At 49.9% G+C, this 215,680-nt stretch overlaps 3 protein-coding genes across 9 annotated transcripts; 1 reads left to right on the top strand and 2 right to left on the bottom strand.

The window, feature by feature from the left end:
* Window positions 1–16,797: 16,797 nt before the first annotated feature.
* IQSEC3 (IQ motif and Sec7 domain ArfGEF 3) lies at window positions 16,798–122,385 on the top strand. Of its 3 annotated transcripts, none has more exons than XM_032390784.1 (14): window positions 16,798–17,472; window positions 46,621–46,704; window positions 66,145–66,424; window positions 77,666–78,783; window positions 80,636–80,797; window positions 97,171–97,293; window positions 97,756–97,922; window positions 103,080–103,219; window positions 104,370–104,495; window positions 106,526–106,625; window positions 106,803–106,964; window positions 109,462–109,554; window positions 111,810–111,859; window positions 115,183–122,385. In XM_032390784.1, exons 1-14 carry the CDS (start codon window positions 16,913–16,915, stop codon window positions 115,615–115,617), a joined length of 3,600 nt encoding a protein of 1,199 aa, XP_032246675.1. In that variant the 5' UTR covers window positions 16,798–16,912; the 3' UTR covers window positions 115,618–122,385. The 3 variants fall into 3 exon arrangements, with proteins under 3 accessions (XP_032246675.1, XP_032246677.1, XP_032246678.1); XM_032390786.1 differs by having other exon boundaries at window positions 115,200–115,375; XM_032390787.1 differs by lacking the exon at window positions 115,183–122,385 and adding an exon at window positions 111,946–112,623.
* A 5,491-nt stretch (window positions 122,386–127,876) lies between these two features.
* SLC6A12 (solute carrier family 6 member 12) lies at window positions 127,877–154,479 on the bottom strand. 2 transcript variants are annotated; one of them, XM_032390986.1, is made up of 16 exons: window positions 154,174–154,479; window positions 152,181–152,265; window positions 149,895–150,162; window positions 143,719–143,853; window positions 140,693–140,833; window positions 139,833–139,920; window positions 138,581–138,713; window positions 137,196–137,330; window positions 135,630–135,733; window positions 135,200–135,324; window positions 134,665–134,777; window positions 134,009–134,146; window positions 133,145–133,247; window positions 131,216–131,316; window positions 130,559–130,729; window positions 127,877–129,360 (listed from the first exon to the last, which is right to left on the bottom strand). In XM_032390986.1, the coding sequence occupies exons 3-16, from the start codon at window positions 150,106–150,108 to the stop codon at window positions 129,223–129,225; spliced, it is 1,839 nt and encodes a 612-aa protein (XP_032246877.1). In that variant the 5' UTR covers window positions 150,109–150,162; window positions 152,181–152,265; window positions 154,174–154,479; the 3' UTR covers window positions 127,877–129,222. The 2 variants fall into 2 exon arrangements, with proteins under 2 accessions (XP_032246877.1, XP_032246876.1); XM_032390985.1 differs by lacking the exons at window positions 152,181–152,265; window positions 154,174–154,479 and having other exon boundaries at window positions 149,895–150,262.
* A 5,378-nt stretch (window positions 154,480–159,857) lies between these two features.
* On the bottom strand, window positions 159,858–196,460 carry SLC6A13 (solute carrier family 6 member 13). 4 transcript variants are annotated; one of them, XM_032391002.1, is made up of 16 exons: window positions 196,394–196,460; window positions 196,208–196,253; window positions 193,437–193,643; window positions 182,072–182,206; window positions 179,108–179,248; window positions 174,740–174,824; window positions 173,924–174,056; window positions 172,886–173,020; window positions 167,270–167,373; window positions 166,256–166,380; window positions 163,833–163,945; window positions 163,366–163,503; window positions 162,544–162,646; window positions 161,966–162,066; window positions 160,591–160,761; window positions 159,858–160,278 (listed from the first exon to the last, which is right to left on the bottom strand). In XM_032391002.1, the coding sequence occupies exons 3-16, from the start codon at window positions 193,636–193,638 to the stop codon at window positions 160,156–160,158; spliced, it is 1,809 nt and encodes a 602-aa protein (XP_032246893.1). In that variant the 5' UTR covers window positions 193,639–193,643; window positions 196,208–196,253; window positions 196,394–196,460; the 3' UTR covers window positions 159,858–160,155. The 4 variants fall into 4 exon arrangements, with proteins under 4 accessions (XP_032246893.1, XP_032246894.1, XP_032246897.1 ...); XM_032391003.1 differs by lacking the exons at window positions 182,072–182,206; window positions 196,394–196,460 and having other exon boundaries at window positions 196,208–196,292; XM_032391004.1 differs by lacking the exons at window positions 161,966–162,066; window positions 196,394–196,460 and having other exon boundaries at window positions 160,187–160,278; window positions 196,208–196,292.
* Between the last annotated feature and the right edge of the window lie 19,220 nt (window positions 196,461–215,680).

Raw genomic sequence — 215,680 nt, 5'->3', positions numbered from 1 at the left:
CATTTTTTTTTTTTTTAAAGGTTTTATTTATTTGACAGAGAGAAAGACAGCCAGAGAGGGAACACAAGCAGGGGGAGTGGGAGAGGGAGAAGCAGGCTTCCCGCAGAGCGGGGAGCCCGATGCGGGGCTCGATCCCAGGACCCTGGGACCATGACCTGAGCCGAAGGCAGACGCTTAAGGACTGAGCCACCCAGGCGCCCCTTATTTATTCATTTGACAGAGAGAGACACAGCGAGAGAGGGAACACAAGTAGGGGGAGTGGGAGAGGGAGAAGCAGGCTTCCCGCAGATCAGGGAGCCTGATGAGGAACTCAATCCCAGGACCCTGGGATCATGACCTGAGCTAAAGGCAGACGCTTAACGACTGAGCCACCCAGGCTCCCAGCTCATTTGGTTTTGATGAAAACTAAAAACTTCCCTCTTCGGGACATCTGGGTGGCTCAGTGGGTTAAGTGGCTGCCTTCGGCTCAGGTTATGATCCCACGGTCCTGGGATCGAGTCCAACATCGGGCCCTTTGCTCAGCAGGGAGCCTGCTTCTCCCTCTCCCGCTCCCCCTGCTTGTGTTCTCATTCTCTCTCTGCCAAATAAATGAATAAAAATCTTCAAAAAAAATAAACAAACAAAAAAATAAATAAAAACCTCCCTCTTCTCCCACCTTGGAGATTCAATATAAACTTCAGGTGGGCACTACTACCTGGAATTCCCTGTCCCGGGGAGAGACACTTCCTCTAATATTTCAAGTGGAGTAAGAGAGAAGGGAGTGGGGGGCAGAGAAAACCTGACGAGACTCGCCTGTCAATTAATCACTGCACTTTGCACTGACAGCACGTAACATCTTGCAGCCTGCGCTCTTACGACATGGCCTAAGTGTGAATTAAGCTTCACAGCTCACTGCCTTCATCCACCTCCTCCCCGCCTTTCAGCCTCCACCCTGGCTCCAAGAGAGAGCTGAAGGTTCTACTTCATTAGCAGAGGACCTCTGGGACCCATCCTGCAGGGGATGGGGCGCAGAGCAGCTCAGCTAAGGTCAGACCCACAGGTTGCTGGGGGGATGCTCAAATTCCTTGTCCCTGGCCTTGGCCTCCGGTCCACAGTTTGGCATGTGCAGAAAGATCTCTGAGAATTGCAAAGGCCAAGAGTTAGATGACCTCAGCTCAAGATCTGGCTTTACTCTACACACTCCATTATGTGACCTTAGGCAAGTGATGTTTCCTTCCTGGGCTGGATTTTCTCCTCTGTCAAATGAGAACATGAACTAGATAAGTGGTCTACAAGTAGTGTTCCCAGAACCTCCAATGTCTCAGAAATTTCACTGGTTAGAGGAAGAGAGAGTCTCCCCAACTTCAGTCAGTGGTAATAATAATGATAAGAATGACAACAGTAATAATAATGGCAGACACTTACAGAGCACTCACCGCCCCAAGTGTTAAGTGCTTTGTGTGCATTAACTCATTTAGTCATCACAATATTCCTGTAAGATTGATCTTACCCATTTTCAGATAAGGAAACTGAGGAGCTAAATTAAATGACTTGCTCAGGGCCACATAGCTAGTAAATGACAGAGCAGGGATTTGAACCCTGGCTCTAGAATACACCTACTTAACCACACTCTTCCCATTTTATCTAACTACCTGCCTATCCATCCACCAAACCATCCACCAATCCATTCATCCAACCATCTATCCATCCATCCAGCCATCTGAGTTCCGTGTAAGAGTTTATATAATAAAAAGTTAAATAAAAAAATAAAAAATTATTAAAAAATAATAAAAATTTGAAAAATACTGAATATCACCATTCAAACTGGAGAAACCCCAGGGGGTGGAGTGCTGTGACTGCTTCCCACTTTCTGGGTCATTCTTAGAGCAGTTTCTGTGGGTTGGGGGTGATGAAGAGTTGGCAGCAATCAGAAACAGAATATTTTAAAACAATTTGTCAAATGTGACACCCACAGCTTGTATGTAGACAGATGCTATGTAAGAAAGCTCAGGCAGTTTGGATCTGGTCTCCCCCCTCCTTCCCTCTTTCTCATCTCCCGCTCTCCTCCAGGGAAAACAGAGCTGGAGGGGGTTTAGGGATTGACTTGGATAATGAGACTACAGAAAGCTGAACTCAGACCAATGGGAGAAAGGGAAAGGAAGGCAGATCACAGCTCAATATCAGAAATATCTTCCTAGCTTTTTGGTCATCCTAAAATTAGATAACCATCTTGTGATGGTTAGGGACTTGTTTGTTGTGGGAAAATTTGGGCAGAGCCTGGTGACCAAGAATGATGTGGTGGGGTTGCTTGCATTTGGGTGTTAGGGGGTCCTAGAGTAGGTGAGCTCCTGGGTCCTTTCTCCTAGATCTGGTGATTCCACCTCCACCCCCTCACTCCACTGTGGGGCTCCTGAGGTCCAGAGAAGGAGAGACCTCTGGCCCCAGCTTGGTAGCTTTTCAGGAACAGAGAGAACAGATTAGAACCATGGCTCCAGCTCGAAACTTTCTCAGGTATTCTCAATGACACCCCACAGAGTGTCAAAGAAGGAGGAAAATTCTTCCTATGCCCTTCTCACTACAGGTCTTTCTGGATTGTCTCAATGTGCTTGTCATGGAGGCTATGACCTTCTCCAAATTCAAGACAGGCCATTTACTGGGGCTAGAGATGAGGAACAATGAGAGAGGGGTGTTCCTACCTTCAGCTGGGCTCACAGGTTCTGTTTGGATCTGGGTTTACTGCCCAAACAATTTGTTTACTACTTTCCAGTTCATATAGAACATTCATGGACCCATTTGACAGATGAAGATGGGAAGCTCAGAGAGAGTAAGTGATTCACCCATGTACCATGACCAGAGGGGTAAACTCAGTCTTCTGACTCCAGGAAAGTCTTTACCACTCCTACTAAATGCTAAAAACTATTAAGCATTTACTCTATGCCAGATATTGTGCTACTACAACAACCCCACAATACCCATTGCATAGAGATTCAGACCCATTAGCTAACTTCCCCAAGGTCACATAGGTGGGAAGGGGCAAAATGAGGGTTCAAACCCACATCTGCCTTTTCCAGAACTCATATTCTTGTCCATGACTCTGTTCCATTCCTAAATTCAGAGAAGCCCCAAGAAAATAGTATCTTGGGAGAAGGGGCTTGAGGGGGGGTCTGTTCAAGCCAGAAAGCCTGAGATACCTTCAGAATGTCTCAGACCTGGCAGGACTGGCATAATCCAACAGGTGGGTAATTAGGGATGAATAGGCCTTCCCTAGTCCAGAGGCCGACTGCAAGAAGGCCTCAGAGACTCCTTCTGAGGCCCATACTATGAACTGCATCCCCTCAATTGACCTTTGCTATATGAGATGTGGACAAAGTCACCTCTGGGACGCCTGGGTGGCTCAGTCGGTTAAGCGTCTGTCTTCGGCTCAGGTTGTGATTTCAGGGTCCTGGGATCAAGTCCCATATCCAGCTCCTTGCTAAGCAGGGAGCCTGCTGCTCCCCGCCCCCGGCAAATAAATAAATAAAATCTTAAAAAAAAAAGTCCCCTCCCAGGCTGCATTTAAGGGAAGTTCTGGCTAAAAAACCCCAGAGCAGTGTGGTGTCAGTGGGATTTCTGGCTCTGATATTTTCTAGCCTTGGGCAAGTCACTATTTTTTGGGGGGGGGGCAGAAAGAGAGAGAGAATCATTATCATTAGCAGGATCCATGCTCAACGCAGAGCCTGATGCGGCATTCCTGAGCCGAAATCAAGAGTCAAACGCTCAACCAACCGAGCCACCCAGGCGCCCTGCAGGTCATTATTTCCTCATGTCCCTGTTCCCTTTCTTGTAAAATGGGGTTAATAAAAATACTCCATGGGCATTTTGTGAGGACTAAATGAGATCATGTATCTGTACTCTTAATTTTACCAATACCTGGATCAGATCAGTTAAATTAAAATCTCTGGGATTGGGCTTTAATCATCAGCATGTTCAAAGCTCCCTGGTGATTCTAATGTGAAGATATTATGTGTTAAACCTAAGAAATACAATATACAGGAAGAAGCAGACCTCTGAAAATTAAAAATTACAAGGAGTAGCACTGTCCTTATCTTCCTGGTAATCTCAAATGAATGTCAAAGTTGGGACAGAGAAACCATGCAAAAATGATCCTGAAAATACTTAACATGAAAGGACATTGATAGACATTTGTATACAACCTGATGCATATGGCATGAGGTCAGTTTCTGTAAACCATTAAGAATTAAGTCTAACCAATAAATGAAAAGGTATCATGTGTTCAGGGATTGGAAATATTGATATCGATAAAATATCAATACTACCAAAAGCCATCTATAGATTTAATGCAATCCCTATGAAGATTTCAATGGCATTTGTTACAAAAGTAGAAAAAATCCTAACACTTAAATGAAACCACAAAAAATCCCGAAAGCCTAAGTAATCCTGAAAAAGAACAAAGCAGTAGGCATTATACTTCCGGACTTCAAGCTACATTACATAATTATCGTCCTCAAAACAGTATATGGTACTGGCATAAAAATAAACAAATCAATGGAACAGAATCAAGAGTACAGAAATAAACCCAAGGATATACATTCAACTAATATGACAAGAGAGCCAAGAATACTCAATGGACATGAGACCGTCTCTTAAATGGTGCTAGGGAAATTGGATATTCACATGTAAAAGAATGAAACAGGACCTGTATCTTAAAGCACTCACAAAAACTAGCTGGAAATGGATTAAGGACTTAAATGTAAGACCTGAAATGATGAAACTTCTGGAAGGAGACCTAGGAAAAGAGCTCCTTGACATGGATCTTGGCAGCGATTTTTTGGATAACACCTAAAGCACAAGCAACAAGTAAAAAACACGTGGGACTATCTCAAACTAAAAAGCTTCTGCACAGCAAAACTGTTAACAAAATGAGAAGACAACCTACGGAATGAGAAAAATATTTGCAAGCCATTTATTTGATAAGGGGTTAATATCCAAGATATATAAAGAATTCCTACAACTTAACAGTAAAAAATAATCTAATTAAAAAGGGCAAAAAAAAAAATAAAATAAAATAAAAAGGGCAAAAGACCTCAATGGACATTTTCTCAAAGAAGACACATCTACAGAAGGGGGACAGGTACAGGAAAAGATGCTCAATGTCACTAGTCCTAAGGGAAATGCAAACCAAGACAACAATGAGCTATTATCTCACATCAGGCATCCAAAAAAAAAAAAAAAAAAAAAAAAAGTGCTCTGTGCCAGACATTGTTCTAAATGCTTCACATGCTTTATCTCATTTAATCACACACACAAGTACAGGTCATTACTGGTCAACACTCCCCCAAAGTATTCCTTCCATGTTGTATGCCCTAATATGTGGTGAAAAGGAAAAGGGGTAGGGGCTTAGACTAGGAGACTTGGGTTCTAGTCCAGATTCTGGCTTGACTGGCTGTGTAACTTCAAGAAAACTACCCACCCTCTATAAGCCTCATTTGCCACATCTGAAAAATCTTGCTTACCACTCACTGAGGATCAAATAAAATGAATACATATGATTGCACATCCCATGTACTATTTATCCTTAAAATAACCTATGATATGGATTCGGTTATTATCTCCAATTTATAGTTGAGGAAATCAAGGCCCAGAGATATTTAAAAGCATAATGTGAAATACAAATGCTGGCTAGGATTATCATCACTATTACCATAGAACAATAAGGCAAAAAAGAGGCCATATTTGCTTTACTTCCCTATAGGCTGATGGCCTGATGTATTTCCAGTCCTGGCAACGGTATACATAAGAAATATGTGTGAGCCAGGAGAACTTCTTGTCATCTGTGGGGTTTAGTTGCTGTTCTACCCGGAGGCAGAGAGCTGGATGAAATGACCCTGAACGCCCTGGCCAGTTGTTTAGAATCCATCAAATCTGGACAGGAGCAATACCTTAGCCCCACCTGCCTGTCTGGAGAACTGTCCAATCAGAGGGAGGTGGGAAATCTGTGGGCCTTCCGTGCTGACAGGACAGGATTTCTCACTGGGGGGATGCAGCTTGTGGGCAGTGGCGGCAGCACCCTCTGTTCTGACCAAATAGGTGGGGAAGAAGAGAGGTACTGAATTCAGACCCTGGGCCAGAAAAACCAAATGCCTTGCTATTCCTGCAGCTAGTCATTGGTCATCAAAAGCATCATTAATATCCCTTCTGCTTCCATAAAATTGCCCTAGAATTATGACTTTAAAATGTATATGTCATAGTTAAGAGGAAATGTAGAAATGACTTTGTTCTACAATCTGTTTTTAAACATTTTATTGTTGATTATATATACATGTAGAAAAGTACACACACACACACACACACACACAATTTAACCAAGATCCCACCATGTCATTTTATTTATTTATTAATTTTTTTAAAAGACTTTATTTGTCAGAGAGAGAGAGCGCGCATAAGCAGGGAGAGCGGCAGGCAGAGGGAGAAGCAGGCTACCACTGAGCAAGGAGCCCGATGCAGGACTCGATCCCAGAACCCTGGGATCATGACCTGAGCCGAAGGCAGATGCTTAACTGACTGAGCCACCCAGGCATCCGAACAACAATGTCATTTTAAAAGAGAGACATCTGAGGCCAAAGGGGTAAAGAGCCATTTTGTATGGCTGAATTCTTCCCTACAACTAAGCATAATTGCTCATTATCCTCTCTCCCCACTGCCACATTTCTTCTTTTATTAAACACATTATTTGAACATCCATTGTGCCCCAGGCCCTGGAATTAGTGTAGATAGGGATGTGGGGTGGGTGCCCAGATTTATAAGGCACTAACTTTTTAAAAATTTTATTTTATTTAAATTCAATTAATTAACATATAGTATATTGTTAGTTTCAGAGGGGTACTAACTCTTGCCCTTCAGAAGACTGCAGTCTAGGAGCAGAAAACACCTTACAGGTAACTATATAACAAAGAGAGTAGTGAATGCCAGGGAAAGACACATAGATAAGGTGCTTTGAGAATCTAAAGAAAGAAGAGCAAATGGAAGATACTCATGGCATAAGTGGCATTTTTACTGAGCCCTGGTGGGACAGGATTTGGACATGCAGGGATTCAGGGTGCGAAAGCCACTTTAGCTAGAGTAGAAAGTACAAGAAAGACAGAAGTGTGTTGTCAGATTTGGGGAGGAGTAAATAGTCCAGTTTGGCTGGAACCTAACATTTATTAGGAGAAGTGATGGGACCTAATGCTGGAAGACAGGCTACAATGCAGTGACAGAAAAAGAACAGCTTGAGCACTGGGGAGCAAAGTGGCATGGTTCAGGGAAGGGTAATCCCAAGCTCACTCTTCCAGGGCTCCTCACTTCTCACAATGTATGGGAGATGAGTCTGTGCATTAGGGTCTGAGGACTAGAGTTCCAACTCCAGCTGTCCTATCTACCAACCATGTTGTGGAGTCACAACATCCTTGGGCCTCAAATTTTGTGTCCTAAAAGGGGAATCATAATCCCATCCCTGCCTTCTTCGGAGAGTGGATGTGAGGATTAAATGATATTGCATATGAAGAGGTCTTGCAAACTGGAAAGTACCACACAAAAGTAAGGCATTACTTTTATTTCCCTCTAGCCAGGAGTTCTCCACATTTAGAATACATCAGAATTACCTGGGTGCTTATTAAAAATGTAGTTTTTTTTTGTCTTCTGGCCAATTTTTAAGGCCAGAAGCCAAAAATTGGTACTGCACTTGCCCTCCAATATCAACAACTAGAAAACTGTTATATTCCAATATAAACATACATTTAAAAACCAGTTTCCAGGGCTGCCTGGGTGGCTCAATCGGTTAAACATCTTTCTTCAGCTTGGGTCATGATCCCAGGGTTCTGGGATTGAGCCCCGAATCAGGCTCCCTGCTTGGTGGGGAGCCTGCTTCTCCCTCTTCCTCTGCCTGCCACTCCCCCCAATTGTGTGCTCTTTCTCTCTCAAATAAATAAATAAAATCTTTAAAAAAAATAAAAAAAAAAAACCAATTTCCAGAATCGGAAAACTATCAGCACAACATTATGATTCTTGAGATAAGGAAAACAAACTAGGTGAGCCTTACAATCATCTTGGCTCACTGCCTGGAGAAACCTTCAAGATTGCAGGGCAGGGAGAGGGAGCCAAAGCAGAACATGATGGTCTCTCTGAGTTGAGGACATAGAGATTGGAGGAGGCTGAAGTGGCTGGAATTTACAGGGCAGAGGGCCAGAGAAGAGGGAGTTATATAAAGAAAGAGCTCCAGGAATCTGCAGATAGCTCTCCTTGAGTCTGCGGCTGAACACTAAGCCATATATAGAGAGAGTGAAATCCTACATGACTGAGTAAATAATGACTGTGGGGGTTTAAGATGTTTAATAAGTTCAGGGCTCACACAGGCTGGAAAAATTAGAGTTCTGACCAGTCAGACTACAAAGATCTTGATGACATTCAATCAGATGACAGAATGATCACGCCATAGTAGTCAGGATAAATTAGACAAGAGTAGTAATTACTCTAGACTTGCCCTATAAAAAGCTTAAAACAAATCTTAAAAGGATCAAGTGGATCCACAAGTAACTTAACTACCTGCAAAAACACAGTCCAACACTGTTTAAGGGAAAACAAAATTCAGCACTCAACAGAATCACATTCAAACTGTCTAGCATAGAATGAAAAAATTACTAGACATGTGAAGAAGCAAGAAAGTAAGACCCCAAACTAGACGAAAACATAAACATAATGAGGTGAGAAATGGAATATATAAAAAGGAGCTAAATGGAACTTCTAGAAGTGAAGCTATCTAAACTGAAGCACAGAGAGAAAAAAGACTGGGAAAAAAAAAAACAACTGAAGCTCAGAGACCTGTGGATCAATATTAATCAGGTTAGGTAAAAATTTCTGTTGCTATATCTTTAAGTTTACTGATTTTTAATTCTGCAGTGTATATATGCTGTTACTCCCACCCAGTAAAACTTCCATTTCAGATTTATATTTTTACCTCTTAGAAGTTCTATTTAGTTTTTTTATATTTCCCATTTCTCTCCTCATTGTGTTCTTGTATTTCTTTAAATCCTTACACATATTTATGACAGCTGTTTTAAAATCTTTGCTAATTTCACCTCTCTTTCATTTCACATCTTGTTTCCATTGATTATTTTTCTCCACATTTTGAATTACAACAATGATAAGATTGACCACAGGGTTCTTGCCAGAAAATGCAAGCCAGAAGACACTGGAACAATATCTTTAAGTGCTGAAAAAAAATCAAAGTAAAAAAATTCTATATCCATGAAAAAGAAATTTTTAACAATTGAGGAGATACAGAGGCACCTGGGTGGCTCAGTCAGTTAAGCGTCTGCCTTTGGCTCAGGTCATGATTCTGGGGTCTTGGGATCAAGCCCTGCATCAGGCTCCCTGCTCAGTGGGAAGCCTACTTTTCCTTCTCCCTCTGCCACTCCCTCTCTTGTGTTCTCTCTCTCTCTCAAATGAATAAATAAATAAAATCTTAAAAAAAAAAAAACAATTAAGGAGACATAAATACTTTGTCAGACAAAAAGAAAAAACCTGACAGAATGTGTTACCAACAGACCTGACTATAAGAAATGTTAAAGAAAATTCTTCAGGTGAAAGGATAATGATACCAAATGGAAACCTGGATCTATATAGAAATGCAAGTGGCCAAAATGGTATATGTGTATATATATACACACACATATACGTGTATATGTATATATATACATATACATATATGTGTATATATATGAGTAAATAAAAAAGATATTAAAATTTAAAAAATTAAAAAGATAATTGACTTTTTAAGGCAAAAATTATAGTGATGTATTATGAAATTTATAATAAATACAGAAGTAAATCTATGACAATAATAGCACAGAGGATGGGAGGAATGGAAATAATCTGTTGTAATGTTTTTACATTATATGTGAAATACAATATTTGGACATAGACAATGAGAATTTAACAACAAATATTGTAAACCCAAAACAATCACTAAATAAATAAATGAAGAGGTGGTGTCAATAAGCCACCAGTGGAGGTGAAATGGAATACCAGAAAATATTCAAGCTAAAAGAAGGCAGGAAAAGGTGAAAAAGAACAGAGAACAAATGAAACAAATAATAAAATAATAAGATGGCAGATTTAATTCCAAACATATTGATAAATAAATTAAATTAAATGTAAATAATCTAAGCACTCCAATTAAAAGAAAGAATGTCAGGCTGGATTTCTTTTTTCTTTTTTTTTTTTTTGGTGGGGGAGGGATAGAGGGAGGGGTTGAGAGAGAATCTTAAGCAGGTTCCCTGCCCTCACAATCCTGAAATCATGACCTGAGCCGAAATCAAGAGTTGGATGCTTAACCAACTGAGCCACCCAGGTGCCCCTCAAGCTAGATTTTTAAGAAGTCAGATCCAACTAAATGTTATCTATAGGGAAAAAAAATACTTTAAATTTAAAGACATACATAGATTAAAAGGAAAAGAATGGGAGAAAATGTAACATGCTGTATTGGTTTTCTGTAGCTGTCATAACAGATTATTACGGATGTAATGGCTTAAGTCATTCAAATTTATTATCTTACAGTTCTGTAAGTTAGAAATTTAACATGGGTCTCACTAGACTGAAATCAAGGTGTCAGCAAGGCTGTATTCCTTTCTGAAAGCTCTAGGGGGGAATCAGTTACCTTGCTTTTTCCATCTTCCAGAGACCACTCATATTCCTTGGCTCATGGTCCCTTCCTCCATCTTCAAAGCAAGCAAAGCAGGTCAGAGTCCTTCTCACATCACCTTACCCCGACCATTCCTTTGTAGTCACACTTCCCTGTGACCACAACCACATATAGTTCTCTGCTTTTAAGGAATCATGTGGTTAGACTGGGCACAGGTGTGCTGAGGACAAAATCCAGGACAATCTCCCCAATCTCAGGGTCCTTAATTTTAATGGCATCTGCAAAGTATTTTTTGCCATGTAGGGTAATATCATCACAGTTTACTGGGACAGTATATGGACATTTTTGGGAGCCATTGTTCTGCCTACCACACAAGCAAACATTAATAATGAGAAAGCTGGAGTGACTATCAGACAATTACATATAGAACATTCATCAAAATAGACCATAAATTAGATCATAAAAAAGTTCCAAAATTTCAATAAATTTTACAAGATTGAACTCATATAGATATGTTCTCTGACCACAAAGGAATTAAATTGGAAATGAATAATAGCAAGATTTGGAGATACAAAGAGAAATTTAAAAATATCTTGTACTGAATAAATATGAAAAATTTAGGATACAGGTAAAACAGTGCTTGGTGGGAACTTCAGAGCTTTAAGTACTTATACTAAAAAAGGAGAAAGGAATTGTGTAAGACTGATGAATCACAGACCTGTACCCCTGAAACAAATAATACATTATATGTTAATAAAAAATTTTTTTAAAAAGGAGAAAGATTTAAAGTCAATAGTCTAAGCTTCTATGTTAAGAAGCTAGTTTTAAAAAAGCAAATGGAAACAAAAGTAGGTAGGAAAAAAGAAAGATAAAAGAGCAAATCAAGGAAATAGCAAATGGACAAATAATAGAGAAAAATCAATGACACCAAAAACTAGTTATATGGAAATATAAAAATGGATAAATATCTAGCCAGACTGACTTTTAAAAATACCCAAATTACCAATAACAGGAATGAAAGAGGAGACATCACTACACAGCCTACAGGCATTAAAAGTCTAATAAGAACATATAAACAACTTCATGCCAACAAGTTTGACAACTTAGATGAAATTGATACATTCTTGAAAGACACTTGTATTCATTCCCTATTGCTGCTGTTAGATTACGACAAACATAGTGACTTAAAGCAGCACAATTATCTTACAGTTCCAGAAGCCAGAAGGCCAAAATGCATTTCGCCTGGCTAAAATCAAGGTATTGGTGGGACTGCATTCCTTCTGGAGGCTCTGGAGGAGAATCTGTTTTCCCCCCCTTTCAAGTTTCTATATGCCACCTGTATTTTCTGAATTTTGCTTCCCAGATAGCAATTGCCTCATTCTGACCTCTCCTTCTGTTGTCACGTCTCCTTTCTGACACTCTCACATCCCCATTACAAAGACTCTTGTGATTACATTGGACCCATCCAGGTAATCCACAATAATCTTTCTATTTCAAGATCCTTAACTTAATCACATATTTAAAGTTGTTTTTGCCACGTAAGGAAACAAATTCACAGGTTTTGAGGACTAGGACATAGACATCTTTGGTAGTCATTCTGCCTACCAGACACACAAATTACCAAAATGGATATACAAAGAAATAGAATGGATAAAAAGCCCCGTATCTATTAAAGAACTTGAATTTGTAGTTAAAAATCTCACAAAGAAACCTCCAGGTTGGAATGGCTTCAGTGATGAATTCTGTCAAAAGTTTAAGGAAAAAATGAACTTTGACTCTTCATACTAAATACAAAAATTAACCTAAAATAGATCACAGACCTAAACATAAAAGCAAAAATGATAAAACTTCTAGAAGAAAACACAGGAGAACATGTTTTTGGCTTTGAGTTAGGCAAATAATTTTTAGATAGGACACAAAAAGCATGAGCTATAAGAAGAAAAAAAAAGTGAGGTTTTTCTTTACCAAAATAAAAACCTTTGCTCTTCAAAAGACAATGTTAAGAAAATGAAAGGCAAGCCACTGACTAGAGAAAATATTTGTTAATATATGTATCTGACCGTGGCGCCTGGGTGGCTCAGTCGTTAAGCGTCTGCCTTCGGCTCAGGTCATGATCCCAGGGTCCTGGGATCGAGCCCCGCATCGGGCTCCCTGCTCGGCGGGAAGCCTGCTTCTCCCTCTCCCACTCCCTCTGCTTGTGTTCCCTCTCTTGCTGTGTCTCTCTCTGTCAAATAAATAAATAAAATCTTTAAAATATATATATATATATGTATCTGACCAAGACTGCTTTCCAAAATATATAAAGAACTCTTACAACTCAATAGATAAAAGAAACAATTCAATAGAAAGAGTGGGCAGACAAAACAGACACATGAAAAAGTGCTCAGCATCACTCGGCATCAGGGAAATACAAGTCAAAACCTCAATGAGATACCACCTCACATCAGTCAGAATGGCAAAAATTAACAAGTCAGGAAACAACAGATGTTGGCGAGGATGCAGAGAAAGGGGAACCCTCCTACACTGTTGGTGGGAATGCAAGCTGGTGCAGCCACTCTGGAAAACAGTATGGAGGTTCCTCAAAAAGTTGAAAATAGAACTACCTTACGACCCAGCAATTGCACTACTGGGTTTTTACCCCAAAGGTACAAATGTAGTGATCCAAAGGGGTACATGCACCCCAATGTTTATAGCAGCAATGTCCACAATAGCCAAACTATGGAAGGAGCCAAGATGTCCATCAACAGATGAATGGATAAAGAAGATGTGGTATATACAGACACACACACACACAATAGGATATTATACAACCATCAAAAAACCCGAAATCTTGCCATTTACAACAATGTGGAGGGAGCTAGAGGGTATTATGCTAAGTGAAATAAGTCAATCAGAGAAAGACAAGTATCATATGATCTCACTGATATGAGGAATTTGAGAAATAAAACAGAGGATTATAGGGGAAGGTAGGAAAAAATGAAACAAGATGAAACCAGAGAGGGAGACAAACCATAAGAGACTCTTAATCTCAGGAAACAAACTGAGGGTTGCTGGAGTGGTGGGGGGGGGGAGGGGTGGGGGTGGCTGGGTGATGGACATAGGGGAGGGTATGTGCTATGGTGAGCGCTATGAATTGTGTAAGACTGATGAATCACAGACCCGTACCTCTGAAACAAATAATACATTATATGTTAAAAAAAAAAAAAAAAGAAGAAGAAGAAGAAGATAGAAGGAAGGGAAAAATGAAGGGGGGGAAATCAGAGGGGGAGACAAACCACGAGAGACTATGGACTCTGAGAAACAAACTGAGGGTTCTAGAGGGGTGGGGGGTAGGGAGATGGGTTAGCCCGGTGATGGGTATTAAGGAGGGCATGTAATGCATGGAGCACTGGGTGTTATACGCAAACAATGAATCACGGAACACTAAAAACTAATGATGTAATGTATGGTGACTAATATAACATAATAAAATAAAATTTAAAAAAAAGAAAAATTAATTAAAAAAAGAAAAGAAAAGAAAGATTGAATGAAAAAAAAAGAAAAGTGGGCAGATAAAACAGATAAATGGCCAACAGCACGTGAGAAAATGCTCAACAGTGTTAGTTAACAGAAAAACATTAAAGCCATATTAATATACTTACTACTCACTCAAAGTGATAAAATTTAAAAAGGCTAAAAATACCAAGTGTTAGTGAGGATGTAAAACACCTGAACCTCTCATACACTGCTGGCGAAAATAAAAAATAGTACAACCACTTTGGAAAACAATTTGAGAGCTTCTTATTGTGTTAAATATATATTTAGTATATGACTCAACAATTCCAATTCTAGATTTTTCTTCCCAATTAAACATATGAAAATATATGTCCACACAAAGACTTGTCCATTAAGCTTGTCCACAGCCACTTTATTCAAAATAACCAATACCTGGAAACAACCAAAATGTCCATTTTCAGGTGAATAGATAAATTATGGTTTTTATCCATACCACATAAGACTACTCAGAAATAAGAAGGAACACACTATTGATATCATAACAGAGTAGATGAACCTCAAAAGCATTATGCTGAGCAAAACAAAATACACAAAAGAGTGTATATTTTATGATTGCCATTTATAAGAAATTCTAGAACAGGCAAAACTAATTTATCTTGACAAAAAGCAGATCAATGGTGGACTGGGGCTGAGGATAAGAGCAACTGACTGTAAAGGGGCATGAGGTTACTTTTTACAGTGATGGAAATTTTGATTACATGGGTGTATGTATTTGTCAAAACTCATTAAACCATGCATTCAAAGTGGATGCATATGATTACATGTAAGTTGTAACTCGATAAAGTTGATTTTTTTTTAAATAAAAGGAAAAAAAAGTCAAAAAATGAATGCACTTGGGCCTCATTCCTAGTGATTCCAACACAGCAGAACTAACATGGGGCCCGGAAATCTGCATTTCAAACAAGCCCTAAGGATAATTATGCTGCAGGCTGTTTTACTTGTAGAAATAGTATTGTCTCTATGGGCACCCAACTCATGGAAAACAAACTGACTAGGCGAGCAAAGAAAATTCAGAAGAAAAATGTTTGAGTTTTTGTGTGCCCTCGTTCCATCCCCCAACCTCCATTCTTTAGTTGGAATACTGATCACTACCAAAGGATCCTCCCCGGTGCTCTGTTCTCCTAACTGTTGGCTCAGCTATGGATAAGTTCTTTCACTCATTCTTTATAGAAGGAAGTTTCCTAGGAAAATAAATGGGAGAAAAGCAAAATAAAAACACACTGCAGGTGCAGAGAAACCAATATATTTGCAGAGTACATACCCTTTCCCATAAGGTCATTCAAATCTGGCACCAGATGGGCTTGGCTGGCCGAGCTCACTGGACACATGGTATCCACAGCTATGCCTTCCCTGGGGAAACAACAACCTGTGTGGAGAATAGAACAGGAGAATAACAGATATGCTAAGAGCACTCACAGCCCAAAGGAAAGGGTCATTTTTCTGTCAAATTAGATTAAACTAAAGTGCTCTATTTCCATTCCTTAGTCTTTTCCTGCTGTCTGACATATCTCTTCATCTTCTGCTCCCCTGTTCTGTCTACCTGTTGAAATTTCCCATCCTTCATAGCCTAGCTTGAATAACACCTCCTCCTGATCAGATTACCATAGTCAAACACAACCTCTCCCTCCCCTGAACTCCTATGAAACTTGAAGAGCTCTAACAGAAATTTTGATTTGTATTTTAGTTATTTAGGTGCACACCATATCTGTTGTACTAGATTCCATCCTAGTCATCTTGATCTTACCACCACCTAACCCGGTGTTTGTAGGAGAATGCACTGCATAAATGTTTTTCAAACAGAACGATCTCTTCAGAAGTTTCTGGAAGCATGAACCATGACACACAGGACCTGGTTTATTTAGTTAATGTTCATATTAGAGTGGCCAAAACTGTCCTGAGGTCTCATTCCCAGAGAAAACCCAACATAAACAGACTGCCCACCCTAAGTTTCCTCTTGGCTGAATAAAGGACTAGATGTTCTCTAGAGTCCCTTATAATTCTATGATCCTTGCATCCCAGGGAATTCCCTAGCAGAATAGATTGTTGAGTACAAAGGAGGCAAGTGTGCCTCTCCTCAGAAGGACTTTAAGATGACCCATAACCTCTGGGATGGCTGGACGTGGGAAAAAGAATTTGTGACCTTTCCGAGTCCCATGACTTCCTCCTTTTAAATACATTTCTCTCTCCTTTGCCACCTTCTCTCTCTCTCTCTCTGTCTCTTTCTCCTTCTCTCTCCTTCCCTCTCCTTCTCCCAGCCTCTTCCTTTTCTTTTCCTCTGTCCTTATCTGCTTCTTTTCTCCTACCTGTCTCACCGCACTCTCCCAGTACACCTAAGTCCACCTCACCCGCTTTCCTTTTCTCTCCAGATTTATCTATCTCTGGTCCCCTTCGTTTATCCTGCTCCCCTACCGGCTCCCTCGCTCCTCTCCCTTCTCTCCTGTCAGCCCTGCAGGAAGCGGAGACTCCTCACGAAGCCTGGAGGTGGGAGGGTGGGAGGGTGGGCCCTGGCGCCGCGGTCCCGCCCCTCGGTGCGTGTGTGAATGCCTGTGTGGCCGTGACGCGGCGCCGGCGGCGGGGAGGGAGGCTGGGCCCGCTGGAGAGGGAGGCGAGCGGATCGCTGGGGCTGCTCGGCTCCTGCGCGCCCTCGCGCTCCCCGCCGCCCGCCGAGGCGCAGGCAGGGCGCAGGCGGCGGCGGGCGGCATGGAGAGCCTGCTGGAGAACCCGGTGCGTGCCGTGCTCTACCTCAAGGAGCTCACGGCCATCGTGCAGAACCAGCAGAGCCTCATCCACACCCAGCGGCAGCGCATCGACGAGCTGGAGCGGCGGTTGGACGAGCTAAGCGCCGAGAACCGCAGCCTGTGGGAGCACCAGCAGCTGCTGCAAGCCCAGCCTCCGCCCGGGCTCGTCCCTCCGCCGCCAGCCCCGCTGCCTGCCACCCCGGCCACCGCTGCCGCGGCCGCCGCCGCCGCCGGGGCCCAGGAACCACTCCAGAACCACGGACAGAGCTCACCCGCCGCGCCACAGCCTGCGCCGGAGCAATCACCGCTTCAGCACCACGGACAGCTCCTGGTGCAACCCCAGCCGGGCCCCAGCAGCAGGGCTCACGCACCCCAGTCGCCCCACCAGCACCCTGTGGCGCCCGGGGCCGTCGCAGACAAGGAGAAGGAGCGTCCCTCGAGTTGTTGCACTGCCGCTGGAACCCTCCTTCAGCACAAATCCCCCGCCGCCCTGGGCAAGGGCGTCCTGAGCAGGAGACCCGAGTGAGTGGGGAAGAAAGGAGAGGGATTATAGTGACAGAAAGGGAAGCAAATGGGTGTAAGGAGGAGATAAGGCGGAAATCGGGTGCCCGTAAGAGTCTGAAGGACTAGGGTAACCTGAAGTGAAGAGATTAGAAGATGCTTGGAGGTAGAAGTGTGTCAAGGAGATTTGGGGGAAAAGAGGTATTAATATCAGTGTTTGAGAGGGTTTAGGGTATGTTGGAGCAAAAGAGAGAATCCAGACCCTTACGGGGGGCAAAGGAGGAAAGAAATGGGTTTTAAGTGATTGGGGATATCAGAAACTGGCAGATTTTAAAGGAGACAAAATTGGGAGGAAGTTGTGGTGAAGATTACACTGAAGAAAAAAAGAACAGTTGAATTTTTTTTAAGTTAGGAAAAATTTGGAAGGGAGTTTGGGTAGTAAAATTATTTGAATGGAGAGTGAGATATGAAAAAGACAGAGGCTTGGCAAAGACACATGTTAAGAGCTTTAAAAGGGCTAGGGTCCAGGAAGAATAGAACTGGGGTCTGAGAAAATTTAGGAGGCAGGGGATAAGGCTGAAAAGCAGGAATGATGTGAGAAGGCAGGGGTGCTGGGGATAGAGGAAGATAAAGGGTGGGAAAAGGATTTCCCAGAGGAATGAGTCTGGCTCTTTAACTGATGCAGTGGGATCAAAGCCAGGAGTGGCTCTTTGGGGAAGCTTACTCTGCTCTGACCTAAGTGGGCATCTTTTTTCTGAATCCCCACAGGACCAAAGGGGTGCAAAGGCACAACCCACCAAGCCAATGGAGGACTCAGTTATAGCGTGAGGACTCAATCTGGCTATAGCTCTTTTCCTCTGACTCAAGGAGGATTTTTGTGCAGGATGGTTGGCAATTGTGGGAAGGGAACAATGATAACAGAGATAGTTGGCAAATGGAGTTGTGGTATTTGGGCATTTAAATCTCTCTCTATTATGGCTGATGACTGCAAATTTTGTTTCCACTTGGTTATTTGGTGATATTAGGAATCTCATGTTGGGTCCTGAGAGAAATATACTCATTAGCTCCAGCGAGGGACTCTAGGACCTCAATCTCTTTCTTTACTTTCAATGTCTGTGAACTAGGGACATGGGAAGAAGAGATGAAAGAGGACTGGAATATTCTCTCCTCTGTATTAGGCAGGCTGTGACATATCAGCTTCCTTCCTCTGAGTATACAGGTGATGGGAGAACTGCATGGAAGAACAGCTCAGGGGAAATCAGTACCTCATCAGCACCTGACCCTGACAATGGTGATGCTAAAGGGGGAGCTGAGGGGGAGGGGGGAGGGAGGAGAGCCAAGAATCTCACCTCATCCAGTCTCAGCATGTTTCAGGTCTGCAGATACTTGTGAAGATTTGATGTATTCCTTAAAAACTCATTTTCTCCTCATATCTATGTAGTTAGAGAAGTCGGGTCAGGATATGTTAGCTCATAGAGCGTAGATTTGACAGGAATCATGGGCTCTTAGGGGTGAAGATCCAGGATGATCTGACTTGGCAGACCTATAGCAATTGATTCAAGCCCCAAGAAGATGCAGCTTTCTTCCCCAGCTCCCTCAATGGCCCATTTGCCCTTCCTTCCGTTTCACAGTTTCCCTCCTTATCTGGCATAAAAAGCAGAAAGTCAGTTTTCCTTCAGTGCCCATGATTCAACAAAAAGACAATGTTCTTACAAGGTATTATGTGGCTTTTTCCCTAAATAGGGGGGAAAGAACTATTTCATTTGTTTTTCAGGGGGCGGCCACAGCTTCCTGGTAATTATGGTTCTTCACCAGATTCCTCTCCTCATGCCCTTTGGTATCTCCCTTCTCTTCCCCACTTTCTTTGCATCTCTTCAGGGAACTGCGAGCAAAAGGGGTTGAGGAAAGATAATTTTTTCTTGGAAAAGGACTTTGTTGTGGCCCTCAAAGTAGCTTAAAGAGCCCAAACTCTCCTGCCCAAGTGCTCCTGCTGGAAAACCGGGGATTTAGGAATCACCTGGATTCCTATCCAGCCTCCTGAGTCAAAACCAGAAACAAACCATAGCGTCTTCATCTTTCCTTCTCCTTTGTCCTGCTTTTGCTTCCCATAGGAGCAGAACAAAAATAAGAAATAATTAGAATGGTGGAGGAGAGTAAAAGTTGTTAAAAATCTTTCACTTAGGAAGTTGTGCCAGGCACTAAAAGGTTAATGCCCCAAGTAGCTCCTTCCTTCCTCCAGATCCTCCAGCTTTTCCCCTTGCTACCCGAGCCTGGACACCAAGAGACAGAGAGAGCGCCTTACTTCCTCCCTGCAACTCTCTCTCCCCTTGGATGTGAAATCATGGACATCCTGGCTGGCTGAATGCCTTTTGTGCCTTTTGTACCACCCATTTCTCCCCACTGTTTTGCTGAACTTCAACCTAAGTTTCCCCCACAGAACCTCAGTAATGAATCACTGTTGCTGATTACATTTGGCCCCACCCTGCTCTCTACCCATGACCCCCATTTTGTATGGCTATCCTCCTCTGCCCATACCTCTCAGTGGTGCAGGGCTAGATGCAGCCAGCAGGCAGAGATCTTTATGGATAGGGTGAGGTGAGGAGAAGAAGAGCAGAGCCAGCAGCCCTCGCCCTGGTGTTTCTCCTGGGGAGCTCCCTGCTGAATCAGTTCTCTACTGGGCATGCTGAAGTAGGAAGAAGATATGGCAGATGAGGTCTTTGGATCATAATGTTACTGAAATCTTTTCTCATTTTTTACTTGCCCTTCTCTGGCCTCATTATAGTAAAATTGCGGCCCTGGTGAGGTTGCTGAGGGTTGGGTGAGGGTTACCTGGGGCCAGGCACTGTGTTAGATGCATTATCTTCCCACACAGTTTGTCTCTTATCCCCAGAACTCCTCTTCCTGCCCAAATCCAGGAGAGGCAAGAGCCCCAGGGAACCTGGGACCAGGAAATAATGGATCATTTAATTGTCATCAGATCTGCATTAATATGCAGCCTGGCCTCTCTCCCTTCTTCAGTTGAGGGAGATAGGAAGGTGGTGGCCTTGGAGGTCAGGCCAAGGAAGTGATGATGAAGGAGTGGGTGAGTGCAGAGGTATCATGGAAGAAAGACGCTGGAGGGGTTAACATTCTTTCTCTGCATGCTTCCTGGCTCTTGCTAAGCTCCAGCCCCCACTGCTTTTGCCTCTTAATGAAAGCAGCATCTAGCTTCCTCCTCTTTATTTTTTCAATCAAGGCTCACAGCATCTACAGAATTGATTATCCCTTTCCTGGCTGGAGTCAGAACCTCAGCCTGATCTGGTGAAATCTACTTCTTGCCATGGAAGCACACGACCCTACCGGAGGCTACTAGCTTCAGTGTGACCACAGCTTCTCTATGTGAACACGTTTGCCCACCCAGCCAGCCATGCATTCAAAGCCCAGGGCTTGTCCATGTTCTCCAGCCCCTAGGCAGAGGATTACTGGAGGCTGGACATGATTCTTGAATTATAATTCAAATTCAGCTTCTAGCCCATACCCCCCACCTCCAGTAGCCATGAAGTCTGAATGGCTCAGTAGCTCCTGTCCTGTCCTCTCTTCCTTCGTCCCTTGTCTTCCTCTTTTACTTTCTCTTTCTTGCTACCTTCCCCTTTCTCTTTGTCCTTCCTTCTCTTTCCCCCCTTCTTCCCTCTCCTCAAACTCTTTCTCTCTCCCATATTTTTTTCCCTCTATCTATCCTTTGGTTCCACTTAAGCTGCTCAGGGAAGTCTCCTCTTCTCTACTCCCATCCTTTAAGCATAAAATAAATTTTGGGTCATTTTTTGAGTTCCAGGGGGTCATACTGACTGGAGGCTCAAGGATAGTTAGACAATCATCAGATGTGCTTTTTAGCCTGTTGTCTAAAATGCTGATTGGAGCAGGTGTCTCTGTTCCTACTGAGTCAGGGTTGTCCGCCTGAAGATGGCAGCTCCTGTGTGGCCCATTCTGAGAGCTACTAAGAGAGCATGAAGGTCTGTCAGTCAGTGGAAAAACAGGAGAGAAGCAAACAGTCCTTGTTCAACATACCTGAGGCATATATCTAGAAACATCTAAACAAGTGTAAGCAGATCGCTGCTGCCTAGAGCTACCCTCTATCAGAAGAGAACAGGGTGAAAGGGGGAGCATATTGAGAGTCCAGAGAGAAGGTTTTCTTGGTTGGAGTCAAGGGTTTATGTCAGGAACAGTAAGAGCCAAGGATAGCTGGAAAGAGGATGGAGCCCCGAAGATTCAATTCATGGAGATAGCTGTATTGCATATGCATATCATCACATCTGACAGTACAGTACCCCCAACCCTAATCACTTCCCAGCAGGCCAAACTCTATCAACAGAGTAAGAAAAGTCTCGACACTCAGGGTCCTTGTCTGCCTGTGGCTGGAAGGCCTGCTTGCTGAGGATACAACATGAAGGCCAGTGCTCACCAAACTGCCTATCCTCCTTTTCTTCCTCTAGAGAGGACTTCTAGCTGGTAAGCTGGAAAATGGGGCCAGAATGAAGGCTCACTGAGAGGAGGGAGCATGCATCTTTTTGCTCACCTAGAAGCTGGCACAATGTGGGCACTTATAAAAATCTTCTGTTCCCTGCTTGTCCAAGAGCCCGGACCACTGTTCCTTCCTCCCTTTCCCCCAAAAAGAACACAGTTCAAGAGAAACAAGTCACTCCTGCCTCTGGGAAAACCCAATGGCCTCCATCCTCCTCACCAGCTCCCTGTGCCTTGCTTCATTCGCTCTCTCCTTCCTTACTCTCAAGCCCTTCCCAGGCCCATATAGTTAACGCCATAAGGGCCTCACGAGAGCATCCTGGAACATTTTCCTGTTGGCCTGAAACCAAGCAAGAGGAGCAGCAGTTGGTTCTGCTGATTCAGCAAATATCTGTGCAGCCTGAGTTTCAAAGGTCACTTATGAGAAAAGGCAGATGGGGTCAGGTCTGGGTGGACAGCCAATGAAAGTGAGGGTGATATGGAAAAAGAGGGGAGAGCTGGGACCAACAGCTGGACCTGTGGTCTGGAAAGAGACTTGGATCCTGAATTTAAATCCCACGTAAAGATTTTTAGACAGACTGACCTTGTTGGGGAACCTCAACATTTTTCACTGGGGCCCAAACATACTCTCAGTGGCCCTGGACACTAACTAAGCAGCAGCTTGGTGTGGGGTTTCTTAGTAAGAGGTCCCGGGGACACTCTCATTGCACCTGGCAGATCCCCAAATGCAAGGCCATCTGGCAGGATTTCCAAGGCTTGGGCCACTGCAGCACCTTCCTCCTCTGCTTCTGGAAAAGCACAAAGTACAGATTCTCACTGAGGCTGCAAAGAGTTTCTTGTTTCCAGGGAGGAAAGTGGTGGTCATCTCCATTTCAAGGAGTGAGGGCATTAATAAACAAACAAAAAGGATGAGGAGTAGAGTGAGGGAGAAATTAGATTTTTCAGGCTGAAGGGAACTTAGGAACGATAGAATCACAGAATTTTCAAGATCAAGGTGGTTAAGAACATGGGCTTTGAAGTCAGGCATCTCTGGGTATGAGTCCTGCTCTATCACCTACCAGCTGTGAAACCTTACATTCATTACTTACCTTCTTTAAGCCTCTGTTGTTTTTTGTTTTTTTTTTCATTTATAAAATGAAAAGTAATATATACTTTGAAGGGTTGTTGTAAAGTTTAAAAATCAAATGGTATCATTTTTTTAGTATACATTGGATACATTCAATACATTCAATACATTGTAGTATTTCTACAGATAAAGAACCCAGGGCCTAGGGTTCATCCCCAGTCAGACCACAATGAAAGACTAGAAGCCAAGTTCAGGATTCCTTCCCTGCTTCCAAGCCAGCTTTCTACATGTGCCCTTTTCTCATCTACCCCTCTACCTTTGGATAATGTGCACCCAAGCTCTTCCAGATACATGAATGTGGAGCTTACCTTGCAATGCAGCCAGGCAGGACAAATCCACCATCTCTTAGTGATCTGTGATGGGGTCTCACAACTTTAGAGTTGGGAAATGCTTCCTTAAGCTCAACTTAAATGTCTTCTGTTGCATTTTAAGATTCTTTGCACTTCTCCTAAGGACATCAAAGGGATCCGAGTTATCACCCGATGCCCCATGGTGATAAGAATGACCTTGCCCATTTTCCAAATGGGGAAACCACAGTCTCATCTAGTATATGAACTTGTCAAGGATAAAAGTAAAGGGTGAGGGGATTGGAGTCTGGGCCAGGAAAATGTTTCCCACTTCCCTGGAATGAAAGCTATATCCATTTGTCCAAATTCTTCCATCCTGGGAATTTTGAAAGGGTAGTCCTGCTCTTTGCAGCCCTTTCGGAGGTCAGAAAGTTGAAAAAAACAAAAAACAAAAACCCCAAAACCCAGCAGAGATTGCCTGAGAAAAGGAGAGCCTGTGTGTTATAGGATTTGGGGTGGTGGGTTGAGGGGAAAGGCGGGGAGGTTAGGGGAGGACTCTACTTTCTCTGGTCAAGCCTAGCGATACGAGTTTCTTCTCCTAAGACTTTCTTAGATGAAATACCGTCTGGGCGGGGGCGGGGGGGACCAGAAAAGAAAAGATAGTGGGCTTCTGACGTTCCCTCCCAGGGTGGTTGTTGCTGTGAGGCCACCACAGGCAAAAGCTGCCACCATGGGGGGCACCGGGCACACTGGAGACCTGGGCTGCCCTGCGGTTGCTCTTTGTTTGGAATATCCCATCTGGGAGGTTATGTAACTCTGCAGGACTGGCGTACGTGCCGAGTGGTACCTTTCGCCCCCAGCAGCCAGGCTACTGTGGACAGAGGCCACGCGGGCCCATCCAAGGGCCTGCCCACACTCTGCGCCGGCACCAGGCCATTCCCTCCAGGCCACAGCTGCAGGGGCTAGAGGGCTTTCGGAGCTGGGCCGGGGTCTTCCAGCACCACTGGGGAGTCAAGCAAATGTCAGAGCTGGAAAGGTACGAAAAGGTCTTTTGCTTCAAACTCCTCATTGTGGCAAATGAGGAAGCTATGGCTAGAGAGAGAAGTGACTGGTGCTTCCAGACAAGTTAGTGGCAGCACAAGACCTAGAACTCTTCATCTGGCGCTCTTGACATTATCCAGTGGAACTGGTCAGGACTGTTCCGTGGGTGTACGGGGCCAGACCTGCAGCTAGTTACGGGAATTCAGGGGACCCAGGGAGGTCTCTGCCTTCCAGAACAGCTTGCCTGTGCCAGCAATTCCACAATTAGAGATTCCTTTCAATACTTCAAGGTTATCCCCCTTGTTAAAATGCAAATTCTCCTAGGACAGGAGAAAAACAACACATTTAGCTCTAGCTGCATTTACACTTCAGCATGGAAGAGCTCTGATGTGAGCAGTGTCCGAGAAAGGATTTGATAAGGGAGGAGGGTGCCATGGTGGCACTGGTTGACTAAGGGACAGAGCAGGAGGCTCAGAAGGAGTTGAAGGGCTCGTGGGGGAGGCTGTTGAAAGCCTAAATGATTTTTATCTCTGCCGTATTTTGCAGGGAATTGGAATTGCCTTGCCTGGACCTGGCAAGCGGAGAGGTGGGGGGGACCCAGGGCACTCCCACATTGGCTTGCCTTGGAAAAGTGATTATCTTGGCTGTAGAAGGGATACTTGCCCAGTGAGCTTCATGGGTAAAAATCATTAGGCAGGAATTTAAGGAGCATCCTGACACTCAGTAATCTTTTTTGATCCTTTCTAGGATCTTAAAATAATTCTCTAGATGGCAAAATTTCACACCACTCTATTGGGGTTTGCTGTGAGGTGGGAAGATGTGGGCAAGAGGGTTAACAGGAGGTAGAGGTTGGTGTTACATGGGCCTGGAGAGAATGGGGGATGAGGGGCTAATTCAACATCTAGTAGGGGCTTGATAAATACTGCTTGAATAAACAAACTTCTAACATGTAGGTCCCAGGCAGGTTCAGCAGTCGTTGAGTAGAGGGAAGTAAGGGTATGGTGTCCAGGCTGAAGAAGATCTCAGCTGGAGGCAAGACCCACTAGGGAAATGGGTTGTGCTTAGTTAGGCCCAAAAGCCCGGGCTCTGCAGCTGAGCATGTGAGAGAAACTGGATCAGAGGCTCAGCTCTTAAGGCCAGCTGGGGAGTGAGGGGCACATGAATGCTCCTCCCAGCTAACAGATACCACCCCAATCCTCTCCATGAGCATGGAAAGGCCTCCCCCGCCTCCGCTGCCAGCCTCTGACCCCAGACCAGTCCAGTCCTCGGCGTGGGGTGCCGTGTTAAGAATTAAGCATGAGAAAGTCCTTTGAGTGTTTCACCTCAGTGTCCCCGCCCCAGGCCCATGGCCTTGCCAGAAGCTTGAACTAGGAATAGGCAAAAGGTCTATGATGATGGGAGGGAAAGGAAGCCCAAAATGTGGCCATGTCTCCAGGTGGAAAGAGAAAAGAGAGAGCTGGATTCTGGCCTGGGGGATGAAACAGGAACCAGTGCCAGCCCCCAGGCCTCTTTACTCCTATTTCTTGACCAGGCAGTGTCAGCTCTGTTCAGGGAAATGTCAGGACGCTGAAGGGAGGGGGAGCGGGCGTGTATAAGTTGCCGATGTGTTTGTGGGTACGGTTGTGTGGGGGTGAGTGTGTTACTAGGGCTGGGGGAGATGGATCCCAGCGCACACCATAAAAAGATGTGTGGACCTCACAGCAAAACTCAGCGGAGGCCTTCCCCCTGCTTCCTCATAACACCCTGGTCTGGTTACACGGGCAGGACTCTGGGTTCTATCTCCTTTATCTGCATGACTGGTTTCGTCTCTCTTGGCCAGCCAGTTCCTTCTGGGTCTTCCCCTCTGTAAAATGGGGCGAGTCTATAATGCCTCCACCCTCACTCTATTGCAGGCGTGAAGGGGACCAGGCCTCTGGAGGCTGCCAGCTCCTGGGAGGAAGGCTGCCTGGAGGGCGGGCAAGGGCAGGGGTCGGGGATCGCAGACGCACTCTTGAGGTATTGTGTTTGGAAGCTCAGGTACCCAGCAGCAGTGTGATGCATGGGAAGCTGCATTGTGGTTTTTCCCCGAACCCAACTTGGCCTAGCTTCGGCCAGGGCCTGGAACCACATGACCTCTCAGGGCTTTGGAGCTGTCAGGTCAAACCAGCTGCCTCCCTGCCTCCAATGAGGAAAGCACTCCCCATCCCAGGCAGAGAGGCAAGGGAATTCCACAATCTCTTCCTTGATAAATGGTTCCAATGCACCACAATTTTCATTCAACACATGAATTCAACACAATGATTATTTTAAAACAGCAACAGCAACAAAAACTCTACAAAGCAGTTGGGAATCTCTTGCTTGTGTCTAGTTTCAGTGTTTCCTGGCACAGTCTGGTCTTTACAGAGATGTCCTGGATGCTTCCAAATTGGCTCATTTGGCATCTTTGACATTCTTGGGGCTACTTAACTCCTAAGAGCCAGTCATGGAAGGTCGAAGGGAATTCCAGACGTAGGCAGAGACTCTGACCCAGAAGCCAGGCCCCTCAGTCCTGATGGCTGTGCCATCCTCACAGACCCCAAGTGTAAGCTTGGTGCAATCCCCTCCCCTTCTCTGGGCCTTGACTTCCCCTCTGGTCAATGGGGACAATCACTCTTTGCCCTGCTCTTTGACTCTGTCTCCCCTAGACTCACCAAGTCCACGAAAAGCAGAGCTGTTGAGAGGTTGCTGCAGCAGGAAGGACCTAGCTTAGACGTGAAAAGTGACTTCCAAATGGTAAGAGCCTTAGGAAGGGAGGTCAGAATGGGGGACAAAGAGAGACTGAATTCACGGTCCCTTTCCAAAAAAAAAAGAAAGAGACCCTTGCAGGTCGGGGAGGGACGAGGTGAATTCTGCAGGGGCTTCCAGCTCTAAGTACCCCAGGAATTTCCACCAGGTTCCCTCCGGACTTTGCGTGAAAACCGGGAGCAAGCTGGAAGGGAGAGCAGGAACCCGTGGCCCCGAACTCGCTCGGAAAGCCTGGGGAAAGCCCTTCCTCCCCTGGCCGCTTCCCCGGGGGCTTCTCCGTGGGGAGGGCTCGCGCAGCCGGGCTTTCGGCTGCGTGGGCGGCTGGCGGGCTGCTGACAGCACTATGGAACCTCCGGCCCCCGCGCCGCGCCCGCCCCGCGCCAAGCTCCACGCTCCCCCGCGGGGGCGGGCACCCCGACCGGGGGAAGCCGCGCCCCCCCAACCCCGCCTCCCGCGCGCACGCGCCCCGCGCCCCCGGCCCGCCCCCGCCCCCGCCCGGCGCGGCGCTGCTGAGTCACCGGCTCCGGAGGCGCAGCCTTGGCACCTGTGCGCTCAGGCTCGGCCGCGCCCGCCGGCCCCCACCCCCTCCGCCCGCCTTCCGGGGCCCTCGCCGCGCTCGCGCTGCCGGCCTCCGCTGGGCCGCCCAGCCCCTCTCCCTTCTCGCGTCGCCCCGCGCCCCGGCCCGGCTCTCGAGTGTGGCCGTTCCCCACGGTCCGGCCCCGCAGCCCCCTCCGACTCAGTCCGGCGTGCGCACCGCCATCGCCCACGGCGTCTGGGAGCGCCCCCCCACCTCCCCCGGCGCCGAGGCGGGAGGTCGGGGGGGCCTCCGTGCTGCGTCACCACCCGGCCGCTGCTGCTCCTGCGGCCGCCGCCGCCCGCGGCCCTCCTGGCTTCCCCCGCCCCGGACCACGACCGCTGCCCCCGAGGGTGCGGATCCTTTCCCAGGCCTCCGTGGGCCCCAGCCCAGCCTGGTGGGCGTGCATCCACCGGGGAGAAGAAGCGGAGGAGGCGGCACGGGTGACCTCAGGGATGGGGCTGGTGTCCCCTAGGTCCAACTTCTACACAGCATCCACCTCCCGTAGCCTCCCTTGTACCCAGACACGTGGGCAGGAGAATCCCCGCTGTAGCTCAGCCTTCCCATGGTTTATATTGTATTTTATAGAATCACATAGTCTCAGAATTCTGGCCCAACCTATGATGAAGCGTAATAGTTCAGAAAGTGGCACTAGGTTTGAATCTTGACTCGGTCATGTGCTCACCGCGATACTCAGCAGTGACAGTGTTGGTCTTCTTACCTGTAAAATGGGGATAGGCATAGTCCTAACCTCATAGGATTGCTGCGAAATTAAGAGGTCATGCCAATAAAGCGCCAGGCAAGGCGAGTGTCTGCGCACATTGAGGACTCAAAAAAGTATAGTAGTTGCTGTTCTTTTGGGACCTTTGGGGCCAGAGAGTGCTTTTCGAAGGTGGAGGGCTCTCTTTCTTGTTCCCCTGTGTTTTCCAGAGGACTCAGAACAGAACGACTTCTCGTTGACGACCCCTCAAATATTTGAAGGCCTTCATCTCTCCCTTCCCTGGCCTTCCTGTCCACGATCCACACCCCCCCACCCCTTTTTTTTCTTTCGGAAGAACACACCTAAGCTTACCTCTTCCTGCTCCTCGTGGCTTTGTGGGTTGCTCTGCGTGGCCACCTCCTCAACTGCTCTCTAAAACACAGGTGCCAGGACTGAGTCCTTATCCGGGAGATGTGGCCAGACCAGCCTGGGCACAGGGAGCCCCTCACTCACACTGTCCAGCCAGGCAGGTTCTGGATTCTGCCCATCTTTGGATGGCCCCTAGGAACCCACTGGCTTTCTCAGCCCCCGGGGTCACAAATGGGACCTCTGAAACAAGGTCAGTGAGAGCTCCTGAAGGACTCCATCCTCAGACTTCTGGCCACCTGTACTTGTGCAAGTTTTAGTACCAAAAATGCTGAACGTTTCACCTGGCCCTGTTGATTTTCATTTTGTTAATCTATTTGTGTTCTTTTTAAAATTTAAATTACTCTTTCCAAATAAATAATACATTGCCATATCACAAAATAAAAGGATGCAGGAATTGATAGTGAAACGTGTCTCCCCACCCCTGGTTCCAACCCACTCATCCCCATTGCCACCACCCCCCGGAAACCAGCCCTCAGAAAAGTTAGCAACTTCTCATGCGTCCTCCCAGGGTTATTCTAAGTACATTCAAGCAAACACACACACACACACACACACACAAATATATGTATGTATTTGTGTTTATGTGTGTGTGTTTTCTTTTACACAAATGGCAGCAAGCTATATGCTGCTCTGGACCTTGGCGCTTTTCCCCTAATAATCTATCTTTAAGCAGAGAGATTAAATAAAGCTAGGGACAGAGCCACGTGAAGACCCGAAGGGAAAACATTCTGCGCAAAGGCCCTGGGGCTGGAAGAAATGGATGCGTTCAAAGAATAGAAGAAGGGAAGGGTGGCCAGAAGGCAAGGGAGTGGGGGAGATGGGGTTGGGGAGTAAGATGGGCCTTCCAGAGGAGTTTGTGGAAGGGGAGGCTAATGGGAAGTCACCGGGTTGGAACTTTAGGCAGGGCAGTGAAGCAATGCACTACTACGGAAAACAGAGTCGGGGGTTAAAAGGGCAGAAGAGGGAGGGTAGCTCAGCAGAGAGCGCCCTAGAGTACCATTCACAATCATCTGCTATTCACTCATTCATTCTGTCTTTCTTTCAACAGCATGTACTCATTTCTCCTGTGTGCTGGGCATTTATGTACATCTATCATCTCATTTTATTGACCCTCGCGATGGGAAGGTATTATTATCCCTCGTTCACAGATGTGGCGACTGAGGCTCAGAGAGGTTGAGGTGGCCCACCCAAGGTCACACAGTAACGTGGTGTCTTCAAGATCCCCATGCAAGCTTCAGCTCTTATACCCTGACATAGCTTTCCCCACTCCAGGGGAGTCCTCTGCAGTGTGGGAAGTGCCTCCCCTCAGCCAGGCCCGATCAGGAACCTGGCTCAGTGTTCAGGGACAAAAAGGTTGGTGGCACCATGCCCATGTGACAGTTGTTCATGTTGCTGCAGCTCTGAACTTGGCCTTTGGCTCGCTCATCTCCATCATGCCATGCAGGACTAGGCTAGAGGACTGGCAGAATGCCACCCACATGTAGCCACAGATGGAGGATTTGTAGGTTCCCATGGAACATCGTATCCTTCCAGAGCCCACACAATCAGGAGGGTTCATGTAGGGGCTACAACAACCCAGTTCTGTGTGTGTTTGCACATGGCTGCACATGGAGGGTTGTATATATGCGTGTATATGTGTGTCTGCACACCCAAGGGTGAGTGTGTGTGCATTCATGTATTCACGTGTGCATAGGTTTGGGGAGTCTCTACTGACTTGGAGTACATTTAGGACCCATGTGCATTTTTATGAGAGCTCTGGATGTGTTCATGGAATGAGGTGTGCGTGTTAAGGTGTGTGTGCACCTAGGTGAGTGTGCAATGAGGGGCATGCATGTATATTTATGTGTATGAATCTTTGCACTCCCGAACAAGTGTCTATAAGCACATCACGTGTTAGTGTGTAGCAGTGGGTGTTGCTGTGGGTGTGTGAGTTGGGTTGGTGTGCATGAGCAGAGCGGCTGGCTAGGAGGTAGCTGAGGTATGGGATTGGAGACTGGCTGAGGTTTTGTGTTTCTGTCTAACTCCGAGTCTGACTATGCTATGGAGGGCAAGATCAAGGCTCTTCCATTCACAGCCCAGAGGCCACCTCCCCTCACATACCTGCCGTGGGGTTGTGGGGCGTGGCATGGGGCTAGTCTTAGCTGTGGATTTTCAGGAAGTCATCAAACCTCCCTTAGCCTTAATGTCCTCGTCAGGTACATGGCATTAATATTAACATTAATTATTATTATATTTATAATATATAATATTATTACTTTTACTACTGTTATCCACTGGGATCATTCATGGGGCCTTCAAAAATGTTTTGTAAATCAGAAACACTGACAAACGCAGTCATTATTATCGACCAGGATCTGCCTTCCCTGTTCCTGGAAAAACAGTGCGTGCCCACAATTGACTAAGGGTGGATGAGTAACACTGTGTAGGCGTGCTTCTCTGAGGCTGGCATGGGCTGGATGGCCCTGATCCGTCCTCTCAAACTGGCTTTGCCCAGTAGCCAGGCACCTGTCTGCCAGGTAATAGAGAACTCTCGTGAGGGCGTTTGGCAAGATGCAGCCGAGTGCCCGGCTCTGTGATTCCCGCTGAGCCACCCAGCCTGGCACGGGGAACTCTCCTGGCTCCCTACAAAGGCAGCTGGACTTCAAACAAGTAGGCTTCAAGATAGGCCACTGAATGGCTGTGGGGTTGCGGGCAGGGCCACCCTGCAGGGCAGGAAGGAAAGAGGGTAGCAGGAAGCTCCGGGACTGAGAGGAAGCCCTGAGGGCTCTAGGGCTGAGCAGGGGGGTAGTGTGGAGGGAGGAGGAGGTTGGGGCCTCCTGGCACACTCAAGTTACAGACCAAGTTTCCTGGTCTGAGTTAAGCTTCCCCAAGACCGCCAGATTGATGTCAAGGCTGTGTGATATTAAGCAAATATCTTGTCTCTCTGAGCCTCCTCATCTGTAAAATGAGGATTTATTTAATTGAGGGGTGCCTGGGTGGCTCAGTCGGTTAAGCATCTGCCTTCGGCTCAGGTCATGATCTCAGGGTTCTGGGATCGAGCCCCGCATCGGGCTCCCTGCCCAGCGGGGAGTCTGCTTCTCCCTCTCCCACTGCCTCTCTCTTTGCCTCTGCCCGCCCCCTTGTGCTTGCTCTCTCTCTCTCTTAAATAAATAAATAAAATCTTAAAAAAAATAAAATAAGATGAGGCAATGTCTGGAAAGGGCTTTGTACGCCTGCACACACGGTAATAGTGGTGGACAGTTCTCTGAGGCATGTACTTGGGCTTTTGTTTTCGTGAATGCACGCGTTTTCACAAAAGTGCGGGCTTAATTCCCCATTTTTCTCCAGCGCCCTCAGTAATAGGGACTTGATTCATGCATTGAGTCAACAAATGGTATCTACTATATGCCACGGAGCCAGGCTGCATCCTGTCCTGGATGGAGAGGCGAATTGGTCACCGATGCTGCTCTGCCCCGAAAAGCTCACCCTAGTGTAGGGAGATGAAGCCTATGCAAACATCGGTGATGTAGCGGGGAGAAAACAGACGGAGGCTGGTGTGGGAATCCAGAGGAAAGCGGGTCCAGTCCAGGCAAGGGCAGGGGCAGGGGCAGGGCCAGGGGCTGAGGCCAGCAGGGCTGGAGGGCAGGCACAAGCACAGCGGGGGAAGGCTTGGCAGGGGACATGTCTCAGCGCTGGGCTCTGGAGGGTGGGCAGAATCTGGAGACTGCAGATTGAAGCAGCCTGGGATCTCTGACTGAGGTTTCCCCCCACTTCGCTCTGTTTCCTAATGGTATACTTCAGAGATGGATAGGGGCTGTGCCATCCCCACAGCATTGCTGCAAGGCTTTGGAGCATGCAAGCCCAGGGCGGGGCGAGAGGAACTCTGGGTCTGGGAGCAGCAGGGACATACTAACCAGGCCAGGCCCAGCTCCCAGCACTTCAGATATATTGGTTCATTGAGTCCTCAGGATACCCTTGAGGTAGATGCCATTAGTATCCTATTTTACGGTAAGGAAACTGAGGCTCAGGCAGGCCAAGCTGTTAACTAGGAAGTGGCAAAACCAGCTTTGGACTCTGGACTTTCCATGCCCTGAAAACCCTGTATCGGTGCATGGTCCCTGTGTGGGTGCATGGTACGGACATTGATTTTGCCCCTGCTATGTGCTAAGCATCGTGCTAGCATGACTTGGGTTATTTTTGTTTTTTGTTTTTTTAAAGATTTTATTTATTTATTTGACAGAAAGAGACACAGTGAGAGAGAGAGTACAAGCAGGGGGAGTGGCAGGCAGAGGGAGAAGCAGGCTCCCCACTCAGCAAGGAGCCCAACCTGGGGCTCGATCCCAGGACCCTGGGATAATGACCTGAGCCAAATGCAGGTGCTTAACCGACTGAGCCACCCAGGTGCCCCGACATGGGCTATTTTGTTGGATCTTCACAATAACTCTAGGAGGTGGTTTCCTTTATGACCCTCCCCGATCACAGCTGAGAAATCTGAAGCTGCAGAAGGTCAGATAATCTGCCGAAGATCCCCCAGCCATCCCAGTGGAAAGGTAGGGCCTGCATGCACATCTTCCTAAACCTCAAGCCTGCTTGCTGTCCATGGAACCACGCTACCTCCTGTGGTTTAAGAGGCCTTGATGGAATTCCTCCCTAGAGCATGTGGCAACCTCACTGCTCCATGCAGGTACACTCCTGAGACCAGAGGACCTTGGATCAATGCTGGTTCGACCCCTTATCAGCTGTGTGACCTCGGAGAAACCAGGTCACATCTCTGTTCCTCGTCTGCAAATGGGGATAACTATATCTAACTCACATGGTGGTACAAAGGTTAAACGGCATGTAAGAAAATGCTGTATATAAACTGTGAAGTGCTGTAATGAAAGGAAGAGACAGCAGCATTGTGTGCCCACCACTGTGGTAAATGTGATAAGGAATGCACTAGGCAACACAAGCAAAAATAAACAAGTGGGATCACATCAGACAAAAAAGCTTCTGCTCAGCAAAGGAAACCATTAACAGAGTGAAAAGGCAGCCTACGGAATCAGAGAAAATACTTGCCAATCATATGTCTGGTGAGGGCTTAATATCCAAAATAGATAAGGAACTCATAAAACTCAATAGCAAAAAAACAAACATCCGGTTTAAAAATGAGCAGGGGCACCTGGGTGGCTCAGTCGGTTAAGCATCTGACTCTTGATTTTGGCTCAGGTCATGATCCCAGGGTCCTGGGATTGAGCCTCATGTCAGGGCTCCCTGCTCAGCGGGGAGTCTGTTCTCCCTCTGCCCCTCCCTCCCTGCTGTGCACACTCTCTCTCTCAAATAAATAAATAAAATGAAAACAGAATCTGAAAGAAATATCCACACCCCCATGTTCACTGCAGCATTGTTTATAGTGGCCAAGACCTGGAAACAACCTAAGTGTCCACCAACGAATGAATGAATAAAGAAAGTGTGGTATATGTATCCACTGGAATATTATTCAGCCGTGCGAAAGAAGGGACTCCTGCCATTTATGATGGAACTTGAGGGCATTATGCTGAGTGAAGTAAGCCAGACAGAGAAAGACAAATACTGCGTGATATTATTTATACAAGGAATCTTAAAAAAAAAAACACACACACACACATACAAAGTCAAACTCAGAGAAGCAAAGTGGTTGCCAAGGGCTAGGGGCTGGGGGAAAACAGGGAGGGTTTGGCAAAAGGACGCATGCTTTCAGCTACAAGATGAAGAAGGCCTGAGGGTCTAATGGAAAACATGGTGACTATAGTCGATAACACTGAATTATATAATTGAATAACTACAAAAAGGAAGGCACCAGACCCAGGCAGACTCTGTCCTCAGTTTAGCGAACAATGCACAAGTCAGCAGTGGCAGGCCCCGTGCGTGTGCACGGGGATACAGAGACACACGGGACGGGGAGTTTGCCATTTGACTGGGATATACAACAATTAATTCGAGGATGGAGTACCTACTGTTGATTATATACTACTGTGGGCTGTGGGCTCAATTCCTCCAGGGTATTTTCTCCTTGGATTCTTCCAGCTCTCCAGTGAGAGACCACTATTATCATGCCCATTTGAGTGATAAGGGAAGATACACAGAGTGGTTCAGACACTTCCCCGAAGTCACACAGCGAGTAAATGACGAAGGTGCCATGAACACCCAAGTCATCCTGATTCCAAGCCAAGGTCTTTCGCCTGCGCCTGCCACGTCCATGACATGAAATCACGTTTTCAGGAGGGCGCTTTGCTGGTCTGGGGGACGGGCTGGGAGGTGGAGCTGCGGTCAGGAGGCCGTTACAGTAACAACCAGCAGCCGGGCGCGGCCTGCGCTCTGCTTCCTCCACAGGGAGCTTTCGCGCCAGTCACCTCTTACGACACAAAGCAGCGCAGTGACCTCGTGCATTTCCCAGACAAGGGAACAGACTCAGAGAGCTCAAGTGACTTGTCCCAAACCACACAGCTAGATGCCTCTCTAGCATTTGCACCCAGGCCTCCTGTTTGGGTGGCTGTACACCCCAGCCTTTTCTATGGCAGTAAAATAACGTGGAGGCTGGGACCAGGCCTGGGTTCTTGTCCGACCTCGACCTCTTCCTAGCAGTGTGACTTTGACCATGTTACCAAATCTCTCTACTCGTCTGCGAAATGGTAATAATAAAATCTACCTCTCCGGTCTATTGTTTTATGGTTATTGCACATCAAGTTCCTAGCAGGCAGTAAGTGCTCAAAAAGTAAATGAACAAGCAAGCAGTTATGGAGTGTTACGGACTTCTGAGCTCTGTGGAGGGGAGTAAGGAGGAGAGATGACCCTTTCTGTTAGGAAGAGAATGCCCGGATGTCTTTCTAAGGAAACATGAAAGGAGATGGGGTCCACTGTTTCTAGTTTGAATTGAGTGGAAAACTTGCAAAATCTGCATATAAGTAAGTACAAGCCACTTCCTTTCTCTGCCCCTGGCTGCCGGAACATCTGTAAGCACTTGCCTTATTAAGATCTTTCCAAAGCTTCCCGTGGAAGATTGCAGTGGCAGATTGCACCAATGAGCAAAGAAAATCTACCCCTTCCTTCATTGCCCCCACGCCGGGAGCAAGGGTTGGGGGCCTGGGAAGGAGGTTGTCAAGATGGCATCCTGGTAGGTCCCTGCTTGCAATAATAGCACCGTGGTTACTGAGTGCCCTGGGGGCAAGGACTAATAATATCAATAATAGTCATTATAAGATTTTGCATCTGTGCAGGGTTTATTATGTTTCTCCCAAGGCAGTTTCACATTCAAAGTCTTATTGAATCCCTACAATTTAGTGACATAAACAGGGCAGGAATAAGAACCTCATTTACCATGACTTGACTTTCCTGAGGGCCGACAGTAGTGGAGGGTGAGCTGGGTCTCCATCTCTAGCACTTCTCAGGGGCTCTCGGCCCCAGGCCCAGCTCCAAAATTTCCCCCATTCAACCATCCTCAGCCCCAGTTTTCTCATTGTCCTAGTTTCTGGCCCCCTGGACTCCTTTGGCTCAGTCATGAGCCATCTGGTCTCTGAAAATCCAATCTAGTGGTTGAAGGGAAGGAAAAATCCAGTATTTTTATCTGCTGCTTGGAGGGGGGTTAATAATTAGGTGATCTGGGGCCAATGGGTCCAAGGAAGTTCGTAAAGAAATTATTCTAAAGCTTCTTGATGAAGAATCAAGAAATGAAAAGGGGGAGAAAAAGATTTTGGTCTTTAAAAAATCAGCCACGTTAAGGTACAATTATATAAATGAAATTCACCCATTTAAAGTGTATGAGTTTAGACAAATGTCTACAGTTCCGTAACCATGATCTCAATCAAGCTATAGAACATTTCCATGACCCCAGAGGAACTCTTGTGCCCTTTTGCAGTTCAAACTCTTGTCTCCCATATCACTGAGACTGATCTGATGTCAGTATAGTTTTGCTTTTTCTAGAAAGTCATACAAATGGAATCATAGGGCATGTAGACTTTTGTGTCTAGCTTCCTTCATTTAGTATGATGCTCTTTTGAAATTCATCCACGTTGGCACATGTATGAGTAAGCTTTTTCCTTTTTATTCCTGAATAGTACTCCATTGTATAGATATACCACAATTTGTTTACCTATTTACCAGTTCATGGACATTTAGGTTATTGCTGTTTTTTTTTTTTTACATGAATCTTTATTTTATTGATAATAACTGCTTCTACATACATTTAGAACACATGGGCCATATGTGTGAAGGATATATCGTTTACTCAATTTACAGACGATGCTTGGCGAGCATATGTAGTTGGGCCCTCCTTGTATTAACTCTAGGCCGGCTCCATCCCGCTCCTACTCCTCTGGCCAGGGTGCAAATGCTTGGAAAGTGGGAACCACTCATTTTAGTCATGCAACTCAAGAAATGAACATTCAAACCAAAACGTGGTGTTTAACTTTATTTATTGTATTTTATTTTGTTGTGATAAGAACACTAACCATGAGATCTACTCTCTTAAGTTTTTAAGTATACAATATAGGCTTATTAACTATAGGCACAAAATTGTACAGCAGATCTCTAGAACTTATTCTTCATGCATAATCGAAACTTTGTGCCCTTTGATTAGCGATTTCCCATTTCCCCCCACTCCCCTAACCACTGGTAACCACCATTCTACTCTCTGATTTTATGAGTTTGACTATTTTAGTTACCTCATATAAGTGGGATCATGCAGTATTTGTCCTTCCATTTTACTTATTATTTTATTATTTAACTTAATGTGATGTCTTCAAGGTTCATCAATGTGGTCATGTATCACAGGATTTCCTTCTTTTAAAAGTCTGAATAGTATTCCATTGCATGTATATACCACATTTTCTCTATCCACTTATCCATTGATGGACATTTATGAATCTTGGCTTCTTTGAATAGTGTTACACTGAATATTGGGGTGCTAATATCTCTTCAAGATCCTGATTTCAGTTCTTTTGGATGAATAACCAGAAGTGGGATTTCTGGATCATATGGTAGTTCTATTTTTAATTTTTTGAGAAACTTCCATACTGTTTTCCATAGCAACATTTTGCATTCCCACCAACAGTGTACAAAGATTCCAATTTCTCTGCATCCTCCTCAACACTTGTCACATACATATATACATATATTTTGACAATAGCCATCATAAAAGGTGTGAGGTGATATCTCATTGAGGTTTTGATCTGTATTTCCCTGATGATGAATGATGTTGAGCATCTTTTCATGTGTCTGTTGGTCCTTTGTATGTCTTCTTTGGAGGAATGTTTTATTCAAGTCTTTAGCTCATTTTTAATCAAGTTATTAGCTTTTTTGCTCTTGAGTTGTAGGAGGTTTTTTTAATATATTTTGGAAATTAATTGCTTATCTGATATTATGGTTTGCAAATAATTTCTCCCATTTAGTATGTTACCTTTTCACTCTGTTGTTTCCTTTGCTCTGTAGGAAATTTCTGGTTTAATGTAGTCCCACTTCTCTATTTTTATTTTCATTGCTTGTGGTTTCGGTGTCATATCCATGAAATCATTTCCAAGACCAATGTCATGAAGTTTTCCCCCTGTGTTTTTTCTTCTAAGAGTTTTATAGTTTCAGGTCTTATGTTAAGTCTACCATCCATTTTGAGCTGCTTTTATGTACTGTAAGCTATAGGTCCAAATTCATTATTTTACATGTGGATATTCACTTTTTTCAACACCATTTGTTGAAGAGACTATCCTTTCCCTATTGTGCATTCTTGGCACCCTTGTCAAAGATTAATTGAATGTATATGTGTAGAATTCCCTGTTATTGTTTTTTTTGCTTGTTTGTTTGTTTTTACTGCTGTGAACATTCGTTGCTCTGAATAGTTTTTTGTCAATCTATGTTTTTATTTATCTTGGGTAAATACCTAGGAATGCAATTACAAGGCCATGTGATAAGTGCATGTTTCACTTTGTAAGAAACTGCCAGATTACTTTCCAAAGTTTTGCACCATTTTACATTTCCACCAAAAGTGGAAAAGTGTGTGTAAGAGTTGCAGGTGCTCCACACCCTTTTCAACACTTGGTATTGTCAGACTTTTAAATTTTACTAATTCTAGTGGGTGTGCAATGGTATCTCATTGTGTTTTTAATGTGTATTTCCTTAATAACTAATCATATCATTAGTATATTTTCTTTGGTGAACTATCTCTTTCAAATCTTTTGGATATTTGTCCATAAAGTTGTTAGTCTTTTTATTAGGTTGTAAGTATTATTCATTTTTTAAATGGCATCTTTCAAAGGGAATATTTATTTTGATGAAGTCTAATTTATTAATTTTTTTCTATGGTCTGTGCTTTTTGTGTCCTAGCTGGGACATCTCTGCATCCTCTAAGTCACACATTTTTTCCTATGTTTTCTTTGAGAAGTTTTAGAATTGTACCTGGTAATTTGGGATATGTTCCATTTTGTATTAATTTATACATAAATATGGCCCAGGGTATGAAGTCCATTTTATTTTTGCGTATGGATATTCCATTGTTTCAGCACTATCTGTTAAAAAATTTATCATTCCCCATTGAATTACCTTGGTACTTTTACCATGAAGTAATTTATGAGAATTAATACATGTTTGAGTCTATTTCTAGCCTCTTTATTTGGTTCAATCCATCCGTATGTCCGTCCTTCTGCCAACACCAAATTGTCCTAATTTTGGTAGCTTTATTTTAAGTCTTGAAAGCACATAGTGTAAGACCTACAACTTGTTCTTGTTTTTTAAAGTTGTTTTGGCTTTTCAACCTCTCCCACCTCCCAGGAAGAGGAGTGACCTCTGAGAAAAGGAGTGACATTTTCCTCCTATTCATCATGTTTAGATAGAGAAGTCTTCCTGGAGGAGCTGAGAAAATTAAGAGAAAGTGAAGAAAAAAAAAAAAAGGAGCCTGGTCTTCAGGCTCTGCCAGCCCTAGTGATGGTGGTCCCAGGAGGGGTGGGGGTCAGGGAGGTGACAGGAAATGATTTTATGATTTCTTCTTTTCCTGGAGCTCAAGGCAGCTCCTTTAGAGGGGTTCCTGGTTGTCTCCTTCCAAGGACTGGTGGTTAAATCTGTTGCCTTCACCTTGGAAGAAGAGGAAGGGGTTCTTCATTCAAAGTTGTCCCTCTGGGATCCTGGTTTTGCCTCTTTGATTCTCCTGCTGGGAGTCCATCTTCTTCATCCCTCTGCCAGCCTCACTTACCATGGTGCTATACACACCACCAGTTTCTCCAAACTACTTGACTATTTTTATGGCCATGCAGTGGAATCCTGAGTCTCAAACTGAATATAGATGTGGGAAGTTATAGGTGCACAGCCTCCCAGAATTCCAAGGGCCTGGCCCTGGCTAAAGGTTTAATCAGCTCCTGCCAGCATTTGCCATCTCCTTCCCCTCCCAGCCCCCTGGCCCCTTGGTCCCTGTTCTCCCCTCATAGCACCACCACCCTCTCCCCAGCTTCCTTCTTAGTTCTTCCAGGAACAGGGTTCTTTTCTGGCCGAACCTGAGGCTCCCCCTCTTCCTTCAGGTCCACGCTGCCTTCTGTGAAGACCCTTAAGTCCCTGTCTTGCTTGGGTGATGCCCTGAAGTCCCTTAAGCCAGCTGCCCCTCACTCTGCACCTCTCATTCCTGAGTCCTCCAAGCTCCTTCCCAGCCCCGCCTCATGGCATGACCAGGGATAAGACACACATCAAAAGCCTTGTTCTGGGTCCTGACCGCCCCATATTGCCACATCCACCCACGATCCAGCTACGCCACCAATAATCATCAGCTTGGGGCACTTTTGGATTGCTAAAGCCAGAAAGGACTGAATTCTGCCTAAAGTCATGGGCCATGCAATTAAAAATACAAGAAATAAGCTTTTGGCCTGGATACAACAGGCTTCCCTCATTTGGAATTCCAAGAGCCAAATACTGAGAATGGGTCATGTTCCTTTTCCAGACAGGCCCCTTCCATTGCCATTCCTTGGGTCCCTCCAGCTCCAGAACTCCTAGGGCCACAGCCCTGGGCTGCAGACCCCACAGACTGCGATGTGAAGAGTGCCTCTGGATTTGTGTGACATGATGGCTCTGAGAAAGTCCCTCCCAGGCTCATGCTCCAGAGCGGGTTGGGGACTGTTTGATTCCAAGGCCTGGCTCACATTCCTAATGCAACTTGAAAGGTCCCCTTAACCCCAAAGTGCAGCAATTGCATTCAGGCCTATGAGGGCAGGCCTTTCTCCTTTCTTTACTTCTCCAGTAGCAATGGGAGACAGACAAGTCTGGGTCCTAGGTGCTCTAATCATCCAGCCTCCTAGGGATTTGCTCAACGCACTGGGACCCCGTTTCACTTTACACTAGGTCCCAGGTTCCACAACAATGAACTGGGGATGCAGAAATGTTGTGAGTCACCATCTGCCCTGGTATGATGAATCAGGTACAAGGAGCTGAACATGTCCAGTGCGAAGCCTCCAGGAAGCAGGTTCTGAGAGCAGCTTGTTCTTGTTGTATCGAGGGGACATTTTCTGCCTTGTGATGCTCATGAAATGCAGCACTGGTTGACTTCAGGGACACAGAAAGCGTCATTGGTGGAAGAAAAATTCTTCCTTTCTTTCTGTCATCTGAGCTGATGAAATGAAAGGGCAAATCTGATAAGTAAATGAATACATGTTCATGACGGTAAGCTTTTACCTTCATGAGGTGCACAGATGTTCCATGTTGTATTTGCTTCCCTAAAAGTCCTGCAGGTGCAGGTATTGCTACTGTCCTAGTTTTACTGGTGAGAAAACCAAGGCTTCAAGAGGCAAGGGACTGGAATGAACTTACACAAGGATTGTGGCCTATCTGTGGAGAGCTGATGACCCTGGCATTGACTCTCAAAACCTTGTGTGGAGTGGGATGGAGGCGAGGCCTCACATCAGGTGTCCTGAGGGAAGAAAGCCTTATTCTGGGTTCCATGGACAGAAGCCAGGTGTGCCCATGCCACCGCCTTGCATCTGGACAAGCTGTGATGGGACATGCTGGTAACAGCCTTGGGTTGGTGCCACTCCAGGGACCCTGTCTTGTCCCTCCCTGGCTCCCACTCCCCTTTGCAGCCTCTGGTGCCCAGTGGTCCATCTGCTGTGGTGGCAGTGCTCCCAGGGAAAGCTAGACAAGAGGGAAGCAGAGAGGGATAAAGGGCTAAGGATTCAGGAAGCAGCTCAAGGGCAGTGTCAGGACAAGCCTTGGACTTGGGCAGGGAAGAACAAGTCTTCTGCCCACATTCTCATTATGGCTTCCTTTTCCAGCTTCAATCAAACAGGAACTTATCTTTTGCCAGTGTGGATGTTCTGTTAGCTGGTGGGCTCTCTGAGGCAGGGGTTGCATGTGATGCTTCTCTGCACACTCATGCATTGAGCACCAACAGTGTACCAGGCACTGGGGACTCCCAGTCCAGGGTTTGGTGGCTGGACACATGAATGCCCATTGGCCAAAAACCTTATGAAGTAGAGTAATGGGCATGATCCTTGAAACTAGCGTGTCTGGGTTGTAGGCTCTCCTACTAACTAGCTGTGTGACCATGGGCAAGTCATTTACTTGTTCTGAATCTTGGTTTTCTCATTTGTAAAAGAGAGGATGATGACACATACTATAAAGAGTTGTCATAAGGGTAAGGCGTATGTTGAATGCATGACCTATCATTAGTGGTCCACAAACTCACTATGCCTCAGTTTCCTCATCTGTAGAGTGATGAGGAAGTTGTACTCAATGGTGTTTTGTGAGAATTAATAAGTTAATACATGGAAAGTGTTAGAACAGTCCGTGCCACATAGTAAATATTATGAAGTACTAAGATATAATTATCAGTATTTTGCTGTCCCAATTTTATCATCTACATCTATCTATCTATCTATCTATCTATCTATCTATCTATCTATCTGCTAAACTCTAGTCCTTATTTGTATCTTACTCGTTTTTCCACTACTATCCTCTTTCTGTTCTAGGATCCCATCCAAGGTACCACGTGAAAATTTGTCATGTATTCTTAGTTTTCTCTGGTCTGTGACAGTTTCTGTCTCTTTTTGGTTTTCAGGACCTTGACAGTTTTGAGGAGTACTGGTCAGATATTTTGTAGAATGTCCTCAATTTGGGTGTGTCTGGTGGTTTTCTCACGGTTAGGCTGTGGTTATGGCTTTGGGGGATGAATACCACAGAGGTGAAGTGCTCTTCTTATCACACCCCCAATTTTATTTTTAATGGGAATGAATTCTTTGGATCCCTTTGTTTGGGTTTTCCTTTGGGGTGGAGAGAAGGAAGTCTGGGAGGGTAAAAGCAACGTTCAGCCAACTTAAGTTAAGACCATGGGGTCTTGGACCATGACCTTGGGTGGGGGAGGTGGCCAGGCTGGTCAGAGGTGGGCAGAGCAGGACTTATAATTCAGCATGAACTAAACTCCAAGAGAAGGCAAGAAGGGAGGTTCTAATGGGGAGCCCTTGGCCCAGGCTGAGGAGACCCATGGGGTAGAAGGTGGATAGAGGGGAAATAGGAGAAGAGCTAAAGGCAAGCTTCCCCTCTCAGCTGGACTGTCCTGAGGGACCTCATCAGCAGGAACCCCAAAAGAGACCATAAGCCCCAATAGCACTGCCATCCCAAGCTCAAGGTACAGAAGGACTTGGGGACATCCTGGATTACATCGTCCATTGCACGTGCCAACGCAGCTGAATCTGGGGAACTGGGAGGACCATCTGGAACCTGCCTGAGTGCCTGGCCAGAAAAGCATCTCCCAGCTCTGGGAGTGTGCCTCTGAGAAATGGAGGCAGGATCAAAACAGAGCCCTCAGGCACCCGGCTTGTGACTGTACCCAAGTGAGCTCTCCTTCCTGAAATGCTAGAGCCATGGGTGGTAAACAAGCTCTGCCTCTTTGCCTAGGATCTCGGGGGCTTTTTTTGGAAATCCGAACCTGCCCTGGGGCACAGGTACATCCAGTGGCAGGAGCTGGGGGGTAGGTTCTCTGCCACCTCCATACCTGGGTCTACCTGCCCCTCCATGGTTTGGGCTCTGAGCCCTTCTGGTTCCTGCCCTGTCTCCTCCTTCCTCCTTTCCCTTCTCCTCAGGCTGGGCAGTCCTAGGGGCTATCATGCAACATTCGGGATCCAGACAATTCTCTAAAGGTTCTGATTTGCCCCAGGAACCCCAGGGCTGGAGTAAGGGAGGTAGGGGGAGCTGGAAGCCTGAGCTGGGACTTCGGTCAGGGAACTACTGTAGACAAATTACTTCCCCACTCTGGGCCCAGTTTTCTCATGTGTGAAATGAGGGGTCAGATTCAATTATTTTCCTTACTGCCCTTTTAAAAACTATATTAGTTGCATTAATTATTAGTCTATAATCTATAGATTATATATAATCCATAATCAAGAATTTATTAAATTAACAAAAATCCAAGATAAAAATTGCCCATGATCCATCCTGAAATGACATTAATATTTGTGTTGGTTCCTGACATTTTCTAGTCCTTGTTCAGATATATATTCAATTTTAATGTATTTACAGTAATACCATAAGTAGGAATTTATTTTGAACATTTTTCAGCTAACATTACACCAAGCATATCTTTCCCTTTCCTTTTTTTGCCTCCTTTGTCCTGCTCTCTTCTTGCTGAGGTAGCCAACGTGAACCACTTAGTTATATATGTACTCATCTAGAAATACAGTACACTGTATAGAATATGCATTTGAGGGAGAGGAGTCATTGTTTGTTCTACAAAACTATATACATTTCTCTGCAGCTTGCTTTTCTCATTTAGCCATACGTTGTAGAAATCCACCCCGGCCAAGAGATATCATGCATAATTCCATACAGAGAGATAACACGTAACTCCATGGGATGGATGAAGCTAATCCCAATGTATTCAACCAGTCCCTGATTGGTGGGGTCTCTGGTAATTTCCAGCTGTTTTTTTCCCCCCACTAAAAACAACTCCACCACATTTTGTACAAATACCTTTATGAACAGGTTACTTGCATTTCTAAGGTATAAAATTCCAGAGGCGGGATTGCTGGGTCAGAAGACATGCGTTCTTTTTAATTTCCAAAAACAGCTGTAAAAATCCACAACCACACAGGCAGTGGATTAGGGCACTTCTCTGCCCACATTCTCACCAGCCCTTGTAGTTACTTGTCTTTCTAATGTCTGCCGGTCCGATGGATGGGAAATGGCATCTCTCTGTTGCTTCCGTTTGCACTTTCCTATTTACTAGTAAGGTAGAGCATCTTTCCATCTATTTGTTAGCTCTTTGGATTTCCTTTTCTGTCAGCCAGAATTCATGTCCTTTGCCCATTTTTTCTACTGGCTCTGTCTTTGCATTATGAATTTGTGGGATCTCAGGGTAGGATACGCACTTGCCTTCTGCCATATGTATTGCAAATATATTTTCCCACTCAATCATTTGTCGTTTGACTTGCTAGAGTATCGTTTCCCACACAAGATGCTTTCATTTTATGTAGTCAGATATATTTCTTTTTCTTAATGGCATTTCAATTTCCTGTTTTGTTTTAAAAGTCTTCCCAACACATAAGCTGTCTTCCTAAGTTTCCTTGTAAATTTTCCCTTGTTTTACGTTTTCCCACTGAAACATGAAATCTTTCTGGAGTTATTTTTGTTAAATTAAGGTAGGCTCCAACATTATTTTCTCCCGTGAGAAGAGCCAAACTCAGCAGTTTCTAATCTATGCTCTTGTAATCGTGGGGCCCCCAAGAGACACCTGGGAGGTGGCTACCAAAATTGGGGCTAGCAGGTCAGGGAGGTGGCATAGACCTCCCACTTCCTGCCCATAGAGCCATTCCACTTTGGTTACTTCACAAAAGGGCTCCCAGGAAAGATTGGGTTTGGACAAAGTGTTCTGAGGCTAAAAGGAGTTTAAACACCTCTTTCAGGCAATCTTTGGGGGCCCCTCCAGGTCTGACATTCTCTGACTCCACGATGGTGAACGCTTGCTAAGGGAGAGAAGACAACATGTCAGCATAACTTTATCCAAAAGTAATTTTAATATTAAATCCCAAGGTGGCTCAAAGTAGATATTAGAATCACAGAGTTTTTACGATGGAAGGCACCTTGGAAATCATCTAGTTTAATGGCTCTCAATTCTGGCTACTGTTCGAATCATCTGGGAGCTTATAAAAGTCCTGGTGTCCCTGACCTGGGGCGGTGGGGGGAGGGGTGGCAAGGGGGGCGGGGGGGAGGGACCAGGCATTGATGGTTGAAAAAGTCTCCTGGTGATTGTAATCAGCAGCTAGTGTTGAAGACCACTTCTCTAGTTTAACTCCCTTATTTCATTAGCAAATAAATTGAGACCCAAGAAAGGTAAATGAGGTATCACACAGCTGGCTAGCTGTAGCGTTGGCACTTGAACCTTTATCTGTGCCTCTCAGTTGGCTTTTTCATTTGCATCAAACCAATCCCTCATCAAGCACCATGCCTTGGATTTTCAGCCGGCAACACTAAAATCTCTGTATGAGTGCTTTGTATCTTTGCATATGGTCAGCTTAAACACGTTCACTGCATACAGTTCTGTGCATCATAGATGAATAGACCTAGTTCAGCCTTGCTGGACCGAAGTGGGGAACGGAATTATAAAGAACTATAATGATAAAAGAGCCGAATTAATGGTACATCCTATGCAGAGGAACCTACTGCGGGGCTGGGGGCTCAGAAGGAGGAAGAGTGAGCTGATGGGATGTCCGGGGGCTGCAAACAGAGGCAGGGATGCCTTGGTGCCGGCTGGGCCCAGCCTGTCAAGGCCACCTCTGACCTTCTCCCTCTGCTCTCTCTGCAGGAATGAGACTGTGTTACACCAGTTCTGCTGCCCAGCTGCCGACGCTGAACAGAAGCCCGCCGGCTCCGACTTGGCCTCCCAAAGGTGGGAATGAATTGGTGGCCGTCCTCCCTTCCCCACCCCCACCGTCCTTCCCCTTGGAGCAAAGCACACCACACAGCGCCTCTTGCTCTGAGTCCTGTGTTCTTGTTTGTCTGTTTTTGCCTTCTGCCTCCTGCTTCTATTTCTCTTTCCTTCCTCTGGACCCCAGATGAGCCATTCCCAACTCTTGAGGTCATTATACCCTATTGTTCAAACTCCAAACTTAGGCTCCTTCCCCCAAACGGCCTACATAATATGTCATCTTTTTAAACGTCAAGGGAAATTAAATTAGATTATGCAGAGTGTGTGTATATATATATGTATATATATATATACTCTGAATATATATATACATATATATGTGTGTGTATATATATATATATAAAATCACATAGGTTGTCTGGCACTCAGGAGGGGCTCAACCAATGGTAGCACCCATCCTTTCTATTATAGCAAAGATTGACACTTTTCTTTCTTTCTCCTTCCATAAAGGAGCCAAGATGACTGAGCTTAATTTTGAAACTTCACTGAGATAGCTGTTGACCTGGGAAGGAAGGGGGAATGTTGGGTCAAGGGTCGATGTCACTGTCCCAGGCTTTCCTCATCTTATTGTGGGTTAGTCATAGTCCCTCTTACTTTGATTAATTTTTAAAAATTAATTAATTTTTTTTACTAGGGAAATAAATATTTAATAGTCACTGATAACATCTCAGGGTCGTAAAATTAAATATATATATGTATACATATTTACATTTTTTTGATTGGCACAGGCACGGCATGCCCATCTAATGAGACAGAAAATGTGGGTTTTACAGCACATATTTCGGGTCTTTCCAATATTGTCAACAAAATAGCAGCCTTCTGTGGGAAATAGTCATAGTCATCAAAAAAATCTATTTGTTAGGTTTTAAATGTACTATAAATTTTTCACTTTACCGGGGAGATCATGCATGTTCCTCTAGGTTTATGTGCATCACCGTCATCACATTCGCAAAGCCTGCCCGGGAAGAAGCGCAGTGAGTCACCCAGCACTGCCTGGATAGGCTTGAACACCGCAAGGCAGCTCCCGGCTCGGCCGGCTTCCCACACTCTGACCCCTCTCCACATGTCAGCTCCTGGCTGTTTGCTGTGGACATGTTACATCTCAGGACTGACACCTTCATTCTTTCTTTGAGTTTCTTAAGCTCAAGACTTTCCTGAAATGTAAGTGCAGGGAAATACTTCTGTTCCGTGCCAGCCACTTCCCCAGTGAGAGTATGGGCATGAGAGCCAACATGAGCTGCTGACCTCACTGGCCCTCTGTCCGCCCGCCTCCTATTTTGTTGTCCCTCCTCCTCATGCTCTCGTCTGCCTTCTTCCACCTTCACCTGTCCCTCCAGCACTCCTCTTCCTCCCTGACGCCAAATTCCTCTCCTCTCGCTCGTCTTGATCCCTGCGCTGTCAGCCTGGGTCCCTTGTTATGCTTTGTTCTCTTTCCACCAATTTTCCTGTCTCAGTCCTGCACATTTCTCTTTTCTTTACTTGTTTCTGACTTCACTGGGAGTCAAGATACTTGGATTCTGGCCAGAAAGTTGCCCCATCTACAGTCTCCTGTTGTTGGGACTCATTTGAGCAAGTTGCTTAGCTCCCCTGGGCCTCAGTTTCCCCTTCTGTATAATCAAGAGGGTGATCTATCTGGAAAGTAATGTTGACATTTCATCTCATTGAGTCTCTCAGCTGCTCAGTGAGGTTAGACCAGGCAGGTTTTCTTATCCCTGTCTTATGTAAGAGCAAGGGGAGGTTTGGAGTACTCAAGGGCCTTGCCCGCAATCACACAGCCAGAAAGTACCAGTACCCAGACTCACCCTGAGCATGTGACTCCTATTGCTCAGCATTTCCAGGTTTAGGACTCAAAGATGCCATCATCTTTCCTCCTTTGTTCCTTGGAAAGGAACTAGATAGTAATCAGAATGGTAGCCATTGACATAAAGCCACCCCTGAAAGGTGTTACTACTGGGAAATCAGGGTCAGGGAGGAGGCAGGACTCCGAGAAGGGAACTCGAGGAGTTAAGCCAAAACCAGGGGCACACCTTTGGGATCCTTCAATCCAGGACCGAGGGAGGCTTGGTTGTTCCCTAAGGCTGACCAGGTTGGAGGATGGAAGGCAAAGGGAAGAACTGAGTGAGCACTGTGCTGGCGCCCTGGGTGGCCTGGGGGCCAAGTTCTGTGCCAGGGACAGAAGCATGAGAAAGGCCACTTGAATTCTGGAGGAACTCCCCATCTAGTGGGGCACTGTGATGCCCCCAAATGGATGATAGCTTGCCCGGAAACCAACTGGAAGGAGAAAGAAAGGGGAGAAAGAGACGGGGGAGAGGAAAAGAAAGAGGACAGAGAGTGGAGTGGCATCGGGGTGGTCTGCAAGGAAGGAGACTGAGGGCCCTGGCCCCTCCTCATGAGCTGTCACTGTTCAGACACACGGTGGAGTTGTCTTCTTCAACATGTCCTCCTTCGCAGGGCAGGGAGAAGAGAGGAAAGCTGTCTAGTCTGCCTCCCACCCCATCAATCTAGCTCAATTCAGGGAACGTTTAATTACCACCACCCAAGCACTAGGCATCAGTGAATACAGATTGCGGGGTGCCCTCAAGCTCAGTCCTGGGGGGGCGCCGGCAACAGAAATCCTCCCTAGGGTTTTCCACGCTCATCCTCTCACTCTCATCCTTCCCATTCCTTCACGTGCCCACACTCCTCTGCCTGCTGGGTCCACCCTGAGGCTCTGGATTCTGGTGGGAAGGGGTGGGAGGAGCTGCTGTGCCATGTGGGAGAGAGGGGCGGGTGTGGGAGGGGTGCTCCCCCCTCATGGGGGCTGGGGCGCCAAGGGAATGGGCTTCTTTTCCAAGCTTTGGGGCGGGAGGGTAGGAAATCTACTCTCTTAGTTTCCCCTTGGAGGGACAGGTGCCGAGGTTGGGGCGGAGGTGCTCCGGGAAGGAGGGTGGGAGAACATTCGATCATGGAGGGTCTGTGAGCACTGCCCACCTCAGCCCTCCCCTCTGGGTGGGGCAGGGAGACGTGCCCCCAGTTGGTCCAGACCTTCAGCAGCTGTCTGCCTCTGTTCCCAGGTATTCCAAGTTGTCCTGTCTGTTTGGTTTGTAGTTTCCTAGAGTGTATTTCTGTCTGTCTGTGTCTCTGATGTCCGTTTCTCGGCTTCTCTGGGAGGAGGCCTTCTGGATGTTTTCTGACAGTCCAACAGTGTATATGTCAGTCAAGTCTGTCTGTTCTTGGCTTCCTGGGGGAATTCTGTGCTGAGAAAGTTTTCTTCCATGAGACCCCTGACATCCCTGCTCCCAGCCCTATCTGTGACTCCTTCACAGCCCCTTATCACTTTCCTTTAACCAGGTGTCCCACCTCCACAGGGGGTAGCCCAGACCTCCCTGTGAATATCTCTATGAGAATGTGCCAAGGTCAGAGACTGGGCTGAGGGCTAGCGCAGGGTGGGTGGGTCACAAAGTCCCCTGGGCCACCCTGGGAGATCCTGGGCTGGGCTGCAGGGCTCTGAGACAAGCCAGGCTCCAGCCCAATCAGCCTCCTCTGAGTTCTCTGGGGATAAGTCCATTCGTCTCTACAGGAGACCCCAATAAGAAAGCTAAACCAATCAATCAGGTCTCAGGATCACTGGGGCCTTTGGCATGTGACCTCAGAGCCGACTCCCTCCAAAAATGTCCAAGTTTGGGGTGTCTGTCCCTTCCCTGCCAAACCCCGAGCTGCGGGGCTGAGCAGGAATCCCTTCCTTAAGCCGCTGGACTCATCCTCTGGGGGCTGCATGGCCGCTGGTCTTTATCAGCTGGTCACCCACAGCCCCATCTGTCAGACCTGTGGCGAGGAGCTGCCAGAGCCCGAGGCAAACCCTCAGCCCAGGGGAGAGACCTGGCCGGGAGAAATCCTCACCCCTCCCAAGAGGCAGCCAAGCTCCAGCCCTGGGGGAGGGGGTGTTGCTGGGACAGCCTGCCCGCCCACCGATAGCGCAGCCTTTGGGGGATGGGGTCCGGAGAAACTCTTGGGACCTGGAGCCTGCCAGGGAGTGATGCTCCAAGAAGTGGGAAGACCGAAAGTGCAGCAAGTCTGGAAGCTGGGTATCTGTAAGAAAGGAGGCCAAGGGGTGGGCCTCAGGGACTGGGGTGCATTGGAGCAGTCGTGGGGCTGGAGAGGCCTCTGAGGCTGGACCACCCGAGAAAGGTGCTTAGGCTCACAAACCCGTGGGCAAACCGCCTACGCTTCCCAGGGTAATGAGGCCCTCAGGTGAGAGCTGGGGGGGGGGGTGCAGCCCTGAGCAGCCAACCAGGGGCAGCAAGTGCGTACCAGGCTCTTTCTTCCCCCTTCCCTACCTCCTCCTGCTGCTAGCTAATGACAAGGGCTTTATTCTAGGGAACTGAATAGGCTCGTAATTGCAGCCCTACTTTCAATCCTGTGGCTCTCCTCCCTCTCAGGCTCTCAGTGACACTTGGAACAATGACCCTGCAACTGGCCAGCCACCTCCCAGCATCCAGCAGAACGGCAGGCCATTTGTCTCTGTGGGTGGCAACGGGGCCAAGTTGAGGAAGATTGGCTTCTATTAGAGTCATGAGAGGAGGCTCGTTGGGGTGGGCGTGGGGGCTCAGGAAGGGGAGACTTAGGGAGGAAACAGAACAACCCCCAGCCCTGGGGAGGAATGGGGGATCTGAAGGGGCCAAAGCAGACTCAACTGACTCACCCCTGGTGTTTGGTCCTTCCTCTTCACGTACCCCTTACTCCAAGATGGGAGAGACACTAATACTTCTTGAACGTAATATTTATTGAACATTCCAGAGATGTTGCACTAAGCCCTCTCAGTATTTTATCTCAATTCGGTGAGATAGCTATTATTCCCATTTGTAGATCTGGGATGGAGAGAAGTCCCGTGTCTTGATAGAGGGACCACGCTAATCAGTTCTGGAGGTGGAAGGTGAGCTCAAATATAACTCCAAAATGCAACCTCTTTCCACTGAGCTGCTGCTAGGATTTTTTTTCTTTTCTTTTTTGAAGAGCACAGGAGAAATCCTTCCAGGCAATTCTTTTGATCTTAAATAACATCTATTTTCTCTGATTATAAGTTATACTTGCTAGTCGTTGGAAATGTGGAAAATACAGAAATGTAAAGAAGAAAATAATTGAATCCAGTTATATAGAATTAACCACTGTCAATATATTAGGGTGCAAGCTTCCAGGGTTTTATTTTTCTAGGCAAGGATTTTACATTTTCCCTCATTAAAAAAAAAAAAGATTTTGTAGCCTGCACTTGCCACTTAGTATACTGCGTCCCAGGAGAGCACCCACCCAGAGCAGCCCGTCCCGTGCCCCCACCCTGTCCTGGGGCCCGGTCTGCACCTACCACCCAGCCCAGCCGGTGTGTGCCGGTGGCCGGCCGTGGGCTCTGCTGGAGGCTGCACTCCATGCCACCCTTGAGGAAGGGATTTCCTTCGGAGGATGCTGTCAGGGAGAACCCTTCTTTAGCATTGCTGGCGCCTCTGTCCCGCCTTTTGGCTCTCCCCAGCCGGCCTGGGGCATGATCAATGGACCAGCCAGTGTTTACTCAGCGATTACGGAGCAATTAAATTCCCAATCGATACAGCTCAGTCTTCAAACAGCTGGGCTAGGGAGCCTCAGCGTCATGAGCCTGCTCCATCAGTCACCTCCCAGGCTCTGAGGCTGCCCGGGGAGCCTGCCCCACCCGCGGTGGAGGGGGTAGAGCTCGTTCTGGGGCTGCTTCTCTGGAGAAGCACAGAGAACACGCGGCTTCCCTCGTAGGCCCGAGGAGGGGTGGGGGTCTCTGGGGTCTCTGCCTCGACGCACGGGGAAGGCAGTGGGGCAGCAGGCAAGGCCAAGGGGAAGTTGTTTGGTCTCCTTCGGCGTCCAGTGGTTAGTCCCCGAAGGCCATGGCAAGGGTCGGGATCATGCGACCTAACGCAGTGCCGTGACAGTTCCCGTGATGCCTTGCCCTGGAATGGAGAAGCTGCCAACTGTGGGGTCCAGGTAGGATTCCTGGCAATTGAGGACCTCAGTCTGGCCCGGGACACAGCGAACCCGGTGGGAAGTGCCGAGCAGCCGGGGGGGGGGGGGGGGGGGGGGGGGGGCGCCTTCTTATTTGGGCTTTTTGAGCAGGTTAGGTTTGCTCACCAGTCTCCTGAGGATTTCTGTATAGTTCCAGTATAGTTCCAGCAGAATCCCCCTTGGCCGTGCTTTATACCTGAGCATAAGCACAATGAAAATGGCAGAAGAATTCAGTCCTGGAGTTAGAGAAATCTGTCCCCTGATGAACCACATGGCTTGTCTCTTCACATGTCTGTGCTTGTTGTCCCATCCGCATCTTCCCCGCCAGAGGCACAAAAGACAAAATAGATGTCAAAATACTTTGATAGCTTGGTAGGGGATGTCCTCCCCCAACCCCCAATTCCAGAGAGTTTTAGGGAAGCTTTGTCTTGTCATGATTTTCGACTTTCTGTTCAGAGGGTTTTCCTCAGCTACGACGTGAAACTCGTGTTTGGAGTCAAGTATTTGTCCAGGCCAATTTCCTTATGTGCTTTTCCCTCCTGGTCACTCTCTAAGACCACTCTCTGAGACCTAGGTTGTCACCAGAGGGTACTTAGGAAACTTCCCCATCCACAGGCCTGCGCTGGGGCTGTGGAGTGTGAGGCCAGGCTTGGGTCCACCTTCCAAGAGCTGCGAGTTAAGACAGACAACTTTCTGTCAGCAGTGTGTTTAGAGATGTTTAGAGAATTCCTCCTCACTCTATTCCTATTTTGTGTCCCTAACCCACGAGAGAGGGAAAGAGAATCTTGGCTGTGAGGTATTGAGCACTTGCTATGTGCTAGGCAGATATTATCTCATTTAATTCCCACTGAAAGTTCATAAAATGTTATTAGTCCCAGGTTTACAGACAAAGTGAAGGTTGGAGATGATGAATGACTTGTCCAAGGGCCGTATACCGGGTGAAGGGCGGAACCAGGATTTGAACCAAGCATCCATGACGACGTCTGCCACCAGAGTCAGAGGACAAAAAAAGGGAGGCGTTTTCAAGCATGGGAAGCAAAAGTGTGATGGGGGAGTGAAGAGCTGGCTCCCACTTCCCCAGGGGGCTGCTTCAAGTGGGCTCCTCGCAGAGAGTCTGGTTTGTAGTTCAGGGACCACGAAGGCTGGCCTTTCCATCCTCCAACCCAGGCTGTTTGAGCAGTCCAGGCCGCAGGAGGTAAACACATCAGAGCAACCGAACCGAAGACAGAAATGACCGAGAGAGTATTTTAAGGGGGGAAGAAAAGCTGTAGGCTTTATTATTTAAAGAAATAAACATAACTACAGATAATAATCCCAGAACAACAAAATGAAAGCTACCACAAGGAATGGCTAACTATCTCTGCTCAGTTGGTGCTCATTAATGCAGAGTTTTGTCCAATTTGGGGAAACAGATTCTTTTTTTGCTTACCAGAAACTTCTCTTTTGAGTCTTTTGGATATTCCTTTTTCATTCCCAGAAAGAATAACCTCTCTTTGCAGGCCTAGAGATTTTTCTAACTTCACTATCTCTTACACTTTTTGGTTTTGTTCCATTCTCTCCTCGGAAAGGTCAGGTTTCCCCATTCATTTATCTTTCAACCAATAACTTGACCATAAAAATAATTTATAATTTCACTAAGCATTTCTAATCTATGACAGAAAGGGTTTTAAGTCTGTTTCATCACACCAAAAGAGAGGAAAACACCTTACTCTGCAGCAAGAGCGATTTAATCAGATCAGACATCCTTAACGACTTTAATGCCTTTGACAGAGGCCTTGGAATGGCTTGAGAAAAGAGATCTTTGGAGATTTCTTTTGTGACAACGAACCCCCCCCCCAAAAAAAAAACAAAACAGAAAAACAGGAAAGACAGCCGTCTGTGAAGGAGGACTGGCCTGTTACTGTCTCTATCAGGGAGACGTGCCAGCAGGAGCAAAAAGAAAGGGGCTGTTGATTTCGAACCACAGGATGTGGGGCTGGAAGAGCCCCCAGGGATGCTCCACCCGTTATCACACAGATAGGAGACAGAGGACCCGAGGCCCAAGGTCTCGCAGCTGCAGAACAGGGTCTAGAACTCAGGCTTCCTGAAGAGCTGGTGCTGTCCACCCCCAGACGTCTCTATGCCTCAGTTTCCTTAGCTACCACATGAGGGGGTGAACTGTCTAATCCCTAAGGCCCCTGCAGCAGGGATTTTATAAGAAGACACTCTGTCCCAGCCGGGGATGGCGTAGGCATACACGGAGCCCCGGGGAGCATTTACAAAGCAAAAGGGGGCGGGGGAGAGCGGACCCAAGAAGCAGATGGGAACAGCAACATCCAAATTAGTGCGAGCATAAGTAAGAAATGAGAAGCCTCGGTAGGAAGGTAGAAGCCGGCAGAGATCAAGACAAGCCCGTATAAAGAGAGGGGCTGCAGTGAGCGGTGACATTAAGCCCTGCTTCCTGCTTGTCACTGTTTGAACGGGCTGCCTCGGCCACGCGCCAGGCGCCACCACCCACACGGACTGGCGGCATCTCGGTGTGGCTCCCGGGTTCTAACCGAGGCTCCAGGTTGGCAGGTTTGGAGGAGCGATTAGGCTACCCTGAGGTCCTCGGATTTCAGGGGAACGGACTCACCAGAAACAAATTTATAAGAGACTGATACAGTAGTATGAATCTTTGAATGAGAAATGATACTGGTGAATAGGATACTACTCATGATTACCAATTAATAAGGAACTTCAAAATACGAGAGTTTCTCTTCTTCTCCAGGGGCAGAGGGATGAGCACCAGATGATTTTTGGGGATTCCCTTCTAGACAATGTAGGAGGGGACACACTACCTTGGATGTTGTTCAGGGTCATTGAGCCATGCCCTTCAGAGAGAAGGTGTAGTCTCTCCTCTGGATGGCAGGTGATGGGCGTGGAGAAGGAGGCAGTCTTTCAGATGGTTCTATTCAAGCCTAGGCTGGGATACATGGAGTGTTGGCTAGAAAGAGCGCAATATCTGTGAGAGAGAGAGACTCTGAAAACTAAGGGACCAATTTGGGGAAAAGATCAAAGAAGCTAGAGGCCCAGATGAATGCCAATCCAGCAGGGCCAACAGGCCCGGGGAGGAGATTTTCTAGACATCAGGGCAAGAGAGGAAATGATTTAACCCAGCACCAGCTGTCACAGTGCAGGCTAAGATGAGATTAAAAGCAGAGGCATTTTATCAGAAAATTCTTGCCAGCTGACAGTTTGACTGCCTGCTCTCCTAAGAGGAGGAAACAGTTGAACCCTTTCGGGGAAAGGTTTCTGGCCTGGCACTGACCCCTGCCCTGCCTGGAGGGGTGGGTGGCCCCCCCCAAGCTAGGATCTCCAAGGCTTCTTCCCAAAGCTAGTGTGCCCTGCATCGTCTTTTCATCCTAAACACTTTTGGAGATGACGTGTGAAACCCACAGGCATGTGGAAAATGGCACGGCCATTCTGAGACTGTACACTTGTGAGCGGTTCCTACTGGACCAAGAAAGATTGAAGCTAGACATTAGGAAGAACTTCAGGTAGGAAGGCAAAAGATAAGGAAGGTGACTGTAGGGAAATAAGTAAATAATCTTGTTCCATAGCAACTTGATAGATACCCAGAGCAGTGTCACACCACTGGTCATTTGGCCATTTCCATCTCTCGTGTCCTAAGACTCCTATTTTTGGCAAGCACACGCCTGCCTGCCACCAGAGGCCTTTCCCCTGGCATGTGGCAAAACCGAGCCTGTGAGGAGCCCGGAGAATATCTTTCCCTGGAAATGGCTCAAGACCAAAGAAACATCCGCTCTGCTGGGGTGAGGCAGGGCTGATCTGGGTGGGACAGGAGGAGGATAGAATAAAGGGGCTTTATAGCCATGAGAATACAACCTCACGCCTGAGCAAACAGGCTTGGAGAAGTCAAGGCACTAGGCCATGCCGTGCAGCAAGAGAGTAGCTGGATTTTAAACCATGGTCAGTCTGTCTGGTTCTCAATCTCATACTCATTACATTCTGCTGCCTCCCCGCCCTTATACCTCTGGTAAGCTTCTCTTGACATGATCTCTAACTCAGAGCTTCAGAAATTATACCATACGGAAAAGAACAATACTTCTCCATTTCAAGACCTCTAGCACAAGAACATAAAGGAATGAGATAGTTCAAGTTCAAGGACAGTTCTTTATTCTGAAGTCACATCCTTCCTACTTTTTCATATTCTTCTGTAATATTATAAGGAAACCGAATGGTGCTTTCTTTTTTATTTTATTTGAACAAAATAGCATGTGGGAAATCCTAAAAAAGGAAAAAGGCAGTTTCTCCTTTATATAGGGCTTACTGAGCATTGTACACAAATTCCTACCTTAATTCTCTCACAGAGAAGAAAGTGGGGCCCAGAGAGGTGAAGCAACATGCCCAAGGCCACACAGCAAGTCAAGGCAGAGCCAAGTTTCAAGCCCAGGCAGTCTGGCACCAAGTCTACCCCTGTACCTGCTGCGTTGAGGCCCCAAAGGATGCGCTGGCCGACACTGCCTGCTGCCTCATGTGCTCCCCGCTCGCAGGGACCCCAAAGGCACTCAGACCCCGGACCTGGCTCCCAGCCAGCTCGTGGGCTGATGCCTTTCCTGAGTACGCCTCTCCCAGCCTCGCCTATGTGGCTCCCGACCGTCACCATGGTCCATTCAGAGATGATTACACCCCTGGACCACAGAGGGCCGGGGGCGGCGGGGTTCCTTAAAGAACAAGTCCGTTTTCCTTCCTGAACATCTTCCTTGCCGAGATAATGGGTACAACCCAGCTCCCAGCTCCCAGCTCCCAGCTCCCTGCCATCATTTCTGTCCTGCCAGCATGGAGTTGTGGGCCATCGCCCCTGGAGGGGCTTCCTGACCTGCTTGGAGTCCACAAGATCTTGAATGTTCCTGAGCCTCCCCCACTCTGCAGACCCGGTGCTCCTGCCAAGCAGCCACCGCTGCTTATGTAAAGACAAGGAAGAAATTTGCCCCTAAGGAAAACCTAAGGAATGACAAACACAAATTCAGGACAAAGACTCCTTTGAGGAGAGCAGGAGGGATACATGGGGGGCAAAGGCTTCTTGTGTGCCATTTCTCGAGCTGGGCACAAGTGAATATTTTTCTGTATACCTTACATATATGTTACTCACATTTGCATATATAAAATGGCTCACAATAAAAGAACAAATTAAATAAAACCCAGAGTTTTACAAGACTGTAAATATCAAGCGTCGTCTGCACCAGCTTTGCGATGACTTTAGGCCGTGTGTTCAGAGACGGTTTTAAAGGCAGTGGGAGCTTCAGTGCAGGGCTGGGCACCATGAGGACGTCAGGCCTCGTGGGAAAAGTCTCCTCTTAGGGGTAATAACGCAAGCACACATAAAAGGTGAGGAAATCCCAAGTGTATTTAGGTGCCCCACGTGTTCTCTGTGCTTCGGCTACGAGAAACATGCATTTGTGGAACTGTGTGCTGTGTCTTGGGGAAGGGACAGGGAGCGGGGAGGATGTCCTTAGAGCTTGATGTTGCTACCACATCCACGTCTATTGGTGAGAAAATAAAATGCTCAAGACTATTAGGATTCCAGTGGCAGTAAGATGGCATTAGTCAGTGTGGCCAGCTTGGGAGCCTGTGAGGGAGGTGCCCTGAGGAAACTTCTAGGTGAGGCTTCCCTGGAGGACCGCGGGCTCTGACGTGCCGCCGGGGAGCGGGCTGAGCAGGGGAGGTTTCCACAGTGGACGTCTGGGGCTGGTCTGCGGAGCTGCTCCTGTGACCAACCTTGCGTGAGCGCCGTGCTATTGTGGGCCTGGATATGGGGCAGGTGCGAGTCCAGGGAAGGACTGCGGTTCCTTTGACAGGAAACCCCTACGGGCAAACCAAACCAGCCAACACCTTTTGGGAACAGCTGTGAGACCAAAACCTGGTGTCTCCAAGGAGCCAACAAGAGAGAGAATCACTTACTCTCTCAGGGCCCTTGGGAGAGGGGAGGGAGAAGCATCTGCCGCAGCCAATGAAGTCAGGGCAGCTTCTGCAAGGGAAGGAGCCCAGAAAGCCACAGCTGCCCTGCTCCAGGGCTCTCTATTCTGAGACCTGGCTTCCAGCTTGGATAATGGAGGTCAAGGACCCATGGGCTGGAACAGCTGCTGCCATGGAATCGATGATGTTAGGGAAGCAAGGGGAGGCTTCTGCTGTGTCCTTGGGTGTTGAGGGCAGGGGAACCAGAGCCCTGCCACTGGGCAGGGATGCTGCAGTGTGGGCCTGGGGCCCACGGAGAGGGAAGGGGATGTGGAGAAAGCTGAGCCTCTCCTTCCTTCCAGATGTCAAAGCAGCTTGCTCAAATTGTCCATTTCATGAGAGGATACAGAGGTCCAGAGAGAGGTGGTGGGCCTAAAGTTATACCAAGTGCTGCGGGCAGAGGCGAGATTGGACCCTGACTCCCAGCCTAGTGCCCTTGCCACCACCTTGAGTAACATTTTCTAGCCTGCCCTTAGAATCAGCACAGAGCGACTTTGTTTGCAGCACCAGCCCTCTGCTCACCTCAGCTTTCCCCAGTGACACGGGACCCGGAGGGCATTCGGCTTCCCTTGCTCAGTGCCTTTCTTCTGACCATCTTACCCCCACCTTATTGATTCAAACACGGGAGAAAAAGAAGTGTTTTAGTAACGGCTGAAAAATCTTCAGATGTGAGACGTGTTGTTAGCTTTTGTCTGCAAAATGCTAGTTTCTCTGTCCCAGAAGCACTTTAAGAAAGGCAGGCAGAGTTTGTGCTGATGTAGTGCAATAGGTCAGGCCTTCTGGGGTTTCTTCTCGACCGAGGAGTTCTTCAGCCTTCCAAACCCTCCTAGCAAGCCGTCTAACTGCTCTAGCTGTTGCACAGAAGGGGAAACAGCCTCCCCCAGCGGCCCCCACCCTCAACACCAACAAGCCCCTCATGGGCTGGGCCTCCGGGGGCCTCCTTATTCCTTTCTCCACCTTCTTGCCAAGGGCCACCACCCAAGCCAGCCGCTGTAGGGCAGCGTGGGCCAAGGTGCCCTCTCCCGGCAATCCTGTCCCTCCAACCCCTGGCAGTGGACAACATGGCCTCACCTGGGCACCAGGGAGGACACTCGCTGACCCAAGTCAGCTCCCTGGCAGGGGCTATGTGAGCACAAACGCTGGGGTCCCTTGCCCTTCTTCGTGCTCTGCCCTCATAGAAAGGCTGTATTTCCCGTTGTGGTCAGCATACCCATCTATGAGCTCATTTTCTCTTTCTCACTCTCTTAAGCGAACTGAGGTGCAGCAAAGTTAGGTATCTTGCCCAAGTCAGCCAACTAGTAAATTGCAGAACCAGGGGCCTCACTCCACTCCAGCTGTCTTACCTGTGAAGGAGGATGTCATCCATGTTAGGATAACAATAAGCAGTGTCTGAAAGCTCTGTGGCGGGTGGTACCCAAACACTCTCTCTGTGTGACCAGAGCTGCCTATAGCCCTTGGCACAGTCCTCAGCATATGGAAGATGAGCCATGATCTTCCCTCCAGAATAGCGTTTTTAGCCTGGGTCTATGGGGTCTATAAAGCCTCTGAATGTGGAGGTAAAATTTGGCATGCATGAACTCTCTGGGAAGAGAGTTTTTTCAAAGGCATTGGGAACCAGGAAAGGTTCTACAGGACGGCGGGCAGGCAGACCCTGGTTATTCGGCTGTTGAGAGAAAAAGGAAGAAACAAGGAAAGCTGGTTACCTGTCACTGATTGGGTTCTCTGGGAAGCAGAGTCTGAGTTGAGGGTGCTAAGTGTTTACTAGAGGATGTGCTTGGGATCATCACTCATGGAAGGGAAGGCAAGAACACAGCATGGGGCAAAGGGAGAAGTCCAAGTGATGGAGGTCCAACAGAAGCCTCAGCCAATCCCAGGTGGGCTCTTGTGAGAATGACCTATCAAACTTGCCCCACGTTGGGTAAAAATGGATGAACCTTTATATCCCCACCTCAATAAGTGACTGGATTTGGATAGCCCCGGGAATGACGTGACTTTGGGCCAAGGAGCTCTCTGCAGCTGAAACCATCCCTGATGGGACTGATGGGGCTAACGGCAGAGGGCAGTCTTCAACAGCACTGCCAGAGCAGGGCAACAAATCATTTCTTGAAGGAGGGTCTGGGCGGTGCATCACTGAGCCCCCCTCAGTACCTCTGCCCTTGGGAAAGTAGGAGAGATTAAATGATGCCCATCCATCCACTCATCTAGCCATCTATCTTTTCATTTAACATTTATTAAACACGTCTTATAAGCCAGCCCACTGTGATAAGCACTGGTGATAAAAGGTGTACGTGGCATAGTCTAGTGGAGAGAGACGCATCAATGAATAATTGGAACACAAAGTGGTCATTGCTGAAATAGAGGCAAGTGCCATTGGAGGGTGGGACTGACTCTTCCCAGGGGCAATGAGTGAGCCCTGAAAGAGCTGACGAGACAGAGAAAGGAGGGGTGGGAGAGTAGGAGCATGAAGAGGAGAAGGCATTGCAAAGCAGAAGGATGTCACGTGAGAGGCATGGTGGTCTGAGAGTGCGAGGTAGATTTGGGGAGAGTTCCAGTGTGTCTGGAGTAGGTGGGTCACTTGGTGGAAATGTGGCTGGAACGGAATGTTGGGGTGAGATCACCAGTGCTCCTGAGTCCACACCGGTGGACTTTATCTCAAGAGTATTGGGAAGTCACCAATGCGTTTTGAGCAAAGGATTGATATTAAAGTATCTACATTTTAGGAAGTCAATTCTGACAGCAGGGATGATAGACAGGAGGGAGTGGTTACTGGAACACCAAGGGAGTCATATATACGCCATGCTCCACAGGCCCCTATCATCCCTCTGAGCACAAGTCAGCTTCTGACTTGATGTTCAGTTCCAACACACAGGTCATTCTGGTCTGGGCACATGTAGTATTCCTCTGAGCAACTACTTATACCCCTATTTTCCAAAGACTTTCATTTGCCATGCTCATATCCTGTGTTCTCATGTAGAATAACCCCTGTGGCTGGCCTGGGTCTCTGTGTGTGTATTGGCCTAATGTCATGTGGGCACAACAAAAGCCTTCTCAGAACCTTCTTGTTTTGGTATCACCCACATTTTTTTTCTTCTTGAATGGGCATCCCAACCCAGGAAAGGTTTTTGTGACTAGCATCTCCTTTATGTCATCAGTGACCCTAAGTTTCTCCAGGCTAGTGGGTTGTCATTCAAGGAATCTGCTCCCACAGCTGAATAATGAACCCAAGATAGCTAAGATCACCGGGATCCCTCTCCCTTCTCTCCTTCCCTTCTCCTTACAAGAAGCTATGCAGGTCCCAGAGTGAATCCCATTCATGTGATTCCTGTCCAAGTACTAGGCTGCTTGAAATCTGACCCACCAGGGACAGCAGCTTCATGATGTAAGGTCAGCCCAGCCAACCCTGGACACTTAAGGGTCACAGCCTGTGTCTTGAGAAGAGTGATGTTCTGGGCACTGGAACAAGGGGCTTCCAGTTCCATGAGACTAGGATTGAAGTAGATGGTCTCTAAGTTGAAGTAGATGGTCCTTCCAAGCTATGATAGCTAGGATGAATATTCTAACCTCTTTCTTTGGACCATTTTTATAGATGGGGTACAAAGAGGGAAACAGAGGCTGGGAACAGTCTTTTGATGCTCAGCCATCACATAGAGGTTTTAAGTACTCAGGCCTCCATTGCTCCCTGACAAAGTGACTAAAAGACAAATCCACACAAGGAGCACTGGACAAATGTCTGCCTAGTGCATGCCCCATATTGTGGCTGGTACAGCCAAAGGGCCTGCCTGTAGGTGGTAAATATGTATGGATTCCTCAGAGGTCACGGATCCCATGATGTGGTGACCCCCAAGACCAAAGCCCTTCACTGTGCTGTTGCTCCATTGGCTGGAGAACAAAGGTGGGAGGAAGCCTCAGGAAGCCAATTCACCTTCATTTCTCTCCCTAAAGATCGTAAGAGTTAGTCTGGAGGTCTGGGAAAGACCATGAGATATGATGGAAAAACCCTACTGTTTCGGTTTTGTGAAGGTTGAGGTAGGCTAAATGTTGAGAACCCTTACCACATAGGAATTCTCCATGCCGTTTTTCCGGGGATTCCTTTGGGACTCCATGCTATAGGTTTCCAGCTCAGAATACAGCCACCACTGCTGTCACCACTTATCAAGGACTACTCTGTGCCAGACACAGTACTAAGTTCTTTGCAAGCTATGTTTATTCCTCACAGCAACCTTGCAAAGGAGTTATTAAGATGCCCATTTTGTGGAAATAGAGCCACAAAGAGGTTAGGTAACTTGTCCAAAGTCACATAGTAAGTAACAGAAACAGGATTCTAACCCAGGATTTCCTGACACCAAAGCCCATGTTCTTTACCCTCTACTATATAACTTTAAACTTTGCCATATTGATGACAGCAGCTCTGGGTCTCCAATAGCCACCTTGTACCACACAAGTCTGTGAAGAAGTCTAAGGGGGGAAGGCAAGGACAAGGTCCCCTTTCTAATACTTTTCATCATATACTCGGGAGGGCCACAGTCTCTCAGTCCCTTTGCGTAGAGCTGGGCAAAACCAGAGTTGGTTCTACCAGCCAGAGAGTCTGGAACCTTGGGGCTGGTGGGCTTTGGTGGACTGGCCTTGGCACTGGAATCCAAGCTCCCAGAATTCTAAGCTTAGGGATAAGTAAGCTCCCATCATATGGCAAGTAAGGAAACTGACCCAGAAGGAAGAACAAATTACCCAAGGCCACAGAGCTAGTTAGAAGCATTGTATGACAGTGTGTGTGTGTGTGTGTGTGTGTGTGTGTGTGTGTGTGTGTGTGTATACACATGCATGCATGTGTATGTATGTGCTGGAGATGACAATAAGGGGTCTCCTAATTCCCAGATCCTATGAATGAGTTCAGGAGAAGGCCTTGGAGTCTGTCTATATCCAGAGGGGTGGACCACAAAGAAGGCTATTTTTAAAGTTTGTTTTGGTTTAACACAAGTAGTTTATTTGGGACAAGGGGACTCCAAGAAGTGCCAATGTAGGAGTGGGTGATGAAGAGAAGGAAGCCAATACATGTTCATTAATTATCAGGTCACTGCTTTGACTGCTGGGCATCTTTGGGAGATGGTGTGGAATGTGCCTTGGATTATTCCTCAAGGGACGAGGAAGCCGGGGTATTTATCTACCTGCATCCATTATCATCAGTTGAGTACTGCTATTCTGGTGCATCAGCTCCCCAAAACCTCTTCTCAGGCACACTACAGCAATAAAAGAAGGCAAAGTGCTATTTTTAAAGGTGTTTGTAGCCCCGAGTAGCCACCAGTTCTCTAAAGAGTCTGGAAAACCTTTTGGGGTGAAGAAGCTTGGGCATTAGTACCAAGGACAGTCTGTATAAGAGATGGATGAGACTGAATGGTGCCCCCTGGAGGCAGGTTGTGATAGGAAAGGGAAGGGCTATTTCTGTGGCCCTGCGGAAAAAATAGGTAAGTCCTATGACAAGAGTTGAAGTCAGGTCTTAAAAAGAACCTCTTGGTGATATCGGTGAAAAAGACATATCAGATGTCTAGAGCTCATTCAACTATACGACTTGATTAATGGTCATACAAGAAATGATGGAGCAAAGAAATATGCATAAAGAGGGTTTCATTGGGGAATTTGAGGCTCCTTGTTGCTAGGGTCAGCCAAAGAGCTCTCCTTTACGGAGTCGATGAGGCTGAGGAGTACTGGGAGGAGAGATGGAGATGGAGTGAAAGGATTCTTCACCCATCCGTGGTTATTTTAGTACCAGGGGCTCCAAAGTTGAGTGGAAACAACAGGAAGAGATCTCTTCTCTGGCATGATTTGGGGCACCTTACATGGAGGCAAAGCCTTAGAAGAAGAAAGCCCTAAGGTTGTCTGGCTCTCTGACCAGGGCCACCCCACCTCCTGAGCCCCTGCTCCTTATCTGTAAAAAAGGGAGATTGGAGGGCTGGAGTAGATGACCTCAGGGTCCCTTCCAGTCCTGATCTTCTATCTCTGTCTGCTGGAGGGGCCATCCCTATGGCCCTTGCACTCCCTGCAATTCATCCATCATCAAGTATTAACTGAGCACTCACCATTTGCCCAGCATTAAGTGGGGAGCAGGGATAAAACAGAATATAGGCCCTGGCCTCCAGGGTGGGATAGATGAGGAAAATAAGAATTAACACTTACTGAGCACCTACTCTGTGCTAGGCAGTGTGCTAAACAGCTTACACATACTGACTCCTTTCCTCCTCACCATAACCTCATAAAATAGGTACTCGTACCTCCACTATCAGATGAGAAAACCAAAGAGGGGCTCAGAGAAAAAGCAACTAAACTAAGCCACATCGTGGTAGAGTGGATATGAGCCCATGCTGTAGCCACAATGCTTCTCCTCCTGTGAAATAGGAAGGGACTCTCTAAGCACAGTTCCTAGTGTGCTTGCAGATGAAGCAGTTACAGCTGGAGTCACTTGGAAAGGCTTCATGGACAGGTGGCTTCGCACTTGGCCTTGAGGGAGTGGCAGAACTTGGAGACTGGCCAGGGAGGGGAGAAACCTGAGTGTACTAATTCTCCAGGACAGGCTGGGTGTGGCGGCTCCAGCCAGCAGGTTATTTTCCTAGAGTAGGGAGGTGGGTAGCAGCAATGACTCAGCCTGCTGGTGGCTTCATGGGAGGGCAGGAGGAACCAGGAGGGGCCAGGAGGGGCCAGGAGGGGCCAGGAGCCAAAAACAGATGCTTCCCTAGACCCTGCAGGGCAAGCAACCTCCTCTTCACAGCCCTAGCCCCAGCCCCAAAGAGCTGGTGTCCACCCAGCCTGGAGGGGCTTTATGCCCAAGCCAAGCCTGCAAGGATCACTCCTTCCCCCACAGTCTCTGGGGCAGTGTAAAAGTGGAGCTGGTTCAGTGTAAATCAGCTTATTTCCAGCTGCCTAAGCCACTGGTCAGGGAGCTAGATGACTGATAACGATGATCGTTAACACTTGTATATAGCAGGGACCATGAGCCAGGCACTGTTTTAAGAACTTTAACTAACTCAAGCCTTCCAACGTTCCTATGAGGTAGGTACTATTATTGTGCCCATTTTATAGATGGGGAAACAGAGGTACAATGAAGTAGCCTGTTCAGGTTCGCACAGCTAATACGTCAGAGACCAGATTCCAACCCAGGCGTTCTACTCTTCCCCACTCTGCCATACTGCTTCTTCCCTCTGCCTGGGATACCCTCCTCAAATGCAGGTTCTCCTCCTTGCCTGAAGCTCTCCCCTAGAGGCAATGGCAGGAGGCACCCCCACAAGCCCCCACTGCTAGAAAGGCCCATCATTGCCCCAAAGGCCAGGCCAGAGTGCCCAGTCTCTCTCCTCACCCCCGCACCCACATGCACCCTGTCCCGCTCTCCCCCAACCGAGCACCGTTGCCTTTTGTTCACAGCGATGGCTCCTGCGCCCAGGCCGGTGGGGGCATGGAGGACTCCGCGGTGGCAGCGGCGGCGGTGGCAGCCGGCAGACCCAGTGCCCATGCCCTGAAGGCTCAAGCCCAGGAGCTGCAGGAGGAGGAGGAGCGGCCGGGGGCGGGGGGTGCCTCCCCGAGGGCTGGCTCCCACCGCGTGGCCTCCCCCGGCCGGCAGCAGCCTGCCCTGGCGACGGCGCTCTGCTCCCACGCCCCTAACGCCTCCGATTACGAACTCTCCCTTGACCTAAAGAATAAACAGGTACCCAGGGCCTCCAAGGGGGGTGGGGAGGGTGGAGAAGGGGCCTTGCTTTCGGGGGCTATCCAGGGATCTCCCCACTTGGGCCCACCTCTGCTGCAGGCACATTTCTTTTGCCACTAGTTCTCCCAAATGGAGCTGTCTTCTGCCCTTCCCTGTCGCCCAGTTTGTCAGGAACCAGCCTCTCCATGGCAGGGGTCACACCTTTGCAATGCCAGTCCCCGAGGCAGTGTGTTTAGGACTCTGTTCCTCTTGCCGTGTACAGGAAGCCTAAATTGCCCCCCCCCAGACCTTGAGGCAGGTGGCCCACTGTTCTCTAGGGAAGCCCCTACCTCCACCTGCTGCTCAGAAGAGATGGCCTCACTTACGTGCCCACACAAGGGGCAAGCCCCATGTGTAGGCACACATAGGTTCAAATGAGGTGCAGAGACAGTGGTCTCCTCCAAGGAGTTTGAGGATTCCCAAGATTAACCAAAGCTCCCTATTGGAGAACAAATCTGTGTGTGTGTGTGTGTGTGTGTGTGTGTGTGTGTACTCATGTGCATATGTTTAGAGAAAGACATCATGACTAGATATTGCTAAGAAAGAGCATTGAACTTGGAGCCATAGACATAGGATCCAATCCTTGGTCTTGCTTTTAGTTAACTCTGTGACTTTGGGAATGCCAGTTAAGCACTCTGGGCACTGGTTTCTTCATCACAAAATTGGGAATTAGACCTTGAATCATCTCCAAGGTCTCTTCTAGCTTTACAGTGTGTAGGTTCTAAAGAACCATTCTTTAACTCAATGGGCAAAGTGAGTCTTGGGAAGGAAAGCTAGTAGAAAGATCACTAAGACTGGGTCAGGCCAAACTCATTTCTTTCCTTCAGCATCAAGGCCAGCTGTAGGTGGAACATCTAGCTGTCAGTAAAGTATTTAACAAAATCTCCCATGATCTATATGTGGACAAGATAGGATGTAGACTAGATGACAGTCCAGTCAAGTGGGTTGCTTTCAAACAGAATTCTCAAAAAAACGTTGATTTTTTTCCATCAATGCCAATTCCCGGGGAGTTGAGTGGTGCGCTGTCCTTGGTCCTGTTCTGTTCAACCATTTCTGACAAGGCACTAATTTCTGAGGACACAAAGCTGAAAGAGGACAGCCAATACCTTGGTGATAGAATCCAAGACTTTGTAAAAATCTTATCCGGACATAAAGATTTAAATGAAAAAGTCTAAATGAAATAGGGAAAAACATCTAAAGTTCTCTTAGCTTTGGAAAGCCCACAGCATTAGTATAAGATGGGCAGGCTTGGCCTTGGGAGAAAGACCTTAGGGCTTCAGTCGATTGTAAGCTCAAGAGGAGTCAATAACCAGTAAAGCAGCTGCCAAAGTGAGTCCAGCAGCCTTCACAGAAGGGTAGATAAAACCCCCTGGATAAGGGAGCAGCCGGCTAGAGCCCCACACTGGTTCCTGGTCAGGGCCCACTGGAGCCTGTCCTTGATTCTTGGGGCTTCATTTAAGAGGCAAGTAAGGATGCCGAGGATTCCAGGGTTCTCCTAAAAAGGAAAAAAGGATTGGCTGGAGTCATATGGAGAAACTGTAGACACGAAAACAAGTTTTAAATATGGAAGAGCTGACATGTGAAAAAAGAATTAGATATATTTTCTATCATTCCAGGCAAAAATAGTGGTACTAACGTATGAAAGCTACAGGAAAGGAAGCTTTTAGCTCAATTAACAATTAGAGCTGTTAAAAATATAGAATGCCCTGCTTGTGAGGTAGTGAGTTTGTGTTACCGGGAATGCCCAGGCAGGGACTGGCAGAGAGTCCATCTGGAACACTACAGTGTGATGTGGGTGGTCAGTTGGCCCAGAGAAGAAGTCTTCTCAATTCCACATGACTATGCTCCTTGAGGACAGAGACCATCTCTTATCCATCTTTGTACCAGTCCCCCAGCATCTAGCAGAGTGTCTTGGACATAGTAAGAGCTCACTGAATGAATAATTTTTGAATAACTATGATATGCAAAGCAACAAGAGACTGAGGTAATAAGAAGAGAAAAATGGTCCCTACTTGCGCCCCAAAGAGAGTGCAGTTCAATTTAAGGAGGGAGGGAAACCCGTGCTTCAGCTCGGGCAGGAGAATTAGTTTAATTCTGAGTGATGGTGGCATATGGAGAGTTGTACAGGTTTCTGATTGGTGTCATGAACCTTTTTATAGTGGACATCATTCTGATAGATGGGTCTACAGATTGGGCCAGCAGGAGTGGGGTGGGAAAGGTGAGGGTTGGTAGAGGGTGTGACAGGGGTCTTCTTGCTGAGTGAACCCAGCGCCAGGGAACAGCCCACCTCCCCTGGCTCCAGTATCTCTCTGGGCCAAGCATAGGCTGGGGGCGGGAGGAAGAGGGTAAAAAGTGAGGGGTTAGAGAAAAATGATTAAAAATATGGCACACATTTATAAGAGACTGAGCTCAATTCCTGTCTCTTCTGCAAATGAACTGTGTGACCTCGGGCAAGCTGCTTAACTTCTCTGGGCCTCCTTTGCCTCCTATCTCTTTAGGGCTCTTCCCCCTGCCCTACCGCTAACGTTCCTGCTCCCCTCCTCACTTGGCACTTGACCTCAATTACTCCTTCTCTTACTTTGGGACAGAATTGTGGTTCTCCTTCCTCCTCTTGGCAGCTTTCCCTGCTCTTCCAAGGTTGTGTTGGATGCCCCTTCTCCGTGATCACCTAGCACCCAGCCTTTCCCAATCATAGCCCTTCAGCCCTATATCCTTATCCCCTGTTGACTGGATTCCTCTTTGAAGTCAGGACACATGACTTATTATTCATCATTATATCCCCAGTGCCTGACACAGTGCCTGGCATGAAGAAGATGCTCAAGGATGAAAAGGGGAAAATACTAAGTGAGCTGAAGAGGGAAAAGTGCATGAAGCCTGGGGCAAGGACCTGACTCGGCTTTAGGTTTCTTTGAGATCTAGGATTTAGTATTCTGATTCTGTCAGTCCCACCAGTTGCACAAATCCTGTAGCACTTGGACTGGAAGGATCTTGGATGATCATTATCTCCCTAGTCCACCAACCTGCCAGACTTTCTGCTCCATCAGCCAGTCCAGAATCCCAGGCAATTTCTATGGCATGGTTTCTCTCCCTCTCCTCCACATCTGCTCCTTCCCCAAACCCCACTGATGCTAACTCTTAACTATTTCCCAAATCCCCACCTTCTCCTGCCAACCCCACTGCCCCACCCCAGGATAGGCCACCATCATCTCTTGCCTGAGCCCCTAGGGAACCCCTCAAAATTCCCATACTTGGAGTTTTGCTTCTTCCAACCTGATCTCCACCTTGCCACTGAGTCCTCTTGAAAGAGAGCACATCTGATCATGGTATTTTGCTGTCTGAAAACCTTGCATGGCTCCTCACCGTGTGTAAGACAAAGACTTCTCCAGGTTCTCCTACCACCAGACATAACCCCATCTCCTGCCCTGCTCCCATGTGGGGTTCCAGCCATTCCCATTTGCCTTGCTCCAGATCTCTGTGCTATTGTTTGCCTCTGGGCCTTGACAGATTTTATTTCCTCTGCTGGGAATACTCCCCACCTGTCCCTCCATCACACTTCACCTGGGAGATCTCTGTGCATGCTCCACATCTCAGCTCAGTATCCCCGAGCCTGGGTGTGTGCTTTCACGGAGTGCCCCACCGCTGACTCTATGGCACCTGAGAGCTGTCCCACTCGTAAGGGCAAGGACTATGTCCTTCTCAGGGCTGTCACGGAGTTGTGCAGATTGTGCACAGAACACCTTCATAGTCTGTGTGAGGAGTGAACACTTGTTAGAGTTATGTGTTAGATGATATGCTGTTCTTGCCCACCTTTGCTTCCCCGCACCCAGCACAGTCCCTGGAGCCTAGGACATGCTCCATATTGGAAGAACACATGAGTGAAAGAACAAACAAATGAACAAACAAATAAATGAATGAGTCTGCCCCTGGGCATCCCTGTTACCCAGCCCCCACGGCCTCTCCCCACACTCACACAGTGGGGAGGTCCTCGGGTCCAGCTTCTCCTGTCCTCCATTTCCTCTGCCCTCAGCTCTGTCACTTCACCTCACAGTGGTCCTTGGGGCTACAGCCTAGGGGGACAAAGAGCATGCAGGTCCCTTTGGGGGGTGCTTTAGGAAAGTGGTGTGGCGAGGATACATAGGGCACCCGAGTGATTTCCAAATTCATCCAGGCTCTCGAGGGAGTTTGTATCCTGTTCTGTGCCACCACTGATGAGCAGCCCATTGGAGCTCATGTGGGATGTCCAAATGGCATGGCTCTCTGTGCTGTCCAAGCCAGGGGGCCACACGGCTGGGGTCAGTAGCATCCAGGCCTTGCCCCCCCACACACCAGGTTCTGGGTGGAAGTCATGTTCTCTTTTTGGATAGCAGCCCCTTCTACAACCGATCTCCACTACCCAAGCCTCAGGGTCTAGCCTCACCCGGGGGTACCTCTCAAGGGGAGAAGTGGTGGTTATGTTTCCAATTCTCTGGCCTCAGTTTCCTCATTGGTGAAACGAGGGGTTGTACCAGAGTATCTAAGGCTCCTTCCTCCTCCAAAGGGGAGAGTGCCACCCCGGCACTGGACGGCACCAGAGGGCCAGCCTATAGAGGATGATGGTGAAGGCAACGCTCATCAGGGATAGTCCTTCTGTCCACTTGCATCCAATTCAGGGAACAATATTGCACAGCTGCTATGTGCAAGACCTGGGCCACCACATTACAAAAGATACAGTCCCAGGCCTCAGCTGGTGGGCGCTGACGTGTAACTGGTACTAGCTAGCATTAACAGCCTTAACTCTGTGCCGGACAAGGTGCTAAGCGTTTCCTATGCACTATCTCCCCAGATCTGCATGCTATCCCGGTGAGCTAGAGACTACTGCTATCCCCATTTTAGGAATGAAGGGACTGAGGCTTAAGCATATCAAGTAACTGACACAAGGACACATCCCTAGGTGTGCATCCCTGGTGCAGCCAAGACCGGGACTCCACAGTCCTTGATTTTACCCAGAGTCTTCCAGTCTCCTCATTGCAGCGAAGGGGTAGGTTCCAAGGAAGTGGTGCACGGGGCTCTGTGGGAGCACTGGAGACAGCAAGAAACCCAACCTGGGGTTCAAAGCAGGCTCCCCACAGCAGCAGCTCTACCTGAGACAGTCTCTGTGACCTAGGAGTAGCTGAGTCATTAGTAGCTCCCACCCCTAGCTGGCTGGAGTCAGGAGAGGTTCCCAAGAGCAGCCCTGCTCCTAGGCAGGCCTCAGTGCCCTGCTGTGTCGAGCGCTTTCTGTAGATTGGACAGCGGGCAGGGAGGTGGGCACACAGGGAAGACGCAGGAGTCACAGCTTGCCCGGTGCAGGCCAGCTTCCCCCGGGGGCCGCCCTTAACATCTCTGAGCTCCTCTCACCGCGCCCCCTCCACCGCCCCCAGCCCCAGACTGTCTGCTCCTAAGCCTCACGTAAGCCTTCCCTTGCCAAGTTCTGCAGGCTCATTCCATGTAATGCTTTAACATTCTCAGCTGGGAAATCTTGGATCAGAGGAAATCCTTGCTCACACGTGAAAGCCACCCCCCACCCCAGCCTGGCTGCCTCATTCCTCAGCACTGCAGCCCCCCAGCTAGTTGCTCTCCCTCTCCACCCCACCGACTTAGCGGCCACCTCTCTGCAGCCCTCCTCAGGCTCAACTGCTGCAACAACCTGAAAAGAGGGAGCATGTTCTAATTAACACTGAGAGGCTCATTAGACACACAGAGCCCCCCAAGCCTCCCTCCACTGCTTCTTCTGGCAGAAGCTGAGAGATTGCTCTCTTGGGAGGAGGTGAGGCTACAATTACCCATGATTCATGAGGTTTAGAGAGAAGTGAGCTGAGCTGCTCTTAGGCCGGTGGGCCCAGAGACCCCTCCCTCCCTGGGGCCACCCCCCCCATATCCATCTCTCTTAGCTCTCTGATCTGGCCCTGGTTAAGAAAAGAAGAGGGTTAGGGTGGTAGGGAAGGCCTGGTTGGGTAGACAGAGCTGACCTGGGACCCTGCCAAGTTCCTGAGCCCTGGTTGGGGGGCAGGGGTAGTGGGGGGCAAGGGGAGGATGCAGCATTTGACTCCAAGCCCAGCTCCAGAAGAGAGCCTAGATCTTTATTTCCCCTGGGACATAAGACAGAGTTCAGTTTAGTTCATGTCTGCAAACACTGATTAAGCCCCAGCCATGGCTCTGGCTCGACGCTGGGCACCAGGAATGTAGAGACATAATACCACCTGCCTATAAGGTACAGTCCGTGGGAATACAGAGAGCATTGAGGGTGGGCTGCAAGGGATGGGAAAGAAAGAGTGGGGGACAGTGCAGGCTGGGGTTGCAGTAGGCACAAGGCTGGAATAGATGGGAGACGGTTGTGTTAAATGCACTGGAACAAATGGAGAAGATCCAACAACTGAATTCAAATACCAGAGTGAGCAGTTGTTCCTTGCCAGGCTCTGTGCTAGGTGCTGGGCAGGGATCAGAGGTCTCGAATAACGTATGCCCTGCTGGAGTCGGGGTTGGTGGGGTGGAGAGAAGGAAGGATAGGTTAGATAAGTATCACAAAGATTAGCGGAGAGAATTGAGTGTCAAAGAGAAGTAAGAAACCACATTCTCCATGGACTCCTGAAACCGGGAGCTCCCTGTCTGGTTGGGGGACTGAGAAGGCTTCATGGAGGAAGCACATTTGAGGCAGGTCTTGAAGAAAGGAGAACATCGCAGGCTGAGGGACAAGGCTGAGCAAATACTCAGGGCAGGAAAGCCTAGGGTGGGCTGGGGGAAGAGCAGGAGTCGAGCCAGTGTATACACAGGCTTGGTGTAGTAGTAGAAGATGGGAGGGAGGCTGAGGCCAGTTGCTCAGGGTCAGAAGGCCAGCAGGAAATATTTATATTTATTTTGGGCGATGCTCTCAAGCAACGGAAGGCCTGTGTTCACATCTGCTCTTCAAGAGCCTTGATCGGGGTAATGTAGGGTGGATGGTAGGTGTGAGAAAGCAGGGAGGCAGTGGGGAGGCTGCCAGAGTGGTCCAAGTGGGGGGCCAAAGACAGCCCCACATGGCAACGGTCTGGTCAGGATGATGTAAAAGGTAATGGGGTGGAGGTACGTGGAATAAAGGCTTTGAGGCCGACAAATGCAGAGGCTGGGATGTAGGAGAACCCACGGACAAATACAAGTTTCCCAGCCTGGAGAGCATAGCAGCCACGGCTTTGTGGGCAAATAAAGAAGTCATTGAGAGCTGGTTTAGGGAGGTGGGGAAAGACAGTGGCTTTGTAGAGGTGAACAGAGGGATCCGTGGGCTGTTGGAAACGCAAGTCTAGGATCAAGCCTAGGAATGGAAATTTGAGAGTCATTCACATAATCATCATTGTTATCATCCAATAACTACCACTTACTGTGTATCTGTTATGTGCCAAGTGCCATATGAAACCATTCAGTTCTCATAACAAGCTACAGAGTGAGCAGGATTAGTTTCATTTAACAGATAAGAAAGACAAGAGTCAGAGATATTAGGAAACTTGCCCAAGGTCAACCAGCAGGGAAGAAGCAGATCTGGGCCTGAGTATCTCCCCTAAGGCTTGTTCATCAGTCCATTAAAGTAGAGTGAAGTTATGATAGGGGACAAGGTTCTCACTCAGGAGGTGAGAAAACACTAGCCTGCAGGACAACTGTAGCTTCCCTCTTAATTAGCTGTTAATTATCAGTTACCAGAGGCTACTGAAATGACGTCCAACATAGAAGTAACGGAATGCCCAGAAGTACATAGGAAAATAATTCAAATGTGTCTGCAGAGTGGAAGATGGTCTGCATGGGACTTGTAACTGGCATGCTTAGGGGTTTTGTGGTCAGAATATAGGATTAAAGAGCTGTATGGAAGCAGGCAAACCAAGGTAGACTGGGTCATGAGAGCTGAGGACAGAGTTTCAAGATGATAAAAATACCAAGAGCTGTGGAAAAGAGGGAGAAGGATGGTGGAGGATGGACCATCAGGTTTCATGATTAAAGGTCTCTGGTGACCTTCCTGAGAGTCATTTTAGAAGACTGGTGTGAGCAGGAGGCAGAGCCTGGGGAGTCAGGGCATACAGGGCTGGGTCAGCAATTCGGCATTTTTTCATGGAAGGAGGCAGAGGGTGTAGACTAGTCTTCCAAGAGGTTTGGTGGAAAATAGAAAGAAAGAGATTGGGTTAGTGCTCCAGAGCAGGGAAGTCAAGAGGAGTTATGTTTTAGCCTGAGGAGATCTCTGAGGGTCTGTAGGCAGGTGGAAAGGGGCCAGTGACACAGTAGAGTTTGGAAATGCAAGTGAAATGCATCAGTTCCAGGAGAAGAATGTTATGGGTTAGGTTAGGGAGGTTTTTGAGAGTCTCAAAGATAACTTTGCAATTAATTCTTTAATGTATTCAGTAAATATTCATTGAAGGCCTACTGTGTGCTGGGCACTCTCTAAGCATTGGGGATAAAGAAGTGAACATGGCAAAGTCCCTGCCTTCATGGGGCTTACAATCTAGTGGAGGATTTGATGGAACAGATTCAAGATATTTAAAATACAGTTTTCTTCTCTGCTTGGGTGATATTGGGACACTGATGGTAGAAGTCTCCTAGGCTTAGCTCAGCCAGCCTTCTGCCTCCAGGTAGGGCGATACCGTGCCAGGGGGGTGGACATCTTTCCCATTCCGGAAACATTTCAGGCAATAGGATTTCATATCTTCCCTCTGTTGCCAATAGCATCTCATAACCTGAAGAGAATGCTCTTGGACCTAAGGTTTCCCACCAGGTAAGAAAGAAATATGAATTTCTGCTTGGTGTCCATTTCTCCTGGTACTCAAGGAGGGGTCAGAGGGAGACAGAAATTGATGGAAGGAGGCAGTTAAGTGGTCAGCTCCCCTCACTCCGTACACTTCCTCTTGGAGGGCTCTCCTGCCTAGTCAAGGCCAATCCCCATTCCAGACCTCAGGGAGCCTGCCAGAGTTCTGTGGGGACACTGAGCTACAGTGGTCTCTCCCCTCTGACCTGATTTCTGTGAAAGCAACAACAAAATGCCTGAGATATCAGAAATATCTGTGTTTCTCTGGAGATCTGGGTACACAATAAAACCCCATAGGTATGGGAGGCAGAATTCTGATGGCCCCAGCTTCCGGCCCCCTGGTGTGCACATCCTGTGTAATCCCCTTCCGTGGGAAGTGCCGTGGGACTAGAGGGCATAATAGGGTATCACTCCTCTGATTAGGTTACTACTCAGTTGACCTTGAGTGAATCTGAAGGAAAATCACCCTGGGTTGCTTGACCTAATCAGGTAAACCCTTTAAAAGAAGGTGAAGCCTCAGAGTCCTGTTGGCCTCAAAGGGCCAAGCTACCATGTGGCAGAGAAGGGCAGGCAGTTGTAACTGAGGGCCTCAGCCTTAGAATCTCAAGAAACTGAACTCTTCCAACAACAATGAGCTTGAAGGAGGATGCTGAACCTTGTGTGAGATTGTGGTGTCAGCTGACACCTTGATTTCCTCCAGGTGAGATCCCAAGCAAAGAAGCCAGTGGAGCAGTGCCCAGACTGACCTACAGAGCTATGAGAACATAAGTGGGTGTTGTTTTAAGTGGCTACGCTTGTGGTAATTTGTTATGCAGCGGTAGATAACTGATACACTTGGTATGGTACAGGACGCCTTATTGGCCACTCAAACCTTAATAAGATTAAGTTTTCCAGCTATCTTCAGAGAGGACAGCTGGACTGGGGAAGACAGACAGCATAAGGCCCCTAGGTTTGGGGATGGGAAGGACCCTGAATGGCGAGATAGAAGAGCTAAAGATAGGATTGAGGTTATCCCGTTTTACCCGGGATCATCCCTGGGTGTTGGGGTTGTGTCTGTGAGGTTTCCTGGGCTAGAAGGGTGCCCCTGCTAGTCCGGGGGTGGGGGGCACCCACAGGGAGGAAACCAAGGGGATCGCTGAGCTTGTGAGAGGCAGTCACTCCAGCTGCCGTGGCCAGTGAGCCAACATGGGTAAACGTTATTTGTCACTCCCATCTCAGGGGGAAAGTCTCTCTGGTCCTTTCCTATGAGGTTTTGATAAGGGAGAAAGAGTGAGAGCATCGCCACGTGAGGGGGAGAAACGACCATAGCAGGAGGACAGAGCTGGGAGGAGATGACTAAGGGCCTTGAAGACACATCGGCCCCTTGTCACAAGTTTTCCTGGGTTCACACTGCCCACATGAGGTAGCATGCCCCCACCAGCCCCACCAAGCCCTGCCCTGATTGTACAGCTCCCATTGTTGAGAACAGAGGTGGCCCAAATTATGGAGCGTGGTAGCCTGGAGGGATTCCCACTCTTGAAACACCCACCCACCCACTCTTCTGTCCTTCATCCATCTTTTTATTAAATTCACATTTATTTTTTTTTAAGATTTTATTTATTTATTTGACAGAGACACAGCGAGAGAGGAAACACAAGCAGGGGGAGTGGGAGAGGGAGAAGCAGGCTTCCCGTGGAGCAGGGAGCCCGATGTGGGACTCGATCCCAGGATCCTGGGATCATGACCTGAGCCGAAGGCAGACACTTAATGCCTGAGCCACCCAGGCGCCCCTAAATTCACATTTACTGAGCATCTACTATGAGCCAGCCCTTGGGCTGGGTACCGGGAACACGTTGTTGATCAAACCCCAATCCCAACCCTTATGATGATCCCAGGGTCAGGAATTTCTGCAATGCAGTGATGAGGAAGAAAGGTGAACAGGAGTAGCAGTAATTTTTTTGGTAGCACTTCTGTTTAATTTTTAATTTGTTATTATTTTAAATGTACACACAAGTAGAAAGAAGAGTGTAGTAAACTTCCAGATAACCACCACCCAGTTCCAACAATTTTTGTTAATATTATTTCATCTACAGTTCCACTTTTTTTTGATGGAGTATTTTAATACAAATTCTAGATACTGGGTATTTCACTCGTAAGTACTTCCATACAGCTCTCTGATATGAACGTTTTAAAATAACCACCGCAGCAGCAGTGTCTGACCACCAAATGCAACACCCTGACCCCTTCCCCACCGAAGCCAGTCCTACATCCTACACCTCTAGGAGTATTGACAAGGATCTGGTATCTCAGGCCGTGACATGCTAGAGTTTCAGACTTTGGCCCTTCAGTACCCCCCAGCTGTGTATTCCTGGGCCCTGCCAAAGCTTAGCTGGTGACCCCCGCTCCAGGCCTCACTGCGCTCTTCCTCCTCTCTGTTCTTGTCGCAGATTGAAATGCTAGAACACAAGTACGGGGGCCACCTCGTGTCCCGGCGCGCAGCTTGCACCATCCAAACCGCCTTCCGCCAGTACCAGCTCAGCAAGAACTTTGAGAAGATCCGCAACTCGCTCTTGGAGAGCCGCCTGCCGCGGCGGATCTCCCTGCGCAAAGTCCGGGCGCCCACCGCCGAGAGCCTGGCGGCCGAGAAGGCGCTCATGGAGGGCTACGGCCTCATGGGGCTGCCGCTGGTGCGCTCACCCTCCCTGCCGCCCACCTTCGCGGGCACGCTCACCGAGCTGGAGGACTCCTTCACCGAGCAGGTGCAGTCCCTGGCCAAGTCCATCGACGACGCCCTCAGCACCTGGAGCCTCAAGACCATGTGCTCCCTGCAGGAGAGCGGCGCTTACCAGCTCCACCAGGCCCTGCACGCGGGCGCCGGACCACCGGGCCTGGAGGCCGAGATGCGGGAACTCGACAGTGCCCGTCCCGCGCCTGGGGAAGCGGCCGCCGAGGCCGCCGGCCTGCCCCAGGGCCACAGCAGCACCCTCATGATGGCTTTCCGGGACGTCACCGTGCAGATCGCCAACCAGAACATCTCCGTGTCCTCCGCCGCGGCTCTGTCGGTGGCCAACTGTCTGGGCGCGCAGACCGCCCAGGCCCCGGCCGAGCCCGCGGCGGGCAAAGCCGAGCAGGGCGAGGGCCCCGGGCAGGAGCCCTCGGCGGCCGCAAGCCCTGCTCAGGGGGAGGCGCCCGCCGAGAACACGGACGCAGAGGCCGGAGCCAGCGGGGCCTTGAGCGCCCACTCGCCTGGGGCCGCCGCGGCGGTGGCGGAGGGGGCGGAGGGGGCCGCGGCGTCGGAGGAGACCGGGGAGGTGGGGAAAGGCACCGAGGCCGAAGCCGAGGCCGGCGACAACTCGGAGCAGCTGAGCAGCAGCAGCACGTCCACCAAGTCGGCCAAGTCGGGCTCAGAAGTGTCGGCCTCAGCCTCCAAGGAGGCCCTGCAGGCCATGATCCTGAGCCTGCCGCGTTACCACTGCGAGAACCCGGCCAGCTGCAAGTCGCCCACGCTGTCCACCGACACTCTGCGCAAACGGCTCTACCGCATCGGCCTCAACCTGTTCAACATGTGAGTGAGCACTGGCTGCGGAGCTCCGGGCAGTCCTGGGAAGATCGGTGGGAAGGGGGCGGGGCGCTGCGATTACAGGGGAGCAGGGTGCCGGGTAATTTCCCACATCATCCCAGCGCCCTCCAGGGTGACTTTGGTGCTGCACCTGCTCCTCCAGATGCGGTGTGGGCATGCACATTTTATTTTTAATTGTGACAAATTTATGTTCAGGATGAGGGACAACACAACACATCAAGCCCATGCTTTCACCACTATTCCTGCTTAAAACGAAGCTAGGGCTTGAAAAGCGAGAGAATCGAAAAGAAAATGCAGTATTAAGTAAAAGACAGTACAGGTCGTATGCAGACTGAGCAGAAATCATCCAGGGAGGACACGAAGTTAGGGAAACAGCATCATCTCAATGGGATGATGTAAAGGAGAGAGAGCAAGGAGAAAATGAGGAAAGGCAAGGTAGGGTCTGGGTGGGGGAGAAAGAAGAGACCTAGCATAAGGAATACAGGTAAAAGGCAGGAGAGGGATGGGTCTAAAAGGGCGAGACAAGGAAGCCTAGGTAGCGCAGAAAGAGAACAGGAGAATGAAAGCAGAAAAATAAACAAGTGCTGGAGTTCAGAGTCCCCCAGCCAGAGCCCCAGCCAGAACTGTCCTTGCAACTAGAATGTAGACAACTGGGGGCCAGCAGGATACACACGCCCCTCCCATGGAAATCTCATCTCCACCCTCCATTCACCCCTTCCTTCAGAGTCCTGAGCCAGGAAATTGAACATCTCTCCCACCCACGTGTCCGTTCATTTATTCACTCAACTGTTATTTATTAAATGCCAGGCGCATTGACCACAAAGATGAGTAGGGCACATGCCCTGATCTCAAGCTTATATTCCAGGGGCTGATAGCTACTGTTCTCGGCTCACCTTACATAAAACATCTGCAAACTTCCTAACAATATCTAGAGATGGCCTTATTATGCCATTTTACAGAAAAGAAGCAGGCTCACACAAGGAAGGCGAGTTGCAACTCAAAACTCACGCAGATAGTAGGATCACTCAAGACAGTGGTGCTCAAACTCTCTGTAGTGAAGGACCACTTTGGGTTTTTACCCGATAGGTTGTGGGCTGATACTTTTGTGAAATGCAATAAAAATGAATTGCTAGAAAAACAATCACATGCTTGGTTATCCTGAAAATGTCAAAGTGCTATAAAAAATTCTAAATGTTTGCCCTCTATTTCATAGCTTAGTACTTAGCTTCTCCTGAACCAGTAAGAGACAGTTCAGGGAACAGCATGGATTTGCAGGCCATACTGTGAACACATTTGCCTAAAGACACAGCGCCCACACCCACACCCAAACGTAGAGATGCAAGCATGAGAGAGTAAATGGTGGAGAACAGGAATCTTGAGTCCACTATGGACAGTGTGGTAGGAGAGCTCACCGCTGCTCCCCAGTCTCGTCCTCCCTCCCAATTCCAGGGCGGGTGCTGTGTATAGACAACAGAATACAGACAGGGAGGAAGGGCCTTCGTGGCAGGCCTCACGGCCCTCAGGGAAGACAGAAAGGAACCTCTCCACCTGCTCTGGAATTCAGACCTCCCCCAACTCCTTCCTTCCCCATGCTATCTTCACTCCTATGTGTGTGTTGGGGTGGGGGTTGTTCAGGAAGATGAGGCTCCTGGGAGAAGCACTTGGGATGGGGAGCCTATCTGCAGTGGAAGGAATCCTGGCATTTCGGAGGCATTCTTCCCAGAAACTTCCAGGCACTTCTACGAGTTCCATGGGCTGGAAGAAAGGGAAGAAAGAAGTCATGGATAGCCGTGGCTCACTCTCTACTCCTTCTCCCCACCTCCGCTCCCACCCCTAGAAACCCAGACAAAGGCATCCAGTTCCTGATCTCTCGAGGCTTCATCCCTGACACCCCCATTGGAGTGGCCCACTTCCTGCTCCAGCGCAAGGGTCTCAGCCGGCAGATGATCGGGGAGTTCCTGGGCAACAGCAAGAAGCAGTTCAACCGCGACGTGCTGGAGTGAGTGCCCCTCTCCCCACCCACGGCCCAGGGTCCCATAGGACACAGGGGAGGGAGCAGGACCCCTGAAGTCTTGGCCCATCACTCTATCTTGACCAGCCTCTGTTTCCCCCTCCTAAGTCCTGCAGACATTTACTGAGCGCACTCTGGGCAGGGTCCCATTGAAGGCACCAGGGGTATAGAAATGGTCAAAGGAGACAAAAGGCCTCCCTCCCTACTTACCCTCTGGGGCAAGAGAGTGAGCCTGGAAAAGAAGAGGACTATGTCTGCACTGGGGCCATCTCTGCCCGGTGAACAGGACCTCAGCCCACCCTCTTGCTGCCATCTGCCCAGCCCCTGAGCCCCCACAGGCTGGCTTGCGCCCCACATGGGCTCAGTTTCATATTGGTGGAGGCAAACATGAGTCAGAAAAAAGGAGTTAGACTGAGGGTTTTTAGAGCAAGACAATACTATGATTCCCTAAAGATACGTTTACCACCAAGATCAACAGATGGGGGCAGGATGAGGGGCTTGCCTTCGCCAGCGCTCAGCTCTGTTCACGTGGAGGCGTGGGCAGGTGACCCCCTCTTCACTCACCAGCCTCGAGCCGCCGGGCACAGGGTGGCATCCTTGGGGACTTGGAGCCACCTCTCCCCTGGCAGAGCGAGGGTGAGGCCCCATGAAGTCTGCTCCAAACCCCCTTCTTGAAGGCCGCCCCACCTCTCTCTCCACTTTCTTCTTGGGAGGTCAGCAAAAGTGTTTCTTGGGCATTCTGAGAGAACCTCTCCCTTTCGTACTTGCTCTTGGGGCAGCAAGGGCCTGCTGTAGGGGGGCAGGGGGCTCCTGCCCAAGGGTTTAGGAGCATGGGACTCATGCAGCCTGACTGGCAAGGTTGTCACGTGCCTGGAGTGGGTGCTCAGAGACCTGGCTTCTGTTTACGCAGTAGTCTTGGTGCTGCATCTTTGGACAAGTCTCTGCCCTCGGGGCCTGCGCTTCCACGCCTGTGGACTGCAGGGGCTGGATTATGAGGGGTAGATCAGTGGTCCTCTGGAATCCCTGTCGTGTTCCTAAATTCACAAGCAGTTGTCTAACTGAGTCAGAAGAGCAGGGGGGCTTGGACACATCTGAGGGACCTTGAAATCCCAGGATGCCCCTTAGTTGACAGAACCCAGTCCCCCCCTTTTGGACAATCAGGACCCCCCCCCCCAACTAGTGCTTAAGATGCTCTGAGTGCCTCACAGAGGAAAGTGAACTGATAAGTGTGCTTCCTTCCCCCTCCTTTCTTCTCCCTCTCCCTCGGGCTCCCCTTTCTCCTCAGCACCACCCCTGCCGGGTAGGGTGCCCTAAGAGGATGCCCTGAGGAAATGATAGAAAGAGGAGAAAGATCAAGCTTTCTCTGTCTCCTTCTGCGCCCCGACTTCCCTCCATCTGGCTCATCTCTCTGGCCTTTTCGTTTGCTTTTGTCCCCGTTCTACTCCTCCATCTCTGTCTCCGTAGGAGGGTGAGTGGGGGCGCTGCGCCTCCTCACTTCCTTCTCCCCAGCTCCCCGGCTCCCTGCGCCCCTGGGGGACCCTGCTTTGTCTCTCTGCTCTGGGGGCTGCCTGCTTCACTCACAGGCCCTGACTGACTATTGTCTCTTCTGCCCTCCCCAGTCCCCGTGTGGCCTGGCCCTGAACTTCTGACCCGCTAGGCCCGCAGGGACCTGGCGCGCTGGGAACACAGGGTTTGCCGCCAGCCCGGTGGTGCCGGTGCCGAGCAGCACGATGCAAACTAACTGCCATCCTCCCGGGGAGACTGAGTGTGTGGGCTGAGACAGGGAGGGGCGCCGGCTGGGGACCGGGCTGGCAGCTGAGGCGGGGAGCAGGCTAGGGGTGAGGGGCAGCATGCTGGCAAGAGAGAGCTGTGCCTGAGAGGGCCTGCTCGGAACCCTGGCTCTGCTCGTCTGGTGCTGGGAGGCCTCCTCCGGGCCTCAGTTTCCTCACTTGGAAAGCGAGAGGGTAGGGCTGTGCCATCTCCAAGGTCCCTTCAACTCCTGTGAATCTGTCATCTTACCCATTCCTAGGTGTCTCTGTAGCACACTGGGATGGTGCAGTTTGCCCTAAACGTCAAGGCCATGCTTTGTCATGCCACCGGGGCATCCCGGAGCAGCCCGCACGCTCCAGAGCAGTGAGCTCACCATTCCTTCCACAAACATGGACTGCCTGCTCTGGGCTGGGAACGGCGCTGCGCTGGGCATCTATGCCAATGCGGGATGGGGGCAGGGAGGAGTAGGCGTGGCTCGTGGCCTCAGGGGAATTTACTGACCCGGGTGAGCGGAGGAGTGTGGAAAGCGAGACAAGGGGCCAAGGAACCTCCCTCAGGCCTTGGGGTGTCAGGAGAGTAGAGTGCAGAGCTGAGCCCCCATCTACCCCATGGGCGCCTTGACCCCTTGTGGCTTATTGCACGGCGTGCAGGCCCTGGGCGCCGAGGCCCCAGCACACCCAGCCTCTGCACGGAACAGAAAGGGCTCCTCTTGTTTCTCCTCCACAGAAAGGAGCCCTCTTCACCCAAGTCCGCGTGGCCTCCTGCCTGGCTTGTCTCCCGTGGGGTGCCAGCAGGAGATGGAGAGCCGGGAAGGGGCAGGCACTCACAGGGGAGCCAGACGCTGGCGTTCCGGCGGGGGGGGCGGTTCCCTGCCAGTCAAGCCAGCTATCCTGCAACCTCTCAGCATCTGCTGCCTCTTCCTTACGCCCACCAGAGAAAACACACAATAACAAAGTCACCGGTGCCATTTTGCCCGGGCGGAAAAGGCTTCATTGGGATTCTGCACAGCTTCCCTGCCCCCGCTTGGTGACATTCAGCATGTCGCGTCCGTTCTGTACAAAGCTGCTTGCTGAATAAAAGGACATAAATCACCCATCCCCTTGGAGACTGAGACAGCCCCAGCCACGGCACTCTCCAAGATGCAGCCAGGCAGGAAGGGGAGAGGGTGGAAGCCTCTAGGAGGGGACAGGGCGGAACCCCCACCACTACCACCGGCAGGCCTGTGGAGAAAAGGAAGAGACAAGGGGCCGAGCAGAATCCTGCTCAGCTGCTGGCCTACAGCTGAGCATCATAGATGCCGCAACATCGCCGCCCGAATCGGGCCCTTGGTGCTCCTGGAAGCTGATCTCTTCGTCCCTTAGTGCCCTGATTCCATAGCAGATCCGTTCCAAGAAGGAATGTCTTTGATCAGCGTGTATCGGATAATAATAGAAGGCATCCTGAGCTCGAAAGGCCACGTCCATTCCACTGTTTACCTGAGAAGGGTTTGGTTTTTATAAAGGAGAAACCAGCCTGCTTCCTCACTTGTCAAATGGGGACAATAGGAACGTCATACAAATATTAAAATGCATGTAAAGTGCTTACGTCAGTGACTGATGCTTAGTCAGTTCTTTACAAATATTAGCTATTTCTATTATTATCTTTCTCACTTGAAGGCACAGGACGTCAGACGCCTCCCCACCCCGGCCCCGGCCTGGTGAGCAATCTGTCAGACACCTCAGGTCTGGTTTGCGATCAGGTCCACTCCCCAGACAGCAAGAACTTGCTGGAGCTTGCCGGGGAAGGGAGAGGCGCTCATTGGGGGACCATCCTGCACTCTGAGGAAATCCTCTCTGGTGCTGATGGGGGAAGGGCCGTGGAGGCCTGGCCGGATGAGCTCCAGACATCAGCGGGGGTTAGGATCTTTGGGCGCTGGAAGCTTCTCCCTCTCAGTTTTCACATGGCTGGGAAATTTGGCTCTGCTCTATTTCCCTTCTGAAATGTTCGCCTCAGCAGTTTGAAGGCCAGGGGATGGGGGAACGTTCCCTGCTGGCTGTGAGCAGGCTCTTTTCTTGCCTGGGTGATCTTTTCTGAGGGGAGTCACACACCCAGGGAGGGCAGGGGTATCTGTCATTTCTGTGGAAGTGCACAGAGGGCAGGTTTTGGGTTGAGTTGCCGGAAGAGTTTCCTGGGTGTTCCTTCTCTCGCTGTGTCTACTCCGTTTTTTGTTCAATATTAGAGTTCGACATTTTAGTCAGATCGCATTATTTCACTTCTTTGGAAATGTGTCGGCCAGAGTGTAACAGATTTGTTCTTCTTAGGGGACATTCAGAAATGAAGACAGATTGCCTGTCCAGCTCAACAGGCTGGGAGGCGCTAGCCTTTCATGGCTAGGAAGAAATTATTTGAGAATATCCTGCCCGTTGTGCCGTGTGTAACCTGAGAACGGTTACTTCATTTCTGGGGAATTCCACCAGGAAGGCGAGAACAGGCTGGGGCCCACGCAGACCCTTCTAGGTCTGGAGGAGGGTGGAAAGAGGCCCGGGGCAGGCAGGGATAGACTCTGCGCTTATTCCCACTGCTTTGAAAACTTGACACAGCCGCCACCCAGAGGGATAGAGGGAGGGCTTCTCTTCTTTTTTCTTTTTAATTTAATTTAAATTCAGTTCATTAATATATAATGTATTATTAGTTTTGGAGGTAGAGTTCAGTGATTCATCAGTTGCATATAACACCCAGTGCTCATTACATCACGTGCCCTCCTTAATGCCCATCCCCCAGTTACCCCATCCCCCTACCCCCTTCCCCTCCAGCAACCCTCAGTTTGTTTCCTGAGATTAAGAGTCTCTTATGGTTTGTCTCCCTTCTGATTTCGTCTTATTTTATTTTTTCCTCCCTTCCTCAATGATCCTCTGTTTTGTTTCTTAAATTCCACATATGAGTGAAATCATATGATATTGTCTTTCTCCGATTGACTTATTTCGCTTAGCATAATACCCTCTAGTTCTATCCATGTCGTTGCAGATGGCAAGATTTCATTTTTTTGATGGCTGCGTAATATCCCATTGTATATATATACCACACCTTCTTTATCCATTGTTGATGGACATCTGGGCTCTTTCCATAGTTTGGCTATTGTGGACATTGCTGCTATAAACATTGGGGTGCACGTGCCCCTTCTATAAACATTGGGGTGCACGGATCCCTACATTTGTATCTTTGGGGTAAATACTCAGTAGTACAATTGCTGGGTAGTAGGGTAGCTCTATTTTCAACTTTTTGAGGAACCTCCATGCTGTTTTCCAGAGAGGCTGCACCAACTTGCATTCCTACCAACAGTGTAGGAGGGTTCCCTATTCTCTGCATCCTCGCCAACATTTGTTGTTCCCTGTCTTGTTAATTTTTGCTATTCTGACTGGTATGAGGTGGTATCTCATTGTGGTTTTGATTTGGATTTCCCTGATGCCGAGTGATGTTGAGCATTTTTTCATGTGTCTGTTGGCCATTTGGATGTCTTCTTTAGAGAAAGGTCTGTTCATGTCTTCTGTCCATTTCTTGACTGGATTGTTTGATCTTTGGGTGTTGAGTTTGATTAAGTTCTTTATAGATTTTGGATACTAGCCCTTTATCGATATGTTATTTGCGAATATCTTCTCCCATTCTGTCGGTTGTCTTTTGGTTTTGTTGACTTTTTCCTTTGCTGTGCAAAAGCTTTTTATCTTGATGAAGTCCCAATAGTTCATTTATGCCTTTGTTTCCCTTGCCTTGGAGACATGTCTAGCAAGAAGTTCTTGCAGCTGAGGTCAAAGAGGTTCCTGCCTGTGTTCTTCTCAAGGATTTTGATGGATTCCTGTCTCACATTTAGGTCTTTCATCCATTTTGAGTCTATTTTTGTGTGTGGTGTAAGGAAATCGTTCAGTTTCATTCTTCTGCATGTGGCTATCCAATTTTCCCAACACCATTTGTTGAAGAGACTATCTTTTTTTCCATTGGATATTCTTTCCTGCTTTGTCGAAGATTAGTTGACCATAGAGTTGAGGGTCCATTTCTGGGCTCTCTATTCTGTTCCATTGATCTGTGTGTCTGTTTTTGTGCCAGTACCATACTGTCTTGATGATGACAGCTTTGTAATAGAGCTTGAAGTCCGGCATTGTAATGCCCCCAGCTTTGCTTTTGTTTTTCAACATTCCTTTGGCTATTCAAGGTCTTTTCTGGTTCCATAAATTTTAGGATTATTTGTTCCAGCTCTGTGGGAGGGGATCTCTTCTAAAAGTGAAGTCTTTAAGTTTATGGCCTTGACCCCTCGCCTCTCCAGTGCTCTTTCCCCTGACCCCCCACCCCCACCATCACACACGTACACACACACTGACAGACAAGAGATTTTCCTTAACCATAAAGAGTTATGAACGTTTCATACCCACTTACTCCTGTGTGTAGAGATCTTTGGACCCTAAGTGTGGGGTGAACAAGTCCAGAGTTGAGGCTCCCTTTGGCTGGGTCACATTAGTATATAAATTGGACTTTCACACAAAGCCCTACCACCCAGTCCCTTCCTGATACCTCGGGCCCTAGTTCGGGAGGGCTCTCTCAATCCCTGTGTGGTACTCAGGGGTGGCTTCCAGTGGCCACTCTTCGAAGTGGGATTTCTAGGTAGTATGCTTCTAGGGAAGGGGCTTCCTGGGAGTTCCACTCCCCTGAGGTTTGTAGGAGGGCCAGCTGTGAGTGAGGAGGCTGTGAGACATAACAGTGACAGCTCACATATATCAAGCATTCACTGTGCGCCAGCAGGCAGTGTGCCAAGACCCATACGTGCAAAATCTCATTCCGTCTCCGCAGCAGCTCTGTGAGGTGAGTGCTATTAATCTGTGCCAAATGAAGGACCTGAGGAGCAGAGAGAGTAGGTAGCTTGCCCACAGTCATAGAGCTAACCAGTGGCTGAGATCTGAGGGCAGGCAGAACGGGTCTACAACCGGAGCCTATAACCTAACGCCATCCCACCTCTCTGCCTCATCTCAAGGGAAGTGTGGTCCAAATGCCTTGTAATTTTAGTCAGACCCCAGTTGCGAACTGTGGTGCTGGAAGACCCCTTACACGGCCTGCTTGTCCAGCCCTCTCACCCAGGCAGAAAGTGAGGCCCGGAGAGAAGAAATGACTAGTCCCCTGGCCAGGGGCAAATTGAATGAAATCAGGTACTCTTCCATCCCTGGACCCACCTTTTTTTGCTCTGCTCATCCAAGAAGAAAGCAAAACTAAGAAACTGATTCATACATCTCAAGAGGTCTGAGCTAGATCCCGTTTCCTCTCTCCCTGATAGATGGATATTTTAAAGAGTTAATGGTTGAACATCTAGAGGTGTAATTTCAGGCAGAATTAACTGCTGATGATGGTAAGGGTCTTAATACCTATGCTAGAAGGAACTTCAAATTCACTTACTCACTTGGAATGTCAACTCAGCCTTGGTCTCCAGGTACATAATGAAAACCATCATCCATGAAGCTCTGTTATATAGCTTTACATACATTGTCTCTTTTAAAACTCAGAACCACCTGCCCACTAGATGGTAGAGGTGTCAGTTCCACTCTATAGGTGGAAAAGTGAGGCGTGGAGAGTCGAGGTGACCTGAACTGAAAGGCTCCATGATGGAAACAAGACTCAGCCTCGAGGGTGTCTGACACCAAAGGCCTGACTTCTCATTCTGCCCACTCTTAATGCCCTGGAGCAGTGGTTCTCAAAGTGTGGTCCCCGGAACAGCAGCAGCATCACTTGGAAAGTTGTTTGCGATATCAATTCTCAGATTCCACCCCAGACCCACTGAGTCAGAACCCTGGCGGCAGCAATGGTGGGTTCACAAGCCAGCCAGGTGGTTCGGATGCATACTCAAGTTTGAGAACCCCTGGCAAGCAGGGATGCTGCCAGGCCCAGGCATCCACACTGACTTCGAATTCGTTTGGGTAGTTTAAACTTAGTTCTTTTGGTTCCTGAGTCCCCAAGGTGTGACCAGCAGCCATCCCTTCTGAGGCCCTCCCAGACGAGATTGTCTTTGTCCCCTTGTCGTCACCAGGAATGCTGGCCGGTCCTCTTGCGTCAGCTTCCCTCTGCTCTATTTTCTGAGCCACATCGCACTTTTCCAAAAAGCCTTGACCTTTGTTGGGCATGTTATGAGTTCTGCCTAACAAAAATAACTCTCTGGCGGATGGGGATATTTTTAATTGAATTGTATGAGCCAAGAACTGCAGAAATAAAACCAAGGTTCCTACATCCCGTGGCAGTGGGCGGTTTCATTTTCCATCCTAATCCTGGAGCCTGGGCTTAGTCCCCGCCTCGAGCACCAGGGCCCCCCCTGCCGTCTGCAGCACTGCGCTCGCACCTCTTCTGAGCTCAGCCTGCACCTCACCTTCCAGATCTTTGCTGTCTCTTCTGGCCAATTAAAAATTCCTGCTGCTATCATTACCTATTTTCAGCTCCCAGTCAGTTCCTTTGTCTGCCAGACGCTGTCTTGCTATCGTAAAAGAAAAAAAAGTTGAGATGACGAAATTCATTTTGATCAGAGTCGTGTACGACGCTTCATTTCCCTGCAACACAAACTGCTTCCACGCACAGCTCAGTATTAACAATTTTATGCAAGGTTGTACGTGTTTGTACAGATGCAGGGAACATCTGTGCTTCTGCTCCCCCAGCCTCTGTGAGGTGCTTGCACAGGAAAGAGAGGGAGGGAGGCCTGAGCAGAAGCTACAGCTCTCATGATTCACTCACTCGCCCATCAGCGGCACCTCCCTGGGCAGGTGCAGACAGGCTCGGCTGGATGCGGCTTAATGGGCACCAGCCTGCCCCGGTTCTCATCACCCAGTCGCTTGCGCATGCGGCTGAAGGAAGTGGGAAACCTGTGCCCGCGACCCTGCCTCACTGCCTACGGGCTGGCATTCACGGGGCTGTTTCCTAGGCAGCTCTGTCCCGTCTCAGGGGCAGCTCCAGATGATCTTGGCAAAGCAGGCCCAGCAATCCTGAGCCACCGGGCAGAGCTCCCAGAGACTCAGGCCACTGGGCTCCCTCCCTAGCTGAGCACATGCTCCAGGTCCCATTCATTCGCCCAGCTGGTCTCTCACGCATTCATTCATCCCAGAAACAGTTATTGAATTCATATACACGCCAGGCATGCAGAGAGTAACAGAACGGCCTCTGCTGGAAGGAGCGCAGAGCCGGGTGGGAAGACAGTCAGGTAGATGTTAATGGCACAGGGGACACCTGCAGCGGTAGACAGAGGCATGTTCGGGAGGCCGTGGCGGTCCAGGAGGACTCCTGGAGAGGTGGCTAGCTCACCAGGGACCTTGAGGTTGGGGTTGCGGGGCAGGAAGAAAAAACAGCATGTGCAAAAGTGTCAGGCTCGAGAGCCAGACTGCAGGAGGGGGAGCCAGTAAGTGGAAGGGTCAGGAGAAGCTGGGCCACTAGCAGGGCCCTGCTTGCTTGGCCCAGAAACTTGGGCTTCAGGCTAGGGTTGTGGGAAGCCTTGGAAAAAATAGAAGCAGAAAAGTGAGTGACAGGACCAAATGGGTGTCCTAGAAGGATTGTTCTGGAACATGACTTGGGGACAGGGAGGCTGGTTAGGAGGCCATCACAGTCACAGTCCTGAAGAAATGTGAGAAATGTTGAGACCCTTAGCCTTGGCAGTGGCCATGGGAGGGAGAAGCAGGCGGGGCCTGGAGGCGTGGCCAGCCGTGGGCGCGGGGGTGTTGCGGGTCCAGGGAACAGCCTCCAGAGCCACTGAGAATTCGGAACACTCAGTCTTAGCATATGAGTATGTTTGTGCTTCAAGCTCTCTAGGGTAATTTGTGAAATTATACCAAATAAACGTGTGTCTATTTTCAGTTTGGGAAGGGAGATGCTGGGGTCAGGGACATTTCATCTGAAGAATCCCTCAAACCAGGTATTTTCAAATATTTACCGAGAACAAGTTGAAATATTAAACACCCGCTGAAACATGACATGTGTGCAGGCTGACTTCCCTGCACGAGATGCTAGCACCACCTGTGGTCTTGTGAGTATGCCCAGGCCAGCTCTGCCTGCCATTCACACCAGAGCACCCAGATGAGTTCAACAGCTGAAACTCAGAAGTGTGTTGGTCAACTTCCAATCAAATGCGGAGTTGATGGTTTACTTGCCCCCTCTGGACTCAGCAACATTGTCTTTTATTAACAATATAGATCAACCAAAAAGGAAAATAACTAGTTAGTGACAAATAATAAAATGAAAAAGGTGAATTCATCACAAGAGATACACGCCTATGAGTCGTGCAGGGAGCATTCAGAGCCGTGGCGAAGGGGGAGGCCACCTACACAGAGGTTGTTAAGAGAGTGAAGGGAGGCTAGGGGCCCGGCCCTAAGTTGGAGGCCAGGGGAAGGAGGCTCTGGATGGAGGAGGGGCACCCTCAGAGACCAAAGAGTCAACCTAGGGGAGGGTGGTGTGAGGAGAGCAGGAGAGAGGAGTGTTTCGAGAAGGGAATGATTAACCATTTTCGTGCTGCCAAGAGGCTGGTGGGATGAAAAGTCATTGCCATTGGACTTGGCAACGTGGCATCCAGCGCGGCCTTGACAAGAGAAGTTTTAATGGAATGCTGGGGGTAGACACTTGGCTGGAGCAGGATGAAAAGTGAATGGGATTGAGCAAGTGCAGACAGCATGTGTAGGGACACCTTCTAGAATTTTGGCTCCAAAGAAGAGTAGAGAAAAGGGGTAGTGACTAGAGGCAAAGAAGAGTCAAGGCAGGGTCCTAATTTGTGAAATAGGGAAGACAAGACTTTGGGTGCTAAGGAGGATGATTTAGTAGACACTAAGTTGGCACTACAGGAAAGACCATCTCAGACTGAATGTGTCCCAACCCACAGTCTCAATCTCTCCTCCCGCATATGTGTCCGCCCCATCATGGACTCCACTTAAAAATTAGCAGCACCAGCCCTCAGGTGCTCAAGCCAGAGCTCTGAGACTCACCATTGACTCTTTTTTTCCTCACTTCCCACCTTCCTTCCATCACGCACTCCCATCAGTTCTTCCTCTAGGAAGATCTCTGATCGTCCATTCCCTTGGCCTCCACCTTGACCCCAGCATCATCAGCTGTTACTTGGACCTTGGCAGTAGCATCCTCACAGGGTCCCTGCTTCATTCTTGTTCCCTGCCCTCCCTTTTCCACTCCTTCTCCCCCAAAAGCCAGAGAAATCCTCATAAAACCAACTGACTCATATCACTCCTCTGATCATGTCCTTCTATTGTCTCCGGCTGCATTCAGGAGAAATTTCGAAATCCTCTTGTGACTCACAGAGCTCAGACTGGTCAAGCCCCTGTCCACCTCCCTAGCCCCACAGCCTGCCACTCTCCATTCTCTCCCTTACTCCTGCAATGCAGCCTCACTGACCCTTTCTAGGTTCTTGCAAGTTCTTTCCTACCAAGGGCCTTGGCATATCTTTCCCTCCATTGCCTGAAAGCTCTCCCCGACCCCTCTCCCCCACCCCTCCCCTTCCCTTGGTCAGCTCCTACACATCTTTCAGGTCTCAGCTCAATGTCATGTCCCCAAAGGGGCCTTTCCAACCATCCCAATATGAAATATGAAATACATCCTTTATCCTCTCATGGAAGCCTGTCCTTTGCCTGCATAGGATTCGAAACAATTACAATGAAATAATAATTTTTGACTCTGGGTATCACATTTGTCTCTCAGCAAGACAGGGTCTGGGTCTGTGTTGTTTGACACTTATTCCAAATAGGGGAGAAAGAAAAAAGTCCCCACCAGGGGTCAGAGAAAGCACCAGAGAGGAGAAGGGGGGAGATCGGGGATTGGTCCCTGTTGTGGGTTCTGTGTGCCCAGGTCAGCTCTGAAACTGAGGGATGGCCATGCAGCTTCTGTGTTGCCTGCTGACAGTGAAGGGGCTCCTGGCACATGACTGTGACTGTGCCCAGTTGTCCCCCCTTCAGACCCCCCACAGGCTCCCGCCAGGCATCTGGGTAAGACGGCAACCCCAGGGAGAGACACATTAGCACAGTCCCCGGAGAGGGGAAGGAGGCAGTGGGCTTGCCCAGCCCAGGAGATGCCAGCAGGAAATGTGATGTGTGCAGCCCCACCCCCCACCCCGCCCCAAGGACTGGCCCTTTCATGAGCTTGTTTCTTCGTATGCAATAAAAAAATAACAGGATGATGGTTAACATCACACAGGATGGAGAGAGAAGATGAAGTCCGGGCGCACTCAAGTGAAGCCTAAGAACAGTCCTTAGTAAATGTGAGCACAGAAGGCGCGACCCCCACTGGGGTTGGACCCCTGTTGGAGTGGAGAGGGCCCCGCTGGGGGGAGAGGCCTCACCAGAGCAGGAAGCATGGGGCAAGCCCCTTTGCGGTCTCAGTTTTGCCTTCTGCAAAACGGGGAGATTATACGCCTGACAAGACCACCCGGAAACGTGTGATGTTTTTGACCTTAAAGATGATCAAAGAGGAAAGACAGCCATGGGCTGTCCTGGGTGGAGGCGGCAGGATGGATTTGGAAAACTGTCAAACAATCTGCTCCCCACAAGGATTCTGGGGTGGCAAAGAAGGATGGGGAGGGGGCGATTTTATGGTAGACCCAGCAAAATAAGAGAAGCCGTGGGAGAGAAGAGGAGAGGGAGAAGAGTTCGCCACGCAGGTTGAGCTGGCCCTTCGGGAGAGAAAAAAGCATCAGGCTGAGAGGAGGGGCATGGGTTTGGGTGACTGCAGGATGGCCGAGGCCCCTGAGGTGAGGGTCCGCAGGGGCAGGCTTGTCAGGAGAGAGCACAGCCTCGGCCTGGCCAGCTGCCCCGGGAGGCACAGGCCCCACCAGGAAGGCACCATGTGGTCCCCTGGGGTGAGGGAGAGAAGCAGCCAGTCATTGCCAACTGTATTCCAAAGCCAGCCAGGAATGATGCTGTGGTCTCCTGCTGCCTGTGGGCCCTCTCTGCTTCCAGGTCCTTCTCAGAGACTGGGGGGGGCAGTCCTGAGAGGTCCCCTGGCCCAGACCCCAGCTCTCCAGAGAGGAAGGCATTTGGCTTCTTGGGGATAGTAATGCCCTACCACCACCAAACACAGCTTTTTTCCTTCATCTGGGGGTCTGGCAGAACACATTGAGATTCCCCCCGCCCCGGGATCTGAGAGCCCCAGGACACTGACGCCCCATGGTAGCAACCTCAGGGAGTCAGGTGGGAAATAAGCGCACACGTGTGTGTGTGTGTGTGTGTGTGTGTGTGTGTGTGTGTGTGAAGGGGGCACTGCATCTGTCTCCACCTCTCCCATCCCTCCCTCACTGCTCCCCCTGCAAAAGCAGCCCCTGACAGCCTGAAGGGGCACCTGCATGCTCCCAGGAGCTGCTGCCTGGTGGCCCGTGAGTTGCTGGATTCACATTTGTCTAAAAGCCTCCACATGGGCTGGACCCCCTCCTCCCCTGGTGCTCAGCTCAGCCATTGGTCTTCAGGTTTTAAGAATCGCCTAGCGAGTTTGTGAAAAATGCTGATTGCCAGGCCTCACCTCCACATATTCTAGTCAGTAGATCTGGGATGGGGCTCAGGCATCTGCATTTTACCAAACCATCTCACAACTCTTACAAGGGGCCCTTGAGGACGTGGGGTGTAGACGTCCCCCGCCCCACGGCCCAGGCGACCTGTCGCAAAGCCCTCCCCCTGGCCCTCCCTCCTCCCCGTGGCCCGTGACCGATTTACTCAGTGCTCCCCAGTCTGCAGGCTGGCATTTCCACCTGGCTGCGTCTCAGGCTCTCTCATTACTGGAGCTTTCGGCCGAAGCCCTGAGCGAGCCAGGGAGCGGGCTGCGCGTCACCTGAGTGAAGGCCTGGAAACTAGGCCATCGTGCTTGGCCAAGCAGATCCCACTTTCTCCCAGCTGCTGCACTGCCTCCTTCGGCTGCCCCCCCCTCCCCCCGCCGCCATGGTGCTTGGGGCCTCGGGCGCCCACCCCCTCAGAGCGCTGGGGCAGAAGGCACAGCAGAGGCTCTGGGAGCGCCACTTTGGAGGGACGCAGGGGCCCCGTAGCGGTGGGCTGGACAGACTGATGGGGCAAGTCCTGGGCAGCAGCTGGACGCCCGGCCGGGGCACCAAGGGCCAGCCTGGGGCCCTCTGCCCTCCCCCGCGGCCTTGACATGTCAGGTGGGGGCGGCAATGAGCAGGTGCCACCCCAGTCCAGTCCGTGGTGTTTTCCTCCACCTCCATGTCCTGTCCTTTTCCACCTCTCCTTCGCCGCTCTTTTCTCTGTCTGTCTGTCTGTCTCTCTTTCCCTGTCTCTCCCCCTGTCTCTGTCTGTCTCTTGTTCTCTGTCTCCATCTCTCCCCCGTTTTGTGGGTCTTTCTCTCTTCTCCCGTTTACCTCCTTGCCTCTCTTTTTCTGTCTTGCCTTCTCTGTCCTTGTCCTCTCTTTCTCACCTGACTCTATCCTCTGCGTCTCTCATTGTCTCCATGCCGGTCCCCTCCCTGTCTTTGCCTCCCTGGCTCTAGCTCCTGGTCCCCTCGCTGCAGGACCACAGCGGTTCACCTCCTCTGACCGGCCTTGCTGTCTGGGTCAGTCATGCACGATTCATAACTCCTGACTGGGCTGGGCTAGGGGACACGTGGATGTGGGCCCCATGATGTGGCTCTCAGGGCTCACCTGCCAGTTGGGGAGGGCCTAGGGAGGAGGTGACATGCTGCTGGGAAATCAGAGTGGCCTCTCCCCAGGCTGGACCTGGAGGCTGCTACCACCAGTTGCCGTCTCAAATGGCCAGACACTGAAATTCCAGTTGTCATCCTTGGGCGACATTCTTGCCTCGGCCTCCCCCAGCGCCACCCTCTCACTCACTAGCCAGGCAGACAAGCCTGACAGAAGGCTGGGTGTGACCAAGCCGTGGATGGGCTCCCAGCCCAGAGATGGCCATCTCCCCTGTCCTTGCAAGCCGAGGACGGCTCCCAGCCTCCCCTTCCTAGAAGTCTCAGTGGTGCCCTCTCCTCCCTGTTCCCCCTGGAAGGAAGGGGGGAGGGAGAGCCCACAGGCCACCAGGCCCCTGACCACAGCTGTGTGGGTGTCTCCCCTTGTTTTCTCCTAAAAATTGACATCAGAGCCAAGGTTGTGTCTGGATCTCCGAGTCTCCTAGGTGGTGGGCCCTGCACAGGAGCCGATCATGTGGAGGAAGTGGGTCCTGTCCAGGGCTTGTCCCTCTGCTCACACAGTTACTGGGCAAATGTTGCCTGAGTCCCCCAGGGTGCTGGGCCCTGAGCCACATGCTGGGCTTGAGCCTGGAGCTCGCCTCGCCTTTTTGGGCAGGGAAGCGGGCAGCCACCAGGCCTCAGCTGCCCGGGGTTGTGACCCTGTGGCAGCAAAGGCCAGGGCTGTGGAGGCAGAGGGGCTGCTCTCCGCAGCAGGCACCATGAGACTGGCTATAAAAGGACCAGGAGAGAGGAGACTGGATGACAGCACGGGTGCAGAAAGGGGGGAAATCAGCGCGGAGAGGCTGTCGGCACATGTGAGCTTCTGCAGTTCTCAGCCACTCAGGGCTGCTGCTTGGCCAGGCCTGGGCTCCTGCCCACTGCTCGCGCCCTAGGGACAGGGCACTCCAGAGGAGGGTGAGGCAGCGGGAGGTAGGGGCTGGGAGGGGCCTGGCCCCAGAGCCCGTGGAAAGAAGGGGCCCCAGGAGCAGGTCAGGCTAGAGGAATGACACTGCCGCCTGCAGGTGACTGGAATGTGTCCCCGACCTCGCCCCACTCACTGAAGGGGGACATTCAGATGCAGACTCTCCAGGGCTAGAGGTGACATTTCAGAGGTAGAGGGGCCCTTGGGGAGCAGGACTCTGGCCTCGTTCCTTCTCAGAGAGAGAAACTGAGGCTCTAAAAGATGAGTCTTGACTGAAAGTCACAAAAATGCAGTGGTAGGCCCAGGCTCAGAATCCTGCCGTGTTTGTCACACAGTGCCCTCCCACGTGAAGCTGATTTGTCATTTACTTTTCAGAGGCCACAGCTTCCCTGAGAGCTCAGGGCTCCTTGGCTGCAAGGGAGATTAGGATGAGCCTGCTCCTCTCCCATCCTGCCTGAGGCAGAACCGAGGGCTGGTACCAGAGAAGCTTTCAGGCACCGGGAAGCCCAAGTGGGAACGAGAAACTAGGGAGACGGACAGACTCCTACCAAGGGCAGAAGAGTGTAGCATTCTCATCCTTATGTCAAGCCTTTGTCTGACTCTGAGACCCTCTGAGGCTGAGAGGAAAGGACCTGGGCTCTGGAGGTGGAAGATCAGCCATCCTCCGGCTGTGCAGCCCTGGACAGCCCCCCGGCCTCTCTGGGCCTCAGGTTCTTAGCTGTGCAGTGTCAGCCATCTGCCTCACAGGGCTATTGCGTTAGAGGAAGGACGCTGTGAGGGAGGGCCCTCTGGGGTTATTCAAGGGAGAGCCCCGGGGGTGATTTGGCCTAGGAGGCCCAAGTTAGTCCCCTCCTGGGTGGTCACAGGGACCCAAGTCCCTCCCCCAGCCACCAGGGCAGACAGCCCACGGGGGGAGGGAGGGTGCACCTTGCACCCTACTCCTCAGCTGTATCGGGTTGAGGGAGGTTTAGGGGCCAACCTCTCCTCAAGACCCCTCCGCCTCACCTGCCCCCAGCTGCGTGGTGGACGAGATGGACTTCTCCAGCATGGAGCTGGACGAGGCCCTGCGGAAGTTCCAGGCTCACATCCGCGTGCAGGGGGAGGCCCAGAAGGTGGAGCGGCTCATAGAGGCCTTCAGGTAGGACCCCCTTCTGTAGCAGCCCCTCCCCTCACCCAGCCCTCAAAACACACGCCTGGGGCACGGGGGACCGGAGATGCTGGGGCGAGGGGTCAGCCCGGGGCTGGGGAGAAGCCCTCCTGGTGGGGCAGCAGGGGTGGTAGGCCGGGTGGAAAGGAAGGAAGGGAAGAAAAGGGACAGGAGCCCTGGAGCTCGCTAAGCTGGAGCAGCACTGGGCCCTCCAAGTGGACTGCAGGCATCTCCCTCATCCCTCATCCAAGCAAGGTGACGGGCTCCACGGCTGTGTGGCACCTGCCCTGTCCCCTCAGCTGGAAAGAGGACCAGGCTACAGGGCACACAGCCATCATTAGGGACCCGATGCCCTCGGAGAGCCAGCATATGGGCCCCGACAGCCCCCGATCTGGAGCTCAGGGAGGGGAGAGAGGGCCTCACGCGGCACCCCGCTCTGTGTCCCCACCACAGCCAGCGCTACTGCATGTGTAACCCCGAGGTGGTACAACAATTCCACAACCCCGACACCATCTTCATCCTCGCCTTTGCCATCATCCTCCTCAACACCGACATGTACAGCCCCAACATCAAGCCTGACCGCAAGATGATGCTGGAGGACTTTATCCGAAACCTGCGAGGTGAGGAGGAGCGGGGAGGAGGGGCGAGGCCACGGCTCGGGCGCCGTTCTGTTCGGCGTTAATTCTGGGCTGCCAAGGGCGCGGGACGCTGCTGTCTGGTCCTGGTCACGCACAGCAGTCTGGGAAAGCTGCTTGCGTGCCAGGCATCTGGGCAGTTTCCAGGAGCCATTACCACTCCCCTAGACGTCGGGCCGTAGCCCTTGCCCTCCCCGGAATATCCTCCATGGGTTGACCTCTAGGTGCGGGCGCCACGGCTGGTGCCCAGGTGTAGCAGCCCTTCCCACTGCACGACGTCTGGAGGCCTTTAGGTCTTGGGTCCATTTATGTCAGCCTTGCAGACGGCGCCTTGGCACCGACCAGCCAAGTCCTTTCCTAAAGGACATAGTGCAGCCCCTGGCAGGGATCAGAACAAAGATGGCAGGATGGGATATGTGCTCAACAGGGTTCTTTTCTTTCCTAGCATTTAAGAAATCGAAGCTATACATGCACATAATTTAATAAAGTCAAATAATTCTACGAGGCTTACTCCAAAAAAAGTTCATCCCTGCCCCTGTCACCACTCTCCTTCCTCAGAGGCAACCACTCTCAACTTTGTTTTGCTCTTTCTTGTGTTTCTTCTATAGCACTAAACGACGTGCTTCGGCTGCTTTTCTTACGCATTTTTTCTAGTTAGTATAAAATCCAATTGTAAGGCGTATAAATCTGAGAGCTTGATGAATGCTTATGTTCATATACACGTGTGTGATCATGGTGGTAACTAGACACGTTTCCCAGTGTATAAAAACCACTCCATTGTACACCTGAAACTAACAGGATATTAGACCCATTCAGTACCCCTGCCCGAGGGCCAGCTCTTCTGACCTGCCATCCCCGCTGACGAGTTGTGCCAGTTCTTGAACTTCATATGGGTGGGATTAAATAGTACACACACTTTGGTTTCTTTTATACACTGCGACTTGTTCATTTTTTAAATTTTAAGTATTATTAACTTCTGTCTCAATCCGTTCAGGCTGCCGTAACAAAATACCACAGACTGGGTAGCTTCTAAACAACAGACATTTATTTCACACAGCTCGGCCGGCTAGGCCGCCCAAGGTCAAGGCCCAGGCACAGTCGGTGTCTGGTGAGAGCCCGCTTCCTGGTTCTGGCGGGGCCCTTCCGGCTGTGTGCTCACATGGCGGAAGGGGTGGGGAGCTCTGTGGGTTTTTGTTGTTTTTATACGACACTAATCCTATTCAGGAGGCTCTATCTTTATGACTTCCGCAATTTCTAAAGGCCCTGTCTCCTCATACCATCCGTTTGGGGGTTAGGATTTCAACATATGCATGGGGGAGGGGGCCACAAACATTCAGACCACAGCAGTTTCCTAGAGTAGAATATAAGGATTAGCTCTTTTTCATCCACCTTGCCTAGCCCGCCCCCGCTAAAACTACATGGTGTTTATGTTATTAAGACGTAAACACAGTCCAAAGCTGAGTCTTGAAGTATGTCATGATGACAAACCCTTTCTATTTCTGCTTTCCTTGGAGTGAAGTTAGCACTTACGTTCTTTGTCCCTTTGCTTAGCTCTCTAGGTACCCGCTATTGATTCCTCTCCAAACTCCCCACCCTAAGTGTCACGTTCCTCTCAACACATGGAGCCCCGGGGAGGTCTTCTTGGAGTCTCCCTCCCGGAGCCTCTAACTCTGCTCCAATCTGGACGGGTTACTGGGCCAGTGCACAGCAATCGGCCTGGGATACTGTCCCCCATCATCTGGGGGCCTCCTCTTTGCTCCTGTGTTCGGTCCCTGTATCCTAGATTTCATGGCTTGCTCATTTTTAATTCACTTCCATAGAAAAGGTACACTGGTGGCAAACTTTCTGAGAACCTGTGTGTCTGAATATATCATTTTCTACCTTCACTCTTTTTTTTTTTTTAAGTTTTTTTATTTATTTGTCAGAGAGAGAGGAAACACAAACAGGAGGAGGGGCAGAGGAAGAAGGAGAAGCAGGCTCCCCGCTGAGCAAGGAGCCTGATGCGGGACCCATCCAAGGACCCTGGGATCATGACCTGAGCCAAAGCCAGCTGCTTAACCAACTGAGCCATCCAGGCGTCCCAACTACCTTCACTCTTGATTGGGCGTTTGACTCGGAAGAGAATTCCAGATTGGAAACAGGGACTCAGAATTCTGAAGGCATTGCTCCATTGTCTTTTAACGATGGTGCTGCTCTGTCGTTCCAATTCCTCACCTTTTACATATTAATTTTTCTCTCTCTCTGAAAATTTACAGGCTCTTCTCTTTGTCCTTTGTGTTCTAAGTTTTCATGATGTTCCACCTCGTTCTGGTTCTTTTTTCAGTTGAAGTATAATTGACATCCTGTTAGTTTCAGGTGTACAACAGAGTGATTTTTATACACTGGGAAAGGAGTCTAGTTACCATCTGTCACCATACAAAGTTACTACAATGTTATTGACTCTATTTCCTATGCTGTACATTATATCGCCATGATTTAATTTATTTTTAACTGGAAGTTTGTACCTCCTAATCCCCTTCACCTATTTTGCCCACCCCCAACCCACCTCCCCTCTGGCAACCAACAGTTTGTTCTCTGTACTTATGAGTCTGTTTCTATTTTTGTTTTGTCTGCTCATTTGTTTCATATTTAGAGTCCACATATAAGTGAAATCATATGGTGTTTTTCTTTCTCTTTCTGACTTGTTTCACTTAGCATAGTACCTTCTAGGTCCACCAATGCTGTTGTAAACAGCAAGATTTCATTCTCTTTTATGACTAATATTCCATTTTATATATGTGTCACATCCTCTATATCCATTCATCTTTCAATTCTTCCACATCTTAGTTGTTGTAATGCTCAGTGGACATGGGGGTGCAAATAGCTTTTCAAACTGGTGAATTTCTTTTTGGTTCTTTTATCATCTCTTGTGCCAGTGCTGGGTTGATCCTTCAGCCTAAAAACATGTCCTCCGATTGTGGGAAGTTTTCTTAAATATTGTATTTGATCATCAACCCCCTTCGTTTTCTCTGTACTTTCTGGAACTCTTATTATTTGGATGTTAGATCTCCTAGTTTGATCTTCTGATTTTTACAGCTTTCTATTTGCCATCTTTGTCTTCTTGTTGGACTTTCTTAAAGATGTCTTGCAAGTTTCCTCCTAAGGTTTAATTTCTACTGTCATATTTTTCATTTTCAAGAACACTTTGTTCTCAAAATGTTTCTCCTTTATAACATTTTAGTCTTGTTTTATAGATGTGGTATCTTCTTACATATCTCTGATGGTATTTATTTATTTCAGTTTCTCCCTGCTTGTTTTTATTTCTTCTGGCTTCCTTTTTCTGCTTCCCCATACTTCTTTCTCTTTTGTGTTATAGACTTTCCATATATACATGATGAAACTTGGTTGTTCTCTCATATTTAAGAGTGAACTAAAAGGCTGATTAAAAACTGTGAGTATGGGTGGGGGTTGCTGACCAGTGGGCTTCCTCATAGGGTGATTTAGTTGAGCTCTGTCACTGAGGGACCCCTACTGCCGCATCTTTAGATTTTTCTCTTGTGCCTGTTGATTACTCAGAAAAGAAATGTCCAATCTGTTGCCCAGAGGGTAGGAGTCTGGCTGCTAACGTTCTAAGATCTTCTGGGTCAATAGGACTGAGAGGGTCTCTTAATACATAAACATCAACCTCATGCCCCAGTTTTCAGCACAGACTCCCACCTTTGGCTGGGCTTGGGGTCCCCCACCCCAGAGTTCCCGGCTCACCTCTTCCAGAGGACTAACCCTCATTTGGCTGCTGGAGTGGAGGAAGGGACAGGGAGATCTAAATGCTTTTTAGACTGATGATCAACCTATTTTCCTGTGTCCAGCCCAACTTTACCTCCACTTTCAGGGATTCCTGTTGCCACCCATTCCAGAGCCCTTTGGTGGTTCTGTGATGTGTTGAGTGGCTTGTAACCTCTCTGCTGGCTTCATGTTCCACTCTCTCAGGTTTGCCAATCCATCTGCTCATTCGTCCACTTCACAGGTCACATGGCGCCATTGTTTCTTCCCCGCCCTCTTTAAAAAACTCCCTTTGGCCAGAATATTGAGGAGGAGCAGAGGCGTGCGACCTGCCATCTTCAGCTGAGAGCCTCTGTGTGTTCAGTCTTGTTCCCTGCTCCTTACTGCCCCCAGCACCCCAGGGGTGCTGCACGACTGATGTGCCTGACTTGAAGAACCAAGATCAGATATGGAAGAAAACAGGGTGGATACAAGGAGTTGCTCGTAGAAGGTATAATGTCCTCTCACTAAGTTAGGAAATCTCCTCTGAGGACACTTGCCAAAGTTGCTTTACTTTCCACTTTTCTCTCTTATAAGAGAAGCATATAGTCATTAAAAAAAGATTTAGAAAAGGTAGAAAGAAGAAATTTTTTATTGCCTCTCTTTCTACCTCCTAAAGAAATCTGTTTCCATGTTGGTCAATTTCCTGCTAGTATTTTTTTTGTTACCAGAGTGTGATGACTATGAAGTAGGAGATGGGAGTAAGGGCTCCTTACTTGCGTTGCCACAGGAGGCTGTCCGGTTCCTCTTCACCTAATGTCTAACCACCACCCCCCACACTCCCAGTGATGGAAGAATCATGTCATACATTCAGCAACTAATCATTGAGCACCATGCTCCCTTGTGGAGGGGTGCGGAGGGTCCAAAAGGGAGGAGATCCAAGAGAGAACAAGATAGAACATCAGCTTTCAAGAGACTCTCATGCGGGGGGCAGGGAGTGGGGTGGAGGTAGACAAATACATGGAGGATAAGAAGCAAGGCACTGAGCAGGATCATGGAGGGTGTATTTGGGGATGAAGAAAGAGGTGGTAGGTGGGAGTGGAGGTTCTGATTATGGAACAGCAGGAGATGAGGCTGCGGCGATGTGTGTTGGGGCCATATTACAGTAGTTCTGTTGCCTGGCTAAGGAGTGTGTCCTTAATTCAATAGGTATGGGGAGCCAGTCATTGAAGGCTTTGGAACAGGGACAGGGCAAAATCAAGGCCACCCTTGAGGGGCCTCAGTCTGGTAGGGGCTTCCCCTCTCTGGCTCCAGGCCTCTAACACCTCCTCCCTACCCCCCTGCCTCCCTGGCCTCCCCCCTCCCCTGCCTCCCTGGCCTCCCCTTCCCATTCCACGCTGGTAGGTGTGGATGACGGTGCTGACATCCCCAGGGAGCTGGTGGTAGGCATCTATGAAAGGATACAGCAGAAGGAGCTCAAGTCCAATGAGGACCATGTCACGTATGTCACCAAGGTGGAGAAGTCTATCGTGGGCATGAAGACAGTAAGTGCCCACCACAGAACAGCACTCACCCCATGGGGGTTGCTTCCTCTCCCATGGCTGCCAAGCCCCCCACCTCGCACCTCCTTTTGTCTCCCATGTGACATCTCCTTCCATTCTCCTCCTTCCCTTTCAGCAACACTTTTCCATTATTTGCTCACTTCCTAGTGATTGAGTCCCCACTATGTGCCATCCACTGCACCCTCTGTTTCCCCTTGCCTCATTTCCTCATGGCTACTGGCCGCCACAGCAGCAGAGCCTGAGGTGAGGTGTTGGGAAAGATTGCCCTATAGTCTAGGGTTGAAGCGTCAGGATGGCCAGATGGGGAGACTAAGGATGGGCTGGACACTGGGCTTTCCTGGATGGTCCTACTGAATAGAAGACAGGAAAGAGGCTGAAGAGCCTTCTAGACTGTGGTGTCCCAACCACTGGGCGCCCCTTAGTTATGACCTATGTCACAGTCAATATGGTCCAAGAGGGCAATGATGCTCTATAGTTTACTACTCATATGTCAGCAGAGGCTCTTTATGCCATAAATATAAAGGATGTAGAGTGGGTTCTGGTATTTGTTTCCAGTTTCTCCTCCCTAAATTGCTGACCCAAGAAGCAGTGTGGGGATGTTGTCTGAGCTCTGCACTGGGCTCCTCTGTGCGGGGATGGCCCTTTTCTGCCCAGAGCCTTGATTGCTGAGGTCTTTTTTTTTTTTTTTAAGATTTTATTTATTTATTTGTCAGAGAGAGAGAGCACAGGCAGGGGGAGCAGGAGAGGGAGAAGCAGACTCCCCGCTGAGTAGGGAGCCTGATGTGGGGCTTGATCCCAGGACTCTGGGGTCATGACCTGAGCTGAAGGCAGACCCTTAACCAACTGAGCCACCCAAGTGCCCCGATTGCTGAGGTCTCAGCATCTATCTGGTCTGCAGGTGTCACTGCAATAAATTGTTCTACACGCAGCAGATCCGAGGCATCCCCGCCGTCCCCTCCCTCTGGCACACTTGGATGTGGTGTGCAGGAGAGAAGGGGATAGAGGAGCCACCCTGCAGGCTGCAGCTTGGGTCGTGGGGGGCCCTCCAGAAGGTCTTGGGAGGAAAGGGGTTGACGGCAGTCATATTTGCACAATCCAGAAGCTGTTTTCAATTGCCACGCCTCCGCTCCAGGTGCTGTCGGTGCCCCACCGCCGCCTGGTCTGCTGCAGCCGGCTCTTCGAGGTGACCGATGTGAACAAGCTGCAGAAACAGGCCGCACATCAGAGGGAAGTGTTCCTCTTCAACGACCTGCTGGTGGTGAGTGGACTGGCCAGGCCAGGGCCACCTGCTGCCCCGCTCAGCCTTAGCCCTGACCCCGGGGAGGGGTGGGGAGGGCCCCAGAGACCTCCTTCAGAATGCTATAGCTATTTACCTCTTTCTGTGGCACTTTCACATCCTGGAGGCGGGGAGGTGAGGTTGCTCAGGCAGATACGATCATTCCTACTTTATAAGTTATGAAGCTGAGGCTCGCAGGGACTAAATGATTTGTTTGTGGTTCCGCAGTCAGGAAGGAAATGAACCAGATCCCAGATCATGTGCCTCTCCCACATTACAGAAAACCTGGGGCAGGAAGAGTATAGGGTGTGCTTCACGCCCCACAGCCAGGGAGGGACAGTGAGCCAGAGTGGGGTGTGTGCTGCCTGGGGCCCAGGGGTGTGTGCGCGTGCGTGTGCACATGTGTGTGCACATGTGTGTGTGTGCACCTGTGCGTGTGTGGCGGGGTTGGGGAGGTACTCATTCTTTGCTCTGTGAAATAGGTGTCCATTGCACAATATTTAATGAGTGTCAACTATGTACTAGGCATTTTTGTAAGTGTGGGGGAACAGTGGTGGACAAGATTGGGTTTCTGTCTTTCCCTCGTACCCCACATCCTCTCTATCCATGAGTCACATCGAGCTCCCTCTAAAATCATCCCACATCTAATGATCCACCTCTGAGGTCCACCTTCCACAGAGCAGCAGAGTGATCCTTCTAGAGCGCACATCAGGCTGTGTGTCTGCCACACTTCCCAAGCCGGGCAAAGGAAGTCCACAGTCCCTGACCTGGGACCTCCTGGATCCCTGGCCTCCTCTCCCTTCCCTCCGCTCCCCTGCTTGGCTGTGCAGGCGCCCTGACCCCACAGGCTGCATCCCACGGGCCAGGATCCTTCCATATCAGACCTTTGTTCTTGCTGCCCACCCCCAGACTTTGCCCGGCCACCTCCCTCTCTTCATTCAGGTCTCAATTCAAACATCACCTCCTCCCAGAAGCCCTCCCCGTGCACCTCGGCAGGTAGCCTGCCCAGTCACCTTCTCTTCCTTACCCTATTTCATGTTCTTCAAAACACTCACCAGTTTCAGGAATTACCTTATTCATCTCTTCCTCCACATTGGTTTTTTTCTGCTTATTATGCTTTATGGATTGACCCACTGGTTTACACCCTGAAGGGGCTTCCTCCGGAGCAGCGAGGGCAGGGCTCTCTCTCTCCCCCCCCCCCCCCCCCCCCCCCCGCCCCGGGCTCATGTGTCCCCAGGGCCCAGCTCAAGAAAACGTGCTGATGAAGCATTTGTGAATTGAGCAACTGGCTAAGTTTCCATTTTAGTTGGGGAGGGAGATAGAAAATAATGAAGAAAACAAATAAACAAGATACTATCAAATTGGGAAGAAGGTGGCGTGAAAGCGAGTGACAGGATAGGGAGGGGCTGGGGTGAGGGCGGATTTGGTTTGGTTTGTTTCTGTTTGTTACTTGGGCTGCTCGGCAGGGGATCTCTAAAGAGGCAGTATCTGAGCTGAGATCTAAGTCATGAAAGTAACCCAGCCATGCAAAAAGCTACAGGGAGGGTTGTGGACCAGGGCTAACATGTGCAAAGGGGCCTGCAGGGGGACTGAGCTCACCCAATGCAGGCCATGGAAAAGAGGACAGCAGGGCTCCAGCATAAAGCCAGAGTGAGGCACGGACCAAACTGGGGGAGGCAGGAAGTGTGGACTGGCTTCTTCTAAGTTCGGTGGGAAGAGACACGGAGGGGTTTTATGCAGTTAAAAACACCCATATTTTGATATAGTGTGTATTTATATACATGCATATACATGAGTGTGTATGTGTTGCATACACATATATATCAATGTGTGTATGTGTGTGTGCATATAAATGTGTGTGTGTGAATGTATCCTAAGTATACAAGTGTGCACGTGTGTTCACATTTTGTATGTACTTGTGTGTTCCCCAGTGTCCCTGCGTGTTCGTGCATCCGAGTGCATGCACACACATGTGCACCATCAGTGCATGTCTCTCTCCCTCTCTTGAACAGATTCTGAAACTTTGCCCGAAGAAGAAGAGCTCCTCCACCTATACCTTCTGCAAGTCAGTCGGCCTGCTGGGCATGCAGTTCCATCTTTTTGAGAATGAGTGTAAGTCTCCCTCGGACCCGGAGACGTGGAAGAGGCAGTTTGGGGGGGAAAGTTGGAGGCTGGAGGGAAGGGGAGGGGGCAAGCACGCCAAAGGCCTCAGCCACTCTCCCCACTGGGCTGGCTCTAGCCTCACCTGCCGCTGCTCATGGCCACGGGGGCCTGGGGTCTGCTTTCCAGATTACTCTCACGGCATCACGCTGGTGACCCCACTCTCGGGCTCTGAGAAGAAGCAGGTGCTGCATTTCTGTGCCCTGGGCTCAGACGAGATGCAGAAGTTTGTGGAGGATCTGAAGGAGTCCATCGCTGAGGTTACAGAGCTGGAGCAGATCCGGATAGAGTGTAAGGCCGCGGGGCGCCACACGGCGGGGTGGGCGGGTGGGCTCCCCGTCAGCAGGGAACGGAGGCTGTTTGTGACACAAGTCTGACTCCTTGCCCCACTCTGGAGTGAGTGTGGGGTGAGCTGAGGCCCCTCCTGCCATCCATCCCAAGCCCTCCCCCAGCCCCACTGCGCCATCACGGCCCATGTGGGTGCCACCGCTGTTCGTGTTTCTTCACCATTAAAGTGGGGGGCACTGGAGCACGCACACCTGTGTGCACACCCAGCCGGGCTGTGGAGCTGCGTGCGGGCCCCTTGGAACAGAGGACGTGGCTGTGTCTGACCAGCGCAGCCGAGCCAGCCGAGCAAGGCAGGCATGCCAACCTCAACGGTCTGTGCACCCGGGCGCCCCTCTTCCCACCGGACTCCTGGGTCAGCCCCTCCCTCTGGACCCAGTCAGACTCACACCTTACATCTGGCTGCTTCATTTCGTTCATCTCTTTTCATCTCGAATCGTCCCCCCACTTTATTTTTTCATGATATGGTCTTTTTGAAGAGTCCAGCCTGGTTTTCTGACTATCCATCATCTAGGAGTCGTCTTTTGGTTCCTCTAAGGAAGGCGTGGATTCCTGAGTGTCCCAATTCAGGCATTTTAGAAACTACGTGGGCCTCTTTGGAGGGGCAGGCGGTTTGCCAGTTAACTTGGTGGTTGAGGAGTAGAGCAGGGCTGGCCCGAAACCCGTGCCCACTCGCCAGCTTTTCCTGCTTTAGCATCGCCCGTAGCTTCAGATTGCCTTTCATGGGAAATTGAATAACTGTGGATTCAGAAACTAGAAGAGCAAACAGATTTTGGGTCTGCCTTCTATGGTCACTTCGTTGAAAAGTGCTTCTAAATTAATATAAAACCATTAGGCAATAGGAAAGGCAGGGGGACTTTTGAGGCAGGGCACCAATAGGACAGGGCGGTGCTTTTTAATCAGCGTTTTTAGAGCACCCACTATGTGCCAGACAGTTTGTCGGCAGCACCCACAGTGAGGCTGCAAGGTGGTGCTTGTGCCCAGTTTACAGACCAGCCTCAGGGAAGTTACGGGCTGTGTTTAACGTCGTGCATCTTAGAAGCAGACGTGACACTTGCATTTAGGTCTGCTTCTGAGGTTCCTGTACTTCCTACTCTGACATTGACAAAAGAGATTCCGTTTATAATAGTGTAAGGAAACAGCTCAATCAGGTCGAAACAGAAGCTGAGCAGACCAGACGGTAGGGCTCGGTAGCGGCTCGGGAGGCAGGGTGGGGGTGTAAATTCCCCTGCTGCACTCTGCTTGAGCTCCGCGGCGGGACCGGAAGCTCAGAGATGCCACCTTGGCTGCTGATCTTGAACCTTCTCAAGGACACATCCTGAAAGGTCACTTCTGTCATTGTCAAAATGTTACAGATGGCTCTTCTACTATCTAATCCTTGCCACAACTGTCCACGAGGCAGGTAAGATTGTCCTCATTTTACAAATCAGGAAAGTGAGTCTAACAGAGCTGAAGGAAGTCGTCCAAGTTCACACAGTCAGTGACCACACAAGATTTGCGCCAAGTTCCTCGGACTCCTTGCTTGTAATTAGGATGCTAATTTCTCCAAAGCCAAGCAGCCCCTCTCCAGGGAGGGACGGCCCTCTGCTCAGGGAAAGTATGAAGTATTGACTGATGGTGTGATTCAGGCAGTCAGGACAAACTGTGCTGGTTTGGAGGTTTGCAGTCCAGTGTCCCCGGATTATAGACAACAAGAGACACAGAAAATGGGATCCACAGGTGTGGCTTTAATAAAAGGAACCTGAGTTATGTCTCCTGGAAAAGACACTGAAGGAGTGATTTAATCATTCCTGGAACAGGCTTACGGTCTAGTGAGAGGAATCAAGGTCGAGGACAAGGCGGATGCCCTGGGCTTGCGGGCTCAGGCGAGGAGTCTCCTCCCTGGGGGAGCTCAGCCGGGTGGGTGGGCTCTGTCTTGCCCGATGCAAGGTGTGCAGGCTGGCCGTCACCTGCCGTCACCAGCCCTCACCGAGGTCCGCTGTGCCAGGTGATTCGTCCATGTTGTTATAAAAACTAGTATTTACTGAGCACTTGCCATAAGCTGGGCCTCCTTCTAAAGGGCTTTGGTGCATTTCCTCGTGTTATCCTCTTAACAACACTTGGAAGTGGACACTGCTGTCCCCTCACATGAGGCACGGAGAGGTTAAGTAACTTGCCCAAAACCACACAGCTAAGAAGTCCCAGAACTGGGATTCAAACCCAGGCCATCCGCCGCCCTCGCCTTTGCCTCTTCTGTTGCCTCTCTGACCTTCGGGCAGCTGTTAGCATCCCCACAGACAGATGAAGAAACTGAGGTTCTAGCAGGTCTCTAACTTGCCGTGAAGTGGGTTCCAGACTCAGACCACGTGTTAGAGCATGTGTCAGGGAGCGCCCCCTTCCTGCTCCCTCCTCACTCCTCTCCCATCTCACCATGGTTGAGGCTAGCTTCCTCTCCATCCTCTAGGGGAGCTGGAGAAGCAGCAGGGAGCAAAGACGCTCTCCTTCAAGTCCAGCGGGGCGCAGGTGGACCCGCAGTCGAAGCAAGGATCGCCTACAGGTGAGCCCTGGTTCCCCTCCAGAGTCCCAGACCCCAGGCCTGGGATGGCCCTGGGCCCACATGGAAGCCACTCTCTGCCCCCAGCCTTGGGTTCCTGGGGAACTGGGAAGTGCTCATTCCCATGGTCACTTCTTTCTGCTCAGGGCTCCAGGCTAATCTCATGGGCCTTAGTAGTGGGAGTGAGGAGGACGGTGAGAGAAGAACGTGTCCATTTACACGCTGCCCTAAGGCCCTGGGTCCCTGTGAAATGTCACTGTCCCCCCTGGAGGAGTTGGGCCAAGAGCCCAGACACCCTGGCCTCAGTGGGGGAGCCTCCTACCCCACCCACCCTGCACCCAGGCTCCCCGGGGACTACTGGGGTTCACGGGGGATGGTGGTGGTGAGAGGTATAGTAAAGAGAAACAGCATGAGAAAAACTGCTGCCTACAGATGGGAGCCCGGTAAGGAGGGTGGCCAGAAGGGTCTGGAAATCTTGATCTGCCAGTCAAGTCTTTTCCCTAATGAGCCACAAGTGCTCCAGGCCAGAGTCAGCCCACCCCAAAATCCAGATAAACCTTCAAACCCACTTTCCCAAATGGTTTCTTCAAATTGACTTATTCACTCCAGACAAATCAAGCCAGTTTCAGATTTTGTATCACCTCTGGCCATGTTCTCTAGACCTGCTTCCTTTCTCCCACTGATATCCTCCTACTTTCTACCTCTTGGCCCTCGCCTCACCCCCCCCCCCCCCCCCCCCCCCCCCCCCCCGCATGGGAAGAGTCACCCCCCCCCCCCTCCCGCGGTCCCAAATAAAAATCAGAGGGAGAGATGTCATGAGAATTAACTCCCATCCCAACAGACCCCCAGTAAACCATCCCGAACTGTTCGCTGATTAATTAATTCAGCCATTTATCCTTACATTTAACAAACACTTACGGAGTGCTTGCAGTGTGCTCCCTGCTAAGCGCTAGAAGACCAGGCTTCCAGCGAGACAGCAGCTTGAGCCGAGACACTCGGGGGGGTTTCATGCTGGCCCCCGGCCCTCGGTGACAGCCATGACACCATGATGCTGGGACAGACGGCATCCCAGCACTCAGTCACTCAGCTAGGAGACGTGACTCCTTTTCCCAGCAAGACCTGGGGCTCCTTTAGCTGCACGGAGGTTCTCACTGTGATGTCATCTTCCACGTGAGGTTTTGACCTGCCATCAGGCATTCGTAATTCTCCACCCTGCCTGATTTTCCAGCCGGCCCCTTCATTTCTATCAGGTCACAGTACACGGGTCACTGCTTGTTTGCACAGCTGTGTAAACTCCGGAGCCAAACCTCAGCTGTGATTAATTATTTGACATCCCACCCCACTCTGCAGCCCAGCCTGCCTCTTTTGGAAGCTGCACCCCCTGGTCAGGCCAGGATGCATGTCTCCAGGGCCTGGTCCATCAATCACCTCCCCGGTGGGGTTCTCCTCAGTCCCAAACAATGGCATAGCTCCCTCTTGTGCTACAGAAAGCAGAGGGATGAGCACAGCGAGGGAACTTGCACACACGTGAGCGCATGCGTGTGCACAACATGCACACACGCACACACACGTGCACACAGTGTGTGAGCAGTCAGAGGGGCTCTGGGAGGCCTGCTGAGGGTGAGGGTGGCAGCCGGGAGTGACTGTCCCTGGAGGGGACACCCCACCACGCTGTCCCTGGAGGTCCGCGGGCTCCCTGGTGCTGTGCCGAGCCAGTCGGAAGGCCCCCTAGCGTCACACAGCCACGCTTCCCATGCCAGGCCCTGTGGTGAGCGCTGTACGGGCCTCAGTTCGCTGAATCCCTGCCACGGAGCTGAGTGGCAGGGATAGGAACACAGGCCCTCCCTCAACGAGCCTGTGGTTGAAAGGGACAGGTTAACAGCAGAGCCTCCTTGTCTGTCTGGGAGCCAAGAACCAGTGGCCCCTCAAAACCGACTTTCACTGTCCCTATCGGGGAGGCTTTGACTGTGGGTAAACGAGACTCAGCAGTGCTCCCTTAAAAACCCTCGGAGATCTTCTAGTCTGCATGCCCAAGGTCACACAGCTACCAAGGGGCAGAACTGGGCTCCGCCTTCTGGTCCACTGCCCCGGGGCTGAGTCCCAGTCAGGAGTGGCCTGGTACCCAGAGTCTTCTGTCCACACCGGCTAACTGCAAGGATACTTGGTATCAGGGCCAGAGCAGGGGGGCGGTGGTTGGCGAGGCAGGGATTTGTGTTGGGCCGGGTAGAGAGTGAGCCCTGTGCTCTTTGCATTCAAAGCCAAAAGGGAAGCCGCGCTGGGGGAGAAGCCGGCGGAGAGCACGGTGGAGGTAAGTGAAGGCCTGGTTGCCCAGGTGAGTGCTTCCGAGCCCCCGCTTGTCCTTCTTCTCATTGTCTCTGTTGTTTCTCTTCTCAGGTATTAATCAATGCCTCCCCAGCCCGACTCACCATTTTACCAATTTCAAGAGATACAATTAAACGTTACTGCTAGCATGGGTAATGCCACTGTCCCAGCGCCTAATTAAGCCACAGCTCTTTCTGCCCATCCCCCAGCCGCGTGCCCTCCGAGGCCGAGCTCCCGGGCTGACACCTGCACATGATGCCCATGGCGCCTCCATAGCGGCCTCGCCCAGAGCCCCCCAACCCACGCCCCCAGCACACTGCTCACTGATCCCCTCATGCGTGCCCTATCAGGGAAGCCAGCAGTCCCTTCCCCCCTGGTGCGTCTGTCCTCCACAGCAGGGAGCCTGGGCCCCTCCGGACACTCACCCCTTGAGTCCAGCCCCAGGGACCACTTCGGGCTCGGACCCTGCCCTCCCTGCCCCTCTTGGGGCAGTCGGAGAACTGAGACAGGGGGCAGTTGAGCACTGGGAGCTCCTCCCTGGGGTGTATGCCAGAGCCAGTGAGGCAGAGCAGGGTTGGGTCACCTTAGGGATTTCCCTGGGGGGAGTGCAGATGTATCTGAAGACTGTCGACTGGGAGGGGGATGCCCCCACCCCAAGCCACATAGGGAGAGGCTGGGGAGGTAGCCGTAGCAGTTAGTCCTTGCCAAGCTCCCAAGTGTCACCTGGGGGGACATTCAGTGGCCCCTATAAGCTTCACTGGGCCACAGCCCTCCCCCACTGCTCCCCTCCCACCCCAGTGAGCCCCCCTCCCCCGCTCCTCTGTCAGGCCTCTAGGGACGACTAGCTTCTCACACACAGACACCTCCTTTCCCAGCCCCACCCCAAGCTGGAGGAGCCCCCACTTAGAGGGAGGGAGGAGCCTGCCCACCAGGATACCCCAGGGAAGCCCAGTTTCTTCCCTCTTTTCCCATGGCCCCCCACCCCCCACACACCTGTGTCTGGAGGAGGCACCTTTACACGGAAGAGCTTCCTGCCCCAGCAGCTGACAAGCCCCCAGGGTGGGTATTCCATCCCCTGCCCCCTCTTCTCCCCATCTTCCTGCAGCTGCCCATTCTCTAGCCTTGCAGATAAACACACAAAGCTCCCAGCCGTCCAGTTTGTTCTCCCAGCTCTGCCCTGCCTTAGCCTGGCCTACCTAGGGCGCACAAGCGATCTGATGGCCGGTCCTCCCCTCCCACCCTGCCAGAGGGCCATGTGGCTATCTGCAAGGCTGCCAACCCCAGCTAGCCCCAGGGCCCTGCCAGCCTCGCTGCCCCCAGCCTCTCAGCTGGACCCCAAGCTCTCTTGTCCTCTGCCTTCTCTCCGGCACTGCCTGGCCGAGCCCCTCTGGCAGGCGCTTCTCCATCTTCTCTGAGCTGTTCTGACCTGCTACTCATGATCCATCCTCTCTCTCTCTCTCTCTTCACCTGCTCTCTCCCTCTTTCCGTTCTTTCATTAGCAGGGAGGTGAGAAGGGGGTCAGAATGAATGTTTGGCTGTCACTCTCTGCTTCTCACTTACTGACCATTAAAGATAAGGGATCCAGGCTGGGGTGAAGAGGAGGGAGGTGCAGTCAGTGGGGGGGGGATCAGAAAGCAAGAGGCGATGAGGAGGGGAAGATGAGCCAAGAGCTGTGGGCTGCATTGGGGAGGGGTGCAGGTAGGGAGGAGGAGAAAGAAGTCCGGTGGGTCTGGACTAGGGCAGCTAGACGTTAGCTGTAAAATCTGGGGGAACAGAAGGCCTGCCCCCACTGTCTAGGCCCCTTTTCTCCTGGGGAATAACTCAGAATACATGCAGGTGGGGAAAGGAGCCGGTCGCCTCCAGCAGCGGTAGGCAGAGGCCTTCTGCCAGAGTGAGGGCCACAGAGGGCTCCCCAAGGGCAAGGTGGGCCCCAGCTATGCCTCCTGCCTGCTCTGTGTCTCAGTAGGCCACTGAGGGACTGGGGGGCTCCTTCATTTGATTGGGGGGATGTGGATCTCAGCCTAGAAAATGCTGCCAAGGCTGGAGGTTGAGAGTGAAGAGGAAAGCCTCCAATGTGCTGAGCACAGCAGGGTTTGTGGATATTGAAGGGGCAGACAGAACCGGGGTTTGGGGGACTGTGGAGAGGGAAGCAGCCCATGGGGGTGCACAGGCCCAGAAGGGGGGGTCCAGGAAATTGCACCTTCTGCCAAGGAATAGGGTTAGGATCTGCTGGTGTAGGGCTCCGAGATAGTTTTGAGCTGGGCATCTTGGTCTAGACTTGGCAATCAGGGCCCCTTCCCTGCAGCCTTGACGTCCCCCCTCTGTGCTCTGAGCAACCTGTCCTAGGTGGTGGTGCCCAAGGACAGTAGGATGCATCCTCAGAGTGAAGGGTCTCAGCCACTGCAGAGGGCCAGGTGTTAGAAGGGGACTGTGGCATGTCATACCTATAGCCTGGGGAGCTGAAGGGTGAAGAACTAAACACATCCCCCCACTGAAGGCTCTAGCTCCCTTCCTCCCATTTCCTCAACCTCCCCCTGCTAGCAAGAGGAGGCCGGGCTGGTTCACAGTGACCTCCATGGGTCGAGGGAGGGCGTAAAGATTAGAGTCCTTTCTGGGTACCCCCTTCGGCAGTGGGACAAATTTAACGAGGACGAAGCCTGGCCCAGAAAGGTAGCTGGGGACTGAGCTCTGGCCTTGGCCGTCTGGGCTGCTTTCAGATTCATGGTTTTGGCCTTGGGGAAATCTAGGAGGATAGGGTAGGTCCAGATGGCCCCTTCAGGGGTCCGGGGCATTCTCGGTTTGGGCGCCAGGGAAGCTTCTCCTTTAACAAAGGGAGGAGGGGGCTTGAGAGGCTCAAAGATGATCGACCATCCCTGTGTCTGGTGTCCGTTTGTCCTCACCACAGCCCGAGGAGGCAGGGAGACGGCAAAGATCATTACCCTGTTTTCCAAGCTCAGAGGTTGGTAGAGAGGGACATGGAGAGAGGTTTACCTGTGAGATGTGACTGCAGAGGCCTGCAGAGTCCTAGGGGCCACTGGTCCAGGTGTCCATCTCACAGGTGAGGAGCCAGGCCTGAGAGCCGAGGCTTCCCCCTCCCCCCGACCACACCCGGGCTGGCACTTCTGTTCGGCAGCTGGGGTTCCTCCAGGCCCGTGGGGAGGTGGCCGGCGGCTCAAGGGGAGGGCTCGGAGCAGCCGAGAGGCACAGGAGACGAGACAGGGCTGGGAAGGGAGGCTCAGGGTAGCCAGTCCTAGCAGCTGGGAATTAGTCCTGTAACATTTCATGCTTCTCTGGCTGTTTCTAAACTAGGTGTCAATTCACAACAGGCTTCAAACGTCTCAGCACAACCCCGGGCTGGGGGCCGAGAGGGGAGTGCCGGCGCCACCGCCAGACCCGCAGCCTAGCCCCCTGAGGGAGCAGCCCCCGCCGCTGCCGCAGCTGCCACCCACGCCCCCTGGGACCCTGGTGCAGTGCCAGCAGATTGTCAAGGTCATTGTGCTGGACAAGCCCTGCTTGGCCCGCATGGAGCCCCTGCTGAGCCAGGCCCTCTCCTGCTACGCCTCGTCCTCCTCCGACTCCTGTGGCTCCACACCCCTGGGTGGCCCGGGCTCCCCGGGCAAGGTCATCCACCAGCCTCCGCTGCCCCCGCCCCCACCCCCCTACAACCACCCCCACCAGTACTGCCCGCCCGGTTCCCTGCTGCACCGGCGCCGCTACTCCAGCGGCTCCAGGAGCCTGGTGTAGACTCTGTCCCCCACCAACCCTGCGCTCATGTCCCCGGGAGGGCTGGCCGCCAGGGACGGGGGAGCCTCAGCTGCAGCCAGCAGCCCCAACCGCTCCTTCTCTCGCTGCTCCCCACGCCCTGGCACGATGCACTCCTGGTCACTGATCACCATCGTTTTGGAAAGAGAGTCTCAGTCCCTGGCACCTGGGTTTCACCTCGCCCCAACATGCTTCCCTTAGTCCGAGCACCCCTCCCCCTAATCTGGAGATCCCACCTCACTCTTCTGGGGCCCGACACAGCAAGGCACGTCCAGGCCTCCTCTTCCTCCTGCTACCACTCTGGCCACTTGGACCATGGACTGAAGCAAGCAGGAGCCGAGGGCCTAACCAGCTTCCTGGTCCTGAGTCCGTCAGGCCCCAGGCCTCAGGCCGGGTGGGTAATGCGAGGGGTGGGAGGCTTTCTCTGCTGCAGCCCCTAAGCCCAGCCATCTCAGGAGGCTGATCCTCCACCCCCAGGGATGTTGGCTGTCTTGGTCACATCCTCCCCCTCCTCCCAGGGCCTTCTCCCGCTTTCTCAGGAGCTGGGCCCTGCCTGTCCAGGGCTTCTCAGACTGCAGGAAAGTTCTGAGAAACTTAAGAGGGAAAGGGGGACCACTCTCAGCTCTCTCAAGAGCAAGTCAGCAGAGCTGTGGAATCGTGAGGTCATATATCCACAAAATGCACCTTTTAAAAGAGTTTTTAAGTTCTCTAGCCCCAGATATTCCCCAGTCAATGTGAAGCGCAGAGGGTGTAGACTTAAACACACACATACAAACCAGGTTCTTCCAGTGTGGGAGCCGACACAGGGAGAAGTGGTGGCGATCTGCCCAGGGACAGATAGAGCCAGCAGAGGTAGGAATCGGACCCAAGGCAGGGTTCCCTCTTGAATGACTTCCGTGGCCCCCGGGAGAGGTTTGGAGACAGAAGCAGGCAAGGAAGCAGGTGCTCCAAAGGCACTGGTCCTCCTGCTGCCATCTCCAACTAGCCCGTCAGCCTCTAAATCCCGCTCCCCGCGCCTCCTCCAGGAAGGCGCCACACCTGCCTCCAGCTGGCATGGCTGAAACAGCCCTACACCCTCACGGTTGCACAGGAGAGCCAAGCAGGCCTCGCTGAGCTCCCCAGGGACCACCAGAATCCGAGCGTCCACTTTTACGAGGCCCAGCGGAGCCCAGGCAGCCCGGCCTCAAAGCCCTCGGGCTCTACCGCGGCCTGCCCCGATCCCAGCCCTCTCAGGAAGTGTCTGTCCCAGACCAGGCTGGACTCTCCAGTCCTGTGCCAAGAGCTCATTGCTGTCCTTCGTTAGGATCCCCTCCCACTTGGAGCCCATTATCAAAACCTGCCAAGAGATGGAAGTGAATAGTGGCCAGGTCTAAAGTGAGTCTGCTTCTCCCTGCTGCCTACCCCATGCCCCAAAGGGAGTGCCCTGAGCCAGCTAGGAGGCGTGGAATCCTCCCCCACTCTCAGAGGTTCCAGATGACCTAGTTTCGAATGTGTGTGTGCAGTCACCCAGACGTCATATGATGTCACCCAGTGAGTTTATTTCTAGCTCTTTGTCAGCCCGGTTTCCATAACTTGTGACCAATTTGCCACCTCCTCCCACAGTGGCTGCCCAGCTGATCTCCTGTCCTTGTTGCCCTGACCCCTCCCCTGTGCCTTCCCTCTAACAGGTGGCTCCAGTCACAGCCGTTCAGAATAGAGCGGCTGACAGATGGAGCACACAGATTCAGCCACCTCCGATGCCCTTGGCCAAGGCAGGGATCGCCCTTTAAAAGTGCAGGCCTAGATAGCAGGAGTTGGGGGGCACTCGGGGTGGGGGTGGATGAATCTCGAATGGGGGGCCACGCCGGAAGAGAGCGGTAGTTACGCTGGGCGGCAGGGAGGCTGCCTTAGGAAGGAACGGGAGCTCTGAGATGACTAAGTGTGCTCACTGGTGGGGACCATGAGTGCCAGGGCCCGCCACTGAGACGGGCCACAGTCCCAACCGTCGGGCCCCTGTCACCTGCGCACACAGTGCTTCTGGTTGGAAAGTGCCCTCCTCCCTGTTGATGGGCACGCCAACCTGGCCCCTCCCTCCCACCTCTGCTGTGGCCCTGACTCTTCAGGTCAGGCCCAGCGGAGGTCTTAGGGCCGGCACCATCTCTGAGGACCCAGATGCTCAGGCGTCTCAGGGCCCCTTCCCCAGGTAGGGGCTTACCCCCTATCACTGGGGTGGCTTCCCTGGGCCCCACCGGCAGCACGGGGAGGCCTGGTCTAAGAGGCAGACCAGCCTGGGGTCAGCAGCACATGGAGCCAAGCCTGAGCGGTGAGAGGTTTTTAAGCCCTGATGGCCCCCCTCACTGTCGGGAAAACCGGAGTCCCCACTGTCTCTAATGACCTGACCAGCCAGAAGGCTAAGGTTGGGACCCACCTCTGTCCCTGTCCCTAGAGCCTCATCCCCAAAGTCCTGGGTCATTGGATGGGTCAGAGCTGGGGGCGCAGGGCCAGGGAGCTGACCCCACCACTCCACCGCTCCTCCCTGGAGGGCCCGGCCGGAGCTGCACTTGGGCTCCCTGCTCCCCGAGGCAGTGGGGGGCAGCAGAGTGCTGACCGGGCCCCCGACACCACGTCCTGGGTACATGCCCTGTGACCCCGGGGTGGGCCCACCGGATCAACTCTCTAGGCCTTACTTTAGGGGACCTGGGCCCCCTTCTCAGTGGTATCCATATGGCCCCAACTCCGGAAGCGGGAGTAAGGACGGTAACTAGCTTTCCCACACGGTTTTGGGCAAGTCCCCAGCTAGAGCTGGAGCAAGACCCTGCCCCGGGAGCGCGAGCTGGAAGCCCACCTGTCTCCAAAGGCACACCTATTGATCAGCCCTGGGCCCCTGACTACCCCCCCCACCGCACCTGTTCCCCCATAGCCTGCCAGTATGTCTCTTTGTGTCCAATAGGCTTCCCTGGTAGCCATTTGTCCATCTGTCCCCGTGTCCTGCCGTGCAGACTTTCTTGCTGCACTCCGCCCACCCCCCGCATCTGCCCCTTCACCCCGTTGGAGAGAAACCTCTCTAGGGAAAGGCAGGGTGGTTGCACCCAGCGACGAATCCAAATGGCAAATATTTTGTAACAAGATAGCCCAGAGGTATTTTATCTGTTCAATTCATAGAGTTTTAGAGATTATATTGAAATATGTCACTTGAGCAAATTGCTCCAGTTCCGTTTCTTTCGTTGTCTCAGAGGGAGGTCCTACCTTGAGTCCAAGCATCTAGTTGGCCAGAGTCCGAAGCCAGAGGATGTTGTGCGGCCCTCAGCTGGACCACCAGGCCGCTCTCCTCTGGCCGCAGTGGTGTCACCCCTGACCCCAGGATGAGGTGCCTCCGTGCCACCATGGGACACGCTTAGGAAGCCCCATCTGAAATAGAGGAGACTTAGGTGTGTGTGTGTGGGGGGGGGTCATCGGATGGGTCAGAGCTGGGGGCGCAGGGCCAGGGAGCTGACCCCACCAACACCACCACCACACACCCGCACGCGCACGCACACACACGCGCGCACGCGCACCTTTTAGCCAGGTAAGAGAGCCGCTAACAGTGGAGACCGGGGCCGCGTTAGAGGGAAGAAACCCCACGACCGTCAGTGTGCATCTCAGCAGGGTGGGAGGTGAGGGGTCAGGACCCCATCTGCCCTGCTTGGCCTCCTGCCATGGAGAGTGGGGGCAGGTTGGGGGCCCCAGGCCCCAGTGACCACGTTTGATCATCAGCCCCCCAAGCCTAACCTTCTCATCACAGGCCTGGTTTGACAAGCCCTGGGGGGGGACCTTCCCTGAGGTAGAGGGGCAACTGGCCCAAGTGCGAAGAACACCGTCGGGGAAGCTGCACGGAGCCAGCGAGCGTGATGGAGCAGACATCTGCAGGTCGCTGGAGGGGATGCCTCTCCTGCAGGAGAGGGCAATAACATCAGCGCTGGGGAGAGAGATGAGGGGCTTGGGCGAGCATCCCCCACTACGGACAGGGCCTTCACAGAGAGCGATTTCTCCTGGCAGGGGAGAGAGGACAGAGCCTTCCGGCAAAGCCGAGGCCTCAGGGGTACTGCACCGTGGGAGAAAAGTGACTGGCCAGGGTGGCGGGTCCGGGGACACCTGCAGAGGGTGACCCGCTCTCCTGGTGACCAGAACTCTGAACACCCAGAAATCCAGACAGCTCCCCAGGCTGGGGCCCATTCTCCCCAGTTCAAGTGAAAAGGAATATGACCTCACCCTCCTTCCAGGAAACGGGAAATTCCAGGAGAAGTCTTGGGCCAGCTATGACCTGTCCCATCCTGGGAACTCTCTGACCCAGGAATCTGAGGACGGGCCCCTGGAGAGCACCCCTGAGGGGACCCAGCTCAGCCCAGGCCTGGGAGAGGGCCGAAGGCTAAAAGGGCTCTGCTGTGTGGGAACGCAGGGCGGTGCCGCCATCCTCCAAGCCTTCTGGCCCCTGAGGTCGTCTGGAAGGAATGGCCCTTTTTCCAGTGAGAGAGGGAGACCACGGTGCTCTAACAGAAGCCCCCTGGGTCCGCCGGCCAGTGCTGCTCCCTATAGTGACCCTTTAGCTGGGGCAATCTCAGACTCCGCAGCCATTGATTTAGAACATTTCTAATAAGGGGGACCTGAGAGCAATGGGCCAGAACAGGACACCGGTGTGAGAATTCAGGGAGCAGTCAGCAAGGTTAGGAAGCCCCAGCATGCCCCAGGCACTGGGGTGGGGGCCGGGGGCACCCAGTGAATGGGACAGACAAAGCTCCTGCCCTCCAGGAGCCCGCACTGAGCGGTGCCGACACAAATACGCGAACGGACCAGCTCTTTTCACAGAGTGGGTAGTGGTACAGGACGGGATCAACAGTCAAGGAAGCCCTCTGCAGGGAGGCCAGTGCAACAAGGTTGAGGTCAGGTCCGAGGGCAGGGGAGCAGTTCAGAGACCACCTCCCCACGGTCGAACGACCACAGATGGATAGGCATCGTCATCAGTGGGAAAGGAGGTGGCTTGAATGCAGGCCATCAGGCAGTTCTGGAGGCCGGCCGGGTGGGGGCAGCTCCAGTCCAGAGCAAGGGCTTTCGTACGGCTCTGACTCCTGGTGGGGAGGAGCCCACCCCAGGGCCCAGTGGGCCTGCACGTAGCCCTCTGTCCACCTCCTCCCTGTCACCCCACACCAAGGAAACTCAGGTTTTCCATTTAAAATAACAACAGGGTGGACTCCGTGGCCTATTACCCACAAGACCCTGGGGCTGGCAACTTTTCTGACCTCAGCGTGAATTACACAAAACCGTGGTAGGGTCGGTTTCTCATCCCATGGGGCTGGCAGAAGGCCGCCGTGGGCCTTGGTACGCCCCCCTTCCTTCCCTCAGCCCTGACGGATGTGGCTAATTGACCCCTGCTATCCAGGAGTCACCATCAGTCAACGAATGTTGGCCCCCGGGATGAAGTTAAGCTGCCACCCACCCCGGGTGTCCTTACTGAGCCACCCTGAAGGAAGCCATTTGGGATGGAGGTGATTTAGAGCAGGAGACACAGGCAAACTCTGGGCTCAGGGAGCGGGGCCCAGGGAGGAAGCCTAGCGGCAGAGACTCGTGCCTACTATTGTCAGATTGCTTGGGGAAAACGGCTCGGGAGGACGCCTCACTGTTCCGTAGCTACAAATGTTCTGCCAGTCCGATGTTCAGGGCTGCTTCCTCTTAGGGCTCCACTTTGCTCCAGCGCCCTGTCAACACCTTGCCCGGGAGGTCCTGTCACTTGCTCTACTCACCAACCATCGGCTCCTTCTCTCCTCTGACCCACAGAGTGAGCCACTGAGGTACAAGATAGCAGCCAGGGTCACAGATGGGGAGTGCCCGGGGAGAAGGAACTCAGGAGAACTCTCCATCCCAGGGCAAAGCATGGCCCGGAGGGGCCACCACCAGGCATGTCTGGCCTGGAGAGACTCTTCACAGGGCAGGGGGACGTGTTCCCTCCAGGAGAACGTGGGGCCCAACCAGAGCCCTGTGGCCTGGAGTCGCAGGCTGACCTCTTCTCTGCTCCTCTCCCCTTCCCAAGAAGGAGCCAGGCCCAGGAAGAGGCCCCATGTAGTCCCAGCCTGAAATCAGAACTGGTCCCACTGGGAAAATTCCATTCTGGAAGAAGCTGGAAGATGAGGGAACTGGGCTCAGGAGATGAGGAGGATGGATGGAAACTCTTTCCTCACCCTGTCCTCCCATCCCTCCTGCTGGTCTGGGTGGCTCGTTTCCCTAGAGAACCAGGCGCCCTAGCCCCACTAGCTAGCCCTGAGCACCTCCGTATTTCCTGCTTCCATGACCCTAAAGAACCTCAAAGCAGGCTGTGGAAAAGTTGTGGGAACTAGCTGCGGGAAAGCAGGAAGCCACCAGGAGAGCTGGCTCTTATTCTCACATTCTCAACTTCCCTCCCCCCAGAACCCCCAATCCTTTCTCCTTCTAAGACATCGGGCTTGGAAGTGGCCTCTCTCACAACCCCCAAGGCTTGAGGGAGCCTTGTCCACCATCACAGGGTGGCCCAGGGTCTCCGAACGTCGGACCTGGAAGCAGACAGGTTAGTCAGTCCAACCGCTTCCTCTTATGGATAAGGGGACTGTTTCCGTTAAGAAGTTAAATTAAAGCCTCAGAAAGAAGAACAGAATCATCCTACAGGCAGTAGGAGAAAGGAAATAAAGACAAAAGCAGAAACAGTGAAACAGAAAAGACATACACAACAGAAAGGATTAACGGAACCAGAAGTTAGTTCTAAGAAATGACTAATCAAATTGACAAACTTCCAATTGGACTGATCACGAAAATGAGATTCAGCACAGATAAATAAGTTGAGGCAACAAGGGGCACATAGTTACCAATACTGCAGAAATGTTTTTTATAAATAGAATACTACAAATCCACTATAAATAAACTGCACACCTTAGAACAACACGTTTGAAAATCATCATGTAAGATGAATACTATTTAGAAAAATACCTTATCAAACTCACTCAAGTACAAATGGGAAATTTGAGATAAATTGTCATTAAAGAAATTCGAACATGTATTAAAAATCTCTTTGAGGGGTGCTTGGGTGGCTCAGTCGTTAAGCGTCTGCCTTCAGCTCAGGTCATGATCCCAGGGTCCTGGGAACGAACCCCACATCGGGCTCCCAGCTCAGCGGGGAGCCTGCTTCTCCCTCTCCCTCTGCCTCTCCCCCTGCTCATTCTCTCTCTCTCTGTATCTCTGTGTCTCAAATGAATAAATAAAATCTTAAAAAAAAAAATCTCTCTGCCACCTCCCTCCACAGAAACTACTACACAAAACCAGGCCAAATGATTCTACACAATTCCACCGTACATCGAAGGAACAGATAGTTCCAATCTTTTCTTAACTCCTTCAGAGAGGGCGAAAAGAAAGAACATTCCCAAACTGCTTTTCACGAGGCTAGAGTCATCTTAAAAACAAAAACTGAACTAGACAAGGCAATATGAGAAAGGGAAACTAGAAGCCACTCTTGCTCCTGAGCACAAATATAACAATTCTAAGCAAATATTAACACACACTGAATCTGGCGGTGAATAACAAAGACTATGATAAACCACCACCAACTTAGATTGGTCCCAGGAATTAAAGATGGTTAAATATTAGGAAAAAAATCCATTAATATAATTCACCACATTAACAGATTAAAGGAGAAAAACGATATGATCATTTCGATCGATGCAGGAAAAGCAATCGATGGAATTCAACACTTTTTTTTTATTTCCTTGAAAACTATAAAGGCTATATAATTGTGCATCGTGGAAAGAAAGGTAGACCTTCTTGCTCTGAAGAAATAATTTAGCATTCTAATTTGCACAAAAAGTCATGCTTCAATCACTCCTATAGAAAACAAAGGTCCTACCACCAAGTTGAAAGTCTTGATTTAAAAAAAACCAGCAACCTTGGAACAGATGGAAAGTCATAGCCTTATAGCCCCTCTCAGGAGGACCGCCCATTTATCACCAGACCCCATTCCAACTGCGCTTACTGAGGACGGGCTGGGTGGGTGCGGGCTACCTTCTTGTACCCCCGTGGGAGCGGAGTGGGGCTGAGGGCACTGAGTCTTGCGGGGGAGGTTTGCCACTGGCCCTAACCGCCCCGCTGATGTGGACTGTGGGAGTCCTGGCGTCAGGGCCAGACCCTTGGCCTCCACTGCAGTTGCCCTCAGCAGGTCAGTGAGGCCGTGTGGCCAAGAGAGCCTCAGAACGTGGTCGCGTCAGGAGTTTGGGCTGGATTCTTGTTCCGTCAGTGGGGTCGGGCGCTCCCCCTGCAGAGCGAGCAGGCCGTGGAGGGCTTAGCCTTGGCCTTGGCAGAGAGTGAGCTCTCCTCGCCGTCTGTGCACCACCTGCGCTCGCCTCCTCAGACCACGTGAGCAAGCAACCTGCCCAGGCTGGCGGTCACACTAGAAACGGAGAGCGCCGGAACGCAGGACGCCAGGGCCTAGGCCCCAACCCATCTCGGCCCCAAGTGACCGCAGGGCCTGGCCCTCGGCAGCCCTCTGCTGTCCTCCTGGCCTCTCCGTCCCGACAGGCGGTTAACAAGCTTTTCCTCCCTGTTGGACCCGATCAGCCCGTGTCACTTTCCTGAGCAACTGAACCCGAAGGGAAGCCACGCGCAGTGAGCCATCGGGAAGTGGGCACATGAGGACCAGGGTGGCAGGCAGGCCCAGGGTCCCGGGAGGGCTTTGGAGGGCCAGAGGTCGTGAGGATGTGGGAGAAAGGCAAAAGGCTCAGACAGGAGGAATACCAGCGAGGCCTCCTCTTCCGCTGAGTGCTGAGGGTCGCCTCTGATGAGGGGCCACACCTGACCCTCAAAGGGGGATTCTGGTATCTGGGCAGCCAAGGGCCCATATTGGTTACCTGCTGGTGTGTAACAAACTACTCCAAATTCAGGGCCCGCCTGGCTGGACCTTCCTGGCTCAGGGCCCCTCATGAGGCTACAGTCAATGTCAGTCAGGCCTGGGGTCATCTGAAGGATCCACTTCCACGGTGGCTCGTTCACGTGGCTGACATGTCAGCGAGGGCCCTCGGCTAGAGGCCTTAGCTCTGTCCACATGGGCCTCTCTACTGGGGTGCTTGAGTGTCCACGTGGCATGGCGACTGGCTTCCCCCAGAGTGAATGACCCAAGAGGTCAAGGCAGAAGTCACTTGCCGCCATTCCATCACATACACTGTGGATCAAGGACGTGGGTGCCAGGAGGTGGGGATCACTGACGGCCATCTTGGATGCTGGCTACCAGGGCCCTTAGGGGAGAAGGAGATCGGAGGTGGACTGAAAAGTTTATCCAGAGAGCTCTTCTGTGCCCCTGGCTATTTTAAGACAAGGTGCTGGCTTTCCCAGTGAGCTGAGCTCAAGCCTTGTGATTATTTTTTTTTTTTTCCCTTGTGATTATGATATCTCCCCACAAACCCCAGTCCTGGCTCCTTCCTCCAAAACCTCACACAGCTCTCCTCCAGGGCTTGTAGTCTATGTTCCTCTGCCCCCCACCCCCTCTTCCCCCTTCCACCCCCCCACCCAACCCCGCCATCTGATTCTGCTTCCTTCTCCTGACTCAAACCCCATTCCCATAACCCTGTTCCCTCCCCTCCACAGCTAAAAGCTCACAAGGCCGACAGGCTGGGGAGCTTACATTCTTTCTCTCTCTCTCTGACCGAGTTGAGGGGGGGGGGAGTTCTGAGCTGAGGCCCTGGACAGCACCGGGATGGAACAGAAGGGTACAGCTCTGCTTCCTGTCAACAGTGACAGCAAAGACAAGAGACCCAACCGGTGGCCTGCACCTGAAGGGTGGGTCTGGGAGGCGAGCTGGAGGTAGAGCCCAGACAATTCCTGGAGGCCGCAAACCAGAGCCAGCTACCTTCTACTGGGGCTCTGCGTGGAGTCGGGTGGAGAAGCTGTAAAAGGGGGAAGCCAGGCTAGATAGGGGAGCAGTTTCCCCTGGTCAGACACCTTCTGGCCTAACACACACAGACCACAGCCTGCAGATTGGAAGTCAGAGGCTCCAGTGTCAGCAGAGTTCGAGGCCCTCCTCAGCTCCCAGAGCTCTCCCAGCTCAGGAGGATGGGGTGGAGGGGGCTGAGCACGCCTGAGCCCACTCCTCGGCTCTTGCACAGGGCAGCATCCTGGACCCTCAGAGAAGATGGGAAGGGGGAGAGGCCAAGCCCAGGCTGGCACCAAGGCCCAGCCAAGCAAGGGGGACATACAGGGAAGCTAAAGTGAACAGCTGGGGACAGCAAACCCCAGCTTTGGAGGGTGGGCTCCCCAGAAGCCCAGCCTGAGAGTGGGGAGGGAAAAGCAAGAGCAGTCTTAGCCTCACAACGTGGAGGAGTGCCAGTCAGATAAAAATGCTTTTGCCTAAGATAAAGGAAGGGAGAGGATGATTTCTAAACACATCTGGACGCACTGGCGGGGTTGGGAGGCAGAAGAGATCCCAAACTTCAGAAAACAGAGCCACGTTCTTTCTGGCTTTGGAGTCCACTCCGCCACGGGGGTTGCTGCGCTCTGACACTTTACATCTAGCTTTGCAATTAAACTTAGCCACCACCCTTCTTTGGGCAAAGGAAGAGCCCATGGGAAGGGGAGCTGACCCAGGATTAACAAATTGCCTCAGAAGGTCTACAGAGTGGGAAGTTCATGAACAAGCCAGGAACCACCAAGGTGCCGGGACTCCTGAGACCATTTGCGTTTGGGTCCCCGTCCTGCTCCAGCAAGGGTTCCGGTGCCCTCCCTTGGACAGAGTTCTCCGTTCTTCCGCTTGGGCACCAGTTATGAAGCAAATGCATTCAGGCATGAATGTGTGAAAAGGTCAGGTCTGCGTAATAGGGACCAGGGGGGTCTGTGGCAAACTGGAGAGTGACTGGAGGCATCTACCTTGAAAAAAGTTGTTCTTTAAATATCATAGTGGCCAAATGAATCGTGGTTGCCAGATCAGGCCACCAGTTTAAAACTTAAACAACTTCGATGAGATGAAAACAGACCCCAAGTTATAACCTTATAACCCATATAGACATAGCTATGCTCTTTACGCATACATGTGCATGCGCGCGTGCACACACACACACACACACACACACACACACCTGAAGTAGTGCTCTGGGCCTTTAAAGGGTCAAATTGTTCCTCATTGCCCATTATGTGGGCCCAATGAGTGGTTTCTCTGAAGTCCCTTTCAGGGAACTCGATGTTCCCTCCGGCCCCAGCCCGCCCCACCCAGCTCCCTCTCTGGTCCCCTCATGGACCACAGAGGCTCTATACTGGGTGCCAGGATGGAAGAGGCAGTCAGAGAGGAAGGGTTGTAGACACACTGCCTCCAGAAGAGATCCCCCCAGCCCCTACCCGCCCCCTTACCCCCCCCCTGCCCTGCCTCCCCACCGCTGGACAGGCTTTGAGCATAAAGCCAAGGGATCTGGAGCAGCTGAGAGTCCTGGTGAGTTTATGTGGGGAGGGCAATGGTGTCTGCAACTACAGAGATCAAGACTGAGGCTCAGGGCCCAGGGTGAGCTGGGGAGAGCTGGTGTCCCCTCAGTGTGCAGAACAGGGCAACCGCCTACAACAGACAACGTCACAGTCCAGGCTGAAAGGGCCCAGGCTCAAAAGCACAGCACACTCTGGGGAGGAGGCAGGGAGCTGAGGAGGCTGGCTGACCTTAGTCCCCATGCCCTTGCAGCTGGGCTCCCCCAAAACAAGCCAACCGTACTGGGGAGCCCTGCTGAGGCCACGGGAGGATATAGGAAGTATTTCGTTTCCAGAGGGCGTGAGCTTACACAGGAAAGAAATGCTCAGCCAGCCAGTCAGCGAGGGCGAGGGTGAGAGCCCCAGAGGCTGAGGCAGGGCCAGGGGAGGCGGCTCTGCTCCCATCTGCCACCAGGCGGCAGCAGAAAGCAGCACACCCGCACCACAGGTCCCCCAGGGTCAATCTGGCTGAAGCAGTTTCTCTCTATCCCTTTCTCCGGGACCTCCTTCTCCACCCACTAGCTAGTCCGACCAAAGCGAGCACAGATGTGCCGAGCAGTCTGAGGGAGGCAGAACCCAGGGGTCTGGATGTCTGCTTGTGCCCAGCAGAGAAGCCCTGACAGATCACGGGGAAGGACGCTGGGTGCTCTGAGGGTGGAACTCACCCTGGCTGGACCATAGATTTTTAGTCTGGCCACTGGGCAGTGACTCTGGATGACATCTATCCATGCATCACTGCAGATGGCTATCTATAGATATACAGGTGTATACAGGCAGCTTCCCTTCTTCCAGCTCCCACGTCCTGCCCCAGGCCACCGTCCCGAAGTGGCCCTCCCCCACCCCTACTCCTTCTCCTCCTTTGCCTTTGGGAGGACCTGGCATCATTTTATGGCGACCTGGGGAGAGGAGAGCATCCCACACGCAATACCCCCCTCTCTGCGGGAGACCAGCGGGCTTTCACACACTCCGAGGACTCTCCGGAGGCAGAGGAGATGGAAAATGGCAAGAACGAAAGGGTCCAGAGAGGAAATCTGGTCAGAGGAGTATGGGCTGGCAGAGGAAATGCCAAGGTAGGGATGCCAATGTGGGGAAAGCTGCTCGGCACTCTACAGAGGAGACCCTCTCCCTCCCACCCCGAGACAGCAGACTAAACAGGAACAGGGCGAGGCAGAGAAGACTAGCACACGGTAGCAGGCGATCCATACATGCTTGTTAACTAAGGCAGGAGGGTTTCATGGGAAGAACCCTGGCCTGAAAAAAGGAAACGAGGTTTTAGGCATAGCTATGTGAACGTGAAAAAGTCACTTTCTCTTTGGTCCTCAGTTTCCTCACCCATGAAGTCAGGAGGCTGGACAAAAGCAGGGTGGCAAATGGAGCTTCCTGGAGCACTGTATTTGGAAGGACTGTGAGGTGGGAAAGACTCTGTAATCAATTAGCAATGTCTGCCTCAGGCACAGGAAAGCACAGAACAGTCTAGGGATCATCTCTAAGTTCCTTCCATTCCAATGCTCTGTGAGTTGAGGACACATATTGCAGGAAGAGTGTGGAACCAGGGACACCTTGAGAGGCCTCCAGGAAAACTCAAGACCATGATGGCTTGTGAAGGCTTTTTGTTTCTCTAATTCCTTCCCCATGGACTCCAGAACACCAAGCCTAGGGAAGGACCCCCTCTAATGGAATGTCAGAATCCAATATGGCATGTTCGGTTGTCACTTCCAACACGTTGTGTTCCATCAGGCTCTCCAAGTCAAAGTGTGATACGTATTCCCGTCAGCGCTACCCTCCCAACGCGCAAATACAGGAAGCTGGAACATCCCTACAGTGGGAGCTCCCACACAGCGTAATGTGTTAGAATCAGATGGTGGACTCAAAAAAGACCACCCTCCTTTATAAATAAGAAGGTATGTTCCAACAGGATGGCATGTTGCAGCGGGACCACCTCTCGCCCTCCAGAAGGAGCTGCCCCAGCTGAGAGAGAGCGGCCTGGCCTCTGGCTGGGGGCGCCCACGGACATCACAGAGGTTCCCAGCCAGACAGCGGTGAGGGACAGAGGCGAAGGCTGTCCACTGTGGTGGCCCTGACAGAGGTTCCTGGCTCCATAGCCACCTGGCTGCTGGCCACATCCTACAAATGGGTCTCCTTCTCCCCAACTATGAGCCCCTCCCTTGCTGGGGAAGGCCCGCCGTCCTGGCTGGTACCACCATCCAGGTGTTGCTTGGGCTGTGGCAGGCTGGGGTCAGGGGTGGTGAGCTGTCGCAGGCGCTGTGGAGACAAGAAGGAACGAATGGGTGCCACTGGTGAGAAAGGCACAGATGTTCCATCCTGTTTGTAACCCCAGGGCCCAGGTCAGGGCCAGGCACATGGGGGTGGTCGGTAGAATCTGAGTGAATACGGGAATAAATATTTTGAGAAGAGAGAAGAGACAATACCATGGTGACTAGGACCAGGAACTGGCCAGGTTCCCGTCCTTGCTCTCTTACTAACTACCTGTGCAATTGTAGGCAACCCATTTAACCCCTCTGTGCCCTATCTGTACAACGAAGATAATAATAGTACACAGCTCAGAGAACAGTGCCTGGCAAAGGTAAGTTGATCAATAAGTGCTTATTTTTGTTCTTCTTACTATTACTATTATAATGTGATCAGTAAGTCCCTATTATATTATATGAGTAGTACTACTATTATTACTGGTATTGGTACCATCTCCTCCCCCTGCTTCTTGCCTTGAATGCAGATGTGATGACTGGAATCACGACAACCTTCTTGTGACCATGAGGTGGTGAGCATGATGATGAAGACATGCTCAGACAGAGGTGCAGAAATATAGGAAGAGTTTGGTCCCTAGTGACCTCTTTAAGCAGCTGAACCAAATGCCAACAGCATCCATCTTTGGTCCTTCTCAATGTAAAAAGAAAATAAGCCTATTTGCTTATTGCAGGTTGGGTTTTTCTGTAACTTGTAGGCCTGTTAGATTTTTACAAGTGTAATGTCTTTGTGGGACATGCTCTATCCCCTTCCAGGAAGGCATGTCTTAAATTCTAAACAGGGAGCCTCTGCATGTGGCTCCCCAGAATTAAGATAAGAAAAGAAGCCAGGAGCCTGTGTATGAAATGAACCATGATAGCTGGTTATTAGTTTCCTGGGAGCAAGGAATTTGTGCTCTCTAAATCTCTGTGTCTGGGTGCCTTTAAGTTCTTGTTGTGACTCAGTTTCCTCCTTAAGTCTCTGACAGTTTACCCTTGGTCAACCTGCCCACATGATCTGCTGGAGGTCAGATTCTGAAGGTCTAGGACTCCAGGACTTTTTAAGATTTCTGAAAATGAAGCCATTGGACCGGTCTTCAAAGATTCCATGAGACTGAAGGGTTGCCCCACGCTCAGAGCTGGGCTCCACCCATGGTGTCCTGCCTACAACCTCTCTCAGCAACCCCCTTTCATGCATCACTTGCTCTGGCCCCTACCTTCTTGAAGGAACCCTGGGTCTTCAGAAGGGTGATGATGATAAAGAGTGGGACGCAGGCCATGGAAGACAGAGCCAAGAACCAGCCGATGAAGTAGCCCCAGGGAGGGTACACGTAGATGTTGTTGTATTTGAGAGGTGTGTACTTGCTCAAGGAGAAGAGGAAGGTGGCCTGGAAGGAGGGAGAGGTGGATGCAGATGAGACAGAGAGCCCTTGAAATCTTCTCTTCACCTGCTTCAATATTCAAGGACAGAGGACAAGTTAATGCACTGTGGTGCATCACTGAGGTAGACTAGTAAAAGCCATTACAAACCCTGGGCCAATGCATGCCCCCCCCCCCAAGGACTGAGACAGGAGGAGCTCTGAAGAAAGGAGGGAAGGTGGAGGAGCCCTCAGCAGGCAGACAGAAAGAGACCACTAACTGGGAAGTCGGGCAGCAGATGGAGGTGCTGAGAGAAAGGAATGGAGCAGGAACTGGAATGAGGCAGGGGAAGGAGACAGCCCCCGAAAGGAAGGGCAGGAGAACCAACCTAGAAAGGGAAATGGACCAGCCTCCCCAGGTAACTGGATAGGCAGGGAAGCAGCCCCAGAACTCGGGCATCCTATTCCCCGTCCCCGAGTCTCTGGAGGCAGGAGGGTAGCTGGGTGGGCACATACCAGGCAAAGTCCAGGGGTCAGAAAGAGCCAGGAGATCTTCACCAAGGGCCATGGCCTGTAGCCAATCATGTCCTCAACGTTGTCATAGAAACGATCTGCCCCTGCCCAGGTGCGGTGGGAGAAAAGTGCGAGAACAGGAGGAAGGAGAGAGCTTGTGGGTATTTGGGGAAGACTCACCTGGCTTTGCCCTCTTCCCCCCACCCTGTGAGGGGAAACTGGATCAAGGCACGTGAATGAGATGGGTCCCTGGCACCCCAGCCACAAGGCAGGGAGCGAGGAGGGAGAAGGGGCTGCCACCAAAAAGCTGGGAGCCCTGGAGAGAGTCACCCAACCTCTCGGTGCAATCCTTCGTCCCCTTGTCTAGGGATGAAGACCCTAAATCCTAACCACAGAGGAGGGTGTGGGCCTAAAATGGCACAATGGCTAGCAAATGCTCATTTATCTATGCCGCAGAGATGAATTCGGTTTCAAGTCAAAACAGCAAAACAGCAAGGGTCCCACTGTGCCAGCTTAAAACGCTAAACTCACATAGGGCCAGAAAGTCACTGGGAAGGGAACAACAGTCTAGACTCTGGAGGAACCACTCTGCGTTGTCAGGAAAGCACGGCAAGAAGCTTCATCTGTGTTTGTAGAAACACTGACTGGTTTTGTTTACTGTCCTTCTTTGCTCCAGATCCAGGCCCACCCAGTCCTCTAAGGAGGAGAGAGCCACCGATCGATCGGGAAAGACCCTTGGAGGGCCTCTCTGGCCCTTCCTCAGCAAAGAAATAACTTCCCACTGATCACCGGTGTGCAGGAAATGCCCCCATTAGGGAGTCATTCCTTTGACTTCCAAATTTCTCCCCCAGCTAACAACCAGATACTGCTGGGAGGGTGTAAACTATTACAGTTCCTCAGCTCTTTAGAACTCACTGTGATGGAGTTTATCAGATCCTCTTTGGGAGCAAGTTCTGAGAAGCAGCTGAGGAAAATCAGAAAGACATCAGATGCTTGAGGTGAGAAGAGAGGAGACATGTCCAGGGAGAGGGAGGACACCAGACAGGAAGGCTTAGGGTAGCAAAATAAAAACCTTCCTACTCGCGGCTTTCCCACTCATGCACACTACATGGCACCCACCTACCCTCTCTGCCCCGAGCCTTGTTACATTGGCAATGCGTTCCCCCAACTTGGTGCGGTGGAGCCCGAGGGTCCTGGGTATGACGATGCCTCCTCCACGTACTAGCTGTGTGAGCTCAGGCAAGAGACCTACCTCTCTGAGCCTTGCCTCCCCCTGCAAAGGGCTGCTGTGTGAGCTGTGAGATTATGTATGCCACAGTCAGCAGGTTGCTTGGCATTCAGCAGTGCATTGACTCAATGCATAAAGGATCCCCCCCTACTGTCATCAGGACTGGCTAGTCACCCCAGCACTGAGGGGGGCTGGTGGCGGAAGTCAAAGGAAGGCGGAATTCACTTCCGCAGAAGAAAGGAATGCGTAACAGCCACAAGGAGAAAAGCTACCTCAAAAACAGGGGAATGAGTTTCCTGTTCAGGGAAGTATTCAAGCAAAGTCTGGGTGATAACCTAGAAAGGGCATGTGGGGATGTGGGGATGCTCAGACAGAGTGGCCCTAAAGCTCTCTTCTGGCTAGGAGTCCCACTGGCAAAGGGCTTCCAGCAGCTTCTGTATCAACAAAACTGTTCCCTGTTGTTTCTAATTCCTCTCACTATTGCGGGAAATCAGTTTTGTAGAAACTACCTTAACCCAGCTCTACCTGCCATAATGAGAAATGCCCGGGTTCCCAGAGATGGATGAACGTCCCAGGGCAGCAATACAAAGACCTATAGAAACCAGAGGGCCGGCATAGCCCATCTCTCCTCCTGGGCAGATCACGGCCTTCTTGGTGGGGGGGGGGGGGCAGAGGCTCCCCCTCCCTCTCCTCCCTCCACTTACCGTACACCCAGCTGATGCAGAGCACTTCAAACACGGCCAGGAAGAGCAGGCATATGCCACTGGAAGCATAATAATCAAACAGCTGGAAGATATACATCCCGCCCTGCGGAGAAGTCAGTGGAGCTAGACAGGGCCTTGGCCAGGGTGTGCAGGGGACCTGCTCCACAGCGAGAGTGCAAACACCCAGCTGGGCCCCCATCCTGCCCAGCCCGTGGGAAGTCACTCCTTGCAACTAAAGGGAGTTGGCCTTGCCTACCCCTGCCCCCAGGCCCCTCATCTGACCTCAGGACAACAACTTCTGACAGCTTCAAAGACCTTGGCAACCGTGGGACATACACTGTTTTTTCTGCCTAGCATCCTCTCTCGTAACGTAGAACCTGGCACCACCTCACTCTGAGTGTTCTCCTCTCCCTGCTCCAGGCTGGAAGCAGAGCCAGCACTGGACACTCACCGTGTTCTTGGGAGACGGTCCCTCTCTTTCCTTGGGGGTTGGAGGGGTGGCGGCAGGTCAGCCTGAAGCTGTACCAGCGTTCTTTACTATCAGGAGGGCAATCTGGCTGAGAATGGCACTCCTGACCATGTCAGGAGAGCAGTTGGATCCAACCATACCTGAAACCAATTATCTCTAGACTTTTCAGTTTCCTGGCCCCCAAAAACTCCCTTTTCCACTCAAGCTGGCTAGCATTTGGTTTCTGTCACCTGACACCAAAAGAGCTAACTGAGCACAGGTAAGGTTCTACTGTGTGGTCCCTACAACCTCGCTGTGATGAGGGCAGAGCCGGTGTCAACACCACCAAGGAGCCGATGAGGAAGGTGTGCCCCCTGGCTCCCTCACCTGGGGTGGGGGCACACACCTCTGCTCACCTCCGTAACCAGGAAGAGCCCGATCAGATAGCACACGACTGCAATGGCCAGGATGAGGAGCTCTCGCCGCCCACTCTTCCGGAGCTGACTGGGGAACATGTCCACGGAGGCTGTCACCAGGCACTCCACACAGACAAACTGCGGGCAGGAGGGGAGCTGGGGTGAGAGGTGCAGCTTGCCCTTTGCCCTGGCCGCCTCTCCCCACTCACCCATGCTGACGCACAGGAGCACAGGGGTCAAGGGCAGACGTGGGGTGGCCAGCCCTGCCCTGGCCGCATCTCTACAACAGAGGGTTCCAGCATGGGGGCTGGAGGGGGAGACATGTTCTGTCCCCAAGGCTGGGGGGCAGGGCTGGGCAGCTTGAGCTGAATGGCTGGAAGGAGGCTGGAGGGCCATCTGGGAGGGGGCTGTCCATGTATGGGGAAGGGTCAGGCCTGGGGGGAAAAGGCAGGTGGCCCCCTCACAGAATAGGTTGGTCTTGAGACCAGGGGTCACCCAACCAACTGCAAGGACAAGCCCCGGAAAGCGGAGGGGGATCTGGAATGCATGGTCAGTGGGAAAGGAGATGGAGGGAAGGTAATGGCCAGAAACGCAGAAGCTGGCAAGAGGGTCGCCAGGGCAGGGAGGGGTGCGGTGAGGTGGGCGGGGTGACGAACCTGGCTGTCCAGCCCTAGGAAGATGAGCATGATGAAGAAAAGACAGGACCACAGCTGGGATAAGGGCATCATTGTCACAGCCTTGGGGAAGGCGATGAAGGCCAGACCAGGACCTGCCAGGCACAAGGCGCGTCAGGAGAGTTCCCTCCTGCTCTCACCGCCCTCAGGGAAGAGCCTTCTCCCAAGGTACTGTGTGAGTGTGCATGAGTGTGTGTGTGTGTGTGAGAGAGTGTGAGTGTGTGTGTGGAGGAGTGGTGCAAGAGGGGAGGGTAGTTTCATCCACCACTCGGCTCTTCTGGTTCTGGGGAGCTGGCTTGTGCATCCATTCGTGCTTACAGCTGTGGGTCTGCCCACCCACCCTCAGTCCCCGCTCCCTCCCCACCACCCATGGTTCAGGAGGCCCTCCTCTGTGCCAAGCAGGGCCCACAGAGGCTAAAAAGTTTCCCATCAGCCAGCTCCTGGGACTCCTGCCTGGGACCCTGGTGGAGGGATCTGTGTTCTCCCCTCGGGGCCCAGACAGCAAAGTGGTACCTACCGGACTCGGCCACTTCGGAGATGGGCAACCCCTGCTCCTGGGCCATGAAGCCCAGGATGGAGAAGACCACGAACCCGGCCGCGAAGCTGGTGGCGCTGTTGAGGAAGCAGAGGGCGATGCAGTCCCTGTGGGGGCGGGGAGGCGGAGGAGCCAAGGGAAAAGAGAGGAAGAAATCCCTCAGGGGAGGAGAGATCCAAAGTCAGTCATTGGGGAGCGAGGAGGGAAAAGGGAAGCGAAAGATGCGGGAGGAGAGGGATGGAAGAGAGAATGGGGGAGGGACCAAGATCAAGGATCATTGGAAGGTGGGGAGGGAGAAAAAGAGGGAAGAAAGAAATTCAGTCTGGGAACTGAAGCTTCGATTCCCTGGCGACACTCCAGGAAGACCAGCCCCCCCACCCCAGGGTCCCCGGCACCCCACTCCGCCAATCACCTGTAGCAGTTGTTGTGGTACTTGTTGTAGCTGCCCAGGGCGGTCAGGCACCCCTGGCAGATGGCGAAGGAGAAGAAGATCTGGGTGCCCGCGTCCATCCACACCTACATGAGACCCCAAGAAAGTGGCAGGGGGCGGGGGTGGGGGGCAGCTGGCCGTGGCCCCTCAGACCCCGCTGGCCCCTGGGTGTGCCCTCAGGAGTCGCTCACTCGCCACCCTCCACTCACATGTCACTTCACAGGCAGGCCCATTTAAATGTGGCTCTGGGGGCACTCAGGAGACCCCACATACTTGGATTTCTTGGGTGGAGGGGCAGTGCCCAGATAAGGCAGGGCAGAACTGAGAGCTCCAGGCTCACTCCAAAGCACTGAGGGCCTCAGGCAGCCAAGACTGGGGCCAAGAGCCACTTCATTAGAATATAAAGAAAAAAACCTAGGACTCCTTGGGGAAGGGGGGGTGGGGCAAAGAATGTGCTCAGACAAGTCCTAGAGGAGGAAATAAAAATGCACAGTAAATCTGTGTGGAAATGTCCCACCTCACAGTAGTAAAAAAAAAATAAATTAAAACAATAAAATGATACTATTTTGATCTCTCAAATTATTGTAGATCAAAGGTTAAAATGAATTATTATGGAATCTCTCATGGGCCCCGGAGAAAAAAAGGGTACGTTCCAATACTGGTGGAGAAAATCTATATTTCTCTAAAGCCAGGACATTTCAAGACACTTAAACGCACATATTCTTGGACTTAGTAATTCCAAGTCTGACTACTGTCAGGAAATAATCAGAGATGTGGTCCAAGATTTAAACACAAGGTGTCAATTGCAGCTATATATATGATCATAAAAAAAAGTGCCTGACCTGAATGTCCAAGAATAAGAGCAGACTGATGACACCTGCCCTGCATGTGAGTGCTCAGAGGACACGGCGGCTGGTCTATTGTGCACACTGCCCACTCTGTCCTTAGAGCACTACCTGGCCCTCAACTGGTCCTCAGTACATTTTGGGTGAATGAGTGACTGAATGGATATTATATGCAAGTGTTTAAAATGACATTTACAAATGAATTTAATAACATGGAAAATGCTTACAATATAATTTAAATGAAAAAAGATACATCTCTATATAATTATCTCAACTATGTTAAAACACAGACACACACAGACACACACCAACTAGAAAAAAAGAGTTGGAAGGAAATCTACTAAAATGCTCATAGAGATATAGCTGATTACAAGAGATCTTTAATTGTTTTCTAGTGGGGATACATTGCCTTTATTTTTTTTTTAAAGATTTTATTTATTTGACAGAGAGAGAGAGCACAAACAGGGGGAGCAGCCGAGGAAGAGGGAGAAGCAGGCTCCCCGCTGAGCAGGGAGCCCAATGAAGGCCTCAATCCCAGGACCCTGCGATCATGACCTGAGCCAAAGGCAGACGCTTAACTGACTGAGCCACCCAGGCGCCAGATATATTGCCTTTAAACCGAGAGAAAAACAACCAGAGATTTTCAAAAGTACAGCTGTGGTTTGGGGTGGGAGACAGCGGGGAACTGGTCCCCAGTTCCTACCTGGGGGTCCTTGAGGCGAAGCAAATCTGGCTTCAGGTAATAGATGATGCCCTCATAGGCTCCAGGAAGGGTGATGCCTCGGATCAGGAGGATGATCAGCATCAGGTAGGGAAACGTGGCTGTGAAATAAACAACCTGGAGGGAAACAGGCTCAGGTCACCCCTGCTGGGGACAGAGCCGCCAGGAGGTGCCAGGGACCCTATGGCCATCCTCCTGTCAGCCCTCCTCAGGCAGCAAGAGTGACACCCAGCTCAGTGTCAGACACCTCCTTAGAGACGCCGAGAGGGGTTGAGCACCTGCAACTCTCCACACCTTCCTTTACACATTTTAGCGGGTCTCGGGCTTCGAGGCAGGTGGAGTATGAGATACACATCAGCAGGGCAAGGAGGGAGGAAGGACGGGGAGGGGCACGAGCTTCCAGCCATAATATTTCAAAGACTATTTTAAAATCCAGAATCTGGTCTCCTGGAATCCCTCATCCTGGCTGTTCTCCCTTTGCCCCCTGGTGAGGGTGGGTCCTGGTGACAGAGGGGGAGCAGATCTGCAGAGTGACCTGTGGCAAAACTTAAGCTACTTTTCCAGGCTTAAGTCTGGAGGGGCAGCTGTGGCCTGAGCTCTGGGATATGGAGACACTCTGAGGGGTCCACTCTGCTCCCTGAGCAAGCTCAGCTCCTTACCGGAGGTGACAGCAATATCTGTGTTATTATCACTGTTACTAGTTTTATTATTATTACAACAATCCCAGGAAGGGGGAGGCTGCCCCCAGAACAGGCTAATCAGAACGGTCAGTATCCTGTCTATTCCTGGCTTTAAAAAGCATGAAGTATCAACCTCAGATTCCCTGGGTTGGAAATAATGGCTCAAATCTGAACTCTCTACACGTACAATAAGCCACTGTTGTTCATTCTTGGCCTGAACCCTTTTGATTATTGGAAACTCACCACTTCAAAGACAGTTCTGTTTGCTGGTTCATACCATACTACAAAAAGCGAGTTGTAAAAGTATACGATCCTAATTGTGTCACGTACACACATAATAGATACAGATACACGCAAACACACCTATAAAGGAAACTAGAAGACAATATCAAAACATTAATGGGGATTAGTAGATCCAAATCTACCATGCTGGCTGGTACAGTGATTAGGGGGACTTCCGTGTTTCTTATTTTGATCTGTATGTTACTTATGTAAACAGGTCTTTTACAGTCATATTGAAAGAGAAAGTCTTTCCTTGTACTGAGCTAAACTCTTCTTACTGTTTCCCCTGTTCTCACCTTGCCTCTCCCTTACACTACTTTCTTTCAGTTCTCCAGGGGGACACTGTGAGTGTCCCCATGGCTTCTGGGGGCCACAGAGAGCTTACCAGGAGCCAGAACACCTCACCTTGCCTGTGGTCTTGATCCCCTTCCAGATGCAGAAGTAGCAGATGACCCATGCCAGCAGGAGGCACAAGGCCAGCTCCCAGCGCAGGGCCCCCAGGTCATGGATGCCTGAGGTGATGCCCAGAACACGTCTCCTGAGGATGGAAAAAAAAAAAACAACCAGGTGAATGGCGAAAGGGGACAACTTGATGTTTGTCTTCAAGTCTCTTGATTCTTAGAGCTGACCCCACAGATCTCATGTTCCAGGCTTCCCCTCCCCATCCCACTGCAGCCCCCCATGGCCACGCCATGTTCCCACCTGTGGTCTGTATGCCCCTGCTGTTAGAAGACCAAATCACGTAATCCCATAGGTATCTTTGTCTTTCTAACCATCCAGCTTTCTCTGTTGTGCAGAGAGAGATAGAGAAAGAGAGAGTGAGGGTGGTAAGTAATGTATGGATGAGCAGATGGAGAGTAGATACTTACATAGGCAGGTTGATGCACAAGTACATGGGTATCAAACAGGGGGGCTGAATATGTTTTAGTATCTAAAGAATGCGGGGAGTGGTGGAAATGTGTATGCGCAAGTGGTGGATGTGTGGGTTTGGGGTGACATGAGGGCATACGCATATGAGGGTGTAGGGTAGACACATGTGGGTGTTGGTAAATACATGTGGGTTTTGGTTAAGCATGAGGGTACAGGCAGACCTTTGTAAGAACGAGGATGGACACGTGTGGACATGGGCAGATGTAAGGGCGTAGTCATGTGGAAGGGCAGAGGTGTGAATATAGGGTTTGCCAATTTCTGCAGTACCAGTATGCTCACTTTGGCCAATTTCAAGCTACTAACATAACATCACTGAACACGGAGCTGGGGAGTGATGTGCACCATCTGTTCTGCTGAGCTGGGGCGGACCATTTGCCCATGTGCCATGCACCAGCGAACACAGCACACGTGTCGGTAGGTGTGAAGGTGTATGTAGGTGGGTGCCTGGGGGTGCGGATGGGTGCAAGGATGCAAGTCGACATGGGTAAATGTGTGAGTCTGGCTGGACACAGGTGGACTCGGGGTCGTTGGGAGTGTGTCAGTGGACAAGTATGGGTAGTTGTGAGTGCTCCCCCAGGTCCCAGTGATGTGCCAGGTGGGGGGAGGTGGGTAAGCACTGGAGAGCGTGCACAGAAAGGTTTAAACTCGCACTCCAAGTCCCAGGCCTCAGACATCCAAATTTCCTACTTGGGGCCCCTGGCACGTGGCATCCAAGCCCAGCACCTACTCCCAGAATTCCATGACAGGTGAGGTGAAGTTCTCAGAGGGGGTCGCTGTGCGGGCTCCCGAGTGGTTCAGAAAGTCCATGCAATGCTCTGTTGAGGACAAGAGGGGCTGGGCATCAGCTAGGGACCAGATGGGGAGAGATGCCCTTTCACCCTAGTCCCCCCTGACCCTCTGACCTTACAGCCTGGCAGTCCCCATCATTCCCAGTCCCAAGAGCTTCCTGTGGAGCCCCCATTTTCCAGGAGTTGACCAGCCAGGTGGTTCATGGGACCAGCCCCTCTCCCTATGTTCCTCCTACTGCTCTTGTTCCAGTGAATCTGGCAGTTTCTCTGGCCACCCCGCCACCCAACCTCTGACACAGAGCTCAGATCCCTCCGCCCCTGGAACTGGCCCACTCTCTCCACTCAACACACGAATGGACTGCATCCTCGTGCCTGCTCTTCCCCCTCGATGGCCTGCTGTTCACATGGTGGGTTCCTCCTCAATCTTCAGCCCTCAGCCAGCGATTTTCTTCCCACTGTGGTACCGTTTCGGCAGTTTTGTTCACCCATAGCAATTTGTAATTATTTGATTAATTTGTCCCTTTCTACCAGTAGACCGCATGCTCACAGAGCGCTGGGCCACGGGGCTTGTGCTCAGCTGTCTATGTCTGGCACCCGGCACGGAGTGAGTGATGTTAACCCCTCGCAGTGGCACAAAACATTCACAGTCGGGTGGGGTTTTCGGTTCTCCTGGTGGCTAGTCCAGATTCCCACAGAAGGGTCAGCCAGCAGGATGGCACCAGGGCCCGCACAGCCCGGCTCTGAGGCAAGGGTTTCCCCCAGGGAGAGGCCCCAGCCCAGGGCCCGAAACCATGGATACCTGTGTTCCAGCTATTGGTACAGGTCGTCCAGGGCAGCTCAGAGGTGAAGGAGCTGAACAGGTAGAAGAGGGCCCAGGCCAGGATGATGATGTAGTAGATGTTCAGATAGGACTCGATGACCACAGAAGCCAGACCAATGCCTACGGGAAGAGGGGAGGCATGGGGGAACAACAAGGAGAACCCAAGAGATCAAGTTAGCCCAGCAGAGCCACACGGAAGCCTCCCGCCGCGGCTAGAAGGGGATTGGGTGCCACCCGAAGACAACCACCAGGATTTCTTTATTGGCCAGAGAAGCCACAGACAGCACATTTTTCTAAGAAACACAGGTTACAGAACACCACAGTTTGCATTCTTCCAGTTTTGCAATATATATATTTGAATGTATATCTTCTTTTTTTTTTATTTTTTTATTTTTTTCTCATTATGCACAATTTACTTGACGTATCTTTTTTTTTTTTTTTTTTGAAGGAGATAAACTCTGGAAGGATTGTCATCCAAAAGCTACCTGTGGTTCTCTAGGTGATAGGATTTCGGTTCACTTTTTAAAGGTTTTTTTTTTTTCCTTTTGTCCATCTGCATTCTCCAGTTTTTCTATGACAATCACACATTACTTGTAAAATGAAAAAGGGCAAGAAGAACAAAGGAGTAAGTGGGGAAATCTTGGTAAGAATCAGTCTCAGGATAAGAGCAAAAACCAAAAGAAACCAGCAAAGAAAAAAAAAAGAAGAGGTCGCTGGTTGTCGAGAACCCTGGAGCCTGAGTGGGTCTCAAAATGCCAGCTCACCGCCCAGTGAGGGGCAAGAGTGTCAGCCGAGGCGGGACCTGTGCGCCCAGGTCGGACGCGGGGGAGCAGTCTGGAGGCTGGCCGTGGGGCTGGGAGGGAGCAAGGGCAGGCGCAGTCCCCCCACCCCTCGCCTCCCCCCTCCCCGGCCCGCCTGCTCCTGCAAACGTGGGATCTTTTCCACAGTCATTTTAAAAGTAGCACGTTGCCAGGGCGGCCGTTAGTCCCGAGGTGTGAAAGCGGGCGGAGGAGTGGGCGCCGCGCCCTGCCCCAGGTCCCAGTCGCTCCGCGTCCTGGGGAGGTGCCCGCGGCCGGGGAAGCCGGGGCTCCAGGATGACTTAAGGAAGCACAGCCCCGAGGCAGGTCGGAAAATCAATGCCGACTGTCCACAAAACCAGCCCTTGGCCGGGCGAGCCCACCCTGATTGTCTGTTCCAGCGGGCCTGGCCAACTCGACCGGAGCACCCCCCGCGCCCCGCCCCCGTGTTTTCCTGCGTTTGGGTCTCCGCAAATCATGCAGGCGTGGGGGGCGGGGGCGCCCTAAAGCGACCGTGGGCTGGGGCCTCGGGAGGAGCGGCGGCCGGGGCTGCTGATGGCGCGGAGGGTGCCCGGGGAGCCGGGCGGCCGGGCTGTTCGGAGCGCACACACAGACACCCACACACCCAAACAAGCGGCCACTGTGCGGCCACTCGCCACCAGCCGGAACGCGCTGTGCTCCCACCGCCTGTAAACACCCGACCGGACCCGGGAGGAGGCAGGGAGCCAGGCTGGGAGGAGGGGGTGCCCCATCTCTGAGGGGAGGGATGATCTCAGGGGAGGAAGCTTGTGCCTGTGTGTAAACTGAGGAGGGAGGGAGGGTGGGTGAGCACAGGGTGTGACCTCCGTGTGCTGGGAGGGTGAACTGCGGGGTGGGTAGCAGGCAGCCTGGACCCTCCCACCAACATCGGTGCGTACACCCTGAGACTCCAGGCCTTGGAGTCTCTGTCTCTTCAACTTGACCAAGAGGGAAGGAGCAGTAATCCCTCCCCCCAACCTCCATCCAATGCTTGGTTTGCTCACCCGATCTGTGGTGACCCCTTGGAGAGTTAGTAGATACCTGCCAGAGAGGCCAGCCCCGCCTTTTGCCACCCAGGAGCTCACTTGGTCCTAGGGATAGCGCACAACTGGGTGGGACATTAGGCGACTGCTGGGCTCCAGAGCAGAACACGGAGACACTGCTCTGGCTGAAGCCACAGTTGCCCAGCAGGACCCAGCACTCCTGAGTAGAAACGTATGTGGGCCAAGCTTCGCCCCTCCCCAGCCCCTCACTGCTGCTCCTCCAGGGGTCCCATGGGTGCCCCAAGAGGAATGAGTACCAAATAAGCCTGGTCCCCGCAACCAAACCCCCAATTGGTGGTCAGGTTCCCAGCCTGCTCAGGAGCCAGGTTTCCCCCCTCATGCCCACCTGAGCATGGTGGCTACAGCCCAGCTGAGTAGGCTGTAACCCCAGATAGCCTAGTCCCTGGGGCTGCCTCAGAGACTGACGTGAGGGAAAGAGTCCTCTCCTCATTTCCCATAGGCAAGGAACCTCTCAGAGACAAGGGTTGGGAAGTCCCCCCAAGGGGACTGCCCCAATCAGCTAAAGATGGGGTGGGGAAGGACACCCCAAGCTGCTCACATTAGTACCAGCAAGTCCATAGAGAGAACAGGAGCTGTCCCTAACCTAACCCCTAACCTAATTCCTAACATGGGAAAAAGCATGAATTTTCAGCTCAGGGAGACCTGGGTTCAAATCCTCAGTAAATGATCTCATTTTCTCATCTGGAGGATCCAATGAGGAAATGCATGTCAAGTGCTTGCCGGAGCCCTAACACATAGCCGGGCTCAGGGGACGTTAGCCATCGTTATCATCGCTATGGTTATGTACCTCGGTGGCACGTCTGGGGCCGCGCCATGTACACCGGAACAGCATTCCAGGAAGCTGATGAAGATGAAGCTCCAGGATTCCTCACTTGCAAAAACTCCTTCCAATCTAATTTTGCACTGGTGATTTTGTATTGTCTTTCTTGAGGTGTGCCTTCCTCCCCAGGATCTATAAGCTTTGGGCCCCCCAAAGTTTGATAACTCTTCCTGTGTCCCCCACAGCACTTCGCACAGGATGAGAGTAGATGAAGAAGAAGGTGGTGGCAGGGAAGGAAAGGGGAGGAGCGATGGAGGGATGGAGGCGCTTGGTGGCCCTGGTAGGAGGGCAAAGGGGAACACTCACCCTGGAGAAGGGGACAGATCTTCCTCCAGGCTGTCACGCTGCCTTGGCTGGTGTACTGGCCCAGCGCCACCTCCAAGAAGAACACCGGGATGCCGCAGGTGAAGAAGAAGATGAAGTAGGGGATGAAGAAGGCTCCTGTGGAACAAGAGGGGGCAGGGGCTGAGTCCTCGACCCATCTGGGAGACCAGCGTCCCACTGCTCGGCATCCTTGATCTCCCTCCCCACCCTCCCAGGGGCCCACGTAGGCTTCCTCCTGTCTGCGAACAGGGACAGGCAGAAATTTTCCAGTCTGAACCCCATTCAGGATAGGAAAGACCTTTGAAGAAAAAGGAGTGAACATTTAGGTGGAAATCCTAATAGATGCACTATTTATTTTCTCAGTGTGCTTCACAAACTTAGTCCATTTATTATTTTGGGAACCAAAACATGTGTTCTGTATAATTTGATATGCTTATTAAATTATCAAGTGTGTTACATTTTAGAGAAAAACAAACAAAAACACCTCAGAAAAATTGTTTTTCCTCTAATAATTTTCAGATGTTTTTTTCCCTCTACCAGGCTCTGATCCAAACTGGGGTCCCAGCAGAGAAGGCCGTTTCTCTGCTCAGGCAGATTCTCGGGCACTGGGGTTTCAGCAGTTATGTGATTAGGTGCTGACCTACAGCCCCCACAGGAGGCCAGGCCGAAAAAGCATCCAGCAAAGTAGGGAACTTAAAGACAATGCTAAGCCGCTGGTGCCCACTTCAGTCACTAAGACATATACCTGAGGATGGAAAAAAAAAAACAGATGGGTGAACAGATTATTGTTTACTGCATCAAAATAACACTTAGCACTTATGTTGTGCTTACTGTGTGTAAGGCATTCTTCTAAATGCTCCACCAACATCAGAATCCTCACAGAACCACCTCCCATGGGGCAGGTACCACTGTTATCCCCATTTTACAGATGAAGAGACTGAGGCATCACGCCAAGTGGTCCGATCCTGAGACTGTGCTCTTACCCAAGTAATCCACATTACTTTGCAGGAAAAATAGAAAGTACAAAGGAGGAAAAAGGAAAAAAATATTGTATAGCCTTCCAATTTTCTTATAAACAGACACACACACGCACATATATACATATATATTTGGCAAAAAATGAGAACCTATTATATATTCCTTGACTACCATTTAAAAACCTATCATGAACCTATTATATCAATAAATATAGAAGGCATCATTTTAATGCCCGTATCATATTCCACCGTAAGCATGTATCTTAGTTCATTTCATCGATACCTCCACTGGCCAGGTATCCTTGGTTGTTTCATTAGAAACCCCACTGCGATCCATTGTCCACATCCTTGTGCACTTAGCTAACTGTCTCCTCAGTATAAATTTCCAGTGGACAAATTGGTAGGTCAGAGGGTATGTACATTTTTTTTTTGCAGTAAAATATATATAACATAAATTTTACTTTTTAACCATTTTTAAGTGTAAGGTTCAGTGGCATTAAGTACTTTCACACTGTTATCCAACCATCACCACCATCGATTTCCAGAACCTTCTCAGCCATCCGAATCTGAAACTCTGTAGCCATTAAACACTAACTCCCTATTCCCTGCCTCTCCCTGGCCCCTGGTAACCACCATTCTACTTTTTGTCTATGAATAGTTTTTCTAGACACCCTATATAAGAGGAATCATGCAGCACTTATGTTTTTGGTGTCTGGCTTATTTCACCTAGCTTCATGTCCTCAAGGTTTATCCATGCTGTTTTCAGGCTGAATAATATTCCCTCATGTGTATATATCACATTTTGTTTATGCATTTGTCCATTGATGGACATTTGGGTTGCTTCCACCCTTGGGGCTTGACCAGTTTTTTAAGGACTTTGACACGCATTTCTGAATCGCGCTCCCAGCCTCTCCTACCCATCTTCACCGCCAGTAGCAATATGTGAGAGCGAAGGAGAAGGATCTGTGAGGCTTCTGGGCCCTCCGGAGCCACAGCAGCTGCTAATTCTCCAAGTCCCGAAGTCCTTTTTAACCCCAGCTTTGCCTGCACAACCTGAGTAACACCACTGATGCCGGATCACGCGCTGAGGTGGTTACAGGGGTGAGGCTGAGGGGCTCTCCCAGAGGGCGCTTTACGGGAAGTCTGTGGTGGCATGTGACCCATGGGCCCCTTCCTGCTGGCTGTGCGGAAGCCCTTCCCTCTCCTGAAGGGGACGGCCTCAGCGCTACCCTTGGCACATAGACTTCTGCCCCACAGAAACCGGGGAGAGCTCAGGAGGCCTGGAGCTGGGCCACCCTCAGGCTGAGTCGGGCCTGGAAGGTCAGTGCTAGGCCCCGGCCACAGCAGGCAGTGGGAGGAGGTTGGTCCTGGAGCGCCTACAGGCGTCCATTCTTGGCTTTCTCCCTGGGTTTTCAACATACTATCACTGCAAACATCCTCCCCTCGGAGTGAGAATCCTCACTCGGGGAGATGGACCTGGCCCACAGTTCCCTTAGCATCTGCCCATGCTCTGGGCACGAGCAGCCGGATGAGGCCCCCCAGGGATCTGTGAGGGCAGGGTGACTTGGGACGCATTTATAGTCTCTCTCCCTTTGCTCTAAGGTGTGCCTTATTAGCTCTGCCAAGCACTCACTCCGGAACCACTAGCAATCTGGAAACTCAGAATTCATAAAATTCTCTTTTGGGGTGAGCCATTTTTTGAGGATGATCTAGTTTAGCAACTCCCTGGGTTTTTTTTTGTAACGAAAGATATTATTACACCAATAACACTATTTTTTCATCCCTCTTGAAAGATTTTTCTCTACAGAACCATTGGTTAACTAATTATTAATTCATTATGAATTGATTAATATATCAGTAAACACTATATTTAACTGCTTTTTTTCTTATTTATTTATTTTTTTTAAAGCAAGGCAGACTGCCACCTGCAGCGCCTCATTTGGACGTGTCTGGAGTCTCAGAAGCTTGATTACCCTACGTTCTCCTACAAATGGACCTGGAGAGCTTGTTTGGGGGTCCTAGCAGGGGAGCGCAGCTACTCGTATACCCTTGTTGGAAGAACGGTCCTCCCCTATCAGGGAAGGTCGTCCTCTTGGACGAAGCGCGCAGCTTCGGGCACGGCGCCCATGGAGCGGTGTGGGAGGAAGGGGACACCTGCCTAGCCAGCCAGATCAGCCACATCAACCCTGGCAATCAACGGGGTGACAGATGTCGCAGCCAGATCGCCCTCACATCCTAACTGCTAACTAAAGAGTTATGGTCAGCTCAAGATAAACCCTATCATCATAGTGAGTTAGTACAATTCTAGCCTAAAGCAAAAAGGTGACATTTGAGTTAGTCGGTGAAGTCATGTTCCCACGTAGATCCATTATTAAGTTATCTGAAACAAGGAAACCTACATTCCTACTTTCCTGGACCCCCAAAGACCAGTGACCTGAGATTGGGACCCCTGACCTTGCTCCACCCCTCATGTAGGGGAGGATGAGGGAGATAGGATAGAGGGGTGGCAGGGTGGGTGTCCTCCCCGGGTACTTAGGTTGGGACAGAGCTAATGTGAGAACACAGACTCTGCCCAGTAACTGCGATCCAGCACTGCCTCTTCACAGACGACCCAGGCTCAGCGCGGTGTCCCTGCACACTGTCCTAGGCGCTTGTGTCCCCATGCCGCCCCACAGCCAGGACTGAGTGCAGCCACCAGGCAGGACACAGTGCAGCCACCAGGCAGGACAAGGAGGTGTGGGCACCCAAACCAGAAAACCTGTCCCCTGGACCCTCCTTCTCCCTCCTTTTCAGATGGCAGGGCAAGTGATGTGCAAGCCAGTGAACCAGGTGCCCAGGCCCGCAGCTCCCAACCACTTCTATGATCTTGGGCAAGTCGCTAAACATCCCAAGGAGCCTCTGGGCACTCTGTGAAATGAGTGCTCAGCCTGGATCATCTTCAGCTCGAGCACGAACGCCCTGTGTGTCCGTGAAACTGGCCTGGGGCAAAGAAACAAGTCACCGCCTACCACTTCTCCTCGCCTTCCCTAATCTCTGGCCAGCATTCACCCCCCACTCCCCAGCCTCACTCCATAGCCCTCACCTGCCAGGAAATCCCATTTCTATTTCTTGGAGCCATTAGTTCAAGTAGTTGGTAATAATACTATAAGGTTGGAAACACAAAACAAGATACCTGGTAGATGCTCAGTAAATACCTGTCAAAGTAAATATGGGGGCGCCTGGGGGGCTCAGTCGATTAAGCATCTGACTCTTGATTTTGGCTCAGGTCATGATCCCCTGGTCATGGGATCTGAGCCCCATGTCAGGCTCTACGCTCAGCGGGGAGTCTGCTTGAGATTCTCCTCCCCCTTGGCTGCTCCCCCCCCATCTCCAAAATAAATAAATAAATCTTTTTAAAAAATTAAATATGAATAGTGTTATAAGGGTTTTCTATTTTTTTTAAAGATTTTATTTATTTATTAGAGAAAGAGACAAAGAGAGGGAGGGAGGGAAAGAGAGAAAGCACAAGCAGGGGCAGCGGCAGGCAGAGGGAGAAGCAGGCTCCCCGCTGAGCAGGGAGCCCAACATGGGGCTCGATCCCAGGACCCTGGGATCACGACCTGAGCCGAAGGCAGATGCTTAACTGACTGAGCCGCCCAGGTGTCCCTATAAGGGTTTTCTAAACAATAATTATCTTTAAATAGGAATGTTTCTTCTTTTTACCTTTCTGGAATGTTTCAGATTTCACAATAAATGTGTACAATTTCCACAAGAAGAATAAAGGTATTTTCAAAAGGCAAAGATGAATCTGTCCAGTCACAAATAAATTCATATAAATGAATACTTCCATTTGTATGAAAATTCCAAATAGGTAAACCCATAGCCACAGAAAGTAGATTAGTGGTTGCCAAGGGCTGGCAGCAAGAGGGAATAGAGAGTGACTGCTAATGGCTTCAGGCCTTCCTTCTGGAATGATGAAAATGTTCTAAAATCGGTGTGGCGATGGTTGCACAATTCTATGAATATACTAAAAGCCTCTAATTGTACACATAAAAAGATTAATCTGGCCCCTTCCCACCATACCCCTGCTCATTTTTACTACCAGTGCTGAAAAATAATAAAATTATGTTTCTTTAATTAAAAAAAAATCAGAGACAAGGTCATATTTCTCTGCTCAAATTCTTCAACCGTTCCCATCTCAGAGCAGAGCCTATTAGATGTGAGCCCTGTGACCTCTCTGATCTCTTCTACTCTTCTCCACATCTGTCACTGCCCCACTGTTCTTCAAACAGGCCAGGTGCACTTTCACCCCAGGACTTTGCACTTGCTTTCCCCTCCGTTTGGAATGGTCTTCACCTGATCTCCATCTGTAAGACTCACTCCTTTACCTCCTTCAAGTCTTGGTGCAAATGTCACCTCCTCAGCGCAAGCTTTCCTGGGCACCTTACTTCACCTTTTCAACCCTTCCCCCCATCCCCTACATCTCCAACGACCCAGCATTCCCTACCCCTCGTCCCTGCTTGGCTTCTCACCATTCCACTTCTCACCATCAACATCCCACGCATTTTACTTCTTTTTTTTTTTTTTTAAAGATTTTATTTATTTATTTGACAGATAGATACATAGCGAGAGAGGGAACACAAGCAGGGGGAGTGGGAGAGGGAGAAGCAGGTTTCCTGCCGAGCAGGGAGCCCGATGCGGGGCTCGATCCCAGGACCCTGGGATCACGACCTGAGCCGAAGGCAGACGCTTAACGACTGAGCCACCCAGGCGCCCCCGCATTTTACTTCTTTGTCTGTAATCTGCCACCCTGCGCTAGAATACATATAACACACAGAATGTGTTCTGTGCTGTATCTAGAACAATGCTTAGCCCAGGAGAGGCCCACAGTAAAATACTAGCTGAATGAATGACTCCTATCAGCAACCGGCATTATACAGAATCATGAAAGACTAGTATATCCTATCTTGTTACACACTCAGATTGCTTGGTCCTACCCATTGCCTCCATTACCCTTCACTGTGGCCCTGGGAGGCATCATCCCTATTTCACAGAGGAGGACCCTGAGAACCCCCGGGCCCTCCAACTCCATGCCAGCCTCCTTCCATTTTACCACATCGCCAGGCAGGAGGCGCCCAGGTAGGCCCTGCTTGCGGTCAAGGCACAGCTCTCCCCACCACGCCTACCTCAAAATGAACTCACCACCTCCATTTTTGTAGCAGAGATAGGGAAACCTCCAGACATTCCCCAGCCCAATGATCTCCCCGGCCACTGACAGCACAAACTCCATCTTGTTGGTCCATTGGCCCCGATCCTTCACCTGGTCCTCGCCTTCCTGTTCCAACTTCTCTCCCTCCTCAGGGAGCCAGGAGACCACGGGAGGCCCGTCCTCGGGGACTGCCACTTTTCTGTCCATGGCGACGTGATGGACCGGGAGGCCGCAGAGCCGGGAGAGGGCAGGATGGTGAGCCTGGTGTGATGAGAAGGGGTGAGCTGTACCACCCCGAAGCATGCCCTCCACCCCTGTTTTCTTCCTCTTGGCTTTGATTATTGTTGGAATATTGCGGTAACATTTCCCATTGTTGGAATATGGTTTAATATCGTTGGGCTGTTGATTTTCTTCCCAAACTCTCCATGACTTTTACACCGAAAGTTACACTTTGCTCTCATGACTTGGAGAACAAATAGGGAGCCAATCTTCGTTTGCCCATTTTGCAGAGGGGGACATCCAGGCCTTGACAAGTGAAGTGGCTTGCCTACGACCATATAGGAGTAGACTGGGAGGAAAAGGCTTGGGGGTCTTTCATTCCGAGTCCCTTCTGATATTTACAGCCAGCCACCGTCCCCGCTCGCCCGTCTGCCCAGCTCCACAGTGTCGGGTGAGTGGCACCCGCCCAGCCTCCGGCCTCCAAGCCAGAAGGGATCAAAGCCTGCCAGGGGTGACAGGAGGTCAAAGGGCAGGTGTGGCCCAGGTGACTGCACGGTCTTCTGCTAGCTGGTTGTGTGCTCATTCCTATGCCAGGCAATCGATCAACTCAGGGTAAACATGGGAGCCAGCTAGCTCCGGGCATCTGATTGGGAGGGAAGGAGAAGGTGGGGCCTCTGAACAAGGCCAGATGAGACCTGGGGTTGGTGCCAGGACCAGTATAGGCCTTCGAGGGAAACCCGGTTCTTCTTCCTTCTCCGTTGTACCTGTGCCCTGAGAACAAGCAAGGGGTCCTGGCAGTCGATCCCAGAGCGATTCTCACTGGGGTGGTGGTCTCCTCAAAGGAGACCCAGACGTGGCTGAGCGTGACAGCAGGTCACTGCCCTTCCTGACTTCCTGCTCTCCTAAAGAGCCCAAAGCTCACTGGACTGCCAGAAGAATGACGTGGTCTCTCTTGGTCTACTCTGTCCCTATCGCTGTCCATTTGTCAACCTCCAGGAGATAAACTGCGGCACTGTGGTGTTGTACCTGGAGTCCTTGTTTGCCTTCCCCCCTTCCTCCCCACACAGCCACCCTGAGGCCACCTCCACCTTGGCTCCCGAGGAGCTGCCAGGAGGAGGTGATCCGGCCCCAGAGGGAAGCACCCACCCAGCGCCCCTCCCCTCCGGGGGGCGCTGGGGAAATCAAAGTGACCCTAAGCTACCAAGTGCTCCATGCCCCTCCAAGGCTCTAGAGAAACACAAGGGATTCTTTTTACTAAGTGTCTGTGTTTATTCATTGGTCCTTTTAACCCAGGCAACAGCCCAAGCCCAAGTCAGTTAAAAAGGCGTGGCAGGAGCCATTTGAGGTTATGGAAATTTTTGAAGGTGACTTGGAGGACAGGTTATCCCAGGAATGGGAAAGCCTGTCGGGGTTAGACTCTGGTATTGGGACCTACTCAGAGGTTTCCACTGCAAGCTCAGCCCAGGAAGAAAGATGAAGAGAGAAGCGCCTAATGGAAATCAGAGGTCTTCAGCCCCCGATGTAAGGGAGGAGGAGGGAAGGAAGGGAGAGAAGAAGGCTTCCAGGTTCAGAGGAGACCATCAGACCCTAGGAGTGGGGGAGGCTTTGAGAACCAGGGTGTCAGGTTGGAAGAACAGGGCAGTTCGGCCCTGGGAGAAAGAGCTGGTGCTACCTGAACCAACTGTAGACGTTGCTACAGAATTGGGGTTTGGGCACCCTGAGGAGTGGCCCTGGAATCGTTATCAGACAAATGAATGGATGAATGAATGAATTCAAAAACATTAACGGAAAAAACACCAGGCAGGAAACCTAAGGTCTAGTCCAGACCTAGCCAATAATAATATTAATAAAAGTTAACATTTGACTAATTGTTGTGCCAAAAACCTACACTTCTTCATATGCGTTATTAAATTTTATCCTCATTAAAATCTTTAAAGTAGGTATTACTATTAAGTCCATTTTATCAATGGGGAAATGAAGCTCAGAGAGATGAAGGAACTGGACCTGACACCTTGCAAGTATTCAGTAAAACTATTTTTAAATGATTTGAATGAACTCACCAATACAATAAGCAATGGAGCGGAGTCTCTAACTTGCTGTATGAACTTAGGCAACTCACACGTCCTCTCTGGGCTTTAAGTCTCCCTGGAAGAGAGAATGAGCCATTCAACAGGGGTGCTGGGAGGGTGGGGGATAAAAATAAGATCCATAAAAGACAAGGAGAGATTTTTTGCCTTTGCTTGCCAAGCCATAGTGTAGCTCAGCTCAGGGTGAGCCCAAGCACAAAGGTCTCCAAGGGGGTGGGCAGGAGACAAGCCTTCCTGTTCTCAGACCAGAAGCAGCTATGACAGGGCCACGCTGTCCTCAACAGTGGAAGGAAGAGAGACCTGGTGGGGCCAAGGAGTAAGCGAAGGGAAGACCAGAGGAGAGTGCAGGATGGCGAAGCAAATCTCAGAGCCCAGTTTGGGTGCAGGGTTTGGCTTGTATCGGAATGGGGAAGACAAGAAGAGAACACACACTGATGAGCTGATACTGATGCAACATATTTTTTTTAAAGGTTACTGGAAAGATCATAATTTATGGGTTAGAGTGAAAAACCGGAATGGCAGAATGAAAGCAAGAGCATGTGGAAACGAAAGCTGGCCCCGAGCCATGGTAAATCAAGAAGAAACAGGCCTTCAGTGCAGCAAGTGGGATTCAAGTTAGACTCAGGGAAGAAATGTCGAGGTGGAGGTCAGACATAAACACAGGCTGTACAGAGCTCTCCTGTGGGGGTTACTTTTCAAAGCCAAAAGGACGGCATGCCCCCCTACCCTCCTTACCCCGTCCCCACTCTGCCCTTCTACCCCTAGCCCACTTGCAAGGAATAAACAGTGTTATCCACAGTCAAGATGACTTCCAGAGATCTCCCCCTTCCCGAGATCTCCCCCGTCTCAGCTCTGCCACCTCTCCAGCCCCTAGCGCCCCCTTCCCACCTCTGCTAAGCTGGAGCAGGATACGGGGCCATGCATTGGAGCTCACCACACGTCAGTGCCCTCCAGAAGCCAAGACACCTACATCCACACTGGGCTCAGTGCAGCCCACCAAGAAAATCTTCAAGAGGCTAACAAGTCCAAAATTAACCGTTTTCAGGAGCTGGGCATGGGGCTAGGAGGAGGAGGTCTGGTCAGGGTCTAGCAGAGGAGCAGACAGGTGGCGAAATGCCGCTCCCGCCATGCTGCTGGGATCCCAGCTCGGCCCCATCACCCTCCCAGTCCAGCACAGGAATGGCCCAGCCCCGGACCCGGTGGGGGGGGGGGGGTGCGGGGGGCACAGGAGGCACGGGATGCCCCAGGCCCTGCTTCAACCCACACCCACATACCAGTTCCCATTTCTGTACACACACTGGTGCCATTCCTGTCACGTCCCTTTGCACACACATACCTGTGTGCATGGCACCAAAACCTGACTCCGGCTAGTCCCTCACAGCCTGGGGGCTGCCGGGTTAGGCTGCTGGCCGCCTGCACCTCCCCACCGCTCCCTTGTTGCCCTTCTCTGGCACAAGCATGCTCACGCCTCCCCACAGCCTGAGCTGGGGCAGCTTCCTCCTTCTGGGAGACGCTTGGCTCCCAGCTTGCACTGCTTGACCCATGGGGGAGGGCAGGAACCCCTCATCTGCATGGCTAATTGCAGGTCATGGGTCTTGAGGGATGCCCAAGGTTTGTCCCGTCTGCTCTTCCTTCCCATCTCCCTGGGTACTGTCTGCTTCCCCTCCTTCCCTCAGTCAGGTGATCACCCCTCCTTCACCTACTCCCTAGGGCCAGCCCCCCACCTAGGGTCTTTCCCAGGCTCGTCCCTGAGCAACTTAGAAGCTGTGGGTGGCTTGGGGGAGCCGGGGTGATGCCCCTGGTCCTAAGATGCCCCAACATCAGACTAACTTCAGCCCCAGTCTTTTGTACCACAGACACACACAATCCTACAAAACCTTGCCTCCCAGGACTCACCCCTCCAGCCCCTCTGAGGCACCCTCTAAGGGACTGTGAAGACACAGCCCATCCTCCGCTTCCTGCTCACCTCAGTCCCGAGCTCGGCTCCCGTGGTCAGCTCAGCTCCATGCCTCCGGTCCCCGGGACAGTGGTGGGGAAGCCCACACAGCCGGGACCTGAGAGGGGAACCAGCCTCCACCTTTGCTCCTTCTCCTGTTCCTCCCAGCTCAGAATCCCATCCGAGTTGTTGTCCCAGGACTCCCAGACAGAAAGCAGCTCTGTGTGTGTGTGTGTGTGTGTGTGCGCTCACGCACACCAGTGTATTGGGAAGTGAAGGGACAGAGAAATACCACAGCAACAGGAGGGACTGAAGCCAAAAGTTTGTGCACCAGGATTACAACATCCAACCTCAGGAAGCCAAGTCCTCTGTCCCCAGTCCACCACCCCCAGCTCCCTCCCACTGTGGGAGCCCCCCCCAAGCCCTCCCACTGAGCTCTGTCCCTCCAGTCCAGCTCAGACTTCCATCTGATCACGTCTCCCTCCTTTTGCCCCTCGCCCCTCCCCCCTCCTCACCGTGCCCCTCCAGTACCGGCTCCTTCCGAGGGAAGAGATGAGGATGTACAAGGCAGGGTGCAGCCTTTTCTTACCAGAGCAGTAGGACGGGAGCCACCACCCCCCGGGCTGGAAACTGAGAACCTCAGGAGGGGAGTTGGCCTCACTGACGAGGGCTCGGGAGGAGGGTGAATCACGCGCTGGAGTTTTCCACCAAGTACCTGCCCTCTGTGGTTTCAAGGCAAGGCTCTGGACCTTCACAACCACTACGCTTTGCCTTGGGATTTTCCTAGAGAAAGTGCCCAGAGCATACCTCAAGAAGCCTAATCTAGAAAGGACACAGGTTTATAATCAGACAAGACCTGAGTTTGAACCCCTCCTGTGTTCTACTGGTCAGGTCAGCTAGGCAAGGATCTGAGCCTCAGTTTTCCAATCTGTAAAAGGTACAAAACAAGACCTACCTACTTTTTATAGTTAGAGACAATATGGTAAATTGCTTAGGAGATTGTAGATGCTTCAGCGGGCGGGTGGGGGGGGGGGGGTCAGTGGTGTTTGCTGTGTGTCCTCTGGAAGTGGGGGCAGGGATGGTGTGGCATCTGGTCCCAGGCAGCAATAATAATGCTCTGGTGACCTCTCAGCACTAAGGCACGTAACTGGGACTTGTCTGATTGCCTGGCCGCCATCAGTGGTGAACTGGTATTTGTTGAATGAACGTGTGTGGCCCTCTGCCATGTGCCCAGTGAGCTTATGCAGAGTGGGGTGCTCCTCACTGGCCCTGCACACGCCCTCATGGTGCTGGATGCAGGACTGTCCCATGGTCCTTCATTCAGAACAGCCAGTGCCTCTTTCAAGACAATGAGGGTAATTTCTCAGCCCCAGGTGGTGTGGAGGGAGGGGGAAGTTGTGGGGAGAAAAGGAAATTTCCCTTTGCATGAGCTTCCCCTTCGTATTTTAGAACTTCCCAGCAGGGCTGGGGTGTGAAGTTAGAATCTCAGTCTGTAGTTTTCCATCAAGCAGCCCCACTGGGTGGCTCGCAGGCCCCTCACAGCATCTCCTATGGGGTTACCCAGCGCGAGAAAGCCCGAGTGAGTCTCAGTTCTCAGACTCCTTGCCTCTGTGAAACCAGAAGGCAGACGGAGGGTCAGCCCTGGCAGAGCCGTGCATGGCCCCAACCAGAATTCATGCTGCAGTTACCCCTGCCCGCAGCTGGGATGATGTGACCTGCATTGCTGCATCTGTCCCTGTAAGTTGGGTCCACCACGGGTCAGCCATAGAGCTTAGTGCAGCAGGGACACCAAAGTCCACAAGATACGGAACAGCAGCAGCAGCCTTTCTGGAACAAAACACCCAGCCTCCCCATGAAGGGGAGTGAGAAGAAAGAGAATCAGACTAGGCAGAGGGGAAATTTCCCGGCTCATTCATTCATTCAAAAATTATATTTCATGCCTACAATGTGTCGGGCTTTCCACAAAGACCTGGGGTTACACATGGACAAACAGTCCTGCCTCCTCTCCTTCACCTTGTAGGAGAATAGCTGCCTTGTTGATCCTGGACTCCTTTTAACTTTGAGCCCCACCTTCCTCAAGTCTCCCCTCGCCCCTGCAACTTTCAACCCCTAGTGGGTATTCAAACCAATTAGTAAACTCCTGGAGGCCGGAGACGCCCGTCTTTGCAAAAGGTAGGAATCCCTAAATTACCTGGAAAGCCTACCTAAGACGGTTTCCAAACTGGGAAGGGCCCAGAGACAAGATGGAATATGGTTAAATGACTCAGTTATCTTGCTGCAGTGAGAACCGTGAACCCCATAAAATGGTCTCTTCACCACCTTCATCTAAGCCCATGCATGCCTTTAGAGAGCCTGGCATGGACCCTGCTTCCTGAGCATCTAACTCTCGTTCTACTGCAGCATAATTGTTTCCTAGACCAGAAATATCTAAAAGGTAGGGGACACATTTCCTAATTCTTTGTTTCTGCCTTCAACATTTAATACAGTGCTGGCTCAGTAGGCACTTGATGTTTATTGGATGGATGGATGGATGGATGGATGCAACTTGAGGGAAAAAATTGATCCCATTTTTCCATTTTCTGGAAAGGCCCTGCTCTCCCAGAATCAGGGGATAGATTAGGGCTTGGTGGACTCAGCTCCTGCTGTTCTTGGACAATACTGCTGGTGCTGGGCAGGACCCTGGGACAACAGGATGCAGAGTTATTCTGGGGCTACCTCTCCCCTGCCCCCCACCCCCAGAAATGCCTAGCTCAGGAAACGGGTAGCCTTTTTTCTGGGCCCAATGCCACTTGATGCGAGGGGCTGGGGAGGCCAGCAGACTGCAAAGATGCCTCTGAACTCTTCCTGGGCTTTTGTGTTTCATTGATGGCCCAATGTTGTGGGGCTGGAGCCTTGGGAAAAAAGCTGGATTTGCTCAAATGTGTCCCCGTGGCAGCTCTCCCTACACCCTCCACTGGATTCCAACAACACACTGATCTAGGCCTTATTATTTCCATTTTATAGAGGAGAAAATGAGGGTTCAGAAAGGTAAACTGGCCCCAGGTCCCATAGCTGGTAGGTCAGAGGGCTCGGACCCAAGCCAAGACCGCAAGCCTCTATAAAGGAGTGCACTGGGCTGACTGTGGTGTGTTTGAGTTGGTGCCCATTTATCTGAGGATAAGGAAGGAAGGACTGTGTGTCTGTGTGCACACGGATGGATGTGAGGCATGTGCAAGGTCTGAGGTATGTGACCCAAGGCTCCAAGGCAGCCTGGTGGGCTCGGCGCCTCATCAGTTCTTCCCTGTCTGCAAGGCCTCTGCTTGCAGCTCCGGTGAGCTGTGTCTCTTCTCTCCGTTCAGCCATCACTTGCCCAGGCGCCCCTGTGCCTGCCTTTTGTTATTTGTTTTTTGTTTTTTTAAGATTTATTTATTTATTTCAGAGAGAGAGAGAGCACGCGCGAGGGGTGGGGTAGAGGCAGAGGGAGAGAAAGCCTCAAGCAAACTCCATGCTGAGTGCCAAGCCCGAGACGATGATGCCGAGACGATGATGCAGGGCTTGATCCCACTATCCCAAGATCAGGACCTGAGCCGAAACCGAGAGTGGGATGCTTAACCGACCAAGCCACCCAGGCACCCCTGTGCCTGCCTTTCTTCTCTAACAGGTGGGGCTGCTAGACAAGAGGGGTCCCCTTCCTTTTGTATCTTCTTCCTCGAAGAACTGCAGGATCCAGTATCTGTCCTTCCAGGCAGAGAAAGCAAATGGGACAAATAGCAGCCCCTCCCCCACCATCTCCGCTAAAGCCGAGTCCAGGTATTCCTGCTCCCGTTCCCCGACCCCAACACTGACAAGTGGCTTTTCTCTCGCAGCTTTGCCTGTCAGCCCCCTGGGTTATTAGAGCAGATCACCCTCATCCATCCCCCTAAACTGGCTTAATGACCTCACACCGCTTGGCACTGAGTGACTGAAAGGGCTCTCATACCCATGACCTCATTTGAGCCCTACAACAATGCTGCGTGCAGGCGGGGGCATGGTATTCCCTCCATCAGAAACACGTGAAGACCTCAATTGCGTGTGACTTCCACAAAAACAAGTCAGGAGCAGGTCAGGGCTGGGCCCTGCATCTCCTGAGCCTCGGGCCAATGGATTCTTTTCACCCTATATTAATGAATCTCCTAACTAGGATTCGAATGGCCATTACGGAACTGCCCGCAGGCATCCCCTCCCTGGCCTAACAGCTGCTCGCAACTGCGGCCACATGGCTGGAGATACAGCCAGCGCACCCTCAGAACGGCCTTCCCAGCCCACCCCACCTAAACCAGCAGCCTCCTTCCCAGACCCCAGTCCCTCCTCATAGTACTTTGCTTTCCCTCCACAGCATCGGCCACAATTTGTTATTGCAGAAATTCTATTTTTGTACCCCATAGCACAGCGCCACATAGTAGGTGTTCTGGAAATATCGTCAGATGGATGGAGATGCCAGGTTTCTCTCGCAGATTTACTTCTCCCACCTACGGCTGTGACTGAGCCTGGCGCGCTTGGAGGATGCCCAACCAGGCGCTGTCCAGGAGGGAGCAGCCAACGCCAGCAAACAGGAGGGCCGCGACCACTAACTTTGATAAGTTCTCCAAACAGCAGCCAGAAAATCAAAACCTGAAGACTGGCAACGATTTCAGTGCCCTTCCCCACTAACTGACTTGTAAAACAAACCAGGGAAATCGCCCAGGGAATGCTGGGAGCCCTTGGTCTGCAGCTCTAAGCATCGCCGATGCTCCCCCAGACACCAGCAGAAGAAGGACCATCCGAGCAGAGGGGGGGACACAGGCAGATACGGAAGCCTCCACACGCTCAGGGAGAAACGCAGCTGTGTGCATTTGGGCACTTACACACACACACACACACACACACACACCAAGAGGTAAGTGTGCCCCAGCTCCACACACAGAGGCTGCAGACACACCTGCGGGATCCTCTGGGGCCCAGGCCACGCCCACTGGCCCCGAGGTAGGACAGGCTTTGCCCTCCACCTGGATCCTCTCTGCAGCCTGACCGCAAGAGCTCCTCTGTGCAGCTCAGGCCCTGACCCTGAGCCGGGGTCATGGCAGTGCCGCCCCCTTGTGGCCACGTCTAGCGGCACCGCATCCGGCATCTGTCCTGAGCAGAAGAGCGAGGTGGTCCTGAGGAAGTGGGATCCCTCTGCTGGCTGAGCTGGGGTAGTGCCCGTTCTGCCAGGGCTTGTCGCACCTGCCGCCTCAGGTCAGCAGTCACTGCTGTCCCCCGCGTGCCCCTGGTGCAGGCCCTGGGCAGGCGCGCACACACCATTTTGGCAGGCGGGGTCAGGGACGGGGGCAGAAGGGGTATGTGGGCGGAAAGAAGCCCGACCACGCTTTCCTCTTCCTTCCTCCAGCTAGGGCTCAGGTCCCCCTCGTGCCCACCTCCATTGCCCTGCTTATTCCGCGGAGCGAAGGAGGAGGGAAAGGGCTCTGGGGGAAGCATGGACAGAGTGTGACAGACCCCTCTGGTGTGAGTGTCTGAAGATGGAGGCTCTCAGCTGGGCCCCGCCGTCCTCCCCGGCACCACCGTCCCCTCTGCTCATGGGCCACAGGAACTCAGTGAGGAAAGGAGAGCCAGAGAGGAGGCAGGGGGCGCTAAGCCACAACTTGAAAGCGAGGAGGTGCTCACGGCAGCCAAGGCAGAGGGGCAGGAACCAGGCGGAAGAGCTGGCCATCGGTGGGAAGAACATGGATTTAATGGAATGAAGGGTAAGAGAGACTGGGCTCTCGCTCTACCCACCAGCCCTCACCCGGCCTCCCCAGGCCTGTCTCAAAGGGGGCGCTCTTGATACCAGCATCTCACATCTGTTCGGCCACCCCTGGAGCAGTGAAGTTCTGGTGGGAGGCGCCCAGCCCCAGGTGGATTCCAAACTATCCCCTTGCGTCTCATCTACCGCAGGTGGAGACAGAGAGGCACCGTGGAGCCGCTTCGGCAGCCGTCCCCACAGCCAGGCCCATGGGCACGATCCCGGGCCCCGCGGCCCTAGCAGTGAGACTCTAGTTCTGTGAGTATGAGAAGCGATGTCTTGGGTGTGGCAGGGGCCGAGGGTTCTGCTCGCTTCCATCCAGGCAGGTCCTCAGCTGGGCACATGAGCTGGCGAATTCTCTGCAAGGGAAGTGGAGGTGGTTATCATGAGCTGGCGTCAGGCTGCCCGCTTCCCCCATCGGCTCACCAGGGTCTGCCTGCCGCCCCCCCACACGTGCCCTCCAGCTGCCAGGCCTCGCATCCCAGCCTGTGGCTTGGAGGCATCAGTCTCTTTCTGAGACTTGTAAGCACTCGCTCTGTCCCTCCCCAGCAGCCTCACCAGGCTCGGTGGCGCTCCTGTGTACCAGCTCCTACCCTGGTGGACATCTGTCTATCCTCATGGGGCCCTACGTCATTGTCTTGGGTTCCTGCCCTTCCCCATGAACCCCCTACCTCTCTGAAGGAGCCCTTGAGGGTGCCGAGTTTATAGAAGCTCCAGGCAGGAATGCAGACCATGGAGGACAGAGCCAGGAACCAGCCCAGAGCATCGCCCCACCACGGGTATGTGTACTTTTTGTTGTAGGTCAGCGGGGTGTACTTGATCAAGGAGAAGAGGAAGGTGGCCTGAGGAGGAGAGTAGAAGAGAAACGGGCTGGGAGAGCAGGGGCCTTGCGCGCTCCATGACCCCTGGAAGAGCTCTCAGACATCAGTCACACTGCAAGCCTGGACTGGCCTCCAGGCTCGTCTGGGTCAATCAACCCCCAATCCCCATCCACATTCTTCTTTTTTTTTTTTTTTTTAAGATTTTATTTATTTGAGAGAGAGAATGAGAGATAGAGAGCATGAGAGGGGGGAGGGTCAGAGGGAGAAGCAGACTCCCTGCTGAGCAGGGAGCCCAGTGTGGGACTCGATCCTGGGACTCCAGGATCATGACCTGAGCTGAAGGCAGTCGCTTAACCAACTGAGCCACCCAGGCACCCCCCCCATCCACATTCTACTCAAAATCCACACCCCCCAATAGAATTTCCAGGGTGCTTCCCCTGTCCCTGCAGGGCCCCGTGCCCCCGGGCACCTCTACACAGGGCTGTCCCTCAGCTAGGACATGGTTACATGGCTGCTAGTGTTTTTGAGTGTTTAAGGCTCCAGCACCATCAGGTGGGGCTGCGAGGGCCTCAAGGGCAGGGGGTCATGCCTCCTGCCCCCGGGCCACATTTATACCCTGCATATAGTGGGCGCTCGGGGGAGCAGCTAACACACAAGATAAAGCCCCAGGAGGCAGCACCTAGTGGCTTACGGCCTAGACTCTGGGGCCAAGCTGCTGGGCTTGATCCTAGCTCACTGCCATTTTCTCGCTAGGGTAAATTGCTTACCCTCTTTGGCTTCAGCTTCATCCATAAAATGAGTATAATAGTAATTCTTCATGGGGTTCTTGTGCAGATCAAGTGGGTTAAAACGTGCAAAGCACCTTATGCCTGGCACAAGGTGCGCGCTCTGTAATGGTGTTGTTATTATTGCTGTGGTTATTAGTATCACTATAAGCAGCCCAATGCACTTGGGTTGCCGTCCTGCCTGTGACATTTGACTCACATTGTGGTGTTGGTCAAACCACCTGGCAGCTCTGGACCTCAGTTTAACCTTCTGTGAATTGGAAAGGAAGAATCTATCTTGCTAATCATTTTCTAGAATCCAACAGGAAGATGAGTGAAAATCTAAAATGATTTTCAATTCCCGTGGAGAAGTCCCTTCTAGAGCTAGCAGCCGATCTATCCTCCTACCACCACCATCTCTCTTTGCCTTCGTGTCGCTTTCCCCCTGAAGGTTCTCTTACTGTGCATACAGCTGGGGTGAGGAAGAGCCAGCAGTATTTGATAAGAGGCCACGGCCTGTATCCAATCATATCTTCAATGTTGTCATAGAAGCGCCTGGCTCCTACCAGGAAGAAGAGAAGGAAGGAAGGGGGAGAAAGGACATTCTTCAGCATCCGAGGCACGGGCTGGATGGGCAAGGACCAAGAAATAGAAGATACCATGGCTGTCTTTCCAAATCACTGCTGGGAGAATCTCTTCCCGGGGATTCATAGGCATACGCAGCAGGGGGCAAAACTTGGCACAGGCAAAGATAATGACTTTCTGAACATCAGGGTTGTGAAGGGCTGATGAGGTTTGGCTAGGACAGGATATGGGCCCACTCGGGGCAGTCTGGGTGCGGCCATAACCAGGAGGGTGCCAAAGCAACCTCTGGAGGGCCCTTCCAATGGTAGCGATTTAGGATTCTTGAGATTTTTGAGGTCGAGCAGGGGAGGAGTCCCAGGAAAAGGTGGGTGAGAGCAGTAGACGACTCTTTTGTCCAAGGGCCCCGAGGTGGTGATGAGCCCTGGGGTTAGGACCTGGGGGAAGAGTCGCTCACCATAGACCCAAGCCACACAGAGGGACTCAAAGATGGCCACAAACAGGAGGCACATGCCGCTGGCCGCATAGTAGTCAAAGAGCTGAAATACGTACATTCCGCCCTGCAGGGGGAAGAGAAAAAAACCAAAACTGTATCCAGAGGAAACAGACAGATTTACCCCCCTGGCCTCCAGCCTCACACCCACGGACACAGAGCAGACCTGGTGAGGATCACAGGGGACAGATATTAAAACAGAATATAGTTTGGGAGCTGTGAGGCACTAGGCAGATATGAGAAAATAATTTTTTTGTTATTATTTTCGGAGAGAAGGTGGATAAAACAGACAGCTATTGTTAGCTCATCCCTGAGAACATTTAGGGATTGACCCAGAAGTCGGAGACGACGTGTGTACTTTCTGGCAGACGATCAGGACAGAGGCCGTCGTCAGTACTGTGAGGCTGACAAGCTCCATCTCCTTCCTTCTCCCTTGAGACGAAACATAGAATAGTACCCATCCCCAGGGCTCCCTTCCTCCCTTTGAAGTCTGTCCCGGGAACGTGGTTCAGCTGCCTGGAAGTTATGGGAGCTTGCTGGAGAGGCAGTTTTTCCCTAACCCAGAACTTCCTGACCATCTTTCTCATACCTCTTAGCTTTCCACTGAGCCAAATCACCCCTCGGAGGTAGGTGGCTAATGTTCCAAGGCCAGAGGAAGGCCTCACCTACTTGGAGCTCCCTGTGGCTGGAAAAGGAGGGAGTCCCAGAGCCCTGAAGCCCGGGAGGCCTGCCCAGCTTGGCTTCTCCTCCTCACCCGGTCCCCACCTTCGCCTCCCAGACCCTCACCTCTGTGAGCATGACCAGCCCGATGAAGAAGGAGGTGACAGACACGCCCAGGATGAGGAGCTCCCTCCGGTTCTTCTTGCGGAATACTCGGGGGTACATGTCCACCAGCGCCGTCACCAGGCTTTCTACGCACACAAACTGGATGAGAGGGCAAAAGAATTGGAGGGAAAGAGAGCTCCCAAAATACGCTGCTGCATCAGCCAGCTCTGGCTTCTTGTTCCCAGGCTCAGCCCTGCCCTGTCCCTGTCTCAAGTCCCCAGGGCTGTCCTGGCATGCTTAGGTCTGGACCTACCCTGCAGAGCCCCTCTTGGTCCCTCGAAGGGCCTCCACCTGTGACATTCGCCCAGTCCCCAACTGTCTTAAGGTCCCTCAGGACATGGGGCTCAGCCTTCTGTCCACGGCTCCCCTTCCTCCAGCCCGCACACACCCACTTCTCTCTCAGGCTCCGCGTGACCACCTCTTGATACCTGACTGTCCAGTCCCAGGAGGACGACCATGAAGAAGAAGCAGCAGGCCCAGAGAGGAGAGAAGGGCAGCATCACCACGGCCCGGGGGTAGGCAATGAAAGCCAGGCCGGGGCCTACAACAAGGAGCAGAAGAACACAGCCCAGTTTCTGGGCTGCCTCCAGGCCACGTGTGATCCCAAGGCTGCCCGGCGTGGGTCATGGAATCACGGGAGCTGGAGGAAACCTCGCCCCACAGTTACAGTCATCACCCCCAGCCTCCCCTGGGAGAAGCCACCCAAACCTCCACCTGCTCCCCAGATCTCCAAGGCACCGCCCACTGTGTTCTCCTTGGAAGGAACAGAACCTAGAGGCTGTGGGTGTAAGGACTTTGGGAGACGGAAAGGGGGCAGATCACCTGCATTTCTGCAAGCTCTACCCCAGATCCTCAGGGCTCACCCTCAGGACCTATTGCCCCAAACCAGAGGTTTCAAACTTAAAAAGAGCTCAGAGCCGGGCAGGCCACGTATATTTGTGCAGCTGACCCAGGCTCAAATGAGCACAGGCGGGGCTCAATGAGACCCGCCGTCATCATGACCCCACCAAGGCAATCGCTGTGTTCTTTCTACAAAGAATATGCTCCCAAAGAAAATACCTCTAAGACTAGATTGAACCTGGGGCCACCCGTTTGCCACCTCTGCACCCAGAGCCTTTCCTGTCACCCTACAACGAGTGAACAGGCATCAATTTCAGAGTACCATTGACGTACAGCCTCTCAAACAAATTAATGTTCCTCTCAGCTGGCTCAGATGACAGCAGCAGATACACATGCCCGCTCCCGGGTTCATCCAACAGAAGCTTCCTCTGAGAAACAGTATGACTGTGACCTTGGATGGTCATTTCCTCTTAGATCCCCACTTGCCACACTGGTGGGATGGGGATAATACCAGTCCTGCCTCAAAGCTTCCCATTGCCTGGTGCAAGCAAACTGCTTCCTGCAGCGCCCGGCGTAGAGCAAATATTTAGTAAAAGGGAAACAGCATCGTTTTTAATAAGAATCAGTGATGTCAGTTCCCAGTGCTTGTCACTTTGCGTAACAGGGCGTGCTTGGGAAGGCGATGATGAACCACTGTCTGGCTGCAGAGGGCCAGAGGGTGGTCCTCAAGAGTAGGGGAAGGGCAAGAGACATTTACAGCTTACCCAGGTGGGGGGACTTGTTCTTGATTTTATTTAAAAGCAACAACAGGGGGCGCCTGGGTGGCTCAGTGGGCTGAGCCTCTGATTCGGTGTCGGCTCAGGTCCTGATCTCAGGGTCCCGAGACTGAGCACTACCCCCACCCTCTGGGGCTCCGCACTCAGTGGGGAGCCTGCTTGAGAGTCTTTCCCTCTGCCCCTCCCTCTACTCGTGTGTTGAGTACTCACGTGCTCTCTCATTCTCTATCTCTCTCTCAAATAAATGAATCTTATCTGTTTTTAAGATTTTATTATTTATTTGACAGAGAGAGAGGGAGCACAAGCAGGGGGAGTAGCAGAGGGAGAGAGAGAAGCAGACTCCCTGCTCAGCAGGGAGCCCAGTGAGGGGCTCGATCCCAGAACCCTGGGATCATGACCTGAGCCAAAGGCAGACGCTTAACCAACTGAGCCCACCAGGCGCCCTCAAATAAATAAATCTTTAAAAAATAAAATAAAAGCAACAACAGGGGCACCTGAATGGTTCAGTCAGTTAAGCGACTACCTCTTGATTTCAGCTCAGGTCATGATCTCAGGGTCCTGGGATCGAGCCCTGCATCCAGCTCTGCACTCGGCCGGGAGTCTACTTGAGATTCTCCCTCCCTCTCCCTCTGCCCTCTGTCCCTCCCCTAGCTCACGCTCTATCTCTCTAAAATAAATAAATAATCTTTAAAAAAAAATAAAAAAATATAAAAGCAAAAACACTGCATGGTGAAAAGGAGGAAACTCTGTGCCAACATAAACTTATCTTTCAGATACATTTTAAAGTGAGCAAAACAAGGCAAAGCGCAGAACAGTGTCTATAGTATATTATCAGTTGGTTTTCTAGAAGAGGGGGTAAGAAATAGAAATAGTGATGTGTGTTAAGTATGTATGAATGTTCACGTATGTGTGTATGTGTGTGTGCACTTTTCTTCTCACAGATGCCTAAATTGTTTCTGGAAGGAGCAACACGAGCCTGGTCACACTGGTTGCCTCCAGGGTAAGGCAGCAGAGGCCAGGTGTGGGAAACACTCCCTGTACACCCCTCCACCCTTTGAAGCTGGGGTGAGTGTGGGTGTGCTCCCCCAGGTCTTCCCAGGGATGCATACACTGAAGGGAGACCGTGGGTCACCCCCAGTGTATGTGACAATAGAAAGGCGTCCAGATCCCACTTGGCGAAGGTTCAAACAAAGCTCACAGAACCCACCCCTGGCACCCAGCCCCACAACACTCACCGGACTCGGCCACCTCAGAGATGGGCACCCCCTGCTCCTGAGACATGAAGCCCAGGACAGAGAAGATGGCAAACCCGGCCACGAAGCTGGTGCCGCTGTTGAGGAAGCAGAGGGCGATGCAGTCCCTGTCGGGCAGGCAGGGGGGCAGAGAAAGGCCGGGTCAGCAAGAGGATGCCAACAGGAAGTCCCTCAGGTGGGCAGACACTCACCCCAGCCCTTCATGCAGGCCAGAGGGGGGCTGCCTGCAGGATCGAGATGAACATTCAAGGGGTGGGTTCTGCCTGCCCCCCACCCACTCATTAGCTGAGACTTGGAGTCAGTCACAGTAGTCACTAAAGAATAAAGTTCTAAGGAAGTACAATATTCATCTAAAAATTACGAACTGCTGCACAGCCTCCCCTCCCGCCATATTGCCACCACACCTCTTGGGACGCTACCGCTCAGACACAATTCAGTTTGGCACGCTAATGTGGAGGGTATGTATAGACACGGACAATCCCAAACCACACATAATCCTCATCCCCCAAATTTGATTTTGAAATGTATGATGTGAGTTTTTTTTTTTTTTGCTTGAACTTGGCTGAGATGGTCTGATATGAACCCAGTCAGCTGGAGGGAACCCTGGGGAGGGAGACATGAGATGGGGAGCGGTGAGGTAAATATAGGTAAGGGTTCAGCGTTGGCTGGGGCAAATGAGGCTCCCCTGCATGGCATGATGAATGACTTCTCAGGCTCGAGCCCACTAACCTCTCCATTAGCCAGCGGGCTGGGCCCCCACTGTGGCTTCCCAGCCAATCCCAACCATCCCAGCCTTTGGAGGCAATCCCTATGCCCATGCCGCACTTGGCTCCCTTTCAGCAACTGGGGGCCCTGGGGCATGGGAAAGTGGGGTGAAGACGGGTGGGGGGAGGCAAATCCATGAGCTGTTGCACCGTCCAAAGCAGCCCTGACCTAGCACGCTGGAGGGGCAAGGGAGAGGCGGGTCGGCGGCCCAGGCCCCACCCCTCCAATCACCTGTAGCAGTTGTTGTGGTACTTGTTGTAGCTGCCCAGGGCGGTCAGGCACCCTAGACAGATGGCGAAGGAGAAGAAGATCTGGGTGCCCGCGTCCATCCACACCTACACAGGGAAAAGGCAAGAACGTTGCACCCCAGGAAACCCAGGCCGTCCGGGCTCCATGGGAGCATGCAGGCCGGTGGCCAACGCTGCTCTCAGCCTGCGACCCGGCTCTCCCAGTGGGCACCCCGACAGCGTTTCTCAGGCGCTACCGGGACGGCGTGGGCAGCAGGCACTGGGCGAAGCCTGAAGGACCCGGGGTGGCGGAGCCTGGGAGGGAGCTCTAGGACTAAGCCAGGCCTGGCACCAACTTTCTGCAACAGAAATAAGGCCCTGATTCTGCCTCCACTTTCTCCCTTCCCGGGCCCTCCTTGCAGTATGACCAGTTTGGAAGGAATCTGGGGACAGGATCTCTGGAGCTAGGGGGTCCTTCATATCAGTGCCGTGGCAAGAATACAGCTTTGCCCCTCGCACCTCCAAATCTGCTGTCTGGAACGCAGGAAGAATCATCCTCAGCTCAAAAAAGTCCAGAGGCTGGACAGGAATGCATGTACTTTGTACTCCTTGGGGGGAAGAGCTCTGTGGCTAAATCCGGGGCCCAGCTAGGACCGGTATTATCTCAGCTGGCCTGGCCGGCCCGGGCATGTTATGATTTAGATTTAACAGCTACAATAACATCCCAAAGAGAAAGCACATCAAGGCGAACAGGACTGGGCAACCCTGACGATCCACGGGAAGTGGGGTCCCAGGGCCGCAGACCCTCCCCAGGCGCCTCCTATCTTCAGAGGATGTGAGCGCCACAAGGGAGCACTAAGCTACGGGTGCAGAAACCACCAGGCAGGCGGCCTAACCTCTCCGGGCTCCCCATTTCCTGTCTTTGCTTTGTCCTGCTCTAGCAGCCCCCCAAAAGGCCCCTGCTTTCCTTCCACTCACGTCAAGCTCCCAAAGCTCACATCCACCAATGCCTCAGCTGCCGTGTCCCTGGCTCCTCTCGCTGCTTCCCTGACCATCGTGACCGCCCCCAACCTCCTTCGCTGTCTTGTCACACGCGCCCCTACCATTTCCCCAGCGTTGTGGTAGGTCTCGGGGACCCATCGACAAGCCCCCGTTGAGATACTGGATCTCTAGGACTTCAGGAAAATGCAGAAATCTGTATTATTTTCAGAGCCTCCTGAATGAGCCTAATGTCAGCCAGATGTGGGAGTCGCTGCCCTACAGGCCCTGAGAACTGGCGCCCGGGATCTGCCCAGGGCACCCTCTCCTTGCGTTATATTCCATTTCTGTGGGAAGCGGGGAAGAGCCAGAAAGACGGTGAAGAAAAGAGGAGAACATCTCTAGCCTCCTGTCCCTTCTGCTCACTGTGAACCCCATCCCCTGACCCAGGCCCAGAGAGGGAGGGCTGGGAGACACCCCTATCTACCTGGGGGCCCACAGCCACCAGCCCAGGTGATCTCTCCCCAACAGGCCCTCCAGGAGATGGCCCAGGAGCCTCGGGTCTTGGAAGTTTGCTCCCCGGGCCTGGCAGTGCCCAGGCTGCAGACAGACCCACGAGTTAACAGGGAAACGCTCCGCTGCCCTCAGAGCTGCTCTTCGGCTGCCCACACACAGGCAGGGGCCGCAAATCCCAGGGTGCTGAAGTTTCGAGAACTTGGGCTTGGGAAAAAAAAATAAGAAAAATTGTGACTTGGCAGTTCACCCTGCCCTGAGGGGGACAGACTATGATTGGGTTGGGGGCAGAGGTTAATGAGAACAGAGGAAAATGCAGCAGGAGGGCTGAGAGTTCTGAGGACGAGGGTCAGACCTGGAGCCTCTGACTAAAGCCCGCTCCCCGGGAAGCCTGGCAAGCCCCCCCCCCCCCCCCCCCGGCTCTTGGCCCAGCTGCAGCCTGACGGGCCTGCTGGGATGGGGAGAAGAGTGGGGTCAGAGAAAGGGCCGCAGGAACAGCAGAGCAAGCTGTTCTGTTCCCCACCACAGGCGGCCTGCTCCCTGACCACGCCAGCAGCCCTGGTTTCTAAAACAAAGCCCCGATGCGTCTTTGGCTGTGACAGGAGACTGACCAAGAATAAAACAAGTGTGAGACACACCTGGTGGAGTGTGGGCAAAAGAGAGAGGTCTTCGGGGGAGCAGAGGAAGACAGGGACCTCTAGAAGATCCAGGAAGGATGTTTTCAACGTTGAGCTCAATCCCAACGATGATTATATTTACTATTTGTAGGAAGGCAATAGTGCGTAATGGAAAAAGCCTGGGCTTTGGAGTCACATTGAACTGGGTTCAACTCTTAACTCTATTTATTACTAGCTGCGTGATTTGGGCAAGTCACTTAACCTCTCTGAACCTCACTTTTCTCATCAGGGAAATGGGTATAATAACAAATAAAATATTATATGTGAAATCCTTAGCACATAAGTTAAGTATGAGTTCCCTGTCTTTCTGGAATAATAAAAAGCAGCCCTGAAAACTCTCACATTCATACTCTTTGGAAAATGTGTATCATGGTCATCAAGACAGCAGACTCTCTTTTTTGGCATAAAACCCAAGCTCCCCCACATGCTAGTTTTGTGGATTTGGAGCAAATTTCTTTAAGTTTTCTACGCTTGAGTTTCTTCATCTACAAGATGAAGCTAACAGGGACTCATGGGGCTGTGTGGGGTCTCCCCGGCATCTTGCCCTCAGTAAAGCGCCTGGCAAATAACGAGCGCATAATAAGTGTGTTTGTTGTTGCTGTGGTTACTTCAAAAAGGCAACTCACCTTTCAGTGATGATGAGGTCCCATAGATGTCAAAATAAGAAGACCCATTCTAATCAATGTTCCACCCGCCTCCCTGAACAAACCCTTCATTAGAAGAGCTTCACATGGAGCTTTCAAAGGTTCCACAAGGGCTCTTTGGACACCCTACCCCCTATCCATCTACCGAACAAAGGCAGCAGAACAAAGGGCCAGGCAAGGGAAAGAAAGGCAGCCCAGGAGAGTCCAGAGTCTCCAGGAGCCCCTCCCGCGTGTGAAAGCGCTGAGCCCCAGGAAACACCGGGAGAGGCATTGAGCTGCCTGACACCCAGCAAGCCTGGCAGCAAGAGAGGAGGGAGCCAGATAAAGCCAGCATTGTCTCTGCCTGCCTCCCCCTCCCAGACAGAGTGCCTGGCAGACAGAGATGTCTGGGGTCTTTGTGCTGGCTAGCAGGAATCTTACACCTTTCTCAAGTGCCAGGCAAATGCCAGTTGGAACTCTCACACTTCCTGGGGAGTGCCAGCTACATTCAGTTAGGGCTCCGGCAGGGGCATCACCCCGGAAGGCTGCTACTCTCTCCGACAACAGAGGCCTAGCTGCAGCCAGAGACCGGGACCCAGCGGCCAAGAAGGCGGCTGGGTAGCCCAGACCAAGCCCGGCCCTGGAAACATCTCCCTCCTCACAGCTTCAGAGGACTTGGAAGGCGCATGCTCCCTGCACAGCCCACAGCTGGCCGGGGTTGGAAGGGTGGTACCCTGGACGGCAGACGAAAAGAGGTTGTATTCCCTGCAGTAACCCAGACACGGAATCATGGCCTTGTTAACGCTCAGAGTTTAAGGCTGTCTGGTCCACCTTCTTCACGTTTGCTGCCAGCTATCATCTAACAACGACGACACCTAGAACAGACCTGTCGCATAATAAATGTTCTGTAAATTTTTTGCTGAATGAATGAGCTTTGAGAAAAACAAAGATGAGCAGATGGGGACTTTGCCTTCAATTCAAGAGATCGTAAAGCATATGGGATTTGTCATCATTCAGACCCAAGTTCCAGTTGCAAATGTGAGGATGGGAAATGCGTTAAGCTCCCTAGGCCTCCCTTTCCTGTAAAATGGGGACACCTCACTGGTCTGCCACGAGGGTTAGCTGTAATACTGCACGTAACAACGACAGGGACATGGTTAGTGCTCGATCGTTGTTGACTATAAATAGCTGATCAGGACAAACGAGGCATTGGTCGCAGAAGCCGAAAATCCATTCCAGAAATACCAGACCCTTCCCTCCTATTTCTCTTTCAGCCTACCTGCCCGTCTCCCTGACTGAACACGGCTCCTCCTTCCCAGCCTGACCCCCAAGCGAAGGCGGATGGCTGCTTAGCCACTGGTTCACATGTCTGCGGTTCCAGAACAACAGTGGAGCCCTCCCGCACAGGAGATCCAAGCCACCCTCCACCCCTGGCCTTCAAAGCTGGCCCCCACGAGCTCCTGCTTGCTATGGACTCTCCACCACAACACTTGGGTTCCAGAGAAGTCAAAGGGCTTATGATTCACAAGATAAAAGTACACTTTGTTTGGCCAGCCACTTACTTGCTGTGTGACCTTGGGCCTTGTTTGCTCATCTGTTCAGTGAGGAGTTTGCACTGGTTGATCTCTGGGGGCCTTTTAGCTTCAACGACTACAGTTCCACCGTTTGCTCCCAAACCTGACTACAGCCCGTGGGCCTCACGTGGAGATGAGGCAGCGGCAATCCGCACCTCTACTATGTCTAAGAAACGGGGGAGGGAAGGATAAGCCCGTAGCCCACCGGATCATTGAGCAGGACCTAGCGCACAAGGCTGCTGGACCCCGTGGGGAGCTTTTGGAAGACGAGTGCTCTGGCGACTGCCGGTTGCCGGCAGAACTCAGGATGGCAGGACTTAACTTTGCCAGGGTGGCTGGGAGCCGTGAGAAAAATGCAGCTGCTGGATCCTCCCCCAAATTCTGCCCAACAGGGAACTCAGCATTTGCAACGTCTGCAAAGCCATCCGGCTGTTCGCGTCTCTTCTGCGCCGGGAGCCTCCCGCCCTCTGTCTCCCCAGGGCCCCCTTGCAGACACAGAGAGCTCCTCCAGCCCCCAAAGGGAGGGCGACCTCTGTGCCAGGGAGGCAGAGGTGGGGCACGTAGCTGGGCAACGCATTTTAGGGGCTCTGGGGTGGAGCTTACCCACGCTCCCCTCCGGCCCTCGACACCTCCTGGCTTTGCCAGCTTTCAAAACGGCTGCCAAACAGGAGAAGATAAGAAACCCGTCAGCCGCGGTGGCTTCTTATTTCAGGCCCTGCTCTCCAAACCCCTCCAGTGAGCAAGCAGCACTCCCTCCCCGTGCCAGGCCGCGAGGAAGCTGGCCGAAGCAGACCGAGTGGACGAGTGGACGTGAGGGAAGGGCTGGAGGGGAGGGAGGAGGCCAGGAGGCCGGGACCTCTGGACAACTGACAGGAAACTCGACACCAGCCCAGCCGGGCGCTGGGAGGGCTGGGGAACCGGGGCCTCGGGATGGGCCACGTGGGCAGAGGGACGGAACCAGAAGGGCTGGTGGAGGGGTAAGAAATCGAGGTGAGATCACCCAGAGGAAAAATGGGACAGGGGGACGGGGAAGATGGTGGTGGGGACCGGGCTGCAGCCTGCGGGTGACAGATCCGCAGCCCCTGAGAACCATGCCTGGGCTCCCTGGCAGCCGCCGACCAAGCGGGGGACCACAGACAGCTGCTGATGCAGCGCTGGAGAACCCCCACGCCACCATGGACGCCGCAGGGTTTGGGCCATGAGCAGGGAAAAAGCCTCCAGAGCCACGGGATGGCCCCTGTCTGTGGCTTCTTACCTGGGGATCCCACAGACGTGTGAGGTTGGGGTACAGGTAAAACTGAATTCCTTGGGCTGCCCCGGGCAGCGTCACCCCTCGAATTAACAGGACCACCAGCATGAGGTAGGGGAATGTGGCTGTGAAGTACACCACCTGGCCGGGGGGCAGATGAAAGACAAGGAACCTGTGAGTTTGGAAGGAGGGGCCCCGAGCCCCCCGGGCAGCAGAGGCAGGAAGCAGGAGCTCCCCCTCCACACGCACACAGAGGAGGTCAAGAGTGTTTCTCTCTGCCCCCTCCCTCTCACCCCTGCAGCTGTTCAGGCTCCATCTGCCCTCTGCCTTAAGCCACAACCACCCTTACCCTTCTCTCCCTCCAGCTTAACGCACCCACCCTCCCCCGACACATACCCGGTAAATATTTGTTAAGTGACTGAATGAACTCAGGCATGCTCCCAACAAGTGTGCTTAGAATTATGGCACAGGGCTGTCAGGCACGAGAAACTCTCCAACACATGATCCCTGTCCTCACAGAGCTTACAAGCTTAGCACAGCCAGGCAGCCAGATTAGGAAGGAAGCCTTGTCAGAGGCCTCCAGGGCAAGAGTCCAGAAGGACTCAGAATGCCCTCTAACACCTCATACACTCTCTGGCAGAGTACCCCCCAAGTTCTCAGGGTGGTTGCGAATCATTTTGAGATAAATAGTCTCAGTGGGATTCTTTTTCCAAAGAACCGTTGAATAAATCAGGGAGCCACGACGTCTGTTAAATTTGCAATGTGCCCCCACGTGCGGTATACTGCAAGATCACATTCCTTGGAAGTGTCCTTCCTGCCTTTCTCTCTCCCTCCTTTCCATTCCATTTCCCCACATACCAGAGTGCACAGGAGCGAAGCAAGGAGAGGCACAGAATCAAGGGAGGGAGCCACATACAATCTTGACGGGTTCATTCCCTCCCGTCCCTGATCAGGTTACAGCTCAGGGCGCTCCTGGGTGACCAGGCCCCCAGGGAGGGCAGGGAGTCCTGGGACGAGAGGGGCCAGGAGCTCTCCAACACGGACCTTGCCCGTGGACTTGACCCCCTTCCAGATGCAGAAGTAGCAGATGACCCAGGCGAGCAGGAGGCACAAGGCCAGCTCCCAGCGCAGGGCCCCCAGGTCATGGATGCCATCGGAGATCTTCAGGACCCGCCTCCTGGGGAGAGAAGGTTGAGCCGGGCTCCACTTTCACCCCCAGCCTCAGTTTTGTGGCCCACATGTCTCAGGCAGTGGAGCCATGCCTCCAGGCTCTTGTCCAAAGGCTCGTCAGCTCTTTTCGCTCAGATCCATGAGGCCCTCCTTTGCCCAGAGATGGGGATAGATAGCAAGGGAGATAAATATAAACTGTTCCCAGCTAAGTATGCTCTGGGAGGCTGAGTACCAATTTAACCTAGAGAGGGAGGTGCAAACCCATTATCTTCTCAACCAGGGTTTCGGGTTGTGTTGATATTAGGAATCATGGCCTAGGTGAACCTAGGGCTACGAGGGAGGGGGGCTAAGAGGCAGCGCACACGCAGCTGCGGGGGGAGGGGAGGTAGGAGTGTCCACACAAAAGCCTGCGCGCCATCCAACGTGGGGGTGGGGACGGGGGGAGAGAAGGCAGGTGCGGCCTGAGGAGAGTTGCAAAATTCTCATCTTTGAAACCAGTTCTGCATTAACCACAGATACAAGCCCAACAAGAAAAAAAAAAAAAAGCCACTTAAGTGACAGGGCCACCAAAGAAGGAAACAGAAATTCTTCTCTTGCTGTCCACTGAGGGTCAGCACCACACGAGCCCATTCCTGTGGCCTCCTTTCAAACCCACCGCCCACACTGGGATGGGGAGAGGGCCTCACTTACTCCCAGAACTCGATGACAGGAGAGGTGGCATTCTCAGAGGTCACATTCAGGGAGCCATTGGTCCTCTGGAACTCCACACAGTATTCTACCCGTGGGTCCCAGGGAAGGAAGCAAGAGAAAGATCATTCGCTATTTGACATGGCCAGAGAGAGGGGTGTGAAATTATAGGGCAATGGGAAGTAAGGGATCTGGAAGGAATTGGGCTGAAGTTGTCCACACAAACATCCTCGAATGCAAAATAACTTCAACAAGCTTATCTCACCTTCTCCCACATGATTTTACGTGTGGGCTTCTAAATGTTTGGGTACATACTCTTACTAAAGCATGATCAGATGGCATCGGGAAGGATGCCCTGCATGCTGTCTGCTTCAAAGTTTGCAAATATTTCTAGGTCACTGCCTTGTATGAAGGCACAATCTCTGAGGGATAATAAAAATGCTTTCTAGGGAAGACATGTAGCCGAGTGGCCAAGAGCTCAGACACAAGGTCAGAAAGTTCTGGTTCGAATCCTGACCCTCTGGTTATTTGCGTGTGGCTCTCTGACTTCACTTCCCTCGATTCTAGAATGTACATAGTGACATCCAGTTGTGAGATTGACAGGGGACTAAATGAAAACCTGAGGGTAAGGTGCCCGGTAAGTAGTGGCTCTTAATTATCTGTAAATGACTTTGGAGTTTCACAACAGGGGCTCGCATTCTTTTTTACGTTGTGTTAGTATAATAATCCTAGAAAATATTAAGCCAAATAGTGTTTTCCCCATTGTACACATGAAGAAAGGGAATCTTCTTAGAAATGGACTGTCACAGTTCATAAATGACGAACTGAGGGCTAGAATCCAGCTCAGCAAATTGTATGTCCTACCTTCAAAACATCTACAATCAGACTTTTCTCATTATGGCCACTACCAGCACCCTGGTGCAGGTGCCCACCATTTCGTGGCTCCTTCACTGGCCTCCAGTTTCTACTCCTGCCTCCCTCATGCAATCTCCACACAGCAGCCAGAATGATTTTGTTAAAATTTAAGTTACTCTATGTCACGTCTCAGTTTAAAACTCTCCAATGAGCTTCTCACCCCACGCAGAGAAAGAACCCATAACCCCTATAATCACCCCCCCTCGTCAATCTACCACCATCACCTCTGACCTCATCCCCCGGGGCTCCCCCACTCACCTGCTCCAGCCACACGGCGGCTGTTCCCTGATGCTGTAGGCACAAGGCCCCCTCACGGCCTTTGCACTGGGTGTTCCTCCTACCTAGCCCCTAGCGGCTGACTCCCCACACCCTCCTTAGAACATGACTCCTGTGTCATCTCAGTAAGTCCTTCCTGGATGACTCCGTTGAAAATGACAACTCCCACCCCTAACACTCCCAACCCCTCCTCCCTGTTTTATGTTTCTCCCTAGCACTTCTTCTCAGGTAATACATATTACACATTTATTTTGTTTATGATCTGTGTCTCGCCACTAGAACAAAAACCACATGAGGGCAGGGATCTTTGTGTGCCTTATCATAACCCCAGTGCTTAGAACAGAGTCTGGCACAGGGTAGGATCTCAACAAACATCTGCTGAATGAATGCCCATCAAGCATTCTTTCCACTAAACCCTCTCTCTCTCCTTGAAGCTTCGGCTCACCCAGGAAAGTGTTGTTTCATCTTGACAGGATGGGATGTCCTCTACTACAAAAGATGCTAGGCTCTGAGTAAAACCAGACTCACTAGGAGAAATGTCAAATATGTCAAGAAGCAAAAGACTCAGGTATAGAATTTGCCTCAAGATTGTCTCAGAGATCCCCCCAGTCAACCCCAAGGGTTGTAGGCCTAACAATGCCCTGAAACAAAAGCCCTAGGCCACCAAAAATTTGCAACATTTCTACAAAAGGAACTCCCCTGAGATCTGGATCAAATCAGCATCTGACAAGCTGGTTGTCAAGGGTGATTTCAGTGTAAATAGAATGATAGAATTAATGAGGGATGGAGGGAGGGAGGAAAGAAGGGAGGAGGGAAGAAAGAAAGAAAGAAAGAAAAAAAGACATAATAAAGAAAATACTGGAATAAAACTGATTTTTACGACTGGACTCACCCAACAGAATATTATTTTGAGTGCTTATGGTGTAGGCAGCACTGTACTCGGGCACAAAGGAGACACAGATAAAGACGCCTTTCGGTCCTCAAGATCTTGCTGACCAATAGCCAGGAAGTGAGGTAAGTGCCGCAGGGAGTCAGGGCTCAGGGCAGGCACCACCAGGTACATTTAAGAAGAACCTAAGGAATCTTGGGATGTGGGGGGAGGAGCCTCCAAGATGGGAGTCTTCACTTGCAAACTGGTGGAATGAAGGTGGCAGAGATCAGCAACAGAATGCCTGGAAAGGGATCAAGGGTCTGAGGGCCAGAGGGGCCTTGCTAAACATTGCAAAATGTGCCTCCTTGGCAAGCAAAGGACTCAAACTCCAGGTCAGAACTGACTACCTCACCTACACACAACAAAACAAAACAAAAGGAGTCCTGGCACAGGTCGGGCTTCACTGATGGACACTGAGGGATATTTGGGCAGTGAGCACAAGAGGATCCACACTGGACAGCTCCTCACCTGTGTTGTCCATGGAGTAGCCTCCAGCCCCACGTGGCTACTTACATTTAAGCTACTTAAAATTAAACAAAAACTTTAAAACTCAGGTCTTCACACACACTGGGCACATTTCAAGCACTCCACAGCTACGTGTAACTGGCAGCTACCAAGTTGGAGAGTACGGAGAACGTTTTCCTCATCGCAGAAAGTTCTCTTGGACGGCACTACCCTAGGGATTTTCAATTTTTGTTACTTTCAACCAAATCGACTGGGTGGTCCTATGGCCACGGGTGGCTCCTGTTGTCTTCTAAGAGTCACACACAGTCTTATAAGCACAGGAAAAATCAAGTGTTCTTAAAAATTATAATGAAGACACACAAAACAGCTTATTCCCCAGTTAAATCGAGATGGACTGTGAGAGAGAAAGACCCAAGACAGAATCAGAAAGAAGACATGAAGAACACACCAGTCAGAATGGCTAAAATTAACAAGTCAGGAAACGACAGATGTTGGCGGGGATGCAGAGAAAGGGGAACCCTCCTACACTGTTGGGAATGCAAGCTGGTGCAGCCACTCTGGAAAACAGTGTGGAGGTTCCTCAAAAAGTTGAAAATAGAGCTACCATACGACTCAGCAATTGCACTACTGGGTATTTACCCCAAAGATACAAATGTAGGGATCCAAAGGGGTACGTGCACCCCGATGTTTATAGCAACAATGTCCACAATAGCCAAACTGTGGAAAGAGCCAAGATGTCCACTGACAGATGAATAGATAAAGAAGATGTGGTATATATATACAATAGAATATTATGCAGCCATCAAAAGGAATGAATCTTGCCATTTGCAACGACATGGATGGAACTGGAGGGTATTACGCTGAGTGAAATAAGTCAATCAGAGAAAGACATGTATCATATGACCTCACTGATAGGAGGAATTCTTAATCTCAGGAAACAAACTGAGGGTTGCTGGAGTGGTGGGAGGTGGGAAGGATGGGGTGGCTGGGTGATAGACACTGGGGAGGGTATGTGCTATGGTGAATGCTGTGAATTGTGTAAGACTGTTGAATCACAGATCTGTACCTCTGAAACAAATAATACATTATATGTTAAAAAAAAAAAAAAGAAGAAGATAGCAGGAAGGGAAAAATGAAGGGGGGAAATCGGAGGGGGAGACGAACCATGAGAGACGATGGACTCTGAGAAACAAACTGAGAGTTCTAGAGGGGAGGGAGGTGGGAGGATGGGTTAGCCTGGTGATGGGTATTAAAGAAGGCATGTACTGAATGGAGCACTGGGTGTTATACGCAAATAATGAATCATGGAACATTACATCAAAAACTAATGGTGTAATGTATGGTGATTAACATAACATAATAAAAAAAATAGTTTATTTAAAAAAAAAGAAGACGTGAGGAACAAAGATCATGGACAAACAATACATACATACACCAACGTGATCAGACTTCAAATTGAAGTAAATAAATGGCTAAACTACATAAAAAGAAATCAAGTCTGTTTGCATAATATGTGAATTTACAATCTACGAACTGAATACATTAATTTTTTTTACTTTGAGTACAGTTGACAGTTTTTTTTTAAGTCTGTGACATCTCGCCCGTGATGCTGGTGAATTCTCATGCTGATCTTTGATACAAGTTGTCTGTGACCTACTTGGCGGGTTTCTAGTATGTCCCAAGTTAAGGTTGGGGATGGGGTGCCCAGGATATGCGGCTAATCCTAGTCCTGGTTAATGCAGCAGAGCAGCAGGGGGAAATGGACTCTCCAGGGATGACCTTACCTGTATTCCACTCATGGTGGCAGCTTCCCCAGGGCAGGTCGACGGTGAAGCTGCTAAAGAGGTAGAAGAGGGCCCAGGCCAGGACAATGATGTAGTAGATGTTCAGGAGGACGACAATCATCTGGGAGGCATAGCCGATGCCTGCAAGGGAAAACTGCAGAATTGGGCTAGGGACAGTGGACAGAGTTCTCACACGCCACCCATCCCAGTTTAGGAGGGGGTTTGTACTCCACTATCAGAGCCCTAAGATAGTGGTGGGCCCAGGTTCCCGGCTCTCTCGTCTCCTTCCCTGGCAAGTGAGAAGGGGTTTTTCTCCCTGCCTTCCATTGTGCTCTACCCTGGCTTTCTGTGTCCTTCCATCTTTATCAGTTCTGAAAATTCACTGATTTAAAGTTATTTTTTAAATGTATAAGACTAACTTGAAGATTCCAATAGTTAATGTTCTCTGGAATTACGTTGATGTATTTTTGAAATATAAAAATACATGTTAAGGGCAGGAACAGGGGTGCCTGGCTGGCTCAGTCCATAGAGCATGCAACTCTTGATCTCAGGGTTGTGAGTTCAAACCCCACGTTGGGCATAGAGCCTACTTGGCAAAAAAAAAAAAAAAAAAAAGAGCAGGGATAGACAATTCACATAGGAGAAAATACAACTAGATCCTCCTTAATAATTGCAGGTGTGCAAAAGGAAACAATGGTGAGGTACCATTCTGCATAGACAGCCATAGCGAAATTTTTTACAAATGATATAACTCAGTGTTTCTAAATTTGTCCACATATTAGAATTACCTGGGAATATTTTTAAAATTTCAAAGCCCAAACCAGACCTGAGACCAGTTAAGTCACAATCTCTGGGGGTTAGGCGCAAGCCTCAGGTCATTTTGAAGGTCCCCAGGTGACTCCAGTGTGCAGACAAGCTTGGGAACCCCAAATACCCAGAGTTGTGAAAGATATGGGGGAAGGATGCTTACTCAAATATAATGACATAGCAAGTCAATATAACACTTGCATAGGACAACTTAATAAGCCAGATCAAGAGACATCAACTTGATTGTCCATTTGATCCAGCGATCCTAATCCTGGAAATTTATCCCAAAGAAATAATTCCCAAAAAAGAAGGGCAAAGCTATCTCAACAATTACACATGACAGCAGAATATAACAATTTTATAAGTAATTGAAAATAAGCAAAAAGCCCAAAACAGAGAACTGTTAAGTAAATTATGATATATCCATTCAATTGAAGTTTATGCAATCGTTAAATTATTGTTGTGTAGAAAATGGAAAATAAGGGTGCCTGGGTAGCTCAGTCGGTTAAGCATCCCGACTCTTGATTTCGGCTCAGGTCATGATCTCAGGGTCATGAGATGGAGCCCCGAGTCGTCAGGCTCTGCACTGGGCATGGAGCCTGTTTAAGATTCTCTCTCCCCCTCTCCCTCTGCCCTTCTCCCACCCTCTGTCTCTAAAAAAAAGAAAGAATGGAAGAAAGAAAGAGAGAGAAAGAAAGAAAAAAAGAAAGAAAGAAAAGAAAGAAAGAAAGAAAGAAAGAAAGAAGAAAGAAAGAAAGAAAGAAAGAAAGAAAGAAAGAAAGAAAGAAAGAAAGAAAATAACACTAACTGGAAAGTGGGGACATAAACTGTGTATATCCCAGATTAATAGATATGTAAGCTCTATACAGAGAAAAAAAAAAAAAATGAGTGAAACGAATCCCCAAAACTGGAAACAACACAAATGTTTTTCAGCGGGTGATGGTTAAATGAACTGTGGGATGTCCCTACCATGGAATACTACTCAGCAATAAAGAAGAATGAACTCTTTATACAAGAACCTGGATGGATCTCAAGGGCATTGTGCTGACTAAAAAAGTTAATCTCGAAAGGTTATAGACTGTACAATTCCATTTATATAACATTCTCAAAATGACAGAATTATAGAGATAGTGAACAAATTAGTGGTTGCCAGGGGCTAGGGAGGGGCAGGGAGGGGCAGGTGTGACTACAAAGGAGTAAAGGAGTAGCATGACAGAGATCTTTGTGATAATGTGACAGTCTGTACATTGATTGTGGTGATGGTTATATAAATCTTCACACGATAAAATAACAGAATTATACACACACATACACACACACACAAATAAGTGCATGGAAAACAGGAGAAATCTGAATAAGGTCTGTGGATAGTACCAATATCAATTTCCAGGTTATGATTTTTTTATAGTTAAGTAAGATGTTACCATTGGGCAAAACTGGGTGAAGTGTACATGTGACCTCTCTGTACTAGTTTTACAATTTTCTAAGAATATATAATTATTTTAAAATAGAAACTTAAAGAAAATCCTATATAGAGAGAAATATTGAAGAAATATTAAAACACCCTAAAATTTAAATAGCTATTGTGTCAAGACAGTAGAATTATTACTGATATTTCTTGTCATTTAAAATTCTCTTTTTGGGGCACCTGGGTGGCTCAATCGTTAAGTGCCTGCCTTCAGCTCAGGTCATGATCTCAGGGTCCTGGAATCGAGCCCCGCGTCAGGCTCCCTGCTCAGTGGGAAGCCTGCTTCTCCCTCTTCCACTCCCCCTGCTTGTGTTCCCTCTCTCGCTGTCTCTCTCTCTGTCAAATAAATAAATAAAATCTTTTTAAAAAAATTCTCTTTTTAAATGTCTTGCAATTAATTAAATGTTTTGAAAAATACAAAGTCATTGTTATACATTCGTAAAATACATAGCTAAAATAGCTTTGCACTCTACTTATTTAATCTGAAGACTTTTTTCCCATCCTCATCCCTATCTTCTCCATTCTCTGATAGATTGGGTGATTAGTGCAGCATTGGGCCCACAAATGGAGGGTTTAACATGAAGACACAGAGTCTTATGTCAATCAGCACTGCTACTAAACCACCCAGTCATCCCAAATAAGGTTAACATGTATGCAGATATCCTGGAAGCAGGCACAAGGCTACTCACCCTCAAAGATGGGGCAAATCTTCCTCCAGGCTGTGACGCCTCCCTGGCTGGTGTACTGGCCCAGCGCTGTCTCCAAGAGGAAGACAGGAATGCCACAGGTAAAGAGGAAGATGAGATAGGGGATGAAAAAGGCTCCTGTGGGTGGGAAACAGGCTTTCTGTTACCTGGCACTAGCCTCCTCGTGGTCCACATTCATCTCCTCCCATCACCACTCCACCCTGCCAGTCAGAATCCCCAGGGGTGCGGGTCATGCAAAACTGTGGGGGACTTCTCTCCAGATGTCTGGAACCATAGCAGAGATCAAGAGTCACCAAGTTACCTAATCAGCCCTTTCGTTCACTCTGAAAGTTTCAATCTATACCTACCAAGGTTTGCTCCCCATCAAACATCAATTATTACCTCAATTACACATAACTTGGCAACAGCAAGGAGCTCATTGAATAACAGACATCCAGGAACATTAACATAGCCCACAGACTATAATTCTTTTCAAGGAAATGACTGTTTTTAATGCTAGATAGAGACTTTCAGCAGACTAAAATCAGATTTCCCTTTAGTAATCCTTTCTGCTTCAGTTTTCACAATCCTTTCTGCTCAGCTTTCTGCTGAGACAAGTGTACTGATGCTAGAAATACTGGTATTTTATTCACGGTGGACCTCTATCTGTTGCTAAGGTAGACAGAGGAGTTCACAGAGTACCAGAGAAAAGAAGCACACAGAGGGAGGTACAAATACCTGCAGGGAGTCCACTTCTAGCTTTCAACTGAGTGCTGGTCCAATCAAAAATAAGCACATATGTATGAGGAAACTACCCAAGGTAAGAGAAATAACCGTTCAAAAAGATGGAGAATAATGGTGCTCACACAGGGCTGGGAAAAGTGCTGGCTCCCACCAGTCAGACTGGATAGTCCCAGAATTCACAGGGCATCGGAAAGAGAAGGCATTTCCTCAGAAATGAAGAATAATTAGCCCTAGATTCAGCACAACTCTGGTTCTAAGAAATCTTAGAAGCAAAACCCAAAAGTATCAAATAACTTCACTGGTTCCAAACAAAGCTCAAGAATATTTATAGAAATATAAAAATACTCAGCAACCAATAAAGCAAAAATCACCAGGTCTGGTGTCCAATCAAAAATTACCAGGAAAGGGGCACCTGGTGGCTTAGTCAGTTGAACATCTAACTCTTGATTTTGGCTCAGGTCACGATCTCAGGGTCATGGGATTGAGCCTCATGTTGGGCTGCTTGTCCCTCTCCCTCTCCTCCTCCCCCAACTCACTCTCTCTCACTCTCTCAAATAAATACATAAATAAATAAAATCTTTTTTTAAAATTACCAGGAAAACAAAGAAGCAGAAAAATATTACTCATAATGAGTAGTAAATCAATTGATTGAACCCAACCCATAGCTTACACTAATGTTAGAATAAGCGGATATGGACACTAAAGTGATTATTATAATTGTGTTCTATATATTCAAAATGTTAGACAGAGACGTGAAAGATACTGAAAACACCCAAGTCAGATGTCTAGAGATGAAAACCACAGGGGCACCTGGCTGGCTCAGCCAGTAGAGCATGCGACTCTCAATCTCAGGGTTGTGAGTTGAAGCCCCACGTTGGGCGTGGAGCCTACTTAAAAAAAAAAAAATTAGAGGGGTGCCTGGGTGGCTCAGTGGTTGGGCGTCTGCTTCAGATCCCAGGTCCTGGGATGGAGCCCTGCATCGCATCCGGCTCCCTGCTCCATGGGAGGCCTGCTTCTTCCTTGCCCACTTCCCCTGCTTGTGTTCCCTCTCTCACTGTGTCTTTCTCTGTCAAATAAATAAATAAAATCTTTAAAAAAAAATTAGAGCTGAAAACCACAATGTGTGAGATGAAAAACACATTGAATGGGATTGGTGGCAGATTAACAGCAGAAGAAAAGATTAGTGAACTTGAACCACAGAGTAGAAACTATCCAAAACAGAGAAAAGAGGTTTAAAAAAAAAAGGTGTCAGTGAGCTATGGGACAATTTCAAAAAGTCTAATATACTAGCAAGTGGAGTCCCTGAAGGAGATAAAAGATGGGGGGGGGGGGGCAGAAAAAAATTTGAAACAATAATGGGTGAGATTTTTCCAAATTTGATGAAAACTATACATCCACATATCCAAGAAGCTCTATGAGCCCCAAGATAAGAAACATAAAAAACACTATAACAAGGCACATCATAATCAAATTATTTAAATCAGTGATTAAGAGTTTTTAAGAGGAAATCTTAAAAGCCACCAGAGAGGGACACCTGGGTGGCTCAGTCAGTTAAGCATCTGCCTTCAGCTCAGGTCATGATCCCAGGGACCTTGCTCAGTGCTTCTCCCTCTGCCTGCCACTCCCCCTGCTTGTGCTCTTTCTCTCTGACAAATAAATAAATAAAATCTTTTAAAAAATGAAAATAAAATTAATCAGGGAAACAAAGACACATACGTACAGAGGAACAAAGATAGGATGACATCAAATTTCTCATTGGAAACAATGCAAATGAGAAGACAGCAGTAAGAGAACACATTAGTTAAAGTACTGAAGGAAAAAAGAAACTATTAGCTAGACTTCCAATAAAAATACTGTTCAAAAAGTAAAGTGAAGTAATGCTTCTTAAGACAAGCAAAACCTGAAAGAATCCATCACTAGAAGATCTGCACTATAATAAAGGTTAAAGAAAGACCTTCAGGCAGAGGGGAATGATGATGCCAGAGAGAAATATGATTCTACACAAAGGAACAAAGAATGTTAGAAATGGTAACTACATACATAGGTAAACATCTAAGAATTTTTTCTTATCACCCATATCTCTTTGAAAGATAACTGACTGGTTACACAATATGAGGTGGAGTTTATAACATATGAAAAGTAAAATGTGTAACAATAAGAGCACAGAAGTCAAGAGGAAAGAGATGGAAATGTATTATTGTCCTTACAATAATACATTTATCTTATATGTAAAGTGATATAATATCACGTGAAGGTGAACTGTGATAAATTAAAGATGCATGCTACAAAACCTAAAACAATCATTCAGGGACGCGTGGGTGGCTCAGTTGGTTAAGTGTCTGCCTTAGGCTCAGGGCATGATCCCAGAGTCCTGGGATCGAGTCCCACATTGGGCTCCCTGCTCAGCGGGAAGCCTGCTTCTCCCTCTCCCACTCCCCCTGCTTGTGTTCCTGCTCTCGCTGTCTCTGTCATATAAATAAATAAAATCTTTAAAAAAAAAAAAAAAGAAATGCACTTTAAATATCGAGACATGAAAAGAAGGAAATCCTGCCTTTTGAGATAACATGGACAGACCTTGAGGACATTATATTTTCAGAGAGAGAATAAGAAACATAGTATGTTCAAGGGCTGCAACATTCCCCACCTGCTGGCCTAGATGGCAGGAGACCCTGGTTCTCCTCTGGCTTTGGCCTCTATCTTCCTGGGACCCTAAGCAAGTGTCCTTTCTCCTTTATGTTTCTCATTAGCAAAGTGAGGAGTAGAGTAGTGATGTCAGGTCCCTTCTGGACCTGACAACCCAGCTTTGTTGTCATCCAGGGTCCCTTTGCTCATGTTCCAGCCCCAGACCAGTAACCATAGCCCAGAGCACCAGAGACCTCGTCCACCATGAGCTCAATACCCCAGCAAATCCTGTATGTTCTCACTTATATGCAGACTTCAAAAAGCCAAATTTGGGGGTGCCTGGCTGGCTCAGTCGGAAGAGCATGTGATTCATGATCTCAGGGTTGTGAGTTCAAGCCCCACATTGGGTGAGGAGATTACTAAAACAAACAAACAAACAAAAAACTTTAAAAAATTTAAAAAAAAAAAAGCCAAATTTGTGGAATTAAAGGGTACAATGGTGATTGCCAGAGGCTCAGGGATGGGGGAAATGAGGAGATAAACTTGCACCTATAAAATGAATAAGGTCTGGCAATCGAAAGTACACAGCATGGTGTCTATAGTGAACAATTACCGTATTATAGACTTGAAAGTTGGTAAGAGAATAGATCTTAAGCGTTATCGCCAAGAAAAGCTAATTATGTGAGGGAATGGAAGCGTCCAATAACCTTATTGTAGTAATCATTTCACAACAGACACATGTATCAAATCCTCATGTTGTACGCCTTCAACTTAGCATATGTTATGTCAATAATATCGCAATAAAACTGCAAAGACATTAAAAAAACAGGTCTGTGGCTGCACTGGGACAGGGTAGTAAAGGTAAGAGGTGGGAGAAAGGGACAGGAGGAAACTTGGGGGAGTCATGAATATGTTCATTATCTTGATTGTGGCAACGGTTTCATGAGTGTACACATGTCAAAACTTATCAAACTGTACACTTTAAATATGTACATTTTGTCGTAAATCAGTTATATCTTAATAAAACTGTTTAAAATGAAAGTTAATGGGGAATAACATTCTGCAGTTCTTCACCTTCCAGATCTCTGGCATGTAGTCTACACATCCATAAATCACGCTGAGGAAGGCACCTGATTACCACAAGGGCAAAGAAATAAAGATCAGGGGCGCCTGGGTGGCTCAGTCATTAAGCATCTGCCTTCGGCTCAGGTCATGATCCCGGGGTCCTGGGATCGAGCCCTGCATCGGGCTCCCTGCTCAGCGGGAAGCCTGCTTCTCCCTCTCCCACTCCTCCTGCTTGTGTTCTCTCTCGCTGTGTCTCTCTCTGTCAAATAAATAAATACAATCTTTAAAAAAAAAAAAGAAAGAAGATCATAAACACCTCAGCCTAATAAGTCCATAAATCAATCCAAGACTTACTGAGCAGGAAAGGAAAATTCAGGAAGAGAGAACTCAGTAGCTGATATGAACAGTTACTGCTCAGAGTTGAAAACATGGCAGAAAAGGAAAGAGAACAGAGAGAGAAAGACAGAGAGAAAGAGAATTTTCAGCCCAGCTCGAGCCCCTCCCCCCCATCTTTATGCTACCTGCTCTTTCCCAATAAACCGAGCCAATGTTTAACTGCAGTGGGTTCCATGGTCAGCTCTGCTCCCCTTGTCCTCTGCCTCTTGGAGCACGTGGGCAGCTGGCCACAGGGGCAAGGTCCATACTCCATAAGCTGAGCCACTGACCCTACAAGGGGAAGGGGTCAGGGGAGTGATGGGCTCCAGAGGGACCCAGGTGCAGACGTGGGGGTCCCATGGGGCACCCTGCCTCTTTCCCCACTCAAGCCCCGGTCACCACGATTAAAAGATGGAGCTAGTCCTAGAGATGGAGGATGGACGTCAGTTACCTGCTCCCCCATTCCAGCAGGTTAGTCTCCTTCCCCAAATTCTGAAATGTCCTGGCATGTTTCCCCATGAGCTGGGAGAGTCCACATGCCCAACCTAGAAATTCTGCAGGCCACCCTTCTCAAAAGGAACCCATTCTGTGGTGTCCTCTGTAATGTTCCAGCTAATATTTTAAAGCCTAAACTGATGAGGTTCCACATGAGCAACCCAGCGGTGAGCATACATGAGCCATTATGTGCCAGAATCAACAGTAGTCTGACCACTACTGGGGGCTGAGTCATTAACTAACAATGGTAACAACTATCACTTACTATCACACACAATTATTATTCTTATATGGAGAAAAAAGTGCTCCTCATTTCCCTTTGTTCTTTATACTAACAAGCAGCATCAAGGTGATCAGTCTCCCCGAGGCCAGGTACTATTTAATCCTCTTCACATTAGTGTCCCTGTGGCCTCTCTCCCTGTGGCCTAGGGCTGCCCTACCCCCAAAGCCTGCTGCTCTAAGATCCGTATTCCTAGAGATCCAGCCGTGGGACATTCTGTTGTCGCCTCACATGGGGTTTCCAGGCATTCTGGGTGTGGAGGAACTTGGACTGCCAGCAGCCAGGGTCCAGGGAGCTGGAGAGACCCCAGCTGAAGCCCCATGAAGGATCTGGGTGTCTGGAGACTGAAGATCAGAAGGAAGGAGGGACAAGGAAAAAGGAAGCATCTGTCCTCACACAAGGTGACTTCCAGCTGGTGTTCTATGACTAGCAAAACCAACGATTCCTTGCACAAGTGACTTCTGCCCCTGGTTTTCAGCAACCTGGACTTAGAAATTAAGTATAGGGGCACCTGGCTGGCTCAATCAGAGGAGCATGTGACTCTTGATCTCGGGGTCATGAGTTCAAGCCCCACATTGGGTGCAGAGACTACTTAAAAATAAAATCTTAAAAAATAAGTAATAAGTCAATAAAATCTTTTTTTAAAAAAAGAAATTAAGTATAAAATGGTTGGCAGATGATCTGTTTTTGTCTGGGCTGAGACTGGTGGACAAGTAATTTACATTCCCTCCTGGCAGATTGAATCCTATTACTAAAACCCTCTCCTACCACCTTCCCCCAACATCAAGCCTTTTGGGTTATCCAGAGACTTCTCATCCCCATGGCTAGAGCTTTAGGGGACAGGCCCCAGTGGAAGGTCATGTTTGCATTTCCCTCCAGGGAGCTGAGGGTGGAGAGCTTGAGAAATAGTACAAATGTGCAGCATCTTCGGCCACTTGGCCAGGCAGGAGACCTATCCCCACCACCGCTGGACACACGGGAGACACTGTCCTGACTACGCAGCCCTCATACTGGCTTCTTCCTAGCCAGGAGGGAGGACGCACAGCGGACGTGCCCTCTGCCCACTCCTGAGCTTTGCCCAAATAACCCATACTTCCTATTTCTAATTCCTCTCTGCCCCCATTACCTCGAACCCACTGCAAGCAGTCATTGCCCCGGCCTCCCGCTGTGACTGCTCCTACAAGGTCACCAACGGCCCCTATGCCACCAAAGCCAACACTCCATTCTCCTCCGTAACTTTCTTAACCTACCTGCAGCGTCTGATGCCATTGTCCCTCCGGCCTCCCTGACCTCATCACTTTCCTTGCCTCCCAAAACACTTCAGTGTCCTGGTTGTTGTCCTTCTGCACTGGTTTCTCCTTCTCTGTCCCCTGCTGGTCCTTCCTCTTCCCCCACTCCTTGTTCTCTCTTCTCACCATGAAAGTGCTAATCACCCTCAGGTTTATATCTCCGCATCTTTCTCCCAGACTCCAGACTCCTGTGTTGTACTGCCTAGTGGACAGCTCCCCTTGGACAGCTCAGAGATATCTCAAGTCCGTGCTCCCACAACGCAACTCTTTATGTTCTTCTTAACACCTGCTCCTCTCGGGGCCTTCCACAACACAGCGGAGGGCACGTCCTTCCTCCACGGGGCTCAGGCTGCAGCCCTTGGACCGCTGAGACCAGGCAGGAGCAATGGAGGTGACAAGAAGTGTCAGGTTCTGCGTACGTCATGGGGGGGGTCTCCAGTCCCAGGAGGTTCTGGGTGTTGAGGAGCTCAGTCTGTTGGCAGCCAGAGTGCAGAGAGCCCAGCTGAAGGCTCATGTTCGGAAGCCCCCAGAACCTGGGTATTTAGATAGATCCAACAGTTTGGCGGAGGGAGAGGAACCGAGGATGACTCTAATATTTTCAGCCTCCTAACTGGTCCGCTTCTGCCCTGACTCCTATACACCCAGTTCTCAACAGCAGCCGAAGAGATTATTTTAAAATGTAAGAGCACAGGGGCGCCTGGGCAGCTCAGGTTAAGCGTCTGGTCCTGGGATCGAGTCCCACATCAGGCTCCTTGCTCCGCGGGGAGCCTGCTTCTCCCGCTCCCTCTGCCCCTCTCCTTGCCCCACGGCCTGCTTGTGCTCTCTGCTCTCTCTGGTGCTCTCTCTCTCTCAAATAAATAAATAAAATCTTAAAAAAAAAAAAAAAAGTAAAATGTAAGATCATGCCACTCCTGCTCAAAACCCCGCCCTTTCTCCCATGTCACCAGAGCCAGAGCCAAAGTCTCACAATAACTGACAAGGACCTCCATGATCTGCCACCCCCGTCCTATTTACTTCTCTGACCCCAGCTTCTATTTGCTCCCCTCCTCACAACTCCTCAAACAAGCCAGTCAGCCTCTTGCTTTATGACTCTTAAATCTTGGAGCACTTTTACCCTCAATATCCACACAACCAACTCTCTCACTCCTGGCAAACCCCGGCTCAGATGTTCTCAGTGTCCCCACCCCGCACACACACACTCCTGATATCCTTTACCCAGCTCTCCTTGGTCTTTTTCCATAGCACTCCTTAACTTCTGATATACTATATAATTTTCCTATTTAGTATGTTTATTGTATATTGTCTGTCTCCCTCCTCTAGAATGTAAGCCCCACAAGGACAGGGAATTGTTCTGTTCTGTTCGTACATGGATCCCAACAACTTGGAAGCATTCTGGGCAAATGGAATGTAGCCGGTAATTGCTGTTGAATGACACGGTCGGGGTCGGGGCTTGGTGGGCTGTGTGCGGGAGCAACTGGCTGAGATTGGAGACTCCAGAAAGCCATTAGGGGGTGGGCTGGCCACAGGTTTTGGACAGCAGGGAGGGTGCTCACCGCGGAGATGATTGAGGCAGGCATCGCTCGCATCCATCTCCCTGAAAAGCTTTTGATTTGAGATGGGCTTCTTTATATCACTTTCTCGGCTTCTCTGGTTTTCGACTATAGTGTTTCACTGTTCACCTGCTTTTCTATCATATTCTTGTCTCAGCCCTTTCTCTGCTTGGGAACTCACTTCTAATTAGGATCTACCAAATGTTAAAGCTGGAAGGAACCAAAGAAGACATCATTTGTATTTACATTTGGAACTAAAATTATGTTTTGGGTAGTTTTTCATCCATGACCTCACCACTGAACAAATACGGATAATAATAAAGTGCCTAGCTTATCCTCCCACTCTTCCCCCAAGCATAAAAGTGGCTGTTCAAGGCTGGGAAGTTGAAGAAAGGGCCCAGAAACAGGCCGATAGGGTCCGTTACCTGAGCACGGTACACCCCAGAGTACCCCAGCATCCTTCTCCAGAACTTGCTCAGAACATTCTTCTCATCCCCAAATCCCAGTTGGAGAACCATGGGTTTAAATAAAATCACTACACCAGGAGGAAAAAGGGTCAAATCAATGTAAGTGATCTCCATTCTCCTCACCTTCCTGCCCCATACAGGTGACAAAGGGTCCCATCAGAAAGAGGCATCAGTCTGTTCCTTGCCAGACAAGGAGGTGAGAAGAGGAAGTGCTGGGGCCCATTCTGTGTAGGAGCTTGCTTTCCCAGGAAGGCGAGGGGAGTTGAGTGATGACAGAAAGGTTAAACTGCTGGGAACACCAAAAACCAGGCCTGTCTAGGTCCCTCTAATGACCGCACATACCCTCAGTGAGTTCCCCTTACCTTGGCAAAGGAGGCTTTCCATTAATTCGCCCGGTGGCCCTGGATGACTCCTGCCCTTCAGAGCAAACCTGGGCATCAGCCTCTAGCTCCAAAGCCCCTCAGAACACTTCCCTCCAGCTGCTGTCGTCCATCAAGGAAAAGAGGAGTCCTAAGGCCCTGCTCTTGATCAAGGGAAGAGACTGTGGGTGGCAGTGTTAGGGATTAAACAGAGTTTGACTGGATCCAGGACCCCTGAAAATGTCTCCACTCTTGATCAGAATCAGCGTGCAGGAAGGCTGGCTCTATCCAGGGAGGAAGCAGCCACAAGCCGTCAGTCACACCCCCCCTTCCATCACAGGCCCGTGGCAAGAACCAAGGGGCTCTGATACGCTTCCTGGGCCTGCCTTTCCACCCGAGACAGTGTCGCACACTCCTGGGCCTGCACAAACTTACCACAGAGCCCTGGGGCAGAGCTCAGATCCAAACACTGCCAGACAAGCTCCCCTCAACAGAGTGAGCCCACACCCCCCCCCCCCGGCTCCTGGGCACAGCTCCCTTTGCTTCCCCTTCTTCAGCCCAGTGGTTTTGTGCCAGAAATCACTGGAAATCACTCCCTCCCACCTCTTTGTGCCACTCCTGCTAATTCCCAGGCCAACCTTTACCCAATTCCAGAGAGGCTTGGGGAAAGCTTCTCACCTCCTAATCTTCCTGCCATGTGAGGAGCTAAGCTGGTTACTAGGCTCCAGGTACAGAGTCCCAAAGCCCCACTTAGCCCCCAGACTCCTCCTCTGCCCTGGAGCAGCTTCATCCCTCCACCCAGTTCACTGAAGGCAAGCATGTGGAGTGTCCAAGGCTAGGTTCGAAGTGGGATGACCTCCTTCCTTCCCTCACAGAGCACACGGAACAGTCCCGTGATTTCAGGCTGCTGACCAGAGATCCCCGGGAAGAAAGGACATATCAGCCCATCCCCTCCCCTCTGGAAACATACAAGTTAACTTCCAACTCCAAGGCCAGTCCTCCAATTGCCACAATCCTGAGAATAGGGCTCCAGGGATTCAGCGCGCCTCTGTACCCCCCAACCCAGCCCTCCCACTTCCACTGTCCAAAACCATGGGGAGGCGGAGCTCCATGCATTTGGAGGCTCCTGCTTCCCTGGAAAAGGGTAAGTGTTTACATGAGGGTACCGTCCAATCCTTGTGGCCCACAAAACAACCACCGCCCTCAGCATTTCCCCACGTGACCTACCTCGGCATTTCCCTTTCCCCCAGCCCAGACTGCAGCCTCACTTCCAAACCAGATCTGGGGATCCCCAACACCTGGAAGCTTTACCCATCCACAAGGCGATCTCCCTAACCTACGGCTCACCCAGGACGCTTCAGGACCTGAGAAATCCACAGAGGTCTGGGATGCCCTGGGAGTGAGTTACTGGTTGGAAAATTACCACCACTGCTGGCGGGGAGCAGGGCTACCCCAGCGGGCTGCAATGGGGTGGGGGGAATGAGAAGCCAAAAAATACCAAGGAAACAGTTGGAGTTAATACCACCTACACACAGACTTTCAGTGGGGAATTTTTAAGGGAGAGCCACTGGTATCAAAGGTTATGACACGGGGAGGGGTTGGGTAATGACTGCCTTGGGGAATGTCATGACGTCAGCAGCATAGGGGAAGACACAGACTGAGGGGTCTCATGACCGCAGGACAGCTCAGTATCAACATCGTCTTCACCGTAGCTGCCATTTATTAAGCACTTGACACACATTACCTCTAATCCTTACAACAACTTGAAAGGCAGGCACTACTATCTTAATTTACAGGAAGAGCAGTGGAGGCTCTGACAGCTTACATGACTTGCTCAAGATTACACAGAGATTAAGTAGCAGAGCCAGAGTCCGAACTCTGATCCATCTGGTTCCAAACCCACGTTCATATTCCTAGGATGCCATACCAGTATAGAAAACCCCCTGGGAAAGTCACGTGACTTTCTAGGTCTCAGTCTCCTGCAGTGTCCTTCCTGACTTGTAAGGGTCTTTCCAACTCCAGCATTTCTATGCACCCATGGGACTCCCCAGAGGGGCAGTAAGTGCAGGAGTTGGAGACAGCCTCCTTCCAGGGATGGGTGGGGTGGCGCAGTGGCTCTCACCTCCCCCATTTTTGTAGCATAGATAGGGAAACCTCCAGACGTTGCCGAGGCCAATGATCTCCCCGGCCACTGACAGCACAAACTCCATCTTGTTGTTCCAGTGTCCCCGTTCCAGGGTGCCATCTTCCTTCGCCTTTTCCATGACTGGGTATGCTGGCTTTGTCTCTCCATTACTGGTTGTGCTCGAGACCCTGCTATCCATCCCACCTGGAAAACAAGCAGAGTGCTCTGTTGCTGCTGGGAATCCTAGGAGGAAAGCCTTCCCCTTCCTTCACCAGCAGATTCCCAAGGGAATGAGTGCACTAGAAGAAAAAGTAGATCCCTATCCCCTTGCCTGAAGACCCGTGTTCTCCTTAGCAGCTCTTATTGGTAAAGGCTGAGTAACAGCTGCTGAGAATGTATATTCCTTTCCTGTTCAGGAAGAAAGCATGGATACTGAGGTACAGGCATGGCTTCCACTCGGCAGGTCCTCTTGGGTTGGGGCTTGTGGAAATGGAAGACTTCACATGGCCGCTGGGTTGTCTAAGTTCTCCCTGTCAGCCTACGACTCACTTTGTCTATGTTAGCATGCCCTTCAGTGTCTGTATTTCTGTATGCTGGGGACAGTTGAAAGGATCCTCAAGGCCACCAACTTCCCTTGCAGGAATTTAGTCTAGCGAAATAACTGTGACTGTGGGTATGGATTTGGCATCGAAGATGTCCATTGTTTACAACAGCAAAAAATTAGAAAGTACATAAATGTCCCAAAATGGTAGATAGGTTAATAAATTATGGCACATACGTAACACTGGACTATTATACAATCATCAAAAATTGTGTTGCAGAAGAAAATGCAATGAAATGAAAGTGTTCACAATACGTGAAGCAAAAAGTTATAAAAGAGCATTTATGATATGATTATCCTTGGAAAATATTTTATAAAGTGTATACAATAAAAGATTAGGATAGCCACCAAAATGGTTCTCTCTCCGTGGTTGGATTATAGGAATGTTTTCCTTATTTCTATTTTCTACATTTTCATCAAAGAACATGATTTATTTTATAATATTAAAATAAAAACAAGTTTTAAAAAAAATCCTCCCAGGCGCCTGGGTGGCTCAGTGGGTTAAGCGACTGCCTTCGGCTCAGGTCATAATCCCAGAGTCCCAGGATCGAGTCCCACATCAGGCTCCCTGCTCAGTGGGGAGTCTGCTTCTCCCTCTGACCCTACCTCATCTTGTGCTTTCTCTCTCTCTCTCAAGTAAATAAATAAAATTTAAAAAAAAAAAAATGGCAACATCATTTTAAAAACAAATAAAATTTAAAAATCCTCCCAAAGGATGAGAGAGGCTGAGTGGGCCCTGGAATTCTGATGAAGATGGGCTGATCTTCCATGTCTCTCTAAAGTCAACAGAAGAAAGATGAACTATGGGTTCTTTTTTCTTTTTTGGTGATGACACACATAGGAATCTGTTATGGTATAAATAAAGAGCTACTGTTCCAAATGCTTCACTGCCCTATTCTAGACTCTTACTGGGATTGAAGATAAGATTGGATATGGCTCACATTTAGTGAGCAACTACTACTAAGCTCTTTACATATATTTGTTTCCTTTAATCCACACAACCACCCTGATATGTAAGCAGTATTAGCTCTGCTTTGTAAATAAGGAAGCTGCAGCTCAGAGAGGTAAAGTAACATGTTTGCTACCCTACAGCGAGGCAACAGCATAGGTGGGACTTGAACCCACTCTGTCCCTGCTCTTTCCATTCCATTCCATTACCAGCATGTCTCAATAGCATCTTCTGATGACTCCCTCCGGATTTTATACAATGGTCCTTTTTCTGGAGAAGTAGGCAGATGGACTTTTTCATACGCCTCAAGAAAAATTCATGTTAACAGAACTTTCTCAGTGGGAGCCTCATCTGCCCAGACTCCCCTATGGCTCCGCCTCCCCAGTGTGGCTACCACAGGGATTCAAAAAGTCACGGAGAGAGTCAAGGAACAGTAGGCACCTTTGCTTATTTGATAAATTAGGGAATAAGCTCCAAAGATTGTGAGCTAAGAAGGAGAAACCCAACCAGCTGGTCCCAAGAAGGTTCTTCAGTCCTTTCGAGAAGATTGTCTAACGTCTTGTGCTGGTTCTGAGCCTCCCTTTACCAACCGATGGGTGCCTTCCTATGGTGGAACGTCATCTCCCTCCACTCTTTCATCCTCCCAGACCCTAGAAGAAACAGCAGTCCTCCCGGGTCCCTGGCCTCATTAGGGTACTGCTTCTCAGAGGTGGCGCAGTGCCATCAGAAGGTGTACAACCAGACAAGCCGGGCACAGATCTTAGCTCTGCGCTGTACCACTCGCTGACTCCGGGGAAGTGAATTAACTACTCTGAGCCTCCGTTCACTCCTCTGTGAAGGTGAGAAGGACTAAGTGAAGCGATATATATAAAGTAAAGCACTTAGTAGAATAACAGGCACTCAAATTTTTATTTTCTTTCAGTCTTGCCAAAGAGTTGTTCATTGTCTCATCTCACAGGGAAGAAAGCCTTTCTTTCCTCTCAGTCTAGGGTTCTTGTCCTCTGAAGCACATGGTCCCTCAAGTCCACGGCCACTGGAGCTTCAGAAAGCCCAGAATATAGCATCTAGTCTTTGCACATGCACACATAAATGGCAGGACATATTTTCGAGAAGGATCAAAAAATCCTTTGGTTGTAAGTCCTATGATCTTACCAACCTATAGTCTGAGACCCAGAAACAGAAGAAAGAGAGAGCGAGAGAGGAGAAAATGTCACCAACCTTAGTGCAGTTGCTGCCAGAGGTCCAGTCGGGGGAGAAGAATTATCTAAGGGGAAAGGGGAAGGTGCTGGCTATTTAAAGTGCGGCTCTGACCCCCAGCCGCACTTGTAATCCTAAACTTGGCCCGGCCCACATTCCGCCTCCTGCCTCCCCTCCCCTCCCTCCCCTGAGCACCAGACCACTCACACGCGAGTGATTTCACAGCCCGGGGAGTGTGAGCACACCCGGGCAGGTCAAGCCAGCTGCTTGTGAGGCCGGCCGGGCAGCAAGCTGTCTTCCCCAGAGCTCACCGCTCTTCCCTCTGGCAACCTTGGGGGCTCCCTGGAGGGATCCCGCCTTCCACCCCTTCTGCAGCTCCAGTGCTCCTATACTCCCATCAGGAATAGGTGTTCCTTTGGTTGGGTGCCCTGTAGACTGAATGTACTTTTCTCTTATCCTTCTGCAGTTTATGATTTGCTGTGGACCGCGATGAAGAATAAAGATACATATGGGCACCTGAAATTAATGTCATATCAACTATAATCAACTATACCTCAATAAAAAAAAAATACATTAATGGAATGAAAAAATATCAATCATTATTTTGGCAGGTTGTACCATATTATCTATTTTTTATTTTTTACTTTTTGTTTTACTGGCAAAATTATATGCATAAAATTCAATAAAAGAAAACTTGCCAGAAAAAAAGAATAAAGATACGTAGATCACAGAAATCTGTGAAGTCAGAAAAACTTCCTCAACACACACACACACACACACACACACACACACATTTTTTAAAGATTTTATTCATTTATCTGAGAGAGAGAGCATGAGCCTGGGGGGAGGAGCAGAGGGTGAAGCAACCCCCCGCTGAGCAGGGAGCCTGACATGGGGCTCCATCCCAGGACCCAGGGATCATGACCTGAGTCCAACGCAGACCCTTAACCGATGAGCCACCCAGGCGCCTGGCACACACACATTTATATACATACAGAAGGGGGCCGGGGCGGGGGGGAATATATATATATACATACAGAAAAGTCTGAAAACGTATTCACTAAACAATTAATACTAGTCCTATCTGGAAGGTAGGGTTGGGGCCCGGAAATGAAACATGAAGTAAGGGACATTTTTCACTTCTGCTTTTGAAGCTTCGGGATTTTTTGGATTGTTAAACAATGTGCTAGTTTTGATTTTTTTTTTTTTTTAATTTTTTAAACCAATAAGGGGAAAAAAGTGCCAAGCTTTAAAATAAAGCAAAGCCCTAAACTGATCCTAAGCAGAAGAGCTGGGTGGGAAGCGGAGGTGGCCACCGGCCAGTCCCGGGCACTTGGCACTTCGTGTGGGGGCAGGAGCAGAGCGGGGTGGCAGACCCCCCAGGCCATGAGCTGGGGCATACACTGGGCCCGGACGCGCCCTGGGCGCCCAGGCCGGATGCTCCAGGGTGGAGTCCCGCCTCCATCACTTTCCACTTTGTGACCTTGTTGCTCCAAAACCTTGTTTTCGAGAAATCTATAAAAAGGGGTGCCGACTCCTTACCTTGCAGGGTTGAGTGAGGTTTCGGGAGATAATGAGCATTCGTGAAGGGCCTAATACTTAGCAAGCCTTCGAATGGTAGCTGGTATTGATCCTTAGGAAATCATTCACAGTGAGCAGGGAAGATTTCCTGAAGGGGATGAGATCGACAGACCCCTGAGCAAAGGTGGGCTCGGGCCAGACAGTAAGAAGCAGTCAGGGGGTGGGGGCGGGGGTGGGGGTGGATGACGGAATGGGATAAAACAAATGTGCCTGGGGGCGCCTGTGTGGCTCAGTTGGTTAAGCGTCTGCCTTCCACTCAGGTCATGATCCCAGGGTCCTGGGATCGAGTCCCCCATCAGGTGGGGGGGGGGGTCTCTGCTCAGCGGGGAGTCTGCTTCCCCCTCTCCTCCCTTCTCCTGCTCTCTGTCTCTCTCTCTCAAATAAATAAATAAAATCTTTAGGAAAAAAACATGCCTGAACGTACGCAGAGGAGAAGCACATCATGATATTACCCAGGGAGGGGTGCCGGGGTGGCTCAGTTGGTTAAGGAGCCAACTCTGGATTTCTTTCAGCTCAGGTCAAGATCTCAGAGTCCCACATCTGGCTGCCGGCTCAGCTCTCTCTCTCTCTCAAATAAATAAATAAATCTTTAAAATAAAAAATGCACAGGGAGCCTCGCAGAGACTATTATTCCTGTGTTTCAGCTGCCCCTTCTAACCATCCCTCCATCTTATTTAACTGTTAAACAAGAGACCAAAAGTGTTTTCCGAGAGAGGTTGCAAACTCATACAAAAAAGTCCATCTTCAAAGGCAATGCTATTAACTTCTATTCTTACTTACCATCAAGTGGTACTTACTAATGACCTATTAAGTGAGCTGCTAAGCATTAGAAACCTAGTATTTGTGCTCTAAAATGACCAGGTAACTGGAGTGTACTGAGGCCTCAGATGGGGATATATGTATAGTATTCTAAGTTAGGACACCATACAACTTTTAGCAATGTTGCACAGCCCTCCTATGTCCTCTATGTGCAAAAATTGGGGTTCCCTGTTTCCAGGAAAGATTCTCGGTGACCAGGACATCATCAGGATCAGGCTGAGTTGCTTTAGACTTGTATTAGAGTTGTTTAGAGTTGCTGGTCTTGTACTAAGGAATGTTTAGCTTTGCTTGTTGAGCCTATTGTTTTTACATAACCACTTACATATTACCTTTTTTTAAAGATTTTATTTTTAAGTAATCTGTACATCCAACATGGGGCTCGAACGTACAACCCCGAGATCAAGAGCCACACTCCGTTCACTGAGCCAGCCTGGTGCCCCTTACATATTATCTATGATTGCCATTTAATTCCTCTCCAAATCTTTGTTATCCCCAATTTCTTTTTCTCCATAAAGTAGGAATTGATGCTATAAGTCTTTTGTCCTTTTAGGTTGACCAAAGTTTTAAAACATTTGAGAACTACTGGTAAATGAGTGTTCCTGATAGTTCTTCACAACTCCCTGTCTGGGGTTTAGCACAAATCAAGCAGGACTAGCTTTGCTTCTACTTCACATCGCCATCATCCTTTGCCCTCTTGGGTCAAGAAACCTGGAAATAGGGAACACTAGAATCAGTCTTCAAGTGTTCTCACTCAAAAGGCTGCATTCGTTTTAAGCCTCACTGGAGACTGTTAGGATAACGGAAGGTTGTGCTTCCCAAACAGGATGTATGATATAAAGTGAACCATGGAGAAAGTGGGCCTGGCAGGTCTTGGCTTCTATCCTGTAGACCCTGGGCATATTTCAATGCCAATATGCCATGATATACTCCTCCACGCAATTTTTTCTCTCTGCTAGGAGTGACACAAGGGCAAATAAATTTTCGAAGGAGCATGATTCATTTCGGAAAGAATATTTCTGAGCAACACCAGTTTTAACATTGGAATGGGTTGGTGAAGGAAGTGGTGGGAGATCTTTAAATTAATAGGCATTGGAGCGCCTGCGTGGCTCAGTCAATTAAGCATCTGCCTTCAGCTCAGGTCATGAATCGAGCCCCGCATCGGGCTCCCTGCTCAATGGGGAGCCTGCTTCTCCCTCTCCCTCTTCCTGCCGCTTCCCCTGCTTGTGCTCTCTCCCTCTCTCTCTCTCTGACAAATAAAAATATAAAATCTTAAAAAAAATAAATTAAATAAAATAAAAAATAAAAGTAGAAGGAAAGCAAGAAATAGAAACTCACCATTAGACAAACACCTCTGTAATAATTGTTGGAGACAAGATCTACCGATGACTGCTAAAATTAGTGGGTGAGAAGTTTACATAGTCTCAAAGCATCTCCCCCAAGATGTTTATTAACTACAAAGAGAGAGTCACTTCATGGCGGAGACGTCAGACAGAAACCACCAGAACCAAGTGGCCCAGGCCAACATCTCCAGCAATAAGACATATCACTATCCATACCATGAACCGCAGGAGATGATGTACTAAGACAAACACAACCACACTCTGCCAAAAACACAGCTCAGTCATGAGAAAACATAAGACAAAGCCAGAGTGGGGGACACTGGACAAAATAACTGACCAGTGCTCTTTAGAAGTGTCACAGTCGTGAAAGACAAGGAGACAGGGACTATCTTAGGCCTCAGGAGACTGAGGGGAAGTAACACTCACATGTCCCCTGGGATAACTACCTCGGGTCCTAGACAGGATGCTAGAACAGAAAAGGGCCATTAGTATCAAAACTGGTGCCATTCGAAGAAGGCCTTTAGGTTGATGGTGGTCCGCGCACGTTATGTTCCTGTTCCGACAATCATGCTACGGTCGGCTAAGATGTTAACTTTCGGGGTGTACGGAAACTGTACTATTTTTACAACATTTCCTTGAATCTAAAATTAATTTAAAATAAAAAGGGTTTTTTCCAAAGATCCTGGTTTGCTCCCTGACTATTGCTGTCGAAGCACTAGACCCTGTTGGGAAAAGCGCTGGGACCGCAGGTGTACTGAAACGCTGGTGACTCTTCTCTTGTGCTCTGTTTGATTCCAGGTAGGATAGCCTAAACTCTATAAGCCCAAGGTCTCAAAGAAATAAAACTTATGACGAAGAATATTAATATCAGTCATCACCATTACTCTTTTTATTGGGTGCTTCCAATGTACCAGGCACTGTGCTGAGTGCTGGACTCGCACCGTCTCATCTTACCCTCAGAATAAGCCTATAAAACAGATGTGGAGGTCGCTTTTGGGCAAGAGGCTTGAACGATGGAAGCCTGAGTGAGGTAGAAGGGCCCATGGTGCTCCCAACCCCCTGGCTGAATACAGACAGGCCCATCAGGCGACCCAGCTCAAAGTATCTATAAGCTCTAGCTGACCGATAGGTTACTTACACCCGGACGCGGGTACCAAAAAAGGAGAATCCCATACGTTCCCATACCTCCTCACCCTCTCCGCTTGGTACAGCCCTCACCCACTGCCTCGTGCCACAGACTCTGCTCTACGGTTCTGCTCTGCAGTCCTGCCCGCAGCGCCCTTCCCTGTCTTCAGTAAACCTCCATCTCCTTTGTTCTGCCTCCGGTGAATGCTTTTACCTCCTGAGCTTCTGGCTTCCACCCAAGTGGGTCCCCCCACATTTGGGGGCCCCCATCTGATCAGGAAAGACAAGAGAGATTGCTAGTATGACCTCTTAAAAAAGAGAAACCACCGGCGCCTGGGTGGCTCAGACGTTAAGCGTCTGCCTTCGGCTCAGGTCATGATCCCAGGGTCCTGGGATCGAGCCCCACATCGGGCTCCCTGCTCCGCCGAGAGTCTGCTTCTCCCTCTCCCACTCCCCCTTGCTTGTGTTCCCTCTCTCACTGTGTCTCTCTCTGTCAAATAAATAAATAAAATCTTTAAAAAGAGAGAGAGAGAGAAACCAATAAATAAATAAATAAATAAATAAATAAATAAATAAATAAATAAAATATAAAAATAAATAAAAACCCAGAAAGTAAATGACTTTCTTAAGGTCACGTAACTAGAAAATGGTTAGAGGCAGAATTTGAACTCAGGCTTGTAAGATTTCAAAGTCCACTAACTTACAGCTACCAGGCTACACTTTAACTCCAGGAGGAAAAAAAAGACAAGGGCTACCGAGCACAGCTCTGGCACTGTTTCTATTTGGGCTATTGCTGACCCATGGGCTTTCTTAGGAAAGAGGTCAGTAATGAAATGACAAGGAAAAAAATATTGCTCTCACTGAAAACTTCATCAGACTTGAAGAATATTTTAACAATCTAATTAGAGGCGTTCTCCTATCCAGATGTGTGTACAATCCGCGCCCCCTACTTTGCCTTCCCGAGCAACGCAGGAAAAATCATAACTTGTCTCTTTAACTCCACAAAATTGTTATTTTCCAATTGTATCCAGTTTCTTCTGATCCCTGTTTCCCTGGTTTCTCATCTGATCCTCAGAACACACAGAGAGGAGAGTTTGCAACATTGATGTAACTAGTCTCAGCAGGAAACTCTTGGCTGATCAACAGTTCCCGATAAGGAGCTCTGACTGAATGGAGAAATTCTCAACATAGCTTCAACACCGGGACACCATAGCCCAGAGCCACGGTGAGAGGTTAGGGCAGAGGGACCACGCGTAAAAAGAACAATTTCAACCTTTGGACAGTCTTTTATGCTAAACATTTTTAAACAGCACCGCAGGAGTTTATTTGTGATAGGCAAGAACATACATCCATGCACTATCACTTCGCTGATGGATACGGAATTGGAAGTACGCCCATAATCTCATCTCTCACTGCTGATGACTCTTCTTCATCCAGAGCAGGAGAGGGAACCCAGAAGGGAGCACGACGATACAGCTCTCCTCTTTGTTCCGCCAAACTAGAAAAGAACAGGGCCCACTCACACTGTTGGGTCAATGTCCACCTGCCAAAGGCCCCAGGGACACCCCCAGAGTTAAACGGGTTAACTACTCACTGCAACGAGGGAGAAGCAGAGCACAGGAAGTGTGGGGCGTCTCAGCAGGAGGGGGTTAGGAAGGATTTGTCATAAAATGAATTTGTGTTAGGTGATTTTGTGAGGGTTCAGGAAGCAGCGCTTTGCTCCGGATTGGATGCTGTTAGGAAGCAGAGATCATTTTACGATCGGATCTCTTAATCAATTTTATCTGGAGAGCAGGACGAATGAAGTGAAGCTGGCCATGGGGACTAGTGGGGAAGCAGCAGTCCTCCGTGTCAGCGAGCACAGGGAGATGTTCGGTCGCTTCTTGTGATCTGGACGCTGTTCATGCCTTTGTCTCTCGTTGGACGTGATCACAGAGCCGTCTTATTTCTGTCTTTACCCGTCATGATCACAACGTGGCCTTGTCTGATGCTGATGTGTGAGCAGCTTTATGTTCCCCGGGAGAACGCCGGGCCCAACCGTGAGTGTCAAGGTCCAGCAACAGCAAGGTTTTGGCGGCTGCCGCTGCAGGTTTTAGCTGCCATGGGCCTCTTTTCTCCATCATAGCCACATGCATTCATGGAACCGAGTGGGGGGAACTGAGTGGGGGCTACTGACTGCAGACAGGAGGAAACCTAAGTTCGCTCTCAGAGGCCTTGGCCCCAGCTTCTCACGTGCCCTTTCCCCTGTTCTCAAGCCTCTGAACAAAGCCCTACCCCAACCTTCTTCACTCTTGTTACATTTCACTCCAGGGAGCTCCACTAAGAAAAAGGAAAAGATTTTCTAGAATAGACTAACATCATTTGGCCATTTTCCTCTCGATTCTTCTAAGATTAATATGCAAAATCTTCTGAATCAGAAATCACAAAGCATTACCAGGGAGTCTGGAGGAAACCTTGCTTCCATGGGCCTTGTGTCAGCTAGGAAAGAAAGGATTAGGAGAGGATGACCTCCCTAAGGGGTTGCAAACCCTTCTTTGACATTAAGAACTCAACTGCTCCAGGAGGTTGCCAGCTTTGTTAGAAAGTTTACCACTGTGGCTGATGGCCTTGCACACAACAATTTGGCCCACGCACTCATGCCAACTTTGCTTCCCTCTCCTTTTTTTTTTTTTTAAAGATTTTATTTATTTATTTGTCAGAGAGAGAGAGAGCACAAGCAGGGGGAGCGGCCGGCAGAGGGAGAAGCAGGCTCCCCCCCCGAGCAAGGAGCCCAATGTGGGGCTTGATCCCAGGACCCTGGGACCATGATCTGAGCCGAAGGCAGACGCCCAGCTGACTGAGCCACCCAGGCATCCTTCCCTCTCCTTTCAAACATGGTCCTTCCCTCCTGTCAAATGCTTTTTCTCAAAGTCCCCAAAGATGTCCTACTCAGGCCCATCTCGCCTGGTCTACTCTCCCTCATTCACTCTTTCCAGATCCTACCTGTTCTTCAAGACCGGCTCAAATATCACACTTTCCATGAAGTGTTCTTCAGAACTGGACTTCTGTCGCAGTCTGTACCATTTAAAGATTTATTTATTTGAGAGCGAGAGAGTGCGAGAAATAGCGAGAAAGAGCACGAGTGAGAGGGGCAGAGGGAGAGAGAGGGCATCTCAAGCAGACTCCCCACTGAGCACAGAGCCTGATGTGGGGCTCGATCTCAGGATCCTGAGCTGAAACCAAGAGTCAGGCAGTTAACCGACTGCGCCGCCTAGGCACCCCCAGCAGTCTGTACTGTTTAATTCAATAGTCTCTCGTGTGTGTTTCCTAATCAGTTTCAATGCAAGAGTTTGTGAACTTCTTAAGAGGGAAGAAAAAACTTAGTTTTCTCTATTCTCAAAGAATACATAGTGTTAGGCACACAGGAGGTTCTCGATGATACCTGCTGACTGATGGCTGCCAGGCTTCCACTTTGGGTAAGCATGTGTGGAAACTGGGAAAGGAGGCGGTGAACATAGATTTCTTCCCAGGTACACAGCCCAGGGTGTTTTTCAAGGCAAGGTTAATGCCGTCAAAATCTGCAATATCTGACCCAGAGCAGGTTAGTGAGAGGTGCTGCTAAACTAGGAAATCAGGAGCATGTGATCCTTTCCTAGAAAGTGATTCCCAACACTGACTGTACATCAGAATCACCCACAGAGCTATATAAATGTTAAGATAGCTATATTTAACTACATATATATATATATCAATCTAGCTAGCTATATATACATATTATATATAACATATATAAATTTATAGTCTGGGTCCCACCTAAGAGATTTTGATTCAGTCTTCTGGGGTGGGGTCCAGATAGCTCTGTATTTTTAAAGCTCTACAATGTGACCCTGATGCACACTGACCCTGATTCTAACAAAGATAAACTTGATGCACAACCAGGGTTGAGAACTCCTGCATCTGTAGAAGGCTACCAATATCTCTAAGGGATATAGAGACAGACAGATGAACAGATAGATGTCGATATGGACAGATACCTGTATAGATGTATCTATCTATACCTATCTATCTACACCCCAAGAAGCTAAGGGTCTAAACCATTTCCAAATAGGAAGACTACGCACTCCATTCAGAGTCCCCTCCCAAATCGCATCACTCTCAGCAGGTAAGGAGCTTTTATCTTCACTCTTAACCTTGTTTGCCCATTGGAATCACCTGGAAAACATTTTAAAAATTACTGACGCTTGGCTCCCAACCCTAAAGATTCTGATTTCATTGTTCTGAAGTGCAGCTTGGCCACTGACTTTTTTTTTTTAGATTTTATTTATTTGAAAGAGCGAGCGAGAACTCGAGTGCACACAAGCGGGGGGGTGGGGCACAGAGGGAGAGGGAGAAGCAGATTCCCTGCTGAGCAGGGAGGCCAACATAGGGCTCAGTCTCAGGACCCCGAGATCACGACCTGAGCCAAAGTCAGAAGCTTAACCGACTGAGCCACCCAGGGGGCCCCGGGTCATTGACTTTTTTAAAAAAGCTCCCCGGATGATTCTAATGGGCAGCACAAGTTGAAAACCTCCGTAGCCAAAATCCTCCTGCTGCAGTTATCTTATTTCTCATTCCATCCTCAAGGAAGATGCACTACAGCTGGCCTTATATTTGAAACTCTTTTTGAAAGCCACCCTCAGCCTTTTCTTCTCCAAGATAAATAATCACAAATCCTTTTATCTTTTCTAAGAGTTCTCCTTCCTTACTCCACACACTGTTTTCATTGCTGTCCTCTGGATGCTCTCCAGGCTCTTAATATCTCTGTCAAGCTGGAGTGCCCAAAACTGCCCCATGACCCCCCAGGCCCTGTTGCTATCGACTGGTTTGGATTGTGTTTGCTGCAACAGCGGCTCTGTGCTGCTGACTTAATTCTTGGTTTCCACCAATCAAGAAATCCAGCAATCAAGGAATTCCACTTACGCACTAGCAAACTAAGAAGCAGAAGCCTAAAGAAGTGACTGTTGGAATCAGGTGGTAAATCCTACCAGGGACCAATGGCAGGTGCACAGAGGAGGCAAAAAGAAAGGGCTTAAATGCAGAATGAGGGAAGAGCAAATCTCAGTGCGATGGAAAAAATGGGTAACCTGGAAGGCAGAAGTCCAAGATCTCTGCAAAGCAGAGAGGGTGCAGATACGACTCTGGAAAAACACAGCTTAACAGAGAAACCCCTTCAAACCTGAATTTCATGTGAACTCAGCACAGTATCTCCTTCTCCCTCCACCTGTCCAGTCATCATCTCCCATAGCCTCCACGCATCCCACAAACCAGACAAAGCTTTGCTTGGTAAACAAATAATTATTGTACAATGGTAGCTTAATTAGTAATATTAGAAAAAACAAGGTGGAACTAGGCTATTTATACATAATATTTCCCAGACATGTTTTTCATGCAAGCATTAGCCATGTTTTAGAAATGAGTTAAATGATACTGTACTGGCAGCAGAAGCGTGAAAAAGTTGACATTTGGATGCCTGGAAATGTTAGGGCTGTGTCATTCTAAGACATGATTTAGGATATATGTATATATATGCATATATACATAGAACTTAAAGCAGAATATTAAATATATCCCAGAAAAGACCTGCAAAACAAGACACAAAGCCGGCACTCACTCATGCCCTTGCTGAGGTATAAAAAGGTCTGTAGACAAGTAGATACATAGGAATCACCCATCAGTAGCAGAGATGGAAATCTTACTACCTTCAGAAGAAATTACTATTAGTTTACAAACTTGGGATGAGAACCTTTAAAACTCCAAATTCTTCATCTAGTCCCTTGTCTCCTATCTTTTATTACCACATTTCAAGAAATCAGCTTATGAAACTCCCAACTAAACCATCCCTAGGAACAAAATAAAAACTCTCAAGATACACAGGAAAGATAAGAGTGTAATTTCAATGATGAGGGAATCCTCACATTTCCATATTTGTGAATGAAAATTAGGAATGGAAAGTACAGCAATGTTTGCTCACAGCATCCAAAAGCATGAGGCTACAGAAGACAAGAAAACGTATGGAGAGGAGGCAAATTTGCAAAGACTCTTAGCTATGCATACTGTGAATCTTATGAATTAAGAAATCCAAGAAGATTTGATTCCTTCCTCCAGAATTATAGCTTAAAGATTAAAAGAATGCTTTGCGCAGTCATTAAAAAGGATAGGAACCATTTGGAATGTGTTCAGAAGGGAACTACCAGGAGGGTCAAGGAACTCAGAACACATAGGAATAGACGTAATGAGATCTGGAAATTTCTATTTCTCTAAGAAGCAGATAAGATTTGTTCTGCTGAATGCAGGAGGGGATTGGCCAAAGGGCAATTATAATTACTCCAAATTGCAGCAGTCTGATAGAAGTTTAGCCCAAGTGAAAAAAAGTTACTGCTTTTCTTTCTCATGAACATTAGAAAAACAAAGCCATTATACTTTTCTTTTTCAATCTAACTTGAATAGGAAAGTACGGGAATTGTCAATGTTGCTAAGCCTAAGGAAGTCACCTTCTTTTCTCAGGCACTTCAGTCTTAAGCTGATGCAGCGTATTACTCACACTCACTGTGTGTGTATGGGACAGACAGACGTAAGGTGGTCCCCCGACAATCACTGCCCCTTGGTATCCCTCGGTGATCTTCTCCCCTTGAGCGTGAGCAGGACCTGTTACTTCTAAGAACAGAATACAGCAAAGGTGACAGGATATATGTGATTAGGTGTACATGATTATATAAGACTGTAACATCTGTGGGACGCCTGGGTGGCTCAGTCAGTTAAATGACTTCAGCTCGGGTCATGGTCCCAGGGTCCTGGGATCGAGCCCCGCATCGGGCTCCCTGCTCCGCGGGAGCCTGTGTCTCCCTCTGCCTGCCGCTCCCCTCGCTTGTGCTCTCTCTTCCTCTGATAAACAAACAAATAAATAAAATCTTAAAAAAGACTGTAACATCTGTCTTGCTAGTAAACTCTCTCCCTTGCTAGCTTTAAGGAAACAAGTGGCCAGGCTGGAAAAACTCATGTACCAAGGAACTGAAGATGGCTTCTGGGTAGCAGCCAATAAAAACAGAGGCCTTTAGTCTGACAACCTACATGAACTAAATGCCACGACAACCACATGAGCTTGGGAGGGATTCTTCCCCAGCCAAGCTTCACATGAGACCACAACCTCAAACACCCTTGATGACAGCCTTGTGAGACCCGGAAGCAGAAGAACAGCAACATTGTGCCCTGACTCTTGATGCACAGGAATTGTGAGGTGGTAAATGTGTGTTGTTCTAAACTGCTAAATCTGGGGTATTATCGATACACAGCAGTGGATAATGATTGCAGCCAGTATGTGGGATGTATCCACCTACGTAGTTATGTTTGCATATTAGAGGTTTGGGAATGACTATGTTTCCATATGCATAGAAATGCAAGGCTCAAATACTTTGAAGAGTGAATGAGTATGCTATAAGAAACTTAAGAAATGTAGTCAACAGAGGGATAATCTAAAGAAACTTGTCATTCCTCACACCAATTAATTCAGGATGGAATAAAAATTTAGTATAGAGAATACAACTAGAAATGTAGTAAGCAAAATCACAGAGGTATTTTTATTATCTTGTAGAAGTCATTCTAAGCATGTCAAGAAAACCAGGAATTATAAAATTAAAGACGTTTACATCATAAAATAATAACTTTTATAAAGTAAAAAATAGAGTAAAAGACTAATAACAAAGTGGTCAAAAATTTGCAACCAAAGACAAAGAAATAATGTCCTCAATATACATAACTCTTAAAAATCATTAAGATTCCATTTAATGTAAAACTATACAGCCATTAAAAAGAATACTAATCTGTATTTTTGTCTTATACAAATGCTCTTATTATTAAATAAAAGAAGCAAGTTACAAAGCAGCAGAGTGTGACCTCATTTATGTAAAGGTGTACATATTTGTATACATGCCTACATAAATATGACAGCTGTCAGAAAGTAAATTTGGTTAAATCTTAACAGTGGTCATTTTTTGGTGGAGGGTCATTTTTCATTTATTCTTAGTATTTTTCTTAAACAAATGTGCATGTACTATTTTTTATTTTTTTTAAATTTTTGTGAATATTTTATCTATCTATCTATCTATCTATCTATCTATCTATCTGTCTATCTATCTATCTATCTTTGGAGAGAGAGGAGTGGGGGAGGAGCAAAGGGAAAGGGACAAGGAGACTCCATGCTGAGCACAGAGCCTGATGCAGGGCTCGATCTCACAACCCTGAGATCATGACCTGAGCTGAAATCAAGAGTCAGACACTTTACAGACTGAGCCATCCAGGTGCCCCTGTACTATTAAAAAAACAAAAAAAAAAAAGTGAAATATATTTTCCCCAAAACGTTTTGGAAATATTAGTGCAAAAATCTATATTTGGCAGAGAAGTTAAATAGAAAACATTCAGTGAAAAAATACCAATGTGAAAGATACTGAAAGGAAAACAACTTCATGGATGGGATCAATACCAGTATGTTGCAGTCATTTCTGGAGACTACATTATCTCAGGGAGAACGCTCCTGAGATCACTTCTATCACTGGTAATTTACAAGCAAAAGGGATAAAAGCAGACTAGACATATTTTAAAATAGCTTGGGGAGAGCATGGGAGGCAATTTTTTTTTTAAGATTATTTATTTATTTATTTGCCAGAGAAAGGGGAGGGAGAGAGCACGCACAGCAGGGGGAAGGGCAGGCAGAGGGAGAGGGAGAAGCAGGCTCCCCACTGAGCAAGGAGCCCGATGTGGGGCTCCATCCCAGGACCCTGGGATCATGACCTGAACCGAAGGCAGACACTTAACCACCTGAGCTACCCAGGCGTCCCGGCAATTTTAATTATGACTCTAAGAGGTATAAAAGGAAAATAATAGAATGGTCTATTAAGTTCCATTCAAATTAAAGATCTTGTCAGACTAGTGATGAGTGAATACACTAGCATAGGTGGGAGGCACACATGTAAAAATACGTGAAATATCCTTATTATACACAGCTCTTAAAAATCATTAAGACTCCCTATAATGCATTTAGAACTGTGGTTCTCAACCTTTGGCTGCATTATTAAAATCACCTGGAAACTTTTTTTTTTTTTAATCCTAATGCTTGAGTTTAGAAAAGGCAAAGCTATAGAGACGTAAGTAGACTCATGGCTGCCTGGAGTTGGGAGTGGAAATGGGATGACTTTGAAGAGGCATGAAGTCTCTTTTTGGGATGATGGAAACATTCTAAAGTTAGACTGTGGTGATGGTTGCACAATTCTGTAAATTTATTAAGGAGCTATGACTCATAAAACAAGTGAATTTTATGGTATTATATCTCAAAAAAGCTGTTCAAAAAAATACTCGCACCTGGGCTCTACTCCGAGATACTCTGACTCAACTGGTTTGGGGTGGGAGTGGCAGGGATGGTTTTCTAAAGCTCTCCAGATGATTCCAATGTGCTACCAGGGCTGAGAACCACCAATTCAGTTATAGGAGACCACTTTACAGAATTACACTCATGTTACCAAGGCCAGATTCTTTGAGATTGGGAATATAGAGAGCTTCGGACCACCTCTGGTTTCCAGTGTACATATCCAACTGTGCAAATGGAATGTTAGTCATATTCATCACGAACTTCACTGTGTTGGGGTGACACCATACATATAGTTCCACCTTTGGAATTGTAGCTTGAAAGCTAAAAGGATGCTCTGAATATGTATTTAAGATGGATATGAAGTTGGACTTTGTTCAGATAAATCCATTGAGTTTGAGTTTTAAGAGACTCAAAGTCATAGCACATGAGAAAGAATTAATATTAAGCCAGAAGATTGACAAGGGGTCGGGAGGTAGAAATAATAGTCATTGTCAAATACTGAAAGGCTGCCAAACAGAGCCAGTTTAACTAGTTTTCATATCCTCAAAAGAATCAGGATTGATGTATGAGGCTACAGGAAGATGAATTTTAGTTCTTTGTAAGGAAGATCTTTACAATAAACTTGTTCTAGGCATTGTGCTAGAAGTTGGAGATATAAATGCAGTGACCATGATACAATCTAGTGGTTCTCACATTTCCACAAGCATCACAACAACCTGGAGGGCCTGTTAAGATGCAGGTTGTGGGCCCCACCCCTAGAGTTTCTGATTCAAGATGTCTAGGGTAAGGCCCAAGAATGTGCATTTCTAACACATTCCCAGGTGTTGCTGATACTGCTGATCCAGAAACTACACTTTGTGAACCACTGTATAATCTAAAATGCTATCAGTTCCATGAAAGGACATCTAAATCAGATTAGGAGGAAAGGATTAATCTGAAAGACTTCTCAAAAGTTTTGGGGATGAGCTGAATGTCGAAGAATGAGGACTTTTCAAAAGACAACCATAGGCCCAATATGGAGTCACTTATGTCAGGCCAAATCACCAAACTGGGGCATAATACCTAACCTAATTGCAGTTTCAGCCTCCCCCAGAAATGTAGTCATAATCAGTCAGTCGGGAATTTTCTGGTGAGCACCAATGAAGTAATCTGTTGCTTGGGCCCTATCTATCCCCCTCCCCAAAAAAGATATGGTAGTCAGCTTGAGATCTTCCCCCTAAGGGAAAGTGACCTAGTTTGAAACAATCTTTTCTTTTCTTTTGCTAATAACTTCATTGCCCCACCCTCCTTCCTATAAAAATTTTCCATTTTGTACAGGTCCTCAGAGCTCCCCTTTAACTTGCTAGATAGGATGCTGTCCTCATGAATCATTTAATAAAGCCAATTAGATCTTCAAATTTACTCAGTTAAATTTTTGTTCTTTAACAGGAGGCAATGTGGGTGAGGGCATGGCAGCCCAAACATAGAGTACGATAAATTGAGAGATAATATATAGGGAGGAACAAAGGCACGAAACAACATTCATTCAAAGATATATTCATTTATTGAATATTCATCAATATTCATTTATTGAATGCTTACCATATGCAGGGGATTCTTTTTTTTTTTTTTTAAAGATTATATTTATTTGACAGCGAGATATAGCGAGAGAGGGAACACAAGCAGGGGGAGTGGGAGAGGGAGAAGCAGGCTTCCCGCGGAGCGGGGAGCCCAATGCGGGGCTCGATCCCAGGACCCTGGGATCATGACCTGAGCCGAAGGCAGATGCTTAACAACTGAGCCACCCAGGTGCCCCTGCAGGGGATTCTTCTAGTTGCTGGGTATAAAGAGATGAAGGAAACAAAGCTCCTGCCCTCAAAGAACTCATAAACAAATACATCACATGTTGCCAAGTCCCATAAGGGAGTAGAACAAGCTGTTGTGAGAGAACAAGGGGCCTCTGAAGAGCTAGCATTTAAACTGGCATCTTGAGAATGAGAGAGCTAGAAGAGCATTCCAGAAAAAGCCTAGGAAACCATCATCAGTGTCTGAAGCAGTGACTGAGGGTGTGTGTGGAAATAGGAGCTTAGAAAGGTAAATGGGGCAGACTCCCTAGGCCAATGTGGTTTTTTTTTTCGTTTTTTTGTTTTGTCTTTTTTTTTTTTTTTCATAGGATAATGTGTTGAACAGACTGGCTCTTCAGATAATTCATTGTAGTAACTCGCAAGATAAACTAGCTTGACCGGACTAAAGACTAGTGCAGCAATCCAGGTGAAAACTGAGGAGGGCATGAGTTAATGCATCACAATGGAAACAGAGGATATAATTGCATACAGGAAGGGAGGGGTCAGAAAGAATATAGGAGGGTTTCCTAGAATTTTGGCTTGGGCACCTAGCTATTCTTTTGGAGGGAATAAAGAAAGAGGAACTGGTTTGGGGTTGGGAAGAAAAGTTCGGTTTTTGACACAAATAGTTTAGAGTGATTCAAATACTACAAATAGAAACACTTAGCAGGCAGTTGATTAAGGAGCAAAGAAAGCAAGCACAGGCAGGTGATACTGATTTGGGAAACATCTGTATAAAAGTGGTAAGTGGTAACTGGAAGTGAACTCGGGCATCCAAAGAGGGTATATCAAGAAGAGCCTCTGATGAAACGACTTTAAGATGTTGATGGTATAGTTGACTAGGGAAACTCAGAGCTCTCCTATTAGCTTCAATTTGCTCAAGTTGGTGTTAGGAGGGTAGGCCTCTGCTGAGGGAAGAGGTGGCGGGTGGGGATTTGACAACAGTGAAAGTTGGAAGTAGGCTTTACAAATGGAAGAGGTTGCTGGACCATTGGGGCTTTGAGAGCCCACCTACTTGAGTCAATTTGTGGTGCTACCAATCAGGGGTGTGTACTCAGTAGTATTCAGCAGCCCATGAGAGCAAACAAGTCAGATGGCTAAAACCCAGAAATCGGTTCTGCAGGGCCAGAGTGATGGGGAAACACCATGAGTGATAGGCCATGCAATCTATGCTAAATGGAGAAGAAAGAGGGTGGAATATTCAATATAGTCTGTATATTCCCTCATCAGAGTGAACTGAAGGTTGAAAGAAAAGAGCGACTGGATGTTTCTCAAGGTCACAGAGTAAACACACCGAGAGGACGAGATCAAAGGACAAGATGTTAAAAATCAGACTAGTATGAATAGGATCCTAGACATTAACATTTCAGAAATAAGTTTTTTTTTATTGTTTCTTTATTGTTTTTTTTTTCTTTTTTTTAGAGAGGGGGGAGAGAGAAAGAGGGAAGGGGGTGGAGGGGAAGGAGGGGGAGAGGGAGACGAGAATCTTAAGCAGGCTCCACACCCAGCATGAGCCCAATGTAGGGCTCAGTCTCACAACGCTGAGATCATGACCTGAAGGGAAATCCGGAGTCAGATGCTTAACTGACTGAGCCACCCAGGCGCCCCTCAAAGTAAGTTTTTGAGAGTCCAAGCTATGGCCTTGGAACTGGTTTGCTAAATGGAGTGAAAATGATTATTGGAGGTGGAAGTCCAGAAACGGTAAAGTTATCCATGATCAATGATATTGCCCAAATAATGGTAGGGCTTGAGGCAGAGATGCCCTTGAACCATCAAAGTCCTCAATGAACGTAAAAGAATAACTAGAGATGACAGTAATGAGGATAGATGGTGGTACAGCTGAATATCAGAGGCCTCAATGTGTGGTGGTGGAAACCAGTAATAACATAAGCACAGCACCCTTATAATCTATCGGTTCACACCTGTAGTAGTGAGGAAATGAGCACCCTCAACTTGAAATAGCCCTAAGGTAAGCGTGGCTGAGAGCCAGGTTCCACTTAAATGAAAAAGTAGGAAAGTTCACAAAGGAATAGGGAAGCCAGAGTCTCTATAATGCATATTTACTTATTTAGGTAATAATCTTCCCACCCATCCTGGGGTTTGAACTCACAACCCCAAGAGAACCACATGCTCTACCAACTGAGCCAGCCAGGTGCCCCTCTATAATGCAAGAAATTGGAAGAAAGGGCAGCAATGAGACCATGAATTCGGGATAGTAGGTAACAGCAATGGAATACAAGAAGAGAGGACGGATGACTGGATGGGCTATCATTTATTTTCTCTTTCTTCCTTTCTTTGCTTTTTCTTTTCTTTACTATAAGTAGGCTCCACACCCAACATGGGGCTTGAACTTACAACCCTGAGATCAATACTTGAGCTGAGATCAAGAGTCGGGACACTCAACTGACTGAGCTACCCAGGCACCCCCCTGGACATCTATTTTAGATGGCAGCAATGAATTACCGGGATGGGAAGCCAAGTGTATTAAACCGGCCTTAATGTTCCAACTGGAACTCTGAAGTAATGTGTCTATGACAAAATAAATAGAAGCACTGAGCACTGACCAAGACTAGGTGTGCTTGAACTGTTGTTCTGGTTCCAAAGAGTATTAGTGATTATTCATTTTGTGTCTCAACAAAGCTTAGCCCCCAACTCGAGAGGATGGCAAGGTTAGGCCAGAAAGAAGACTGAAGTAGCCTACTAAGACTAAAGATCAGTGAGTGACCTACTGGTTTCAGCACAGTGCAGCCTAGTGTGGAGAGGGAAGGAGCCTTTGCTTTGAATGGTGGGAAAATATTACTAAGGCCAAATACCAATTCAGGAGGAGGGAGTGGTACAGTTAGGTCCATCAAAATGTGTCTGATACGATCACCTTACCTCCACAGAGTTGGGCACTGGATAGAATGGTGAGATGTCAGTCTTGGGGCATACATAAAAGCACTTGATGAACTCTGCAAAATTCAGACCCAAGTGAAGACTGTGGGTAAGCTCTAATATATGTGATTAATATTTACATTTTCTAAAAATAGAATATTCACTATAGTCTGTATATTCCCTCATCAGAAGTACTGAATAGATCTATCATTAAATAGTGATTTGGACTACATGTCCAAAATCCCTCTACTATCTTCCTCTCGAAACTCTATAAAAGTTTTAGTAGGAAACATCCTTAAAAATCATCATCTGTCTCACCTTCTCGCAAGGGGAGCGGCTATGACTTAATGTCTTTCTATCCACCTGAACTAACCCACACATGGTAGGAAACTTAGTCTCAAAAAAACTAATATGAGGTTATATGCAGAGCTAAAACCCATTATTTATTTGATTCCTAAATCTATGTTCTTTATGTAATCCTAAAGTCCTCATCTTTTTGAAAGTTTTTGTTTTTGTAAACTACAAACAATTCTGACTTCATCCCAATATTCCGGGG

Source organism: Phoca vitulina, unplaced genomic scaffold (assembly GCF_004348235.1).
Source record: "Phoca vitulina isolate PV1807 unplaced genomic scaffold, GSC_HSeal_1.0 scaffold59, whole genome shotgun sequence".
NCBI lineage: Eukaryota > Metazoa > Chordata > Mammalia > Carnivora > Phocidae > Phoca > Phoca vitulina.
The sequence above is the reverse complement of the archived record's forward strand: the minus strand, read 5'-3'. Positions and strand labels throughout refer to the sequence as shown.

Bases quoted from the DNA above. Each gene is read 5' to 3' on its own strand.
- IQSEC3 (XM_032390784.1), top strand. From the start codon at position 16,913: ATGGAGAGCCTGCTGGAGAACCCGGTGCGTGCCGTGCTCTACCTCAAG. The intron at 17,473-46,620 runs GTGAGTGGGGAA...CTCTCTCTGCAG, and splicing joins GTCCTGAGCAGGAGACCCGA to GAATGAGACTGTGTTACACC. The intron at 80,798-97,170 runs GTGAGTGCCCCT...ACCTGCCCCCAG, and splicing joins TTCAACCGCGACGTGCTGGA to CTGCGTGGTGGACGAGATGG.
- SLC6A12 (XM_032390985.1), bottom strand. From the start codon at position 150,204: ATGCTTCGGGGTGGTACAGCTCACCCCTTCTCATCACACCAGGCTCAC. The intron at 143,854-149,894 runs GTGAGTTCATTT...CTTGTTCCACAG, and splicing joins CTGCTACAAAAATGGAGGTG to GAGCCTTCTTCATCCCCTAC. The intron at 130,730-131,215 runs GTATGTGCCCAC...CCCTCCTTCCAG, and splicing joins TGACCCCTGGACTTTGCCTG to GCCACCTTCCTCTTCTCCTT.
- SLC6A13 (XM_032391002.1), bottom strand. From the start codon at position 193,638: ATGGATAGCAGGGTCTCGAGCACAACCAGTAATGGAGAGACAAAGCCA. The intron at 160,762-161,965 runs GTAAGAGAACCT...TCTCCTCCTCAG, and splicing joins TCACCCCAGCTGTATGCACA to GCCACCTTCCTCTTCTCCTT. The intron at 160,279-160,590 runs GTAGGGGGTTCA...CTTCCCTTGCAG, and splicing joins TCAAGGGCTCCTTCAGAGAG to AGAATTCGCCAGCTCATGTG.